At 43.6% G+C, this 288,358-nt stretch overlaps 1 protein-coding gene and 3 long non-coding RNA genes across 10 annotated transcripts; 3 read left to right on the forward strand and 1 right to left on the reverse strand.

Annotated features, from left to right (window-relative positions):
• Positions 1-6,880: 6,880 nt before the first annotated feature.
• On the forward strand, positions 6,881-30,389 carry LOC123587882. 2 transcript variants are annotated; one of them, XR_006707581.1, is made up of 3 exons: positions 6,881-7,055; positions 7,213-7,347; positions 13,106-16,631. It is a non-coding gene; the product is annotated as an uncharacterized LOC123587882 (long non-coding RNA). The 2 variants fall into 2 exon arrangements; XR_006707580.1 differs by lacking the exon at positions 6,881-7,055 and adding an exon at positions 29,510-30,389 and having other exon boundaries at positions 7,066-7,347; positions 13,106-13,332.
• A 5,399-nt stretch (positions 30,390-35,788) lies between these two features.
• Positions 35,789-226,063, reverse strand: KCTD1 (potassium channel tetramerization domain containing 1). Of its 6 annotated transcripts, XM_045459283.1 has the most exons (6): positions 100,439-100,443; positions 90,210-90,213; positions 81,417-81,595; positions 58,182-58,326; positions 41,620-41,925; positions 35,789-36,762 (listed from the first exon to the last, which is right to left on the reverse strand). In XM_045459283.1, the coding sequence occupies exons 3-6, from the start codon at positions 81,578-81,580 to the stop codon at positions 36,604-36,606; spliced, it is 774 nt and encodes a 257-aa protein (XP_045315239.1). In that variant the 5' UTR covers positions 81,581-81,595; positions 90,210-90,213; positions 100,439-100,443; the 3' UTR covers positions 35,789-36,603. The 6 variants fall into 6 exon arrangements, with proteins under 6 accessions (XP_045315239.1, XP_045315236.1, XP_045315233.1 ...); XM_045459280.1 differs by lacking the exons at positions 90,210-90,213; positions 100,439-100,443 and adding an exon at positions 225,950-226,063; XM_045459277.1 differs by lacking the exons at positions 90,210-90,213; positions 100,439-100,443 and adding an exon at positions 126,329-129,464.
• On the forward strand, positions 188,217-210,069 carry LOC123588400. The gene is made up of 5 exons (XR_006707829.1): positions 188,217-190,676; positions 193,647-193,703; positions 195,362-195,540; positions 196,319-196,424; positions 209,518-210,069. It is a non-coding gene; the product is annotated as an uncharacterized LOC123588400 (long non-coding RNA).
• Positions 226,064-248,236: 22,173 nt separating the features above from the next.
• Positions 248,237-250,640, forward strand: LOC123587865. Its single transcript, XR_006707570.1, has 2 exons — positions 248,237-248,824; positions 249,915-250,640. It is a non-coding gene; the product is annotated as an uncharacterized LOC123587865 (long non-coding RNA).
• Positions 250,641-288,358: the final 37,718 nt, after the last annotated feature.

Genomic DNA, 288,358 nt, shown 5'->3' on the forward strand with positions numbered 1-288,358 from the left:
GCCTGACACGGGGCTCGAACTCACGGACCGCGAGATCGTGACCTGGCTGAAGTCGGACGCTTAACCGACTGCGCCACCCAGGCGCCCCAGGACTTTATTGTCAACATGAACACAGGGCTTACACTGCCATGCAATATTACAATTTGCATAACTAATTTCTCCTACTAAGTTGTGAGCTACTTAGAGAAGACACTGGTTTTTGTTTTATCCTTCTATTTCTTACTGTGCTGAGCACAATATTTTGCATATAGTGGCTCACTGCAAATACTGTTGGATTAACAATTGAATCCCTTCTTGCCTTCCCTAGAAATCAGCTTTTTCGGTGATCCCTTTCCCATACTCAATGTCTATCTTCATCTTTCCCTTCTATGGTCAGACACACTCGAGTATTTGACAGTGAAGGGAAAGGAAAATATCTTTACTTGGTCCTGCTGTTCCCTTTTTTATCTTTTCCCTTCTAAATATCTTAAACATATGGTCTATGACTTCTGTCTTCTCTCTTTGCCCTGAGTCTTTCTCTAGCCATCTGTAGTCTGACCTCCACCCTCACCACTCTATTGAGATTACACTCTTAAAAATGAAAGCTTCCCTTCTATTGCCACGACCTCTCCTCTGCTTTTTGTACATGCATCTGAGCACTCCTGCTGGGAAAGCTCTCTCTGCCCCAGGTTACCCAGCAGTACCTTTTCCTTCTGCCCCCTGACTGCTCTTCTTTCCTGCCCACCCCTTCATCCAGACCTGTTCTCAGCTCACAGCATTTCCTCTCTGTTCGGGGGAATCCCACTGCCTTTATGACTAGCTTTTGTTAATGTGGCTGCTTTTCACGTCTTGATTCTCTGTCCTTAATATCTTTAAAATCTAAAATCTCACATCCCTGAATTCCTCCCAGACGTTTTCATTTAGCATCCTTATGCTCCAAATGGCTGTCTTTCCTAATTTTTTTTTTTTTCTTGCATTCACCTCTTCCATCACTTTTTGGGTCATTTAGGCTCAAAAATCTTTTTAGTTTTGTCCCTTCCACTTTCTTATTCCTCTTTCCCTCCCCTCCCATCAACTTGGTTCAACCTTCCCAATACCTTTTTCCTTTCCAATTGCCTCTCCTCTGGTTTAGGACCTCATCCTCTGGACTGGTATGTCAGGCTCCCTGCTGATGCCTCTGCTGTCGGTCTCTTTCCTTTCTCAGCCATCGTGTACATCATCACCTAGTATTCCAAAAATTCCCCCAGGTTACGATGGAGGTCTATAGAAAAAGAGTACTATGAGTTTGTTTGTGTTTTTTTTTTTTTTTTAAGATTTTATTTTTAAGTAATCTCTACACTCAGTGTGCGGCTTGAATTCACAAACCCAAGATCAAGAGTCTCATGCTCCACCCACTGGGCCAGCCAGGTGCCCCCAAAAGAGTAATATGGGTTTGGGGCACCTGGGTGGCTCAGTTGGTTAAGTGCCCCACTCTTGATTTTGGCTCAAGTCATGATCTCATGGTTCCTGAAATTAAGCTCCACGCCAGGCTCTGCTCTAACAGTGCAGAGCCTGCTTGGGATTCCCTCTCCCCTCTCCGGCCCTTCCTCCTTCTCTCTCTCTCTCTCTCTCTCTCCCCCCCCCCACCCCCCAAATAAATAAATAAAATTAAAAAAAAAAAAAAGTCCCAGCACTGAGAGGGCGTTTTCCTTAAAGAAAAAGAAAAAAGTACTATGGGTTTTAGAATCAGACAAACCCAGGATTAGAATCCTGAGTCCACTATTTACTGGCTGGAATGTCAGTTCCTCAATTTCTGTGAGAGTAATATCACTCATCACTTTGGGTTTTAGTGATTATTGAGTGAGATGATATAATAAAGTTACATTTCCATATTTAAAAAATTCAACAGAGAAATAAGCAGTTTCAGAACAGTTAAGTACTTTTCCCAAGATCGTGGTCTATAAAGCAGAGCACAGTCTATAAAGAGATTTTTCACACATCTCAAGGTCAAGGTGAATATAAGCCATTGATTGGTCTATATTAATTAATGAGTCCACATCTGTAGTAACTGGAAACAAATTCTAGATTAACCTGGTTCTTCAGGATCCAAGAGAAGACATTGGCTTTGACAGGGCTGGAGCAAGTCCAGGTTGATATCAGAGTTGAGACCAGAAATGGAAGACAAGGCTGAGTGGGATTAGTGTGGAGGCCGATGCATGTGGATGCTGGGATGGAGACACGGTGAGGTGAGAGAAGGTCATGTCCGAAGAACCCCCTGCCCAGCATGACCTTTGCTGGAAAATGAGAAAGGTCATTGTGTATTTTTATGGTGTTGAGTAAATTTAATCCTTTTCTGCCAAGGGCAAGTCACTCTTCATAGGGGTCTTGGGGATTTGGCCAATTGTGAGAATGTCTGTGGTAATATTAAAGCTTATTTTATGAGGCCTGTGGCCATTTTATGAGGTTGGTGGCCATTCCTTTCAAACCATAAATTTTATCCTTTAAAACAATGAGAATGACTGCTTTGAAAATGCCATTTGATGATGGAAAGTGCAGTCCTAGAAAACACCAAAACAAAACGCAGATCCTCACTTCTGCCTCAGTCCTGGTTGTGGGCTGGGGTCAGGCATCTCGCACCATGTGAGGGCCTGGAGCCTCCCATGTGGGCGCTTCTCTGGGAAGTAGTGCTGTGGTGGAGGAACAGAAGGAGGGAGAGGAAGAGGAAGGGGACCGCACCTCCGCCCACAAACGCACCCTTCGCCTGGCTGCTCTGGGTGATGCATCTTGCTCCCTCCGCACAGGAAGAGGGCGGCCTTGACTTGCTTGCCCTCTCCCTGAGCCAAGGAGCTGTGACTTCCCCCTCTGCCTCATGCCCCTAGATCCATGGCTTGAAGGAACTATTCCTTTAGAACTCCCAAAATTAAAGCATTTTGCGGTGAATTCTGTTTGGGAAGTGCTGTATGTTATTTTCCCCTTCTGGAGATTCACAGTGAACCTCGACAGTAGTAATTAAGACAATTTTTTTAGCTAATGACCCTCAGAGCCAGGTTTATGGGGCTTGAGTTGTTCCCAGGGCCTAAGTCATGCCCTGCAACAGTGGGGCTTAGGATGTTACAGAAACTCTCACACCTCCAGAGACTTCCACCGTTTCCATTATTTTTTTGGCAGCAGCTTGCTAGCCACTGGTCAGAGCACACGGTGAAGGGGGAACGGAGTCTCACCTTTCAGCCTGCGCAGGACCAATAGGTCCTTACATAACAATTTAAATAATTTCTTCTCCGTTCGTTCTTCTCTCCAGGAGAAGGGGGGGGAAATGCGCTTGTATGTGCTAATAGATATTCCGTTGCTAGTTTAAACATGTAAAGTATGGATTAGGGATGTGAAAACTTGAAGCGGTGTTTTTGAGAGCAGCTTGTATCGTTATGGCAACTAAAGACATTTGCCGGTTTACAGCAGGCATGGAGTAGTGGGGGGAGGGGGGTGTAGATAAACTCAGAAGAATTTCTGTCCATGACTAGAGGCCAAAGCGCACGGATAAAATCTAGGGCAGTGGGTTCACAAGGAAAATGGGCTACTGGGCAGGCATTCCATAGCAGTTATAGGGGGCACAGGTGAAGACAGTAATTTTATGAAAAATCAGCCTACCGCCCAGACCGCTTCTAACCATTTGACTGCTATGAACCCTCTAGGTTGAGGATGTTTGCTTTAGGGAACCGGCAGAAATCATGACACTTAGACCACATTTATGAGACTCTCACTCTGTGCTTCATGTCCATCTTCCCATTTCATACTTACAGCCCTGCTGTGACTCCTGGCAACGGACTACTCTTCTACCCACTTTATAGATGAGAGAAGTCAGGTGTCGTGGGGCTAAGTTACACCCTCCGTGAGGCTAAGGAGGAAGCACAAGGCTCCCACTCTCTGCGTGCCTTTGCTTCCGGATACAGTGTGGAGTCTGCAGGGGACACTTCCTCACATTCCAGGAAGGAATTGAAACACTAGAGAAATAAGAGCTTCAGAAATCACCTCAATGCAAGGCTGCCGCCTTCTGCGCTGCCTACCTGGAGGGGGCCTGGCTCGCTTATCAGTGGGGCTGCAACACACAGAGCTGCTCCCTGCAGGGCTCCCAGGGGGAGAAGGGGACTCCATCAAGGTCTTGGCCCTCCTGTGGCTGTGGAGTCTGACCCTGAATCCTGATGGAATGCTGCAGACCCCCTGGGGCCACATGGAGCTGGACAAGCCCAGAGCAAAGAGCAAAGGGGAGGTGGGAGTGCTCCCAAAAGGAGGGTCCTCACCTACTCTTTTAAGATGCGCTTTCTTTCTTGGCAACCCTGCCTTCTCCTAGAGATGTAGCGAGAGAAATTCTTAGAGAGTTTCAGAATTTGCCTGGCTTATCTGTAAACTATGTGGAGGGAGAGTTTCAAAATCCCGCTGTTTTCACAACTTAAACCTCTGTTGTCACTGTGGTTATCAAGGCAGTGCTGGCTCCTGACCCTAGTAGGGACTTAGCTGCATGCCAGCCATAGTGGGGAATGCTCAGTAATTTCCTCAGGCCTCCACAGTAGGCCTTACTGTTGGAGAAGAGAAGTTCTGGAAAAGTTGTCTCTGAAGTAAGTTTCTATTAATAGAATAATTTGCATATTTAATAGTATATAGCATTTAAAAAAACCACTGTCAATATCCCATGAAAGATTAAAACATACATTTTTATTTTATTTATTTATTTTTTAATGTTTATTTTTGAGAAAGACAGAGGGAGAGAGGGACAGAGTGCAAGCAGGGGAGGGGCAGATAGAGAGGGAGACAGAATCTGAAGCAGGCTCCAGGCTCCAAGCTGTCCGCACAGAGCCCAATATGGGGCTTGAACTTGTGAACTGTGAGATCATGACCTGAGCTGAAGTCAGATGCTTAAATGACTGAGCCACCCAGGCGCCCCTAAAATATACATTTTTAAATCCTGTATTTGAAGAAAAAGGAATATAGCAATAATACAAAGACAATACAAATATAAAGACTTTCCTGGCCAAGACTAGAAATCTCTTGGGGTTGGATTCCTCCCCCCAAACCACACCCAGGGCCTAATTCCCAGGTATGTGGCCCATCTGGGTTGCACAGGACCCCTGCTCAAGACCTGCACTTGGCTTAATGCTGTGTTCCTACAGTCTTCAAATTCTGAATCCTCTCTCAACAGGGTCCCCGTGTTTCCATTTCACACTGGGCACCGTGAACTATGTGGCCAGTCCTGCCTCACTGGTTCCCCATCCCTGCAGAATGAAGGTTGGGCTTGGTAAAGCTCTCGGGCCAAGCCCCAGCACCCCTTCCCACCTCTCCTCACTGGTCTCCGAGGCCTCTCAGGGTGCCTCCTACCCTGCACAAATCCTCAGCACTCCCCAGGCAGGTTCTGGCCTCTGGCTTTGCTCCTGCAGTCCCTACCTTGGCCAGGGAGCCCCTCCTCTACCTGCACCCTCCTGGAGCCTCCCCTCCCTACCTCTGGCCTGGCTTCAGCGCTCGTCTAGGTGCAACCTCACAGCACATGCGCCATGCTGCACCAACATTCTACATACGTGTCTGTCCCCCAGCACTCAGGAAACCCTTCCAGGCAAGCACTAGGGCTGGCAGGCCATCCCCACCGCAGTGTCAGGCAGCAGGAGTCAGCTGGCATTGAAATGACTAAGGAAGCTCCGGCCTGTGGGGAGCAGTCTTAGGAGACGCCACAGAGGACTTGTTCACCAGATAAGATGGAAGCTCTTTCTGTCCTCCCCAAATATCCCTTTTTCAAACCAAACTCATTTCCTATCTGGAAACAAATGTCAAACACTGGGGGCTCACCAATTAGTTCTGTGTGTGTTGTGCGTGTGCGTGTGTGTGTGTGTGTGTGTGTATACGAGTGTGCATAACGAGGCTACCAATAGACTTAAAACACTTTGTTTAATGTTTATTTATTTATTTTTGAGACAGAGAGAGATAGAGAGCGAACAGGGGGAGGGCAGAGAGAGAGGGAGAAAGAATCCCAAGCAAGTTCCATGCTGTCAGCACAGAGCCTGATGTAGGGCTTGAACCCATAAACCCTGAGATCATTACCTGAGCAGAAACCGAGCTGGACATTTAAATGACTGAGCCACCCAGGTGCCCCTATAACACTTTGTTTAAACCTGCTTTCTTCTTTCATTTCTTCTGGCATTATTCATGTAGTGTGGTTTCTGTTTCTGTTAAAAGAAGCTGGTCTCTAGTTTCTTAGTTTAGCACATGCAGACTTTTACATGGAAGGTTCTTTCATTCAACTAACTTAACAGCTGGGTGGCAAGGGGTGGTTGGCTCAGTGTAAGGAGAATGGGCACTGGGCCATGGGCATTACCAGGCTCTTCAGTTGTCCTGGTTTCAGGGTCAACTTCTCCACTAGGTAACGCACAGACAGGACCTGGGGCCCACAAAAATGTCTTAATTTCTTTTAAAATCTGAAGAAATAATAATAATATATATGTAACATGTAACCTATAAATCCAGTGTGGATTATATTTGTCTTCAATGCAGTCATAAAATTTAATTTTTTAAACTTTATGGGGTGCCTGGGTGGCTCAGTCGGTTAAGCGTCCAACTTTGGCTCAGGTCATGATCTCACGGTTCGTGGGTTTGAGCCCCACGTCGGGCTCCATGCTAGCCGCTCAGAGCCTGGAGCCTGCTTCCGATTCTGTGTCTCCCTCTCACTCTTTGCCCCTCTGCCACTCACACTCTGTCTCTGTGTCTCTGTCTCTTTGTCTCTCTCTCTCTCAAAAATAAACATTAAAAATATTTTTTTTATGAGGAAGGGGCCCCCAGAAGGCACGGTACAGCCCTGCATGTTTGGCATTACCTGTGTCATTGGACACCTCACAACTTCTACCCTCGCCCTCTGGTTCTATCAGCAGCAAGAAGGTAAGCCAGGCCATTTTGAAGGTTTGGTAAGAGTAGGCGGGACAAGCACTCCGCGGTGCTTGTTTCCCAGGGCGGTCAGCCCTAAGAGAACACAGCCCGTGATCATGGGCCGCTGTGACTCTCTTTCCTGTCAAGGGCACCGAGCCGACTCGTCGCCGAGGCCATGACTGGGCACCACTTCTCTGGTAAACACCCTCCTGGTGAGGTGTGGAGCACACACTGCCAGCTCTCTTCCCATGGATGAATGCCCTCTGGTATCCTGGGGTCCGAGGCAGCACCCGGGAATCTTTACTGGAGTAGATGCCTATCAGGAAAGCCTAATTTGTACATTTATCTTTTAAGGAAAATTTCTTTGAACTCCTGGATCTGGGGAGGAGCGAGAAACGTGTGAGGAAACAGTAAAGGTTCTCCACGCCTCTCTGATAAATTCATTGCCCCCACTGTCCTAGGGCAGCAGGAGCCTTGGGATACACACAGGTAAGTCACAGAGCTCCCATGCGGTCAGCTTCATGGAGCTGACAGTGCAGTGGGCTTAGGGGGGCGGCCTTGTGTGACTTCAGGGGGTCTGAATGAGCATGTAGTCAACCTAGACCAAGGTGCCAGCTTCAGTGCTCCTAGCTGACGGTATGCCAGATTCTGGGCAAAAGAATACAGCACTTCCCATTTTAACCTCACAACAGTCCTCTCAGGGAGATGCTGTTGCACCCATTTTACAGATGAGGAAACTGAAGGGTAGAGAGGATACCGAGAGACAAGATGAACTGTTCAATGGATAACCCTCAAGTGGCCTGGCAACAGGGTCTCTGGGACTGAGGTGGGAGGGGCTGTGCATGGTCTTTTCTCACTCGCTGTCTCCAGATCCCGGGCACTGGCATTCCCAGCACCTCCTTGAATAGCCTGTGTTTACGCTAAGACTTCCTAGTACCCCAGCATGATTTGTCCCTCACCCTCCAAAACTCCTTTCATGCCCAGTAGAAAGAGAGAGCTTTCCTCCACGGGAGCACAAGCATGACCCACTGTGCTGAGAGGACGCAGCCAGCTCTGCAGGCACCAGCTGACCCTTCTCCCTGTGAGATTCATCCTGGCCCAGCAACACCCTGCAGTTGCCTATGTTCATGAGCATAACCAAGGTCAAGCAGTGTTCCCAAGGTCACATAGCTAGCAAGGCAAGGGGCAGAGCCAGGACTAAACCCAGGCTGAATAATTGTAGAGCCTGTGTTCTAAACCACTGCTCCTTTTTCATCAAAAACAGCTTTAAAAACAAAAACAAAAACAAACAAAAAAGCCTAAATAGTTCCTGCCCTGGCTTTCTCACAGGGTTCCTGGGAAGGCCAAATGAGACAATGTATACAAAAGTTCTGTGCTTCCTAGTTTAATACTCACCCCTCTTCATCTTCAAATTGCTTACTCTTCAGTTGGTTTTGTTCTTGATTTGGGGCTCTGATGATTCTGAAAAGCAAAATTATTGATATGCACAAGGTCAAAGCCCTTTAGGTGACTACATTTCAGTAGGGTGTAGTGATAGGAAGATAGCAGGCTGATATCAGGATATCTGACTTCTAGTCTTGATAATGTCATTGTCCTTATTTTGCACCTGAACACGTGGGCACCATCCTTTCATTATTGAGTACTCTACTGTAACCAGATTCTGTGCTGGGCAATGCGGGTGCAGGAAAAAAAGTCTCAATTTTTGCCTTCAAGAAGCACAGCCTAGTCTTTCTGGCAATGGTTGGAAAAGTGTGGTAGACCACACTTTGTCATTATTTGCTGCTTTTTCTGTGAGGGGATTGTTTTTCTCTGCCTTATTGACATTGGCTTTGGCATATGACTTACACTGGCCAATGAATGCAAGTCAAAGTGGCATACACCACATCTGAGCCAATGCATGTCTCCACCAGTTCTCTTACCTTTTCTTCTCTGCTACAAGACCAGTGTGGCCCAGAGATGGGCTACACTTTGTCCTTGGTTCTGGAATAAAAGAAAAGCTATACTTAACCCACAGAAGATGTGAATCATGAGCAAGAAATAAACCTTTTACTGTTGTGGTTGTAAGACTGAGATTTGGGGGATATTTGTTATGCAGCTTAACTTAGCAAAAGCTGAGTGATACAAAAGGAAAGAAGTAGGCTCTATGTTTCTGTCCCCTTGTTTGCATCAGTTTGGGGATAAGAATGGTAATCCTTGTGTCTAAATTAATAGATTTTATGTGGCTCAAAAACCTATTTTATTCATTTCTTGTCTTCAGAGCCATTGAGTCTAGGCAGCCAGGGGTCTGGGCAACCGGGACAGGCCAAATCCACAGAACAACTTTGCTGCCCCTTTGCCTCTGGCCTTGGTGTTGGGTCCTATGCTTGAATATTTCTTTATCACTGTTTCTGGCAAGTGGTTGGTTCTTTGTGTTGAAATAGCCCCAAGCTGCTTTTCTGCCCACATTTGTAGGGTAGGATCCGGGGGATATTTGTCACTCATGTTGGGTGAGGACTTTATATTGGAAATAAATTATTCCTATTATACAATCCTGAATTGGGTTCAGAAGATGCTTCTGCTTGTCTACCTTTCCCCCAAGTCACCCATCAGAGTCCTTCTCTGTGGGACACCCCTGACTCCCTCTGTCTCATCTTCCTATTTCTTTTCTTTACCCGTGATTACTTTTTCTTTCTTTCCTATTTGATGAAACTGAAAGGACAGAGTCAGTTCCTTCATAGTGTTAAATCTGGAAGACAAACCAACCTTTCTAACACTAACAGTGAGAGCTTCTTACAGCCTAACCTCCACGTGTGAGGTTGTACTAAACAAGGCCCACCGTGCCTCTCTCCTTGCTTTCCTCCCTCCCGCCTCCTTTCTTTCTTCTCTCCTCCCATCCCTTCTCTTCTTCTTTCATCCTTTCTTTCATTTCTTTCTTCCAGCAAATATTTATTGAGCCCCTATGATATTCCCTGTTGCTTGCACTAGGCACTGAAGAGGGTTCAGTGAATAAAACAGATCAAGATGCTTCTCCCCAAAGCTATGGGAATGATAGAAGTGGGTAGGGTGGACATCCCAACCTATTATTCTTCTATATGGAAAGCTGAAATATTGGTGTCATCTTATTATTTTTTCAGTTGTTCTGAATGTAAACCTATGGTAGAGATGAAGGAGAAAAATGATAACAGAAGGTCACTTACAGTTTCTCCTGGAAAAGCCATCTCTCTGTAGGTTTATCACAGTGAGGCTTGGCATCTTCAAAGGTTGGAGCTGCCACAGGGATAAGAGATCATTCAGCACAGTGCTCCCCCGAATTTTCACAAAGTGGCCCTGGGGCAGAGCAACATGAATCACTGTCCCTGAAAGATGCCTGGACTCTTTAGCATGAAGCCGCCAGACACATGGGAAATTTCTTTGAAATATCTTTTGTGATTTAAAAATTAATGTATTTTTTGCATGCTTTTCATAACATAGCTGTTTGTTTTAATATAAAAATTATCCTCTCAAGATCACATATTGGATGATTCCATTTATATGAAATGCCCAGAATCGGCAAATCCAGAGGCAGACAGTAGATTAGCTGTTGCCCAGGGCTGTGAGGGTTGGGGGCTGTGAGAGTGATGGCTAAGGCATACAGAGTTGGTTTTGGGGGTGATGGAAAGATCTCAAATTAATTGTGTGATTGTTGTACAATCTGTGAATATATTAAAAGCCATTGAATTGTATGCTTTAAATGGGTGGATTGTATGGGATGTGAATTTTATCTCATGAATCTGTTAAAAAAAAAAAAAAAAAAAGCTGTCCCTCCCAATCTTCAAGGAAAACTGGCATTCTGGGAAGATGCAGTTGTAGCTTTTCCCCACTGCATGAGCAGTAGCTAAATGCACCCATTTGAGAATGGCGACTCTAGTCCAACCTCATTAATATACAGACTTATAGAAACCTGAGCTGTGAGGTGACTTGTCCAAGGCCACCCAGAGCAAACAGCAGAGCCAGATTTCCTGTGTCCCAGTTCAGGACGACAGGATTAGCCTCCAAACGTACTTTGCATTGAGCTTGAATTTACCTTGTTTCACTTCCTAAATCATTTACTTACCAAGTTGTTTTAGCCACACATGTTCCCTGGTCCTTGGCTTTCTTTGGCTTTCCACGTCCTAGATGTTTCCAAAACAAGAGGCTGAGTCTCTGGATACCTCATCCCGTTTTCTGCAGGGGCTGAGTGGGAGTGGCAGGAGGAGGAGGAGGGGCTCCACCCGTTCTTGCCTTGAGCCCCACTGAGCCAAAGGCCAGATCTGACTTCAAGAGGCTGTGGGAGTAAGATCCACTATCTGTTTAATCACCAGTGGTATCTGGATGGAAGCTCAGCCAGGACACTCTCATCCTAACCTGTGCAGCATTGGGCAAACTGTGAAAGTGAAATGCTGAGGTCAGATATGAGGACAGATCATGTAGTAACCTGCAGCCCTGTGACCTTGCTTTCTCCAGATGACCTCATGCCGAGAAATGCACACAAGTGCATCAAACGTGGCCTCTCCCGGCCAGGCTGGACCATTTCAGCGAGGGGTAGGCTCAGATGATCTCTGGTACCTTGGAGCCTCCCTTTTGTCTGGTTCTTTTTTTTCCCTTTTTTAAAATGTTTGTTTAGAGAGCATGTGTGCAAGTAGGGAAGGGACAGAGAGAGAGAGAAGGAGAGAGAGAATCCCTGGTGGGCTCTGTGGTGTCAGTGCAGAGCCTGACATGGGGCTTGACCTCACAAACCATGAGATCATGACCTGAGCTGATATCAAAAGGCAGATGCTTAAACCAGTTCAGCCAAACATGTGCCCCATATCTGTCTGGTTCTACATAGTTCTTGCCTCCATTCTTTAATTTTTTTTTTTAACATTTATTTATTTTTTAGGGGGTGAGGGGCAGAGAGAGAGAGGAGATTCAGAATCTGAAGCAGGCTCCGGGCTCTGAGCTGTCAGCACAGAGCTGGAAGTGGGGCTCGAACTCATGAACCATGAGATCATGACCTGAGCCAAAATCAGACACTCAATCGACTGAGCCACCCAGGCACCCCTTCTTGCCTCCATTCTCTCATGAGATCTTTACAAAGGTCCTGTGAGGTGGTCGAGGAGAGCATTAGTTACCTTTATTTTTCAGATGTAGAAACCAAGGCTTAAGAATCCAAGTTACCCAAGGTTTTTAAGCCAACAAATGGAGAGCTAGACCAGGCTGTTTCCACTAGGTTCTGAGCTGAGATTAGCAGACTGCTCATGGAGGACAGTGCAAAGTTCACCCATGGCCTTAAAGAACAGTATGAGCATTAATCATCATCTGTTGCTTTTGAATATCACCTCCAACATAGCTTTGTTTTAAATCTATGCCCAAGGCCGAAATGGAATTAAAAAGATGTGAGAGACAGCAGTCCTAAGTGTACTCAGAAGTATTTCTTAATAAGTAGCTCTGTCTCCCCTCCTCCCTTCCTTGAATGTGAGAAGTTAGGAAATGAGCAGTCATAAGCAGAGATGGCAGTGTGAGATATTCCACAGAGGGGGTGTTTAACCACCTGTCTAGGAGATGAGCAACTCATCCTCGAGGTGGCTTTAACAGAGAACCAGTCCTTCCACAGCTGAGTGAAGGAAATTTGGGAAGTTTGGGGTCTGGAATTCTGGGCCAAGCCATCTCACCATCTCTGTCAGGAGAGATCCCGGCCCCTTTGATTAGGGTTCAGTTGTCTTACTATAATTCAGTTAGAGTCAAAAGATTAAAAATTATCTGCTGTTCTAGCTGCAGTATTTAAAAAAATATATATTTATTTATTTTTGAGAGAAAGAGCATGAGCGGGGGAGGGACAATGAGAGAGGGAGACAGAAGATCTAAAGCGGCTCTGCACTGACAGTGGCGAGCCCAACGCGGGGCTCAAATTCACGAATCATGAGATCGTGGCCTGTGCCGAAGTCGGACACTCAACCAACTGAGCCACCCAGGTGCCCCTCTAGTGCCAGTATTTTTAAAGCACTTTTTAAAATCTGCAAGATCCTTTCTTCAAATGAAATAAAATATGTTAATCTGAGAAAAACAGAGTTAGGAAAAAGAGGCATGTTGGAGGATGAGCTACCTGGAGCTCCTTGCCTTGCCCGCAGTTCTGGCAGCTGGCTGTTACAAAATCTGGAATTCTGACGTAATCTCTTACTTCATCTATGGGGAAACGGGACATAATAGCAGTGATCATGGTTATATTTCATTGTGCTCTCACTTTACACTCATCTTTTTATTCTCCCAACAGCCCCACAAGATACGTGTGTTATTTTCTCGGATCATCAGAACAGGAACTTGAGACTCAGGATGATTAAGCAACTTGCCTGAAGTCACTTAAAGAAATGCATGGAGGGACAAGGGACTAATGTCCAGGACTGCCTGGCTGCAAAGCCAGCTCTGGGCTAAGTCTTCAAAAACACACATTTCCCACTAGACCCATACTCTGTAGGGACAAGACCTTGATGGAAACTTGAGGTAGATTTGTTTTTCTGTCCCTCAAAGGGCACCTTTCATAATGCCTGCTTTGAACAGTGGAAGGGCCCTGACTGGTCTGTGGCTCTTGGTGTCCTAAAGGAGGGGTTGGCAGTTTGTCTGTGACTGAGAAGTAAGTCAGGCCACATCCCCAAAGTCCCTGAAGCTGGAGCAACAGGGATGCCAGGCCTCGGTCCCTGACACATAAACTGCATCGTCGCTTAGAGTGACTTCCGCCTGGAAGCTGGCACTTGGGGGGGACTTGGCAGTAGAGCAGGCTAAGCCCTTTGGGAGCATCTGATCCAAAGTCCTTACTGTACTTACTTGGAGTGACAACAGAGGAAGAGGAGAAAGTCACGTGCCAGTGCTGACCATGCGACCTGGGAGTACAAAGTTTTCAATAATGTTCCTTGAGTATAAGTCTGTTCATTTATAAGTTACATACCTGGCTGTCAGTACTGTTCTATATTATGCATATTTAAATCTATCCCCAAATTTAAAAAATTAAAGAATGAAATAAAATATACACCTAGAAATTCTACTATTTTTCTCCTCTCCCCAGTTGGGTTGTGTTAAGGATAAATTTGGAGCACTCACTTTGGAGAACTCTGGACCAGCCTCCCTATGAGCTGGGTAATTTAGGAACCTGAGGTCGGATGTTCAGTTTTAGGTGGTTTTTTATTCTAAGCACCACCCCCCCACCCCACTGCCATAATATCATTACTTCATTCAGTTTTTTTATTGTGGTAAAATATACATCACATAAAATTTACCATCTTAGCCATCTTTAATTGTACAGGTCAGTGGTATTAAGAACATTCACCTTGTTATACAGTCATCACTAGTCATCTAGAAATGGAGGCATTTCTAGAACTTTTTCATCTCCCCAAAGTGAAACTCTCCCCCCCTTAAACAATAACTCCCCATTCTCCAGGCCCTGATAATCACCATTCTATGTTTTGCTTTTATGAATTTGACTACTCAAGTCAATAATTATTTTTGAGCTCCTATGATGACTCAGGTGGTGGTTTGGCACATGAGATTCAGAGGTGAGCAAAGCAAATGAAACTCCCACCCTCCGACCTCCAATAAAGTCTGCTTTAATGAACTAAACTTACCTAACCTAGCTCTGCTTTAGGTTAGCATCTTTGGAGAGCCCAGGAGATGGGCTGTATCCAAGCTGGTGGCCAAGTGCGGAATACAGGGCAGGTGAGATGAGAAGGGTTGGGGGAGGTGAGGCTGGAATTGAGAGAGGTGTGACAGGTGACTACTGGATAAAAGGGAAATACCTTCCCACAGAATTCCTAAAGAATTGGAGGAGAGATGGGACTTCCTGCATCACATAGGTTGAAGCCATATTTGTTTTAATTGAATGCTATAAGAGTCATCCCAAAAGGCTAGCGGGCATGCGAACATTGGGGTGTCCTCATTATCAGTAACCCGCGCGTGACTCAGGCTTCGGAGCTTGGGAGGAACAGGTGTCAGGTGTGGAGAGAAGAGAGTGGGTAGGGGCTACACCCCCCGGGGTGCAGCTTGGCTGTGTGGCTAGAAGCCTGCCCACATCTGACTGGATCCCACGCTCTGCCCCTCCGCCTGCCTTTGCCTCAGGATAAAATTATACATTTCCAATTACAGGGCTGGTCAAAAATCAATACAAAGGTGGGAGAGAACAGATCATTTTTCTTACGGAAGTAACCATTTTCATTAATTTTTCATTAGTGCTGCCTTTGTTTTGCTATCCATCACCCGCAGAGCTGCAGCCTGCGTCAGTGAGTGTGCGTGCCTCTTGGCTTCAGGAGTTACTGCTTGATAAAGCCAGCAGGTCACTGCCCAGGACTACTGCCTGCGCAGCTGGTGTAGGTGACTGTTTTGTGACCATCCTGTTGGTTGGAATGTGCTTAAAAACACCAAAACTCAACCCTAACTCTATTATGGAAATTCTCTTTGTAGCACATGTTGGGGTTCGTTGCATTTCTTTTCAGGGGTGTACATAAGTCAAGCCCTTCGTGGACTCTTGGTGCTGATTGACATGAGGGGTCTGTTTGGCTGGTGTACTTGGCTGAGGGCCAGCTGTATGCCTTTGGGACCTTGGGCCTCTGCCTGAGTGAGGGCGGTTTCTTGTGTCTTGACATGTGCTTCTCTGTGCTTTTAATGCAATTATTTTATCCTTAAACTCAGTTCCCTAAGTTCAGCCTGCCCCATCTCTCTATGAAGCCTTCTCCACTCCCCATTATGGCAGAATTGCTTGGCCAGTAAACCTTATCCCCCGCCCCTCCCCTCCCATTATGCTCTTCATACAAGTGTGTTGACTACTCACGTGGGTCTCCCCCTAACAAACCTTTAGTTATCTGAGAACAGGGGCAGTGGCTTTTTAGTTTTCAATTGTCAACACCTAACAGCACCTGGCCAATGGTAGGTGATTAATGAATGTCATTAAAAAACATAAAAACAAAAGACAAAGGCAACTGGAAGTCATTCCTCACTTTGTGTAAGCAAGGGTAAGACCCCTCATTAGCAGTGGGAGGTGAAGCAGGCCTGACATTACCCCCAAATGACTTATCCTATTGTAAAAGAACTAGGTGCTAATCCCAGCTCTGTGGCTAATTAGCTGTGTAACCGTGAATAAGTCATTAACACTGAGTACTTATCAATAAAGGGGGGATTCTCTTCCAGCCCTAATGTCCTTAACCCCAAGAACCTCTGCCCTTGGAAAAGAATCCTCCCTCCCATACGCTCACTCGCTCACTCGTCAAGCTGAATGACACATGAGCTTTCTGGTGCTAATTCCCTCGGCTGGCCCCTACCGCTAGGCCGCTAGGCTGCTTCTCCCTCCTTCTCACACGGAGGCTTGTCCGGAGCTCTGCTTGCCACACTGGTTGTTACCAGCCTCCTCCTCAGCTTTGTGCCATCAATTCTCTCTGGACCTTTTACTGTTTTCTACAATGTATTTATATATGACTACATTTGGGACAATCACCCTCATAGAAAACATTTTCACACCCCCGCCAAAATTCCCTCAAGTCCCTTTCTAGCCACTGGCCCCCACTCCCCCACCTCTACCCTAGAGGTAACCACTGCTTTAGTCTTGCCTGTTCTGGAACATCATATAAATGGAACTGCGTAGCAAGTATTCCTGTGGTTGCTTGACACTTGATTCCACATAACTTTCTTGAGATCCGTTCATGTTGTTGCATATGTCAGTAGTTCATTCTTTTAAATCACTGAGTAGTATTCTGTTGGTTGAATAAACCACAATTTGTTTACCGATTCTCTATTGTTGGAGGACATTTGGATCGTTTCTGGCTTTGGTCTTTTTTGTGTTTTTTGTTTGTTTCGTTTTAGTTTAGTTTTTTTTTTTTTTTTTTGGTCTTTTTGTGTTTTTAACTCCTTTTATATTTGCTTCACTTTAATTTCTAAATGTAATAAAATCATTTAAAAAATGTCACCTCTCACTTACTAGCTACGTGACCATGAGTGGGTTAGACGCTCTGAGTTAATTTCCTTATTTGCAAAATGGGATAATGATAGTAGTTTTGCCATAAGATTGTTTTGGTTATTTTTTTCCCTTTCTAAGGTAAAATTTTTATATTTGAAGAACATCATAGTGCACATTTTCTATTTTTTTTTTTCAACTTTTATTTATTTTTGGGACAGAGAGAGACAGAGCATGAACGGGGGAGGGGCAGAGAGAGAGGGAGACACAGAATCGGAAACAGGCTCCAGGCTCTGAGCCATCAGCCCAGAGCCTGACGCGGGGCTCGAACTCACGGACTGCGAGATCGTGACCTGGCTGAAGTTGGACGCTTAACCAACTGCGCCACCCAGGCGTCCCATATTTTTTTTTAATGTTTATTTGAGAGAGAGAGCATAAGCAGGGGAGGGGCAGAGAGAGAGGAGGACAGAAAATTCAAAACAGGCTCTGCACTGACAGCAGTGAGCCCAATGCAGGACTTGAACTCATGAACCACAAGGTCATGACCTGAGTAATGCCCAACCGACTGAGCCACCCAGGCGCCCCATATTGCACATTTCACACAGTCATGTAAGAAAGCAAAAATGTATCCTTCCCTCATCCTAGAAATAAAGAAGGGCGTAAAAAATTTTTTTAAAAAATCATGAAACTTGGAAGTTTAGCACCAGCATCCAAAATAAATTTTTAAAAAAGGGAAAAAAAGCATTTACTACATATTTTAGATTTCTTTGGTTGGGGTTCTCCATATGTGGTATTAATAATTCTTCTTTCAATTCTATTACCAAAACAGTAAAAACCAGGAAAAAAATATTTTACATATTCATATAAATATGTAGCCACATTATAATGATTAGGTTCATATATTCAATCACTTAGGATATTGCCTAGAATGTAGTAAGCACTGTATAAATATTTGCTGTTATTTGTGTTATTATTGAGCTGTCTTGAGAATACGGGTGACATTCTATTCTTGGAAACACATCTGTGGTTCAGGCATTATATGAGGAGTGTAGATTTTGAACCTCATTCTCGTCACTCACATCCCTTCTTATAAACGTCATGTAAGCTCACTTGTAACCCTGGTGTTAATTTTATTTTTACTGAAAGAATATTAGATGATATGAAATAGATATGGTTCTCAAATATTCAAACTGAAAAAGTATTATCAACCTAACTTGCTGAGCCTCTACCCTTGGCAAATACACTATTAGGAATTTTTGAAGTAGAAAATATTCTGAATAATTCTTGGTTTATAGAGTGTAGAAAATAATAGCTATATCCCATCATTCATGTTAAGATGTGCCATTTTAATAAAGTAAAAAGTTTTTTGGGGGGGAGGGAATTGTGTATTTTCCTCTGCCATTTCCTTCTAGCTACTGGCCTGCCTCTCTTTTCCTCTGGAAGATCTTAAAGGAATCATGTGCAATCACTGTCTTTACCTCCTCGCCTCTGATTCCCTTCTGAGCTTGCTGTGGTCTGCCTCTGAATCCGAGCTCATCACAATCGCTTCCTCTCGGGGCAGCAATGGCCTTGTTATTGCTACACCTGATAAACGAGTTTCAGTCCTGTCCCTGTTTAACCTCTTTCGGGCACTGGACACTTTCATACTCCCTTTGAAACATCCCCTCCACCCCAATTTCCCGCCCCACTTGATTCCTACCCCCTGGGCCACTCATTCTGGGTCTGTATCCACATCTGAGCTGGTGGGTCTCCAGGTGCATGCCCCCCCCCCCAACCCGCCCACCCCTATACACTCCCTGGGCTTCAGGCAATTTCTTGTCAGTCATCACTCCAAAACCACATGTGTAAGCTCAGCTCCTCCCCTGGTGTCCACTCTAACTGTCCCCATCTCTGCTCACCTAGTTGCCCACAGCCACCTCCCTGCCATGTGCTCAACACCAAACTGTTGAGAGTCCTCTTTACATGCCCTACAAATGCAAGCTCCTTCCTGCCTCCCTTCCCTCTTTCTCTCAAGGGCTCCCTAACCATCTGGGGCAGACACTTTGGAATCATTCTTGATTCTTTTCTCTCCTTCACCACCCACATCCAACAGCTCATCAAGTTCTGCTGTTCCTACCTTGGAGATGTCTCATGAGTTCACCCCTCTTCTACCTCCCAGTTGCTTTTATTTATCATAATAGCTCTGTAAGACAGCTGGAATAATCTCCCAATTTATCTCTTCAGTCTCTGTCTGCTCTGCTTCCTACTCCATTCTGCCACAAAAATTCGTAAAAGCAAATCTAATCACATCACTCTTCTGCTTAGAAATATAATGATTCCTTGTTGGCCATGGCTGGCTACCCCACTGGGCCTGCCTGGCCTCAGGGTTGCTGGAGGTAGGGCTCCCACCTCAGGGATGCTGAGTTAGTTTTGGGGCCTAGATTTCTGCAAAGAGTTCCCTTCCCTGCCCCTGTTCCGCTCTACAGGGACCTTGCTATTCTCAGCATCCTGGCATCGTGCTTCTTCAAGCCTCAGTGCTCTGGCTCAGCCCAGGCTATTGTCTCTATGTGAAACCCTCTCGGCTCCACATTTCCTTCTTTGTGTTCCTGGTGGGGTCATCCTGCAAGATTCTCCTCCTCCCCCAGCTGTGTCAGGGCTTCTCTGGCTTCCCTAGGATGGGTTCCCTAGAAGTGTTTGTTCCTTCGCCTGTGTTCCCTGGCTCATCTGCACATACCTGTCAGGGCATCCATTGACTCTGCTGATCTATTACAAGGCTACCTGCCTGCATTTGCTGGGATCTCCCTCAGCAATCTCCCGCCTGCATCCTTGGTGGCTAGCACAGCGCCTGGCACGCTGGCCCCACTTAGCGCTTGGCCCATGAGTGAATGGATGAACCTCCCTTCTTCCTTCCTTATTTCCAGCACTGCTTGTCAGATGGTTCCATTGGCAGTATAAATAGCTGACAAGAATTGAGTGTGGTTTTGTAAATGCTGCCTTAGTTAGGACCTCCAGTTTCTCTGAGTCAGTTTTGGAACGTTTTATTTCACTGATGCCTTTTATTTCAAAAGAAGAAAATTATAGAGGGATGGAGGAGGGGACGACAGGAAAGAGCCTTCTCAACTCTGAAACCTGTTTGATTTGAGTGTAATCAGAGACTCGCTTATTTCATTGTAAAGAACTTCCAGGCTGTAGAGCCCCGCTGAGGTGGGTTTCCTGGTTCCTGGGGAGTAACGTGCATTTCTTCAAGCAGCAGGGCACTGCCTTCTTGCCCAGCTTTTGCAGCGTGGAGAAGCCTCACAGCACAGGGCAGGGGTAGCGGGGGGTGGGGGGGATCTGAGGCCTGGCGAGGGTGACATCTGGGAAACAGAGCTGCCTACAGAGACAAATGTAGGACAAAGCACTCATCTGGAGGGTGCTCTGGGACATTCCAGGAGTGAATTTTTCCTATTGGTGGGCTAGACTCGTTGAGTTAGCAGTCAGCCTTGGTTTTATTTTCTCATTCACAAGAAAACCCTAAGGAAAGATAAGATACATGAAACATGGCAAGACTAAAAGTGAAGCTTATAGGGACTTTGTACACCCAAAAGGAGGCTCTTTGCTTTAGTCAGAATAAGAAGAGAAAAAAATAATGGTGAACATGCACTGAGCCCTGTCCTCTGTATGTGTTAATGCGTTTATTCAAAGTCTCACAAAACTCCTATGCATTAGACACTGCCATCACCCCTAGGTTTTAGATGAGGACTCTGAGACACAGAGAGGTTGCCTAATTTTTCCCAAGGTCACACAGCCAGTGAGCAGGATCTGTACCTACACCGGTATCCATCATGCCACAGAGCTTCTCAAGGCAAGAAGGAGGGAGAGGCTGGTGCCGACTGGGGCCAAGAGAAAACAGAGCTGCTTCACTGCTGTTTTATTTCTGCCTTCCTGATCTGAGAGAATGGACTTTGAATTGGAAGGAGTAAATCAAACACAACAAGGAAGGGACTAGACTTTAAGACTGAGGCAGACTGAGCTGGCATGAATTTAAGTCTCCTGGTCTAGATGAAACACAATCCTGGATAAGGAAAGGACTTGTAGATTTCCTAGAGGAAGCGGCATGGGGGTAAAAACTGAAAGTCAGTAAGTGTTCCCGTTATCAAAAAGGATCTAAAAATGGGCTATGTTAATGGCATCTTTTCCACATTATGTATTAGGATTTTAAAATTGCAAGTAACAGGGCGCCTGGCTGGCTCTATCAGTAGAGCATGTGACTGTTGATCTCAGGGTTGTGAATTTGAGCTCCACATTGGGTGTAGAGATGACTTAAAAATAAAATCTTAAAAAAATTTTTTTTCAATAAAATGTTGAATAGCATAAGCCAATTTAAACAGCTTAAATAAAGTAGAGCTTTTTGTAAGAACACAGAGCTGTGTTACAGAAGCAAGGGTAGGGATGGATTAGGCCTCAGGACTGAACCAGAACCAGAGAATCACTGTTGCTTCTGCTGTACATTTGCCTCTGAATTTTCCTGTGGCTGTGAACTTGGGGGCCCACAGAGTCCAGGTTGATGGTTCCTCTTTTGAAGAGCTAGTCAGCCTGAGACCAGAGTCTCTAGGACCCAGTGATGTATTCCTGGGTAAAGGACTCTGGGCTGATCAGTGGTGGGGGAGAGTCCTGGGTAAACAGAGCTGCTCTATGTACAATGGCTAATGGAGGTGGACAGGGGGAGGTGCGGGTGTCAGTTCACAGGGAATTGTGCAGAGGGGCAGGGAACTGTACTTAGGTGGGAGGAGGGTGTCTACACTGATACCCAAATTTCTCACCAAATTCTGGAATATGTCATAAATAGTTTTCCAAGAAAGCAGACTCCTCTGAACCCCTCAGAAGATCTAATTCTACCTTCCCCCCGACTTCTTTTTGAGAGAAAGAGAGCACAAGTCGGGGAGGGGCAGAGAGAAGGAGAGACAAAAACCCCAAGCAGGCTCCATGCCATCAGCACAGAGCCTGACGCAGGGCTCGAACTCACGAACTGTGAGATCATGACCTGAGCCGAGATCAAGAGTCAGACGCTTAACCAACTGAGCCATCCAGGTGCCCTGTCATTTCCCTTTTGATAGACTTACTGAAAGGGTCAGTAAGAATGGCATAGGCAAAATAATCAGGATAATCTTATGAAAAGCTGTAAGGGCATCACCTTTGTCTTCTTCATCTTTGAGTGGCTGGTGCATAGAGCAGGGCTGGTACACAGCAAGTGCTCAATAACTGAAGAATGAATGAATGAATGAATGAATGAATGAATGAATGAATGAACTATGCTGAATGACAGCATAGTCCTGTGAGGTCTTGGCTGTTGAGGGCACCTGTACCCACAGAATACTGATCAATGGACTGGGGTCATCCTAGAGAGAAAACTTTGACAGTGAGCTTTGGTAGGACAATTACGTCAGTGATTTGGGGGCAGACAGGCCATGCTTACAGAACTTTCACATGACTGGAAGCTAGAAAGAGGGTGAGATAGCCTCCTGGGGACAGATGGAGGTTCCCAAAGCACCCAAGAGGCCGGAATGAAGGAAAAACACCCAATTCTCTGGAATTTCACCAGGACTAACAGCAAGTTCTTCATGTGGCTAAAAGGGACCAATTATATAAGGAGTATGGGATACCTGCCTTGATCGAAGTCAAGCTCAGAGTGGTGTCTGCTTCTTAGGCTGTACTAAATTGGGTATAATGCCAAGATTAGGGGCATTTTAGTTGAAGAAATGGGGGCTGCTTAATCTGGTGAAGGAAGTTTTAAGGGCCGATGCAATGTCTTTCTTCAAACAGTGGGGGCCAGTGGCCCATGGGAGGTCAAAGGGTAACCAAGGCCTGTTGCATCTGATGGCAGTGAGCTCCCCATAATGGTAGTAAAAGCCTACATTTGTGCAGGGATTTGCCATTCTCCATTCTCTCTTACTTGCTCCCCACACAGCCTTTAGGCAGAGTTGAGGCAGACGATGTGCCCTCATTATAGCTAGAGAAACTGTACGTCTAAAGACAGAACGTTTAAGTGACCTGTTCAAGGTCATACATTCACAAGTGGCAAGGCCAAGGCAGGAATCCAGATGTTCTGGTTCCCAGTGTGAAGGACATTTCAAGCTTCCCATGATCAAGGTGTTGAAAGAGAAGCCAGAAGACCATGGCAGGGATGTCGTGGAGGTGAGTCCTTCCATGGGAGAGAGAAGGGCTGCCTTGAAGACCCCCAGCTCTTGGGGTACCTGGGTAGCTCTGTCAGTTAAACTCAGCTCTTAATCTCAGGATAGTGAGTTCGAGCCCCCCACTGGGCTTCACGCTAGGTGTGCAAACTATTTAAAAAATAATTAAAAGAAAGAAAAGCCCCCCAGATCTGTGTGTCTGTGATGGTGAGGATGCCCTATGAAGGATGTTAGGCTTTGCTGCAAATTGCCTATGTTTGTCACTGTGCAGATGTCCCCCACCAGCCACCTGGTGAACACCAGGCTTGTGAGGGGAATGAATGTTCAACATGAAAGCTGAGATGGTGCTTTCCCTGACTTTGTGCCCTCTACCATTTAAAAATGAGTTACATCATTTATTCTAAAGGATGATTTAAGGAAATTGCTGCTTCTGCCTTTTGGAACCATGTGTCTAATACTTGGGGCTTTACTTCAAGGTTTATGGGTTCTGAATTTTTTTTTTAATATTTATTTTTGATGGGGGGGTGGGGATAGAAAACGAGCTAGCTCATGCAAGTGGGGTAGGGGTAGAGAGAGAGGAGACAGGATCCAAAGTGGGCTCTGTGCTGAGTGGAGAGCCCCACGCAGAGCTCCAAGTCACGAACCATGAGACCATGACCTGAGCCAAAGTCAGACGCTTAACCGATTGAGCCACCCAGGTGCCCCAAATTCTGAATTAATTGCAGAATCAAGCTTTCATTTGTCTGAGACTTCCTAATTGGTGGGAGTGGCAATCAGACACATTTAGTGTGGGTTAAAAAGCACTGGGCAATATGACAACTAAATGCAACGTGTGATTCTTGACTCATTCCAGGATGAGCAAACAAAACAAAACAGTTCTAAAAAAAATTCTTGGGAGTGGTGTGTGTGTGTGTGTGTGTGTGTGTGTGTGTATAAGAGAGAGACAGAGAGACAGAGAGACAGAGAGAAAGGGGTGAGGGAGGGAGAGTATCAAATCAGTGTTAAATTTCCTGAGAGTTACGTAGGATTATGTTCTTTCTCTCAGGAGATTTCATGCGGAAGTACTTAGGGGTGAACTGTCAGGATAGGTGCAGTTTATTTTCACATGGTTCAGCCAGAACAACACAGAGAGAAGTGGGAGAGCAAATATGGCAAAATGTTAACAACCGATGAATCTAAATAAAGGGTATGTGGTGGTATTTGTACTTGTGTTTCTGCTTTTCTGAAGGTTTGAATGTTTTCAAATGAAATATAGGGCAAAAGTAGTTAACACTGAAATAAAGGCAGATTTCAAGAAACGTTTCTACTGTATTGTGAGCCTAAAAATGAAAAGCTCCAGTGAGTGGTAAGTAGGCAAGTTGAGGCAAACCATGTTACCTTTTGTCTTTTCTTAGCAGTGGAAAGCCAGGAAGCCACAGAATAAAACAAAGACTGTTTTGTGTGGGAGATGAACTCATTTATCAGCCGCATTCAGACTGGAGAGGCAGAGGGAAAGATCAGACTGTTTAAGTTTCTTTTCTCCACCCCTATTCTATCGCTCTGATTAACCCTATAGTTACCTCCTGATGCTTATAAGAAGAGAAGGCAGCCCCACCTAAAATGCTAATATAGCCAGGATTCCAGTATGTTGCCACGCATACAGCATCTTTGAACTAGAAGCCATTGTTACTTTTGCTTTTCTGGCAAATACTCTTAGTTTAAATAAGTACAGAATTTAAGAACCTATCTTTAAAATTAATGTTGAAAGTCAGATAATTTGCCAAGTAAAAGAAGTGACGTTTAAAAAAATTCCTTACAAATTCATCTAGAGAGTAACAAAATACATCTTTTACATAAAAGCGTTGCTGGGAAGTGTTTGGGTTGCGAATGTGTAATTTGGAAAGTTATTACACTTGTTACAGACACTTTTATGGACCCAGGAAAATTTTACACAAGGCAGGTTCAACCTGTTTGTCAATCTGCTGTTCCTCCCGGAACCCAAAGGAGTCCATAGGGCCTGGGTGCAATAGTTGGCCAGAGCTGACTGAGAATCTGGGCTCCTTCATTGATTTACTCTTTGGCTCATCCCTAATATTAACTATTTGTGTCTTCTTGCTTTATTTCCCTGATGAGTCTTGGCTAGTTATCAATGTTGTTGATTTTCTCAAAGAACCAATGCTGATTTCATTGCTTTCCTCTATTGTATCTTCTGTTTCTGTTTTATTGATTTCCATCCTGATCTTTATCATTTTTGTTCTACTGCTTCCTTTGGATTTCATTTGCTCTTCAATTTCTAGTTTCTTAAGGTGGGGGTGAGGGGTCATTGACTGGAAGACTTCCTTCTTTTCTCATATAGATATTTAGTGCTATAATTACCTTCTGAGTACTGCTTTAGCAAAATCCCACACATTTTGATATGTTATATTTTCATTTTAATTACGTTCAAAATACTTTCTTTTTTTTTTTAATTTTTTTTTCAACGTTTATTTATTTTTGGGACAGAGAGAGACAGAGCATGAACGGGGGAGGGGCAGAGAGAGAGGGAGACACAGAATCAGAAACAGGCTCCAGGCTCTGAGCCATCAGCCCAGAGCCCGACGTGGGGCTCGAACTCACGGACCGCGAGATCATGACCTGGCTGAAGTCGGACGCTTAACCGACTGCGCCACCCACGCGCCCCATACGTTCAAAGTACTTTCTAAATGCTCTTTTGATTTCTTCTTTGATTCATGTGTTATTTAGAAATGTGTGTTTAGTTTTCAAATATTTGGGGATTTTTCTAGGGATCCTTCGGTTGTTGATTTCTTTTTTTTTATGCCTATTTATTTTGAGAGAGAGAGAGAGAGAGAGAGCTCACAGCGGGCAGGGGCAGAGAGAGAGAGAGAGAGAGAATCCTAGGCAGGCTCTGTGCTGTCAGTGTGGAGTCTGACACGGGACTCAAACCCATGAACCATGAGATTATGGCCTGAGCCAAAATCAAGAGTCAGATGCTTACCTGACTGAGGCATCCAGGTGCCCCCAACAGTTAATTATCCTTTAAATATATTTAAGTTATAAGAAATAAAGCCTTTTGTGCTTACCTGTGTAGTTATCGTTTCCAGTGCTCTTAATTCTTTGTATAGATGCAGGTTTCCATCTGGTATCATTTTCCTTCTGTCTGAAGGACTTCCTTCAACATTTTGTAGAGAGATCTACTGGTGATGAAATCTTTTAGCTTTTATATGTCGGGAAAAGTCTTTGTTTTTTGAAAGATATTTTTACTGGGTATAGAAATGTAAGCTGACAATTTTTGTCTGTCGGTACTTTAAAGTTGTTGCTCCATGGGTGCCTGGGTGGCTCAATCATTTAAGCCTCCAACTCTTGATTTTGGCTCAGGTCATGATCTCGCAGTTTGTGAGTTTGAGCCCCACATTGGGCTCCACACTGACAGTACGAAGCCTGCTTGGGATTCTCTTTCTGTCCCTCCCCTGCTTACACACATGCTCTGTCTCCTTCCCTCTCTCTCTTGAAATAAATAAACTTAAAAAAATTAAAAATAAACAATAAAAAATAAAGTTGCTCCAATGTCCTCTGGCTTGTATTTTTTCTGACAAGAAATTTTCTATCATTTTTATCTTTTCTATCATTTTTATCTTTTTTTCTGTTTAAAACTTTTCCCTCCCCCCATGGCTGCTTTTAAGATTTTTTTTCTTTATCACTGTTTTTAAGCAATTTGATTATGATGTGCATTGGTATGTTTTTCTTCAAGTCTCTTTTGCTCAGAGTTCATTGAGCCCCTAGGATCTGTGGGTTGATCATCATCTTCAAGTTTGGAAAATATTCAAGCATTATTTATTCAAATATTTTTCTGTCCCCCACCTTCTACACACATTGCTTGAGAGAAACTTCAATTATGTGAAGTTGTCCCACAGCTCAGTGATACTCTGTTCATTTTGTTTCAGCCTTTTAAAAAAATCTGTGTTTAATTTTAGTTTCTATTACTATATCTTCAAATTCACTAATTTTTTCTTCTCTAATATGTAATTTGCTGTCAATCATGTCAGGAATATTTTTCAGACATTGTAATTTTCATTTCTAGAAATTTTATTTTGTTCTTTTTCATATTTTCCATGGTGCAACAAATGTGTTCAGTCTTTAGCTCCTTGGACATAGGAATATAGATTAATAACTTTTTTAGGGACTCCTGGGGGGCTCTTTTGGTTAAGCATCTGACTCTTGGTCTTGGCTCAGGTCATGATCCCAGGGACATGGGATCGAGCCCCTGCTTAGGGCTCTGTTCTGATAGTAAGGATCCTGCTTGGGATTCTCTCTTCCTCTCTCTCAAAATAAGTAAACATTTTTTTTTAAATAACTTTTTTAAAAAAAGATTAGTAACTGTTTTAATGTTTTTGTCAACAAATTCTGCAATCTCTGTAATTACTAGGTTGGTTTAGATTGATTTGTTTTTCTTCTTACTAGAGGTTGTATTTTCCTGCTTCTTTGCATGCCTGGTAATTTTTTATTAGATGCCACATATGGTGGATTTTACCTTGTTGGGTGCTGGATATATTTGTATTTCTATAAATATTCTTGAACTTTGTTTTAGCATGAGGTTGAGTTACTTGGAAATAGTTTGATCCCTTTGGGATTTGCTTTTAAGCTTTGCTAGGTGAGCTCAGAGCTATGTTTAGTCTAGGGCTAATATTTCCCTACCACCGAGGCATTCTCAGTATTCTAGCCAATGCTCCCTTAATTATAAAGTTTTCCACTCTGGCTGGTGGGAATTGGAACTATTACTGGCTCTGTCTGAGCAATAGTTTTTATATCTTTCTACATAGTTCTTTGCCTAGCCTTGGGTAGTTTCTTCAGACACATGCACTGATCAGCACTCAGCAGAAGACTCTAGGAAGACCCTCCTCAGTTCATTGCTCTTCTTCCTGTGTGTGTAGCTCTCTCCTCTCCATTGCCCTACCCTAGTTGCCTTGGCTTCTGTAGATTGCCAGCTCTGTCTCTCCAACTAAGGGAAACCACTGGCTTCTGCCTGGGTTACCCTTCCTGCACCATGTCTGGAAATTTCCTCAAGGTAGTTACCCAGGGCAACCTTAGGGTTCACTGTTCTCTGTTGCCTAGTATCCAATCTCTTGAAAGCCATTGTTTCATATATTTTGTCTAGTTTTTTTAGTTGTTTCAGGTGGGAAAGTACATCTATTATTCCATATTGGTCAAATTTGGAAGTCCACCATGACTTTTTAAAAAATGTTTATTTATTTATTTTTGAGACAGGGAGAGCAAGCAGGGGAGGGACAGAGAGACAGAAGGAAAAAGAGAATCCCAAGCAGGCTCTGCAATATCAGTGCAGAGCCAAATGCGGGGCTCAATCTCACAAACTGTGAGATCATGACCTGAGCCCAAATCAAGAGTCAGATGCTCAACTGACTGAGCCACATAGGTGCCCCGGTCCAACACAACTTTTAATTGGGCAAAATCCAAAGTAAACATTTAATAACCCATAGTGCTTAAGGGCTTTAATATTATTAATAATTAATTCCCTAATGTATACCAGTTGCTTTACACATATTTTCATTTAATCTAGTGTTTATGAGTATTAACAAGCTCTCCAACTGGTGGAGTTGGTAACATGAAACCCATACTCTGCATGTTTTAGGAATAGTAGACTTCATTTGTTTATTTTATCTGTCACCAATAGGCATTTCTTTAGCACCTACCAGGTGTGACATAAATGTAAATAAGTCAGATCTTAAGTTTGGCCCTTAGATGGAGACATGTAAATATATTTTTCAATATCATATGGTAAGTGCAATAATAAAATAGGGTGCTTTAGAACCATAGAGAGGGGTCACCCAGCTGAGGGGCATATGGGAAGGTGGTGATAGGTAAAGGGTGTCTTAACAGATGAGTGGCAGGTCATTAAGGAAGTAAGAGGATAAATATATTCCAAAGCAGGGAGTCTTAAAACAATATGACACATCGGAGCTGAAAACAGTATGCGGGAGGCCGAGGATAGCCACAAATGAGGTTGAGAGGTAGGCAGAGTTAGAGCAAGGAGGGCCTTGGATGCCACCCTAAGGATCTGAGATGATTCTGAAAGCAATGAGGAGCCACGTGGGGCTTTTAACAGCTGAGTCAGCAGGCTACTGGGGCGGGGGGTGTAAATTTCGGATGCCCCTTCCAATTCTCAGCAGAAAAACGAATTAAGATCTCATGGAAAGAGTCCACAGAGGAAGAGTTGATAATATGACATTGAGAAGGGGTAGTAGGGATGAAGAGGAAGAGACTGGGTTGAGAAATGCTTAGGAGATACTTTATGTCAAATTTGGTGACCCGCCAAAGTGGGGAGGGTGGGAAACGGATTCCTGGTTTGGGTGGGAGATGTTGTCTTGAACGGAGATAGGATATTTAGAAAGAGAAGGGATAGAGCTAGGGGTCAAAGTAAGTTCAGTTCTGGATTGTCCAATGGAAATATTTTGCAGACTCTGCATCTGTCATTGCTGATGACAGAATATATTGAAATAAATCATTTTGATAAGTAAGATTATTTTAAATAAGATTGCATCTTACCCACTTGAATAACTCAAAGTCAAATGGCAGAACTATGTCTTATTTGTTACTGTATTCTCAGAGCTGGCTACCCTGCCTGGGGATCTGGGAGAGATTGGCCCTGAAGCACAGGTGATTGGGAAGCCATCGATGGATGAGATCGCACAGGGAGACTGAGAAGAGCAATGACACACAAGAAAGAGATGTTCACGCCTTGGGGTGAGAATTTGAGAAATGTGAGATCTGGTGGCCTTGGGTCATCGATGGGCCGTGTAAAATACCATCCAGATACAGCTGAGCTGCTTTGTCAGTGGTTTTGGTTTTTGGTTTTGCCCTCATGTATTTTTCAGATTAACACAAAGGCTTTTACTGATTATGCAGAAATCCTTTTGATCCATCGCTTGACTAGCTTTGCTTGGAAGAAAAGTTGTAAGAAATAATGGGTGGGTGTGAGGGTAGGAGTTGGAGGGTGGTTAACACAGAGGCAGAAAGCTATTGGAAGGATTTGGGGGTGTGGCTGTAGTTGCACCCTCTGGGGCTATGGGAAGTCACATTTTGAAATTACAATGGCAGTAGGGAAACGATTACATAGGTCAGTGTTCTATTGTACAAATATCTCTACTCTGCTTAAATTAAGAGCTATAACTGAATTATTTTTAGAAATATGCAGTCTACTTAACAGAATTCCAAATTTTCTGGTATTCATATGTGTTAAGAGACCACATATTTGATAATATGACTCAGAACAACAATATTTTAAAGAATACAGTATCATTTCAAATAAAGAGCAATAATGGATGATATATTTCAGTTTTAGGGCCACAAGCAATCCACCTGCCACCACTTTCTCTTGCCAATCCTGTTGCCCATTACCACCAACACACAAACCAGTTGCATCAAATAGGTCACTCAAGTTGCAGACCTTTAAGTGATCCTTTAAAGCCTCCTCAAGCTGGATTTAATCAACTGTCCCTACTGGTCTTTCTTCTTCTCCAACTAAGGTGATGCATCCTTGACTAGGATTTGCTCTTAACCTTCCAGAACAGGCTTTCTGAGTCAAGTTCTAGAGTTTGAATGGAATGCACAGCAAGTGTTTCTCTGTTTTTTCCCAGTCCTGTTAGTCAAGAGGATAATTTAATACCTGTACTATCTGTTCCTTATTCTGCAAGCACAATCTGATAGATGGATTGGGAGGAGTGATGAAATACTGGGTTTCACATTGAGTGAAGGAGAAAGAGAAACTGGGGGCCGGGAAGGGGAAGGAGAGAGAGGGTGAACTTGGAGTCATGTGAAATACAGTGGGATTGAGCTCTCTGAATCTAACATAGATCAAAGCACGCACAAAGGAGTTTCAAGGTAAATGGTTAGGAGTATAGATTTACATACCTTTTCAAATTAAGGTCTAAGTTCAGTATTTAAGTTTTGAAGAAACCCACACACATTAAAGCATATGGGAAAAAGCAGATTCCCGCACACCTGGAGTCAGCTATTGTTACAAGTGGTAGGTGCTACTGTAATTATTTCCTGTGTTGTAACTTCTGTTCATTCAAGCCTCCGATAGCTTTTTAAGATGAGGTGGGAGAATTCTGTAGCTGGTGGACTATTTCCACGGACCGGGCAATTCTCTAATTAAGAAAGGATGAGGGCCCTTGGGTTAAATTTCAGTTAAGAATTTCCCCGCCCCACTAACTCCATTTGAAGTATCCATTCTGTCTTTCAAAAGAATAGAAGGCAACTATTGTTTAATAAACATCAGTGAAGCAATAAAAAAGGCACATAACAAAAGCATCCCAGGGAGAGGGGGGTTATCACCCTCTATTCCTACCTAGATCGAGGGAGCACAGTGATATCACCAAGTATTTTCCAAACTTGCCTGATCAAAGCATCACAAATGGTGGACATTGATTCACAAACTCTTTACTTAGAGATTGAGATTCAGGACATCTGTGGGGACATGGGATGAAGGGGATGGTAGAAGACTGCTGAAACCTATAACTTTACCAAGTGCTTTTTGTGTGTCTTAAGAATGGGCAAGTTTGCAGAACGCTGATATGATCAATGAAGAACTCATTGGTGGCTCTTCTCAGAGACACCACGCCTTATCAGGGTTTAGTAATTCCTAATCTAACCAGTTAATCACTGCAGTGACATTTTTGTCTAGTGGCTTTCTAATGAAGCATACTGAACTTGCCAAGGACAGAGTAAAATATTTTTTCGCATGAGTTAGAAAACCAGAAAGAGTTGAGTACAAGATATTAATCAAACATGTGGTGTGTGTGTGTGTGTGTGTGTGTGTGTGTGTGTGTGTGGTTCCAAGTTTCTAGTGGACTTTGGTAAACATTTTTTGACATACCAATGTCCTCATCTGCAAAATTGGGCTAATAATGCCAACTTCAAAGGGTTTCCATGAGGACTGAAGGGAAGAGCATCTGTAAACCACTTAGCACGGTGCTTGGCACGTAGTAAGCATTTCATGAAAACTTATTATCGCTATTGTCAGTTATACACTAGGATTTAAATCTTTATGATCAAATGATATTACGTCTAAAAGTTTGCCTTAAATTTTCATACTTTTTATAAGCTATATCTTCAGACAACTTAGTTCTGTGCCATCACATGCGATTTTACCCAAATGGAATTTTTCTAGAATGCCTAAAACTGCTTTATTATTTCATAATTCTCAGAGCTACAAATCCTGCAGATGTCTTGTTTGATCTGTACATTTGAAAAAAATGAATCAGTTCTAACATTCACGCATCTAGAGATTACACAAAAATCTAGATTTCCAGGTTTTCTGAGGAAAACGAGGCATTTAAGCACGTGGGCCCTTTGTTCTCCTGTTGGAGAACCTGCTGGCGTGGAGTAGGGCTGCCCCTTTGAATGGGGCACACATGCTGTTGCCTGTCCCCTAATTTATACGACTCACCTGGCCCTTGTAGGCATCTGAGTTTGTCATCTCTGCACCCAGGATGGTGTCTTATTTTCTCATACATCTGCGGATCGTCAGCTCTCAGACTGGTTAGTAGGTCATGAATGGACAAATGGGAAAAACAGCAACTTAACTGTCCCTCACACCAACAGACTGTTTCAACCTGTCAAGCCTGCACACTCCCAGCTGAATATGCATGGTTCCCGGTTTCCATGATGCCCCCAAAGCTCCTGAACACAGTCTGCCCCCAGCCGGGCACCCAAGGTCAACTTCCACTCCTGTCCAGTTCCACCTTCCTTTGCCAGCCCTGTTTCACTCTTCTCCAGCTGACCCAGCTGCATCCCACACCACTCTGCAAACCTGCCTTATGTTGCCCCACTCGGGGCCTCTGCCCTCCTGCGCCCCTTCCGCAAAAGGGTACCTGTCTTTCAAATCCACCTTGATAGTCCTTGCTTTGTAAGTAAGAATGACAGTATCCTGTAAGGCCTAAGCACATGCCCTAATTCTGCCCCTGGGCGTACAGGTCTCTGCCCCCTCCCCCCCTCCCCAGCACTCCCCAGCAGAAACCATGTCACCGTCATCATAGTATCACCGAGATGGAGTTCCTGACGTATTGCAAGGTATGCTCTCAATATTAAGGAGAAAATGCTTCTAATTCATAGTCTGCTTCCTCATCCTACTACAACATGAAACCTTATTTTTCATCAAATAGTGTGTTTCAGCCCTCCTGATAAAGCTCAACCGACATTAGCCTTTATCGTATCATTTACCTAGTGTCTGAGAGTATTAATTCTTTAACTGAGAAATGGGGATAATACAACCTCTAGTGTGGTCAGAAGGATTCAGTGAGTTAGCTGCAGAGAAAGTGCTTAGCGCAGCAAACATGAAGGGCGTGGCTATTATCATTACTATGTAGAAACCCACCTAGTATTTAGAAGCCAGTTTAGAAGTGTCTTCCTTCATTCTATTTTTCTAAAATACTTCTTAGGAGAAAGCAGGTGGAAGATTATAGTTTGTGTGCCTGGCTAAAGAAATGCATTTTGCTCAATAAAATAAAGCAAAGTAAAAGGTTATTTAAAATATCAGTGGTTCAGGCAATAGTAGCTTTCTTAAAAGTATGCTTCTATAGCCACCACGGTGATGCTTGATTCAGGAAAAAGATCACCAATCAGTGTGCAAACTGGTGGGCAAAAGTGTGTTGAACAGGATATTGATAGTCTCACAATTTCAACCCAGAGAGTATTTATTAATCCCAAAGAGAGAAAGCTCCTTTTCCATTGGAGAAATTTGGTGGATGTCACTTAAACTAAGTGGTCAAAATTACCATCACAAAAGCAAAACCATAACTCACATGCAATATGATTTATAAAAGCCAAAAATAAAAACAAAAACAAAAAAATAGAAATAAAAAAATTACCATCACCATTATGGGTCAGATAGACCCTTCTGAAGTGATGTAATAAGGAGATAACATCACCTACATAATATACTTGCAAAAAAAAAAAAAAAAAAAAAAATTAACCTGACTCTACCAATGAGAGACCAACCAGAGAAATCCTGAGACATTAATAAATATAGCACATAGGCCTTGATCAGATCCTCTTTAGGAAAAATGAGCACAGCCACAAAGATCCTTATCGGGATGACCAGTGACATTTGGATACACACTGCAGATTAGATAATAAAAACAGGGCAAAAGGCAACTGTGACTCAATTATATTTTCAATGACCAGCTCTTTCCTGAAGATTCCGGGAATCTGTTATAAAGCCTTGCAGTGTGAAAATTACATGTGATATAGGTTTGCTGCATTGGATTGGATTAGAGGATTAGAGTTTTTGTAGAAAGAATGTGCTTCTGGGTTGCAGTTGTATAAATGGGTATAAGAACTCAGCGAAGAAGAATGTAGATGCTAATCACGCCCACCATGCAGTGCAGTGTTTGTGGGTTGTCTACGAACTGCACAGAGAGTGCTGGGGAAAAGTTCCCGGATGACAACCAGCGGGACAAAGTCCTAAAGCAGGGCGCTTGCTTTATTTCGAGCTTGCAGGAAATGTTGCCTAATGAGAATGGATTGCTGGGAAAATCAGAGTGCGATTTCATTGTCCTTTTGGTACGGCAGCGGGGATGAGCAGGCAGCTGGCAGGAGCGTCCCTGGCTGTCTGGCGTGAGCCAGTGCCGTATTAGCCTCAAATACGGGGAAATCAACCAACCATGTGCAAGACTGGCTGGCAGTCATTAGAGACATCCAGTGTTTGGGCCTGTGTGTTTCAGGGGGGATAGGAGCATTAACAGCTTACTTTTAGTTTCAGAAGCCAGAGATGTTTTCATTACTGGTATCCTCAGGCATAGACTTTTTAATTTAAAAAAAGAAAGTTCAGGATGGAAATCGCCTATCACTACAGGAATGTCTTTGCAGCAGAAACACATGATGGTTTACCTGTCAATCTCACCATCGTGCCGGCTTTATTGTGTCTGGAATGAGGAAGCAGCAGCAGGGAAGACAGGTGAGGTGGGGTACACAGAAGGGCCTCTGGAATCGCTAATACCTTAGAAAAGCTGAAGGCTTAATTCCAAAGTGGTTTTGAGACTTCAGGTTTCTTACCTCTTGGGGCTAATAAGAAAGCGACCATTCTGGCTTAGAACTTCCCTACTTCCTCCAAAGCCATAATGTCCCACTTTTTGGATTTTTTTGGACAGGTGTTATGGTAGATTCAAGTTGGCTACAAATTCTTTTGTCACTCTCCCCAGCAGGGGGTAGATTTTATCTCCCCCCCCCCCCCCCCCGAATCTGGGGTCTCTGTTGAGCCAAGAGACTGTGCAGAGGTGCACTGAGCAATTCCAGGCCTGGCCTTTCAGAGCACCGAGGCTTCCGCTTCCTCCCTCTTAGAACACTTTTGCCAGCAGCAGGGGACCCTCCCTCTTAGACCCCAGCTCCCATGCTGGGATGGGGTCAAGCACATGGCACGGAGGTCCTGAGCCAGTATGGACTGGCAACTCATGGGAAAGCCACGTAGGACAGACATTTCAGCCCAATCTTGCCCCGTGACACCCTCGTCACCCCCTGCCGCAGAAGCGGGCCAGCAAAGGGTAGGCTGCTCAAGAGAACCGCAGAATCGTGACAGAGAATAAGATGTTGCCTTAAGCTGTAAACTTTCAGCGTGGTTTGCCCTGCAGCAACAGATACCTCAAATTTATAAACGAAAAGTTTCACGAGAAGGAAGATCATCTTGCTAACAAAGCACAGGTCAGAACACTTGCCGGGTGGGAACAGAACTGTTTTGAACACACGATAACATCCTTTATCTTTTAGTGGCTTTGACCTCAAAACCAGCCTCAGCTGATGTCTTCTGGTGTCCAACACAGAAAATTCAGAAAAAGAAAAATCTCATTCAAATACAGCTTCATCCTGACATGCGCGTTTCACACAGACCTTATTTTTTAAACAGAGTTTATTGTATTTAATACATTATAAAATTTGAAAAATTGTAGGAAAGCAGCAGACTCAAACTGGAGCAAGTCTAACAAGTAATAATTCTGGCCCCTTTGCAAAACTGATCAGTTTAAAAACAAAGTCATGTTCACATCTGTGAGGCGGGCAAAGAAGTGTGACTTCTGTACAAACTACATTTAAAATTTCATGTCTAATGTCTTTCGAATGCAGTGTGCTCATGAAGAGTTTTTCTGAAGTCCTGCCCGTCCCACCTAAACAGAGGACAGGAAACCTCCATCCTGCAAATAAACTCTATTCAAGGTGTTTTTTTTGTTTTGTTTTTTTTTTAAAAAAAAAAAAAAAAAAGGAAAAAGAAAGACAAAGGAAAAGGAAACAATGGATGGCTGTTGGCAATGAAAACCGTAAGGAGATGCGTCCTCACTGCTCATGGCTTGTTTATCGGTCAGAGGCCTTGGGAGGCCCAGGACACTTCACGGCCATCACAGCACCAACTGTAGCTACCACCTTTTTGAAACTTTTTTTTTTCCTTTTTTTTTGCATTTCCTACCTTTTGACATATATATATATATATTTATATATTTTTTTACACCTTGAGGATATCACTATTCCAATTGTTCCCATATGAATACAGGTGTGGTCTCTATTGGATATCAATGTGTCTGTTTATTCAATTTTAGGTCCAGGACTTGGTTTTGTTGTCCCAGCTGCACATAAATGTCCCTTTTTTGTTTGCGTTATTTGTTGTGTACATTTTTTGTTTTTGTTTTTTCCTTTTTGCATAAGAAATCTGTCCATTTAGTCCAGAGGCTCTTGCTTTATCCGGATGACAGAGGGCCCGCGGGGCGTCCGCCTCAGTTCCCGCCGCAGGACGTACTCGCTGAACTGGGACGAGTCCACTCCTCCTCCACAGGAGGCCACGATTTCAAATCCTCTCTGCTGCAACCTCTCGAGGACCTGCACAAGGCCAAGACAAGCATCTGGTTAGGGGGACACAGGTCCTCTGGCCACACGAACAGCCCAAAGAGGTGTCCTGAAGTTTGAGATCTTGTGCCCACCCCCCGAGTCTCTCTGAGTTTCTGCTTTCAGAGGAAGGCCCTGCACTAAAGGGCAGGAGGGATGGAACGGTTGTGTCCAACACCCAAAATACGCCTTCAAATGCTTGCCGCTCACGTGCCAGTTCATTGGATAGTTACAACCACCTTGCTTATTAATGGGTGGTCAGCCCATTTCATACCCGGGAAAACTGAGGCTCACAGCCTATAAGTGATGGAAGTGGGTTTCCAGCTCAGCTCCATTTGGCCTCAGATGCCACGTTTCTTGTAACATGCAACACTCCCTTCTCTGCAAAAAGAGACGGTTTACCTTTCAAATCTCATCACTAAAATATCTTCTATGAGATGATAAATGATATGGCCAGACAATGATCTGATCTGAATCTACTCAGCCAGTGAGTCATTCTCAACCCATTCACTCTCAGCACCACCACTGCTGAAGTCTGCCTGTACTAACTTCATATATTTCAGTTTGGAAGACGGATGTAATTTCAATGGCAGAACCAATGGACTGCTGAAGACAGTTGAGGTTTATCTACAAGTTTTTGAGTTTGTGGCATTTGAAATAGATTTATTGCCTTGGGTGCATTCAGGGAGGCAAGAGTAATTGCAATGGTTAGATGTTAGAAAACATATCCAAAATAAAGATATTCTAAACTTCTCATATAATAGTAACTTCTCATAAGCTCTTCAGTTTTGAAATCAAATACCTAGTGCCAGAAAGATCCCTGGGTTGGTCACCGACATGTCCGATGGTCTTAAATGTAGGAGACAATTCCTATGCTCTTAGGCAAAAATACAGAAAGTTGATCTACAGCATTGTTTCCTTAGGAATCCAACAAACACTGGACTTGCAAATGTTCCCTGGGATTCTGGCTATAATTAAATTATTTCTACACCACTCTTTTTTTTTTTAATTTTTTTTTTTTCAACGTTTATTTATTTTTGGGACAGAGAGAGACAGAGCATGAATGGGGGAGGGGCAGAGAGAGAGGGAGACACAGAACCGGAAACAGGCTCCAGGCTCTGAGCCATCAGCCCAGAGCCCGACGCAGGGCTCGAACTCACGGACCACGAGATCATGACCTGGCTGAAGTCGGACGCTTAACCGACTGCGCCACCCAGGTGCCCCTCTACACCACTCTAAAGGCAAGATGACTCAATCATAACTTTAAAAAAATTCTGGTTTAAAATTTTGGGGGGAAATGAAGTGGGATGTTATTAACTTTTAAAATGTACTCAACATAAAGCAAACCCTTACTGTTTCCTCTTAAATTACTATTATTTTTTGGTTGCCTACTTTTATGTGGAATATAATTTGCTATTTTGCAAAAAAGCTAACTAGAGATTAGAAAACAATAGAGTAAACTTTCAGAAAACTACAACTTCTAATGCTGGCCAATTAAAAAAAAAAAAAACAAGGGGCGCCTGGTTGGCTCAGTTGGTTGAACATCTGACTTCAGCTCAGGTCATGATCTCACAGTTCGTGAGTTCAAGCCCCATGTCAGGCTCTGTGCTGACAGGGCAGAGCCTGGAGCCTGCTTTGAGTTCTGTGTCTCCCTTTCTCTCTACCCCTGCCCTGCTCACACACACACACACACTCTCTCTCTCTCTCTGTCTCAAAAACAAATAAACATTAAAAAAATTTTTTTTAATAAAAAAAAACCCAAGTCTTTATGAGAACAAAATGAACATTCTAACCCACAGTGCTCTTATTTCTGTAGATATATCCACAATGCATATGCACACCAGTCAGCAAGGGACAGAACGAAGAAAACAATCCCTATGTTCAAAGTCAAGATGTGCTTTGGTGGTAGTTAAATAAAAAGGTGAGGACCCAAGAGCTAAGACTTCTCCAGCAGAGGCAGGAATGTAGCCATTCAGCAAGAAAAACCCCAGTCTGCGTGGCCAAACCACTGCACCGGAAAGGATTCTTTGCCTTCACTGGGAGAGGAATTGAAAAGGTAGAAGCTGTGAGCAATAAAGAACCTAACTCTGATATTGTTTGTCTTGCAGTGATGGAAGGTTGCTAAACTGTTAAATGTGGAAATCCCCAAGCTTCCTCCCTAGGGGGATATCATATATCTAATATGATAATTATTCCATATGACCCAGCAGTACCTTGAATGTGCTCAAAGCTTATTTCTTTTTTTTTTTTTTTTAATTTTTTTTTCAATGTTTATTTATTTTTGGGACAGAGAGAGACAGAGCATGAACGGGGGAGGGGCAGAGAGAGAGGGAGACACAGAATCAGAAACAGGCTCCAGGCTCTGAGCCATCAGCCCAGAGCCTGACGCGGGGCTCGAACTCACGGACCGCAAGATCGTGACCTGGCTGAAGTCGGACGCTTAACCGACTGCGCCACCCAGGCGCCCCTAAAGCTTATTTCAAAGTAATGCAAACAGCTATGCTCCTTGGCCATTTCTTTTTAAACATCAATTTGTTAATAACAAAATTCCTTAAAGTTAGTGATCACTTGGGAATATTAAATCACTCCAGGGCTGGGCTGGAGGTATCAGGTCTTGTGTGTCTTATCCCAAAACCTGTGAATGCCTAGAGGACGGTGCCTATTTCTTGGTCGGTGGAGCAGGAAGCTGGAGTCATCGATTATGTCGTGGTCGTGTCATGGCTGTGTCACCGATGATGTTAATCCAGATGAAAATGTCCACACCTGATCAGACTTGAATGACTGGGAAACTTGTCAGGCATATGAATTTGTCCCACAGCCTGAGTGGTGGGGCTGGGGTTTTGTGTGAGAGATGGGGCCCTAGAGAAGCAATGCTGTCCCGGCTCTGATGGGCACTGCCTCCTCCCTCCATCTGGAGGGGGGCTGGGGCAGGGAGCGCGTGTAGGAGGCAAACGGCTTTCAGAGCTTCAATTAACACCGGGCCTTGCAGGTGCACCTCTGGCCCCATCCAACCCAGCGGCCACCACACTGGCTGCCAGCGTGTGCCTTTCTCCAGCCCTCCCAAGACACAGCTCCTGCCAGCATCTCCTGTTGTTTTGTTCTCGGACGCCTGTTTGTAAATTTTAAAAATTGTAAGTAGTGGGGTGCCTGAGTGGCTCGGTCAGTTGAGCGTCTGACTTTGGTCATCATCTCATGGTTCATGAGTTCTAACGCAGAGCCTGCTTCGGATCCTCTGTCTCCCCCGCTCTCTCTCTGCCCCTCCCTCACTTGCTCTCTCTCAAAAATAAAATAAACATTTACAAAAATTATAAATAGTTGTGGAACAATCTTCAAGAGGCAGAATAGTAGAGTGGGTGCTTCTAGTCTTTGAGCTGTGGGAGGGGTTTTATTGGGTCAATAAAGGCATAGGCCCACTCCAATTAAAAAGAGGTCGGGAGGGGGTGCCTGGGTGGCTCAGATGGTTGGGCGTCCAACTTCGGCTCAGGTCATGATCTCGCTGGTTTGTGAGTTCGAGCTCCGCGTCGGGCTCTGTGCTGACAGCTCAGAGCCTGGAGCCTGCTTCAGATTCTGTGTCTCCCTTTCTCTCTACCCCTCCCCTGCTCACACTCTGTCTCTCTCTCACAAATAAATGAATTTTAAAAAAGGGGGTGGGTGGGAGAAACCCCAAGCCCTTACTCCATTGACTTCAAATCATTTTGAGTGACCTAGACCTGGAGTTAAGACCCAGATGTGCCTCTGCTTTCTCATCAGCAAGACAGGGGGGCTAACAGCGCTGACCCATGAAGACGGTTACAAGTAGACAAGGCACATACAACCCTTGGCGCGGGGCTGCCACACGTTCGTTACGATGATGAGCAGACCGACCTGCGTCTAAGGGACTCAGCACCTCACGTGTAAACCCACCTTCTGAATTCCACCCGTCTCCTCCCATAGACTTCTCTATCTCAGAAAACAGGAATCCCATTCATCCAGTTCCTGGGTCAAAAATCGTAGTCATCCTTGGCTTCTGTCTTAGAACCCACAGCCACTGTCAGAAACCTTGTTAGCTCTACTACATTCCTGACATTCAGAATCGGACGCTTCTCAACTGTTGCTAACTGGTCCCTTTGCTTCCGCTGTTCTCCCTTTGCTTCCCTCTGCTGCCGGAGGATTCATGTTCGGAGCTGAGTTACATCATGCCACGCTTTTGCTCAAAATCCTCAAATGGCTTTTACTCACACAAGCAAATGAATGAAAACCAAAAGAAACAAAACAAACAAACAAAAAATCTCAGGGTGCTTCCCGCCGCCCAGGAGGCAATCCGTGATCTGTTCCCAGCCACCTGCTGGCCTCGGGTCTCAGGACTCCCTGTCTCTCACTTTCTTCAAGCTGCGCGGGCTCTCCTTGATACCCCTCCTCACACCATGCCGACTCCTACCTCGGGATCTTCACAGGTAGGCCCTCTACCTGTGGGCCCTCTACCTGGGATGCCCATCTTCACAGGTAGGCCCTCTACCTGGGACGCCCCATCCCAGCTACTCTCTCTTCTCACTACCTGGCCACCATTTCTGTTGGTTACTGTTTGGCTCCCTCGTCTTTCCCAGAATGGAAGTTCCCTGAAAATACAGCTATTGTCTATTTCTTCGTCTCCTAGCGTTCCAGTGCTCACACGGGCACCGGCTTGTAGTGTGTGTTCAACAAATACCTGTGCAATGATTGAGTGCCCAGAGAGTGAACGGGCCTACCTACCCAGAAGTGATGCCACATGAGAGTTTCCCAGCTCTCTGGACGGAAGGCACTGTGTGAAGGCAAGGTTAAGTAACAGCATTAAGAGCGACATTCGATTCCACACGGTATACGACAAGGCTGTACCTGGACCGAGTTGAGGTGACAGTAGCCATTCAGTGGAAACCTAATGACGTGTGTCGAGTCATGATTCCAGCCTGCGTTGACAGAGTTACACATCACATCGCCGATCTCTGGAAACACTTCTTCTATCAAGGATTTGTCACCGCTGAGCGTGATCCTTTCTCCCAGGTCTGGGGCGACACGCACCACTAGGCACTCGCAGGGCCTTGAAAAGCGACCAGTTTCTCTGTCCTGCTTCCATCTTTCCATCTCCAACAACATGGGCTGAAGCTGAAAATATTTTGCCTCTTCATATAACAAAGTGTAGTCCTGGCAAAACAAACAAAAAAGGCGTTTCATAGCGCAAAATACAAACACAATGCGCTGAAGATGTCCACAGGTAAGAGGTGATTTTTTTCCACCTCTGTTACTTTGATAATCAAATCTACGTGTGAATTTTTCACTCACAACACAACTCCACGTGCATTCATTCATTCCTTCATTAATGCATTCAGCGATGATAAAAAGAGATAAGAGTATTAAGGGCCAGGCAGGCCCTCTTCTAAATGCTCCCCATAAATTAAACCCTGTAGCCGCCCCCCCCCCCCCCCACAACAGCCCTGTGGATTTGGAACCATTATTATTCCCACTGTGCAGATGAGAAAACGGATGTGAGAAAGGCTGAAGCCACGACTTTTCTCTTTCAGTAAGGAGTGCCTCTGGGCATTTAAAATTCGTGTGGTGAGAATCCACTTTACGTCCTCCAGAAGGAGCCACATGTAGGTCGCAGTGAGGGAGGCGCAGGTGCACTATTCACGGGAAGCCCATGCTCCCCGTCACCTTCGCTGGCAGCTCAGAATTCGTGGGAGGCAGGGGGCAGCATGAGGCGGGAGGGCGGCCGGAGACGGTGGCAGTGGGCGCCTGCAGGGCACACGCCGGGCGCGGCTTTGACCTAAGCGTGGGTGCTGACCTGGGATGGTCTGGGGGAGGCGGAGGCACCGCCCTCGACGCTGCCATGCTCAAAGGACGGAGGCAGACCTCAGTCCACGATCCCTGCCGGACAGGTGTGCACGAAAGGAAACCCGTCCCTTTCTGAAACCACAGCCACCCACTCTTTGACTCTTGCCTTAAAACAAAATCTACTGAATTAGAACAGAAATCTGGCAAGCAGGTATTAACACACACACGTGTCACTGAATGGGAGGCCTTGGGAGGCAGTGACGCAGGAAAAGGGAGGGAAAGGAGGAAAAGGGAGGCAACAACGCAGGAATGATGTTATCAAGCAGGTCAGTACGGTCTACGCGTAGCTACGACCACAATTGTCTCCGGGTGTGAGGCAAGTGGGACACTTGTCCGGACACGTTGACTGAGAACGTTTTAATGAGCTGACACAGGCGTGTCTGCCGTCCCTCCTCGGGCTGGAGCTGGCAGGCGGTGCCTGGTGCCCGCAGCAGAGCCGCCCTGAGAGCCCGGGGCCCGAGTGCGGCCCGAGGCCTCGGCCACCTGGATGGGATGGCGCACGGAGAGGATGACCACAGGAAAACGGGTTCTATTTGGCACTCTGCTCTTTTTCTTGCAAATCAAGCGGCAAAGGCAGCAGCGGCAGTAGCATCATGCAGGGCCTCCAGAGAAAAAAGCATGGACAGGTGAGAAAGTCCCAGCGGGCCTCCAGCCGGGTCTTCCGCTTTCTGTGGCGGGACACCTGGGCCAGGTGAAGACGCTGCCCCAGATGCCCCTCAGCAGAACGGACCGCTTCGGTGCTCTGTCTTCTCCCGGCAATGCCATTATTGCAGGAGTCCCGGTTCCCTGCTGGAGAGGAGCCCACTGCCCTCATCATCTTCCTTGCACATCCTGGCACCTGACCCATAGGAGGTTCTGTTTGGTTTGAGGAGAGGAGAATAAAGCTGAGGTGTGGCCACGCTTAGGAAAGGACAGAAGTGAGGCCCCCTCAGCCTGAGGGTGGGAGTGGGAAGATGGCCGGTTCCTCCTGGATACCTGGGACCCCCACTGAAGTACATCAACCATGAGATGCTGACCTCAATCTTTTACTTACTTATCCAGATGACAGCTCTCAAGGAGATTTAAAAACAGCATTGACAGTTGACAAGCAGTAGAAATGAGAACTTCTGCTACTAACTTTTTATTATCCTATGAGAATTAAAAATTTTAGCACAAGGCGTGCCTGGGTGGCTCAGTTGGTTAAGTGTCTGACTTCGGCTCAGGTCATGATCTCGCGGTTTGTGAGTTTGAGCTCCGCATCGGGCTCTGTGCTGACGGCTCAGAGCCTGGATCCTGCTTCGGATTCTGTGTCTCCGTCTCTCTCTGCCCCTCCCCTGCTCACGCTCTGTCTCTCTCTCTCTCTCAAAAATAAATAAACATTAAAAAAATGATAACACAAGAAAGAATCTGGACTCCAGTGAAAATGTCATCAAGTCTTCAAATCTGAGACTGCTTAAAGCAGTTTTAATGACCAACTTTGACCCTCTGGAGGAATCCTTTCAAACACTGCTGAATAGTGACCATTAGCCTTTGATTAAATGCTTCCAGTGATGGGAAGCTTACTATCTAACAAGGCACAGCACTGACTTTGTTGGCCGCTCTGATGGTTGTAAGTTTTTCAGTTAGAAGGACCTTAATTTCCCTGTAGTTCCAACTTACTTGTTCAGACTCTGCCATCTGGGGTTATATGATCCTAAACTTTCTTTGACCTGTTAAACCTTCAAACATCTGAACACAACTGTTACGTCTTAGTATTATTCAGGCTGAAAACACCCCATCTTTTCAGCTCTTTTTCATTCGTTATGACCTAGAGGTCCTTCAATATCTGATGTGTGCTTGACTTTGTCAACATACTTCTGAAAACCCAAACCCAAACTGGACCTAACATTTCAGATGTGATCTGATGAGCACGCTGTGAAACCTTCACTTGTCCGGACATTCTAACCACTATTAAAGCAGCCTGCATTCATTTCCTATGGCTGCTGTAACAATCACCACACACTTAGTGGCTTAAAACCACAGAAATTTATTCTCTTACAGTTCTGGAAGTCAGAGGTCTAAAATGGGTCATTAAGGTAAGAGGTCTAAAGGGGTCTGGACATTCTAGAGGAGAATTCATATCCTTGCCTTTTTCAGCTTGCAGAGGCAGCCCACATTCCTTGGCCTGTGGTCTCACATCACTCTGACCTCTGCTATTGTCACATCTTCTCTGACTGTGACCCTCTTGCCTCCTTCTTTCACTTGGACCCTTGTGAGTGCACTGGGCCCACCTGGATTATCCACAATAATCTCCCAATCTCAAGACCCTTAACTTAATTAATCACATCTGCAAAGTCCCTTCTGCCATGTTAAGTGATATATTCCTCCTGCCATGTTAAGTGATATATATTCCATCATTCTGCCTACCACACGGCATCAGCCTGTATTAACTTTCTTGGCTGTCCTGTTACCCTATTAGTTTATAGTTTGCTTACTGTGGCGTTCCCATACCTTTTCCTTAGAGCTGCTACTGAGCTAGGCCCTTCTCTTTCAGCATTTGTGAAAAATTTTAAACCCTCCATTATGTATCCCTCTTCAAATTGTTGGAATTTGTCCTAACATACTGAGAAAATGTGGATTCTTTCATCCAATGTTCTGCTTTCTCTCTCTCTCTCTCTCTCTCTCTCTCTCTTATCATTTTGAGCCAGGTGTTGTGTTTCTAGATGTGTAGACGGCTACATGCAGACCTTGGTTCAGGTTGATGCTCAGGTAGTAAACGAAGACTCTGGATTCTGGCTGTTCAAATAGTTATAAAACCTAGAATTCGGAGATCAGTCAGCCCATAACTGTGGCATTTGCTGGGTGTCTTGTTGAAATGCCATGTGTTTGGGTGGGACTCCAAGGGGAAGGCTGGACACGTGGGAGGGCCCAAGTCTCTGTACTGCCCAGAGACTCTCCTTAACTATTTTGGGCTCCAGTCTCCTTATCTATAAAATGAGAGGAATCAATTCCTTCGAAGTTGCTTCCAGCCCTGATATCCGAGTCTATATCCATGACAATGTCCTGACCCACCAGTTTGTCTACCATAACCTGAAGGTAATGGGGCTAACAGGACTTGGGGTTACAGATCCTCCAATGCTGACTCTGAATCTTCACCCTCTTTCCCCCCTGAGTTCACGAGCCACATGGGTAATCCACTCTGAGGTCTGGCCATGGCCTGACAGAGTGCCTCCCTATACGATGCTGCTCGTGTTCCTTGTTCTCTGCTCCTGAACAATGAGGGAAACACTGGCCGTTATTAGACTTTTGGCCCTGCTCAGTGATTTCTCAAGGATTCTGCCAGTGGTTACTGAAGCGAAGTTTAAAGGGGTCCCCTGAAGACCATCTTGTACCCTGGGATGTATCTCACGGGGCCCGGTCTTGAACTCCTTCAGGCCACCAGGTGTTCTTTTACTCTCTCTTGACCATCTGGCTTCATCTCTTCCTTTACTGTGCTGTTCCTTCCGGTCTCTGGGGTGGAGCACCGTCTGCACCGGGGCAGCGGACGCTGGAGAACAGCCGAGCGCCGGGCTCCCCTTGGCCATCGGCCCCCCACGCTGACTTGCCTCCAAGCGTCTGCCAGCTCAAGAACTAAAAAGGCCCTTCTTGTTTTTGTTATCATTTTCTGCACGGTTAAGCTCACACTGGCCATTCGCTTTCTTGGCGGGCTCCTTTATAGTCGTCTTTCTCTACTTCTAACACACGTTTCCAGTCTCAGCTCGTCGGAGATCGCCCCGTGGAGCCGACTCATACCCACAGCTGCTTTTCTTAGGAACCTCATCCTCCTTTCCTTCCTCAATTGGGATCATTTAATTCTACTGTCTAAATCCCGTATTTTTTAGAGTTTACCAAGTTTCTCTTTAGACCCCCTGACCTTGTGTTCATTTCCTTCTGCTCTCTGAATCTTTTGAAATCTTCTTTCCTTATACCTTGGTTCCTATCTGGCAACACCCACTGTTCCTTTCTTTGGTTGTTCTTCTAGACAACGCTGTCTCTTATCCCTAAGGTATGAGGTGGAAATGGGCAGGAGTTTATGGGGCAGCAGCAGGTGTGGCCCCAGATTTCCTTTTGAAGAAAATGAAACCCAAAACTACATTTGCTTTTCAGCAAAGCAACTGCAGAATGTACTAGATGCTGTCACTCGTCTGCCCTGCTTCTATGCCAATTTTACCTTCCCTAATTAGGAAAGTATCATCCATATTTCTTGTGTAGCCTCACATTCAGGTAGAGGGAAACAGATTATTCACAGACCTATTATCACATTTAACGAATTTTAAAATCCTAGAATACATATTTTTAAAATCAGAAATTTTTTGAGATTTACGATAGTTTTTCGAGGCAGAGAAAGATCAAGATCCCATTTTACAACGAATAAATTGAGCTTTTCTAGGACCTTGGAGATAGGTACACGGTACCTAAGTATGGGTGGACTTCAAAATGCAAATGGACCCACGTCTCCAAAGCTTATTTCTTGATTAAATATTTGGAATTCAGAAAACATTCTCCCCAGGGGGAGGAAAGTCATTTACACCGTGTATTAGTTCCCAATTGCTGCTGTAAGAACTTACCACAGATTTGGTGGTTGAAAACAATACAGATTCACTCTCATACAGTTGTGGAGGTCAGAAGTCTGGAATGGGTCTTAGGCAGGGCTAGCTAGCCGGTGGGGCTGCCTTCCTTCAAAAGGCTCCAGGGGACAATGCGTTCCCTTGCCCTTTCCAGCTCCTAGGGCTGCCTGCATTCCTTGGCTCCCGGCCAACAACCACATTCCTTCCTTCATCACATCTTCTCTGACTTTGACCCTCCCCACTCCCTCTTTCAGTTATAAGGACCTTTGTGATTCCACTCTGCCCACCTGGATTATCCAAGATATTCTCCCCATTTCAAGACCCTTAACTTAATCACAGCTGCAAAGTCTCTTTTGCTGTGTAAGGTAATATATTCTGGGGATTAGGATGTGGACCCCCTTGGGGACCATTATTCAGCTTGCCACACACACTTACTGATTCCACCAAACAGTTCAGAAATTCACTTAACTCCTAATGGCCTTGAAATTTTACACAGCAGTTGGCACATCCTTAAACTCCAAAGGCAAATCAGTCACTTATTCATTTTAAAATCTGTTAAACGTGCCGGATGCCATGCTAGGCACTGTGGGTTCTGGGGAATGCGTCCAGTTCGTCCCGGGAGCTCCTCTTCACTGCCCTGGGGCCTCCCAGGACGCACTTGGCTCCCTAGAAGGCAGGGCATGTAAATATCAGGGGACCCACAAAGGAGGGACACCAAGAAGATGAGAGGAAATGAAGGATTTTATAGTTTACATTTCAAAAATAGCATCCAGGTAGTAGTCATAAGGAAAATAAAAAAAATCTTTGCGGGACTTAATTTCCTTTAGTTTCAAAGATTTTTTTCTTTCCTTCCTTTCTTTCTCTTCTCTCTCTCACTCTCTTCCTCCCTCCCTCCCTTCATTCCTTCCCTCCCTCCTCTTTCTTTCTCTCTCTCCCTCCCTTTTCTTTCTCTTTCTTTCTTTCTTTCTTTCTTTCTTTCTTTCTTTCTCTTCTCTCTCCCTCCTTCCCTCCTCTTTCTTTCTCTCTCCCTCCCTCCCCTCCTTTTCTTTCTTTCTTTCTTTCTTTCTTTCTTTCTTTCTTTCTTTTTCTTTCCTTCCTTCCTTCCTTCCTTCCTTTCTCCTTCCTTCCTTCCTTCTCTTCTTTTTAGGTGAGAGGTGGGCCACCATAATTTTTTCAGTATTTTTTCAGGTGTCTAAAACTCTTTATTCCCCTAGTTCTGCAATACTTTTTTCCTTTTTTTTTTCCTTTGAAAGGACTTACTATTTTTACAGCAGTTTTAGGTTCACAAAGTACAGAGGTTTCCCCTATACCCCTGTCCCCACACATGCACAGCCTCCGCCATTTTCAACATCTCCCACCTGAGTGGTGCATCTGTTACAACTGATGGACCTACATCACCCAAAGTCCACAGTTTATACTAGGGTTCACGTTTGCCCTTGTACATTCCATGGGTTTGGACAATGTGACATGCAATGACATGTGTCCACCCGTTCACTCCTCCCACCCCTCAATCCCCTTTCTTTTCTTCAAAACCTAGAAAGACTGGCTCCCTTGCTCCTTTCCCCCTGCTACCAACTGATACTTCTGGCCAGCAGCACCAGCTTCCAGTTTCTTCTGACTACTCTCGTGTTTCTCGCAAGCCAGGTGGGGGGAAGGTGGTGGAGGACACCCAGGCTGAGATTTATCCTGATGGCCATTAAAGGACACAGAAGTGGCGGCAAGAGTCCCTTCTGTACCCAGCCACTGTCTCATCCCCCACCACCTCCGGGTCTCCCGGAGAAAGGCCACGTATACACAGCTGATCAAGACGGGGTGCTTGAGGCAGAGCAGAGGCAGACCCATCTGCATTCTGCAGCCACACCCTGGCTTGGCGAGTCAGCTGCATACTAACTGCAGGAGTTAGGGCTCATGTGTAGGGCGGGGTGAGGGCAGGGGCTAGAGATGCGATCCGAGATGGTGCCAGGGCTGCGGGCTGGCGGTTCTGCCTGCCTCCCACTCCTCCTCCTCCTCGGTCGCTGCAGCTGGCCCTGCTTCTGAGGGAGTGTCCTCGGGAGAGGGACAGAAGTGGCCCTGGGCAGGGGTGCCAGGAGTAACAGTTTCTGCACCAGGGACATAAATACTGGGAGGCAACAGCTGAGACTAGGGGCTGGGGCAGCCATCCTAAGTGGGCACCCTCTTAAGTACTGAAGAAGAGACTTCTTGGGGGTCTACCCAGCTCACCACTCTTTCAGAGTGCCTTCTTCGAGAATGTCCGACTCTCAGGAGTGGGTGACTAGAACGCGTGTCTGGGTTACCACAGCTGATTGGCTAAAGTGTAAGCATCGGAGCCACCTGAGCCAGTCAGATGGTCTCTGTAGAACCAAGGAAGGGGAAAGAAACCCCGGGCAGTATTGCAGCAGAGCCATGGGCATCACTCTAGAAGCCCACAAACTCTCATGACTGAGGTCCTCAGAGCTGCCCTGCAAGTTCCAGCCCTGAGAGAATGCTCCTGCTAATTCTATGAGGTAAGCCAGTATCCTTCCCATAAAAACTTCCTTCCTCTCATTCTTTCTGGTTCTCACCTGGGGCTGATTTTGACCCTAGAGGACATTTGCCAATGTCTGGAGACATTCTGGGTTGTCATAACTGGGAAGGAGGTGGGTACTACTGGCATATAGTGGGTGGAAGCCAGGGATACTGCTCAAAAGACAGCCCTACGATACAGGTGTGCTGTTTCGAAGGGACATATGCACCCCAATGTTTATAGCACCACTATCCACAATAGCCAAAGTATGGAAAGAGCCCAAATGTCCATCAACAGATGAATGGATAAAGAAGACATGGTGTAAAGACACACACACACACACACACACACACACACACACACACACACACTGGAGTATTACTCGGCAATCAAAAAGATGAAATCTTGCCATTTCCAACTACGTGGATGGAACTAGAGGGTATTATGCTAAGCAAAATTAGTCAGAGAAAGACAAATATCATATGACTTCACTCATATGAGGACTTTAAGACACAGAACAGATGAACACAAGGGAAGGGAGGCAAAAATAATATAAAAACAGGGAGGGGGACAAAACAGAACAGACTCTTAAATATGGAGAACAAACAGAGGGTTACTGGAGGGGTTGTGGGAGGGAGGATGGGCTAAGTGGGTAAGGGGCATTAAGGAATCTACTCTTGAAATCATTGTTGCACTATATGCTAATTCGGATGTATATTAAAGAAATAAAATAAAATAAAAAAAAGACAGCCCTACCACAGAAAATTAGGTGGCTCAAAATGCTAATAGTTCAAGGTGAGAAACTCAGCTTGACCGAGATCATTTTTGTTGCATCCTAAGGAAGACATAACTCACTCTGATCAATGGTCAGTCCTGGCATCATTAACGAGTGGGCCAGCATTCAGACACCTACGTTTGCTAACATAATGTAATGTGAAGTGCACAGCATCACCAGAGATGTATTCTCACTGAAATGTTTAGCTTAGACTATCAGGCCTTCAGATGAAACTTGCAGTTTACAGGAAATTAGAGGCTAGAGTAAAGAACTAAAGTACGCATGACGAGGCAGCCAGACAAATCCAGACGGCGGGGCATTCTGTGGGGCACCTGGCCCTGTTTCTTCAGTGAGTTAGCATCATATAAAGAGCGATGGACTAGGCTAGGTAATAAATGGAAGGGACACAGTGGATCCAACATGTGCTCTTAGATCAGATACCGTCTGGGAAAAACACTTGTAAAGGACATTTTGGGGTCAACCTGGGAAATCTGAATATGGTTCCAGCATTAGAGGAAATGAGATTTTATTGAAATAGGAAGGTAGAGATTGTTGTCTGAAATAAGGATAGAAAAAGATCCAGAAGGCCATGCACTAAGGTTTTGACGCTGGTAGTCTCCGAGAGTTGGGAATACGGGGTTTAAAGTTTTTTGGCCTGTCTACCATTTCAAATCTTCTACAATGTACATATACTTTTTCTATAATCTTAGAAGGTTATCACAAGTAACTAATACATTTTTAAACTTAAGCCAGGGATAGGTAAGTTGTGGGCTGTCTGATAGCAAGTTTTTCTTTACCTAGGAAGGGTGGGCATTCATCAGCGACCACAAAAGATGTCAGCAACATGAGGGACCCTTACCAAAGATGTTCAGAATAAAAGGCTAGAGAGAGGCAATTTTGTGGTTCCCAATCAAAAAGGGAACCAAAGATCTGGACTCATGGTGTTCCAGGAAATACAACTGTGTGTGCGCACCCTGTACAACACATGTACATAAGCAGAAGATAAAGCAACGATGAACCAGTCAGTATGATGGGGGGGGGGGGTAGTGAAGGGAAGAAGGACAGTCATCTCTGTAATAAAACAGGGCAGAGAAGCTCTATAGTCACTTATTTAAGAGAACAGATTCCAGTGGCTTTCAGTGGAAACAGGGCACAAGCAGCTGCCACTTAAGTGATGTTCTGAAATATGAAATTATCTAAATTGTTAAGCGGGTATCTAGCTCATACAGTGTATTTGCAGAATGGGGTCTTAAGGGGTGCAGGATGCTGTGATGTCAACGTTTCATGCATTCACTCAACCCAGCATCAAACAGCTGGAGAGGGAAGCAGGAAGTCAAGGAACACTTCTCCCGGCAAACCCAGTGCGGACCGTCTCTCCTCACGCTGTGCTCCTTCTCCAAGATCAGGAAATAGACTCCGATGAGGAGGAAAGCACCTACTGTGTGATTCAGGGACGGACAGACTGAGAGCTCATCTGCGTGCGCGTCTGTGTTTGTGACTCCCGTGAACTGCTGCGGTTTTTTCGTCCGCCACAGGAGCAAATGGCCACCTCAGCTTCCCCTCTCCTCCTGCTGTTCCTCCAGGTTCCAGAACACCCTGGAATTTACAGCCTGTCGCCCAGAGGCTCTGTGGAAAACATTTCAGGGCCCTGCGAGACGTGTGCTTCATCTGCCAAACTTTTTGTCTTTTCCCCCAAGTGTGGGCCACAGCTAAAGCCTTAGCCAATTAAAGGGCGTGTTTTGCACTTAGAATTGATGAACAGCGCGCCTTTCAGGGCCCCGGAATCCTGAGGGAGCTTGCAAGGTGCGGAGAAGCAGCCGTCCCAACCTAGCCCCCCTCAGGACTGACCTCAGGGACCGGCCACAGCTTAACTCCCATGAGGAAGTCTGTCTCTCAGCGTCTAACTTGATGCTCTTGAAAAGGAAAATAACACCTGCCACGTTTAAATGTGTTCAATACCGAGCTCCATTTCTGGAACATCGTCCAACTAAAAACAAGTGGCTGTTATCATGTTCTAAACGTAATTCCCCATCAGTTGTTTTGTACTCCTGGAGTCTGCATCTCTTTTCAACATGGGATTACAAATTAATATTTTACCCTCATAAGTTGCTCAGGATGATGACATTATACACGTTTTATACCTCCCATTTAGTCCCATAAATTAAATAGTATATTGCCTACTTACACTTAGCTTCTGGTCTCCTGTGACTGTTTAGACCCTTTTCTGTTGTATTTAAGTTAACTAATACTGAGTAATTCTATGCGCCCAGCACACAATGTCCTTTAGAAAAACATAAAAATGTCCCTGCCTGTGAGAGTCTTTTACAAAGTAGAGAGTCCTGATACATACATAAAACATCCAGAGTTCGAATATAATAAAAGTATATGATGAGGTATGAACCAGAATCTGGTTTGAACGTGGGACTCACTTCATTCATTTATTGATCCATCCACGCACTCACTCACTCACGCTACAAATATTTACATGCTTAGTATGTGCCAAAGCTGCACCAGAGCGACAGCCACTGCTGGCCAGCTTCGCCAACAACTATTCCCGGCCCCTATCCCTTGCTCATTTCTCTCTCACTGTAGAGGCTAGAAGAGAAAAAAATTACTTTCTTAGCCTCCTTTACATCTCGGGGAGGGAAAGTCTACTGAGGAATCTTCTGACAAGGAAACAATCTTTTGAGGTAAAGAGTCTCTTGCCCCATTTTCCTGCTGTGAATGAGGAGGTGATGCCTGGAGCTGGGGCAGGCAACTTACGACCTTGAGGTGACAAGCGTGAGGCCGAAACATCAACACTGAGGACGGCAAAACAAAAAGACAGTTCTGGTCCTCGATGACACCACAGAGCAGATACCACCGTCCATAACCATGGACCTCTGACTTCTTATGTGAGAACAAAACTAATCTCCATGAGTTTTTAAGGCACTGCTGATTGGGTATTCCCACATCTGCAGCCAAAAGCATGTGTGACTTACAGTTGGGTACACAGCGCTCAACAATGGAGATGAATGATTGCAAATGTACTGTGTGTGACCACAGAGAATCACAGGGCGTAGGCGAACCTAGGCTGGATTAGGCACGGATGGCTCAGTGATGAAAACAATGAGCCCTAAGTGACAAAGGCCAGGAGAAGAGCATTAGGCAGGCAGAACGGTCTCTTTGAAGGGAACAAGAAGATGGTACGTTTGCAGAACTAAGAGAAGTCCTGTAGGGCATATGTGTAGGGTAAGAGTCGAGGGGAGCAGGGGCCAGAGCCTTCTGGGCCTCGTGGCTCTGACAAGGATATGCTGTTTTGCTGCGTGAACAATGAACGGGAAACCTCTGCACAGCTGTAAGCGGGAGCTTATATGATACACCATTTTCCCCCAAAAGTATCCCTCGGTGAGGGATGGGGAGAGGGAGAGGGTATGGCTATAAAAGGGCAACAAGAGGGATGGTTGCCATGATGTAAATATCACGTGCCTTGACTGTATCAAGGTCAACATCCCAGTTGTGCTGCTATGCTACCATTTTCCAAGATGTCACTGTCGGGGGGACCTGGGTAACCAAGGACCTCTCTATTATTTCTTATAACTGCATGAGAGTCTACAGTGATCTCAAAATAAAAGCTCCTGACACTGCATAGGATTTTCCCTCTCCCTCTCTCTCTGCCCCTTCCCAGCTTGCATGCATGCACACTCTCTCTTTCAAAAATAAATAAACATAAAAAAAAAGTCTAATGAGAAAAAGCGTCTCTGGGTTTCAACATGGAGAGTGGACAAGAGGGGGAAATGGTGGGAGAGGGAAACCAATTATGAAGGCACTCCCAGTCATCCAGAAAGCTGAGCCTTGGATAGGGAGGTGGGATGAGAGAGGTGAACTGATTGGAGAACTATCTGGAAGGTACTACGGACCGGCTCACTGATGGATCGTGTGTGGGCAGTGAAGAAGAGGAAACAGTGCAGAATGACTCCCAGGTTCCTGCCTAGAGCAGGCAGATAGATTCTGACATGCTTTTTTAGTGGTTTTTTTTTTTTTTTTGAGAGAGAGACACACAGAGTGTGAGTGGGGAAGGGGCAGAAAGTGAGGGGAACACAGAAACTGAAGCAGGCTCCAGGCTGTCAGCACAGAGCCCAATGTTGGGCTCAAACTCACGAGCTGTGAGATCATGATCCGAGCCAAAGTCAGATGCTTAACCAACATGGTGCTAAGCCATCAGGTGCCCCGGATTCTGATTTTTTTTTTTTTTTTTTATGGAGATGGGACACAAAACAAGGGAGCAGGTTCCACGGTGGGGGGAGGGGAACGGGGGGGAGGTGGAGGCGGGGATGGCCACCTTGTGACTGGGCAGTGTAAGGACCCAAAGAACTATCCAGGTAGAGATTTCTGAGGGGGCATCTGGAAACGCAATCCTCTGAAAACAGAACTAAAGGGGGTATTTCCCTTCCCCGAGTCCACCGCATTCCTTCTAGGAAAACATGAGTAAGAAACCGCTGCCCACTGCTGACGTATCACACTTTCAGTCCTTCTCCCTCTACTCACTTACTTGCTCTCCAAGATGCTTGTTGGTGAACACCTGACGTCCGAGGTGCCATGTCTGGTTACCAGCTGTGGCCACTGCTGAAGTCTGTGCCCATGTTCAGCGGGGCCCCCTCCTTCTCCTGACTCCCCTCACTTCTTGCGTCTGGCACAGACCTCAACTCTACCTCCTGTCTCTGCACGGGGCCAGTGCCTGCTTTCTAGAAGCAGACCTGACACTCGTCCTAGCTCTCTGTTCCGCCTGCAGCTGGTGTGGGGCCGGCTGCCTAAAGCCGGCCAGCTCTCTCTGCTCTCCGAGCAGAGGCGTCCCTGGGTTTACACTGAGGGCTGCAGGCAGGAGACTTCACTTTGGCCTCCGTGTAAGATGCTTGCCAGCGAATGAGGTGGTGTGCGGGGAAGACAGGAAAGAGGTTCGAAAGCTGGCACAGGAAGAAAAACTGACACATTGAAAATTACCCTTGAAAACCCTCTAGGAAGGTGCCATATGAGAAACAGACTCTCAATATGTTTTCCTTCCTGAGTTGGAAGAGATCATCACTGACAAAGTAGCTTACTTTCATAAGCAGCCATGTTGCAGAAACCAACTTCCTATGTCTTTAAATCCTGAATCACGTTCAGTGTGGTCAGAGGCACAGTCTATCGGAGGCCCCTGGACACTGCTGTTGCCACAGGGACATGCTCGTCCTCGGCTTATTCCAGGGCTGCTGGGAACTGCACACGCTGATTGCCATTCTTACTCTTTCTCTCTCATTTTCTCACTCAATGTATACTTGGCAGGTGTCCCACCGTTCAAAACCCTGAAGGAGAGGATGGGCGAAAGGCCCCCTGAACCCCTCTCAATTTAGGATCTAATCTTCTAAATCTTTTTTCTGTGTATTTATACACATATACACATAATGTTTTGCATAAATAACGAGTAAGGCTATTCATATTATGCAACTTAGTATTTTCACTGAATGATAAAATCCTGGTGATTTTCTCCCCCCCACATCAGATAATAGAGCTATTTGTGTAAGCATCTGCCATTGCCGAACATTTTTTTAGCTGTGTTGAGTTTCTGCTATTACAAACATGACTACAAATAAACATTCTATGTACATGTAATTTTGCATATTTATGTGACTATTTCTAGAAAATAAACAAATAGATTTGGAATTGCTAGATCAAGAGTATGTATGATTGAAAATTTAAAAACTGCTGAATTGCCCTCCAAAAGTGTTTATTCCCAACCACAGTGTATATTACCATTTTGCCATTCTGACGGATAAAAAGGGGTATCTGAATTTTTGTTCCTTTGATACGACAGAGATTAAATACCTTTTCTTTGCAACTGTTTATTGGCAATTTCTATTTTTTTTCCCCCTTTGGGATATTTTGTTTATATGTAAAAATGTTTTTCCATTGGGTTGTTTGTATGTTTCTTACAGGTTTTAGGAACTCTTATTAATGATATTAATCTTTTATGGCAAATATTTCCTGTAGTCTTACGCTTGTCTTTTATTTGTATATGGTGTTTTTAATTCAAAACAAAAAATTTTTAAGGCTACATTGTGGGTACTCAGTCTTCTTAGGTAGGCCCTCTCTGCCTCAAAAGTATATTTTCAGAAATTCTTTTATGTTTTTTTTCCGATATTATAATTTTTATTTCTGGAACTTTTGTGAACTTATGAGATAGGGCTTTGACTTTACCTTTTTATCAAATGTCTCTGTGGCAACTACCTCAGGGCCAGTTACTGATTATTCCTTTGTTTTTCCACTGATCGAAATACCAACTTTGGAATACATCAAACTCCTTTATACACACATCTGTTTCCAGACCTGTTCTTCTCCATTGATCTTTTTGTCAATTTCAGCCCACTTTTTAATTACTTTTTAATTTCAGGATCACACTTTGTAATTACTCTAGTAGGTTCTGATGTCTGGAAGGACCCACCCACCACACCCCACCATTACTACCATTATTATCACCTGCAATAATTTACTTGGCTATTCTTTTTTTTCAAACACTTATTTATTTTTGAGAGAGACAGAGACAGATATATAGAGAGAGGTAGGGTGGACGCTCGCGTGAGCTAAGGAGGGGCAGAGAGAAAGGGAGAGACAGAATCCCAAGCTGTCAGCACAGAGTCAAATTGGGAACTCGAACTCATGAACTGTGAGACCTGAGCTGAAATCAAGAGTCTGATGCTTAACGGACTGAACCACCCAGGTGCCCCTATTTAGCTATTCTTAAGCTTTGTTTCTTCTACATAAACTTTATATAAATGGATCAAATCTCATTGAAAAAAAAAATCTGTGACTTAAGTTGGTTTGTGTTGAATTTATAATTTGGGGACAGGTGACATCTTAACAGTATCGAGGCTTCCCATCCAGGAACACAGAATTTCCCTTCATTTACTCAACTCTTCTTTGATAATTGTATGTAGAGATTTACAGTTTTCTTAATTAGACTTTGCCCATTTCTTGTTAGGTTTATTTCTAGGTATTATAAATTTTGTTGCTTTGTGAGTGGTACATTTGTCTATTATATCTTATGATCGGCTCCTGCTCTTCTGTAGGAAAGCTATTGGTTTTGATTAGGAAATACTGACCCTGAGTGTAGATGCCTTAATGAGTTCTTCATTAATTCCAACAGTATTTAGTTGAGATATTTTTAGAGATATATTCAGAGAATATTAATGGCTGTAAAGATTACATTTTTGTATATTTCCTTTTAATATTAATACTTTCTATTTGTTCTTCTTGTCTGATTCCATTGTCTACAGTTGCCAGCACTATGTGAGACTAACAATAACACTTGTTACTAACTTCAGAGAGAACAGTTCGAAAATTTTACTGTTAAGTATGACGCTCGCTTTAAACATCTGAGACAAAAAGTCTATTAAGATAAGGAGGTTTCCTTTTATTTTCTACCTCACTAAGTCTTATCAGAAGTAAGCTTGGAATTTAATCAACTTATTTTCAATGTGTTAAAATAAATTATAATTCAATCTTTAAATAAAATCAGTCCTCCTTTGGTCACAGAAAACTTTAATGACCATATACTCTATTTCACGAAGACAGTATAACCATGTCAGAGACCTGTGATGCCATTAGAGTTGGTATATGTTTAAGATGTAAAAGCTGAAATATTTTTTGGGGAGCGCATCAAAACAAATCACATATTTATGCTATTGGTAATTTAATGTGAATCCCTCACCTTGAAATCATCAGGAATGAGGAGTTTTGATGTTCGTAGAAAATTCAAGATATATCTGAACATCTGTCCATCTCTGTCAATGAAATAATGCTGTTTGAGACTGTCCAAAACAATGGGCTCTGTGCCATCAAAAAGTCTTCCGATTCTGTGGTAGAAAAGAGGGAACAGTGAAAACAATTAGAATCAATTGTTTGGCCACTAAAACTAAGAGCTCCCGTTTTGTGTCACTGTCAAAGGTAGCAGTTTCAAAGATGGCAGTCAGGAAAAATCACCCGTTATGTAGTTATGGTTCTCTGAGAGGTGCTGGTCCTTGCTTGATAAATATTTCAGGACCAGACAATTCAAAATAGTTTCAGGCTTTCTCAAGTAAATCCTTTTATTCACTGTCTGTTACCTGTAAAGAAAATGTCCCTGACATGGTGATTATGGCTAAGCGCTGTCACTGTGATGGAACAGCATGTCTTTCCCCTAGGTTACTTAAAACCACCTTCTCGGCTACTTTTAAAAAATGTCATTGCTCCAAAGTGTCTTTTAAACAGATTCTACGAGGAAAGCAATTTTGTTTTTAAGAGACCTGTTTTCTGAGCTTTCCCCACCCACAAATCACAAACTCTCCAAAAAGAAAGCAATGCCTATATGTGAACACCTACATTATAGAAAGGAATCATAGAAAATATCACTCATCCAGGAGACTATGTCTTCCATTAACAATATACAGTCTAGTTTCTTAAGTCTCAGCAAAAATCATTTGTAACAGCCAGGCATCCTTATAAAAAATAAATAGTTGACCATCCCCCAAATATGACCTAGTTCTGGAACATGAGTGGCTATGGGTAATTTTTAAACACAGGAATCCACGATATATTTCCCCCATTTACAGAGTTAACATATGAACAGTGTGCTACAGTTAAAACAGTCTGCATCCATTCATTATCATTTATCCCTTTAAGGATGGCTGAATCTACATACTTTGGTATCTATTCAGTTAGTAGGAAGTGGCCACATCTGGACCATGAACAAGTAGATAGCTGGCTAATGATAAACAAAGATCCTGTATCAGAAAATAGAACTTACACACTAGAAATCACTTCCTTGACCAATAGGTGCATTGTACTTTTCATTAACAGTGTAGGCAGGCAAATGGCTCCAGTTTTTAATGAAAAGCTTTTTTGGAACTCATAAACTCTACCTCTGATTTGGAATATCATCTTACTGCTTTGAAGACAATTTTGAAATCATAAATTTTCTAATCTTACGCTGAAATGTGACAGAGGTAAGGGTGAATCAATAATTTCACCCCTCCTACAGTACAACAAACCAATCAACAAATGGAAAAGCTGTTCCCCCTCCCTCCCAAAAAAGAAAGCTCGAGAATTCGTTTCAATACAAATCTTTTAAAGATAATTAGAAAACTCATGTCCTACCTGGCGGTAGTAAGTGCAAAGAAGAAAGCAACTAATCACACTCAGGTCGTATTTCTAAAACTCACTATATTTTTCTCAGCTAATGTTTTTGTCCAACTTTCCATGAATAGAGGGTGATTCACAATTTCTTCCTTCCACAATTTTATCCAGGGCGTGGATCGCAAGCATCCCAGGGCTCTGACTGCATGCAACCTTGTCATTCATTTCCCATTAACACATCAATCAAACAGGCTACATAAAGAGGCACTGAAACTCAAATATACTTAGTCGATTTTTTTATAGTGTTTCTGGGACAGTTTGGTGTAGGATGGGAATGAACGAAACTTGTTTGCTTATTATCAGAAGATTTAGTCTTTATTGTTAACGTGATAAATTTACAGTTGACAAGGGGAAGAAAAGGGAGTTATATTTATTAACTGCTGTCCAGGTAGCTTGCACTATCCTTAGCACTTTATGTAATGAATCCATTATCCTCCTTTTACAGATGAAGAAATAGACTCAAAATGATGAGTAACTGGCCCAACTAGTTAAGTAGCATTGGGGGATTTGTACACTGTCTGTTTGATCTTAAAGGGGCCTCCCTACAATGACTGGAATGAAAAGAATTACCACTATCGAAGGAAAGCTTTTAGTCTAGAGTTTTTATTTTCTATCTTGTTTGTTCAGCAAGAGCTTTGCAATGAAATCTAAGTGTGTATATTATTTTTGTGGCCTGAAATATATTAGTATCAATGGCTGCAAGCCACTTTAGTAAGAAATGAAAAGTTAATATTTTATTCTTAAGTAAATCCTATGCTTTTTTTTTTCTTAAGTGTTCATTTTCAAAATCTAGTCCTGGATGTACCCTGGCACAGAATGTGTAATCTGTAAGTCTCCACCAAGTGAATGAGTAAAACGAAGAACAGAGTGGTGAGGGGAATTTGGCTCGGTCCTTTAATAACTGTAATCTGCCTGTATCGACTTCTCTGTGTCTCCATTTCTCTTATAAAATGTCTGTTTCTTTTATAAAATTGCCCCTTTTCTCGGGGTTGATGAGAAAATCAAGTGGAGTTATGGCCCACTCAAAAAGAACTCACCAAGAGAAGGTATCCTAAACTAGCAAACAAAAATTTCTACGAAGGAAGATCGCGGAAGACAGCAGGTGCTACAAGGCACAGGATTGCGGAGCCAAAGAACCAATCTGGGCTGAAAGGTCTCGTTATAGACCTTAGCCAGGTGGGAGAGACGCGCCATCCAAAAAAAAGGCTTTTAGGTTGTAAAAACCCACCACCTCTGGCAGATACAGAAAACTGGACACAGGTGCGATCAGAAGCACCTTCGCATTGGACGTGGCCAAAACAGGAGACGCAAAGGAAAAGAGCTGGAGGGAAATCGGAACAGTGGCCCAGTGTAGTCTAGGGAGGTGGCCGCGGCCCCTGGGCGACGCAGTGGGAAAAGCAGGGTCTCCAGGCCTAATTACTCAAGACGGAAAAAGGGTGAAAGCGGAGGAGGGAGGGCTGGCCTCCACCAGGCGGGTGAGAGCGCCCCCAGCAGGCCGGTGGAACCTATGGCGGCCCAGTGGCCCAGAAACTTGGCCGCCAGCTGGCGCTGGACCCGGGAGGGTACGCATGGCAGACCCGGAAGAGGGAAGGGAGAGGCCCGAAGACGGTAGTAAAGCCCGCCCGGCCCCGCTTATGGCACAAGCCGTGTGGTCTGGGAGCGAGCTGAGAGGGAAGGGGCTGTGGAGAGCAGGGGCAGGTTTGTGGCCTGGAAGAGGCCCTGAGCCGCACCAAGGCACATCCTGTCTGAGGAGCAAGGCCTCTCCGATAAGAGAGTCCCGTAGGTGATGCACCAAATGTTAGGAGTAGTAAAGGGCAACGTTATACTGTTGACTTTTGCTAACTTTGAAAGGAAGCACGTTCTGAGTTGTGAAAACAATGTGGAAGGGCAGGGAGGTGCCAGGGATCATAAATTGGCGTCCCAGGGTCGGGTTTGAATGTGCTGTGGAAAAGCATTGTTTGGCTAAGCAAATGAGAGGGAAATCGGCACAGGCTGTATTTCTTGTGGACGTATGAATGGAGTTACAAATCAAACTGCAGTGATTTGTAAACTCTGGTGCCTGAAAACTATATGGAACTGATTACAGTTTACTAACCTTAGAGAACATTCCTGTTTTCCAACTGACCAAGACCAAGTTGGCTCCAGGTGATGTATGGCCGCCGTGTGTGTGTGTGTGTGTGTGTGTGTGTGTGTGTGTTTAAAACACCCATTGAACCAAATAGCAATGCAGAGAAAAACTTCCTTCCACAATTGTATTTTTTTACATTTCTGTTTTAACATTTTGTTTTGGACAATTTCAAATGTAGGGCAAAGCAGAGAAAATTATATAATGAACCCCCATATATCCATCCAGCTTCAAAAAGCTATCAATTCTTGATCAAGTTTGTTTCACCTATACTTCTATTGCTCCCTCTCCCCCACCAGAAATTTTATAGTAAATTTCAAACATCCCATCAATTTATCTGTAAATATTTCATTAACTAGTAAGATGATAAAGTTTCACTAAAAATATGCATTAAAATGAAATCTATTTCTCTTGCTTTTTAATATTAACATTTTGTTGATTATTATTTATGGAACCAATAATGTAGGATCCAATCTCCAAGGAAATTAAGCTCCTTTTGGTATAAAGTCAGTCTGGTTCCCCCGTATGGCTCCCCCTCTCTCCGGAATTAACGAATGGTCGAGCGTATAGGTATAGAGATAAGGCCTAATATACCTGACTTAGTGTGAATCAGTCACTAAGAATTTATTTTTTGTGCATTCATTCATAGGACCTGGTTTCTTTAATTTACTGTGACTTGGCTCCTTAAGAATTTCCTTTTATTGTTCAGTCATTCAGTTACTCATTTATTCTACCCGTGTTCACTGAGCTTGACCATGTGAAATATAGGGAAAGCAGTGGTAAATAAACCACACATTCTTTCCTCTTGTGGAATGTTAACAGTCTGTGGGGCTGGGAATGCAGATCAAGTGCAGTGTGTCACTGGGGGTGCAGAGTGGGCTATGGGGAGGACACAGGAGGTGCACCCGACTCAAACTTGGGGGAGGCATGGAGGAGAAAGAAAGTTTACTGGAGACCTGAAGGACAAGCAGAAGTGGGCCAAGTACGGGGGTGGCAGGTAAGGTCAGATAAGAAAGGAGAGAGGGTCAGGGAAGATACAAAGGCTTGAAAGTAGAAGAAACCCGGCATGTGATTGCTTTCCACTGGGGCAGAGTCCGACCGCCTGAAAAATGAGGCTGGAATGGCAGAGTTAGATCGTGAAAAGCTATATAAGCCAGGTCAAGGAGCTTCAATTCGGTTCTGAGGTTGATGGGGACGGATGTCAAGCTATGCTTAAGGAAAAGAGCAAATTTATAAGTAAGACTGAATGAAAGAAACACTGTACCTGAAGTCACATCTCCTCAAAGATGCAGCTTGGGGCTTATCCAAATCCTTTCTCCTCTGCCTTGCTTTTGACTCTGTTATTTGCATATAGCAGTGGTTCTTAACCCTGGCTGCACACTGAGATCACCCAAGGAGCTTTTAAAAAATATTGCCAGCTATTCTGATGTAATTTCTGCTTAGAGTTGGGGCCCAGGCATCTCCCCAAGTCGGTCCAATGAACAGCAAAGTTGAGAACCAGTACGAAGGAGGATGAGCAGAGGCTAAAGAGCAACAAGTCAATGTTGTCAACTCAAGAGGCTTCCAGTGAGTCATTCTGTCAATTTGAACTGTCACAGCACCTCTTCTTAAACAGCCAACCACCCTTTTAGAAGGGAAAGATCTCTTGGGGCGCCTGGGTGGCTCAGTCGGTTAAGTGTCCGACTTCAGCTCAGGTCATGATCTCGGAGTTTGTGAGTCTGAGCCCCAGGTCGGGCTCTATACTGACAGCTCAGAGCCTGGAGCCTGCTTCGGATTCTGTGTCTCCTTCTCTCTCTGCCCCTCCCCCACTTATGCTCTGTCTCTATCAAAAATAAATAAATGTAAAAAAAAAAAAAAAGTGAAAGATCTTCAGGGTGACCTAGATCAACATCCCATTTTATAAATGGAGAAACAGAGTCTCAAATACATTAATGCTCAAGGATGCACAGCTGGCTAGACACAGAGCCGAGCCCACCATACTGTCCCTGGGGTAATAGGCAGAGGTCACATTCAAGCCTGTGGAGGACAGCTGCTCTAGTGGTAGTTACTATTTATTGAATTGTACTGTGTGCCAAAGAGTGAGCTTGCTGTTTTACGGGCTTTATCTCATTTGATTTTACAATGATCCTATGAGATAGCCATATTATTCTCATTTCACAGATGAGGAATCTGAAGCTCAGAATGGTTGTCACTTGGCTTAAGTTACAACCTAGGTCTGATTCTAAAGTCTGTGTTCTCGACCACTAAATTATAATGCCTTTCCATGTGTAATTTCAAATAAACAAACAAAATGACAATAACTCAACCACTTTCCTTGAGAAATGCATAATTTTTTATAGTTCAATGGTTTGCTCATGTTGCATGTTATTCCAAGAAAATTTGGTGATTGTCAACTTTGCAGAGACGCTAATTTATTTAGTAGCCATGCTGCAAAAAGTTGAGGCTCAGGGACTTGGTGTAGACCTACGGAGTGGGTACCTTAAACTCAATCGAACCAAATCACAACACTGCAAGGCTTCAGAGATGACGTCCAAACTCGTGTACGACACGAGGGGGCATTCAAAGGGATGGGAAAGTGAGGATTCTTAGGACAACGGAAACTTGTAGGAAGAAGAATTACGCCTGAGGTTCCAACTCCATTCAGCTTGCAACTCTTGTGTTCCCTTATGTGCTGTGTCCCTGCATCTAATTCCGACACACCCCTGCGGGATTTGTCACTTCACAGCTAAGGAGGGGGTTCTAGCCCTTCCAAGGCTCCACACAGCCAATCCTCCTCGTGCCGCCTGGTGAACATCATGTCACATCAAGCACCAGGGCGTGTAATGCGACACCGGGCCCTGCTTTAACAGAGGCGAGCGAACTAATCCCTTCTACTCTCTGGACTCAGAACACACATGGTAATTACACAGACAGGGAGGCGGTAAAAGCATTCCTCTGCAGTGGCGGTGGGTCAGCTTGCCCAGGGAGGTGGAGGAGACCCCACCCAGGGCTGAGAACAAAGCGCCGAAGACAGACCAAGGGGTAAAGCTGGTGCAAAAAGGGCAGGACAGAGGTTGTTGGGCGATTTCACCCACTAAGCTCCCCCCTCCGCCAAGAAATGCCTTTTTTCCCTCCACTCCTGGGCTTCCAAGCCATGGAAAATAGGGTTAGGGCTTGAGGAAAAGATTTCATTTGGTTTCTGGTCCAGATTTATTTTGCTGGGTAAGAGATTCAGAGGCAACTTGCAAATTACCCCTTTTAGCATCGGGTGGGTGGGGTGGGGGGGGTGGGGGGGGTATTTTTAAATGATAACAGCGATGCCTACTCATTGTTGAAAACCAGAAAAGAGTAGAGGACGAAGAAGCAGCAAAACAGAAAAACAATCTGCCACTAGTCTACCAATTCGTAGGCCGTTACTTTTTAAAAACTTGATTTAAAGAGTATTTTTCTTTGAGTGATTTTGTTTCCAGAAGCACTTGTACCTGCATACTTTTTTATGTCTACTATTCCAAGTTAGTCTGTTATGTTAGTAGGTAGTGTCTAACTACTCCAAGTTACATTCCCAACCAAGTTTCTGTCCCAATACTTGAAAACAAAGGAAGACGGCAAATGTGGTGGAGGGCTGGGTGAGGGTGTGTGTGTTTGTGCTCACGCGATCCTGAGTGTATGGGTGCGTCACTGCAGGTGAAACCGAGACTCAGGACAGCAGAGGGGGAAGGGCACATGGAGAGAGGGGCCGGCACTGCAACCAGTGAGGCCTCTTCCTCTCTTTTGCTGAGATGGGAAAGCCGGGAAACAATGGTGCAAGGGAAGAGACATGCTAGGTTGATATCTGACATCTGGACTCTTGGGAGTTCAATACTGTATTCTCTATATAGGTAGATATAGATATAGATATAGATATAGATATAGATATAGATATAGATAGATATAGATAATTATATAGATACTTAAATTTTTTTTTTTAAGTTTATTTATTTTAGAGACAGAGAAAGAGAGAGAGATAGGGGAAGGGGCAGAGACAGAGGGACAGAGAAAATCCCAAGCAGGCTCCCCACTGTCAGCACATAGCCTGATGTGGGGCTCGATCTCACAAAGGGTAGAGATCGTGGCCTGACTCAAAGCCTGACGCTTAACTGACTGAGCCACCCAGGTGCTCTTTTTTGTATACATTTTTAAATGTCCATTAAAAAAAAAAAAGTTTCTTTTTAAGAAAAAGGCATGGGGGTGGGGGACGATGCTGGGTATTATTACGTTTAAAAAGAAGGAAAAGAAACACCAGTCCACTTACTGTTTTAGAAGCCTGAATTATCATAAACAGTGTTTAATTTGCTTAAAGTATTATAACTGTTAAAAAAAAATTCTAGGAAGAGTTGTTTATAGTTCCCACACGTGGGAAATTTCGTCTATATTTCATGAACACAGATACAAATTAATTCAGAGCTTGTTATAGAAATGGACAGAAGTAATTTAAGAGAAGGGAGAAAATACCTTCTTGGTAAGAACAAACAAAACAAATTGTATCTACTTATGGGGAAGTAATGTTTCCAGTACGGTTCCCTGAGGCAGCATCATTTTCTTAAATGATACACAGAACTGAAGAAAGCAGAAGAGAAAGGAAAGGCCAGTTTAAAATATAAGAAAAAGCTTAAGAGCAAAACAACTGACAAGCCGGCATTTTGGAGAACTGATCATTGATGGTAATGCTGAGGGTCGAGGGGGAGCTCGGGGCCACTCAAGGGGCTGCTAATCCTATAAAACTCTCATGAGTGCCCTCCAGGACTCTAACTAGAGATTTCTTTAAATTCTGAGTTACACTGACTGCTAATCATGAAAAATGTATTATTACAATTTTAAAACCCAATTTAAAAACCCACCAGAATTTACATAAGTAGGCTTTTTATTTCTGCATTTATTGACTGCCTACCATATTCCTGGTGCTCTGCCAGTCCTCTTAAAATGAGCAGGCTACAGTCCCACTGGGAGTCAAGGAAGGGCAGAGAGGGATCTAGCCAACCTGGGGCAAGCAGGGAAGGCTTCCTGTAGGAGGCAATGGTGGTGTAGAGTTCTAGGGGTTACTAGGTATGAGGAGAAGGGCACGAGTGCTTAGAAAAGGGATTTCAGGCAAGAAGGAACAAGAGGGGTGAGGTGGGAACCCAGCAAATGAGGAGCACCTCTCTCCAAGTGTGGAGCTGAGTACAGCACGTAAGGGCGCCGTTCTTCACAAGTTTCAGCATGGGTGCTTTCAGTAATGTTTCAGGAGTCCCCGGCACGTTCAGCTTTAAACTCACAGACCTGGGTTTGAATCATGACTTTGCCCTCTTTCAGACTAAATCAATGAGGTTTTGATTTCTTCATCTGAGAAATGGGATAGCACCTAGCCCAAAGAACTCTCATGAGCCTAAGAACTCTGGTGTCTGATAAGAACTACACTTCCTGAGGGCTCACGAGGTGCAGGACGCAGTATTGAGGGCTCACGGCAAGCCCTCAAGCAAGCAAGCAAGGTGGATATTATCATCGGCCTTACTGGACAAGGACACTGCAGCCGGCTTCTCGGCGCTGAGGCTAGAATTCACACTCAGGCAGCCGGACTGCAGACCCCAGCTCAGAGCTGCTCCGACCGCCTGGTGTTTGCTCCACTCCTTGGCAGAGCGCTGGGCCCACCTGGCATGTGCTCAGGAGACGCGGACAGATTTTTGTCCTTCGGCGGTAGTGTGCTACGTGGGCCAAGGCAGGATTCTGACTGTACGTGAAATCCTGTTGTGCATCTGGAACTGGAAGAAAACCTTTGCGGTCACCTGGTCCCGTTCGCTGGTTTGAGCAAATGCCTGCTTACAAATGATTTCTAGACCAATCTGCTATTTTTCTAAGATCGGCTCAGGATCAGATCATCATAGCCTCCCCTCCCTCGGGAGCCCGCTTGGGTATTTTCGGCTCACACGGTTTCTGTTTAGGTTTCCTCCTGCTTGTTATTTGGGCAGGCAAGCATGCACATGTGCACACGAGCCTGCCCCCACAGCCCACCCCGCCCTCCTGCCAACAGTCTGTTCTATATTGGGAGGTATTTTTGACACTCCTTTTTTCTAGAATATGTTTTCCATTTTATAATAACAATTACGATCCAGAGAAAAGAATGTCATAATAGCTGATGTTCTTTGAGTTTGTTAGACACGCTGCTAAAAACTTTATGCATTATCTGATTTAAACCTCACGACAACTCCATAAAGTACTCACAAGTAGTATTTTTATTTTACTGATGGAGAAATGGGAGGCCAGAGCCATCAGATAACTCGCTGAGGGTCGCTGCGCTCTGCAGGCTCTTTTCCCTGCGGCCCGAGGGCCAGCCCACGCTAGGTGCTGTCCCTGACCCTCAGGGGCTGTCTGTCCCAGAAAATTCATCCCCCTGCCTGCTCTGGCACCTCCTGCCAGCCTTCGTTCACCTTGTAGTTCCATTCTGATTTTGTTTCTGGTTTCTTGTTATACAAGCAAACTCTCCTGCATGTGTTCCCACTGACTTTAATGTTTTTGAATGACTATTCTTTTTCCCGGGCTTCCAGATATTAGCACACCTAACGACTGAACTAGTGCTTTCCTGTATGACGACACATTCCAGATTCGTCCCTCTGTGCATCGATCTCCTAATAAACAGACCGGACTTGGCCCCTCCCACGTGACTGTAGCCCCACTCTCTCTGCCACACTTTGAGATTATCAGTGACAACAGAATACGGAGGGGAACCTGTCCCACACTATTGGAGCTGGCTTACAATACGTCATAGTGGTCACTTCAAATAAAAGCATCGTATTAATTATATGCCACTATCAGAGCACTATGACAAAGCCAGCTGTTTCCATTTTCAATTTAACAATTTTTTCCTACTTGTAATGGGGCCAGCAAAACAGCAGTTTACAATGAAGTAGTACAATATTCTGTTTAGTACCCGTAAGTGAAAAGCCAGAGGCTTAACACAGTGCTTAATAAAAAGAGCAAGGGGTGTCTGGGTGGTTCAGTCGGTGAAGCATCTGACTCTTGATTTTGGCTCAGGTCACGATCTCATGGTTCATGAGTTTGAGCCCCATGTTGGGCTCTGTGCGGACAGCACAGAGCCTACTTGGGATTCCTTCCCTCCCTCCCTCTCTGCCCCTACCCCATTTTCTCTCTGTCTCTCAAAACTAAATAAACAAAAAAAGAGTATGGTGAGGTGGGTAGATGAATGAAAATGACCAAATTACTCCATCCCTGCATGACTTCAGAGTGACGAGGAAGCTTGAAACCCCTGTCAGAAACTAGGCTTTAAGATGACAAGGCCAAAGGGAGGAGATTTAGCCACAGGACTGTGAGTTACACCTCTACAGAAGGAAAGAAAGCTGCAAATTGGACAAGAGTACTATTTACACAGCTTCAAAAGTACACAAACATTGTAAAGAAAATATAAAATGTCCACACTACCTTTTGTTAAAAAAAAAAAAAAAAAAAGTCCAATGCCTTCTTTACATCACAGTGGCCAACGTGCCCAGTGGGGTTTTTACCCCGAGAAGGCCAAGATGTTGAATTTATGTCGCAAGATTATTGAAATGGTCACCAAGTTGGAATGACATATGAAAAATACTAAGTTTCTATCAGCCCCTGATTCAAAGACAACACTCTGGGGTGTGCGTAGTTGGGAAACAAGGAACACGCGCTGACAGCATCCTGCCTTCGGCTACACCACGGTCAACAAAGCGCTGTTGTGGGTGTGCGTGCGTCTTGTGTAATCATCTCCACCCTTCTGGGGCTCAGGTCTGGTTGATCACAGTTCAAGAATTTACCCAGAGGCACCAAGCCGGTCCATACGCACCTGAGCTGGGGGTGTTTTCTCCGTAGTTCTCCCTTTCCCTTCCGACAAAACAGAACCAAGCCCTCACCTGCAAAACACTCAAAGAAATGGAAGTTCCCGGCTACGAATCTCTCCATTTTTCTCTTCCTTTCCAGATGCTCATCAAACAGAAGCTGACACGTGTTTCGCAGTCATTTGACACCTCTGCTTCTCATCCTCGCTGTTCCATTTGGAAGTCCTGAGTGAGGAGGGCACTGAAGCCAGGGCTTATGTTTCAAATAAATACTCTGGCTCAGTTTTACAATCTGCATAAAGGGTTACAAATGGGCTCTTGAGGAGCCCGGCAGAACGGGCACTTGGAAACACAAACCGTACTGTCACTGCTCGGTGTTTCTGTCACGGAAATCTAGCCAAGGTGGAGAACAGCGCTTTATCCGTATTTCACGCGGTTCCCTAGGTTTGCTTGGTTGTTACAGTCTTTATTCCAGTCCACATTCGCGTGTGCCACAATTTTCTCTGAAGTCCACCCTTCGTGCTGTCTTGTTCCTTCTGCAATGTATCATCGAGATGGTGATGTACTGATGAAGTGCCTTCCTCAGGGCCCCTAAGATTATGGATTGGTGGGACACACTTAAAAGATCCTTCTTTTCTGCTTTGATATTGACTGTTTGCACTGCTTTGAGACTAGGAGAGTTTTCATTTTTTAGGTAAGCTCTCAAGCCCCGAGGGCCTTCTAAACGGTTTCTTAAAAAAATCAATTTTTGGAGGGATGGCAGGGGCTTTGACAAGCTGGGCAGGAGCTCTGGAACACGGTCAGCTCAGCTCGCGGAAGCAAGTTTGGGCGTGCTCAAATCCACCTTCCAGGGACGAAGCCCTTGGCCTGGCAAGGTCCGCCGCTGTTCGAAAGTGGCGGTTAGCTGTTAACGCACAGCTGTGATTTATCGTCTGAATATGGGGCCACAATAAGAAAAACTGCACAGAAGTAAAAATAATCATTACCACCAAAAAAGATAAGCAGCAATGTCATTACTAAGCAAACTGACACATGGCATTTATGTAGCAGCAGGAAGCCATTATCCAGTGACAGTGTCATTTCTACTGACACTGTATCTTGATTAGATTCAGATGGTCCAGCAAATAGCTGATATAATTGAGGGACTGAGACACGGATTTTTTTTTTTTTAACAGGTTCTTTTGCAAATGGGATTGCCACCAGATTGGAGCTTCTGGGTGTCTGCCTTTGGAATATGAATACACGACATGCATACAGTTGTAAGAGTACAACTGATTTCTCGACCCCCTGCCTCTCACATTCCCCTCCTTCTTGCACTGGGCCACCCTGGGCACACACAGAGGCCTGCCATGCAAGGCATTATGCACCCACTTCAGCTTGCTCCTTTAGGGACCAATTATTGCAAACAATTATTCAAACAAGTACATAGAACACAGAGTTTATTATTATAAAGGTACTTTCTACCTCCAAGCATCCTGAGAGTAATCTTTCAGGGGCAGAATATTGATAATCCATCTAGCTGAAGCTATAAATCCTGCATTTTTTACTGAAAAGAAATGACATTTTAATGGGTTATTTATATAATGATAATAGAACAAACTGACAGATACAGTGGAGCAGACTTTTCTATTAACATACCTCAGGTTTCAGTAGAGAGCATTTGTGTACTCAGTGGACCCATAAAGGAGCCTTCAGCGAGGCTTACTATTATTATTATTTTTTTAATGTTTATTTATTTTTGAGAGAGAGACAGAGTAGGAGCCAGGGAGGGGCAGAGAGACAGAAAGAGACACAGAATCCGAAGCAGGCTCCAGGCTCTGAGCTGTCACCACAGAGCCCGACGTGGGGCTCGAACTCACAAGTTGTGAAATCATGACCTGAGCTGAAGTCGGATGCTTAACCGATTGAGCCACACGGGTGCCCCTTCTATTATTTTAAAGTTCTCAAAGTTCAAATGCGAATTACAACATCAAGTACTTTGGTTTTGAATCACAGATGCTTCTGCTTGGAAGTTATGCGGGGGGGGGGGGGGGGGGGGGGGGGGGGTGGTTTATTTTCTGCACTGGCTTAAGAAAGAAGACTCCCCCCAACTTGAGAATAACTTTCATTGTTTTATTTCAGTCATGAATACACACAGCATAGACACCTTACTGTGTGAGGTGTTCTGACACAAGGGTGTTTCCTTTCTGATACAAAGAGATTCCACATCTCTGTGAAGGTCAAGGGCTATAGGGTGGACACACAAATAATGCTACGGGGGTGTAATTCTCCTGCCCACAGAGCTCTCTATGGGACCAAAATGCAGTTTGTCTTTTGGAAATTAACCTAAAATGTTTCAATGCTGGTCCTCATTTGCCATAAAGAAGGTCTCAAAGGAAGCACTCCATCATGCATTTTTATATAACTGACAGAAACCACATATTTTTTTTGTTTGTTTAGAAAGTACATCGTTTGAGGAGTCAAAGTCATAGGAGATTCACAAGATGGGTTGTGTGACCTAACAGTGTTAATTCTAAGCCCTTTAATGGAATTGCTCTCAAGACACAGTAGAGTGGAGTGTAACCTTGTGAAAGATTACCAGAATCTTCTATGAGTTATCTACTAATGAACTTTTCAAACAAGGACATAGAACACAGAGTTTATTATCATAAAGTACTTTCTTGTATGATGAGGGGAGAAGGAAAATACAATAAAAAACACAGAGCAAAAATGACCTTGGCATTTCTCAATGACATTATTCATGACGATGTACCAAAAGGAGTAGTCAGTATTATTGTCCCAAGAATCAAGCCAGAATCAATAAACAAAGTCTCTCTTTAACGACCCCGTCTCCTGCCATATCACCACCAGCCCCACGCTGCTTCACTGTAGACCTGGTACCTGAACTCTGAGCTGTGGGTGGACTGCCTGAGGTTGACAAAAACTGCAGATTCCCCTCACACCCTGACATACGGGTCGCTTGAGTGGTGACCAGGGCCCAGATATCTGCATGTTTGACTCTGGCATGGGGGTTATCAGGGAGGAGGTATCAGCTGGAGGAACACATTCGGAAGGCAGGTGTCCCCCTTCTGCTCCTCTGGTTCACTGGCATCTGGGTTGTTGACTGGTTGATTTATTCCCCTCTCTTTACTCTTTCCCTTCAGGTAACTAGACTAGAAAATCCCTTTCTAGGGTCTGCCTTGAAGAAAAAGACATGTACGTTTTTGCTGCTCCGACTGGACTAGACCTACCATTAAGTCCTAACGTTACCCTAGTGAAGGCCACCTTAAGAATAAGTGGCTTGAGGTTACTCCAGAATGACCTGCCCTCTTGGCTCACGACCACCTTTATAACATAGTTCTGGCAGGTGGTGAGAAGGATTACATATCTGGCCGTGGGAAACATCAGGATGTCCCCTGCCCTGCTCCAGACCAATGAAACCAGAATCGCTGTGGGCAGGGCCAGGTTTGTTTGTTCAAGCTCCTGCTGATTCTAACATGCCCCTGGGGTTGAAAGCAAGGCTATAAAAGAGGAAGCCACAAAGGGCCTGGAGTCAGAGTGGGAGCGAGAATCTTGGTCAGTCACTTGACCTCTCAGACTTGCAGCGTTTTTATCTATAAACTGGAGTAAATAACAGTCTCAACTCTGAGATTACTGCGGCGCGTTAGATGAGAAATAGAGATAATGAACCCTTTACACTTGACTGTTTCGAACAGCCTTACTCAGTTATGTGCCCTTCATTGTTTTGAGGGCCTGGCTTCCGTACACAGCATTTCACCCAAAAATTCGTGCATCAGGCAAACTTCTGAATGCCCACTCTGTGGCAGGTGCCGTAAAGCACAAGAATACGAGGATGGAGACTAAGTGAGAGACAGCTTTCCACGGACAGCGTTTCTCTCCAATAGGGTTGAGTTCCTGGCAAGTAGAAGTTCAGAAGAAATCAAGAACGTGACCCACAGTCTGGCCCTGAGATGCTTCAAGCTAGACACCCAGCGCGCGTCCCCACCTCACTGCTCTGCTATCTGACGCACGGCGGCCGCGACAGGTCTGAGGCGGGAGGGCGGCCCTCGCCTTCTCCACGGTCCACACCAGGAGCAGGCTAATTATTTGCCACCAAGGGGCTTCTGCCCACATTTTTTTTTTTTTTATTCTATTTTGGTCAAAATCAAGTATAACTTCAGTGTCCAACAAATGGAAAATGAAATAGAATGTATCAGGAACGGTGCCAGGCTCAGTCCACCCGCGCGGCAATCGGAACATGACCTGGCCTGGAGCTGTGCCACGGCCACGGCCCAGAGAGTAGACTTCACTCTGCATCTCCCTCCCCCGGAGATGAGGGGTGAACACACATATTCACCGCACACCACGTAGCAGGAGACGCATCACAGAACTCAGAATAGGCAAACCGAGCCTCCATCAGGGTGACCCGGAACACCGAAGTGACAAAAATCTACTTCTAAATCTACACTCACACGTAAGCCAGATTTTGTCTTGAAAATTTAGATGAGCAAATAGGTAGGAATAAAGTTATCTTTCGGCTCAACACAGGGGGCAAACTATATCCCAAAGTGGGCGTATTTGTCCCGGGTGGTGTTCTTACTTACGACGTCACTTGGTACCAACCCAAATACCATTTAGTGACTGTTCACTTATTATCTGTCCTCCCAGCTCCCTTACGTAAACCTCAAGAGAGCAAGGACTTCTGTTGGCCAGTACATGCCCCGCACACTGGGGAGCAAAGAAGAAATCTTCTAGTGGACACAAGGACAGGGAAAAATACAGGTACTATAGCATGGCTACATTTGTCTGTGAGTTATCTTCTAAGACTAGACTTTATGAGTTAGGATACTAGGAAAGCCAGGTCGGTTCTGTTCCCAAGCGGCGAAGGAAGTTTGCTGAATTCGCCAGTAGTAGAAGTTACTGGCTTTTCGGCACTAAAGAGAAAATCCAGTTTCATTGTTTAAAAAAAAAAAAAATGTCTTTTGGGGCACCTGAGTGGCTCGGACGCTTAAGTGTCCGACCTCAGCTCAGGTCATGATCTTGCAGTTCGTGAGTTTGAGCCCCAAGTCAGGCTCTGTGCTGACAGCTCAGAGCCTGGAACCTGCTTCGGATTCTGGGTCTCCCTCTCTCTCTGCCTTCCCTGCTCACACTCTGTCTCTCTCTGTCTCTCTCTCTCTCAAAAATAAATAAACATTAAAAGTCTTTTGAAGCTGATTTCATTTAGTCTTTGCCTATATAACTGAAGAGCAATTCTGAAAAAGCAATATTATAACATGGCAAGAGACAGAGAAAAGGAAAACTGCCCCTATCACCCTGGAGAAACTTTACATTTTCCCTTTGTGAGATGCTTTCCCTCCTTTTCAATCACCCCCCTCCCCATAAACTAACTTCCTTTTTTAAAAGATCATCCAATCTTAACACTGAACACTGTTCACCACTGGTTAGAGACACTCCTCATTCCGTGCATTTCCATAGGGGTTTTCAAGGCAGGGATGTGCCCCCTCTTTCCACCTGTGCTGGGGCTACATTATCTCAGGATGACTTCCACTCCCTCCAAAAAAACTTGTTCTGTGAGTTAAAAAAAATTTTTTTTTAATTTTTATTTTTGAGAGAGAGAGAGAGAGAGAGAGAGAGAGAGAGAGGGAGGGAGGGAGAGACAGAGAGAAACAGAATACGAGCAGGGGAGGGGCAGAGAGAGGGAGACACAGAATCCAAAGCAGGCTCCAGGCTCTGAGCTGTCAGCACAGAGCCCGACGTGGGGCTCGAACTTGGGAACTGTGAGCTCATGACCTGAGCCAAAGCCCGATGCTTAACTGAGTCACCCAAGTGCCCCACTGTGAGTTTTTTTAAATTTGAGATAGACATTGCATTATAAATCATGCTGATCTGTGGTGCCTGGGTATATCAGTGGGTTAAGTGTCTGACTCTTGGTTTCAGCTCAGGTCATGATCTCCTGGCTTTGTGGGTTCGAGCTCCAATTCGGGCTCTGCACTAATGGTGTGGATTCTCTCTTTCCCTCTCTCTGCCCCTCCCCACTCGTGCTGTCTGTCAAAATAAATTAACCTAAAAAATATTTAAATCACTCTGGTCTAAAGGGTAGGTTATAATAAAAAGCCTTCTACTCAGTGCCCTGCAAGAATTCTGAAAGAAAGCTCAGTGAACTGTGTGGCAAGGAAGATGCATTGATTTCTTGGCATTTCTGCTGGAATCCTGAATCGTGGGCCTGCATGATAACAGGACTGGACTCGTGTCTAGGGCCTGTCATGTGAAATTGGAATCGTGAAGTCACAGACTCACGGCACAGAATGCCCAGCCCTAATGCAGGATTGCAGAAAACTCCCTAGGTTGGCATACAGCAATGACACGGAAATCCAAACATTAGAATTCAGCCGTCCTGAGAGTGGATGCACCAATCCCTTAATGTTGAGCTCATCTGACGTTGCTTTCAGGGCAGCTCCACATGAACCATGCCTTAATGGCTAACACGTCGAGAGTGAAGCATGCCAGAAGCTAGAGCAGTACTGGCAAGGCACACGTGTTTGGCATCTCCATTCTAAAGCTCCAAATACACACACCCCTTGGGTGGCCATGGGTGTTGACTGTGAGGCTGAAAGCCCGGTCTCTTGAGTTTTGCAATTACCTACATATGCCAGTGCGCTTAGTAACTCTGCTGCTATTTAGGAGAGACCAATTTAGCATAATCTACTTATGTGGGAGTCAACTCATGTACTGGGTTTAAAATACACAAAAGCTCCGTCAAGCGGTCAGATCGGATGGCTCAGGACTGTAACATGAGATCTTGTCTTACACCTCTGGGTCAGTGGCTGAAGGGCTCTCTTTAGTCAAGACCCCTCCCTGCCTTATTACCACCCGGTAGGTTTCACTCATTGGCAATAACAGCCCACTTCCCAGTTTTAAAAAGTCCACATGTGAACAACCATCAATATAGCTGCTATTAATAGTGAGTTTCCATTTTGTGCAAGGTGATAATAAAGGATGAAATGGACCTAACTTTGAACTCAGACTTGAGTCTTCTTTTTTTTGAAAAAAAACCTTTCAATGTTTTATTTATTTTTGAGAGAAACAGAGTGCGAGTAGGGGAGGGGCAGAAAGAGAGGGAGACACAGAATCCGAAGCAGGCTCCAGGCTCTAAACTGTCAGCACAGAGCCTGATGCGGGGCTCGAACCCACAAACTGTGAGATCATGACCTGAGCCGAAGTCGGATGCCCAACCAAGCCACCCAGACTGTCTTCTAAAGCAAAGAAAGTTTATTTAATATCACACACACACACACACACACACACACACACACACAGCCATGAAGATATTTCAATGGCAATACAGGAGATTTTAAAGATGTCATGTAATTTGGTACCAATCTTAATTATTTATAACAAATTATTTAGATACCTAGACTTTGTTGTTATCAATGATGTTGATAATGGGTGCCTTAGATTTTTAAATCAGACATTATCAGGTCTGTCCTTAAAATCTGCAGGGCCCAGGGCAAGAGGACAGGTGAGGCCCACCTCCCATGTCTAGATGCTTATAATTTATCAATCGAGCTAGCAAACTGTCAGGTAAGATATGTTCTATCTTCTTTATAAAATCCATTAAAAATCTTTTCATGACAGTGATATATTTTTTGACTTTTTTTGTTGTTTTACTTATTTGATGTACTGTTCTTGCAGATCTGAACGAGGTGTTTTTCTCGGTGATTACAATTCAGAACAGCAACTGGAACTGGAGACTTGTCAGCAACTCTGCAAGGGATCTATCTCCTTGATCCCTGAGGGGGTGTGGATTAGCCTCGGTCTCATAAACCCCTCCAAAGAGCTGTTCTGCATCTTACACAAAACATCGGTAAAACACAGCACATCACTGATGAATGCACCTGCTCCAGTTAACTTGAAACCTTCAGTCCCTTTAGCTAGAAACCACCTGACAATGAATGTGAATAATGATGTGTGTGAGGAGCTCTGTTGTAAAATGTAAAAAGTCAACTTGCTTATTGAATCCCAACTCAGGGCTTAGAAGCCTCCCCCCACCCAAAACACCAAAGCATAGGGGTACCCACACACAGTGGAACAGGTAACCTCGGTAATTAAAGAAATAAAGATCAAAACGTATTTTATTTTAATAGCCATTATGATATAGCATGAAATATTCATTGAGGAAGAAGCCTATGTTCACTTGGAGGGACCATCCACATTGGTGTTGTTCAAAGCCAGATGGTGAAAGTCAGAATCTCTTAGGAAACTCGTGGAGATTCTGATTTTATTGGTCTGGGGCAGGACCATGTATGGCTTTTTAATGCTTCCCAGGTGCTTCTAATGCTTGGCTGTGCGGTCCATTGTACCACTTTCTGGGGACGATGTTCTAAGGGTGGTCTTTAGCCAAGAAGGCGATAAATAGAGACAGGATGAAAAGTCATACAAAACATTTCAAAATGGAATAAAGGCTCTGTGTAGAACCTTTGAAATTGTAGAAAGACATTACATTTTTTATGATCACTTGTTAAAAACAAATTAAGGCTTTTATACTACAAGTCTCTTCTTGAAATCCTAGAAAATAAAACCAAGGAAAAAGTCGTCCACTCCTCTGGGCTACACCAAGGAAAAGGCAAGTGAGAGAGGAACCAGGGTGTGCTGATGGGCGAGGGGGCAGGGAATGGTTCCACAGTGGGGAAGGGCTCGGACTACCCTAGAATCTAGAGAACTCGAGTTGGAGCTATTTGTAACTCTATGGTCATAGGCAACCTAATCTCCTAGGATTTATCCCCAAAGGGGTGAAGATATGCAAGAGATTTTCCCAGAAGGTGGGAGGAGTAGCTGACATGTATAAGAAAAGCATGAAACCCTTCCTTCCCTGTATCTTTGACTACAAAAATTTATGTATGGGTCCCCTTAGACTGACTGCTGCCTTGAAATGAACACTGGATTATTTGCCAAACGTGCGCGTGCACACACACACACACACACACACACACACACACACACACTACAAGAGGGAGCAGAATGGTCAGTTGAACATCTAAACCAGCATCATCTGCTTTAGGTATAAGCAACAGAGAAGTCACTTTATAAGGCTTGTTTCCGAGTCTTAACATATGCTTAAGAATATCTCCTAACGATCAAGATGATGTTAGAACAGCTCAGCAGTTCTGGGACAGGTAGGCGCGTCAAGATAAAGGACCAGAAGGTGCAGGCGAGGGCTCCCCTGAGCCTGCAGTCATTCAGGCAAGAACCCAAAAGTGAGCCTGCTTCCATGGTCTAGGAAATGAAGGAAGGGGATATATTTGGAATTTGGAAGGCAGTTTGAAAAGAAACAATTGCTGGGTTTGGCAGAAGATTAAGCATAAAGGCAATACTATGTGTTGGGCACAGGGCCATGGCGTGCTTTTAGTAATCACATTTAATCCTCTCAATAACCTTGCAAGAAGACATATCCGTGTCTATTTTACAAGTGAGAAGACAGACGCTTAGAAATTGGACCTATCCATGGCCAAACAAGTACTAAATGGCAGCATCAGCATTTAAATGTGGGGACTAATGAACCATGAAGTATTTCTGATGTTTCTCCCATAACACTGTGGCCCAGTGGTGGCGAGGATGTGTGGGGAAAGATCGGGAAAGGAAGACGAACAATTTCACCTTTTCTAATGAAGTTGGTGAAAGAGAAATTCAAGTTATCATGTATGTACGTATCAGGTTGGGGAAGAAGTGGGTTTACTTAGATTTTTAAAAAATCTGTGTATAGGTCAGCACTGTCCAACAGACATAAAACACAAGACATGTATGTAACTTTGGGTTTGTTAGTAGCCACATTGAAAGAGTAAAAGGAAACGGGTGAAATTAATTTTAATGACATATTTAATTCAGTATATTCTCATTCCAACATGAAATCAATAATAAAAAACTACTGAGTTGCTTTTTTTTTTTTTTAAAGAGACAGAAGTTTGTTGAATACACAGCAAGGGAACAGTGGGCAGGACAGCAGAGGAGAGACTGCCTGCCTGCGATATTTTACTTTTTTTGGTAGGCACTAATTCTTTACAGTCCAGTGCAATTTTACACTTAGAGGACATTCTGATTTGGACCAGCCACATTTCAAGTGCTCAAAGGCTGCATGTGGCTAGTTGCTGCCATATGAGACGGTGTATCCGGAGTACTGAGATCGTGGAATGCGATGCCTGTCTCAGGGTGTGGACAACGAGGGACTGAAAGTAGACTGTTAGAAATGCCCATGCAGAGGGGCCAGAGGAAGACTCTCCAAGTAAGACACCTATTCGAGGTCTCTAAAGTGGCAAATCACTGGAGAGAGGAACTGAATAAACAGCACCTCCAACACCCTTGCAACAGGCTAAGTGATACGGGGGAGCTTTATGGATACCAAACCCCCGTGCGGCTTTAGTCAGTAGGAAGAGACCCCCCCAGCTGCAATGAGCCTTCGAAGAAAACCTACTACTTATGTCGTGTGCACATGGGTCATTATTAACTTCCCTCCTGGATCAGAGTTTAAAAATTGGACTGAATGAAACAAAAGGCCACCAGATCAGATTAGTGAATTTTGCTACAGCTAAGGATTTGCTTTTTGGCTCGTGTACGTTTTGTGGCTTGCCCCCTAGAATTAAGTGTTCATCTGAAGAGGTGTGGTGATTTTCTTTCTTTGATGTAGGTATTAGATTAGAAGGAATGGAAATAAGTATTTTTTTAAAAAAGAAACCTTACTTCCTTATATGATATTCTTTAAAAATATAGCCATCATGTAGTATGATCTTGTAGCTCCTGTCACAATGAACTTAGGGAAAGTGGGGACTCAATAATACTAATAACTGAATGATATAATCATTTCATTTAAAAATATAAAGCTTTTTGGTCATTGAATTAATGGTCATCTGTTTAAAAAAAAATTTTTTTTTAATGTTTTTTATTTATTTTTGAGACAGAGAGAGACAGAGCATGAGCAGAGGAGGGGCAGAGAGAGAGGGAGACACAGAATCCGAAGCAGGCTCCAGGCTCTGAGCTGTCAACAGAGCCCGACTCAGGGCTCGAACTCACAGACTGAGAGACTGAGCTGAAGTTGGATGCTTAACCGACTGAGCCACCCAGGTGCCCCTATGGTCATCTGTTTTTTAAAAAAATCATTTCACTTTGGCTGCAGAAATTCAATCTGGAAACTGAGAGAGAAAATTTTATCTTTCTTCTCAACCTTTCATAAAATATCAGGTAACAGAGAAAGACTAAAAAAAGCAGAACTGTATAGTGCCTGTTTGTAAACCATGCTCCCTCTTCAGACACTTTCTATATTTATTTATCTGCCTTGATCCCTCAGAAGTCCCACTGGCCTTTTTTTTTTTTTTTTTTTTAAACAAGACTATCTTGGCTTCCTGGACTTTTGCATTGTGTTGTAAATATACTGCCCCATTGATAAGAGCCTCTCATTTTTTTTCTCTAGCTCACAAGTTGGCGCACCAAATGACCTCCTAGAAAATTCTTAAGAACTGATCAGAAAGTGTTTTAGAAAAGGACAGAAGAAAAGCCAGTAGCAATAGAAATCATCCTTCCTTTTGTACTACATTGAGAAACCTGAAGATCTCTGCAGGGCAAAATATCCTAGAACTCCATTCCTATGTGACATGTCTACGTGGACCTGATTAAGCTGTGGGTCGAGCCCTGACTCGGACAAGACTGACAGCCACGTCCCAGAGCAGCGTGGGTAGCCGGGGGGCCCACACGGCACCCTTGTGCTCTAGCCCCGGCCCCAGTAAGTCCACGCTGCTGTGCTGGTCAAAGGAAAAACAGTTAGATCATCAAATACATGCACTTCCGAGTGTGACTTTTCCATTTTTCGGATTACCTTGATTCGGGGTATTTGGTGAGGGTGGCCAGGCTGCTGGTGTACATGTGGCCGCCCACATCAATGTGGACGGGCGCATTGGATTTTGTGAGCTGTGCTGGAGTAGGAATGCCTTGGTTGTTCAGTGGAGATGCAGGAGATCTAGTGATCAGAGGTCTTGACATATTGGGCCGACTGTCCTACAGAGAGATAAGCAAGTTTAGACACGTTTTCGGTAGAGAGAAAGGGAACACACGCATCACAAAGAATAAGCCAGAGACTAGTGTTGATATTCTTTCGGTAATAAAATCTTGAAAAATCAGCAGGCTCTCACTCTTGTTGTAATGAATATTAGAAACACAAAATCTGTAACAAAGGAAAGGAAAACTTCCCAAGCTCCGAATCAAGGAGCCGAACTAATGTTCACTTCCAATCATCCTGAGCTCAATGACGGCCTATTTTACTAATGAATTCTCACATTTAACAACTGCTAAATGGCACATGGAGAGTTACCTTCATTCCAAATGAAAAGACAATCCACACTTAAAACAACCCATATCTAAATAAAATACATAGGCTTTATCCTTCTCTTTGGAAACTTCCCTATTGCTATGCAGTTGGGATAAATACAGATCTTTCAGCACTTGTGTTCTGCAACTATGCTCGATTTCTATTTTTTTAAATCAGGAAAATGAGGGTATGACGAACCTGGCCTTCAGCACACATTCTCCAAGCAACTTTGTAAACAGGCACCCCAAGTTCATCAGTCAAGAGATTAAAAAAAAAATCAACACACACGCTACCCATTTGTTCCCTGCTTCACTCTCTACAAGACTAAAGGTCTGGGGACACTTGGAAAAGACTGTACCCTTCAGTGGTAAGTATGTGCTTGCGAGCATGAACGAGTTGCTCTTCTCTAAGCCAGACTTCTTGAAGTGATCAAGCTCCCAAGGTAGAAATGGGGCAGCTGTCAATGGAGAAGCCCCACAGGCAAAGGTACAATGTGAGCAGGGGCGCCCGGGTGGCTCGGTCGGTTAAGCCTCTGACTTCGGCTCAGGTCATGATCTTGCAGTTCACGAGTTCCAGCTCCGCCATCGGGCTCTGTGCTGGCAGCTCAGAGCCTGGAGCCTCTTGGGATTCTGTGTCTCCCTCTCTCTCTGCCCCTCCCCCACTCAACTCTGTCTCTCCCTTTCTCTCAAAAATAAATAAACATTAAAAAAAACTTTTTTTTAAAGGTACAATGTGAGCAAACAGAGCAGATGGAAGACATCACACGGGGGCAGCGAGAACATGTTGAAGGAACTGTACTCTTGAGGAAATAAAATATTACATCCTTTCCATTGATACAATATAAATATTTCAAACACTATCCAAACATGGTCTATCACTCTCTTAGTAATAGGGCCCAAACCACAGACAAGTCAAGTCAGGTCTCTGGCACTCAATGAAGGGGTCAAATATTCAGAGTCTACCATTGAGGAATAAGTTAAAATAGCATTTATCCCTCAGTTCTGCAAGGCTAACGCCACAACAATACGCTCAGATTTATAATTTAGCCAGAGATTGTTTTCAAACATGCAAACAATGCGTGGCAAAGCCAGTGACAAGGCATAATAAAGGGATTTTGAAAAATGCCTTTGATGGAGATTATAAAGGGGAAGTCATCTAGTTTTTGTGCATAAAACCCAGCATGATAAAATATAAATTTGCAAAACATCATAGATTTTATGATCTGAAACAGCTTTAGGAGCTACCTGGGGCACAACTGTTAGACTACTTAGCATTAACCACATGTCTAGGCAAGACAGCGAATGCACATACTTTCTGAAACTCTGCAGCTACCATGAATGCGGTGGCGATTGAGCCTTTACACAAAACGCTGACCATCTGTGTTGTGCTTTTCTCCATGCTGAATTAAACAGGGCCCAGAAACAGTCCTAGGAAAAGAGCTAGTGTTTTATTTCTCAAATGGGGTGGTCGGTTCACGGGTGTTCACTCTATTATTCTTTAGATGTTCCTCTGTATTTTTAATAATGCAAAAGGTATTAAAAAAACACAAAAGGATGTTTATAGCACACAGAGAAGAGAAATTGAAGAGGTATCGGATGGGGGGAAATACAAAGACAGACACGGTTGGTAGAAAATACAAAACAGTTAAGATCTGAGAATATTAAAAGTTGCGTTTTAAAATTTGAGTGAGAGAGAACAAGATTTTTCCTTTCAAAATGCAATCACATAACCTCTGCTTTTGAGAGATACTTCCTACCTGGCTAAAGACACCCCCTCCCCCCCCCCCCCAGTACCTTCCACCCTGTTACAATTCATCCCATCATGGACTGCAGCGCCTGTAATAGTCTTTCAATTGGACACATTCTGTATCCTGCCTGAGGGTGCTCAGGCGAAAATGAACAGATTTGCAGGGTTAATACTGTAGTTAGACTGTGACCTCATTCAGCACAGCTCCAACACTGCGAGGTCTATAGAAGAAGGAGAAAAAAAATTAAAGCATAACCGATCGGTTGAAGGATTCCAGATTTCCCAGAATATATACCATTTACATTGTAAATCATAAATGTATGGATATTGCTGAATTTAAAATTAAGCCCGTGTTTCTTCAAGCGGCGGGTGGGCGGGGGATTAACCCTTAAGGGCCAGGAGGGGGTTTCTGACTGCCACGCTCAGGCTCACTCTGGCAGGGCTCCCAAGTTTCAGAACTGGCCTTCCCTGAGCCCCCTGACTTACCTCCTCTGCTCTCTTTCTCCATTCTGGGAATCTTCCCTGGTCTGGGTGTGTCCCCATTAGATGACTTCTAAGGCATTAAGTGGTATTTGCTAACAGAGTAAAGGGTTTTCATTCACTACTTTCTGTACTGGTGCAGACTGAAAGAACTTCTAAAATGCATAGGCTGGGATGGGGGAAGAGGATGTTTGCGGCTGGAAGGTCTTGGCGTTTCCAGTGGATACTCTGTAGCTACTGCAGTTACTCCAGATGCTTCCTCTGACACATTCTGGCAACCCCTTCCCTTGCCAATGGCTTTCTCTTCTTTCTCTAGTCTCTGAGGCCCAGATGGGAGGCCTGTACCCACAGCCCCCATTTCCCTTCCAGCCTCAGGACGAAGCCCATGCCCAGGGTGGCCACGCCGAGCTGGAAAGAACTGGGTTCTCACGGATATTGCTGGCACACCGAAACGACCAACTCTGAGCCCATCTCAAGACTTCCTGCTACTTGGAGAAATAAATCTCTTTCTTTTTAAAGCAAGTTTGAGTTGGGGTTTCTGATACCTATCCTGACAGAATACCCTTCCTTGACGCGGCTCCCTGTGAGGTCATCTGGCTTGGTGAGACGTCGCCTGTGATGCCGTGAACAGCTGCCTGCTGACAGATGCAGAATTTTCTACCGTATTATGACCACTTTTCAACTCCACTTCCCCATCTGCCTTTCCCTTTGATTGTTCACCCATCATCATCTCAGTTTGGATATCTCTTAGAATTATTTCCGATGAAAGGCAAACCAAAAACTTTAACCAGAAAGGGCGCAAATGCCTTGGCTGTGCCATCATCACTCCTGACGAAACAGCCCAGCGTTCTGTAAGGTGCCCAGACAGAAAGCTGTCTTTGATAAACTCCCACCTGGAACTGACTCTACCTAGGAGAGAAGAACCCTAACATTAAGCTATTTGGTTATTGGCCCTTTCTTGTGCAGCCCATTGTTCCCTCCTTCCACGATATTTACTAACCTCTCCTGAGTGCCAGGCACTCGACCAAGAAATGGATATACAACAGGGAACGTGACACACTGGTCCCTGACCTTACCGGGCTCGCTGTTTGGTGGGAGACAGAAGTCAGGAAACAAGCAACTGCTACCAGGCAGGGAAAGGCCATGTTACTGTGGCAGCTGAATCAAGGGGGCCGGTAACCTAGGCTTGGGGGCTGGGAGGAGGGATGGGGAAGGTCCCCTGGAGACAGTCTAAGCTGAAATCTGATAGATGAGAAATCAACACACAGCGAGCGGGTTGCTGGGAAGGGTTCCAAGCAGTATCGCCAAGGCCCTGAAGTAGGAGAACACACGGTAGTTTGTAGAAATTAAAAGTATGGCATGTTGTGAGAATTCTCCCACTTACCTTTTCCCCAAGGTCTAGAGGGACAATGTAGGAAACAGAAGCTTGTAAGATGATGGCCTGAGAACCACAGAAGTAAATGACAACTTACAACGAAAAAAATAAATAAAAGCCACTACAACATCCTATGTCTGGAAAAGAGGAAAGGAAAGAGGAAGTCAGCCAACAGCCAGCTTTCTAAACAGCACTGCCCAACAGAACTTTCTACAAGAATGGAAATGTTCTAGATCTGCTCCATTTGGTAGGGTGGCCACCAGCTACATGTGGCTATTTGAGCATTTGAAGTGTGGCTAGTGGAACTAAAAAACAAAATTTTAAATGTTACTGTAATTAATTTAAACTGTAATGTACATAGCCACACATTGGTAGCGGCTGTACCACTGGACAGCACAGTAAAGGCTCACCTTGAATTTTTCTTAATATATGGAAGCCCAAATCATGACAGACCTGAACCTATCAGCCACGTTTATTTATTTTTTACAAGGTTTTTTTTTTTTTTTTTTTTTTTAAGATTTTACTTTTAAGTAATCTCGACACCCAACACGGGACTTGAACTTACAAACCCCGAGATCAAGAGTTGCACGCCCTACCAACTGAGCCAGCCAGGCGCCCCACAGCCATGTTTAAATGGAGAAGCTGAGTTACTTCAGAAGTGAATACAGACAGTTCATGACTTCACAGCACTATTTCTCCCTATTTACTGATTTTATGAAAATAAATTAATAGCCACGCAGTGAGGAAAACACATCTATGGCTCTCACAGAGCACTGAGAAAAGGCACCAGACACAAGGGCATGTCCTGTATGCCCACTCACATGAAGTTATGAACCATAAAATGAATGCATGAAGACAGAGCTCAGAACACTGGCCACCTGTGGGGGTTACTGACTGGGAGGGGTAAAGAACGAGCCTTCTGGACAGTTAGACAAGTTCTAAATCTTGATCTGGGTGGTTTCACAGTTGTATGCACGTGGACACTTAAGATTTATTCATTCACTTTACTCTAAGTTCTACTTAAAAAGAAAATAAACCGAAAATAATCTTGGGAAAAACTCCAATCAAAACACCATGCTGTTCAAATACTCATCTAAATTTCTGTGAAATATTACCTTTTTTAAAAACTAAAAAGATGTTTATTATTTCCTCTCCTAGGATAAACCAAATCTGACTATGGTACTTTGACATAAAACAGCCATCTGAAATTGTATTTCAAATTCCTCTTTCCCCCATTTCTATCCCATATGCCTGGATTTTCCAGGCATGTTGATCAGCTTACCTTTAAAGTTTCCATTTCTTGGCTGCTTTCAGTCTGAGGCTTCCCTAGCTTAATCATCCACCTCACCTACCCAACAAAGCAGCAATAATTTTTTTGGTAGGAGACTCCTTCAAGGGATTTGACTTCAGGCATCTTTCAAAAGAAGCTAATGAAAAATTTGCCTTCTAAATCTAACCTAGTTGTGTGCTGTTCAAACAGGAGCCCCAGGAGCACTGCCTGGAACAAATGAGCTGAAGTTTAAACTGAAAGTTTGAATGACTGACTTTGTTAAAAATGTATGCCCCTGTCTTATGTCACGTTTCACTATCAAGTTGGACTACACTACCTCTTTCACTGGGAAAAGAAACAGGTGTCTTAGGGCTATTTCCAGAAAAGCATGTCAATAGTAAAATACTTATCTATATTATTTGATATTGTAATTCATAACATTCTATAGAGGAGGGAAGGAATTTAACACAAATCATAACTTTTCCACAAATTTCAACCTTAGTATCTCTCTCTCTCTCTCTCACACACACACACACACAGAGAGAGAGAGAGAGAGAGAGACTCAAGTAGCATCTATATTACATGAAATGGAATGCCTGGAGACTGGAGTGTTCTCATGAATTCTATTTTTTGATAGCTGGCCAACCATTTAGGGTACCCAAACTGTACTCAACGTATCTTAAGCATGGATGTTGCCAGTTCCTGGGATGGAAATCTATGGTTGCCTTCAGAGTGTTATTTTAGAACTGACACAATCCTATTGGACTCATAATGATGGTTCTTGTAGAAAAACATCAGTTTACTGATCATAGTTACTTAATGGTATAACAAGATTCTCAACCATAATGTCAACGTATTTTGTCAGAGATCTCATTTGTTTCTTCATTTATTCAAGAAATATTTATTGGGTTCCTACCACGTTCAATCTCTATGGCCTCTATTGACTTTAACTAAGTAAGAGAATGACCTGAGAAAAGAGAGAAAAAACTCCTATAATTTCACATGAGTTAAAAAACAGAAAAACAAAAATAAAAACAAAAACCCACCAGCACTTTAAAGTCTGTGAGTATTGTATATGTAACTTATTTAGAGGACAATTTCTGTCAATCTCTGAACACCTGAGAATTAGGCCCCAAAGCCTTCTAAGCCTCCAAATCTGACATCAAATCTTCCGTTCACGTTATCATAGGAGCCCCCTTCAACTTCACAGAACCTATTTACTCTTAATTCATGCATTTATAACAGATGTAGTCATTGGTTGTCTAGCCCATAGGACAATATAGCTACTTACAAAAATCATTCAAGATGACATCATCCTCCCAAAACCCCCCTAGCTTAGACTGGAAAGTACACAATATACTGAAGAAAGATTCCTGCCCAAAAATAGTAAAGAAAAACATGTTTTTAAGGTAAGACAACTTTCAAAGCTTTATACAGCTGGAAAAGTAACCTATACAGAACACCCTACAGGCACAGGAGAAAGAGCCTTGGTGTTGGAAACTGGAGACCTGCTTTCAGCTGGCCTTACCCTTTGTGTGATCTTGGAGAAGTTTCCAAACCTATCAGACTCATTTCCTCATCTCTAAGACAGGGCTAAATCTTCCCACCCTACAGAGAGATAAAGCCAGCAGCGGGTGAGACATGTTTGTGAGGGCGTATAGTACAGGGCTTGGTATAGAGAAGGACAAAGGAAGTTTCTTTCCTTCTGCACATGAAAAATGAAATCTCACAGAGCAGTAAACCAGATGTACAGAGAAGACTTCTATGGAGCAATGGAGAAATACAGAGAACTTTAGAGATAGTTGAGGAGGGAAGATCCACAGGTGAAAAAAACAGCATTTTACAGTGATGAAAGGATTATATTGTGGGGTACAGATAAGTGAAAAGAAAACAGGACAGAGCATAACAAGATGCTAGTTATGTGCCGTGGACAAGTGTACGAAAGGAAGTGGAGAATGAAATCAGCACAGTTATGTTCATAAAATGAAATGGCAATTGAATTGTACCGATTTTCCTTTTCGGACCAAAAATCTTAATTTCACAGATTTAAAAAAATCCCAGAAATCAAAAATAGGAGGCTTCAAAGTTGTTTCAAAATGACTAGCAACTGTGTTAAATTAATCTGCAATTGCTTCCTAATCTGAAACAGCAAAATGTTACTCTTCTTGCTGCTGGCCAAGAGGAGGGGCTCCTAATGTTTATCTATTTCAATGCACGATCTCTGCCAGATACGCGGTGTGTGCCCTCAACATGCCTTTTTGTTTTTTTCTTTTTCAAATGAAACATGTATCTGAGAAGCTCCCTTATTAGATTACTGAGCTGGGACCATGAAAAGAACAACTATTTGCCAAAATTTCTCTGCTTTTTGTTCCCCCCAGAAGGAAAGTGAACTTGAAAAAACAGAATATTTTGATAGAACTTTGCTGTGCTTATTATAGCTGGATTATTTTTTAAATTAGATTTCTTAGATATTTTTAAATGCATGTAAAACATCAGAGTATTTTAAAATACACATTACAGCTCAACTATGGATGTCACTAATTATTTTATTTTTTTTAATATTTATGTATTTTGAGAGAGAGACAGAGAGAGAGAGAGAGTGTGCACGTGGGCAGAGAGAAGGAGAGAGAGAATCCCAAGCAGGCTCCGTGCTGTCAGCACAGAGCCCAACATGGGGCTCAATCCCAGGAACCATGAGATCATGACCTGAGCCGAAATCAAAAGTCAAGCTCTCAACTGAGCCACCAAGCACCCATGAATGTTACTAATTAAAAAAATAAATAAGTAAATAAAATAAAAACATAGCATTCAAGTGGAAAAGTAGGTTCTGTAACAAAACCTAGTGTCCCTTTTTCATAGGGAAAGACTTTTCCATAGGGAAAAGTAGGTTCTGTAACAGAACCTACTGTCCCTTTTCCATAGGGAAAGACTATTTTTCAAAGATATGTGTATGTGCAATAAAAAAATTCTGGAATTAACATCAAAATATTAGTAGGGGTTAGGACTACGTAATGATGTTCCAGACAAATTTTATTTTTGTTTTTATTCTCTTGTGCTTTATGACACAGAGCATTTATTACTCTTGAAATTTTAAAAAACAATTTTTAAGAAGAAAAAAATGTACAATTAAATCAATTAGTACATACTCTTGGCATGCTGCTATATTTTACTTTCATAATCAGGATTTTTTCTTTTTTTTTTGACATTTTAAAACAAAGGACTGAATGAAGAAATACAGAAATTTTCGGATAATGCTTCCTTTCCCTTTATTTTCTTGCCAGGGAGGAAATGTGTGGAACCAAAAATTAAATGGGCCTCAGGTCATGGTAAGCTCGTATTTAGCTGACACAGAAGTCTATTTAGTTTGATCCTGAAAGAATGGTGCAGGAATATATGGTTTCCACACTCCTGGGAACTATCTGGTCATCTGCGCCCTCCTCAAGTTCGTCCATTCCCAGATCCAAAAGACAGCAAAAGCAAGACAAGGAAAGATGTACCTGCATGCCTCCCACGTTTCCAGAAGTTGGTGCTCTGCATGCGTTCTCTTGGAAGGAGAATGCATAATGGCAGCAGAAGCTGGCAATGAAACAGTATCTAACGCTCATAGAGGGCCTCCTAGTCTGAAATCAGAAACCCCTGCACAATGTTAAGTATTATCACCATTTCACGAAGAAGGAAGTTGACTGTGGGGTCAAGCAGCTTAGCCTATAATTATCTAGTAATGAATTTACAGTGATATTTGACACACTAGTCACTGTGTACCAGGATAAGGTTACTGCGCTCCATTACTAGGCTATCCATGCTCCGGCTTTCACAAGAGAAGGGACAGATTTACCTTGCTCCATCCATGGTCTTCCACGCAGTCTGTTTTGAAAATGAACACAACTGGCTGGAGGGTTAGGAGGATGGTCAGTGGTCATGCAGAAGGCAGGAGCCAGCTGGCCCAGCACTGGACTCCTCCTCCCCCACCACACACTGTGTATTTCCCCCACCACAGAGAACTGGCATTTTATTTACTCCTCTAACTGCTAGTCCTAGATCTTAACTACAGGACACATCTGCCTCGAAATAGACAATAAACTTGACGTATTGACTTCTTGGATGTGGTCATAAAAATTCCTTGTCTAGCAGTGTCAAAAGCTAAATGTGTTCCTTCTAACCTTAATTGCATCCCTGGGAACCTCCTCTTAAAATTCTTAGATGGTTATTTGCTTGACCTTTGTGCATTAAAAAATAAAAAATTAGAACACACAGCGTTCAAAATATACTAGCTTACTCTAACTTATACAACAGATGTTTCAAAAAGTTCATTTGCTCACTTGTTCATTCATTTAGAAAATGTTGGCTGGCTCTTCTATTTGGAGCTAGGCTAGGGCAATGTGGAATTGAATTTTTCAGGGAGTTGACAGTCTTCTCTGGGAATTAGCCATATGCACAGGCAGTTCCTGAAGAGAAGAGATCCCCATGTAAATAAAAAAAAATTTAAATCAAATCATCCTTTAAATGCTCTGAAAACGAGTTATTGACCCTCTTCAACAAATCCTTTTGAGGGCAAGCAATACTTTGGTACAGCAAGGCATGCACTTGGCTTTATGAATCCAGAGTATATTACTGCTAAATAACACTTATACTTAGTAATTCATGTTACGAGGATCATACTAAGTTCTGGCACAATTATTTTTAATTTTTATTTAATTTTTTTTTTTTTTAAATTTTAGACACAGAGCACAAGCAGGAGGGAGGGGCAGGGGGAGAGAGAATCTTAAGCAGGCTCCACACCCAGCATGGATCATGACCTGAGCTGAAATCAAGAGCCAGATACTCAACTGACTGAGCCACCCGGGGGCCCCAACCCAATCAGTTTTTAAAAGAGGGAACCATTGCAGTACTTCTACTGACGCTGACAAACGTTTCTTAACTCAGCATATTTCAGAGGATGGGACAAAGGAGAGCCCAAGCCACATCACTGGAGAGGGACAGGGACCGTGGCAAGCCACCTACCTGGCTTCAGTTTTCCCACTGATAATATACACTGTTGGACCAGACGGCCTAGAATGCTTTTTTAACTCCTGATTTCTTACTACGCTGTAATTTTAAAAACTATCCGCCATAGAGATTCAAGTATCTTAAGGAGGCTAGCATTTTAGGAGGTCAGAATTGGAATTCAAATCTTCTTTGAAATCAAGGAGAACCGGTCATGAAATGAAAGGCATTCCTAAAGCATGAATGCAAAAGAAAAAAGAAAAAAGAAAAAAAAAAAAAAAAAAAAGAAGCTAACACAGAGAGATTCCTTAACAGTCACAGCATTTGCTCTGGCTGATTAGGAAGATTAAATTTTAATCACTACAGCTTTTTATTTGCCTCCACCAACAGGAGGAAATAGCCAATAAAATATGGTGCTTAATGAACAGAATGCCTACTTCAGAGATTCTTTACTTGGTGCCATCTAATGGGGCTATTGTTTATTTATTTACATCTCGTGTTGTTCTAAAATACCACAGCTGTCTGAAAGCAGCTTGAGATCCCCTTCCGGAAGAGAAAAAAACTGTATTAGTGATAGAAAATGGATGTTTTTTAATAAAGTAACACTCTCTTATAGGCAGAATCAGCGTCAACTTTTCAAAAAGATGTACTGGGTGATAAACAAAAAAATGGGGGGCGATGGAAGGAAGCAGTCCCGTTGTGTGCACACCAAGACTAAAGGGTGGTGCGTCACGTGGATAGGCACTCCAGAGGTCTAGTGGTTTGCCAGAAACGCTTCTCCTGGTTGAAATCTGCAGGTGGGATCTTTACCATGAGAGGACGTAGACTGACCCCCTTCCAGATGTTTGAGTCACCCTGGTTGTTAGTCATGTCATTCTGTTCGAGTTGCTAGTGGGAACTGGTATTGAATACAAGTAGGGATGACTCAATGGGCTACCTCGGTTGGCTCTGCTCCTTGCGAGGTGGCCAACGATGGGTCGGCCAGCAGCCAACTAAGGGGCCAAGAGGCCCAACCGTGCCCACAGCTGAGCCACTAAGCCTGGTATGAGCCCAGCACCCTCGTGTCTCAGGATATTTTTGAGGGGACATCAGCTGATGAAACTTCCTGCTTAGCAGCAGATGGGAGAGAAGATAGCATTGAAAACACAGATTAGGAAGAAGGCGAATGAGCAGTAAAGACAGCAGCCAAACAGTCATCCTCCTCGCTACTTTACTGCGATGAGCTATTCTTTACAATTTTCACACTGTAAAAGGAGACATCTGTGTTCTTGGAGAAGTATCTTAAAATAAACACCAACAAGAGTAAAAAAAAAAAAAAAAAAAAAAAAAAAAAACAAGAAACCAACTTTTTTAAAGATCAACCTGACTGGCAAGAAAAGTTTGGTACAAAAATGGAAATGTGTTAGGAAAAAACAAAAATCATACCTGGAATTTACATTAGTGCCCCATGCATACGAAGCAGTTATCTGTGAGATCCTAGAACTCCAAAGGCCTTATGAACAATCATAACCCACAGCCTTCCAAAAGGTCCAGAGGGGGAGGAGAGTAAGGGCCATACTGTTTTCTGTAAAGGAAGCTGAGGTAGGAATATTTACATTAACTGCCCAAGGTAAAAAAAAAAAAAAAAAAGAAAGAAAGAAAGAAAGAAAGAAAAAAGAAAAGTAGTTGATTCAAAGTCAGAAGCAAAATATTCGGGGCTCTAAGCCTGCATTCTCCTGTCTCAAATGTGCTGTCTCCTTCTGGGGCAATCTGGGAGTGTCTGACCCACTAGGACCTGGATCCAACTTTGAAAATAGGCCTTTCATTTGCCTGTGGCAGCAGACGCACTGGAGCATTTCCGCTAGAGGGAAGAGAAACGGGCAGCAGAATGCCTTTGGTATTCTTAAAAGCCCCAGCTTGATTTTATTAGATGGTTCTTTAACCACAAGACACAGCCTGCAATGCTATGACAACCACAGAGGTGGCAGAGCAAGATGGGTAAATGCAGTTTTGTGCATAAAGAAAAGCGGTCCATATTAGGGAAGCAGGACAGGGACAGAGGTCAGGCCGAGAAGAAATGAGAAGATTCGAACGAACAGAAAGGGGCAGGCGGTGAGAAAGGGACAGTGATGCAGCAGGCAGATGGAAAGAGAAATTGATGGAAAGGAAAATACAGGAGATACAAGAAAAGCGAGGAGAAAGAAAAGCCTGCCTGTTGTGGGGAGCGGAGTGGACCAGACTGGTTTTATCTCATTTCCCAACCAGGAATCTACTTATCTATAGACAGAAGGTCAGTTTCTAACACCTGCCCATCTTGTTTATCCTCTTATTGATTCCATATTAGGACCTTACTTGGTCCCTCTAAGTGGGTAGCTGTGCAGGAAATTTGGGGAGGGTTTAAAGGCTTTTCTCCAGGTCTCGCAATTTGCTGCGGTCCTCTCTACAACAAACTGGAAGGATCCCTCTATGTGTTGTTTCCTTCTGAAGACTGTGGGGCTGAAGCCTAATTTTTAGAGAACCACGTAGATCCTTCACCCACGTGGAAAGTTCACTGATACACATGCCCATGGATAAATGGGTTAGCCCATGGAATGGAAGATCCCAGGCACCAATTAAAGCCCTGCAAACACCATCAGACTGAAATTGGGGGTGAATGCTACCCAGTTATTTTTCCTATCAACTCCCCCACGGTACTTAATGAAATGCTTTTTTTTTTTTTAATTTTTGCACACAGTAGAAAATGAATTAACAGTACTGACGATGATAAAGCAAGTCTATAAGGTGCTACAACTGAGCGCTGAGCTTCCAGTAAATGACCTCACTGATTTTTTTTTCCTTTGGGGCCGGTGGCCCTCAAACGCTTTTCTGATTTGTTACCTACTCATCCCATCCATCAAATAAAAAATAAACCAAACCCACAATCTCATGGCATTAATAGGCACAAATTTTAATAAAGGAAACATTAAACGCTGATGAGGTGACAGGGATTTTGTGGAAATAAACGCATAATTCTTCCCAATACAGAAGCCTGATGCGGTCATACTGCACAGTAAAAATACCTGCGCCACGAGGAACTGAGCAGCTCAAGGCTTGCCAAGGAACTGCCAGGGCTGGCGGTGTTGGTGTTGCCGAGGTTTAAAAAAAAATGATGAAAAGGCGGCCGACCGGGACAAGAGCGTCAAACCGCAGCAAACCGGGTGAAGTGCTTTTCACAAATGAAATGTGTTCAGAACTACCCCTGGAAATCAACCAGACTGCAGGCTGGTGAGGACCAGAACGGTGTTCTGTTCACTGCATCCTAGTCTCCAGCAGCTAGAGCGTGGCATTCAGTAGGCACTCAATAAACATTTGCTGAAGAACGGGACAGTGAACTCCAGAAGAGAATGCAAAAGGTGGGTATACGAAAGCCCCCTCCATCCTCCACCTTCCTCCACACGATTTCTCTCTCTTCTCTCCAATAACCATCTAAAGTGTTAGAAACCACCTTCTTAGAGAGAATAGGGAGCAGAAGGGAAGACAACAGAAAGCTAACCCGGGGCTGGAACAGGCAGAACCCTTCAAGTAACACAATGCACCAATACAGCCACATGTCACTTCAGCACAGAGACCAGGAGAGACGTTAAGAATAACTTGAGTGGACATTTATTCTGTAATACAAGTAATACTGTTTTTAAGTGAAGTAAAATATTTTATGGTATAATCTTAACAATTTGACAGCCGCTCTTTATAAATTCTATTTGGAAGAATATTACTAGCACTTTAGCAATGGTATACGGAGGCAGAATGGAATCGTGAGCTCCAGGGCCAGCATGCTGGGTTTCAGTCCACCACATGCCTGCTGTGTGATTTAACCCTCCATGCCTCAGTCCCTCCATTTTTAAAATATTTATTTATTTTGAGAGAGAGAGAGAGAGAGAGAGAGAGAGAGAGAGAGAGAGAGTACACATGGGTGAACGCAAGCAAGAGACGGGCAGAGAAAGGGGGAGAGAGAATCCCAAGCCGGCTCCACACTGTCGGCACAGAGCCCGACACAAGACTCAAACTCACGAACAGTGAGATCATGACCTGGGCTGAAATGACGAGTCAGATGCTTGAGCCACCGAGGGACCCCTTGGTTTCTCCGTCTTTAAGATAGTATTAACAACACCTTTCGTGATTACTGTGAAAAAATCCGTAATTCACATAAAGAGTAGAAAGTTATAAAAAGCATTTACCTTGTTCCTGGAATGAATGAATGAATGAATGAATGAATCAATGAATAAATAAATAAATAAATAGAAGCTACTATTCCTAATAATGGTTTTAAAGATTTTATAAAAGCCGATTGTTAGTTTCAAAGGATTTCATGAATGGGGCGCCTGGGTGGCTCAGTCGGTTGAGCATCCGACTTCGGCTCAGGTCATGATCTCGCAGTCCATGAGTTCGGGCCCCGCGTCGGGCTCTGTGCTGACAGCTCGGAGCCTGGAGCCTGCTTCGAATTCTGGGTCTCCCTCTCTCTCTGCCCCTCCCCCACTCCTGCTCTATCTCTCTCTGTCAAAAATGAATACACATTAAAAACAGCCTTTAGGGGCGCCTGGGTGGCGCAGTCGGTTAAGCGTCCGACTTCAGCCAGGTCATGATCTCACGGTCCGTGAGTTCGAGCCCCGCGTCGGGCTCTGGGCTGATGGCTCAGAGCCTGGGGCTCTGGGCTGATGGCTCAGAGCCTGGAGCCCGTTTCCGATTCTGTGTCTCCCTCTCTCTCTGCCCCTCCCCCGTTCATGCTCTGTCTCTCTCTGTCCCAAAAATAAATAAACGTTGAAAAAAAAAAAAAATTAAAAAAAAAAAAAAACAGCCTTTAAAGGATTTCATGATTATTTCTAAGGTATACTTACAAAATACAGGTCTACACATAAGTTGCTTATATAACCATTCTTATTTGTTCTCTATTGTCCACTGGTTGTCAACTTGCTGTGAAATCCCAGCTTACTTTATACTATGTGTTATGCAGGGCTGCACATACATCCGGAAACTGGAACTTAGCAAAGATAATACACATTATCTGAAACGCATAATGTGTATCAAAGAACTTTTGGTATTGCTGACCACCAAGAATAAATAAGTAGTAATTTATTACTTCTGTAATTTATTACAGAATTTATAATTCTGTAATATATTCTTCTGTAAATAAATATACTTCTGTAATTTATTACTGTAATTTATTACTTCTGTCCTGCTTTTACGTTCTTCTCAAATTTCTTGAAGTACAACATCTATCTTGATGAAGACACTGGGTGAACGAAAATGTGCCTGGCCATTACATTAAATCTCGCGGTCACTGCTTTTCACACATCTTCAGAAGGTCCTGAGCCTGATGATGGCCTTGGGGGGCCACTGCTTAAAGAATCCCCACGTGAGCGGAAGTGCCCTCGAGATCCAAAACATGCCTCCTTTCTGTAGTTCTGAAATATGACAAATAAGCCAGAAAAGACTCTGGTGTGTGACTGACACAAAAATGTTAGCTCCCTGTTTCTAGGTCAGTCTAGCATTCCTTGGAAAAGTGTTTGTTATTGAAACAAACTAAATGAGTTCTAAATCTTTACATTTGAAAACGCACTGGTAGGGGCGCCTGGGTGGCGCAGTCAGTTAAACGTCCGACTTCAGCCAGGTCATGATCTCGCGGTCCGTGAGTTCGAGCCCCGCGTCAGGCTCTGGGCTGATGGCTCAGAGCCTGGAGCCTGTTTCCGATTCTGTGTCTCCCTCTCTCTCTGCCCCTCCCCCGTTCGTGCTCTGTCTCTCTCTGTCCCAAAAATAAATAAACGTTGAAAAAAAAAAAAATTAAAAAAAAAAAAAAAAGAAAACGCACTGGCCTTCTAAGGGAAATACTAAACTAAACGGTAATCAACTGAAATCAAGAATAAAGGCACTTACCTTCCTGGCCTATTATCACTTGGAGATGACTTGAGTATTAATAATATTCACTCAACCATTTATACAAACTAAGACTCAAAATAAATCCCATCCCTGGAATTATTTTATCTACTAATAATGTACTTGATATCCTGTTTCATATAGTTGGTATATGGAAATTAAAATGTTAAAGAAATTAAGCAGTGATTACCACTTCTCTAAATCTATATTAAGCAATATTCAGCTGCACTAATGTAATTTAGTTGGATGATAATAAAGACAAAGATAGGAGGTGGCAAGGAATTAGCATATTTGAAATGTAAAAAATAATTGCGGAAAGGGACTATAGCAATTCTAGGTAAAAAGCCTATACTTTCGGCACCAATTGTGGTCGTTTGTTACTCTTAATTTAAAAATCTGTAAGAAAGCATCAAAATCAATTCAATTCAGTCTTAATGAGACAGCTCTAACAGGAGCTTATTCACTGTACCTGTCCTAATTAGCATGAATATGTCCTCCGTGTCAAATCTGACAATACACTTAACTAAATTAATGTTAATCCCACAACACAGGATCGTATTTGAGTTAGCAGCTCTAAAACAGAATTTGCACATTAATATTTTGATAATGAATAACAGATGAACTCAGGGCTGGAAAAGAACTGGTTTGTGATTATTTCCCCAAAAAGGGAAACTGAGGCTCAAGGGAGACTCAGAGGCTTGCTCAGGGCCCCGCTGAGGAGTAGCTGGAAAGCACGGGTTCAATGCATGTATGTGCCCAGCTATTTTCTTTTTGTCACCTCCCCAGAGAGACCTGGAGTCCTGTGTCACCTTGTAAAACTAAATGGAAGTCAGATGATACCCCACCTCAATTACTGATGATGAATAGCATTTGTTAAGATTCCCAAACAGAAGACCTCACGTACCCCCCCCCATGAGGTTATTAACTATAATTCTTGCTTTTTAATTGCCACTTAGGCTAAAATGACTACCTCTTCAAGATCTATATGAAGATAATTTGGAGATTTAGTTTGGGGTGGATGTCAACACAGACACTAACTGACCTTAACTCAACACGTATTTCAAAAGTGTTATGAAGGATACGGGATGAGAAAAATAATGACAAATTAGAACGAAAACAAGAGAAAACTAAAGTAATGACTGGAAAGATGGTGCCTGCCCATTCCGTATTTTAGCTCTAAAATGTTTTTTAGTGTGTCCCAAACACGAAACTGCAAGGTGGTTACCTTTCAATTTATGCCTGTAAACCTTTAGTCCTTCCTGGCTGCCACTGGAAATATTGAGATGGTGAAAACAGTTCCCACTTCGAACTGGCACGACATGAAAACATCTCAGCGTCGGGCTGGCATCTCCCTTGTTTTAATTTCCCAAAGGCTGGGAGTTTGGAAAGCTGGGTTTGAGTGTTCCCGCATACGCCTGCTGCCCCAGGTTGTCAAACCTTCTCCCGCCATAAGGTGAGGAGGCTGAACTCCTTCAGAAGAGTGCCCACATTAGTTCCTGTGGGACCTTCTTTTCAGAGGAGAGCTTATACGTTAGTGGCAGTGTGCTGGGGAGGCGGTGGAGGAAGGGGCCGGGGCCACTCTCCCTAGAGGAGGCTGGGCCACCCAGGACCTGGAAGGGGGATGAGCTTGGGCCTGGGTTATCACCCAGGGGCTCCAGCTGCGACAGTCTCTGAGTCTGCTAATGATAGCAATGACAGGTAACGTCTTGGGGGCCCTTCTGTTGTGCCGGGCCCCAGTCACATTCAACTCTTGAAACGCACTATCTCATCTAATCTTTATAATGACCTTGCAACACTTCACCAAAAATGCCATTTTTATAGGCATACTCCAGTCTTCTAAACCTCTCATCTTGGCAAAAGTTCACCTTCTCTCAGCGAAACCCATTTTCCAGGTAGCAGTAATCAACGACTTAAATACCCAAAGAAACTTGCCTCTTTTATTAAGTGGTGAAAAGAATACTTACCTCACAAACCTGATCTCAGGATTTCATGAGGATATGAGGTATCTAATATAGGGGCTATAGGCATAGTAAGGAAATAACTGTTTTTTTAAAAAAGATCTATCGGGGCACCTGGGTGGCATAGTCGGTTGAGCATCTGACTTCAGCACAGGTTATAGAATCTCACAGTTTGTGAATCTGAGCTCCACGTGGGGCTCTCTGCTGTCAGCACAGAGCCTGTTCTGTCCCCCTCACTCCTCCCTCTCTCTCTTGCTCTCTTTCTCTCACAATAAATAAATAAACTTTAAAAAATAGTATAAAAAGATGTATCAAAATTGTACTCCATCTAGCTATAGGATTTTAAGAGCTGGATTTATAATACTAAAAACTTCTATACTAGATTCCTGTGAATTAACGTTTCACTTTAAAAGCAGTCACACACATGGGCTCCTGGATGGCTCAGTCGGTTAGGCGTCCGACTCTTGGTTTCAGCTCAGGTCATGATCTCACAGCTTTGTGAGTTCCAGCCCCGCTCTAGGCTCTGTGCTGGCAGTGCGGAGCCTGCTTGGGATTCTCTCTCTCTCCCTCTCTCTGCCCCTCCCTCACTTGTGCCATCTCTGTCTCTCTCAAATATGTCTCAAAACAAATAAACTTTTTAAAAAAGTGAAATAAATTTAAAAAAATAATAAAAGCAGACAGAAGAATACATATGCTATATAATTAGTATATGTATTCACTTGTTTGAAACGCTAGCGAAGATACATTACAACTCATCTATAGTGGGAGGGTGCAGACCAGTACCTGCCTATGGGCTGAAGCTGGGGGTGAAGGTGGTGACGGGGAAGGGGGTGACTGGGGAGTGGCAGGAGGAAACTTTTTAAGATGATGGAAATTATCTATATCTTGATTGGGGTGGTGGATACATAGGTATACACGCTTGTTAAAACTCACTGTACTCTACACCTAAAATTGATTCATTTTGTTGTATGTAAATTATCTCCATAAAAGTGATTGGGAGAAAAAAAAGTAGTTTCAAGAAAAAAAAAAACAAGCACAAAATTTTACAACTGGATGTTTAACCAAGTCTCTTTTCTCTTGCATGTTTTCATTTGGATTGATTTACTTTATCACTATTGTGGGTTGAGTTGTGTCCCCCAAATACTCATTGGTTGAAGCCCTAACCTCCAGTACCCCAGAACATGACCTTATTTGGAGACAATCGTTGGCTGCATGTATAACTGGTTAAGATGAGGTTGGAAGGGAGTAGAGAGGACCTTAACCCAATACAAACGGCGTCCTTATCAACAGGAGAGACTTGCACACAGGGAGGATGCTACGTGGGCATGGTGGCAGAGATCAGGGTGATGGATCTACAAGCCAAGGAATGCCAAAGATGGCCGAAGAGCATTCAGGAGCAAGGACAGGCACGGAACAGATACTCCCTCACAGCCCAGAACGAACCGAACCGCGGACACCTTGATCTTGGGCTTCTGGCGTCTGGGGCTGTGAGACAATACATTTCCATTGCTTAAACCACTTGGTTTTCGGTACTTTGCTATTGGCCGCCCCAGGAAACTAATACAATAGGGCCCATCTTTTTTTCTCCAGTTACATTAGGATTGGACACTTCAGCTAAGTTTCAAGTTTCTCATTAATCAAATCTCGAGGACGTCTATCCCCAAGACAGAGTCCACCAAAGTCTGCTGAAAAGCAAATCTGCGTGGCGTTCGTGAACTAATAATAAACTTATTTTCTGAGCGCTTACTGTGTGCCAGACTCTGTGCCAAGTGCTTGACGTGAGTCATCTCATTTAATCTCTGCCATGACCACAAAGAATTAATATAACCTCGTTTTCAGAGAGAGAAACGGGTTCATAGAGGTTAACTAATTTGGCCAAGTCACAATGCCAGTGAACGGCCAAGACCTAAAGCAGATTTTAAGCATCTCCCGCAGGGCCATGTATACGGCTCCATGAATCTGCAAATAGCATTAGTGGCTGACAGCCATGTCGGTAACTTTTGCAGTTTCTGTATTAGAGCGAAAATTCTTTTCAAGAGTACAAGTAACCTTACAGAGGTGTATCTTTTTTTAAAGCCCCTCAAAAATCACATTTCTTCCTGACACTGCCGTAGACTTGTGTTCCTAAAATATTGTGAGAAATATCACCGAGTGGGGGAAGGTGGCAAGCTAATGATCAAATAAAATTCAAGAAACACCAAGTTAAGCAGGTTTCTTCATCTGGGCTTCCAACCGATGGCACTGAGCCCTAAACTTACTTGAGTGGGAACTCAAGTTTTTGGACACCTATTACTGCAGAACTGCTGCTTCCTTCCCCTCACTTACTTTGGGGAAAGTCAGCTGTGCACAATGTTTATTTTTATTTTTGAGAGAGGGAGCGAGAGAGCATGAGCGGGTGGAGGGAGGGGGGGAGGTGGGAGGGGCAGAGAGACAGGGAGACACAGAACCCGAAGCAGGCTCCAGGCTCTGAGCTGTCAGCACAGAGCCCGACACGGGGCTCGAACCCACGAACTGTGAGATCATGCCCTGAGCCAAAGTCAAGCGCTTACCTGACTGAGCCACCCAGGTGCCCCTTGACAATGACTGACTTTCTGCTTGAACTTGCCATGGATCTGCGTATTACAAGACTCAACTGCTTCATCCATAAAATATGGATAATAATCAAAGTTACTATCTCAACGGTTGTTGCAAGGGTTAAATATCTGAAAGGACGTTGAAATCAGAAAAATCATAACCTTAAGGCAAGCTTTGCATGGTTTTGTGAAAAATCTTATTGTTTAACACAGTTTTTGAGTTTAGAAAAATAGTGGTGGAGAGCCTCCTTTAATCTACTGTGAATTCTTCTCTGCTCGCTTAATGAAAGCTTCTAGCAGCTTCTTGCAAATTGGAAAATGCAATTTGTGTTGCAAGGATTAAGGTTTAGGTGGTCGAATGCTGGCTGGCGCCATTCGGAACCACTCCTGGGTCCCACGGTCTGGACACACTCACCAGAAAACCCAGCCAGTACCAGTGGCTCCAAGAAGAGAACAGACTGCAGTCTGCAGTCCAGGAACACTGAACCAATGGGATTTGGGGGCTGCAGCAGTGGCTCAGGGGTGGGGTAGGGAGGTGCTAACTCAGGGGCTCCTCGGCTGTGACCTAGGGCTTCTAAGGCAAATGTCCCGAGACCACCTTGTTGGGTACCCTGCCCCTGCCCCTCCAGGAGGTGCACTCAGGAACCTACCTGGAGGTGAGGAGCCCACTCTAACAACTCGAGCAGGATGCTGGACCTCGCTGGCAGCAACTGCCAGCTTTCCATCAGGGGGCCCTGCTTGCTGATGGGGGACAGCTCCCAGGACCGCGAGTGCCCACTCTCACTCGTGGCCACAGCTGCCTACCAGGCACGCCAAGAAGAAGGTGCCCACAAACAACCCAATCGCTTTCAGGCTTCATAGAGAGAAGAAAAGACTTCAAAAGAATCCCCTCAAGTACACAAAACGAGAATATTCAAGGTCCCGTTTTATTTCCAAAACATTCTGTCCCTACAGACAGGATTAGCCACGCTTAATAGAATATATGATTTTTATTTTTTTCCCTTAGCAGTGATTTGTGCTGTGAGCCCCCAAATTCACTCACATCCAGGGATCAATATCCCCATGATATCCCACCTTATCTCTATATACTCTTCTAGTCTTACCAAACCTTGGAGCACATACCATATACCCAAACATTCAAGACAACTCTGCCTTCCAAAAATCATACGGGATGCATGAAATTCATTTGAATATGCATATTAAATGTCTGAATCCAAAAGAATTCATCAGAAACTGTAATAGTGGTTGTCTCTAGGGAGGAAAATGGAACTGGGAGTCAGAAATAGGAGGGAAAGTCCCTTTTAATGGTCTATTTAAAAATTTTAACATGCATATGTGTTAATCATAAAACATTTTTAAATTAGAAAAGAATCTAGGGGTGTCTGGGTGGCTCAGTCAGCTGAGCATCCAACTTCAGCTCAGGTCATGATCCAACAGTTCGTGATTTTGAGCCCTGCATCAGGCTCACTGCTGTCAGCCCAGAGCCTGCTTCCGATCCGCTGCGCCCGCCCCCTCTCTGCCCCTCCCCTGCTTGTGCACTCTCTCTCTCTCTCTCTCTCTCTCTCTCTGTCTCCAAAAATAAGTATTTTAAAAAAAGAAAAAGAAAAAATCTGAAGGCACAAAACCACAAATGCCCTTCCAGGGGTATTTGTTCGAGCTGCAACTTTTACTTCTCTTGTGACACGATGCCTTGATCTCACTACCTGGATAAACTGCACCCAAAAAGGTCCTCTGGAAAGAATGCTAAATATCAAGGGTTCGTTTCCCTAAAATCTTTCTCCTAGAAAACCCAGCCAATACCAGTAACCAGTCTCCAGCACCTTCCTTTGATGAGTTCAGCAAAGGGCAGAATTATCCAAACACCAACTTAAAAAATTTTGGCTCACTGGGGCGCCAGGGTGGCTCAGTGGGTTGAGTGTCCGACTTTGGCTCAGGTCATGATCTCGCTGCTTGTGGGTTTGAGCCCCACATCGGGCTCTGTGCTGACAGCTCAGAGCCTGGAGCCTGCCTCAGATTCTGTTTGTCTGTCTCTCTCTCTGCCCCTCCTCTGCTCATGCTCTGTCTCTCTCTCAAAAATAAACATTAAAAAAATTTTTTTTTTTTTTAAATTTGGCTTATTCCTGATAATGGAACTCTCTTTACTGATAAGACCTTCTAGGAAGGCCTTAGGGGTTAGGAGGAAGATACCTGCGGATGCTTCAGCACCCCAGGACTGTGCTAGGTGTGGTACACATTCCCCTTGCTAGTATTATCGCTGCCTCACAGGTGAAATGTAGTTAAGAGATTAAAAGTAACCTGTTTCAGGCCTCAGACAAACTGTAACGATGCACTGGGTCCGGTATGCCGGGGCTAAATTCTGGGATAGGATTGCCAAGTGTGATGTGTCCTAACTCCCCATCGCCCTCGGTGTGGTCCAACCAACCACCTCATTCCTTTCTTTGCACCCCAGGGTTAAACCGAACTGACTTGGGATTTCCAAAGATTTTCTAAAACTTTTGTATGAGCTGCTCCCTCTGCCTGGACTGTTCTTCCCAGGCTGGGCCCCTTCATGCCCTAAGGTTTCTTTTCCTAAAGGCCACACCTAAGCAGCCCCACTCTCCCAAAATCACCTGTCAGGTCCCTGTGTTTCCATTTTCTGCAGAATACTTACTACTATATGACATTTCCTCGTTGTTACCTATTTCCCTGTTTTGTTCCTCTCATTCATTCCCCCCCTCCTGCCCCCCAGTGTAAACTCCAGAAGGGCCTGGACCTTGCCAGGCTGGGGGACAGCACACTTGCAGGGCATACGCAGGACCTGCTGTGAGAGTTTAAAGAAGAGTGATGGAGAGATATGCAAATTATTTAGATCTCTCTAAGCCCCTATCCCCAGGGTGCAGCCCTCAGGTTACACAATCCTGCAGGCAGGGGACCCATCTTTACCAGCATTTACCTCTGGGTGGAGAAAAAGAAAATACAAAAATGCATAAAACACTTGTAAGAGACCAGCAAGGGAGCAATCCTGCCTTGACATTTCTGGGTACCCAGGAAGGAAGGAAATGGGGTCTCGAACGTACAACAAACCTCCCTGGGCCTCAATTCACGAGCTTCAGGAAATTTAGGGGCTTCCTTCCAGCTCTGTGAGGCTGTGGTCTACACTGGTGTTCCACACAGCAAACAGCAGGACACGCATCACAATGGAGATGCAGGATTATTTCAGGTGGTACCGGGATGACTATTTTGTTTCTAAATACTTACAAGTGTGTTTTCGTAAGTACAGTATTAGAAAATATAGATAGCACATCAAACCTGTGATTTCCTGGCGACTATCACTTGGGATGAGTGTAAAATAGTCAACAGAAAAATACTAGGTAATATGAGTACTGGCGAAATGAGAAAAAGGTCAGGACCAATGGTGCAGAGTAAAGTCTGAAAAGGGATGCCTGCTTTCCTACTGTCTCCCTCAAGACATCCAGAAACATGTTGGAAAGGAGACGCGGGATAAAGGCTTGGTAAATGGGGAAGAGTATGCGTGAGGAAAGCTGACGGGCAGGGGGCTGAAGAATTGGTATATTCAATCCAAACCACCATGCACGCATGGGGATCTTTCCCAACAACTTTCAAACAGCAGAATTTACAACTGCCAGTTTTCCTAGGCTTTAAAGCAACGTATTTTCTGTACAAAGCAGCAATGAGTAAACAGCAGAGCCCAGAATGCTAATGTTTTAACCCCTTAATCTCCAAAGTACCTTTCTCCCTCTTTCTTTTAAAGTCCCTGCTGAGAACACTGTTGTCAGCACCTCTAAGAGCCACAGTTTCTCCTTCTAGGCTCTTTAGGTACTCTGCAATGCCCAGGAGGGGCCAAATAGGAATACAAAGAACACGTGCTCAGCTGACTGCCCTGCAGAGTGAGCTGGGAGGCGAGGGTCAAGGGCAGGTCTGCCCTCTCCTCCATCCCTCCCTCAAAGTAGAAAAGAAAAAGAACAGCTTCTGTTGAAATGTTAACTACAGAAGTGTTGGGGGGGGGGGGGCGGTGCGGAGGAGGGAATACTTACAGAGAGAAGAAAAAAGCTGCAATTAGATGCCTTATTGCTTTAAAGTTCAAATTCCAGGTCAGTGGTTGAATTTTTCTGTTGTGTACAAAAGTATTCAAACCAAAACAAAGCTATTATTAGGGTTCTATCAAGATCTTCAGAAAGGAGAGACTGAAAAACAAATTTTTTTCATGTACGTGGAAGAGGATTACTGCAAGCCAACAAATAAATACATAAATGGAGGGGAGGGAGAGATGAACAGGTGCAGCACAGGATTTTTAGGGCCGTGAGGCTACTCTGTGTGATACCACAAGAGTGGATACATGTCCTTGGACATTTGCCAAAACCCATATAATGTGCACAAGTGTAAACCGTGGGGTTTGGGTGCTAAGAAGGCACCGCTGCAGGGTCATCAATTATAACAATGCATCACTGTGATACAGGAGGCTGACAGTCGGGGAGGCTACGCTTCTTGGGAACAGGGTGTATCTATGGGCACTTTCTGGATTTTCTGCTTAATTGTGCTGGGAACCTAAAACGGCTCTAGTAAATAAAGCTCAATAATTAAGAAAAATAAGTTTAAAAATTACACTGCTGGCAAATAATAGTAATTCTCCCCCCGCCCCTCAGAAAAAGCCAGCAAATAAAGTCTTTTCCTTTGGGCACCTACTTTATTCAGGCCCAACTCAGACCGGAGTCTAAAACTTGTCTGTCTCTGCATACGAGCACAGTACTTAAAATCAGTTAATGTGATGCTAAGGAGAGCCTATCTGAATTCCAAGAAACTCGAGACCCAGCACACTGGCCGTACAGAATGCAACTCTGACAGTGCCTCCCTGGTCTGAGAAACATTTTCATACAGTGTTCCTATTTTGTGAAGCTTTCCTTTCAATAAAATGGGGCTCTATCTTGAACTTGATCCTCCGCTTTATCAATTACTCCATTCAAATACAAAGGATAAAGGATGTCCACGTTCTCCTCCTAAAGGGGAAGTGAGTGAGGACTGCCCTTTAGGTGGAAAGCTGGAACCCTTAACTCACCAGGAATCCACACCCCCCAGGGAGCACACTGCAGGAGGAGGGGGCTCTAAGGGCTGGGGGCTGGGGAGCGGAAGGGAGGCTACAGTTCCCCAGCAGTCTTCCCTAGGTCAGTCACTTCTGTCAGGGATTTTAGAAAAGCACATGGAAGTATTAACAAAACAACTGAAAGGCAGCCAGCCCCTCCACCCATCCTGCGGATCCTGGATCCTGCCACCCCGTCATTCGTCTTGCTCTCTGTGGACTCCTTCCCATCAGCATGTAAACATGTTTGGGTCTCTCCCATCTTAAAAACATGCAAAATCTGAAGTCCACCAGCAGATCTCCAGCCCTGACTCTCCGGCTCCCTCCCTCTCCTGGACAGTCAGACCTGAAAGCAGGGGCTGTTTCCCTCCCCTGGCCTCTCACCCGCCCTCCCATCACTCCAGCAGGGCTTCTGCTCACCACCCATAAAACTGCTCTGCAGAGACAGCCTCCCTGTAGAGAAGCCAGAGCCCCATCGTACTTGAAATCACAGCTACACTAACAAAGTCACCGGGTCCCTTGGCTCCTGATACAGCCTTGTGGCTCTATGCCAGCAACCCATTCCTTCTCTGCTCTGCCGGTGAATATTTGACTGTCTTGAGGCTCTTGTCTCTTGTCCCACTAGATTTCTTTTTAAGCAAAACAACCCACCCCAATGGCTTCAATTATCATCTATAAACTGACGAACTTCGAAGTTTTGCCCCCCGGCCTAGACTTTTGCCAGATCTGGTACCTACCCACTTATCCAACATTTCCATGAGCCTCTCAAACTCAACATCTCCAAGGCAGAACTCACCCTATTCCCCAGGGCTCCTCCTGCTGTGGGCCCTCTTCCGATATAGCACCACTGGTAGCCTGGTCCATTACCGGAACTCCTTCTGTCCCCCGGCCCTCCATCAGTCTCCATGCCCTGTGGATTCTACCTCTCAAATATCATCTACTGCTTCTCTCCACCCCCCACTACTACTATTTTAGCTCTTAGGCACCATCTCCTCTGTCCACCCTTGTTCTATTTCCTCTGCAATCCATGGTCCACATCTCGATTGAAGAGAACTTGCTAAAAAAAAAAAAAAAAAAAAAAAGTTGGACCCTGCCCTCCTTTGCGTAAAACCCTTCCATAATCGCCCAGGCCATAAGATGAGGTCTGAAACCTTTTAACACGGCCCAGACACATAAGGTCCTTGCCAAGAACACTTCAGCTTTCTCTCTCATGCCTCCCCATCTCAAAGCCCTCTATGGTCAAAGCCCATAGATTTCCTTTCAGTCCTAGAATATTCTGGAATGTTCCATGCTTTTTCCTGCCTCAAGGCCTTTGCGAAGCACTTCCCTCTCTACCATGTCTCTCCTTCCCTTCTCTGTTCTCTCTGCGCCCCCTTGAAGTGAAAACAAAGAGTAAAGCCCAAAGAAGAACCAAAAGTAACAGACCAGTGGAAAAACAGTACTAAGAAAAAGTTAAAACAGACAGGTAGGTTTGTATCTTTCTATTAACTGTACTTGATCCTCTAAGATCATTCTTTAAATTTGAAAGAAAATAAAACCCAAGGAGGTTGTACCTAAAACCGGAACAGATAAAAATTCCCAAATGATATTAAATAACCTTGAGAGGGCTGGTTTTATATTCTGTAGCTGAGAACACTCAAAAAAGGCATCTGGGGCCCATGAGCAAATCTTATAAAAGTAAAATCGGGCTAACGACAATGATCGTTGGTATTTCCTAATACAGTATATGACACATTCTAATATTAATAGAATTAACACTAGGAAAGCAAAAAGAGAGTAAATAACCAAAAAACCCAAGGTAGCTGGCCAGACAGACATAGAAGCAAGTGAATGCAACTCTTCTCCCTAAACCCGAACCGTAACACTGACTCCCTGAAGTTGGAGTTCCATTAAGAAATTCTCAGTTTGCTACTGTCATCTTTATAATGTGAGCAAATCCCACAGTAGATGACATGATTCTGTGAAATCAACTATGTGCCTTCATAAAAGAGTTTCTCTTATCTGTTATGGGGTTGGAGGTTGAGCCAGGGAGAGGCAGAGGGGACAAGAGGGAGATGGGGAAAGGAAAAAAGGAATGAAAAGACAACCTGAGTAGGCCAGAAGTGCAGAGGTGAAAGACGCTGGTCCAGACCGGAAGCACGGAAGAAGAGGCCAACGTCCAGGTTTGGTGACCTTGGCAAAGTCCATCTTAAAGCTGTCCCTCCCTCGTCCCCACAGAGCACAACGGTGCCAGCTAGACCCACACATCGGTGAGGCCAGCACTGTCGGGCTCATGATTCATTTGGGTCTATGTGATTCCCGTAATGTGCTAAGAAGTCAATACAAGAGGGCAAGTTAAATTTGGAACATAGCAAAAGAACGTGACTTAACCTTCAGGGGCACTGTCTTAGCTATCTGATCCCCAGAGCACAGTGGGAGGCACACAGTAGGTATGCAACAAATGTGTAAGGAAAAGTGGTGTTTTAATGTGCTATTGGAGGAACTTTCTGTTTCTAACCTTCACAGCTAAAGAATTTGTCTTCATTTTTTCAAATGAAGGTGAAACATTTAAATCCTTTCTGCTCAAAGCTAAGAGGGCAAAGATTATCAATTAACCTTAAAATGTTAGCATAAAATATTTTTATTCATTTCTATGAGTATTTTTGAGTACATAGAACTTGCCAACCACTGTACCAGGCATTGGGAATAAAGCAGGGAGCAAATGAGACAATGTTCCAGGAAAGGACCTTATTTAAAGAGTACAACAAACAAAAAAATCATGAAAATATTAACTCTCACTCTTAAAAATATTCAGCCATTATTTTTTGAAGGGCTACTCTGCATACGGCAAATAAAAGATAAAATAACCCAAAACTAATTAGAAAATTTCAAACGCAGGTTGAAATACATTAAGTCAGATATAGGACTTTATACATCACATTAGGTTGGATACTGTAAAAAAGATATATCCACACATCCTTAAAATATAAATCCCCAAAGCAGAAATGGCAACAGGCACTATCCCTACACCAAGGTATGTCTAAACAGCCCGACCCGATGTTGGAATTCACATCAAGGAGAAATGAAGGCTCTAAAACAAAATTTCCCTCGATGCGTTTAAACTGCAATCTAATTTGCAAACATCCGATTTGTAAAAATTTGATTTGCAGGTATTTTTGCAAGGGTGCAATCACAGGAAGGAGAGAGAAGGGATTCCAAGGGTCATCTGACCAGGGGTTCCTGCAATAGCTGTCTTATTAGGAAGGGCTTCTCGTAAATTGGTTTAGGTGAGTTAGCTGATTAACGGCCAGTGAGGTTAGGATACGGTTTAGTTTAACCAGCAGCTGGGCCAGCTCATCTCTCGTTCTCAGGTGCTAATCCCAGGATTCTTCAGCACCACAAGTATGGACTAAGGGTTTCACAGGCAAGTGCCCACTTGTGTTAATATTTTCTTTTGAAATATTAGTGATACCTTAGGTGCTTTCTTTTGCAGGATGGGGAGAAAAGCAGATTTTCCGACAGACCTATTCTGAGAGGCAGTCTGGGGGAGCGTGTAGCCCGGGGAAGGGAGACCTCAGTCCCTCAGCAGCTGATACCGCACTGGGTGACATGGGAGAGCCATGTCCATCATCAGTATGAACCGAGTAAAGTCTGAAGCAATCATGTCATAAAGGTTACAGCAAGTGAGGAGAAGGGGCTTTGTCCACCAGGAGATTCTGAGCCTATAAATCAGGACTGGGGCACCTGGGTAGCTAGGTCAGTTGAACGTCTGACTTCAGCTCAGGTCATGATCTCGCGGTTTGTGGGTTTGAGCCCGCGTTCAGCTCTGCGCTGACAGCTCAGAGCCTGGACCCTGCTTTGGATTCTGTATTTCCTTCTCTATCTGCCTCCCATGCTCACGCACTCTCTCTCTCTCTGTCTCTCTGTCTCAAAATAAATAAAAAACATTTTTAAAAATAAATAAATCAGGACTGATGCCTGACTCGAGACCAGAGTCTGCCGTTCAATCTCCCTGGGCCTCCATTTCCTCATTCTACCTAATAGGCTGAGGTGGTCAGAGGTGTTATCCACTCTGAGTTCTTAGGAAATGGACCATGCTAACACCTGTGCTATATAGTTCATTGTCCTTCCCCTGACAGTTCACTAGGGAAACTTGAAGTCTGATGTGGCTCATCCAACAGTGAGCATCTTTTTTTTTTTTTTAATTTTAACGTTTATTTATTTTCGAGACAGAGAGCGACAGAGCATGAACAGGGGAGGCGCAGAGAGAGAGGGAGACACAGAATCCGAAACAGGCTCCAGGCTCTGAGCGGTCAGCACAGAGCCCGACGCGGGGCTCGAACTCATGGACCGTGAGGTCATGACCTGAGCCGAAGTCGGATGCTCAACCGACCGAGCCACCCAGGCGCCCCAACAGTGAGCATCTTTATCTGGAAGTGTGGGCGTGGCCAGTCACAGCTCCATCTGCCCTGGGTTCACGCAGAGCCGCACCTGCAATTAGGTTCGCACAAGTGCCCAGCATGTGTGGCCTGCTTCTGTATGGAAGCAACCCAGCTGATGGGGGGCAGGGGACCCATCAGAGGGAGACAGTAGCTGCCCAGTCACTTCAGTTTATATTCATGATAGTTTCATTAGTTTTGATGTCACTCCCACTTGAAGGTCAAGTCCATGAAAAATGAGACCAACCTTCTGTCTTGCTCTTTACTGGGTTGTCCGTGATCAGCACATACTAGGTGCTCTGTAAATACGTGCTGAATAAATGGACGAGTGAGACGCTTGGAATACAGTCCTGGGTTTGCCATTTACTGCCTGTCCCTCCTGGGGCAGGCCATGAATCTCTCTAGCTATACCACCGCCATGAGGATTAGATGGGATAATGTGCACTGAGTAACTGTGTATTTACAGTAACATGCTATTCATATACATTAGCTGTTCAAACATGGCGACAAATTCTTCAGGAATGAGAGGTCTGGCCTGATAGTAAGCAATGCTCTGAAGGCTAATTATCTAACACATACTTCATGATGTGGACAGTATTTACTGACTTCATTCCTAAACTAAATTCAGAGTAAAATGTGAATTTTTTCATGATTTATGTCAGTTGAGCAAGGATTTTATTTGTCAAGCAGGAAAAGAGAGTTAAGAGAATGACATAATCTCTCTCAAATTAGCACTTTAACACAAAGAGTGCCACTGTTCTATGTAATACATTGCCAGAAAGTTTCATATTCTTTATTGCATCTGGAGGAGATATTTTCTGGTTGTCAAGCGGCCATGAGAACGTTTTTTAAGCTATTAAAAAAAAAAACAACGCTGCAATTTATCATCTGGTCGTATGTATTATTTTCAACGATAAAAGTTTAAAAGATCCTAGTTATATACTCTTTTTTAAAAAAACATTTAATGCAGCATTTAAAAACTTTATTTATTTACTTATTTTGAAAGAGAGAGAGAGCAGGAGCAGGGGAGGCAGAGAGTGGGAGAGAGTCCCAAGCAGGTTCCCTATGGTCAGCTCACAGTCCCACGTGGGTCTCGAACTCACATACTGTGGAGATCATGACCTGAGCCGAAATCAAGAGTCAGATGCTCAACTGAATGAGCCACTCAGGCGCTGCCTAGTTACATATTCTAGAGAATTACGATACTCGTTTATCCAAACAAACTTAAAATATGCTTTACTGGTGTGAAAATTATAAATAAAAAGAGATCAGTTTCAGGGCATCTGGGTGGCTCAGTCAGTTGAGCGTCGGACCCTTGATTTCAGTTCAGGTTATGATCTCATTCATAGTCGCAGGATTGAGCCCCAAGTCAGATTCCATGCTGGGCACGGAGCCTACTTAAGATTCTCTCTGTCTCTCCCTGTCTTTCTCTCTTTCTGTGCCCCTCTGCCCTGCTCATGCACGCTATCTCTCTAAAAATAAAATAAACCTCTCAAAGAGATCAGTTTCTGGGACTCCTGGGTGGCTCAGTTGGTTAAGCATCCAACTTCGGTTCAGGTCATGATCACAGAGTTTGTGGGCTCGAGCCCCACGTCAGGCTCTGTGCTGATAGCCCAGAGCCTGGAGCCTGCTTCAGATTCTGTGTCTCCCTCTCTCTCTGCACCTCCCCCACTGCTGTTGTCTTTCTCTCTCTCTCTCTCTCTCTCTTTCAAAAATAAACATTTAAAAAAACTTAAAAAAAAAAAGATCAGTTTCTATAAATTCAATGCTTATAATTAGGAAAAATCAAATGGTGCAAATGGTGTATTTTTTAATGAGATGGATAACTGTATTCAATACAGAAGACATATTGCCAATACTTACAACTCATTTCAACTTTTCTGTCTAAAACCTACTTAAAACTTAGTCCAAAATTAATCCTTTAAACATATTATACAAAGTATATTTAAATTATCTTCTTCATGATATAAATGAAGAGAGAATAAAAGCTTGAAAGTTTAATTTTATGTTTACATTTTAGTGAGTTACACACTGGCTCAAACAGGGATATCTAGAATTTAGTATCTATCTCTCCCTGAACTTTATAGTTTTTAGGATTCATTTTTATGATTTTGATGATCATTGTTTTATTCCTAGCACAGATGTGCGTTCTCCAACTGGGTTTTTTGCGTGTTTGCATCCTTTCACCTGTGTTTATAAATACTTTGTGATTTTTTTTGGATCCTCTGTCTTAGGTTTAAAAGAGAATATTGAGGGGGCACCTAGCAGACTCAGTTGGTAGAGCATGTGACTCTTGACCCTCAGGTTGTAAGTTCAAGCCCCACAATGGGCATAGAGATTACTTAAAAAATGAAATCTTCAAAAAATTAAAAATTAAGAGAATAGCGAGGATCAGCTGTAAATGATTGCCATCCTTCTACTTTTCCAATAATCTCTAACCAACAGAATTTTTTTAAACAAAGTTATCAGTTATTGAGCACATACCCTGGGCTTTTACTACTCACAACAGTATTACCCCTCTAACAGTTGAGAAACTAAGTAACTTTCCCAAGGCCATTCAGGATAGTTATTCTCCTAACTCTAACTTGGTCTATTCTTTGGTAAGTCTAATTGGAACTGATAGAGAATGTTAGTTCTGCCCCAAACTTCCTGTAAGACTGCAGGTTCCTTAGCCCTTCCCTTCCCCTTTTTTTTTTCTTTTTCTGTGTCCCTTTCTTGTTTTCCTTTTTGCTCCTGGGTCACCTACGTGTCCTTTATCCCTCATGTTATCTGTTGTCACCAACAAAAGGGCCACATGTCAGCGGGCTGTCACTTCCCTGCGATTTTCTTGCAGTAAGAAGTCAGGTGACCCCAGGCTGACAGAACCCGTCTCCCTCGCCTGTTCCAGCCAGGCAAGAACTGCCTGCCAAGTGCAGCAGCGAGGGAAAAGCCTCTGCAGGAACGCCTGTCATCCTGTGCCAAGAGGTAAACCCTTGCTCCATAAAGCGCCTTAGTATTATTAAACATTTTCTATTTGTCAGGCCCTTTATAGTCATTTTTATTGGTTCTTTTTACTAGTCATAACTCTGCATCAGAACTGGGCTCACTTTTTCTTTTAATTAAGTGCTCTGAGTGAAGTGGGAAAGACTGAAGGCCTTGGGGGGCAAGTCAACCTCCACAGAGAACAGTGAAGGAGGTCACAGAGCCCGCGCCCTGCCCCCAGTGAGCGTCAGACCTGATGAGCAGCCGCCGGCCCTCCACCGCTGCACAAAGGGCTCCTCGGAAGACCCCCAAGTCAATCATCCAACTACAGCTTTCGGCCACTGTCATCTAGAGAGTGTGCTGACATTTGGAAGACGGAGCCATTCTATTTCACCCTAATCCAGAATGTTCCCTTTTATTTTCCTGCAACTCCAAAAGCACAGAATCACATTAAGCTTCTTTTAGTTTTCAGGGGCGCCCGGGTGGCTCAGTCAGTTAAGCGTCCGACTTCGGCTCAGGTCACGATCTCACTGCTGGTGAGTTCGAGCCCTGCGTTGGTCTCTTTGCTGACAGCTCAGAGCCTGGAGCCTACTGGGGATTCTCTGTGTCACTCTCTCTCTGCCCTTCCCCTGCTCATACTCTCTCTCTGTCTCTCAAAAATAAATAAACATTAAAAAAATTAAGGCTAAAAAAGTACCATTGTAGAAGAGGCCTATACCTAGAGTTGGAAACAGAACTTTAACTTTGCTCCTCTGTTGGGAGGTGAACTTGAGAAACTGCCTAAGTTCTCTGAGGGTTTCTCTCATTTCCAGAATGGGCACAATGACCACTCCTATCCTCTCCTGTCAGCTTGCATGTGTACACAGAGAATCACAGGACATAACCCACAACTGGGGTTTATTCTTCATGTTCCTTGTCTACCTCCTCCACAAGACTATGAGTGAGTCCTCCAAATACAAGGACTTTATCTGTGTCCCCACCATCTATCTAACCCTGTACCCACTCGACACTGTACCCACTCGAAGCCGTATACAGCTTCCTTAGAACTAAGTGCCCTTCGCAAACAGTAAAGCACAATTCACGTGCACCTTAGTATAACGCTATTCACAGTGTGGTCCCACAGTCCCCGAGATGTGAAAGAAAGAATGCCGGGCACCAAAGGAGCCAGGCTTCTAGTGACAGCAAAAGTTGTCATTAAAAGCAAACTGTGGCAAAGTATCAGTTCTGAATTTCTTTGGGTTACTGCTGGAATACTCAACCTTAAAATACATGCTTGAACAACTGGGTGAACATTTGGAGGGGCTGATGCGTGGCAAAACGTGGCACCTTTCCTTCGTGCTGGGACATCTAAAATTTAGCCATGTACGAAGGCTTTCACAAGAGGTCTCAATGTGATTGCAAAGAAAAGGCTTACATTTTGACAAGATTTTATTTTCTCCAAGTTTTCATATTCTCCTTATACATTTTTAAGATTTAAATGTTCACGCTTTCAGTTTGGTTAGGCCACCTTCAGTCCCACTTCTTAAGACAGTAAGACACACGATTTACTCTCCAGGGTTTACTTGTGAATAGTCATTAAGGCAAGACCCTCTTCCTCATCAACTAGTCCTCCTTTTGACTTTACCTAGGGATTGCCTTTCTAGTTCTCCAGTATCTTCTCTTAACTATTTCTAAGTTATTCCTTACCTCCAAATTCCCACCTTGCAAACAATAAGTGCTCAATAAATGCTTTTATAAATAAATTTGATTTTGAGAGTTTTTCTGTATAGCATGCTCCCTCACCTTGACTTTTCTCTTCTTAGATCATTCATATCCCCACAGGTGGTTCCAAACTTTATCACTTGAGATGACAGTTAAACAGAGGGAAAGGATCTATGATCTCATGATCCTCTTTGTAAGTGTAAAAAAGCAAAAAGAAAAAAAGGAAAAAAAGCAAGTGGAAAAAGCCTTGAACAGTTGGTAAGAATTTTGGAATCAGCAGACTATGAATTTAAAGCAGAGATTCTGGGGGCGCCTGGGTGGCTCAGTTGGTTAAAGCTTAAAGAAAAGCAGAGGAGAGATCATTTGATCATTTCTCCTTCCCCTTATAAAATGATCCAGAAAACAGTGAAATCACCAGTTTTATGAAGATCCTACCACTAATTATAAACAACTAACACGTGAATGAACACTGAGTAAGGAAAGGAAAATGAAGCTACCTTAGTTCTGTCATAGTCTTATTATATTTTTATTTGGTTCTGTGTGTTTCTACAGCAATAGGATTTTAAACTGCTACCTCAATCCACTGAAAAATAAACACCCTACAAGTCTTTTTTTTTTTTTTCTGGAGTAAAAAACAATGAGATGTTTGTTCACAATAGAAGAAACTATCTAAAATCTATTTAGTTTTGTCAGAGAGAATGTCATAAAACAGAAGCCAACATTTCATACGAGCTGGCTTAATAAAATTAATAGGTTAATTGTATGTATTAATTAACAGAATTAATATAATTCTAAAAGCCCACAAACTTATCCCTGTAAGGACTATGGTGGCTGAATACTGTGAGTAATTGAAGGGCAAACTAAATTAGGGGTAATGAATCCCTGCATCATCATATCAATCATTTCTATTTTATAAGAGCACTTTGTCAAACTTAAAACAAATCACAAGAGGTCATTAATTGGTCAGCAACACTGCATCAAACCACCAATTACTCTGATTTTGCAGTCTGGTCAAAACATGTATTTGTACACCTCAACTTTAAGTGGAATGTCTATTGATTTACAGAATCTCCAAGACCGAAGTCAAGTTTTAGAAAATTATAGTCCAATTATGCATTAAGGAAATGCAAATGCCATAACATGGGAACTAGCCAAATTATAGGCCCTGTTTCTGGAACGCTGAAAGTCATTGCTATAATGACCCTCCTAACACCGTTAAGAACTCCAGTATGATGACCACTCCCAGAATCCCAAACCGTTTTGATAAAATTTAATCTCTTGTAAAAAAGCCCCAGTGAGCACCCCTAGGCCAACTTTTGCAAATCTGATGGAGTCTGGGCATCAATTATGCCCCGCAGAGTGCTCTCTGCTACCCTCTTTAGCGCTTGAAAATTTCCAAGTCTTTTGTAAAGAGAAATGGGAGCAGCCTGAGGAATATACCGACAAGGTGTACAGATCAATCCCGCCTGGAGCCAGAGCAAATGCAAATCTTAAAGAAAAGCAGAGGAGAGAAAAACAGGCTTCAGGGGTAAAGCATCCACATGGATGTGATGGGTTTTTTGTTTTTAAGTTTTATTTATTTAAGTAATCTCTACACTCCATGTGGGGCTTGAACTCACAACCTCAAGTTCAAGAGTCGCACAGGCTCCTCTGACTGAGCCAGTCAGGCATGCAAGAGGCCACCTGGAGACTTCCTATCTACTAGGAGACCAGAGGAACTGCTACTGGCCGGAGTCCAGGCACGCCCCTGAAGAAGAAACAGCAGAGACCCCACACACAGCACCCCGACAAGCTATTTACGAGAGAAAACTGAAGCCTGAGACTTTAACATCCAGATCAGCAGTTCTTCAAATGTAAGAGATTCTGTGCTAAGGTAATAAAACGATAGTAAATGTTCCTTGAGTGCTCCGGCTTTAGGCACTTTTCGTACAGTAATTCACCTAATACTGGTGACCCTGCAAGGTAGGTGTGACCACCATCCCCACTGACCCAGGAGGAAACTGGAACATAGGGAGACTGGGAGCGGAGTGGACATCTGGTCCGGGGGATCTGGCACTGGCATCTGTTCTTACCTGCTAAGTGACAGGGCTTCTCAAAAGAGGCTGTTACAGTCCCAGAATCTACCCATGGTCGTGGGACCCCATACAGCAAAGCAGAAGCATGAACTCACTGGAAATAGTATTTCGTGCTCTCTGCCTTTTATTTATTTCTGCTTGACTGTAACAAGTTCTCTCTTCGTAAATTGGCCTGGGAAAGCACCTAAGGTAGTGATAAGAATCCAATGTTACATCACCTTCCCTTCATTGGCTGGATTTTTCTATTTGAACAGTTGGTAAGAATTTTGGAAATCAATAGACTGGATGTAAACAGAGACTCTGGGGATGCTTGGGTGGCTCAGTTGGGAAAGAGCCCAACTTTTGGTTTTGGCTCAGGTCATGATCTCATGGCTTGTGAGTTCAAGCCCCGCATCAGGCTCTGCGCTGACAACTCGGAGCCTGCTTGGGATTCTCTCTCTCTCTCTCTCTCTCTCTCTCTCTCTCTCTGCCCCTCCCCTGCTCACACACTCTCTCTCAAAATAAATAAACTTAAAAAAAAAAGTTTTAAAAGCAGAGACTCTTGAATCAAACAGGCCTGGATCCAAATCCAGGCATATTACCTATCAGTTGTTAAACCTTAACCAAGTTAGCCAACTAAGGTTAGTTAGACCTTAGTCTCCTCCTTCATAAAATGGAAAGAACTCCCTGGGTTGGTCTACTGCCAGTCGGAAGAGCACTGTAAAGCCCTTGGTGCATGTTAGTCATTATTAATTACACTCCACTTCATAACTACAAAATCAGTCAGAGGATGTGGCCGCCTTGGTCTCCGCAGACTGCAGCCCAACAGAATGAGACCTCCATGGCCAGAGCCCACCCCTCATTCACTCCTGCCTGGATCAGATCCAATCACTGACCTAGAACATCTAGGAGGCTGGGAACAGCTAGAAGGCTGGGAACACTTCTCACTTCTAAGTTATAGTCCTTCAAACTACATGGGAAAAAACATAGCAAGTTCAAGTATCATAACTAATCCACAAGCTCAAGAAACGTGCCTTAAACACTTTTTTCTTTGACTACAATAGCAAAATGGACAATTTTCTCATGGATCAAGTTTATATACAGATTATGTGTATATTTATATCTGTATAAATGTATTTATCCATGACCATGCTGTCTATATGGGGGGATGTATTACAAATACCAAATGAATATACATATATATCTATAGTATATCTACTAGCTTGGTCCCTGACACGTGGTGGAAAGCACCCAAAAGAGATGGGTGCTATAAATAATAGTTCCCTTTTCCTTGGATTGAGAGGAAAGATTGGTGCCGAATGGTGAGGCAACTGACTGAGCTGGAGACACAGAGTAAAACTAGAAAATAATGATTAAAAGCTTCCAAACTAATCCTGACATTCCAAATTGTGACATTACTCACAAAGGAAGCGCCATTTATCTCTGCCATCCTTGAGCATTCCTTTCTGAATTCCTCTCCTCTTTTCCTAGAAGCCTACAACCTAACGCTCTCTTAAATCTGTCAGCCCTTTCAGGTAGCAGGTACCTCCTTCCTCCCAGACGGGATCAAAACGCCCATCTTCCAGGGTTCACTGCCAGGAGATCAGGGGAAAGCAGTAATTCAAGGTGTGAATGAGGCTGGATCCTCCCAGGAAAGGTTTGCAAGATAAAGGGGATTTTCAAATGTCTACCTTGGGACAGGCCGGGCAGAAGGGTGGGAGGCACAGAACCCAGCTGGTGATGTGGGAATCCTCTCCTTCAAGGTCTCCCCAAGTCCCTCAGCTTTCCAGGGTTATACACATGGACTCAAACAACTTGGAAGCCCTCTGCCATCGTCACACCACTCCCCCCGTATGAGGAGTATGCTTTAGGACTTCCCTGCCACCCCCGCCCCATATGAAACACAACCAAACTCACTGCCTGGACAGCCAGTAGGAGCCCAATTGTTTGTAGTCACTAAACACGAATCACAGATCTCAGAATACAGTGGGTTTCCAGAAGAAGGAAGTTCCCACTGGGGTTCCCAAAGCAGAGCAAACTGCTGTGACAAAAACTCCCCATAAAAGTTCAGGTGCTCTGGACTGTTTACAGTCCTGTGAGAGATCTCCCACTTTGTTGTTCTTGAAAATTCGGTTATCCCAGGCTTGGACTGAGTTTAGGATAGGATATAAGTAAAAAACAAATAAATTAAATTAAATTAAACTAAATTAAATTAAATTAAAAAAATGGCTCCGTCAGGTTGTTAAACTCTAAGCTGAAAGGAAGTCTGACTGTAAAGGAAGTTGACCAGAAGGACGGGAGAATTGCTGAAAACCTAAAACATGTCTAATTAGGTTTGGTCTTCTGTAGTATAGTGGATACACTGTGGTCTGCTGTCTAGTTTAAAGCCATGGGTGTTAGGAAATACAGCCCTTGCTGTGATGAGGGATCTCAACTGGCTTAAACACTCTGTTTCTAGATTATGCTCATTCCCTGTTCTAAAAACTCAACACCATTCACAGCCCATCCTCTCTTGAGGAATAGCAGGCAAAGAGAAAATTTTACAAATCTGAAAACCTAAAGTTTAGAGTCTAAAATTTTACGGAACCTAAAATTTAAAAGTTCATCTGCTCCCACTGTGGTGTCCGTGTATCAAGCAGACAATCACTCCAGTTTGAAGCCCACTGGCTTGCCCACCCGCCACGGAGGACTGAGGGCAAAGGCCAAATCCTGCTCCTGGAGGTAGCACTTAGCAGGTAAAAGGAGGTTCTTGAACTGAATTCAGGGTCTTTGGAACACCACTAGTGGTGACTAAAAAAGTTTGCGCATGCAATGTTTCAAATCTGAAAGCTACGTTTTCTCTCAGTTTAGTTTATCAAGGTCAGTTGATACGCCCTTCTGGACCAACGAATTTCCTCCACCTTCACCCTATCTAAATTCTCCAGAGAAGTCTTTAGAAAGGCATCCTGATTAACTAGTATAATACAGTGAAGGATCAATCAAGAGAGGTAAAAATAGGCTCAACAAATAAAGTTCTAGCATGTGACAGACCCACAGATTGCCAGCCTATAGGTTTGTTCCCAAGATTTGCAACACAGGGAACCATGTCTCAATTCCTGCATCAATTCTGCTTTTGAAATGGCAGCTAAGACGCCACAAGGTAACCTGAAACTTAACTTTCTATTAAATAATTGGGAGTTTTGACTGGCCTGGGCCAAGGCAGAGCCAGCTTTAAACAGTCTCACATACAACAAGCAGTCCTTTTAGAAAAAGGGACTCTTACCTGCAGTGACAAGAGGGTGGCCTGTTAGGTAACATTTGTTTGGGGAGCCAGATTCTAAAATCAAGATGATTCAAGGATTTAAATTTTTTTTGTTGTTTTTTTTTTTAATTTTTTTTTTAATGTTTATTTTTGACAGAGACAGAGACAGAATGCGAGGGGGTTAGGGGCAGAGAGAGAGGGAGACACAGAAGCAGAAGCAGGCTCCAGGCTCTGAGCTGTCAGCACAGAGCCCGACGCGGGGCTCGAACTCACGAGCTGTGAGATCATGACCTGAGCCAAAGTCGGACGCTCAACCGACTGAGCCACCCAGGCGCCCCAAAGGATTTAAGTTTTAAATGAATGGGAACCACTTTCTTATTTGGCAGCAAATACTTCTCTTCCTGTTTCCTGGGTCAGATTTAATAGATAGTGAGCTGACATACATGTGGGTTTACAGCAATTTAGAACACTTCATTTGCATAATGATTGCAATAATAACACGCAAGAGTTAAGAATACAGATTTCTTTCCCAAAATGACTGCTGCAAACCATTAAGTGTATCACCTTTTAACTTTCCTTATTTTGATCTGGTTTTAATACTTCAATGAGGCCAAAATCTTGCCAATGCAACTACTTGCCAAGCGGAAAATGGATTAATTTATAAAGATTCCTGGTACCAAAGCCAAAATAGTAGGTGCTCAATAACTGCTTCCTGAATGAATGAAAAAAGTTACACACTTAATGTTACTGACATTTACTTTTTCCACCAATCTGAACGGGAGAGCAACTACTCCTACAGTAGAAAAAAGGAAGGCAGCCACAGCTAACATTAAAAATCAGGGAAATATCCTGATTTAAACAAGGCAGTTAATCCTAATAGCTCCAGATAACCATTACAAAAAAGACTTGTTACAGTTGCTCTGGCTGTTAAACCCAGGACTCCCTTCACGTTTATTGAAGTTTGATGGATTCTCTCTTTAAGAGAGTAGCCCTCCTAAATTAAAAATAAGACTGGCGATTTTTTCAATAATGCATAAAATGCTTGTGTTTGTTTTTTCTATTAAGCAGACAGATTGAATATCCCTTCTCCCTTCCCACACTAAGCACCTGAACGAAAGCTGGTTTCCCAGTGCTAACAACATCTGACTTCTCAAAGGCAAGGTCAGGAACAACTGCATGTGCCCCACAGACAGGCTGCTCTCCTTTTCAGCTGGGACGCTATAAGGGATGACTGGCTCCTAGTGAAGTCAATGAAACAGACACGGGGGATGTACACCACCAGCTCCAGACTCTTTCCACTACTCGATTTCCTACTTGCAGAATTCCTGAAAAGTATTTCTAGAAGTAATATGGGTTAAAGTCAAACACGTGCAACTGAAGACACCTCTGTCACAAGCTCCCAAAGGTGCCTGAGTATGTATTTTAGGGAGCTAATGCTCACATCTTTGGTACTGGAGAGAGGCACAGTCTATAAAAGCTTTAGCAACAAAACTATGACATTTAGAATCTAAACCTTACTATGTTGTGTGCAAATAAAAAAGACTAAAGTTACAAATCTCTATCATCCATCTAAGCAGAAGAACTGTTCTCTGAGGCAGGAAGAATGCTGTATTTTCATGTAAAGAGAACAGCTACGAAAATGTAGGAGGGGCTGTGCTAAACTAAGCCTTTTAAAATGTACCATGTGATCTCCATGAGCGCTAAGAAGCCACACCAGTAAGTGGATCATCTTAGATCACAACAGCTATGCAGGAGGAGGGGAGATGGAAACTACCCTTTGCTTTTACCACAGCCATTCCAGGGAATTAGAGTGAACTTCTTTTTTTTTTTTTTTTTTTTTTTTTCAACGTTTATTTATTTTTTTGGGACAGAGAGAGACAGAGCATGAACGGGGGAGGGGCAGAGAGAGAGAGGGAGACACAGAATCGGAAACAGGCTCCAGGCTCTGAGCCATCAGCCCAGAGCCTGACGCGGGTCTCGAACTCACGGACCGCGAGATCGTGACCTGGCTGAAGTCGGACGCTTAACCGACTGCGCCACCCAGGCGCCCCTAGAGTGAACTTCTTAAAGCAACCATCACAACCGCTACCATAACCCCTCCCCACCCCACAAAACCAACAAAAATCAGGAACTTCACGTGAGAAAAAATCACAAATTCCATGATTGCTAATCCTTGGATGCATTCATTTTTCAATGACCCACTTATGAACACTCTCAAGAAGTAAAAAGAGTAAATGCATTTAAAGTTCTAGGCTCTTCGTTTGTTGAGAAACTTGCAACGTTAGAAGAGAATCAAAGCATCGGGGTGTATTATCAAGAAGTCTAGAATAAGATGGTCAACGGTGGAGTTCTGTGCAATACCACTTGAGGAGTCTGGCCAATATTAAGGTTAGATAGCCTGTGTTCATAATTAAGTAATAGTGACTGAAGCTGAAGGCATACATTTCCTGAAGATTAATGACCTAACAGCATTTCCTGAAGATTAATGACCAGCCAAGAGGAGGTGACTGCCTAAAGCAGTGCCTTGGGCCACTAACCCCAGCCGGTCATTAATCCCCAGGAAATGCCCTGGACCTCAAGGTTACAGTGATTTTAATAAATACAAGAGGAAAAAGTTTAATATCAGCTTTCTACAGAAACTCAACATTTGTATCATTCTTAGAATGCTCAGACCGCATAAGGTGACTTCTATAGGAATCACTAGAGTTCCCTTAAACTTCTTAATCCTGGTTAAAAACTTACTTTAACATAAGTGAAAAGCAGGCATGTTAATACGTGAACAGCTTTTTGTAGTGTTTTAACTACAAGGAACTCAGCTATAATAATGTTTTGCATAATAACAATCAGCCAACATATGGACACTCAAATCTATTTTTAATTGTAATCTCTATTTACGTGACAGTAACTCAAGAAAAATAAATGAATCCGTATTCAGGTTTATAGAACTGATTTATCTCACTCAGTTAAAACAAGACTGTGACAGAGCAACTGCATTCCTTAGACCAAAACAAAACCGACCGGAACAACTCCCTCCTCCCATCTTTTGAATCTTAACTCGATTCTATAGGACACTGATGTCAAGAAACCAGCAGACTGACGCCAGGAGGCAAACTGTTTCATTATTATTCCAAGCAGATATATACTTTAATATTAAACTTTCTCAGGCTTTTCACTCCTCAATTAATCAGGTGCCACTCTAAACCAGGACATTATAAGGGTCTTACTTTATCAGAAGAATGTGAACATTTATTTTTGATCTCAAAGAAAAAGCAAACCCAAATTCTCCAAAGAAGAATTCTCCTCTCCGCCCTTACAACTCCATAAAACCACCTCCTGGTCTGTCGGAAATGTACCACGCACACAGAAGTACAGGACTTGTGTATTTTAGAGAACTTTGCTGTTTATATTATCATTCGCAGCCCCTTTCTCTGTTGGCCTTGATGATTAGTTGGTAAACCTCTGAAAGGGTCAGATTGTCCAGAACTGGAATTTCCACTTTGGAAAAAGCACAGAGGTACCTGACATCTGTTTCTTGAAGGGCCTACACTACACCTCCAGACTTACAGTCGAAATTCCTACTTCTGCATGATGGCAGGGAGGTCAGAGTTGTAAAACCTCCAGTGGCTACTCCTGCCTGCAGAATAGAGCACAGTCCCCAAAGACCTCTCGTTTCTGGCTCCCAGAGAAGAGTATTCCAAAGATGAGTACAATTTTAGTAATATGAATATATTCCTCTAGGAAAAATAATAATAAGCATCCGTTCAAGTCCTCAATCTCAACCTAGAATTTGGTACTGCTGAGAATTAACTAATATTAATATTGAAACAGTTCCCTAATCCTTGATGAGGACTCTGAAGTCCAGAGAGGTAAACTGATTTGCCCAAAGGGCTCAGCTTCTGGGCTACAACTTCTTAACTTTGGATGTCCTTGCCACACTACTGCGCAGTTTGTCTTAATTAAATATCTATATTCTTAAGTGTTACCTGCCCCCTAGATAGTGAGCCCCATGGGGCTAGGGAGAGGCAGTGAAGTTTGTTGCCTAGGTGCTACCCACTACCGGGCAGGGAGCCTGACTGGTAGTGCTTATCTCCCTTCCTTCTATTAACAAGTGACTTTATTTTATGGAAAGCGCACCCCAAACATCACTTTACATTCAGCTACCTATTACAGTATAAACTGGCACTGGATTACCAATCTCTCCACTCCCCGCCCACTTACAGGAAGTGGGCTTGGCACGTTTTCTTTTTTCTTTTTTATAACCGTTTTTGTTTTAATCTTTGTAAGCTATGGCGAATATGCAAGAGTATTTTAATGGTTACTTTACTCAAATATATTTTAAGTAGTTGCTTCCTTTATATGCGCGGTATTCCTGCACCGAGCCTTATTAAACTCATGCATTCAATGGAGAGTCAGGCTGCCTCCAACCCTTTTGTTCTGAGAACTTTGAAGTTTTAGCCTTACAGCTCAGCACTGAATGTTAGGGACCTTGGCTTCTCAACATCTTTTAAGGTTAGGCATAAACTTTCCTGAAAAGCACAAGAGTTAAGCTCCTAAGGGTGAAATCAAACCACATCAAATCTGATTCAGTATATTTAGTACTTTTTAAAACTCCTCCCCGCCCCGGACCCAGACCTGCGTTAGCAGGAGTTAGTCTAGAAATGGTACCAAAGAAACATTTCATGCATAGAGTTTGGTTTGGTTACCTGGGTGGGGGAAACAATAGCAGGTGAAACTACTGTGGGAGAATTGGTGCTTCTGTGCCCATTGGCTTCTGGAAGAAGAGGCAGGGGGTCGTGTTTCACGGAAACCACCACCACCGCATCCACAGGCTCCGAGGGGCGGATACAAAGTCTTTTGGGGGAAGAGGGGCCGCAGATATCCCCAGACCCGAACACCGACTCGTACAGAGCGCGCTTGGGCGCAGCCTCAGATTTCACGTCGGGCCCGACCTGGCTGTCTTTGGGGAGGATATAGGTGTTCCCCAGCGAGGGCGGCTGGGGGCGGTGGTGGTGGGAGGGATGGGTGGGGGGGTGGTGGGAGTGGTGGCGAGCCGCCCCGTTTAGAGCCTCCGCGTAGCAGCCCTGCGGGGCGGGCGAGCCCAGTTTGGTGCCGATGCCCGCGATGCTGTTGAGCGTGGCGATGGAGACGGCGCCGATGCAGTGGTTGGTGTAGGTCTTGGAGAGCTTGGCCGCCTTCGAGAGCATCTGCATCCTGGTGCCCAGCAAGTTCTTGCCGATGGCTTTGTTCTCGTACCAGGTCACATCGCCCTCGCTGCAGTGGTCCCGGGGCCGCTGGAAGAACGCCTTGCAGAGGGGGTTGCGCTTCGACAGGTACTTGACGAAGCTGGCGTAGGGGCAGAACTCGGTGCCCGTCTCGTACATGCGGGGCAAGTTCTCCTCGTCGCTGCTCTCGGCACGCTTCTTGCTCCACGACGACGAGCGCGACTTATGGTAAGGCCCGAGGGACTTAAAGTAGACGAACTTGCGGCCGTCCTCATCCATAGCCAGCCCAAAGGAGTCCTCCTCCAGCTCGCGCTGGTTCTCGCGGCCGCGCGTGCAGAAGTACATGCAAGTCTCGAACCAGACCTTGTTGAGCAGCCCGAAGGGCGTGTTGGTGCTGAAGACGCTGGAGGTGTAGAGCTTGCGCAGGTCGGCACGCGTGATGGCTTGCTTCTGCACCACGGGCCCGGCGCCCTGCTCCTCGAGCTTGCGGATGACCGCGGCCAGCGTCAGGTTGGCGCTGCGCAGCTCGGGGTCCTTGGTGAGGTCGAGCGTGCGGCAGTACGGGGGCTCGTTGAGGTAGCGGTTGAGGGAGCTGCGGATGCTGATGAGCGACGACTTGCTGTAGAGCTGGCCGCTCTTGGAGCGGGCCTCGGCGTAGAAGGAGCGCAGCACGCGGCACAGCGCCCCCTTGTCCATGGTCTCGAAGTCCGGGCTCTGCGCCTTCTCGCTCAGGTACTCCCGGAAGATGCGCACGGCGTAGCGGGTGGCCAGCCGGGTGTTCTCGCTCAGCCGGGCCCGCTCGGGGCGCTGCAGCACGTCGGGGTCCAGCTCGGCGCTGTCCCCGGGCGGCCCGCCGCGGGCCCGGGGCGCCAGCAGTCGCGGCGGCGCCTCGGGCTCCAGCGCGGCGCTCTGGTCCATATTGATCATATGGACCGGCTCGGGCTCTAACTCCTCCCCGGCCGAGTCCTCGGGCTCCAGGGGCTCGTCCCAGTCCAGCCCCATCTCTTCCTCCTCCTCTTCCTCCTCCTCGTCCTCCTCCAGCCCCCCACCTCCGTCCTCCTCCTCCTCGTCCCCCGTTATCTGCACCTCTTGGATCTCGTCGTCCTCCTCCTCTTCCTCCTCCTCCTCGCCCGCGCTGCAGTAGTGCGGGCGGCCGTGGCGGCGGCCGCGGCCCCCAGCACCGCGCTCGCCCTCGCCCCGCTCCCCATTGTTCTCGGCGGCGGCGGCGGCGGCGCTGGCGCTGCCGCCCGCGCTGGTGTTACAGTCCCCGCTGCCAGGCATTCTCGCCATATTGCCGTCTCTCTGCCAGTCCTCGGGCAGGGCGCATGCGCTATATTGGACCGCAGCGCTGAGAGCTTTTGTGTTTAATGACCTTCAGCTACCGGGAGGCAAAGCCGGGCTCTTAAAGGAGCCGCGCTCCAATTGTCAGTTCGGAGCGCTACTCCGGAGGGGCAGCGGCGCGCAGGGGATGGAGGGGAGGGGAGGCGGGGGTAAGTTAGGCAGGGAGAGGGTAAGGACGGAGGCTGGCTGGACCCTCTTCCTCCCCCACCCCTCTCCCCACTCCTAAGAAAACTTTAACGGGGGGGGGGGTGAAGAAAGGGGAGGGAGAGCTGTCGGTGGGGGTGAAACACTCCCAACTTACCCTCTGGCGGAGTGGCGCGCGGGCCCGGGCGGGAGAGAGGGAGGGCCGGCGGGAGGGCGGGGCGGTCTCGCTTCTCTAAGTAATGCCCGAGGAGCAGTGCCCCTTCCACTGCCCCCTCATTGCCCCCCGGAGCCGGGGGTTCGGGGAGGCGGCAGAGCCGGGCTGGCCGCGGGTGCTGCTCGGAGAAGCCGGGTCTGGGGCCGCCCGGAGCGGAGCAGGCAGGTTAATGAGCAGGGTGGAGGAGGCACGGCGAGGCCCCGCACCCTCTCTGCGCCCGCGGCCAGGGCGCAGCGGGCGAGGCTTGGGAGCGGGATGGGGCTGGCGGCGGCGGCTCCCCCACCTACTTGCTGGCGGCGAGGCGCGGGGGCCTGGGGCCAGCCGCACGGCTCCCAGCTCCCTTTCCGACTCTTGCAAAGGAGCGAAACACGCCCCACGTCAGCCTCATCCCTTTCGACTTTTCCAACAGCCTCTTTTAAGCTGTCATTAAAGACCCGGGGCGCTCCCCGTAGGTCTAGGGCAAGTCTGCGCCGGTCCCGCCAGCCTGGGGAAGGAGCAAGAAAGAAAGACTGGGAGGGGCGGGTGGGAGGGGAGACTCGGGGAGAGGCGCTCCGGACCCCAGGGACCCCTCCCCGCACGCTTAGGCCGCCGCCCTCCGGGCCTCGGAGCACACTGACACAACTCCCTCTGGCGAGGCGCTCCACCTGGTTGGAGCTAGAGCAATGCCGATCCCTAAGACCCGTCGGCGGGCGGGCGGGCGGAAAAAGTGAACTTGGGTCTCGGCCGCCCCCGCCGCCGCCACAATTCCGGCAATTTGGATCCCGAGCGCGCTCTTGTTCCAAGTTTGCCAACCGCCATTCTTTCGCCCTCGGGGCTGCGCTGCCTCCGGCGCACGGGGGCGGATACCTCCGAAACTGGAAAGGCGGCCAAAGAGCTCGCCGGGTCCCGCTTTCCCATAGGAGACACTGTCCCACTTCCAGCCGAACGCCCGCCCCCGGCGCGCCCAGACACCGGGCGCGTCCTCGCGTCCCCGCCTCCCTCTCTCCCGGCCCAGGGGCAGCGCCCCCAGAGCTGCGGGAGACCTCGGTTGTTTTCCTTGGCGGCACAACCCCTTCCATGTCGAGCTCGCACGGCATCCTAATTTTCTCCTCCTCGGGCAGCCCAAGTGTCCCCTGGCGCTCCGCCAGCTCCAAGTCCCGGGGGCTAAGGGGAACCAACGGAGACGAGTCCCAGCAGCGCGACCCCAGGGCGCGCAGACCCTGCTGTGAGGCAGCCTCCCTGTCCCCTCCAGGGCGTCCTCGAATTTGCCCTCGAGACCGAATTCTAGGCACTAGGGCTGTAGACTTGTCAATTGCCGGTTCCCCCCTCCCGGACTCCCCCGTCTTGCTTTCTGGGCAGCTTATAACTTTACGCATCAACAGAAACCCATCCGTCAACTTGTAATTTAAAAAAAAAGAAGGGAGGGGCACTAGGTCTCTGGGCCGCGTGGGCGTCTAAGTGGGAATTGACTCTCTTCTCCAGCAATCTGTGTTCGCCCTCCGCGTGTTTCCTCGACCCTGTACGCGGCAGAGCTTTGGGGAAATTGCGCCAGGTGTGAACAAGCTGGGGCAAGTCCGTGCCTCCCGGGCCCCCTCCCGTTCCTCGGGCAAACAGACACACGACACACGCTCTCATGCGTCCTGTTGTCCGCAGAGAACCGTCCGGGGAGGTGAGGAGTTCGGTGGTTGCACTCTTCGGGAATCATCCCCGAGGTGCTGCCGGCTTTGTCAAAAATGCTCAACGTCCCCGGAAATGTGTAGGAAGGCGTTTGTTTGTTTCCCGGAGCTCAGGGCACTAGGCAGCTAAGTTAGTTGCACGCGCGACCCGCGCACACACCATTCGCACTGCGCTACTTCCGGACGGCTGGCCCTTTGTCCCGGGATGCTCCCAGTTTTCCGGCCGCCCGAACAATCGGTTAGGGAATTTCAGCAGTGTTGAAACCTCAGGTGGGCGCCCAGCAAGTTACCTACCAGGGGATGCTCTCCCGTGGCCCTCACGGCGAGCGCAGTGCGCCGAGGGGCTGAGCTGGGGACACTGGCCCACGTTCCAGCCCCGGTGCCGAGCACTTTTGCAGTCGAGCCCCCCTTCACCCCCCCACCCCCCACCTCCGCCAGCTCCCCTCCCTGTTGGGCGAGCTGCTTTGAATTGCTCGCAGTTTGCCGGAGGCGGTGTGCTGGGTTGGACGCTCCGGGAAACAAAGCAACCAAAAACAGCTCCCAGTTGACGTCAACTTATTTCCAGAAAAGAAAATAGTTTTGTGCTCCCAGGACAAAATACCCCCCAGGGCAGGTCTCTACCGGCAAAAGCCAGAGGGGAGAGGGCGATGGTGGGCAGTAGTAGAACCAAAATACCCCAAGTGCAAATAAATTTTTAACGGACTTAGCAAAGCAACAGTTTCAGATGCTGCTTGAAGGGTTTGCAAACAACGGGCAGGACCCTCGCAGACCTTAGGTGTGAAAAACACACCTTGGAAAGTATGCCTTGGCCTGATTTTCTGGCAACTGTGAATCTGCTTCGTGGCACCAGCTCCTGAAAACCTACCAAAAATTCTTTGCCCATTAATGATTCTTCATCAAATATTGGGAAAGACCTCTTCAGGTTAGAATCTACAGTATTTTTTAGGAAGAACATCCAGAAAAACGCTTCTCAACCGCCACCAAAAACAAACAAACAAACAAGTTGCTTAATTTTTAAAACCCAGTAACACAAAACTACAGTTGAGTTTATAAAGGAGTTCAACTCCAGGTTTAGTAAATGATTCCTTAAAAACATCCTGCGGCACCATCCATTCATTCAGTACCAAACTGAGAGAATCAAAAAGGCTTTGTTATTATTCTGGTAAAGAGGCAACAGGGTCTGTCTTCTGCCTATCAGCCCAGTTGGGATTCCTCTACTTAGATTCTGCCTTATCATAAAATCCATTGAAGTCACCCACCAGCTGTAACTGGATAGCTCCTTTATAAGGATGATTTCTTTATTTCTTGTGCAGAATGCATAGCTTCTTTATATCAAATTATCCCAGTATTGTATGAAACATTTATTGCAATTATTTCACTGTCAGAATTCATTACTCTAAAAGCTATGGTAAGATGTTTCTATCTTCGCCAAGATACTCCACACTTTCTATCTCTTTCATAATCATTAAAAAGTACCATCTATGTATTTGTGCTGCTCCATTTCTTAGATTACTTGCAAGTGGTGACATTATTTTGGAAGGAAAAACTCCAAATGTCTCCCCCTCATTTCACAAGCCACTACTCCCATTTCATGGTCACACTTGATGAAAGGTTATATACCATATAGACACACATTCTGCTCTTCCTCCTTTTTGCTTCCGACCTACTGAGCTGCATCTATTATATCACTGGTGTAGTTGCTTTTTATCTGCCTGTTTCCTCTGCTACACTGATATACCTTTGTAGTTTAGGCTGGAGCCTGGGCCATGGTGAGCACCCCAGTCAATGAATGAAGGTCTCCATTTAGTTAAGTCTATATTTATTTATTTTTATTTAGTTCTTAAAATATTTCTCTTTTTAAAAAAATGTTTATTTATTTCTGAGAGAGAGAGAGAGAACAAGGCAGACAGAGGATCCAAAGCAGGCTCCACATTGACAGCAGAGAGCCTGACGCGGGACTTGAACCCACAAGCCATGAAGATCACAACCTGAGCTGAAACCAAGAGTGTGATGCTTAAATGACTGAGCCACCCAGAAGCCCCTAGTTAAATCCATACTTAGCAAGAAACTTCTTGGTAAAAAATCTTAAAATATCATGGATCTGAATTTCTACATTAAAAATCAGGACGAGGGGCACCTGGGTGGCTCAGTCGGTTGAGTGTCTGAACGGCTCAGGTCATAGTCTCACGGTTCGTGGCTTCAAGCCCCGTGTCGGACTCTGTGCTGACAGCTCAGAGCCTGGAGCCTGCTTCCGATTCTGTGTCTCCCTCTCTCTCTGCCCCTCCCTCGCTCATGCTCTGTCTCTGTCTGCCTCTCAAAAATAAAGAAACGTAATAAAATTTTTTTTTTTTTCAAAAAAATCAGGACGAAACAGCAACTGCAAGGAAACATTATTATTTGCAACTTAAAATATATGTGAAGACTGCTCCGGTTTAATGTTTTCCTGCCATAATTTACCCTCTGGTACAAACATACTGTAGGAAGTTATTGCAGAAGTAGAGTGAGGAATGGAGGTATCCATGTATTAAAAGAGGTGGATTGGGAGGATTTAAATTGATAAATTCAAGAAGTTTTGTGGGCTCTTGGGGGCAGAGACCAGAAAAAGCATTTAGTTCATTACTCTCAAGCCATGCTTTCTTGATTTGATTACTTAACAATTCATAAAATACTATGGCGTTTAAATAGTAATTCAAATTGAAGCCATTCTGATATATCCTTGTTTCAAAATTTCGCCGTTAATTTCTGTTGAATTCACTTGAAAATCATCTTGAGCAATATGTTTTGAACTCAAATGAAACAAGAACCCGTGTACTCTAACTCTGCAAAGTGGAAGAAAAGAAAAATAACTCCACAAGAGCACAGAAACTCTGTCTTATTTCTTCCTGCCTCTCTGGTTCATTTTCAATACAGTTCCTTAGCATATTTTAGCAGAGTGGTTGGCGCATAGTAGACATTCAGTAAACACACAAATATTTATACACGGGGAGAAAGCTAACCTCAACAAAAGGTTGTGGTGCGGAGTGGTTAAAACTTCATCTTTGAAACAGGACTGCATGGGTTTGAATCCTAGTTTGGCCTTCCCAGTTGCCTTTACATTTTTTTTTTTTACTATTTTTGAAGATTCTACTTCTTTTACATAATCTCTACACCCAACGTGGAGCTCGGACCTACGACCCTGAGATCAGGAGTCGCATGTTCTACCCACTGAGCCAGCCAGGTGCCCCATCTAGTTGCCTTTTTAAAAAGTATGTTGGTTCTTTCATTATTTTATGATCTGGATTGTAGTTAATAGCCCCTACTGCATAGGATTATTGCCAAGAATTAAATGAGTTAAAATGACTGAAGTACATAATACAGTGTGTGGAACACTAGTAAGTGTTCAACTGTTAGCTCATATTTGTTAAGGCTGTATTTTCCAGGTTTGAGTGTAAAAAGGAAAGCAAGGCCAGAAGGGCTCTCAAAGGTTAAGCCACTTGCCCAATGTCTCCCAGACCTCTATAGGGCACGAAAGCTTGGCTTTGTAGCTCACACCTTAGTCACTTGACCACATACAGCCTCTAGGAACCAAAGAATGAAAGAAAAAAAAAGTCTTCAGAGGAACAATTTCGTACCATTAAAATACTCCTGTGTGTCATTTGATTTGGGTATCAAATTTTGCAAAGCCAGAAGAGTACTGAAGCAGAGTCCTAAGCTTGGATTGTGAGCAGAGCAGACATGCCCTAGGAAACATCTTTGTCACTTGGTACCTAAAACACCAGCACTATTTTCCTGGGCTTTTAGAAGTAGCAACCCATCTGGGTCTTAGAAGAAATGACAGTAAGGAATTTTAGAGGCAGAAGGAATGCCCACAAACCCAACCAGACTAGAATGAGGTGTTTTCTCTTGAAACCCTGGGCTGTTCTGCATAAATCTCCTGGGGACAAGGAGGGTACTACCTATTTTTATCTTTGATGCTTTGTCAAAAAACAGGTCAGAGTGAACTTAACACAGTGATTGACAGGAGTAGAATTTTTAGTTTCTAAGTGCTGCCTGGTAACTGTAATTCTTGATCTTTCTACCTAATAATCACCTCCAGTCCCTAGGCTGTTTTTAAAACAAGTAATGCATGCGGAGAATGTAGTTTTCCATAAGTAAATTGTGGTTTTTGTGGAGCTTAAAAGTTTGCTCTTTGTTATAACAATGTGATGATGAAACTTCACCTGATTAATAGAGAAATCAAATGTAAAGCCTGTCAAAGTTAAACATAAAATTAATGATAGTTGTTTTTTGTCTTCTAGTCATATCTCCTTAAAGGATATGTGGGAGGGGCGCCTGGGAGGCTCAGTCAGTTGACTTCGAATCAGGTCATGATCTCATGGTCCGTGAGTTCAAGCCCCACGTCGGGCTCTGTGCTGACAGCTCAGAGCCTAGAGCCTGCTTCAGACTCTGTGTCTCCCTCTCTCTCTCCCCCTCCCCTGCTCATGCTCTGTCTCTGTCTCTGAAAAATAAATAAACATTAAAAACAATTTTTTAAAGAAAAAATAAAGGATATTTGTGATTAAAGTGGAAGTTAAAGTCCTCTTATTAATAAAATATATTTCTGTGCCATTGCAATACTAATTAAGGTGGAAAGGGAGATAAAGATGCATGTTATTATCATGTCACAAATACATATATTTTAAATAATGGAGGAGCTATTTAAAGTTGTCTTAGAACATAAAATTTTCCTAAAACTACTTGCTACATTTCAAAAAAGTAGCCTATTCACTAAACCCAAAGCAAAACAAACAACAAAAATGTAAAATACCACTTTATGCCCAAATGTTGGTATGAAAATGTTATTCTCATATTTTTTAATTGTCAACCTCACTTAAGATAGCCTTTTAAGAAAGCAGGTAGGCAGTTTCTCGAAAGCCATGGAAATATTCATGTCCTATGACCCAGAAATGGCTTCTGAAGAAGATGAATTTTCTTCGGAAATATATAATTTTACTTATATTTTGGTAAGGTTTGGTTTGCAGCATCCGGACCACTTGGATAAATGAATTTTTCAGTACCTGTCGCAAAGTTTGCTCTAGAACAACATTGCATAATGTCTTGGAGACTACTTTTGTTTATAAACTTTAGACAGTAATTATTTGTTGAAGGAAGGAAGAAGTCCAGTTAGGGTAAAATTGTGTCGTCTCAATATTCTATGGTGATGTCAAGCACCCTTGGATGAATATGGGTAATGACAGTGAAGATAAAGCTTATAAAATAAAAGAGAAAAGCAAAATAAAATTTAAAGCTTATATTTTAATATCTTCACAACTTTGAGGGGCGCCTGGGTGGCGCAGTCAGTTGAGTGTCCAACTTCAGCCAGGTCACGATCTCGCGGTCCGTGAGTTCGAGCCCCGCGTCAGGCTCTGGGCTGATGGCTCAGAGCCTGGAGCCTGTTTCCGATTCTGTGTCTCCCTCTCTCTCTGCCCCTCCCCCGTTCATGCTCTGTCTCTCTCTGTCCCAAAAATAAATAAACGTTGAAAAAAAAAAATTAAAAAAAAAAAAATCTTCACAACTTTGAGGAAGTTTAAGAACTGGATTTTAAAGCTCTAGATATCAGAAATTCGTATCTAGATATATCATGGCAATTCACAGGATGTGCTGAGGAGTGGGTATATACCTGCCCTGTGGCTATGTTTCCAAATGAACTAAAAAAGAAAAAAAAAATCCCCTTTTAAATACCCAGAAGCACTAACCCACATTTTGAACTAATTGACTTACTTTTTCTTAGGAAAGCTTAATTTAAGTCATAGGGGCACATGGGTTTATCTGAATATTTAAAGAAGCCCTGGGATGGGTTTGTTCTATTTCTTTAATTTGATGCTGGAGATCCAGGCTTTGCACCTGATGGAAGAGAACAGCCTCGGAGAGGGGCGGGAAAGCAGGAAACCTTGTGACCTAACAGCTCTATTTTGGGATCTAAGTTTGCCAAGCCAGGGCATGGTAGATACCAGTATAGAACTCATAATTCTTCAAATTTACTCTTCCTGCAGTCTGTACTCTGATTAGGATACCCCCAGGGTCATATATTGTCATTACTCCAAATAAAAGCAGACTCCTCTGACCATGATTGCATCTGTTTTACTGTTTTTTTCTCTCTTTATGGCTCATTCCCTTAAAAAAAAAAAAAAAAAAAAAAAAAAAAAAAAAAGCTGTGGTTTATCATACTTTTTAGATTATAAAGGCAGTAGGTCTTCATTGGAGAAGATCCAGAAAGTACAGAACTCTGGAAAAATACATACGCACCCTATTTCTTTCTTAACATTTGGTGAATCCTGGCTGCAGGTCTGGTCTTTTGTGTTAACACTCTCAAGTTGTTCTCATGAATACATGTGAAGACTGTTCTTATTTTCCAGATGAGTAGAAACCCGGAGGGCTTAAATAACTTGCCCAACATCACATAGCTAATGACGGTCAGGCTCTGGAGCACCTACACTTTCTTAACAATCCACCAGGCCCTTCAGTTCTATTTCCAGGGCCCAGGAAAACAAACATTCTTTCCATTAGAGGGTATTTCCGTGAAGTCAATCTCATTGGTTTACTGTTACAGTACTACATATTTCAAAATCTGTAATTCAAAATATGTAACCAGTAGATTTTTGCAAACTCTGCCAAGCACATGCTAAGGGGCAGGAAGGGCAGAAGATTCTAGAACCACACCTGGTCTGACTCCAGGGAGGAGTGAACCTTCAGTAGGTCCATGAGGTCAATAGTTTTCCTTCTGCCTTTCTTGTAGTTATCTTGTTTCTATCGGCCATAAAAAAGGACATTAATTCAGTCTTCATTCAACTCTGGGAAGTTGAGTTGAACTGTCAAGAGTTTGAGGAGGAAACTCACTTCAGGTCTTCTGTCCCCTCCATATGGTAACATAACAGTACAACTTTAAATGAACAATCACTGAAATGCCCAGGAAAATCTTTGCTCTGGCTACTATTCCCAATTCTGTGGCCTTTGGGGTATTGTAAGTTTTTGTGTGTGTGTGCCTTAGTACCATGCTTTAGGGGCTTTGGTACTTTCTAAATTCACTGTTAACTTTGTTTTCCTAAAATTATTGGCTTTTAGATTTAAAGCCTGGGGCAGTGCGTGTACCTCTGAGAGTGCATCAGAATCAACCAGCATCACCTATGGAGCTTCTTTTAAAATGCAGATTCTTGGGTGCCAACTCCAGAGATTCTGATTTAGTAGGCCTAGCTAGGGTACAGCTCAAGAGTACATTTCTAGGGGCGCCTGGGTGACTCAGTTGGTTAAGCGTCTGACTCTTGATTTCGGCTCAGGTCATGATCGCATAATCATGAGATCAAGACCCAGTTGGGGCTCCACACTGGGTGTGGAGCTTGCTTAAGATTTTCTCTCTCTCTCTCTCTCTCTCTCTCTCTTTCCCCCTCCCCTGAGTACACACTCTCTCTTTAAAAAAAAAAAAGTACATTTTTTAACATACAGTTCAGACAATTCTAATATGAATCTGACCACATTTTGAGAAATGCTACCTCAAAAGGTAATATAACTGAGCAATCAAAAAATAATTTTCTCTCTAGCAATGGCTACTAAATCATTTTGGGGCTACTAAATTCATTTGAAACTTGCATGAAAGTTATGAAACCTCTTCCTCAGAAGATGACCCTCACAACCAATTTTTGCCTACCATTTCCGGGGGTATTGGGGTCCACTGGCATTCTTAAAATACTATTATGTGGTCCCCTACTTCATGTTATACTTTTTCTTCCCTGATCTAAAAGTTATCATGGCTTGGGGCACCTGAGTGGCTCAGTTGGTTGAGCGTCCGACTTCAGCTCAGGTTATGATCTCGCCGTCTGTGAGTCTGAACCCCACGTCGGGCTCTGTGCTGACAGTTCAGAGCCTGGAGCCTGCTTCAGATTCTGTGTCTCCCTCTCTCTCTGCCCCTCCCCTGCTTGCGCTCTTTCTCTCTCTCAAAAATAAATAAACATTGAAAAAAAATTAAAAGTTATCATGGCTCCTTTCTTACTTTAGCTGCGAGTCCCAAACTCCCCAAACCTTAATCCAGTCTGATTTCCCAGCGTTCTCCCTTATGTGTCCCTGAGGTGAGTCCAGCCCTCTGTGGGAAAGACTCAGAGAGAACAGTGATGGAGAAGGAGATACGGCTGTCAGTCCTCAAGACCTGGATCCTTGAACCTGAGTGTGCACCTGAATCCCCCGGAGGGCCTGTCTAAAACAGAGTGCGAAGCCTACCCATGTGTCTGATGCAGCACGTCCTGGGTGAGGCCTGAAAATGAGCAGCCTCCCAAGGGATGTTGCTGCTGCTGATTCCTGGAGCCTGCTTTGTGAACCACTGGCATGGGACGAGGTAGATAGATATGCCCTATGGTTGACAGTGTGGAGCCTGGTAAGCCTTCCTGAGCCAATTCAGCAGGATGAGAAGAGGAATCTTTAATGTGACTTCCATGGCTGAGCCTATCATGGGAGTGCTGTTAGGAGCATTGAACAGCCCTAACTACCAGCCTCCTTTCCAACTGGGAAATTCCTCCTTTTCCGCCCTCTGCTGATCTCAATTGTCTCAATCCTTTAAGACCCAGCTTCCAATGCTACTTCTCCAGAAGCTTCCCACTGGCTTGAAGCACACGGTCACTGCTTTCAACCCTTGCAGCCAGGCCCTTTGGTCAGAGCCATCCCCCAGGGAGAATGAACTGCCCTTTGGTTGAGCTGCAAGTTCTTGGAGTTGCATTTGGTTTTCTTCCTTCCACTTTCACTCCTTGGGGCTTCCTCTCATTGGGAGGCTCCCCATTGCAAGTGACTTGCAACATTGGCTACATCTTAGAATTATGTGGGGGGGCGGGGGGGGTAGAGAGCTGGAGGGCTTTTAAGAAATATGAACATTGCTGCATAACTTAAGACACCCCTTACCCCCTCTGGAGAAACAGATACAGCAAAAATTGCAATGTCTAAAAAGTGTTTAACTTAGGTCCCATGGATGTTCATTTTCTCTCCTTGAGAGTATGCTGAGCATTTTCCCAAAGAAACGCGTGTATCAATCGCACACCCCCACCTGCATCAAAAACAAAAGCTCCTGTATCTAGGTCTGAGGCTCCTAAGAGCCCCTGTAACACTCCCTGATTTTGTCTTCAAATTACTTCTTTCTATCCTTGGATAGCTTTCTCCTAGACTGCAGTGGTTCTTGCCACAGAGTGCATGTTAGAATTACCTGGAAAACTTGAAGAAAAAAAAAAAAGTAGTGATGCCTAGAGAATCTGATTGGCTTGGTTTGGGAAGTGGCCCAGGCATGAAGATTTTTCAAAGTGCTCCAGGAGATTTGAATGTGCAGCTAAGATTGAGACTGACTGTTCTAGACTGGGAGACCTCTTCACAAATGTCTATTCAGGGCTCCTGAGTATAAAGTCTTGGAGTTCGCGGGCGGTCTTCAGATGGTCTGTAAACCCACAGAAATTGTATGTAAAATGTTCTGCATATGTTCATGCATCCAAATATGTATATATGCATGCACTCGTATACATATGTGTACATGTGCCTACTGTCCTCATAATTCCTAGGGAGAGAGACTGTTTGGCTGAGGGATTTATATACACATACATATATGTTCTGTACACACATTTGTATATTTCTCTAGCACAAGGATTCACAGCTTTCAGTAGGATCTAAAGGGGTCTATGACTCAAAATAGTTTAAGAAACATTTGTATAAATCAGCACATACATCTTCTGCTAGAGGCACAAATTGGTACAATGTTTTTAGAGGACAGTTTAGCAGTACCCTTCAGCCTGCAAAATGCACATCCCTTTCAAATCGGCAATTCATTTCTAGGGGTCTAGGCTGGACACAAAGGAAAATGGACAAGACTGTTCTGGAAGGGTTGTTTGTAATAAAGCATCATGGGATACAACCTAACTCTAGAGGCCGATGGTGAAGAAATCAACTATGTCTCATCTATTCAACAGAATACTAGCTGTAGATAGAAAGAATAATGGAATGGAATGGAATGGAATGATGTCCAAGGTATTTTATTAAACAAGTAAAGAATCTCAATGTCAAGTATGAGTTCGTTTGTTGAAAAAACGGAACTAAAATGATATGTGCCTATTTTCCAAATATGCCCAGCCAGCCTAAAACCACAATAATGATCTTCCTACCACCCCGACCCTAGATGTTTCCATTACCCTGTCTGGCACATCTCAGACCCTTCTATGGGATGCTGTTTTGCTCACAGACACTGATGAAGGGACAGATTTGTTGGGCCAAGTATTCATTCCATCATATGACCACTAGCCCTGACTGATCAAGGATAGGTCCTTGGACAACCAATCCCTAGGCTAACTAGAAGCCTGGATTGAAACTCTTAAGCCCAACAGTATCTCTTTCTAGGAACTACGACAAGAGTAAGTCAACCAACAATGAGAGGAAACGGCAGCAGAATCATTGAATCAGCCCAGTCCTGCTCCTGGGTCTTGTTCCTTCTGAGTGGCCTGGGGGTGGGGACCAGGGCACTGCTCTGTATCCAGATTCACCTTTCCCCAGTGGGCCCAATCCTGCTAGAATCCTGACCTTGATTTTCAAGGAGGTTCCACTTTCATTATAGTCCCCCTCCATCCCTACCCTTGCTTCTAACCAGGAAATCCTAAATACGCCTTCCCTCCCAGCCCCGGGGCAACTCCCAAATCTCAGACTCAGTGAAAGTCACCACAGTTCACCCTCTATCCATGACTCAAACCTGGACAACATCCCTTCCTCCTCAGTCATGCTCTCCCTCACCCTGCACTTACACTGAAGCACCAAGCCCTGTGGACTCCAACTCATGACTTGCTTTAAATCCACCTGTCTTCATCCAAGTGTGGATTAATTATCTTTCCCTCAGTAGGAGTCACCCTGGGCTGCCATAACCAAATACCACAAACTGGGTGGGTTGAACAACAGAAATTTGATTTCTCACAGTTCTGGAAGCTGGAAGTCCAAGATCAAGGTGCTCTCAGGGTCCTGGTGAGACCTCTCTTCCTGGCTTGTGGATAGCTGCCTTTTCTCTGTGTCGTCACATGGTTTCTTCTCTGTGCTTGTGTGTAGAGAGAAAGAGAGAGAGAGAGAGAGAAAGAGAAAGAAAGAGATATCTCTGGTGTCTCTCTCTCTTCTCATAAGGACACCAGCCCTAATGGATTAGGGCTCTACCCTTATGAGCTCATTTAATGGAATTACCTCCTTAAAAACCCCATCTCCAGGGGCGCCTGGGTGGCGCAGTCGGTTAGGCGTCCGACTTCAACCAGGTCACGATCTCGCGGTCCATGAGTTCGAGCCCCGCGTCGGGCTCTGGGCTGATGGCTCAGAGCCTGGAGCCTGTTTCCGATTCTGTGTCTCCCTCTCTCTCTGCCCCTCCCCCGTTCATACTCTGTCTCTCTCTGTCCCAAAAATAAATAAACGTTGAAAAAAAAAAATTTAAAAAACCCCATCTCCAAATACGGCTACACTGGGAGTTAGGGCTTCAACATATGCATTTGGGGCTCACAGTTCAGTCCATAACATCCTCCAGACCTGCTCCTCCTTCCTTGGTTCCTGTCTCTGCAGTGCATGCAAGCTAAGAACCTAGTAGTCACCTTCACTGCTCCCTCATGTTCATGTCACAGCTGTCCCTTTTGGCTCATGCTCTCCACTCCCAATGCCATTATCCTAATCCAGGCCACCTCCGCTGTTGTGTGACTCAGGGAACAGAGTTGAAGCTGAGACTGAAGCAGTGCCACCCACGGAAGAGGGAACAACCTCCACATGTGTCCCGGCTGTGATTAGTTTCTTGTCCTTGGCTGTCCATGGGATGCCTTCATATCCTTGAACTTGACCTATTTGTATAAGCTCCTCTTTCTTGGAAACCAACAAATGCAGACCAAAGTATACTCTCTGCCAACCCCTTTATTGGCTCCCACCAATCCTCAACCCCCGCCTCACCATCTAGCTAACAAAAGTAAATGCTTTTCCTCAAAAACGCTTGTCTCTCATCCTGCATACCTTGGCTCATACACCCTCGGCCTGACCCTGTCATCACCTCCTTGCTCAATGAACTCTCAGAGAACTTTTTGGAATGACTCCACATGTTACCTCTTCTTGGAAGCCTTCCCTGACTTCAGCAGACTCCTGGGCCCCTGTCTGTATAGTAAGAATATATTGCAGTCATGACGTGCTTAGGCTCTGGTGCCCAGAAACTTGGATTCAAATTGTGGTTCTGCCACTTACATGTTGTGTAATTTGGGGCAACATCCTTCACCTCTTTATGTTTGTGTCTTTGTTTATAGCATGGGGGGGACTGTTGTGAGGATTAAATGAGTTAATATAGGAAAAAAGTTTAGAATAGCGCCTGGCATACTGTAAATGCTTAATAAATTCTAGCACTTAATGAATTCTAAATGACCATGATCCTGTGCAATGCCAATGGCACCCACCAATGGAATGTGAGCCCTTTGGTCTCCACTCAAGTCCTCCGAGGTGCCCACTCTGACTGTCTACGGCCAGTCTTCCCTATGCTTCCTGCCATTCTGGAAAGACCTGTGTTTTAGCAGTTGGATGTATTATAATTGCTGTTCTCTCCTTAAGCAGACTCCTTGGGCTTCATTAAAAGACAGGAGCTTAATTTTTTTTTATTTGCTTTGCCCAGTATAGTTACTGGCACATAGAAGGTACTCAGTAGAAGATATCTGTTGCATGTGTTATAATTGCAAATTTACTTGTCTGTATCATCCATTAGTCAGCAAGGTCCTTGATCAATCTTATTCTTTGCATAAGGAGGAGCCGTGGTGGTAAGTTAGACAGTATGGGCTCAGAGCCAGACAGCCTACTATGCCACTTCCTAGCTGTGCAACCTTTAGCCAGCCACTTTTCCAGTCTCATTCCGATTAACTTGACCTGAACCCCGAGTCTGGGCTCTAGCTCACTGCATTATGCCTTACGTCTTGACCATCGATGACCATTCATGTCCTGGGCCTTTGTCCATGCAGCTCCCTTCTGCATCAGATGCCTCTCCCTCTTCTGTGTGTGACACATTCGTGTATATCTGTTAGGACCCAGCTCACGTGTCTTAGAGGCTTTCATGAAGCCATCTCGTACTCTTCGTCCAATGCTAATCCTTCTATATTCTGTTATTATAATAATATCTCCACAGAGATGCTCTGATGTACCTGTATGTGTGTATATGTTCCTAAAGAACAGTTTTCTAGGGTTACAGAATATACAGTATCTATTTAAAACCAGCCAAAGGAAACATCACAAAACATTAAAAGGAAAGAGATACTGATCGCTATATCCTAGAATGATATGATAATGGGAATAAAGTCTTCAGAAAAGTCAGACCAACTTTTCTTTAAAGAGTCGCTATTTTGGGAGTTGATGAGAGGAAAAGAGGCGAAGAGCTCATCAATGTCGGTAAGGTCCTTTGAAGATGAAGACTGCCAGGCAAGAGTGCGAAGTATCAGATTTCTGTATAATTAGGCATCGGGTCTGCTCCAGATCATCTCCATCTCTGGCAGAGCCTCGCTTTATTTTTGCAAACAATTGAATGCTTTCATTCATAACCTTTCCTTTCATTTGAATATGGCTCTTCAGGGCGCATCGAAGGGCTTGGAAATCATCATTTGAATCAGGTTGTTGTCTTTATATATTATGTGGTGGATATGAAGTCTTTATCTTCCTTTCTGTTTTTCAAACAGGAGGAAGCCAGCCTCTCTTTGAAAATAAAGCAAGCCTTCCCAGAATGTACTCTGCACCTTAGGTCTCTGAGACATAAAGAAAACCCAGAAAGAATACTCCAAGGTGCATTAAAGAGTTTTTCACGCCCACCTGCAAGAAACAAACTTGCATTTCTTTATTTAGGGACTTTCATTTTGTGGGCATTGGTTTGATTCTGGTGAGTCCCAACTTACTTTTTTGAATAAATTAAACTGCCTTTAATTTGCTGCTTGATGCTTATGTGGGGGTGAGCATACTTTGTTTCCAGAACTTCTTCCCCGTGGGATGTGGAAGTGTTAGTGCCAATTTTTTTTGTTTTGTTTTGTTTTTTTCCAAAAGGAGATCGAAGAGTTGGGCTTAAACGACGAACTCAGCAGTGGTTGCAAATCTCTTTGAAATCAATAGATGAAAGGCAAAAATAAATCTGCACTAAGCGTGTATCTCATCACTGCTTTTGTTATTATTGTGGGAATTGGCCATTCAAAGAGCATTTCATTACTGAATAATTTTCTCTCTGAATTTATGACACCTTCAGTTTTACTCAGGAAAAGTATGTTTCTTTCATCGGTGTCCCTTAGGTTTTTTACTGAAGGTAGCTTATTATCTCAGTGGAGTTCGAGCCCGGTGGGATACGGGCTGTTTCTTCCTCATACACCCCACGCCTAACACAAACCCAAGCATATGGTAGGGACCAACAACCCCTGGTTGCACTATATTGAATCCAGTGGCTCGCCATTTTGAAATGGGATCAAATAGCTGTAATTAAAAACAGTTTCTTCTCCAATAAAGTCAATGCAGCTTTTGGCAGTTTTAACCGTTTTTCTTCCTGGATATCCAGTTTTCAAGGTTTCGTGGTCTGTCCGGGGATCCTAGGACGGGATCTGTGGCCTGAGTAGGGAAGCAGGAAGCCAGATTCCATAAGGACAGCTGAGTCTGCCCAGGCTCCTGCCCTGTGTTTTCCCTGGCTGCACTTCCTACCACACCAGCTCCACACCTGCACTGCAGAGGCATCAGACCTGTTCCACCGAGCTCCTTCTGGCTGTCCTAAAACAAACCAACAAAAGCTTGCTGCGCCCGGTGCACTGTGGGGCTCTGAGCTGGTTAACGACTCACTGAGAAGACAGCTCTGAAATTGCTCCTGCCTACAGAGGGTGAGGGTGGGTATATATGGAGATTTCCAACTTGACGAATCTGTTTGGGAAGTCTGAATTTGCAGTTTGGGGAGAGAGCTTGTTCGAGGAGCGTCTGCGTGAACCTTCTGCTGGAGCAGCCTGTGTGCTGAAATTCACGAGGCTGGCACTTGACGGTTCAGCTTGACTCTGCAGGCTCTGTGGTCTCATCCCAAAGTCACAGCCCACACAACTGGCATTTATTTCCCCTGGTGGCTTGGAGAACTTAGACAATAATTCCCAAGCTCTGTTTGGGAGGCCAGATCGAGAAGGGGAGAGAAAGAGGGGTTGTGACGAAGCCATCTGTTTCTTTCCACCCAGGAATCTATGCCCCTATGTCCTCTGGCTGAATAGGGCCCCGGTGTTGAGGCTGGTGCCACAAAAGGAAGCTTCCTGAGACAAGAGAGCAAGGGAAAGATTTCCTTCCCTGTTGCAGGAAGCTCTCTGGGAGCTAAGGAAGAAGGGAAATGACTCTGAGGGTCCCCTGCATCCTCTCTCTCCCAGTGGGGTTCAAATAACTCATCTGGCTTCCTGTGACACTAGTTGCCTGTTATTCCACAAATTATTTTTTAAGAAGATATATCCACACCACATCAAAGTCTCTATCTTTTAGGACATCCCCCAGGACAGGGCATTGGATGGCTTCTGCAAATCTCTATGTGAGGAAAAGAAATCCCCAGGCATTTGTCAGTGTTTCAAGAAACATGTTACTAATTCTAAACTGTTGATATTGGAAAGTTATTTACATAAAAATTATGTGAAAACCATCCTGGAATCTCTTTGCAACCCCGACGTGCTTTCTCGAGAGAGGGTAGAGTAATTGTTACAGCTCCAAAGGAAGACCCATCTTAGGGCTGATACGGGAATGAGAAGGAGCTGCTTTTGTTCTAGAAACACAGGCCTAGTACTCCTTTTGAAACACCCACCCTAGCAAATTGGAAGTGAATACACACTTTGAAGATTGTGACTGTGATTCCTCTTATCCATGTTAAAAAAAGCAGTTATTGGGGCGCCTGGGTGGCGCAGTCGGTTAAGTGTCCGACTTCAGCCAGGTCACGATCTCGCGGTCCATGAGTTCGAGCCCCGCGTCGGGCTCTGGGCTGATGGCTCAGAGCCTGGAGCCTGTTTCCGATTCTGTGTCTCCCTCTCTCTCTGCCCCTCCCCCGTTCATGCTCTGTCTCTCTCTGTCCCAAAAATAAATAAACGTTGAAAAAAAAAATTTAAAAAAAAAAAGCAGTTATCTCTGTATATGATCCCATCAGAAGAAAACCAACAACGAAATGATATATTTTCAGAAAAATATCATTTATGAAATCAAAGTCAAGATAATCAAAGCCTTCCTTGCTTAAACATTTGTAGGATTTTAAGTTAGGACTTTGTAGATCACGTTCTTCCTTGGCCGCTTGAAAATTCATTCTGTTTCCTCTCTATTTAGTAAGACATGATTAACAGATTCCATAAGGTGATGGCAAATGAAACCCCAAATACAGCAAAAGTAATGTGAGCGAAATTATCAAGGGGGAATGAGCGAGTTAAATATAAACGGACCGGCTCATGCATTTTTAATGATTTTTTTTTTCTTCAACACAAAACAAAAACAAGGAGGTAGGTAAGGTATAAAGGCAGTCATTTATGTAATCATTGCATCTAAAACCGTTACACCATAGAATAATAGAAGTAAAAAATAGAGTAATTAGCATGATCCATTGAGAGCTTAATCAAGGACAACACTGTTTGCTGCCTGTTAATTTGTAACTCATTTGCCTCCACTGATAACACTTTGCCACTGAACTCTGTAGAATGGAAGTAGAACCCCCGGAAACTCAGCACACAGCTGGTACCTGCTTGCGCTAAACTGACCTTCAGGGCGGTGCTGCTGAAAAACCTAAAACTGCATTCCAAATGTATCTTCTTTGTGAAAATAAAGTCTATGTTCTTCTCCCTCTCCCCTTCCTCTTCCCTCCCCCCTTCTCCTCCTCCTCCTTTCTCTTTTGACATAACAATTTGGTTTGGGCTGAGGGAAACGGTTTAAAAAAGCAGTGAGCGCGTTACAGAAATGGCATTTTAGCAAAGACGTAGCTGAGGCACCTTTAATAGTATGTGCTTGACCTTTGGATGGTGAGTTCAAGTTTACAAAGCAGGTTGGTCTGTATCCGCTCATCTAAGCTTCATAACAAAGAAGTGCTATTATTATTCCCCACTTCACAGATAGGAAAATTGAGACAGAAAGCATTTAAACAATTTGCCCCCAAATTATTTCACCCAGCTATTCAGACGCAGGGTCAGGAACTGAACCCAGCACGGAAACCCCCAAATCCTGTATTCCTTCACTACACTTAGCTACCACCTAAAAGCTGTACAACCCCAAAGGGGCTCTGAGAAATAAGCTTAGCACTTTGAGCAGAACTTCACTCTGTAACTGATAAAAACCCACTCAGATCTCTCCTTTCCTGACAACTCACAGCTCAAATGTCATGGAAAAGAAACACTTCCTACCTCTCTCGCCTTGCTCCCACCCCCGACTACACTCTTCTCTTCTATTCGGGCTGTCAGATTTTTCTTGCAAGGCATTTGGGACTCCAGTCAGGCAGGGGTGGGGGGGGGCACCTTGCCCTGATTCTCATGGCAATGACAACCAAACTGTTACATTAATTGTTGAGGGGGAAGTAGGGGTGCAGATTATTCACAAAGAACATATAATTCCCAACTCACCTCCAGTTACGAAATACCTCTCCTAACTTGATCTTAACCCTCTCCTGGCTCACACTTCAAATCGCCGATTGGAACTTAGATTTAGGCAGAGAGACACATAGCTCATAAAATTATTCACTCCCAGATAATTAAGAGTAATACATTGTCTGAGAAACGGAATTAATTAGATATCAGCAGTGAATTAACTAAAAGATCAGGGCCAACCAAAGTCACGTGCAAGCCAAAGTCATGGGGTAGCCACGGGCCCATGAGTAAGAACAGGCAATCCGTGGAGAGCAAGAGCTTAACTTCTCTGAAACCAAAGAACCTTGACTAGAATATTGAGAAAAGAGTTATATTGGTAAAACCATTGTCCAACAATACCAACCAGGCTGTACTCACATGCTAGGTAGTAAAGCAACCAAGTTCCAAGTGTAGCAAGCTAAATATACCTCGGTACAACACCAGAGGGCTTCACGGAGGAGGGGGCCTTTGAGTTACCCTTTGAGAAATGTTTGTTTAGAGCGTGATAGATCTCACACTGGAGAGTGGTGTTGAAAAAGCTGTGTTCACAGAATATTAGTTTTGCAAAAATGTGTAGAGAACTTTGGAGGAAAAAGATTGCTTAGAAGAACCAGAGGCGAGGAAGGGTAAAATCTGAGAAACATTGCAAGGAATGGTTTCTAGAACAGACAATTAATTAGAAGGAATCCAATAAGGACATCCTCATCAGGGAACCAGACTCTAGCTTGAGTGCTTCTCCTCATTTATTATGAGACCTCAGGACTTAGGCAAATCATCAAGCCTTTCTGGACTCTCGTTCCTTCTTCTGAAAATGACAGAGTCGCCTTCTTTCTCTAACATGAAAGAATTCTATGATTCCAGCGATTCCTATCTCAGACACAGGGGGAAATACTGCCTCAGTTGACTGAAATGAGGAAAGGCTTCTGGGGGACTATATGACTCAGTTCTGTCTGAGGACGCCCCAGTGTAGTCTGAGTACAGCTCTATGACCCTGAGAGAATATGTCAAGCACGTGGTGACTAGAACCCCATCACTCTGTGAAAGTGGCCGGTCACCCTCTGGGTGTTACTCCATGACTCTCTGACTGTGTTCCAGGCACTTCCGTGGCTCTAAGGATGTTTTTGCCAGATGAAATCTCTATATCCTTTACTCCCATTGCTACTAATGATAAAATGTTTTTACTGGTAAATATCCATTGCATCTAAAATTCCTCAGGTTTCTTTTACAGAATGTAGGGGCTCAACAGTAAGTTTCTAGGTAATCACTGAATATGGAAAAAAAAAATCACAACTCTTTCACTAGTTGGATCACAAGGACCAAGTCTCATCCCCTTCTGTGTTAAGAGGAACCAATGCTTTCCCTTGTGCATATTAGACCAGTGAATATAATACAGGTTGAATGAATGAATGAATGAATGAATTAGAAAGTACATGAATGACAGAGTTCTAATTCTTCAAATTTTGGGAAAACCACCATGGCCTTAGTGATAAGGAGAGAAATAATCAAGAATATTCTGTATTGCAGTTTTTAAAAGCACCCACATCTGTACGATTACTTTAAGGATGAACATTTAGTGTTATACATAGGTATTCTGGAATCATGTGTGGTGACTGTGCACATTAGCTGGCAGTAGTGGTATGACCCATTTCAAGTGTAATTCCTTAAAAATAATCACAGGGTGGCAAATGTGAACTCTGCTAAAATGTACCTACATGCGTAATGTTCCCCAATGCCTCTTTAAATAAGGGCACGGACAAATGAACTCGCTGAGCGAGTTTCCTCTGAATGTGAGATAGGAGATGGTACTTAATTCTGTATCCATTTAAAAATACTGGAACCTCATGCCAGTGGTAGGGGCTTTGTTCTTAGATGGCACCATTAGAGAATGACAAATGAGATTTCTCTTGGTGTGATAAAATTTCCTCAGGTGGTTCAAGGAAAGTGAAGTCACCGGCATGGGACAAACCAGTACATGAGTCAGATTATGGCAAGTTCTTTTTATTGGTTTGGGGTGGTATTTGATTAGGGTCAGAGTTATGAGAAGGGCTAGTAGATGTCAACTCGGGATAATTGTGACAGTACAGCGCTATTAACACCGATCAGTGTGTGCGGTCATGATACACCCCCCCCTTCCCTCTCAAAACAAATAAGTAAACTTAAAAAGTAAATAAATAAAATGTCTTCCAATCAACCAGCCAGCAATTATTCAGGAATTGTCGAGCACGGTGGAGAACCCTGAGATCATAAATAGGGTATACCCAGGTCTAGGCGAGGAGCTCCCATTTTTGTTGACTAGAGCAAATTCAACTTGAAGATGGTTGTCATGTTTCTCAGATCAGGTCAACCTTGGGTGGGAATCAAAATAATACTGGAGAATTTCAAGTCAACAAAGGCTTTCCTCAAATCAGCTTAGGTTTGGAGGAAATGAGTTTATTTTATCTTAAATAGGTTACTAAATTAAAGGCTGATTTTCTCAGATACAGACCATGCAAATGTACTGTTAGCTGATTCACAGATACTGGTAATTCTAACCCTGTTAGATCCAATCCTCCTTTTCATAACCAAGACGAACTTCCTCCTTGCTGTCCGGCAATACAATTTATAGATAATATAGCCTATCTGCACATAGACTCTCAAGACATCATTATATTATGAGTACTAAAATAGTTTAATTCAGAGAGACAGAAAGGAGAATGATGGTTGCCACGGGCTGGGGGAATGGGGACTTACTGTTTAATGAGTATAGAGTTTCAGTTGTGCAAGATGAAAAGATTTCTGCGGATGGATGGTGGGTGACTGCACAACAACGTAAGCATACTTAATGCTGAACTGTATACTTAAAAAATGGTTAAGTTGGTAAATATTATGTGTTTTTTTACCACAATTTAAAAAAATCGTTATATTGGCTTACTTGTAATGAGAAAATACAGGGAAAGTCATGTATTTTCGAATAATATGAATGACAAATTGTTCATGCCTAGGTTCAGCTACACTAGAAGACATAAAGAATTGGTGAAAAGCTGGCTGTTTATGGAATCACCATGAATGTGAGGGATACATATGTGGTCTGACATGTGTGTTTCCAGAGCAGTGCTGCTGAAGAGGACGTTTACCAAATGGTGAATGACTCTTGGAAAGTTCTGCACAAAACAAGGCACAGCGTTCTCTCAATGTATATGGTAGTTGCATTTTGGGAAAATTCGGTGTATCTAAAATCGTGAAAAAGATACATTGTGTTTATATGTAAAGCAAGTTGGATTCTTAGATAAACATAAGGAAAATTCCCACCTACATATTGGGTTTGCATTTGAACTTCGCAAAGAACACAAGACCTGTCTTTGCTGTTCGAAACTGTTTCTAGCACTGCAGGGCACCCTTCATCCCTGACCCCTGCCCACCAAATACCCGTAGTACCCCCTATAGTCACTGTGTCACCCGAAAGTCCCCTTCTTGAGATCCAGTGACGAATACTGCCCACACTTGTTGCACCAGACCCGACCCCTCTCTCAGTGATGCTGTGGCTTCTCACTTCACGATGATTTCCTTCTTTTCGGAGCTCACAGCTTGATGGCCTTTTATTGATCCTAATTACTAAATAATAAAATGGCTCTTAACCTGTGTTGCCCAATTAGCTGAAAACCAAATACCAGAGACTGAAAGAAACATACTTTTCCTCTCTACTTTTAGAAAAGCTGACAAATAAATTAGTTGATATCAGATACTGGTTCTAAAAATTAATGCTTGGGGGGCACCTGGGTGGCGCAGTCAGTTAAGCATCCGACTCTTGAGTTTGAGCCCCACGTGGGGATCCGTGCTGATGGTGTGGAACCTGCTTGGGATTCTGTCTTTCCTTCTCTGTCTTCTCCTTTTGTCTTTCCCTCGCCGGCTTGTACTCTCTCTCAAAATAAATAAACTCAAGAAAATGAAAAATAAATAAAAATTAATGCTTGGTCAGTATTGCCATGGGACTCCTCACCACTGCCCTTTGGGCAAGTACAATGTCCTGAAATGCTCCCAGTCATTTAAGGAAGATCAACCCCCATTCAAAATGGGTCCAAGTTAACATGTGCTTTTACTGTGGTCTTTTTTTTTTTTTTTTTAAGTTTATTCATTTATTTTGAGAGAGAAAAAACAGAGCGTGTGAGTGAGGGAGGGGCACAGAGAGAGGAAGACAGAGAATCTCAAGCAGGCTCTACACTGTCAGCCCAGGGCCCCGATGTGGGGCTCGATCTCACTAACCATGAGATCGTGACCTGAGCCAAAACCAAGAGTCTGATGCTTAACCAACTGAGCCACCCAGGCGCCCCTACTGTGGTCTTTTCACTGAAAAATTCATACTTCTACAGAAAGCAAGTGCTCTGAGAGCAGGCCTTCCTCATTCACATTTCCCACGGCACCTCTCATGTGGTCTCGAGCACGGAACGCACTCAAATATCTGTTGAGATGAACTGAATTTGTCCGCGTCAGATATTTATAGTAACTACCAATATCAAATTAATCAGAACACCCTAGCTTTCATCCCTCCAGATAGATGAATTTTAATGTACTGTATTTCACCTTTTCCTATGTCGTCAGCTCACAATTCATGGAGACAGCTCACAACTCATGTGAGTCGGTCATAGTGAAGAGCGAAACTCTTCACGCAGGTTATTCTTCCAGTGATTTCATTGTAGATAAAATGAAGTAACCTGAAATCTGCAGAGTAATTATGTCAGATAGCCTCACGTCATCATTTATTCATTCCCAGGATAAAACTGTTTCTCCTGGGCCCTGCAAGAAACAAGTTTGGCTAAGGCAAGCAACCCCCAATTATAATGATATCTTTGCTGTGGAAAAAAAAAAAAAAAAATAAACGTGTAATTAAATTTTGCAGGTGCAACAATCCTGCCACCGTGAACCAGGGAGGAAATCTGTGAAATTATCCTAAGCAATTTTCTCTAGTGTAATTTGGAAATTAGCCCACCTGGAGACACAAACCCACAATTTCCTCTGCCATTGTCTTATCACCTTGATCTTGTCTTCAATGCCGGGCCTCCTGCTGCAAAAAAGAAGCAGGACTGAACATCGCGATCTCAGCAACAGGGTTGAATTATTTCTGAAATTTGAATGCCGGGCCCATTGACTTTCACGGTGACTTTAAACACCATAAAAACCAACCGAAAGTACCGCAGGGCACGACTAACCTGCCAGCGAAGCATTGCCGAGTCTCGGCAACTTGGGGACACGTGCAGACTTGAAATGCCGAGCCCGGTGCCAAAGCCTGCCTTCCTCGGAAACCACATGCAGCGTCTCCTGAAGCAGCACACAGCGTGCGAGCACCAGCCCGGAAACAACGCATGTGAACACCAAATCCCAGGACCCCCTGAACAGAACCATTTTTAACTTTCCTCTCCGCGTCCTCGGCGGTGGAGGGAGGGCCCTGAGCCCATCAGCACAAAGGGGCAAGGCCAGAAATGGTGTGTCTGCTTTGTTTCTGCAAGTCCCTGTCTGTGTGACTTGGGGAAATGGCTTTCTTAGCCTCAGGCTCACCATCTGCAAAAGGAGAGTCTTTATTTGCAGAAGGGCTTTAGGATCTTCAAAGGGAAGACGCTCAACCATTATTTACATATTTGGACATCTTTTAGGCTGTGCCGGTCACACCTCGTTGTGCTTCCCAGATTTCTCAGGGAGTCTGAGAATGTTGTCTTCCTTTACTCTCCATACCCTCCCCAAAGCCTCACTGAGCACACCTATCTTTCGATTACTGGAGCTCCTGAAACAGAGTCAAGGATTGAGGTTCTAGGGTCCGCTATGGCAATATTTGGTGTCGCTTTTAGTGTGGCTTGCTTGCTTTTACTTCCTACAAATACTTAGACGTACAAATACATGCAGAAGCATACACTCCAGGGCGCCCGGGTGGCTCAGTCAGGTAAGTGTCAGATTCAGCTCAGGTCATGATCTCGTGGCTCGCAGGTTCGAGCCCCACATCAGGCTCTCTGCTGTTGGTGCAGAGCCCATTTTGGATCCTCTGTCCTCCTCTGTCTCTGCCCCTCCCCTGCTTGCATCTCTGTCTCTCTCTCTCTCTCAAAAATAAATATTTTTTTGTTAAAAAAAGAATCACACTCCATTTGTGCCTTGATAACTCACATAGCCGTTCTTCACTTGGACATGATTGCTTCCTGTAAGCCTTACCAACACTGCCCCCACAAGCCTCATTAGGGGTAGTTGTCTCTTATACCGTTCTCCAGCATTCTGCGCCTATATCCATCAGAGCACTTATCACCATGTATTATAATTGTGTGTTTGTTGACCCCCGAACCATTTGTCTATGAATTCCTTGAAGGCAGAGATTATTGTTTATTGCCCTTTCACTTATGATTCATATAATGCATAGCCCACAGTAGGAATTCAGTAGATGTGTGTTAAAGCGATGAATGGATACATATGTGTGCAGAACTGCATCAGGATTTTAATGTATTTTTCCCATTCTTCTGATTTTTTTAAGCTTATTTATTTATTTTGAGAGAGAGAGAAAGAGAGCACGCAAATATGAGCGGGCGAGGGGCAGAGAGAGAGAATCCCAAGGAGGCTCAGCACTGTCAGTGCAGAGCCTGATACGGGGCTCGAACCCACGAACCATAAGATCATGATCTGAGCTGAAACCAAGAGTCAGATACTTAACTGACTGAGCCACCCAGGTATCCCTTGATTTCTTTATCGGTTTTCATAAATTGTTTCTAAGTTTGCAAGAATTAGAGAAGCTGCTGGTGACCATTTCAAATAATTTAGAGTACAGAAAGAGGAAAAAATGCGTCTTCTTTTATTCTTCCTCTTTAGTCCCACTCTACTCCTCCAGAGGGAACCACTGTGAAAGCCTTTTCTTTGCGTTTATAAACATATACTTAATACATCAACAAAAATATTTTGAAAAACACGACAGGGTTATATTTTAGGTATTGTTCTGCTCTTGCTTATTTTTTTTCCTACCTAAAGCATAAAGTATCTCATTCTTGTTTATAAGTCCATAATGTTTATTTGTTCCGGCATTCACTTTCCTATTAATTAATTATGAAAATGTTCCACACACTTGTTTAAAAAAATCAAACAGTGCAGAAGGTATAGGGTGAAAAGTAAAATCGTCTTTTTTCATTGCTCCTCTTGGGCATTCCGTATCTCAGCGGTGAACAGTTGTAATCACACCTCGTTTTATTGCTTTGGGTCGTTATCCCAACAGTTCCAAATTACTTCTTAATTTCCTAACATTAGATAGTATCTATCAACTTGATACGAAAGGTGAAGAATTTAGTGCCTTTTTAAAAAGTTTATTTATTTATTTTGAGAAAGAGAGAGCATGTGCATGCATGGGGGTGGGGTGCAGAGAGAGAAAGGGACAGAGAATCCCAAGCAGGTTTCAGGCTGTTAGTGAAGAGCTCCACGCGGGGCTCGAACTCATGAACTCATGAGATCATGACTTGAGCTGAAGTTGGACACTTAACCTACTAAGCCACTCAAGGTCCCCAAGAATTTAGTGCTTTTATTCTACTTGCACTTCAGCTCTTGACTTTCTTTCTATGTTTAGTTGCTTCAGGGGTTACACCGATAACCTTATATAAAGCCCTTACAATTCTATCTTGCCCCCAGCACCTCGGCCGGCTGTGTACTTGGCAGATGTTAAAGCATCTGCACTTCCCTCTCCCTGCCCTGTCTCAGCTATGACATCACTGTCCGGGTTTATGGTATTTACCTCTAGAACTTAGCAGTTTCCCCGCTTCTCCGGTGCCATGCTTCTGCTTTTGGTATCCAGACATTAGATAAGATTTCTTGTTTGTTAATAACACCTATCTTGTTATCACAGTTGTTATAAACCGATTCTTTTGAGGCTATCTTTTTTGTTATCTCAGTGGGGCTTGGGGGGGTGGGTAGAGATACACACTTAGCCTGCCATCTTGAACTGGGATCTCCTCTGCTTCTTTTGAAGGTGATTATTTCTTTCGGACGAATGTGTTAGCATTTCTTAATTCTGAAAGCCCATAAGTATAATTGTGATGGTGATCTGAATTGTGTTAGAAAGAATTTAAGGATTTGGGACCGTGTCAGTCCAGACTGCTATTTCCTTGCCTTCGCTGTAACTCACTACGGTTTTTCTTATCCACCACCTCTACTTTGCTTCCTAATAAGCAATAATAGCAAAGTTCTTCTACAGATAATGATCTATTTTTTCTGTACCGTAAGTGTCACGGAATTCAAATTACTTGTATCATAAACTATTGCCTCCATTTTTTCTTGTGTCCTATCTTCCCAAGTAAACAGTAAACTCAAGAATCACAAGGAGCTTCTGAGGCTGCATTTTGTCTTCTTTTAAAAATTCCTTCCTAGCGAAGTGCGTGGCAGGTAGCGGGCATATGACTTGCTGAATTTAAGTGAACTGACCTCGGCAGTTGATTCTTCATTGCAGACTTCTAGGCTCCACACCATGGGAATAGCATGACTTTACCCAGTTTGTCCCTAGGTCATTGTATGAAGGAGCCCTTGAAATGCTGAGAAACTCCCTTTTAATGCTAATTATACATGACTTCTCTTCCCCGTCTTTGGATGCCGATATTAAATGCAACAGGGAAACTGATTTCAATTACAGTGGATGCCTTAGCTTTCTAGTTCATCAAATTACACACACACACACACACACACACACACACACACACAACTTCCGTGCAGGTTATCCAGTGTAATTCTTAGTACTGGGGAGCACGAACAGGGTGCCAATTACTTAAGAAGTGCTCATTAGGAATTAGAAAGCAAATATAATTACCACATGCCAATTGCATAGGAAATAAGAATGCTTTTCAACAAAGCCGGGCTTATTTTATATGTCCCATATAGCTCCCACAGGATCTGTTCTTACATGTTTTGCTTTCTTTCTTTTTTTTTTTTAACTCCACCAGAGACTGAATACATATGGAAGACAAAGACATAAGAAGTGATAAACATACTAGACTACAAATTCCTTATTTGTCTTACTCCATTGTATCTCAGCACCTTGCTGTGTGCACTGTAGGCACACTACACACATTTAATGGATCTTTTTAATACCTATGGTAGAAAGGAAGTTCCTTTTTTGCAACGCGGGGCTTTTTTTTTTTTCCTGCCATCACAAAACAGGCATCAAAAGGCCTGCATGTGCTAGGGTGATATTTAAATTTAGAAAAAGTTTGAGAGCTAGAAATTACTTGAGTGATTAATAATCCACCCCACCCCCCACCAACTTCACAATGGGTATAAATGACGCTCAGTGTGACAATGTGACAACAAGACCAAAAAGCCCCTTGTCTTAGATTCCTACAATCTCCACTTCGTTGGAATCACTGTTAGGCAAGGTCTTTTTCAAACATTCCTCTTGTATCTGCCCTGAACTTCACCCATATTTACTCCCCAGCTAGTGTCCAAAAATGCTGTCTTACACACTTGGCATAAGTGATTGGTATTTTTTTGTTTTGTTTTGTGCCTGGCCTTAGGTACTAATTAAATTAGACAACTATTTTGCAGATACCTATGGAGAAAACAAAACTGTAACAGTTTTCAATAACCACCATCGGGAGTGTTCAACCTGATAAGAAGTTTACTTAGGGGTTTCTAAGTAAACTAGGAGGCTTAATTTTCTTTGTAAAAATTAGTTGTGCTCTATTTAAAATATAAATATTATGTACAGGTGCCTGAGTGGCTCAGGTGGTTCAACATCTGACTTTTGGTTGATTGACTCTTGATTTTGCCTCAGGTCGTGATCTAGGGTCATGGGACTGAGCCCCGCATCAGGTTCCACACTGAGCATGAGCCTGCTTAAGATTCTCTCTCTCCTTCTTACCCCACGCTCTCTCTTTCTAAAATAAAATAAAATAATAAAATAAAATAAAAATTATAAACATTATATAGAAATAGTTTTGGAAAAAAGTCAGTTTTCCATAAATTACATACAAAAATCAGAAGTTATTTCACACCATGAAAATTTCATGTTCTCATTCCTCATTAGCATGCAGAAACATTCAGTAATGATGAAGTAGTCCATAAATGCCCAAACTAGAGCTTGAGCACAACACCTAAGTAGGCACCTAAGTGCTTTATTTTTGACTTTGGGTCAAAGTAAAAACTTTTGCTTTGGGCACCCAAGCAGAGAAACTGCTTCATCCAGCTTAAGAGTCAAAAGCGAAGCACTTAGGTGCCTACCTTTGTTCTCATGCTCTGGTTTGGCCATTTCTGGACCAGTTCATCATTGGTGGTTACGTGTTTGGTCATCGAAAGGGCCTTATTTATCCTTTGAGTCATGGAAGAAGTGTAAGACAATGAAGAAAATGTGGCTGCTCCCAACTCCCACCCCCTTTTGCCTTTTCTCCTCCATCTATCCAGCTGCACGGAGACATTAGCCAACAGTAACCTGGTCCTCACTGATGCTCTCTGAAGCAGTAAGTTCCATTTGCAGTAAGACTTTCCATATTTATGAGGCTTCACCTGCCCAATGCCTTGTGGGGGATTTATGAAGACAGGTGACTCATCCAGTCGGCAGCTGTGTATTGAACACTCACCATATGCCAAGCCCGGTTCTAGGCTCTGGGAATAAACAATGAGTAGGACAGACAAAGTTCCTGCCCTCGCGCTGATGGGGAGATAGACAAGAAACACGTGAATATATAACGCAATGGCGGGTGTCCTGAGTGCAATGAAAGAAAACAAAACAGGATTAGCAGAGACATTGATGACTGAAAGGCACTCAGGATATGCCCAGTGACTCTAGGGCTCAGTGAATGTGTTGTGTGATTCTGGCGTGAACTTGGCACCTTAATCATTCAACTAGAGCTATATTGTGGTAAGGACAGGACACACTGTAGTGACCAATGCTTCAGGACAAGCAGAGACTGGGGCCAGGCCTTTCTTTACTGCAATGGAGGATGTGATTTATTATTATTGTTATTACTGTAACTATTGGTATTACCACTGTTGGCCTTGGCAATGAAGTTCTCCCTTGTTTCATAATCTGATTTTAAAAGAGGCCATTGAAATTCATAGCTCAGAGGACATTTGGGAGGCCATGAAACAGAATGGTTTAGAGCAGAGGTCAGTGAACTATGGCCCACATGCCAAATCTAGCCCACTTTTATGCTTTTATGTCTGTCTTGTAAGGTCGAGGCTTTGTTTTGCTTTGGTATTTTTTTTTTAATATTTTTAAGTGGCTGGGAAAAAAATAAAAATAAATACAGTTTTTGTGTGACATGTGCAGATTATGTGAAATTCACATTCTGGATGTCCGTAAATAAAGTTTTGCTGGAACACAGGCGCGCTCATTTTTTAAGGTATCGTTGGTGGCTGCTTTTGTGTCACAACAGAAGAGTAGAACAGCCGTGATGAAACGTAGTTCATGACGCCTTAAATACTTATGATTTGGCCCTAAAGACTTGGCTGACCCTTGATTATGAGGATGGGTTCAGCAAGGAACTGGCTACAGCATTTATGATGTGTGCTGAAAATAGAATACTATAGCCACAAAAAAGAATTAGATAAATCTCTATAATTGCTACAGGAAGATGTTTATGATATGTTAAGTAAAACAAACAAAAGCAATTTAAGTGCAGTAGATTTGGCTTCTCCAAATATTCCACAATGATATAAGCTTCATTAGGGCAGCCCTTGGTCTGTGTCATTCACTGTTATACCTAGAACTTCATGACCCATAGAACACTCAATAAATATTGGTTGAGTAAATAAATGAATGACTATCACAAACATCTAGGGAGTTAAAGAAAAAGAAAAGATTTATAATTTTGGCTACATGAGAACTTAAAAAATTAAAAAATATATATTTCTTTTGCATGATAAAAACCATCATGATCGGGGCGCCTGGGTGGCCCAGTCGGTGGTCCATCTTCGGCTCAGGTCATGATCTTGCAGTTTGTGGGTTCGAGCCCTGCGATGGGCTCTGTGCTGACAGCCAGAGCCTGGAGCCTGCTTTGGTTTCTGTGTCTCTCTCTCCCTCTGCCCCTCCCCTACTCACACTCTGCCTCTCTCTCTCTCTCTCTCTCTCTCTCTCAAAAATAAACATTAAAAAAATTTTTTTTTAAAAACATCATAAGCCAAATCAACAGACTAATGATGAACCTCAAAACAAACAAACAAACCCAAAAACAAAAAAAACAACGCACCAAGGACCTATTCCTTAATGAGCTTCTAGAACTCAAGAACAACAACAGCAATGGAATGGAAAAGTGCGCAAAGGATATCAACAGTCAATTCCCAGAAAAGGAACCGCAAATGGCTCTTCCCTCTGGTTACTTATAAGAGAAAAGAAAATTAAACTAAATTTAAAGGAGATTCTCTTTTTTCAATTCCCAGCTGATGAAAACATACTGTGCTAGTGGAATTGCAAATTGGCAAGTTTCTAGGGAGTACTACTTGGCAACATCTAACCAGAATTTATTTATATTTTTTCTTTTTCTTTTTTTTTAATGTTTATTTATTTATTTGTTGAGAGAGAGAGAGAGCGAGCAAGCAACCGGGGAGGGGCAGAGAGAAAGGGAGGAAGAGAATCCCAAGCATGCCCAGGCGCTGTCAGCTCAGAGCCCAACATGGGGCTCGAACTCACGAACTATGAGATCATGACCTGAACCAAAACCAAGAGTTGGACACTTAACTGACTGAGCCACTCAGGCTCCCCTAACCAGAATTTTGACCTAGTTACTTTAATTCTAAAAAGTCATCCTGTAGAAATATTCACATTTGAAATGATACAAGTGCACAGCTATTTATTACATCATTGTTTACAGTCTCCAAATATTGAAAATAACCTAAATGTCCATCAGTAGGAGAAATGCATTAATGGGCAATCTAAAAAATACCATGCAGACCTAGAAAAGAATGAAGCAGCTTTTCATGTACAGATATGGAAGGATCTCCAAATTACAGTAAGTGAAAAAGGGATAAACATTGTGTATAGAATAACATAATTTCTTGCAAAAAGAAGAAAAAAGTATTCATATGGAGTCCTTTGCACAGAACACCTTTAGAAAAATACAGAAGAGATTGCTAACAGTGGTTGCCTTTGGAAAGGGGACCTATTTGGCTAGGGAACAGGGAGGAAGGGAGTCTCACTTTACTTCCTATCTTTGAATCCTTTTGATATCATTTTTTTTTCATTTTACTTTTTTTAGTAATCTCTATACCCAATGTGGGCCTCAAACTCACGCCTCTGAGATCAAGAGTTGTATGCTCTTCCAACAGAGCCAGCCAGGTCCCCTGGTATCATATTTAATAAAGTATAATTAATGCTGAAATACGAATTGTATGAGCATCATTTTTTTTTTTTTTTCATTTTAGAGAGAGAGAGCGAGCTGGGGAGAGGGGCACAAGGAGAGAGAAAGAATCAGAGAGATTCTCCAGTGGCTCCAGTGGAGCCCCACGCAGTGTTGGATCCCATGACCCTGGGATCGTGACCTGAGCGGAAATCAAGAGTCGGATGCTCAACCAACTGAGCCACTCAGGTGTCCTGAGTATGAGCTTCATTTTGAAAAAATAAAAAATAAAAAACCAAATATGTATACATAGGAAAATATGAAAGAATATATACAATTACCATTAAGGAAACTTTCGCCTTTAAAATATGTATTTCTATAATGTTTAATAGTGGATAGGTAGTAATTTTTAAAAAGTTATAATAAAGATACAAGAGAGCAAAAAGGAGCATGGACTTCCGTATATTTATTCAGAGCACAGTAATTACCACAATAGACACTACAACCACCAAATCATCTAAAATATGCAATTTGGCTCCATGACTTTGTTCTATACAAATAGATACTATCTGATGTACTCTGCTTTATAGGAATTCAAAAGCACTTGGCCATTGATAAGTTGAATTAAGTTGGATAAAAGGTTCTTTCATCTGATCCTGTTATTGGCTAAGTCTTTTGCACCAAAGATACAGCGAGGTCACTATCATTTTGATCACATGACATTTTCTTAACAGTCATTTTAGGAAATTAAAAAATATCCTTTCTGGTTAAGCCAGCTGTTTCGACAAGAAATAAATATTGGTGAGGATGTGGAGAAAAAGGAAACTTTGTGCACTGTTGGCAGGAATGTAAACTGTTGCAGTTGCTGTGGAAAACAGTATGGAGGTTCCTCAAAAAGTTAAAAATAGAAATACCATATCATCCAGTACTGGGTATTTACCCAACCAAAACCCAAAATACATATACATGCTATATTCATTATAGCATTATTTACAAAAGCCAAGTTATGGAAACAACCTTAGTTGTTAGATAAATGAATAGAGAAGATGTCACACACACACACACACACACACACACACACACACACACAGAGGAATATTACTCAGCTGTAAAAAAAGAATGAGCTTTTGCCATTTATGACAACAAGATGGACCCAGGGGGTATTATGCTAAGTGAAATAAGTCAGAAAAAGACAAATACTATATGATTTCACTTACGTGTAGAATCTAAAAAACAAACTACAAAACCAAAACAAACTCATAAATATAGAGAACTAACCAGTGATTGCCAGAAAGGGGGGGGGGCGGTGAAATAGGTGAAGGGGATTAAGAGGTACAAACATGCTCTTTATTTATAAAAGAAGTAAGTCATGGGAATGAAAAGTGCAGCATCAGGAATAAAGTCAATAATATTGTAATAGTTTTGTATGGGACAGATGACCCTTATTATGGTGAGCATAGCATAATCTATAAAATTGTTGAATCACTGTTATACACCTGAAACTAATACAGCATTGTATGTCACCTATACTTCAATTTTTTTAAAACAGGTTATTTAAGAAAAGACTTCTCAGTCTATCAGAATGCATGATCAACTCCTCAGGACTCTGGGGGAGAAGAGTAGGATAGCCTTAGTAATGGAACTACTTTTGCTGCATAGGGACAGTGCCCAGTCTGTCTTTTAAATGAATGCTGGGCTTACCTCAATTTTGAGTTTGGCTTGTTGTTTTAATTTTTTTTTTCAACGTTTATTTATTTTTGGGACAGGCAGAGACAGAGCATGAACGGGGGAGGCGCAGAGAGAGAGGGAGACACAGAATCGGAAACAGGCTCCAGGCTCTGAGCCATCAGCCCAGAGCCTGACGCGGGGCTCGAACTCACGGACCGCGAGATCGTGACCTGGCTGAAGTCGGACGCTTAACCGACTGCGCCACCCAGGCGCCCCTGGCTTGTTGTTTTAAATCCTCAAGTTAACATCAGTCCAAAGGTCAAGGGACAAGTCCTGCACAGGGACCTCTCTGTATTTGCCGATGGCATTTGGGTTTGGTGCCGACCCAGAATATTTCATCTAACTTGGGTCGTTCCTGGCCTGGACAACTAGGATCCCAGGGCAATAGTGGTTTGGTGTGAGAGTCTGAAGGTGCACCATGAGTGTCTTGGCAATATCCCGGACAGAGATTTATTAGAGTGGATCTATGCGCATTGTCCAGTATAATAGCATTAGCTATGAAATGCAGCTAGCACAGATTGAAATGTGCTCTGTGTGAAAAACACATACTGAATTTTGAGGACTTGACACACACACACACACACACACACACGCACACCCCGAAACATCTCATTAATAATGTTTTATATTGGGGGCACCTGGGTGGCTTAGTCGGTTGCACGTCAGACTCTTGATTTCGGCTCAGGTCATGATCTCACAGTTCGTGAGTTCCAGCCCTGTGTCAGGCTTTATGCTGACAGCGTGGGTACTGCTTGGGAATCTCTCTCTCTCCCTCTCTCTCTCTGCCCCTCCTGCACTTACTCTCTCTCTCTCTCAAAATAAATAAACATTACAAAAAAGTTTTTAAAAAGCCATTAAAAAGTAATGTTTTGGGTACATATTGAAAAATAATATTTTGGATATATTGAGTTAAATAAAATGTATTAATAACATTCATTTCATTTCTTTAAAAAAATTTTTTTTCATGTGTCCACTAGAAAATAAACAATTGCATACGTGGCTTAGTTTCTATTTCTATTGCATAGCACTGTGTTGGAGGGGTAGGACTTGCTGACTCACTCATTTGGCCACTCATTCAACAATTATTCATAAGGAGATGACCGTGTGTTGGGTGTGGTGCTGGGCCCAGTACAGCCTCTGCCTTCAAGGAGTTTTTGTGTTAAGAACAGAGAAGATAAGAAGGCAGTTGAGAAGAGCATGGCCATTATGCACAGAGTGTTTGGCCGTGCCATGGGTGGGGCATGCTGGGGACGGCTGGGGGAGGGGAGGTTCCACGGTAGACGAAATATGAATCGAATGCTGAAGACCTGGCAGGAATTAACCAGACTGGGCAAAGGAGGAATATGGGTGAAGGTGTTGCGGGCATGGGCGGCTTCAGGTCCAAGCGTGGAGGCAGAGAGGAGAGAGCTTCCTTCAAGGCACAGCAGTGGTCCCACCCGCTGGGGTTTGGGGATGGACAAAGTGGCTGTGGAAGGGACAGGCAGGCTCAGATGACCAGATGACCAGGAGGAACTCTGCCTTCGGCTGTTTCCTGCTTTTCTGAGTTTTGGGTGACCGTTCCTTACCCTGGTCTGATTTTCCATACCAGCCTGGAGGATTGCGTTGGGGAACCAGGTAGCAGGGCAAACGTAGCAAGAGCTCTGTGTAGCTGGGATTTACCATCGGCTGGAAGATTCATTCCGTGTTCATCTTGGTTACTGGCATGCTTGTGGTAACCAGTACTTTTTAGGAAATGCATTTTCATTTAGGGTAAGACCACTATTCATACTGACAACTTTTCAAAGGTCAAGTGTACTGTCCAAATGGTATTGGGTTTTTTTTAACATCATATATATATATATATATATATATATATATATATAGTTAATATAATTTATTGTCAAATTGGTTTCCATACAACACCGGATGCTCATGCCAACAAGTGCCCTCCTCAATGCCCATTACCCACTTTCCCTTCTCCCCACCTCCCATCAACCCTCAGTTTGTTCTCAGTATCCAAGAGTCTCTTATGGTTTGCCTCCCTCCCTCTCTGTAACTTTTTCTTTTTCCCTCCCCCTCCCCCATAGTCTTCTGTTAAGTTTCTCAGGATCCACATATGAGTGAAAACATATGGTATCTGTCTTTCTCTGCCTGACTTATTTCACTTAGCATAATACCCTCTCTGGAGGTTCCTCAAAAAATTAAAAATAGAAATACCCTATGACCCAGCAATAGCATTACTAGGAATTTACCCATGGGATACAGGAGTACTGATGCATAGGGGCACTTGTACCCCAATGTTTATAGCAGCACTTTCAACAATAGCTATGGAAATTATGGAAAGAGCCTAAATGTCCATCAACTGATGAATGGATAAAGAAGAGGTGGTTTATATATACAATGGAATACTACTTGGCAATGAGAAAGAATGAAATCTGGCCATTTGTAGCAATGTGGATGGAACTGGAGAGTGTTATGCTAAGTGAAATGGTATTCTTTTTTTTTAAATTTTTTTTACATTGATTATTTTTGAGAAACAGAGTGAGACAAAGCGTGAGCAGGGGAGGGGCACAGAGAGAAGGAGCCACAGAATCTGAAGCAGGCTCCAGGCTCTGAGCAAGAGGTCAGGACAGAGCCTGATGCAGGGCTCGAACCCACGAACTGTGAGATCATGACCTGGGCTGAAGTTGGATGCTCAACCGACTGAGCCACCCAGGCGCCCCTAGTGAAATGGTATTCTTTACCTGTACAAAGAATGAAATGTTTGACCAGGGCGCTGCAATGCACACTGGGGCCAGAAGTTGTGGTCTGCTATTTGAGTGACCGTCAGCAAGTTAGTCAGCGAGTGAGGGCCACTGCTCATTGCCCAATGAGGGGTTTCAACTTGATAATCTCTATTTTCTTTTCAGTTTTAACTTTCACGGAGCCTGGTAAATGGTGTGCACGCTAATAAAGAATCATCTAACTAGGAAAACTCCAGGTACAACGGCAAGAAGACAAAAATGGGATTTCATTCAGTTTAATGATCCAAGTTGGAGAACTAATTACATATTTTACAACTATTATTCAAAATGTCACATTTTATTGAATTATGCTGTGTGATGCGTCTGATTATTGTGGGTTTTTTGTAGCAAAATGTCAAAATGAGAGCAATAAGAATCTGTTGGACAGATGATTCCTGATAATTTTTAAATCTACCACATTTGTTTAAATGTGGCTATAACTTAAAAAAAAGTTTTATTTCATTAAATATGCTATAAAATATTAAATAAACTAAGAAAATTAGCACAGTGTTGACCCAAAAGATTTTACAATAGGGGCGCCTGGGTGGCTCTGTCGGTTAAGCGGCCAACTTTGGCTCAGGTCATGATCTCCTGGTTCGTGGGTTCGAGCCCCACAACCGGCTCGGTGCTGACAGCTCAGAGCCTGGAGCCTGCTTTGGATTCTGTGTCTGCCTCTTTCTCTGCCCCTCCCCTGCTCATGCTCTGTCTCTCAAAAACAAATAAATATTAAAAAAAAAAAAAAAGATTTTACAGTAACTGTGGAAGCTCGTGCAGCCTAACTCAATGGTCAGATGCCATCATGGAGCTCCTTTTGTGTGGAACATTCTAGAGTCCACTGTGGAATATAGTGCACGGCACTGGGAAATACTAAAACAATATAGTGTAGAATAGTAGTATCAGGATGCCTTTATATTCCCAAAACTTATCAAAGACCCTCAAAAAAACTTTTCTCTACATGGGTTATATCTTCAATATTTATCATCTAAGAAATTTAAATGGAGGGGCGCCTGGGTGGCGCAGTTGGTTAAGCGTCCGACTTCGGCCAGGTCACGATCCCTCGGTCCATGAGTTCGAGCTCCGCCTCGGGCTCTGTGCTGATGGCTCAGAGCCCGGAGCCTGCTTCCGGTTCTGTGTCTCCCTCTCTCTCTGCCCCTCCCCCGTTCATGCTCTGTCTCTCTCTGTCCCAAAAATAAATAAACGTTGAAAAAAAAAATTTAAATGGAGAGAACACAATATATTTTTATGGGTAATAAAGCTATATTTTTCAAAACAAAAATTGAGTGAGAAATGTGGTATTATTTTACATTTTTGCAAGTCTCTTTAATGTCTGCCTTCATAGAATACAGCTAGATTCTCACCTCTAGTTCTGCATTCAGTCTGTTGCTATGTCCCATGTCTTGTGGCCCCTGGAAAACCCTGCTCTCACAAGTGTGAGATTAAGAGACAAATGATGCCTAGTATTAGTGTGAACATAGTTTGACTCACAGGCCCCCTGGATGTTTTCTTTGAGGAACCCCAGGGGTCCCTGGACCACACTTTGAGAATTTCTGGCATAAAGAGAAGCTCAAAAGAATTTGCATTCTGTGGAAAACAGTTTGAACATAGATGAAGTTTACCAATAAGTACGGGATTAATAATAAAGAGTGGCTGAGATGCTGGTCCTGGGGGACAACTGCACATAAGCCAGGTACAGCACTGAGAAATGAAATGGCCCGGGCGGCAGCTGATATTAGAAACAAGGTAGTAGATATCTACAAAACCCATCATCATCGAAGAGCTGAAAACAGGAGTCTGGGGTTCATTCCATTTTCTTTTCTCTCTCTTCTTTTAGGTTTATTTATTTATTTTGAGACAGAAGGGTGGTGGGGGGAGATGGGCAGAGAGAGAGAGAGAGAGAGAGAGAATCCCAAGCAGGCTCCAATGCTGTCAGCACAGAGCCTGACATGGGGCTCAATCTCAGGAACTGTGAGATCCTGACCTGAGCTGAAATCAAGAATTGGATGCTTAACTGAAGGAACCACCCAGGTGCCCCAAATGTCAATCTCGACTGGTTTAAGCTCAACAGAAATTATTCCATCCCCTAGCTAGGTCAGAAATGGGCACACAAGGCACTTCTGTCCAGTGAGAGATGAGTTTACTGGAGAATTGTTATGTGCTCCTGCTGATAAAGATTGGTACGGGAAAAAAATAGCCCCTTTTCCTACTCCATGCAGTCATATTACAAGCGATACCTGGATCTGTGGCAGCCATCTTGTGAGCATGAGGGAAACCAAAATGAGAAGGCAGAACTGAAAGGAACCAAAGCTTCTGTTGTTGAGCCACTGAATCAGCAAGCCCTGGAACAACCCAACCTCAGGACTTCTTAAGTGACAGTATATTTTTCTTATTTATTGTAAATATATTAGACTATTTTTCAGTCTTATTATTTCAGCCCAAAGCATCCTAAATGACATTGTTACTTATATTGCTCTATTTAGAAATGTAGCTGATCAAGCAATACCTTAAAATGTACTAGTTGTTTTGTTTTGGCAAGGCTTCTCTTACAAACAATAAACTCAATCAGTCCTTCTTTTCTGCTTGTCTGGCATCATCGTACCTGCTGAAGAATGAATAGCTATTTGCAGAGCAATGTTAAAAGTTTACATGATGGGGGCGCCTGGGTGGCGCAGTCGGTTAAGCGTCCGACTTCAGCCAGGTCACGATCTCGCGGTCGGTGAGTTCGAGCCCGCATCGGGCTCTGGGCTGATGGCTCAGAGCCTGGAGCCTGTTTCTGATTCTGTGTCTCCCTCTCTCTCTGCCCCTCCCCCGTTCATGCTCTGTCTCTCTCTGTCCCAAAAATAAATAAACGTTGAAAAAAAATTAAAAAAAAAAAAAGTTTACATGATGTAACTGGAGATATTCACTTACTTAGGTTAGAGTTTATAGTCCCTAGTGGGTAGCAATTGCCTATATGCATTTTTGGTCTTTCTAATTCCAGAAATCTAGATCTGTAATATACAAGTATAGCATTTTATCATGTGTTCAGTAGATTTGGGCTAGGTACCATATTGTCCCTCTTACAGGGACTAATTTTAAAAGAAAACTGTGTAAATAATGATTTCAAAAAATTTCCATGCCCAACAGTCCTGATGGCAAACTCCAACTCAGGGCTGCTTCTTTGACAGACCAAGAGAACTAATTATGGATTATCCACACTGAAGGTAGGTTAACGCTTTAGATTAGATGATGTATATGCAAATACTTGGAAAAACTAAATGATTTTCAACTTCCTTTACCCATCTTTTAAGGATTATTTTATCCTTCTTCAGAAAAGGTAACCAAAGATGAAGTCTCCCAGCTGATAAAAAGAGGCCCTGAACTGAGATTGAACCCCAGATCCACCTGACTGCAGAACCCAAAAGCACCCCAAACTCTATCCAAGATACTGGAATTACCCCTTTGCTTTATACCATGGCCACCTGCCTGCAAAAACTGTAATATACAGCAAACTGACCAACAGGTGCACAGAAGGAGAGAAGCAAAAGACCTCCATAATCTCCATACCTAGGAATCAGGTGTGCAAATTCTCTAGTAACTCTTAAATCCTATCAAATCCTGGGATAATGAATTATTTTAACATTACAGCCTAAAATTATACACTTACAAAGGAACCGTAACTATTTGTTACTCTAGTAACAAAGGATTAAACTTTCAGTTTCCATCTATTAGGAGTAGAATTGTCTCCATTCTTAAAACCCATATTTTAAAAAATTCCTTGTATTATGAAAACTTAGAAACAGGTGTTGTGTTTTTTCCTCCCTCTGTTGGAAAAATAGTTTAAATAATCCTTAGAAACTGTGTAGTTCTTCTGCAGTGAAGTATGTGAAGATGCCTGTGGTCCTGAGAAAAGGCAACATATCCTTTGCAGAGAAAAACACAGTAACACGTTTTCAGTAACCTGAGCAAATCCGCCCAGCCAGCAAGCTGGAGTCCGGATGCTTCCCTAGGTTCTCCAAATCTGGCCCCCACAGGGCCAAGATTGATGGGTGGCTGCCCCCACACCACCATGAGCTCTTAAAGAACAGCAATTTTGGGGGTGCCTGGGTGGCTCCATCAGTTGAGCATGTGACTCTTGATTTCAGCTCAGGTCACCATCTCACGGTTTGTGGGTTTGAGCCCTGCGTCAGGCTCTGCACTGACAGTGCTGAGCCTACTTGGGATCCTCTCTCTGCCCCTTCCCTGCATATGCTCTCTCTCTCAAAATAAATACATAAACTTAAAAAAAATATAAACAATTACTCTCCCTCTTTGATTATTACTCTCCCTCTTTTTTTGCCTTCTCAGGAGCTTTTCGAAGAACCACTTCTTCACACATTGCCTGTCTACAGTTGCCTCAGACACTGCTCAGTGCATGGTGGCAGTTCAGATAGGTTCCTCTCTTTAGACACTGAAGCAAGAACTTTACCCCTGTGGGAAGCCCACCCCCTGCCACACACCAGAAAAGAAAAGAAAAGAAAAGAAAAGAAAAGAAAAGAAAACCATGAAAAGGATAAAAACTCGGAATTCTGCAGTTACCTTAGGATTGTGCATTTGCAATATTTCCATGGCCAGCATGTCACTGAGCTATAAAGGTTTTGTCCCCAACATGTGCTCAGCGGTTCTACCTACCATGCTTCCTCTGCCTCCATCCAGACAAGCCTCCTGGATGAACTCACCGTCTATGCCTATGGACCATTCAACGTGAGACCATAGTCTACCTTCTCTCCTCCAAAGATCTTGACCTCTACACCATTTCGGCACCCACCCCCATGGCCACACCCTTGAAACTCTTCCAGCTTTGTATGCTCAACCATTACAATCCCCTTTGCTCTGCAAATCCCCATTTTCTAGTTTTCTCCTCTCCTTGGTGGTAGCTGATGGAATATGGGCAAATAAAACACAGGTTTGGGAACCTGAGAGATCTGGGTTTACAGTGGCTTTGCCACTTGCTAGTTGAATGATCTCAGGCAAATGACCATATTTCGGAGCCTCATATTCCTTACCTGTGAAAGAGGGATAATACCATCTATGTTTGGGATTGTAACGTGGGTTACGCTCCCGGGACTGAGGGCACCAAACACCCCACTTAGCTGATACTCAGTAAAGCTAGTTTTTCCCCTTCCATTCCCTCTTCCTGGTTCTCCCACTAACTTCATGCTTAGGTCACAAAGCAAATTCTGCTCTTGGGACTCTCCTGGTGTCTCATCTCTTCTGGGCTTCAAGGTCATTTATTCACCCTCTACAGTGGTCCTCTGATGTCCCACCCCAGTTCTGGTTAATACTCAACACTGGACCAACACGACACTTCCGTGGTCACTCTTGCTGCCAGGCTGCTGAGGGCATTTCTTCTTGGCCAGGAGGTTCTGGGCATTTTTGTTTTTGAAGCTTCTCACATATTTATTAAAGGCAAGGGAGGGAGGGGGGGAAAGAGGTGGGGGGAGAAGATGGGGAAGAAGAGGAACAGGAGACAAAATGTCAAAAAACTGTGGACTATTTAAATAGTTATGTTTGGGGGAAATCCACTCCATCTCTGGCCCTGAAAACCCATTAGCATAACAAGTGGCCATTTATCAGCTTGGTGCTTTGGGAGCAGAAACTGGGTACTGCTTCTGTGCTTTGGGCATTACCGCCCTGTGCCACACCAGTTTCAAAGGGGTAACTTCCTCCCGCTCCAGGTGGGAAGGCCTAGGTCAAAGTGCTGCCAGTGATAGGGTGGTTAAGTTTGCCTAAATCAACACAGGAAACTCACTTATCTGCTGTTGTATGTTGGATTTTCCAACATTTACTAGTAACGGGAAGAATAAAATAGTAGCTTATTTACTAGTAAAGGGAAAATATTAGCATCCATACACTGACTCCTCTTTCTTTTGTTTTTTTAAAGTTTATTTATTTTTGAGAGAGAGAGAGCTTGTGCGCACTTGTGAGTGAGCGGGGGGGGGGGGGGGGGGAGGGAGGGGCAGAGAGAGAAGGAAAGAGAAACCCAAGCAGGCTCTGAGCTGTCAGCATAGCCCCCCATGCAGGGCTCGATCTCACTAACCATAAAGATCATGACTTGAGCCGAAATCAAGAGTTGGGTGCTCAATCAAATGAGCCACCCCCCAGGCGCCCCCTGACTCTTATTTCTTAATCAATGTTTAAACGTTAGGAGAAGAGAAGTGATTTTTATTAAGTTCCCTTAAAAATCCTGAAGTTTATATTTAACAAACTTAGCTTCTAATGTTAAAAACACAGTGCTATTTGTATGATAGAGAAATTGAAACAAAAAGCCCAGTGCCCTGTGGATGGACAATGGCACAGGAACTGTGGGCAGAGTATCTCAATGTCCTCCCGTTCCTGGGATGGTTCATTGTGCCAATTAAACACCTCATGCTTTGAATTCAGACCTAAATTTGGATTCCACCTTGCCCATAAGAGTTGAATGACCTTGACAAGAGTTGTTTTATCGGCTTAAACATCAGGGGCTTCTTCTGCAAAAGGGAGATAATAATTAATATCTAACTCATTGGGGCGCCTGGGTGGCGCAGTCGGTTAAGCGTCCGACTTCAGCCAGGTCACGATCTCGCGGTCCGTGAGTTCGAGCCCCGCGTCAGGCTCTGGGCTGATGGCTCAGAGCCTGGAGCCTGTTTCTGATTCTGTGTCTCCCTCTCTCTTTGCCCCTCCCCCGTTCATGCTCTGTCTCTCTCTGTCCCAAAAATAAATAAACGTTGAAAAAAAAAAATTAAAAAAAAAAATCTAACTCACAAGGTTGTCATAAGGATTAAATTGAATCAAAGTGCCTGATACATAGTAATGGCTTAATGAGTGACAGGTGGCCATTGCTAATATTTTTACCATTCTCATCCCCCCCCCCCCCCATAGTGATTATTTTAAACATTCTTCTTGCTTCCAGCCTTAAGCCCCATCCTTGTCATCCTCACTCCTGGGAGCCAGCTCACAACCTAGTTCATGGACAACAGAGATGTTTGGTGGGATTGCTGGTGAAACACCATCTGAAATCACAAATGGCTCTTTGTTTTCTTTTTTTTTTCATCTACTTCCCTTCTTGAAAAAAACTAGGGCAGAACACAGTAGGCATGGGGGCCTACCTGGGGACAGCTATGGCAGCCCGGAGCACGGCAGTGGAGTCCCAGGGGGAAGGGGAAAGGCAGCCTGGGAGGGCTGCCTGTTGAGGAAACAGAGCGCTCGCTGGCTGGGTGAGGTGGGCAGACTGATGCAGGCTGTTGGAGCCAAAGCAAGGTTGAGGGCACTCCCGGAGAGGGGAAGCCTGAGGTGGAAGTCAGAGCCTGGGGTGAGGGCAGGAGAGCAGCCCTGCAAAGCAGTGACCAGCTTAGTTGTCAGAGCCCAAGCAAGGTGAAAAAAATGTCCATGTGGGAAGGGTGGCCTTCCTTGAGGTGCTAGAAACTGAGAGGAGGGCATCCACGCAGGCATGGACAGTAGTGGCCATAGGATATTGATTACATACAGGGGATTGATCACATAAGTAAATATATTAAGGACAATGGGAACCGATTCTCAACTGTCAGAAAAGGGAGTTAACTGGGGCAGGTGGGTGGCTGAGTCAGTTAAGAGTCTGACTCTTGACCTCAGCTCAGGTCATGATCTCATGGTTTGTGGGTTCAAGCCCCGCATGGGGCTCTGCACTGACAGCACGGAGCCTGCTTGGGATTCTGTCTCTCCCTCTGTTTCTGCCCCTCCCCCACTCACGCTGTCTCTCTCAAAATAAATGAACTTTAAAAATTAAGAAAAAAAAAGAGAGAGGGGTGCCTGGGTGGCGCAGTCGGTTGAGCGTCCGACTTCAGCCAGGTCACGATCTCGCGGTCCGTGAGTTTGAGCCCCGCGTCGGGCTCTGGGCTGATGGCTCAGAGCCTGGAGCCTGTTTCCGATTCTGTGTCTCCCTCTCTCTCTGCCCCTCCCCCGTTCATGCTCTGTCTCTCTCTGTCCCAAAAATAAATAAACGTTGAAAAAAAAAATTAAAAAAAAAAAAAAAAAAGAGAGAGAGAAGAGACTTAACAAATGTGGGAGGGGAAAAAACTACCCTCTAATGAGGGATTGGAATTGGAGGTATTGGTATGACCTCAAATTTTTCAATATAGGTAGATACTGAAAAAAATATAGGTGCAAACGTATGTATATAATGTATAAGTTCCCTATCTCTTTCTACTGAGACGGTCTGGGAGCAATACCATCCCAGTTAGCAACGAGCACACCTAGCACTGAAATCTCCACTTCTAAACACTCCTCAAGTGCAAGAAACCAGGAGTCACTGGAGAAATGGCTGATTCCAAGACATCAAACCCATTAGCAGTCACTCCCCATTCTCTGCTCCCCCTAGCTCCCGGATCCCAAGAATCTGCTTTCTGTCTCAGGGGATGTGCCTATTCTGAACATTCATATAAATGAAATCACACAATATATGACCTTTGTCTCTGGCTTCTTTCATGTCACATAATGTTTACAAGGTTCATCCATATTATACATGTATCAGAATTTCATGTGTTTTCATGGTGGAATATTCCGTTGTATGGCTATATTACATTTTGTTTATCCGTTCATTAGCTGATGGACATTTGCATTGTTTAGCTATTATAAATAATGTTGGTATGAACATTTGTGTACAAGTTTTTGTGCGAATATTTGTTTTTAGTTTTTTGGGGTATAAACCTAGGAGTGGAATTGCAAGGTCATAGGTTAATGCTATGTTTAACTTTTTGAGGAACTGACACACTGCTTCTAAAGCAGCTGGATTATTTAACATTCTCACCAGCAGTGTCTGAGGCTTCCAATTTCTGCACATCTTCCTCAACACTTGCTATTGTCCGTGTTTTTTATTCAAGCCATTTTATTAGGTATGAAGTGGTATCTCGTATTTTTCATTTGCATTTCCCTAATGACTAATGGTGTTGAATATCTTTCCATATGCTTATTGGCCATTTTTATATCTTCTTTGAAGAAATGTCTATTAAGATTCTTTGCCCATTTTCTGGATCAGTTTGTCTTTTTAAAAAAATTTCTAATGTTTATTTATTGATTTTGAGAGAAAGAGAGAGAGAGAGAGAGAGAGAGTCGGGGAGGGGCAGAGAGAAAGGGAGAGAGAAAAGCCCAAGCAGGCTCTGCACGGGGTTTGATCCCATAAACCATGAGATCATGACCTGAGTTGAAGTCCAGAGTCAGACATTTAACCCACTGAGCCACCCAGGAGCCTCTCGATTGGTTAGTCTTTTTATTGTTGAGTTGCAAGAGTTCTTTATATATTTTAAATACAAGTGTCTTATCGGCTTATTGTTTATAAATATGTTTTCTTATTTTGTGTTGTCTTTTTCCTTCTCGATGATGTCTTTTGAAGCAAAAAACTTTTTCATTTTGATCAAGCCCAACTTATCTATCTTTTCTTTTGTTCCTTGAGCTTTCGGTGTCATATCAAGAAACCATTGCCAAATTTAAGAACACAAAGACTTACTTTTATGTTTTCTTCTAAGAGTTGAACTGTTTGTTTTTCACATTTTGGGGTCGGAGTTAACTTGTATACATGGTAATTTTGTATATGGTATGTATATAATTTTATAGATGGTATGAAGTAGGATACCTTTTGTTTAATTTTCTTGTCACATTCTTTTGCATGTGGATATCCAGTTGTCCCAGCATCATTTGTGGAAAAGACTGCTCCTTCCCTGTTGTAATGTCTTGACAAACTTATGAAATTCAGTTGACCATAAATATAAATACTTATTTATGAACTCTCAGTTCTCTTCCATTGATCTTTATCTTATCCTTATGCCAGTAACATACTGTCTTGATTACTGGAGCCTTGTATTAAGTTTTGAAATAGAGAAGCATGTCTTCCAACTTTCTTCTTCTTCTTTCTTCCCCCTCAAGATTGTTTTGGCTATTCTGGGTTCTTTGCAGTTTCACATGAGTTTCAGGATGCACTTGTCAATTTCTGCAACTCCCGCAGCTGTGATTTTGATAAAGAATGCATTGAATCTGCAGATCAACTAGGGTAAAATCTCAATCTTAACAAAGTTAAGTTTTCTAATATATAAGCATGGGGTGTTTTTCCATTGGGAAAAAAATTTCCAATTTTCTTGTGCAGAATTGTTTCAGTGTAAGTCTTACATTTCCTTTGTTAAATTTATTCCTAAGTACTTTATTCTTTATTTATAAGTAAATTCTACCCCCAGTGTGGGGCTGAAACTCACAACCCCAAGATCAAGAGTTGCATGCTCTATTGACTGAGTCAGTATGAGCCCTCCAAATATTTTATTCTTGGGGCGCCTGGGTGGCTCAGTCGGTTAAGCGTCCGACTTCAGCTCAGGTCACAATCTCACTGTTCATGGGTTCAAGCCCTGCATTGGGCTCTGTGCTGACAGCTCAGAGCCTGGAGCCTGCTTGGGATTCTGTGTCTCTGGCTCTGTCTGCCCTTGCCCAATTCGTGCTCTGTCTCTCTCTCCCTCTCTCTCTCAGAAATAAACATTAAAAAAAAATTACTTTATTCTTTTTGAGGCTACTATAAATGGAATTTTTTCTTAATTTCATTTTCAGATCATTCATTGTTAGTGCATACAATTGATTTTTGTAATTGATTTTGTGTCTTACAACCTTGCAGAACTTATTTATTTTTATAGTTTTTGGTGGGTCCCTTAGTATTTCCTATATATAAAAAAAATCATGTCCTCTGAGAATAGAGATTTCCTTCTTCATTTTCAGTTTGGATGCTTTTATTAAATTTTCTTATCTAATTACCCTTGCTAGAAACTCCTGCGTAATATTAAATCAAAGTAGTATGGACACACATTCGTGTTTTGTTAGTGATTTTCATGAGAAAGCATCCAGTGTTTTACCCTAAAATATGATGTTAACTGTGGGTATTTTGTGGATGCCTTTTATCAGATTGGAGGGGTTTTTTAGTGTTTTCATCATGGAATGGTGTCAAATGATTTTCTGTGTTGACTGAAGTGATCATGTAAATTTTGTCTTTTATTCTATTGATAGGATGTATCACACAATTGATTTTCTTATGTTAAACCAAGCTTATTTCATGGGAATAAATCCCACTTAATCATAGTTTTATACGTTGCTGAATTTGGTTTGCTAACGTTTTGTTGAGGGTTTTTTTTGCATTTACAGTTACTAGAAATATTCCTGTGGGGGACCTGGGTGGCTCAGTCGGTTAAACATCTGGCTCTTGATTTAGGCTCAGGTCATGATCCCAGGGTCATGGGATTGAACCCCGAATTGGCCTCCTTGCAGGGCATGGAGCCTGCTTGGGATTCTCTCTCTCCTTCTCCCTCACCCTCTGCCTGTCTTCCACTCATACTTGCTATCTCTCAAGAGAGAAAGAAAGAAAGAAAGAAAGAAAGAAAGAAAGAAAGAAAGAAAGAAAGAGAAAGGTTGGTGTATTTTTGGTATCAGTTTTGTCTTGCTTTGGTATCAGAGTAATACTGGCCTTATAGAATGAGAGTATTCTCTTTCATTTTTTGGAAGTGTTTGTGAAGTATTGGGATCTATTTATGCTTAGGTAAAACAAGCAAATGGTACAAAATACATATCAAAGACCAAAAAAATGTTCTAGTAGAAGTCTTTTAGTATTTCCCCCTAGGCTCTCTTCACACAATTCCTCCCCTGGAGGTAAAAATCTTCATCTGTTTTTTCCTCCAGGCGTTAAAAATGTATCAGCTCTTGAACTTCCCTTGGAGACTTGCTCTTCCTCCTGGCCTAATAACATCACCATCCAGACAAACCTTCAATTCTCCTTTCCACGTTTGTATCAGTTCAGATTAGGTTCAGCCGTGAATAACAGAGACCCTAAATAACAGAGACCTAAACATGATAGTGGCCTATTTCTGGTTCATTAAAAAAAAATCAAGAAGTTGGCAGGCTGCCTGGGCTGCTGTGGTAGCTTCATTCTATTAATTCTTTAGTGACCCAAGTTCCTTTCGGCTCACCACTCTGCCATCCCCAGGATATAGTCCTTGTCCTCTTGCCCCAGAATGGATGTTTGCATCCCAGGCAATAGGACAGAGGGAGGAAAAAGAGGTGGGCAAAGGCATGCCTCAACTGTCTTTTAGTGAAGGTTCGAGGAGACTGCTTTAGGATGCACCTGTTTACAATTTATGACCAGAAAGTACTCACACGGTCTCCTTTAGCTGCAAGGGAAGCTGGGTAGTGGTCTTTCTTCTTCTTCCTCTTTTTAATGTTTATTTATTTATTTGTGTGTGTGTGTGTGTGAGAGAGAGAGAGAGAGAGAGAGAGTATCCACCCGAGCACAGGCAGAGAAGGGGCAGAGAGAGGGAGACAGGGAACCAAAGCAGCATCCCTGCTGTCAGTGTGGAGCCTGACACAGGGTTGAACTCATGAACTGTGAGATCATGAGCCAAGCTAAAATGGGACACCTAACTGACCTAGCCAGCAAGGCACCCTGTGAATAGACATATGTTTACAAAAATTAGGGAGTTTATTATCATAGGAAAAGAGGAGAGATAAAAAGTAGTTGCTTCCACACGTTCAATCTGTCAATTCTGTTCCAATATTTTTCCAAATGTCACACCCCTTTTTCTTCTCCGTTCTTCCTTCCCTTGTATGAACTCTAATCAGTTTTCAAATAAATTACCATAGTAGCTTCTTAATTGTTTTTTTCTAATTCCTTTCTTTCCTCCAGGATATTGTGCATTATATATGTTTTTCTAAAATACAGATGTGATCACATCGATAGCATAAAAACTTTCCAATTGACTTGAAAAAATTCCGAACTTCTAAATGTTGGTTAGTTCTAAATGAAGTCCCTTCGTGATCCACTTCCAGTTTCCAGCTGTAACTTGTGTTCATCTCATGCTCTATTTGAACTTTATTCTCAAACCATACCCATACCTAAATTCTGGCTTTTTCCTGAATATATCACATTCTTTTATATCTTAGTGTAATGATTATTACAATTTTTTACCCCTCGGTAAAAGTTTACGATGTGTAAACTTTGAAGTTCTTCTCATCAAGAGATGGAGTCTATTTCTCCACTCCTTGAATGTGGGATGGCCTTGTGACTTGTGTCAGTCAGTGGGATACATCTGAAATGGCTGTGTGCCAGTGCTGGGCGTAGGCCTACAGAGCTACCTTGTGTATTTCTGCTGCCTTGTGGATCTCTGTCTCTGCCATTAGAACAAGTCTGGGCTAGCTCGATGTATAATGAGAAACCAACTGGAGTGGTGCTGAGTCACCCTGGCCAAGGCCAACTCTGCCATCCAGCCCTCAGCTGACCTTAGAACTATGAGCCAGCCCAGCCAAGATCACCAAGCCACACTCAGATCAGCAGAATGGCTTCACTGATTTGTAGACTCATGGAAACATAATAAATGGTTCTGTTGTTAATCACTATGTTTGACGGAGGCTTGTTTGCAGTCTTCATTGTGGCAACAGCTCAAAGATACAGTGCGTTTACGTGTGCTATTCCTTTGCCTGTTGTTTTTGTCAGTCTCATAACTTTCTAAATTTATCTATCGAGACCCAGATCAAATGTAATATTAACTGGGAAAGCTTCTTGTCCCTATCTGGGCAGACGTAGCCACTTTCTTTAATGAGCTTCACACCTCTATTATAGCATGCAACGTAGAGTTATTTTTTTTTCCCACATCCATTTCTCCCTTGGGCTAAGCTAGTTGAAGGCCGGGATGACTTATTATAGGAAGTACGCCAAAAATATTCATTGCAGGAATAAATAAAGGCTAGCATATTAAAATACATAATCCTTCCTCTTTCCTATTTCTTCCAAACTGTAAATACACTTTCTCTTATGCCTAGGTCCTTCCTTCTGCAATGCTCCCCCCAAATTTCAATCATTTATCACATATTGGCTGATGTGTTTATGCCTCTTTTAAGTCAGGAAGTGCCATATTTTCCCTGAATGGTAATTTCCAACATTGGTCAGTCATGTTACTTGCAAATACTCTTTGAAATTTCTTAAAGTTTCTTAATTGTTCAATTTAATTTTCAATCCTATTCATCACCACCCTTGTAAGTAGACTAAAACTTTACCCATTTGTTTTTAATGTCTTACCATCAGCTTCCTTAAAAGTGATTAAAAGTCACCCTGTCTATTTGATTTCTCCTCTTATTCACCTCACTGATTTTCTATTTCTAAGTGACAATAGAGAGTGCTGAGTAAACTGTTCTAGCCACAGGTTTACTGGTAGGATTTTGTACCTGTGGTTTTTAGTTCTTTGGATTATTGCCCCATTCACTCAGAGCTGCATTTGTTATAAGCCAGTTGGACATGATAAAGTTGTGACAGAATGGACCTGAAGAGAGGCACGAAAATGACCCTTCTGATCATTGTAGCATTCCTGTAAAGAGCCTGGGAGATGACACCAGTCTACACGCAGGAAAAGCTTTTGTGAGCTGTCCCCAATCTAATGTGCTGCCCCCCAGCTCCCCTGCCCCTTCGTTACCCTTTATTGTATTTTAGGTGTCAGTCCCCAAGCATGGGAATGTATAAGTAATCATGTCCTATGTCTTATTGTGCACGGTAATGCCTCACTGACTTTATATTGAACACAGTATATTTAATTATTTTGGAGAAGGAAATCTACTGGCAAGAAGTGTGTTGTGTGCCTCTTGCAAGATCAGATTTCATCAGAAAGCTTTGCTGTCACAAACCAATTGCTTCTGATGTCAAAGTGAACAATCATTTACATAGTAATACAACAACAATAACATTGAATGCCTTTCATCAAACCAGACTGTAAATACTAATTAGTTATACTTCATTGTATTCTGTATTCTGGGGCTCAGTAAATTATGATGCTTGTTTTATAGATATTGAAGCACAGACGAGAGATCAGTGACTTGCCCAAGGCTGTAGAGGATGATGTCAAAATTGGGGTTATAACTCTTGTGCCCTGTCTACGAGACCTCCCCGGACTCACAGGATAAAATTTTAAAGTAGTACCAAGACCTCGTATAATGCAATGAAGAAGTCCTCCTGCAACAGCCGCTGCATTTTTGTATGATACATTTAAATAAAAATCCCTAAGCATTAAATATTTAAGAAGAAAAAATTTAATGAAAAGAGTAAACATCTCAAGTGCCTCTCACTAGCGCATCATGGCCTAATTCTCTCTAATGGGCTGAGATTTTAAAATGAATTCAGTTCCTGCCTCTACGGCACAGTACACTGCCCTGCTGGGAAAATTCAACCAGCTGCGTCGAGGCAAAAGGCTTCTGGCTTAAGTTCAGCTGTCAGGAGGTTAATGGAGCCATATTATGAGGTGAGGAACCATCATCCCTAAAAGTGGTGTCTTACTAACATTTGAAGGAACAGGGATGCCTTGCTGTAAAGTACTTTGCTCTTTAAAATTCTGGGTACTGGGGTGCCTGGGTGGCTCCATCAGTTAAGTGGCTGACTCTTGATTTCAGCGCAGGTCATGAACTCACAGTCCATGAGTTCAAGCCCCGCATTAGGCTCTGTGCTGACAGCACTTGTGTGCTCTCTCTCTCTCTCTCTCTCAAAAATAAGTAAACGCTAAAAAAATTTTTTTAAAAGCATAAAATAAAATTCGGGTACAATTGACTTTTAAAACTATTAATTGACTTTCCCCCATTAAGACTGTGTCTCAGGTATGGAAGCCTTGCCTTTGGGCTCTAAATGGGGTTCTTTGGATCAATTCCAATGCTCGGCGTTAACATGCTTGCCAATCTAACCGCCAATGGGATCTTTCTTGTTCTCTAAGTGGCTGAAACTACAGCCTTCAGATTCTAGAAAGAGCCTTCCAAATGTGCCTTCTGTAAGCATGAAACCAACTGTATTTCATTAGGGATAGTTCTTTTGATTCCAAAGGCTCCAATGATAAACTTCTAAAATGGAATTGCCAAAAGTGAGCCAAATTTCCTCCCTAAAATACCTAAAGTGTGTCAACTTACTGAGTTTGGTCAGTGATCTGCAAAATGGGGATATTTCTTTTCTTTTTTTAAGTTTACTTATTTATTTTGAGAGAGAGACAGAGAGAGAGAGCGAGCAGGGGAGGAGCAGAGGGAGAGGGAGAGAGGGAATCCCAAGCAGGCTCCATACTGTCAGGACATAGCCTGACACAGAGCTCAAATGCAAGAACCGTGAGACCGTGACCTGAGCCAAAGTCAAGAGTCTGACAGTGAACTGAGTCACCTTGGCACCCCAAAATGGGGATATTTCTACCTGGCTTTCTTGTCTCTCTTGTTCTTGAGCTACTCCCTCTCAGAAGTCAGCTGCCATGCTGTGGGAAGCTTAAGTCACGTGAAGGTTCGGCAGTAGCCAGCCCTCGTTGAACTCCCTGCCATCTTGGATGTTCCAGCCCAAAGGACACCCCAGCCTTCCCAACACCCCGGCCCACACCACACAGGGCAGAAGAATCACCCACTCAACCCACAGAGTCACGAGCAATAACAAAAGGATGTTTTAAGGCATTAAGTTTTGGGGTGGTTTGTCACACAGCAATCGATAACCAAAAACAGAAGAAAGAACAATCATATTTAGATTGGGTATAAATCACCACGAAATGGAGATTCAGACTTCATCTTCTATGTGGGCACATATGTTATATCCTCACTGGGGTCGCTTAAAGAGACAATAAAATATATTCATTGATTTCTTCCCCTAGGTTTGCTTGTGCTGTGCTCCCTGTCTGGAGCTCCTTCACTCCTTCAGCCCACACAAATCTCACCTATGCTTTCAGCTTCCCTCTCCAAGGAAGACCTTCCCATTCACTCTGGTCCTCAGCATTTTCTCCCTTTGTGACCCCTTCTAAAGTTCATCGTCTGGATCGTTCACTTGAGTTTTTCTCCAAAACATCTTTATTAAGGCATGATTGTACATATTTACAGCATACAATTTGTAAGTTTTTCCACATGTATATGCCACCACCATTAAGATGATGAACATTTATCCATCACCTCAGAGGGTTTCTTCCTGTCCTGTGTAATCTCATCTCCCAACCCCCAGATCTGTTTTCTGTCACTGTAAGTTGATTTGCATTTTCTAGAAATTTGTATAAATGGAATCATACTGTGTACTCTTTTTGGGTCTGGATTCTTTCAGTCAGCTTAATTATTGTGAAATTCATCTTTTCGTTGTATCATTTGTTCTTTTTTTTTCTGAGTAGCATTCCATTGTATAGAAATACCAAAATCTGCTCATCTATTCACCTATTGATGGCCATTTGGGTTATTTTCAGTTGGAGAATTTTTTTTTAAGTTTATTTATTTATTTTGAAAGAGGGTGGGGGAGGGGCAGAGAAAGAGAAAGCAAGAGAGAATCTCAAGTGGGCTCCGTGCTGTCAGTGCAGAGCCTGATGTGGGGCTCAAACTCACGAACCATGAGATCATGACCTGAGCCAAAACCAAGAGTCAGGTGTTTCACCAGCTGAGCCACCCAGGCATCCCACAGTTTGAGGTTTTAGTCAATAAAGCTGCTATGAACATTCATGTGCAAGTCTTTGTATGGATGCATGCCTTGCTTTCTCTTTGGTGGTTACCTAGGGATGAGATGGCTGGATCATACAGTAGGCGTATGCTTAACTTTTTAAGAAATTGCCAAACCATTTTCCAAAGTGGCTGCACCACCAGCATTGTATGAGTACCGGTTCCTCCACCCGCCTCCCAATACTCAGTGTGGTCAATCTTTTTTATTTTCATCAATCATTATAATAGGTATATGGTGGTATCTGATTGTGGTTGTAATTTGCATTTTCCCTAATGATGCATGACATGGAGTATCTTTTCCTGTGCTTATTTGTCATGTGACTATCTTGTTTGGTGAAGTATTTGTTGAGCTCTTTCACCCACTTGAGGGGGTGTGTTTGGGTCCCTAATATTGAGCTTTGAGAGCTCTATATACATTGTGAATACCAGTCCTTTATCAGACATAGGCTTCACAAATATGATCTTACAGTCTATGGGTAGTTTTAAAAATCTCAACTATTATTTTGAAGACTGGAATTAAAAATTTTTTTCAAGTTCAATTTATCAATTTGTTCTTTTATGGATTGTAGTTTTGGTGTTGTGTCGAAGAAATCTTTGTCTGCTCCAAGGTCACAATGATTTTCTCCTGTTGTTTTCGAGCCGTTTTACAATTTTGGGTTTCCAGTTTAGGTGGACAGTCCATTTTCAGTAATTTTTTGTATACAGTGTGAGGTATGGCTCAAAGTTCATTTTTTGCAGATGAATGTAGAGTTTTGTAGCCCCAATGTTGAGAAGACTTTTTTTTTTTTTTAATTTTTTTTTTCAACGTTTATTTATTTTTGGGACAGAGAGAGACAGAGCATGAACTGGGGAGGGGCAGAGAGAGAGGGAGACACAGACTCGGAAACAGGCTTCAGGCTCTGAGCCATCAGCTCAGAGCCCGACGCGGGGCTCGAACTCATGGACCGCGAGATTGTGACCTGGCTGAAGTCGGACGCCCAACCGACTGCGCCACCCAGGCGCCCCGAGAAGACTTTTTTCCACTGAATTACCTTTGTATTTTTGTCAACTATTAGTTATACATACATATTTGGGTTGACCTCTGGACCCTCTGACAAGAAATCTATGTCATCTTTCTGTCTGTTTTTCTGTAATTTACATTCTTTTTCTCTGCTTTTTAGATTTTAGAACTGATTTTGAGCAGTTTGATTGGGACGTGTTTTGATGTAGTTTTGTTCATGTTTCTTGTGTTTGGGGTTCATTGATCTAGTTGGATCTGTAGGTTCTTGGCGTTCATTGGGTTTGGAAAGTTTTGGGCCATTATTTCTCCAAATATTTTTTAATCCTCTGGCTCTCTCTCTTCTTTGGGTACCTTCATTACAGGTAGGCTAGGCTGCTGGAAGTTGCCGCGCATCTTACCGAAGCCCTTGGCATATTTTTTTAAAAGTTTATTTATTTATTTTGAGAGAGAATGTGGGCACATGAGCAGGGGAGGAAGACAGAGAATCCTAAGTAGGCTCCAGGCTGTCAGTGCAGAGCTCAACGCGGGGTTCTGTCCCAGGAACCCTGAGATCATGACCTGAGCTGAAATCGAGTCAGATGCTTAACGAACTGAGCTACCCAGGTGGCCCTGATCTTTGTATTTTAAAGTCAATTTTCCTGTGTGTTTCATTTAGGGTAGGTTCTGTTGCTGTCTTCAAAGTCACTCTAAGGGTGCTATCGTCTAGAAATTCTCTCACGGCAGTAGGCTGGAACAATCCTAGGGCTCACCGAGTCAGTTTCTCATCCTTTAGGGATCATAGTCTTTTGCTGTCTGAGAGCCAGTGTCTTAAAAACCAGTGTCTTTGATTTCTGCTGTTGTTTCAGGTGTAAGGGGAAATCTGGTCCCTGTTACTCCTTCTTGGCTGGAAGCAGAAGTCCTCATTCATTTGATTCTTAATTGCGTGGGGTCCACTATCACTGTTCAATATTCTTGCAGTCAGTCATGTGTTGGCCCGCCAATGGGATTGTCAACCTTGAGATCAGAGGCCATGTCTAATACCCCTTTGTACTAAACCACAAGGCCCGGGCTAGTGACCTGCACGCAGTCGGAGTGCAATGCATATCTGAGCTAACCAGCATATTTTTGGTTCCTCGGACTCAGCATACTGAGGCTTGACTCATGATGAAAAATCAATGGATGTGAAATTTCTTATCCAACTTGATATTTTTAGTGTGTGAAAAATAGCCTGAAACTAAACTATTTTCGTTCCTATCTTGTTTTCAAAGAAGTGCCATTCTACTACTTCCTTTTAAAATTCACAACCACAGACATTACGGCACAGAGCTGTGGAAGAAACTCTGGGGCCCAAAACCACCCAGACTGCGAAGTAAAATGAACAGCCTGTCACTGCTCATCTGGATTTCCTCCCTGTCATTTGTGTTGGTCTCTTAGCTTTCCTCAGAGAGAGATTTAACGCTACTTGGTACCCGGGCTTCTCCCCCTGAGAGGGGCATGAAAGGAATAACAGAGAATCACAAGTTTTGGTTTCATTCTGGAGATGGAAATTGACTCAGTTTTTTATTGTACTCCTAAAGCGAGGTGCCCACTGAGCCCTAAGGGATATACAAGAAGCCCTGGTCTAAGATTTTCCGAGTACAAGCTGTCTGAGTTGTATAACCATAGATTCATGGCTTTAATATATCATTTACAAGGCAAGCAGGAATTTTCATCCTGCTTTGAACAAAGAGAGAAAAAGCACTTTCATAGGACCAAACTGCTGGCAGAATGTACCAACAGCATAATTTAATACTTTTATTCAACAATGACTTAGTATGTCCCCTACCTCAGGGCCTTTGCACACATGGTTCCTTCTGGTGTGTTATTCTCTCAGATGCCTACAAGTCTCACTCTCTCACTTCATTCAAGCCATGCTTAAAGGTCACCTTCTGAGAGAGGCTTCCCTTGATACCCTATCTAAAAGAGCACTGCGGCCGCTCCTCCCACTTCATGTGACATTCTTTTTACTCCCCCCTGCTTTAGTTTCTTCATGTCATTTATTACTCACCAGCTGACAGTCAAAAAATATCTACATATACATCCACAGATAGAGGTTTATTTAACACATATGCATTTATTTACTGAATATCCCTGGAGTAGAATATATATGTCAAGAGAATAGAAACCCTTTCGGCTGTATTCTCAGCATCTCGAATGGTGCCCGGCACATAGTGTGTTCATTGTTGGATGACTGAACAAGTATTTGCTGATTTCCTACTCTGTGCAAAGGGCCTGGAGGGACTGTGAGGTAAATCACCCTAATCCCTCCTTGTTCAAGGACTTCATCTTTCTTCCTTCATACAGGAAGACATGTACAAGAATCCAGGGCTGTACTACAAAGCAGAAGAATGGATTAAATCATGTCTTAAACAATTTTTTTTTTTACTGTTTATTTATTTTTGAGAGACAGAGCGCAAATGGGGGAGGGACAGAGAGGGAGACGCAGAACCCGAAGCAGGCTCCAGGCTCTGAGCTGTCAGCACAGAGCCCAACGTGGGGCTCGAACTCACAGACCTCGAGAACATGACCTGAGCCGAAATCGGATGCTTAACTGACTGAGCCACCCAGGCACCCCTAAATCATGTATTTTGAGTGCACGGAAGAAGGAGGGGTGCAGAGAGGCAGCATGAATTTTGAGATGACCCTTACCCCAGAAGTTTGATGGGCACAGAGGGGAGGGCTGGGGAGCCCATCCTGAAGGCTCAGAGCCCGTTTTGGACCTGAGAGGAAACCTGTGTGGCTGGGTTTGTAAAGAGGTAGCAGGAGACGAGGGGAGAATGGCGGTTTTTGGGTCTGATCCTGGAAAGCCAGCAAGTTTTAAGAATTTATTTTAGGGGCGCCTGGGTGGCGCAGTCGGTTAAGCGTCCGACTTCAGCCAGGTCACGATCTCGCGGTCCGTGAGTTCGAGCCCCGCGTCAGGCTCTGGGCTGATGGCTCAGAGCCTGGAGCCTGTTTCCGATTCTGTGTCTCCCTCTCTCTGTGCCCCTCCCCTGTTCATGCTCTCTCTCTGTCCCAAAAATAAATAAACGTTGAAAAAAAAAATTAAAGATACTTTAAAAAAAAAAAAAAGAATTTATTTTAAAGGAGTTATGTAAGATAGTATTTCACAACCTAGTCCAGCTCCTACCCAGAGAAACCGGGATGTCTATTAGCATACCACTGAATTCATTAATGTGGTGACTACACTTATTCTATTGCCCTAAATATAGGTACTTTCACCTTTTCTCTTAGCAGTTATACACCATTAAAGTATGGCACCACTGTAACGTAATTTAGAGCTTTCACTGACAATTTGCTCGCTGATTCATTTACTTTACTTATTTATTTGTTTTTAAAGATTTGTTTATTTAGGGGCGCCTGGGTAGCTCAGTCAGTTAAGCTTCCGACTTCGGCTCAGGTCACGATCTCGAGGTCCGCGAGTTCGAGCCCCGCGTCGGGCTCTGGGCTGATGGCTCAGAGCCTGGAGCCTGCTTCCGATTCTGTGTCTCCCTCTCTCTGTGCCCCTCCCCTGTTCATGCTCTCTCTCTGTCCCAAAAATAAATAAACGTTGAAAAAAAAAATTAAAGATACTTTAAAAAAAAAAAAAAGAATTTATTTTAAAGGAGTTATGTAAGATAGTATTTCACAACCTAGTCCAGCTCCTACCCAGAGAAACCGGGTGTCTATTAGCATACCACTGAATTCATTAATGTGGTGACTACACTTATTCTATTGCCCTAAATATAGGTACTTTCACCTTTTCTCTTAGCAGTTATACACCATTAAAGTATGGCACCACTGTAACGTAATTTAGAGCTTTCACTGACAATTTGCTCGCTGATTCATTTACTTTACTTATTTATTTGTTTTTAAAGATTTGTTTATTTAGGGGCGCCTGGGTAGCTCAGTCGGTTAAGCTTCCGACTTCGGCTCAGGTCACGATCTCAAGGTCCGCGAGTTCGAGCCCCGCGTCGGGCTCTGGGCTGATGGCTCAGAGCCTGGAGCCTGCTTCCGATTCTGTGTCTCCCTCTCTCTCTGCCCCTCCCCCGTTCATGCTGTGTCTCTCTCTGTCTCAAAAATAAATAAACGTTAAAAAAAAATTAAAAAAAAAAAAAGATTTGTTTATTTATTTAAGTAATCTCAACACCCAACGCGGGGCTCCAACTCATGACCCCAAGATCAAGAGTCGTCCGCTCCTCCAAGTAAGCCAGCCAGGCTCCCCTACTTTTTTTTTTTTTTTTTTTTTTTAATAATAAACTTACCTTACATGGGATCATGGGATCTTCATTTATAGTCCTGTATAAAAATGAACCCAGCATTTTCTCAAGGAAGCCTCTGGATGTGATCACACGTGCCAAGTGAATTCCACGTGACCAATACAAGAAGGATAGAACAGTAAAGTGGGACATAAATCGTTAGATTCTCCCCACCTGAGCAGGAAATCTTACGGACTGCTGGAAATCTTACAGACTATTGAAGTTTTGTCAACAACTTCCTAACCCAGCCCCGTCCAGCTCAAACCAATCCCGCCACTTTATAGGTGGGAAACTGAGCCTCCGTCAGAAGGAAGCGCTGTGTCAGTGGCTCAAACCTGGTTTGCTCAGATCTCTTCCTCCCCCTCTCACCTCTGTGGCAAAAGTGGGTAATGTCAGGGCTACTAGGAACCATGCCATCGATGTGGACACTCTGCCGGTTGACTCGGGAGTTTGGGGGAGGGGTCTCTTGGTGGAAGAGGAGAGAGAAGAGTAAAAGAATGTAAGAAATAAGTCTTGGGCATTTTACTGTTTGAATGAGGATCTACTGTAAGTAGAATGGAAGGTCACCTCGGCCTTTAAAGCTGGAACAGGAGCTGTCCAGGGATGATCTGCTTTGGGTGGCCTCTTCCGGTTGCAGGACCCTGTCCCCACCAACGCTGAAAAAGTGCGATCCAGTCTCCCATCCCGCTGTGATTGGATCATGGACACTTATTTACTTATTTCAGAATGGAAGTGTTTTTGTTGGATGGAAACAAAAGGAAATTCCAAGGATACCACCTGGACGCTAAGGAAAACATTGCAGCACTTGCCTGTTGAAGGAGGAATTGAGATCATTACTGCTTTTAATTGTCTTGGGAGCCAGTATTTTCTTAAAAGCTTTTTTTTTTTTTTCCTTCCCCCTCTTTTCCTAGCTGGACCTCTGGTGCTATGGTCCTCAGTTCATGGCTCATCATCCTGGGTCTGTGCCTGGTTCTCCCTCTCGATGGAGTGATTAATAAATTGATTGAGTGCCTTTTACCCCCTTGTCACCCCTCATGCCCCATCACTCACAGGCCCCTTTCTTGTTTGTTGTACATGTTCTTGTCACATGTGGACTGTTGTTTCATATGTCTATTATTTACTTTTATTTTTTACTTTGTACTATTTCTTCAATTGCATCCGTTATATTATGTTGCATGGAATCTATTACTTCTAGTGCAACCTAGAACTCCACACGTTCTGTTATCCATTCTCCCGATGATGGCACAGAGATTGCCTGGTCGGAAGGCTGTTTCACAGGGAATAGGGTCCTCAATCCAGTCTAGTCGAGTTTACATATAAATTCAATTCTTTGTGTTCCACCAAAGTGGGGAACAAGGAAAATTTGTCCCTGTCATTATTAGACAGCTAAGCGGCCTCTGCCTGCCCTTGATTTGGTGGAGTAAAGGAAGGGGAAGAGAATAGGAACTGCTGAATTCATCTTTCTCTGCTCACTTAACACCTTCGAGAGGGGGGCCATGCGTTTTAAACAACTGGGCCATTCCAAGAGAATCTTTCAAGGTCATTTCTCCAGGCTGAGCCCATTCGAAAACACAGCTGGAAATATAGGTTATGTCTTGAGTACTGTGATATTCAGGGTCAAGGACCAGGCATTGCAATAATCCACAGAGCTGATGATGTCAACCAAGAGGAATTTATGCTGTCAACTGCCCAGAAAAGATGCATATCATCGCTGAAGCTTCTCAACACACTTCTCTCTCTTGCTTTGTTTGGGGAGGAAGGTCTCTCAATGAGCAGGGACACTGACAATTTCGCTTTTCAAATTGGATATGGGAAAATCAGGATAAGCAAGTAAGTCTTCTCTTCCATTGGATACTTACTGAGCTAAAACTATGAGAGACCAAAGGGGATAATGTTTTATAAATGATGAGAGGTATTTTAAGTGGCCAACAATATAATTTTAATGCATTTAATTTTTCAAACTATGCCACAGTCTCCTATGTGGTAGAAAGTGGTTTTGGCATTTTGAATGTGGTGTCCATGTCTCCCATATGTTGGTTATAATTGAACCAAAAATGGATAAGGCAATAGAGGGTGTGGGTGGAAGACAGAACTTAGTTTAATGTATTTGTTTTTATTCCAAACACTGCAGCTGTGCACTTTTTAAGCAATGAGAGACAGATAGATAAGGAAGGAGGGAGAAAGGGGAAAAGAGAAAGAAAGAAAGAAAGAAAGAAAGAAAGAAAGAAAGAAAGAAAAAAAAAAAAGACCGAAAGTCCATGAGAACTTCTGAAATCTAACCCTTCTCAACACAGTATAAATACCTAGTGCTTCTTTGTTGACTGGTACTTCCTATGCCTGAGTATCAAGACTGTGTTGATGAGTAACTTGCATGAATAAGAAGACTGAGGTTAAGAAAAATGGACTCTGCCACTCAAAGCCATGTGACCTTCAACAGGTAGTTTCATCTTTCTAAATCTTATTTTTTTCTCATTTGTACAAAAAGTGGGACAGCTGCCTTACAAGTGGTTGTGCAGAGTAGGTGGGAATGCCCTTGGAAATTACCAGGTGTTACACAAGCGTAAAAGATTTTCATGGGGTTCGAAGAAGGTATACAGGTTCCCCCACTATCTGAAAGCACTGGCAAGCCGAAATGATCTAAAGCAGATGTGTTTACCATTTCACAAAAGCAAAAATCCTGTTCGTATTTCTTTCTGGTGGCAAACTCAGGTACTAGTGTGGGTCTTTCTACAGTAGTGAGAGTGAAATGGCTTAAAGCAAACGTCCAGATACCGTGGGAAATCTGTTCCTCCAAAGAGGCCAAATGAATGGATCGGGGAGATGAAACAACTCACCTTGGCAGTGTTTTCCTAGGATAGAATCTGGTGCCCGTATGCTTTCAAGGAAGCATGCCAAGTGGACTGGAGCTCACGTTCCAGAGACTGGGTGCACTCCACCTACCACCTCTAACTCCAGCTTTAGAGAACCATAGGTCAAGAGCTCAAGGAGACAGGTTATCGGACTAAACAATGCGTTGGTCTTCCTCTTTCTCAGACACTCAGATTCTCTGATGAAGATAAATGTGAATGCGGAAGGACCTTAAGGCAAGAAAGCGTTCCAAGCCCGACCTGTTGGCCCGTTTTATTTCCAGTCCTATACAGGACTTGATGTGGGGCAAATCCAGTCGGTGCTCCCTTTCAGCTGTTTTCCAAGTCAGGGTTGTTATGATTTAGAACCAAAGGAGCTGCATTCTATTGACATTTGGAAAGTTACACATAGAAGAACCGCATTTTTGTTCGGATGCTGCCCTTTTCAGTGTTTCTTTAAGCATAGGAAGACTAGCATTTGACAGTGTTTGAAAAGTCAGTGTCTATTTCTTCTTGGCTATAGATGGGAGCTCTAGTCATCCTTTGCTCTCCTTGAATTCTCACAAAATTACTGTCTATTTGGCAGACTCAGCATAATTGACACTGTTCTGGTATCTAATTTGCAGTACCAGGAAAAAAAAATGTAGTCCAGATACGTTGTGAATATATGGTTTCTTTGTTGTGTTGGCGTGACTTATAATATACATTTGGTCTTTGTCCCCATTTCTGGCATAGAGCTCCTAAAAGTCTTGGAGTTTCATATGAGCCCAATAAAGGTGTGTTTTGTTATGTTGACGAGATGACTTTGGGACCTCACCTAAGGATGACCAACCACGCCATGTGATTAGAGGGTTGGAACTTTCAGTCTTCACCCCCCCCCCCACCTTCTAAGAGAGGGAAAAGAGGCTGGATGCTTAATCTATTGCCAGCGGTCAATGATTTAGTCATTTAGGCCCACATAATGAAGCCTTCATAAAAATCAAAAAGCACACGACATGGTTTGGAAAGCTTCCAAGTTGGTGAAGGTGTAGAGGTGCTGAGACAGTGGTGCACCCCAAGGGTGTAGGAGCTCTGCACTCCTTTCCACATACCTTGCCCTCTGCACCTTCCATCTGGCGGTTCCTGGGTTATCCCCTTTTATAATACATCAGTGATCTAGTAAGTAAAATGTCCTTCTGAGTTCTGTGAGATGCTCTAGCAAATTGATTGAACCTGAAGAGGAGGTCATGGGAACCTGCAACCTATAGTCAATAGGCCACCTAGGCTTGCGACCGGTATCTGAAGGAAGGGGCACCCTTGTAGGACCGATCCCTTAACCTGTGGGATCTGACACCATCTCCAGGGAGACAGTGTGAGAAGTAGGTTGAATTGTTGGACGTCCAGCTGGTGTCTTAGAGCTGCTTGTTGGTGTGAGAAACTCTTCTAAACCCACACATTGGAACTGGATGCGGAACCTGATACTTGCTTACAAATGGCTTAGTGTGTCCTGAGGAGATGCTAAGCTCATTTTGGGCAGGAACTACATCAGCTGCTACTTGTGTTCCTACTCCATTCTTCCCAGTAGGGTGTTTCCCTAACAAATGTCCCAAAGTACTGCTCGTTTCTTTACTTCTGATTATAAAAAGACTACATACTCACTTTTGGGAATTTGGAAAAACAAAAACAAAAAGAAGAAAGTGACCAATTTCCATAATATTCCTTCCTGCTGCTAACATTTTGGTGGGGGTGACACAGATATTCTGTGGTTGAGCCTACAGGTTGTCTAAGAACAGCCATACCTCTCAATTTCCACTGCTCTTAGAACCTGGTTGTGTTCACGCCTCTCAAACCCATGTATGTACTTGAGGGAGTCTGGCTGGAACCAACTGTCTAGGTCTTGTGTTGCTGGGCAGTAATTGCCCTAGGGCCTGGGCATGGGACCCAGTCCTGGTCAATGGAACCAAAGAAGATGTCTGAGGGTGGGTGGGGATTCGTAAAATAGAAGCTTGAGAGGAAATGCCCCTTCCTCACCGGCCATGGCACTCTCTATCATAAGGGAAGACACTGCCAGGCTGCAAAGGTAGCACGGAGCACAGAAACACGCATCCATCTGGATGAGCCGCCAAATCCACTGGCCCCAGAGTGCACCTCTGGACTTCCTGTTCTGTGAGGTAACAGTGGCCTTTGCATTTAAGTCATTTTTAGCTGCATTTCTGTTATCTGAAGCCAAAATCGTCTTACGTATCATGCCTCCTTCTCTCAGTGGTATATTGTATATGCTGCCGTTGTCATAAAGTGGTCCTCAAAAGCAAACCCCACAAGATCGTGATTATCTGTTTGTTTCTGTCCCTTTCTCACAGAGCTCTGAGCTCTCTGAGGGGAGACTGGGTTTTTTGTTGGTTCTTATTTGGTTTTTCGTTCTGTTTTCCCCTCATGCTCAGACCCTAGCACAATGTCTGGCACGGTGTAGGCACTAAGATTTTGTGCAATGACGAAGCTGATGGCTGAATTAATTATTGTGGCTAAAAGCCACCCAATGGCAGGTGGCAAGTATTTATTGAGCATGCTCTTTTCATCCTCAGCTGTTCTCCAGTGAGCTGGGCTCACCAAAGTCACCCTGGAGCCTGCATTTGCTGAAGGTAAGTTTCAGGGGAAAAACTATAACATGTTAATCTGACACGACAGATACTAAAACTAAACATTTGATAGCGCTATTAAGAGATGAAGGTAGGGATGCCTGGGTGGCTCAGTTGGCTGAGTGTCTGACTTTGGCTCAGGTCATGATCTCGTGGTTTGAGGGTTCAAGCCCCACGTCGGGCTCTGTGCTGACAGTTCAGAGCCTGGAGCCTGCTTTGGTTTCTGTGTCTCCCTCTGTCTTTGCCCTTCCCCCACTCACGCTCTGTCTCTGTCTCTCTCTCTCCAAAGTAAAATAAACATTAAAAAATTTTAAAAAGTGATGTTTAAAAAAAGAGAGAGACTTCATTTACTGGATAGCACTAATCCTCAAACACCTGAAATGATGCCCATCACCTAACTGAAAAGAGAATTCTTCACAAAGCGGTGTTTATGAACTCATTCCTTTTTTTCCCTTTAATATGGGGGTGCTATTGACTAGTTTGGTAATTGCTGATAATTGCTCTTTCAGGCCAGTGATTACTCATCACTGTGTGCTTTCCCTGTTAGATTGGAAGCTCTGTGAAGTCAGGGGCTACCTATGCCCTTAACCCTGGATTCAGTGCTTTCTACTTGCTCCGCAAACCACTTGTTGACTGAATGGCTCAACACTGGGGGGAGGGGAGGGGAGGTGGATTTCACCGTCACACAAAAGTCCAAGCTCGCCCTGAGCTGATTCTGTCATTTGGGCTGTGAGTGGAGGAAGGGGAGAAGGAGGAATGATGTGGGGCGAGAGGAAGGAAGGTGAAAGTGAAGAAGAGTCTGACCTTCACCCCTGCCCGGAGTTGCCCTGAAAAAAATGCACTAATATGAATTGTGCACAAGGGGGCAGGCCAGAGCTGCTGTGAACGCCAACCTGCTGGCTATTTTGATCTTTGGTAATGTTTTTTAAAAAAATAATAACTGTTAATGCAGAGTAGGTTTGTGAGCACACTTTCTCTTATTAAAAGGCACTGAAAAAGCCAAATCTTTCTGTAATGGTGCCGTCATGTATTCCCCACAGCACATTTTAGTCCCTGTTAAAAAGGAACAAAATATGCATTTGAGGGTCCTTGTGTACTTTCTGTGGCCTCTTTGTAGAATTGGTTCCAGAAAGGAATTCAGAAATTCAGGATTTCAGGCAACCCATTCCCAGAGCTTGACCTACACTTCTGTACTGAATATGAGCTAAGGAACAGCAGTTTTTTTCAAAAAAAGCATGGATTCTAGTTCAGGTTTTCTCTCTTCCTAGATGTGTGACTTTGAGTAAGTCACTTAGATCTCTGGAATATACTATATATACATATATATAGAATATATAGAATATATAGTCATATATATTATATTATATTATATTACATTATATTATATATATTTAATTTGTAAAATAAAGGGACTTATTAGGGCCAACATTTCTCAATCTAATAAAACTATGGATTGCAAGCTATTTAAAATCCCTATTGAGATTTCTAAGAAGAAAAAGGGTGAGGCAGGCAGAGGAACCAAGTCTTGACAAGTGAAAGGAGGAGAAGAGGCAGAGGTAAGAGGTTCCAGGCCAGGGAAAATGGGCTTCACTTTGGGAAAACACTGGACTGAGATCTCTAAAGCTCTAAATTCTTTATATTTTCACTTGGATGTCTTCCAGAGACCCAACTTGCCCCACATCAAAGGCGCTATCTTCCCCCCATAAACCATCTCTCTTTCCCAGCATCTTTGCCTACTATTGGCTCACTCACTACATTTCCTTTGAATCCAGACCTGGACCCAGACCCTTGCCGGCCATTGATCTCAGAGCCAAGTTCTGGTGGGGAAGGCAATGAGGAGGTAACAAATGCATAGGCCATTATAATTGGTGGTGAGTTCTGCAGTGAAAGAGAGGGTGAGAGGTGCAGAGAGGGGCGGGGGTGGGGGGGAAGATGCCGGGATAGGTGGGGCCCCTGGGCGTGCCTGAGGAGCATAGGGAGTTGAAAGAAGGGACATGGCAGACCATCTTTCATTCATTCCTTTTTCATCATCTATATCCAATCAGCCACTACCTCTGGCTCATCTTTGCTTTGCCCACCTTTTCTATCTCTGACATTCTTTCATATCTAATGTCTGACCTGGGCCTTTCCCCAGTGCCTAGACAAACTCTTCATTGGCCTCCCCGCTCCCCACATTTTTCTCACTACGTCTGCAAACTGCAGCCGACCTATCTTCCTCAACACTACTTCATGCTGTTATGCCACTACTCAAAATCTTCAGTGGCTTCTTGCTGCCTATCGAATGATGATTGCCCTCCTCTTCCTTTAAGATCTCCAACATCAGCCCCATTTTAGCCACTCTGCCTACTGCCCAATGACACTGCTCCTCCACCCTATGAGAAGCCCCCTCTCGGTTCCAGGCGTCTTCATGCCTGCACATTTCGGTGGTGAAGTATGGGTGCTTTCGTCTCCCCATTTCCCCTTCCTGACGGGATCCGGCATCTCCTGATGGTCTCCACTTCTTCACATAGTCCCTCTGGCCTAGCACACCCCCATTCCTGCTACCATCGTTGTTTTGGGGAGAGCATGCAGAGTGACCCAAACCAGGCCAATCAGACTTTTGGCTTCTTGAATCCTAGGAGAGAAATGTTGCCTCTCCTGGATGATGTATGCATGCATGTGCAGCCTGGAACTAAAGAAGACACTAGATCTTTCCTTGATGACATGGGACACTGGACTTTACAGGTACGTGAGCCAGTAAAACCCCTTTATTGCTTAAGCTAGTTGAATTAGGGCTTTCTGTTGCTTGCAGTCAAGAGCATCCTAACAGCCTAAGCCTATTATATACCAGGCACTGTTCCAGTAAAGCCTTGCTCTCAAGAGGTTAACCTAGGATGGGGCTTGGAGGGCCCCCCCCCCAAAATACCAAACCCCCCCCCAAAATACCAAAAAAGATCACAAGAAATAAAAAAATAATTTTACATATTGGCAAGTTCTACGAAGAAAAGAAAATGATAGAGAAAGGTTAACCAGAGGGAAGGCTGTTTTAGATTGAGCAGTCAGGAAAGGCTTCTCTGAAGAAATGACATTTAATATTTACTGAGAAACAGGAACTAGCCCTGGGTAGATGAGGGGGAAGAACTGTTCCAAAGGGAACAGCCAGTGGGAAAGCCCTGTAGCAGGGAAAAAAAAAAGTTGCAGGGTTCCAGAAACGGTCAGGAAGCCCTGTGGCCAAGCAAAGGTACAGAGTGGGACATAGTGATGCTTCTCCCTCTTTCCTTAATCACCTCTCCTTCTTTCTATAAGTCTTTTGAAGATTTCAAGGCCTGTTTTGTGCTCCACTCGCTTCTAGAACTTTCCTTGATTGAGCTAAGGATCCCTTCTCCTTTGGGATACAGTGCTCTGTCATCCTTTGCGCTTGGAAACCGGAACTTGGAAAGTAGCTGCAGTGTACTGTGTTTTATGGCTCTCTGAGTTTTTCTAGGATTTTCCTGACTTTCCTTAATTTGATTCTAATCTTTGATTCTACCGTCGTAGGTTTTGAGGTGTCTGTCACAAAAACTTAATGCTAGTCAGGTTAATCATTGTGAAAATACACACCTTGCTTCTAGATTCACCACCTCCCTACCAAGGTGCATTTGAAATATGAGATGGAACTACATGGAGCTGTAATTTTGGGGGTGGGGGGGTCAGGAATGTCAAACTTCGGCAATTTTGTGTGGTGTGACTCATATTATAATATCCTCTTTAATTGCACTACAGGCCAACCCTACCACTAACTATCCAAATGCATTGGTCATGGTTCCAAACTGTTCCCTTTGTGGAACCTGGGCCTTCCAAGGAAATGCTCCTTTGCGGTGAAATGTACCTTTGCCACCTGACCATCCCTTACGTTAGTTGAGTGCAGTAAATTATTTTTAAAAAACCACTATGCAGTTTGACATTTATTTGAATTCAGGCTGGAATGCCGTGTTTGAATTTTATGCAAACTGCTTTTTTAGTGATGTGATTTGAAAAGAATGATGGATTGTTAGTACATATGTGATTTAGGCCCCCAAATTCTTGGCTGTTTTTGATGAAGCCACGACTGTACCCAGGTACCCATAAAAGAGACAGCCCCTCGGTCCTCCCTCTGGGCCCGGGAACTTGTTGGCAGAACTCTTTTGCTGTACTGGATTGAAAGAAGACAGAGAAGCGCTCCCCATGGATCAACTTGCTGCCACGATGATGCTCTTGGCCCCCACCCCCACCCTTAGCATGTGATCTGCCAAGATGGTGGGAATTAACCCTCCCAGGCTGGGGGCCCTCCTTTTCCTCTAGAATGGTCCAGTGGCTGTCGATTTTACTTTTGCTAATTATTGGTGTGAAACATGTTTTAACTAAACATGTTTAATTAAACATGTGCAAAAGGGCACGTGTTTCAGGATTATTCATTTGTCTTTCATCGCGACTACAACATTATTGTACCTCCTTGGGCCCCAGTTTTCTCCCCTGTAAAACAAGACTCAGGCCAAATGATTTCTAAGGTCATTTTTAGCAAATACCATGTGATTAACCAATGACTTTTCATTGGTAAGATGTTATGCGCCTATTATAGGTACAACCCCCCCCCCCCACACACACACTTTTATTCATAGATTTGATTTTGATCAGAATTCCACAGGTAGCATTTCCATGCAAGTTTCTTTTAAAGAGAGGGAAAAAAAATCTTCATCTGAGCAATACACACTTTGTCAACGACTTCATTACAGCTCTACCAAATTTCTTCAAACATGTCAAAGGCATTAAAAAGGACAACTTGAAAGTTCTAAAGGAAGCAGTTTGCATTTGGGGAAAAAAATAGTAAAAAAGTATCTGAATGATTTCTGAAGTGGTGAAATCCCCCCTTTTGCCCTTTCCCTTGAGTTTTAAAAATAGCCTAAATGGAATCTTACTCAACTTTCTACAAGAAAACATACCTTCAGGCTGAGAGACAGCATTAGAAATTTCATCCTAAAGAATTATTTTTGGGGGGAGGGGGTATGGGGTGGAGTTAGCCTCAAGATAGAGGCTTCTAATTAAATTGCCCTCTCAACCAGAACTGCAGAGTATACGCTATAATCACCACAATTCAGTTTAAATCTGGGACGGAATGATAATTTTGTTAGTTCAGAGGTTTTTAAACTATGGCTCATAACTGCTGGATAGTTTCCGATGACTTTTCAAGGTTCTGCAAGGCGTGTGTATTTGCTGGGGGACCAGGGGATTTTCAGTAAATGAACAAATAAGAAAGATTTCACAGTCTCAGGAAGTTTAAGTAGGTCTCCGATGACGGGGAAGTGCTGTAGTTGTCTTTCTGGCTTTGCAGAGGACAACAAATCCGCAAGAAATTATTCGGGGGGAAGCTCTGAATGCCTTTCCTATGAACAGGATTGGATTTGCCTTTATTCATCCACGCCCTTCATCCCAGTTCACCTGCAGTACTGCTTTGGGAAGGAAAATCTGATGGTTGGAGTAGACAACAGGCAAGGAGTGCGGTAGGTCCAACCCACGACCTTGGCTTCAGCCCTTCGAGCTTACCACGTGAGCCAACCAGTCATAGGCAAACCAGATCATTCCCCCATGCATTTATTCAATAATAGTGATTGAGTGCACTGCGCTGGGTGAGAGGGACACTGAAACAGAAAAGGTGCGCAGGACCAAGAAGCTTACACTCCTGGGAGAGCAGACCTTGATGGATAAACACCTGAGTAACACGTAAATTAAAATTGTAATAAGAGCTATGCTCGAAATACCAAGGTTTGCTGAAAGCACCGCACCTGGGGACTGAGCTTAACTGAGCAGTAGGCCAAGATTAGCTTCCTTGTGAAAGAGTCATTTGAACTGGAAACTGAGGGTTGACGAAGAAAGTTGACCAGGTCAAGTGTGGGATCAGCATTCCAGTCAGAGGGACCAGTATGTGCAAAGTCCCTGAGGTGGGAAAGAGTTTGGCTCTCTCAAAAAACAGAAATGAAGGGATGCCTGGGTGGCTCAGTCGGTTAAGCGTCCGACTTCGGCTCAGGTCATGGTCTCACGGTCCGTGAGTTCGAGCCCCGCGTTGGGCTCTGGGCTGACGGCTCAGAGCCTGGAGCCTGTTTCGGATTCTGTGTCTCCCTCTTTCTCTGACCCTCCCCTGTTCATGCTCTCTCTCTGTCTCAAAAATAAATAAATGTTAAAAAAATTAAAAACAAAAACAGAAATGGAGCTCAATCTGGCCAGAGCAGTGGTTTCTAAAGCATGTTCCACAGGACCCTGAGGGTCTCTGAGACCCTTTCAGGAGTTCTGTGAGGCCAAACCTGTATTCAAAATGATACTGAGCTGTTACCTGCTTTTTTCACTGTGTTGACATTTGCATGAATCGTGTAAACGCAATGGTGGGTAAAACTGTTGGTCCCTTACTGATAATAAAGGCACTGACACCAAGGGGTACCAGCCGTCACAGTTTTTCAGTGCCATACACTCAGTTTTAAAAAGTGTCTGTTCACTTAAGACTGCCCTTCGTGAAGCAGGAAAAATCATTAGTTTTATGAAACCTCGGCCCTTGAGTGCATGTCTCTTTAGTATTCTGCGGGGCTAGCTGCAAAGTGTGCAGAAAGCACTTCGGCTGCATACTGAAGTATGAAGGTTGTCTCAAGGAAAAGCGTCTGTGTGACTGAGTTTCCGAGATGCACTTCTCCCGTTTTCGTGGAACGCTATTTTTACTTGAAAGAACAATCGACAGACAAATTCTGGTTCTTGATACTTAGGTAACTAGCCTATACCTTCCAGGCAAGCAACTGGCAGTATTTGTTGCCAATGATACAGTTAAAGCTTTCACAGGAAAATGTTAGAATTTTGGAAAACTTGTATCTGCTACTTTGATCTTGATATCATCCCAATACGTATAAATACTTTCTAATAAGATTGACTGTCGGGGGCTCCTGGGTGGCTCAGTCACTTAAGCGTCCGACTTCCACGGAGGGCATGATCTCACGGTTCATGAGTTCGAGCCCGGGTTGGGCTCTGTGCTCAGAGCCCGGAGCCTGCTTTGAATTCCATGTCTCTGTCTCTCTCTGCCGCTCCCCTGCTCATGCTCTTTTTTTTTTTTTTTTTTCTCCCTCTCTCAAAAACAAATAAACATTAAAAAAAAAAAAGATTGATTGTGGTAATATTCCAGGTAGGTGTCAGACGATATAATTCTTCTGCAGAAATTTATGAAAATCTCCTTTGTGAAAAGCTGCATTTTATTTATAAATATAGATACAAAAATTCTAATTAGAATTCAGTCAAACACCATATCAATAAACCAATTAGAGTTTATTCAGGAATGTAAAAGTATTTTTATTTAAAAAAAAATTTTTTTTTAACGTTTATTTATTTATTTTTGAGACAGAGAGAGACAGAGCATGAACGCGGGAGGGGCAGAGAGAGAGGGAGACACAGAATCGGAAACAGGCTCCAGGCTCTGAGCCATCAGCCCAGAGCCCGACGCGGGGCTCGAACTCACGGACCGCGAGATCGTGACCTGGCTGAAGTCGGACGCTTAACCGACTGCGCCCCAGGAATGTAAAAGTATTTTTATATCAGGAAATTGTTTAACATATCAGGACTTAAGCAAATTAAGGGGTGAAAATTGATAGGATTTTATCAATAGATGCTTAAAAGACATGCAATACAGTAGACATTCCTAAGTAAACTCTAACTAAAAGATGACTATAAGGAAAGCACTTAAATATAATAAAAATATTTCCCCAAACCCTCCACTAATTGTCCTCATAACAACAATTAAACCATTCAATTTAGGGGCACCTGGCTCCAGGGCTGATCCAGCTTTGCCCTCAGTGTGGAACCAGCTTGGGAGTCTCTCCCTCTCCCTCTGCCCCTCTCCCCCACTTGCTCTCTCTCTCTCAAATTAAAAAAATAAAATAAAATAAATACAACCATTTCATTAAAAATCAAGATCTAGACGGAAAAGCCTATTATGACCAATACAGTTTGACTTTGTCTTGGGAGATCTAGTAAATGTAATAAAAAAAGAAAATGAGTAACTAAAATAAACACTTGAAAAGAGAAATAAATACTGTGCATTTTTGCCCATGATATAAAATTCAAGAGATCCTAGTGGTTTTTTTAAGCATTATAATTAATAAGAAAATTTAAGAATCAGGATATAATACATAAATTGTTAGCTTTTATTTACTCTAAAAATAATCATATAGGGGCGCCTGGGTGGCGCAGTCGGTTAAGCGTCCGACTTCAGCCAGGTCACGATCTCGCCGTCTGTGAGTTCGAGCCCCGCGTTGGGCTCTGGGCTGATGGCTCAGAGCCTGGAGCCTGTTTCCGATTCTGTGTCTCCCTCTCTCTCTGCCCCTCCCCTGTTCATGCTCTGTCTCTCTCTGTTCCAAAAATAAATAAACGTTGAAAAAAAAATTAAAAAAAAAATCATATAGAAATGGAAAAGAAAAATATTCTATGTATAAAATAGTGAGCAAAAAATCAGAGAAGACAGCTAATAATAAAAATGCATCTCTATGAATAAAACTGATCTTACTAAGGGCCACAAAACAAAGTCAAACCAACGGAAAGACATGTCGCATCCTTGGGGAGAAAGCGGAATATCACGACACTATTAATTCTCCCCCTAAATATATAAGGATAATGTTTTTGCAGTTACAATTGCAGGCTTTTTTTGTTGGGGGATATGGAGGCTAGATAAAATTATCTTAAAGTTCACAAGGAAAAATAAATACTCAAGCATAACCAAGAAAAGCATAAAAAAAGAACAGGAACAGGTTGTCTTACCATTGCATCAGAATATACTATAAGACCATTATGAAATAAATATCTTACTAGTGTGAGAATGAGAAATGGATCAGTGGAAAAGAAAAGAGAATCCAGAAGTAGTCTTATATATGATCATTTAATATACATTATATATCAAATGTGGTAGTGCAATTTAGTGGGGAAATAATAAATTGTTTTAAAAATGAGACCAGTATAGCAGGGTATCCATCTGAAATAAAATAACACAAAACTCCTCTTTTACACCATGTACAAAAATACATTCCCCCAGAGAGTACACTTGTAATGGTAAACAATAAAACAGGACAAAATATTGCAGCAATATCTAGGAGACTTTGCGTACAAGCTATGGACGAGGAGATCTTAAGAAGATTGGAAAACACAAAGATTCTAAAAGAAAAGATATATCTGACCACATTAAAAATGTATATGGCAAAAGATATATAAACACAATCAAAATACAAATGACAGATTTGGGACAAAATACTTGGAGTGGCAAGTATTTAAGTATTTATACAATATGGGAATTAATTATATAAGAATAAAGGAACTTATATAAACAGAAAGAAATTTTATAAATTGGCAGCTCAACAGAAATGATCAAAGAATATGAAAAGGCAATTTATAGAAACACAAATCCAGGGAGCCAACAAGTGTAAAAAAAGATGCTTGAATTTACCATAGGTGGGGAAATGCAAATTAAGTAATAACGAGATGTCGTGTCACGATCAGCAGGTCAGTCAAAATTAAAAACAACTACAACATATGCCATTGGTGGATATGTGAATTTTATAGCATTTGAAGAAAGAAATCTAGCATTATCCATTAAAATTTAAAATATACATACTCAGAAGAATAGATAGGCAAACTGTGGTATGTGCAGACAATGGAATACTACTCAGATGTAAAAAGGAACATATTTCACATGCAACAACATGGTTTAACTTCAAAAACATTGTGCTGACAGAATCATCCAGACACAAAAGAGTCCAAACTGGATGTTTCCATTTATGCCAACTTTAGCAGAGGGAAAACTAAGCTCCCGTATTAGAATGTATGCCTCAGGATGCCTACTTATAGCAATATCCAGAAAGGCAAAGATTAGAAAATAAATGAATCCTCATTAATACAGGATGGGTGATTGTAGGCCACATCAAGGACTAGGGTACTGTCAGTGAAGAAAGAAAAAAAGAGAGGTACACCAAGTGGCTTGGAGGGATTTCTTCAAGACACTGTTTATACATGAGTGCAGAAAAGCATTAATATAATCCTGTGTTTGTGAAGCAATGTCCCCAGCCCCAAACCCAAATGTGCGTAAATGCATACGCGTGTGTATGTTGTGTCTGCAACTCATTATAAGGACATGGAGGAAAATTTGGAAACATAATATTAGGTATGTTAATACGGATCACAAGGGCAGGGAATGGAAGGAAAGAAAAGAGTGACCTAAAACAACAGTGTATACGATATGATTACATGTGTGCACTTAAAACTTCTATTAGGGGCTCCCGGGTGGCTCAGTCAGTTAAGTGTCCGACTGTTGATTTTGGCTTAGGTCATGATCTCCCGGTTTGTGAGTTTGAGCCCCCAGTTGGGCTCTGTGCTGACATCACGGAACCTGTTTGGGATTCTCTTTCTCCCTCTCTCTCTGCCCCTCCCCTGCTCATGCTGTCTCTCTCTCTCTCTCTCTGTCTCTCTCTCTCTCTCTCTCTCAAAATAAACAATTTTAAAAATTTAATAAAAACATTTATATTTATAGGGGCGCCTGGGTGGCTCAGTTGGTTGAGCGTCCAACTCTTGTTTTTGGCTCAGGTCATGATCCCAGGGTCATGGGATTGAGCTCCAGTTGGCTCCGCACGGAGAGTGCAGGCTGCTCAAGATTCTCTCTCTCCCCCTCTCTGTCCCTCTCCTACTTGCACGTGTGCACTCTCTCGTGCGCTAAAACATAAACATAAAAATAAATAAATAAATAAATAAATAAATAAATAAATAAATAAATTTACATTTATAGAGGATTACTCCAGGAAAACGCTGCCCATCTTGTTGATAATTTGAATTTGATCCTTGGGTTAAACCAGACCTCCTAGCTATGCATTTGGACTGCATATCGGTCTTTCTTTACTTGCACAGAATGGAACTTTAAAAGCCACCTCTATCGTACAAAGAAGAAACTAAAGCTGGAAAGCTTAACCAACTTGCCCCAACGAACACGGCGAGGAAGTGGCAAACCACGGATCTGAACCAGGCAATCTAACTCCACAAGCCACACCCACATGTTTGCTAAAGGCCTTCTGAGAGTTTAGCAGCCTGATGAGTGAGAAACTTGCCCTGGGTCAAAAATTTAAGGAAGTGCTGAAAAACTCAGAGAGCAGATAAATAATATTTGGAAACAAAAACGATACGAATGCAAACCCCCACCCCCTGACATTTGAACAAAAATATCAAAAAAAAATTTTTTTTTTTAGATTTTTTAAATGTTTATTTATTTTGAGAAAGAGAGAGAGACAGAGCGTGAGCAGGGGAGGGATAGAGAGAGAGGGAGACACAGAATCTGAAACAGGCTCCAGGCTCTGAGCTGTCAGCACAGACCCCAACGCGGGACTTGAACTCATGAACTGTGAGATCATGACCTGAGCTGAAGTCAGACGCTTAACCGACCGAGCCACCCAGGAGTCTCCTCTCTTTTTTATGTTTATTTATTTTGAGAAAGAGAGAGAGTGTGTGTGAGCAGGGGAGTCACAGAGAGAGAGAGGGAGAGAGAGAATCCCAAGCATGCTCCATGCTCAGCATGGACCCCTATGTGGGCTCGATCTCACAACCGTGAGATCATGACCTAAGAGGAAATGCAGAGTATGTCACTTAACCAACTGAGCCACCTAGGCGCCCCAAGAGTCTGCATTTCAAACAAGCCCATGGTCGTGCCCATGTTACTGGTCCATAGACCTCACTTGCTTTAGAGTAGTAGGGAGCAGGACAGAAAGACTGAGAAGCACCAAAATAATGATAGGGCTCTGGACTCCAGCGTCTGTGTAAGCTTCTACAATAGCCCTGTCAGATGGGTTGCTGCCCATCAAAGACCACCAGGAACACCCTCTAGTCACACAGAGTTAGATTTATTTACCTTGCTGCAAGAGAACACATAGCAAGGGACCACATGAGGGAGTTGGAAGAGTTTATTATAGGATTTGGGCTTGTGCTGGGGGAAACTCAGGAGGGGTAGGGGCTGGGAGCCGTCTAGGCACAAGGGCAATGTGATAACTGGACATCTTGATAGTTTTTTTCTTTCCTCTCCTCTCCTCTCCTCTCCTCTCCTTTTCTTTCTTTCTTTCTTTCTTTCTTTCTTTCTTTCTTTCTTTCTTTCTTTCTTTCTTTCTTCTTTCATTTTTCGGTCCAGGAGGATGACGGGTTAAAGTAGATAAAGCTCCATCATAGAGAAGCAGTGGTCACACAAATTAGCCAGAAGAGGGGCACGTTAATTATGTCTGTGGTTGCTGAGTGTCTTTCTGTGTGTCTTGGGTCATCCCTAGTCACAAGTGCCTTGTGGCTGGTTTGTTCCAACACAAGTACGGAGTGACCTTTTCTGATTATTGTTTTAATCCTGTGAGTGATGTTTATGTTCCCTTAGGAGCACTGCAGCCAGTGCTGTCTAGACCTGGGCGACCCGGGCCCCAGATCTAGGCTCTGTGCCTCTGAGGGCCTCTCACATTGGAGCAGCACGACTGGAATTTTCTAAGCGCTTCCCCAGTGTCCGAGACTGTCCAGGGCTGTCTGTGCCACCGTGCAGGGGCACCCTGAGCCTGGGCTGGAACTCATGTGGGCTCCAGGTCCTGTTTCCCCCACCTCAGAGCACTCTGAATCTCTACCCTGACCGCGGGGTTGCTCTGATGCCCTGAGGAGCTCGAGATAACTCTGCCGGCCTGTGTCCGGGCACCTGTTCCCGGAGGGCCGCCTGGCAAGCAGCTTGTTCCCACCAGCCAATACAGGGTTTCTTTTGTACAATTGTGTGGGACCAAGCTTCCAGAAGGGTGCTGGCACGCCGATCTAGAGCGACTGAAACTGATTTTTGCTTTTGTTTTTTTACATTTAGTGTTTTATTATTTTCTAATGCACATTTTTATTTAAAAGTTCTTTTTAGCTCCATTGAGGTATAACTGACACAACTGCGAAACATTTAAAGTGTACGTTGTAATGCTTTGAGATACGTCTACATTGTAAAAGGATCTCCGCCTCCCCCCACCCCCACCTAGCTAGTTAACACATCCATCACCTGACATATGCACCTTTTTTTTTATTTAGTGAGAACATTTAAATTCTACTGTCTTAGCAAATGTCAGTTACACACTGTATTGTATCGACTATAGTCACCATATTATACCTTATATCTTCAGACCCTATTCATCTTAGAGCTAAAAGTTTTCCCCTTTTGCCAACCTCCCTATTTCCCCCACCCCCCAGCCCCCTTCAACCCTTTGTTTCTGAGGCTGTTTTTTAGATTCCACTCAAATTGTTCATATAGGGGGGCCCCCATGAAAAATATTTGCCGGGGGCCCCTCACATCCAAGGATTGGACCCATCACAGCCTAGCGGGCAGCTGCTGGGGCCATTATTGACTTTTTTCAAAGATTATCACCCTCTTTAGAAAGAGGAGGAAACAGAGGCTCACGGAGGTTAAGCAAGTCGCCCGTGACTCTGCAGCAGGTGAATGGGGACGCAGAGCCCCAGACTCCCATGAACACGCTCTAACCCATGCACTCCCTTGGCCACTCTGCCAACCCCAAGGGCACCTTGGATGACTCCAGCCCCGTCATCCGTGCTCCATGCACTGCTGACATTTTGAACACCGCTCCTGCTTTTCAAATTGCTTAAATGGTCTTTTAATTTTTTTTTTTTTTTCTGCATGGTACTTGTAAATCTCACGCATCTTCCATATTTTGCTCTTTCCCTGCTGCCTCCTCCTGACGCTATGTCCTTTGGACCGATACTGATACCCAGTCCAGATTTGTCACAGGATGATGGAAACACTCCAGAGCATTAACTTTGGCTTTATGTGAACACCAGAGGCTGCGAACAACTAAGAATGTTCTCTCAAATGGCACGGGGACTATCCAGATTGCTGGGGGTGGTGCTGAGGTTAGCTGTGAGGAGGAGGCGGCATGTGGGCAGGGAAGCAAAATGTGTTAAGTCTTCTATTATGGGGTCAGCCCACCCAGTGTGGCCACCCTCCCCACTGCGGATTTCAAGAACTAGAACCAGAGGGAAGTTGGGCCGTGACTAAGAGGCTCCGTGCCCTCTCAGCAGAGAGAGGGGGTCTTGCGGCTTCCATGACATGAGGCCTCTTTTATGCCTTTGGAGAAGATTCCAGAGCACAAAAGTATTAGGAAGTCTCCTTTGTGTGAGTTCAGTGGTCTTTGGAAGCACTTGGGAAGCAGTGTCTATCATGGAAAGCGTGTTGACTTCGGAGTCTACTGATGTGGGCTGGAATCCCAGCATTGCTAGTATAGTAGCTGTGACCCTGTGGAAGGCACCTCAGCCCTCTGTGCCTCAGTTTCCTCCTCTGAAGGGTGGAGGTAATAATTCCTTCCTCAAATGACTGCCGTGAGAACTGACCGAGATGATGCTAGGACAGTGCCTGGTACCGGGTACACTGTGGTCATTGGCATCTTTTTTATCTTAAACTGTCTTATTGACGACAGCTTCAGATCGTGGGCCTGCGCTCCCTGGTGTCACTTCAAAAAGCTGGGGGAGGGGCACCTGGTTAAGTGTCCAACTCTTGATTTCAGCTCAGGTCATGATCTCTTGGTTTGTGGGTCAAGCCCCACGTCGGGCTCAGCACTGATGATGCAGAGCCTGCTTGGGTTCTCTCTCCCTCTCTGTCCTTCCCCTGCTTGTGCACTCTCTCTCTCTTTAAAAAAATTTTTTTTTTCAACGTTTATTTATTTTTGGGACAGAGAGAGACAAAGCATGAACGGGGGAGGGGCAGAGAGAGAGGGAGACACAGAATCGGAAACAGGCTCCAGGCTCTGAGCCATCAGCCCAGAGCCTGACGCGGGGCTCGAACTCCCGGACCGCGAGATCGTGACCTGGCTGAAGTCGGACGCTTAACCGACTGCGCCACCCAGGCGCCCCTCTCTCTCTCTTTTAAAATAAGTAAATAAAAATATTTTTTTTAAAGTTAGGGAACCTCTCCCACTTATATGTAGTTTGTTTTGAAAAATCGGTTACAAGTGAGCCATCCAGGAATATGTCCAAACCCTTTCCACCCATTTTCCATGTTCAGCCTATATCACCCCTGCAAGTCGTGAAGTCCCAAAACTCTGCCGCCTGCTGTGTAAAATAGAAGCTCCTCTCACTCATCCGGAAGCTTCCCTTTCGGAGCTCACTCTATTCCTCACCTTCATAATTTCCTCGACACTTGAACACCTTCTTTTTCCTCTTTATCCATTTTGTTTCTCGCTCACCACAGTGTTTCTGGTAACTTGAAGACTTTCAAGAATATTCCAGGGCTGACCACACCCTCCTGTTTTCTTCCTCCTGCTCAGTGTTTCTATGCTGAAGGCCCGGTGTTTTGTGAGCTGCTTAGGGAAGGTCAGTTAGTGGCCTCTGCTTTGGGGTGAGATGTATCTAGGCTTGACCCCTGTCTCTACTACTCAGCAGTCAGCCATGTGACTCAGTCCCATGCGTAAAGGTAACGGCCATAAGTCTGGAGGGGGTCAGTGGGACCACACAGGGAAATGCTTGGCAGGGCGGGAGACCAAGCCCAAGAGCTGTGACAGCCCTGGTGGCCAGTCCACCTTGGAGCAAACCTCATCTTTTCTTGCCTAACTCCTGCCAACCTCCTCTTGACCAACTTTCTGGCCTCCCACACTATCCATTTTGCGTACTGTTGCCAACTTCTATTCCTAAAATGTGACTTTTATCATGCTGTCCTTCTACTCAAAAAAAAAAAAAAACAAAATCTTCAAAAATTCCCCCTTGATGAGTCTTGCGTTTAGAGCCCTGCACAGAATAGCCTCACAATTTCCTCCCTCTCTTTTCTCAGCCTCCTCTGCCTCCACATCCCTGCACCTGTCTTCCAACATCTGAGGATTCTACAAATATCTGGAGACGCCAACAGGCCTGCCACCCGGCCCACAGACTCTGGAGCAATGAACACCCCCGGGGAAGTGGAGATCTGAACTCTGCCTCCAACTGTGAACGGGGGTTTAGTTGAGGGTAGTTCAAGTCAGAGGAGACGAGAGTGCCTGGCAAGAAAGGACACAATGAAAAGAGAAGATGATGGCAGGGACACAGGGTATGGGGGCAAAGAAGTCTGGAGAGGTGGCAGTCTGGGGCCTAAGTGGGGCAGTGGGAGGTGAGGGTGGGGGGTGCATGGCCCCCTAGGCCAGCACAGGCGTTTGGGTTGTGGCCTGTGCCCGGTGGAGGCTCCTGACCATTCTTAAGCAAGGATGTAGCATTCTGTAATTTCCAAAGAAAAGGGCAGTTTTAATGGTCATAGAAGGATGTTATGGTTATTATAGAGAATTAGAAAGGTACAGAAAATATCGAAAAAACATAAAGAAGCAAAAATGAGAAAACCCAAATCTTGTGGCCTAGAGGTAAACATTGATAATGTTATTGCATTCCCTTCTTATTCTTTCCCTCCCTCTCGCACCCTGCCTCCCTGTAACGAGTGCTCACTATGTACAAGGCATTGTTGTAAGACCTCTGCTCAGTTGATCCTCACGACAGCCCTGTGTCGTAGACAAAGTAATTTTCTGCACTTACAGATGGGGGAGCGTTAAGAAGCTTCTCTGGGCTTCGGACCAGAGGGCAGGCTCTGAACCCTCGGGGCCACATTGCTGCTTGACGGTCACGCGGTCAACACAAACACACGTGTATGTAGAGAAAGGTAAAATTTTTGTTTAAAATGGAGTCTGGTGTTCTAATCTTCTGAATTGGGGTTTTAAAAAGAATTTTGATGGGCGCATGAAGGGGCTGTGTAGGTGGGGAGTCATTCAGAAAGTGTGTTGGGAAAGACAAGCCCACAGGAAAGAGAAGGACGAGGTGAGCCTGGGGGGTGGGGAGGAGGTGATGAGTACAGAGACCTTTAGGAGGTGGAAATAACAGATGACTCAGTGTGTGTGCACCTGAGTGCATGTGTGTGCATGTGTCCATGTGTGTGCATGTGTGTGTGTGTGTCAAGGAGGTAGTTGAGGGAAAGGACATGATGAGGGAAATCCCAAGTATTTTTTTATTGAGCACCTAGGTGGGTGGGAAAGCCCTCACAGGAGGGAGGAAAGTGAGGGGGACCAGGAGGGAAGAGTTCCTCTGGGGCCTCATGAGAGGGTATTTTCTGCCACCTGGACCTGTTCACTAGGCAGTTAGACACACACAGGTGGAAAAGAGTGGAATCAGCTGCATCATTCATACTCAAGTCTTAGGACGTGAGGTTCCCTGGAGAGGATATTTAAAAGAGGAAACAGCAGGGAAAGCTTAGGGACAGGACGTCAGACAGGATGGCAGAGTCTGACGGTTGGATTCAAGAGTGGCCAACACACAGAGATCACAGACCAAGTGGGATGGGGTCAGGAGGAGGAGGCCACTGGACTCAATGCTCCCCTCCCCCAAACCCCGCTTCTGTGGGTTAATCTCTCGGCCACCTTTCACATTCATTTTTGCATGTTCACCCCTGCTTTATCGGTCCCCTTCATTGTCCCAGCCTGCTGTGCCTCTAAACCCGATTTATACCCTCACCTCCTCCAGCAAACCTTCCCAACTGCTCACCACTGGGCTTCCAGCCCCCTGTTTCCTGCCCCCCCCAACCCTGTCATTTATCTTGTTTCCTCCCAAGATTCCAAGCATCTAGGGCAGAGGCTCTGCCTTCCTTGGAACCCCACAGTGCCTGATCACACGGTCCTGATTAGTTGGTTGTTTATAACCCATAGCATAGAGTCTATTATTCTACTTGTATAGTTTGGATTTTTTTTAATCTTTATTTTTGAGAGAGAGAGAGACAGAGAGACAGAGACAGAGTGCGAGTGGGGGAGGGGAAGAGACAGACACAGAATCCGAAACAGGCTTCAGGCTCTGAGCTGTTAGCACAAAGCCGGACGCGGGGGTGGAACTCACGAACCGCAAGATCATGACCTGAGCCGAAGTTGGACACTTAACCGCCTGAGCCACCCAGGTGCCCCTGTATAGTTTGGATTTTTAAAAATACACTTTCTTTACACCAGGAGCTCCTCTACCGTTTTTCGCTTACTCTCGGCTTTGTGAGTTCTTCCCAGGGCATGTTCTTCCCTGTTGGCTTGGCCTTTTGCTCCTCAAATGCTCCACAGGCAGCCTGGGAGCTGAGACGCATCTTCTGTTCCCTTGCATTTTCTCACTTCCCCATTGGTCTCTGTCGCCAACGTCCCTCACTCCCAACTTATGACAACCCCTTATCCTAGAACCCCTGGTACATTCCTTCTGGCAGGCCATGCTTGCCTAAACACTTAGCTGTTTGTAAGTACCTACTCACTTAATCTCATGGGATTAAGACACGCAGCGTCAGCTCCATGCCTTCTTACAGCATCAGCTCAGTGACTCCCTACCAGCCCTCCAGGCAACTACAATGGCAGGTGTCAGATCTCCACCGAGAGCTGCACAACTTCATCTTGAGTTCCTCCAATCCTCGTAGGTTCCACGTAGAGCCGGAAAGAATCCTCACCCATATACAACTGTGTTTGCTTGTGTGTGCGCGTGCGCGCACAATGAGCAACAGCAATGATTATGATGATGATGGCGTCGATAAAAATCACTATCATTTTCTGAGCACTTATGCACGGCAGGCCCTATGCAAAGTGCTTTATCGACATCCTTCAGTCAGTCCTCCCTTCTCTGCCTGCCACTCTTCCGTGCCCTGTGGAATCTTGGGGTTGCTCTGAAATCACTGCAATGCTGGATAGGAAGCTTTGGTTTCCTTTGTGGAGGTGAGATGGGGGTAGACCCAGGAACTCCATGATCAGCACAGAGGCTTTGGAGGACACCCATGGCGGCAGTGAAGTGAACTGACCTGATTCTACTTCATCTCTAGCTCTTATCGCCCCTCCCTCACAGAGAGGAACTGGGGTCCTGATGCTACAGTCTATCCGGGGGAACAATGACCTTCCCCTGGAGATCCAGCGCCTATGGAGCATGTGTCTGTGACAATATGCCACCAAATAAGCAATGCTTGATGGGATTCTAATTAAATTAAACAGAGAAGATAGAATCTAGGAGGGTAAGTTTCCTTAAAAAGAATCAACCGTCTTCCCAGTCTTGCTTGTTACACTTCCACGCCTGCTTAGGGCTATTACCTTTCTAATTGGAAAGAGGTAACAAACCAATGGTGTGGAGGTAGAGAAATACAAAATAGAACATTTCTCTATTTCTCTAAATTGTTTCAAAAAAACATCCGGTTGAGGAACTGACCAAAAAGAAGGGTGGGGGGAACTTCGCTGAGCTACAGGATTGGATGTAAGGGACAAGCAGAGATCGAATGTGGTGTTTAAGGTCAGTCAAGTGCCGTGAAACTATGGAAGACTGCAGAGGTTCTGATCCCAAGAAAAGTTAAAAATAAAGACTTTTAGAACATCCTAGGTCTGGAAGTGCTGTTCCATTTTGAAAAGGCACAAGAACACACTCTAAAATAAAAGGTGATTTGAGAAGGATGACCTACGAGGGAGGGAAGGGGGAGGAAGGTGTGAGGCACCAGACTGCCGTGGGCAGGGCACTGGCGTGAGGGGAGGAAGGCCCGTGCAGGAGGCAGAGGGGTATTCTGGTTCGTGTCTTAGTCAGCTTGGGCTGCTATAACAAAATACCATAGAATGGGGTGCTTAAAAAAAAAAAACATCTAAACTTATTTCTTAAAGTTCCGGAGGCTGACGGATTTGGCTTCTGGGGAGAGCTCTCTTCCTGGCATGTGGATGGCTGTGAGACAGCAAGCTCTCCGGTGTCTCTTCTTCTGAGGAAACTAATCTTGCGGAATCTACTGGATCAGGGCCTCATCCTTATAACCTCATTTACCCTTCGTTACCTCCATAAAGGCCCTACTCCAAATTCGGTCACACTGGGGGCTAGTTAGGACTTAAACACATGAATTGGGGGGGGGGCACAAATAGATGGATTGTTCGGCAAATGGCTGTTGGTTAAAGGGAAGGGGCCAGTGACAGGAGAAAGACAAGGCACAGCAGGAAAGGCAGAGAGGACTAGTGGAGCCACGGATGGGATTTCTGGCGTCAGGGAGTGGTGAGAGGAGACAGCTTCTCAATAATCATGAGGCCAGCTTTTCTGATAAGTGGGAATGGGTTTGGAATTTGAGAGGAGTAAAAAGATCCAGAAAAGCCTCCATGGGGAATGGGGTAAGAATAAAGTGGGGGCTGCCATGCAATACCAAGGGGCCAGGCAAGGTGAGCTACCATGATGGCCATCCAGACATCAGCGTCAATGTCATCTCCTTGTGGACGTCTCGCCTAACCACACTGTTTTCATTTTCTGCATAGTACTTAGTGGTATCTGATGAAGTTATCATTCCCCCCTGTGCGATGTAAGCTCCATGGGACTCTGGATTCTTTTTTTTTTTGGCTGGCTTGTTGCTATTTCTAAGGCTGAGGGTAGTGCCTGACACAGTAAAAACCAAGGAAGTCTCTGCGAGCTGAACGGACGAAACGACTTTGCAATGGCGCCAATGAAAGAATTAGGTGACCTTCCACCCGTTGTCACTCAGGCTCCCAGGATCAAAAATGTGGAAAGAGAAAGGTTATCCAGGACTTGCACTGGCAAGGTAGGAATGACAGAGGGGGCCACGTGAGGAAGGAGTTGAGGGTGCTAGTGAGTCTGCTGTGGAAATGGCTGAAAAGGAGAGAGATGACAAGGAAGAAAGGCAGACAGGCAGAAGGAGGGAGGGAGGATCGCAGACGTAAGAAGAGAGGAAGCAGGGAAGGCTGGAAAAGCGGGTTTAGTAGGAACGAGTCAGAGAATGAGATACTCTGGTCAACAAGAGGAGGCTGGAGCCACAGTTTGCTGGACACCAGCGTGTGTCCACAGGTGGCTGCCAGTGTGACAAGAAATGGAGGGAGGGGGACTGAAGTTTAGCCCCCCAATGCACCGTGAAGTGGGGCAGCCGTTCCTAAGGTGTTCCATAAGCGGTAATTCTGACAGTTGACGCTACTATCACAATCAAGGGCTCCGTGGTCAACTAAGTTTAGAAAGCATGAGTTAGAAAACTGATTCACATATTGCAGGATTTCTACAAATTTTTGAAATACTTAACAAGGCTTCAAAGAAAGGTACAGTGTGCTCCAAATCTACTTGACTGATGAATCCTTTTTATTTCTCTCTAGGAATATCCCTAAGGGCCTTCTGTTCCCGGAGAAGAGAGGTCCTCAAAGTATGGTCCCTGGGACAGCACTATCAGCATCCCCTGGGGACCTGTTAGAAATGCAAATTCTCAGCTCCCATCCCAGACCTCTCTGATCAGAAAGTCAGGGTGGAGGCAGGATTCTGAACAAGCTCTCCAGGCAATTCTGATGCATACTAAAAGTCCAGAACCATTGAGCTAGAAAACACCTTTGAGAAGTCTGATTCGTGTTCAAATCTGGGAAAGACTATTCCTTAAGGGGTGAGATGAGTCATTCGTGTTAATGCTAAGGTCATGTAATATGACTGCAGAAGTTGAAATGGAGAAGAAAAATGTGTGTCCAATTGTAATGTGCAAATTAAGATTGCAAAATTTAATATTAGCCTAATTCATAAATCACATCAAGATTTGAATACGAATGACTTTGGATTGCCTATTCCTTTGGATTATTCATCTTGTTATGTCCCTCTGTTAGCACGATTCAAGAGCTGACTTTTTTCCAACGTACTTTATCAAGTTGTGGAGAGGGGGGGTGAGGGAAAGGAAGAGAAATGGATTTGAAAACTATTTCCTTTCTTTCCCCTTGTCCATGCTTTGACAGAGTTACCGAAAAGTAATTATGAGGCCAAAAGCTAGACAGCAATGGAAAGGAGAAGATAGATCACATGGAAGCTGTATCGTCACCTCTTAAGTAAAAAAAAAACTAACCCTAAGTTTCTGTATTATATGTCTGGCTATCTAAACTCATATTTAAAACCTGATTTTAAAAGCAATTATTGGGGGGCGCCTGGGTGGCTCAGTTGGTTAAGCATCCGACTTCAGCTCAGGTCATGATCTCACAGTTCGTGAGTTCGAGCCCCGCATCTGGCTCTGTGCTGACAGCCCAGAGCCTGGAGCGTGCTTCAGATTCTGTGTCTCCCTCTCTCTCTGCTCCTACCCCACTCAATGTCTGTCTCTCTCTCCTTCAAAAATAAATAAAAGCATTAAAAATTTTTTTAAAGAAATTATTTGCAAAGAGCTTTATAAATCAATCAACTCAGGAGCACTTTATCTAGTTTTGTAATAAATGGTTGTTGGGTCAGCACAGATTTATCAGAAGGTATAATTTTCAAGTGTTAAAAAGCGTATCTGTCCCATTCCCTAGCAGAATAATGGTGTTTACCACGCATTTGTAGTTTGCAAAAAAGTTGTCAGAAATAATTCGGGATATATGAATGCTTCAATGGTACAATGAAAACAAAAATGTGACTCAAAGGAATCTGGGTGCATGTTTCCAAAGTAAAATTAGAATCTAGGCCTACATCTTAAAACGCATTTCGACTCGGAATTTTCCTAAAAAGGGGAAAAAAAAAGAAACAAAGAAGACCCCTTAAACAATTATACAGAGCTAAATGATTAAGCTTTTTAAAGTGCTTTAGCCAGAAATAGTCTTAAGTTTCTAATGCATTTAGACATAAAGGCATATCAGAAATGAAAGAATAACATTGTTCAAAGATTTGCATGAGCACAAAGGCTTAATTGGAAGAAAAAAAATGATAAGAAATGTCTCTGATTTCTTAAGGTAGAAGTTTACAGAACTTCCATTCTTTGACTTGGTTAGCTCTGGTTCATTGCCCAGCAATATACATGACTGGCGGGGTCCCCGTGAATCCACTGGTCATGAATTCCCATGGGTCCTTCTACTAAGTGGGGATGAGCTACACTAGAGGTAGGTCTAAATTAAGATCTGTGTTTCCTATAGAAAACCACCTGCAGCTCTTAGCTAGTTTAATTTGTGCAACCTTAGAGTGATCCATTTCTCAATACTATGGACCACTGAACTATAGTATTGCCAGCATGAAGGAAGGCTTCATTCTGAAATTGTGGCCCTCATTTAGAGAGTTGTCTGTTCTCCCCAACTTCATTCAAGCATACTGAAGAAAGGTCAGGTCCAAAGTCATTAGACTGCAGATTCTAAAACCTGCTTCCTGCTCCCAGAGTTGGAACGGCATTTCTGATCAGAGAGGGGTTGAGTTAGTTCATATAGCAGGTGAATTTCCTTCCCCATGTGAATTCCTGGAACTCATATGCAATAGCGCTGTGCTAAGAGTTGGCCCTCATGTATACAGGAAGGTGATGGCCATCTGGCAAAGCACCTGGACCTTCTTACCTCCTCAAAAAATGATGAGCAGTGATTCTGGAGAGGAAACCAGTGCTAAACAGAAATAAGACCAACCGCCATCTTTGCGGGCCACTCACAATTTCTGAAAATGGTTCTGAGGTTATAAATACCTAAAGGCCCTGATAGAAATTTTAAAGGGTAAGACATTTAACATTTTTTTCATGTGCCTTATCTTATACAATTGAACAGAACCCCCGTATACTCACACTGTTGATTTCTCTTATCCCTAAATCACTCTAGTAGTTACAGAGGGACCCACCATTTAGCACTGTAATATAGTACAATCTCCCCCATTAAATTGTTTTCCTGGGGGGCACAGAGTATTAAATATTTTTTTCTTCACTTGCTAAGATGGGGAGATTAATGACACCCACCTTCTATTTTTTTAACTTTTTTTTTTCAACGTTTATTTATTTTTGGGACAGAGAGAGACAGAGCATGAACGGGGGAGGGGCAGAGAGAGAGGGAGACACAGAATCGGAAACAGGCTCCAGGCTCTGAGCCATCAGCCCAGAGCCTGACGCGGGGCTCGAACTCACGGACCGCGAGATCGTGACCTGGCTGAAGTCGGACGCTTAACCGACTGCGCCACCCAGGCGCCCCGACACCCACCTTCTAGATGGCTGAGAGGAATAGGGGAGCTAACATACGTGAAATTCCTAGCACAAGAAAAGTGCTTAATACTTATTAACTACTGGTAGCAACCATTATTAAGAAGAGGCAGTAGTACCTGGGAGTTAAGAGCACAAACATGGAAGCCTGAGTGCAGCATCCAAATCCTGGCTCTGTCACTCACCAGGATGCGGCCCTGGACAAGTTACTTAATCTCTCTGGGCCCCGATTTCCTCATCTCAAAGATACTAACAGTACCATCCTCTTGGGTGACAAATGGAAATTGGATTAGATACTATATTACAAAGTCTTTGGGAAACATCCTGGCACATAGGAGGTGCTATACTGGTGTTACTATTTAATTCTTACCACAACCCTCAGGGGTGGGTGAAGCCAAGGTTTCGGGTCATACAGCTAATGGTGGGTCCACGGTTCTAAGCAAGTAGAAGACGCAGCTGATGTCAGTACGCCTCATCAGAGGGTTACATGAGAGTCTCTAGTTGCACATGACTGTTCCATTCCCTGGTGGCACATGCCTGCCTCAGATGGCTTATCACCTTCACTAGTATTCCTGATTACTAACTGGCAACGCAGATGCTCTTAACGCACAGCATGTGCCAGCATCCTGCATGCCAGAGGTTGACAGCACTTCCTTGTATTGATTTGCTTAAATGCATAGGAAAACAGATCTCTTAACTTGCCTCTGGGAAACTGACAGCGAGTGGATCTGAATAGACCACCGTGCCTGTTTTCTCTCCCCTCCCTGGTCCACAGCACAGGGGAAAATGGGTAACTCCGAGGGGTGGATTCTTCCAGCCACCCCTGTTGAGCCTCAGTTGTTTCTGTGAAGGAGCCAAAGGAGGTTTTTAAAGTTGGCTCAGGCTTCCCTTTCCACTGAGGGTGGGGCAATGGTGAGAAAGTAAGAGAAAGACCAGAGACTAGGCCAAGACTTTTGCTTGTGAATGTATACCACTGCCATCTGCTGGATGGAATGGGTATCAGATCTGTTCCGATGTTTCTTTGCTGTATAATAAGCAAATTCACTGATTTCCCAATATGGGTTCAGAACCTAGTGGTTTCATCATTTCACAAATCAATTCTAAATGTCTGCAGATCTTGGAAATCTCATGACAACCGTGCACAGAAGGACTATCATGTGAGTAACTGAAAGGTAAGCTGATGATGTCTTTGAAGCAATGCCCTATTTGGCATTACTAGTTCCCCAGATCAGAGTTAGTCTGTTCCCAAATGGTTGATCGATTGGTTAGAATAAGCCCATAACTATCCAGCAAGGGCATCTGGCAGAACTTGGACCCTCCTGTCAATGGCAAAAAGTACTTACAGGGAAGTGAAATCACCATCTGGCCTTATTCTTGTGTTCTCTGAAATTCTGTGTTCATGTATCCAGTAATTATTTATTGGGCACTTATCCTGTGTGCCAGGCACATATCAGGAACTAAGGAAGCCAAGAGGAATAAACATAGTCCCATTTAATGATATTAAATGGATATTTTCTGAGTGCTTACTACATGCCAGGCACATGCATCCAGTCCTCAGAACGACCCTAGGATTTATTATTATCTCATTGTCAATGATCTTATATTATTTCATTTACAAAGACCTTATACTATTATCTCATTTAGAGTGACTCTTCCTGTCTCATTTACAGTTCAGAAAACTGAAGCTTAGGGAGATTAAGTAACTTACACTAGATAATACAGTTAGAGCTGGAGTGAGATTTGAATGTGGGTAGTGGGAGTGGACGGGTGGAGGAGAGAAGGGTTGGCAACATGGGGTTATGTTATGTAGATGTTTTTTCTCATGTAGAGAGTCTGGGTCGTTCATTTTACACACATTTTCTGTCCCATTAGCACAGAATCCCGGCAAAGTAAAAGTGCCACACAACACTACGTAATGTAGCAGCAGATGCTTTGGAAAGATTGATCAGGAAGAATATCCCTTCCTCTAGCAAGCATCTGAAATCTATCTAGTTAACATTCTCTTCAGTTCTTAACTCTTCCTAACAGCAGCCTCAGTGTCGACAGCAAGACCTGAATTATCGTCGGTTCTCATTGAATGGAAAACAAATCCGCATTTTGGCCTGCATGACAGATATGGGAGAGTGAATGATTTGCTCAGCAGCAGCTAGGGAGCGATTCAGATGTATGATCACAACAACCGCAAATCGCTTTTCATTTGTTCTCTCTCTGCTCTTGTGTACGAGTAGGGAAGGTGCAGGTGCTAGTGAGGGGATGCCAGGGTGGATGGGAGCAGGAAGAAGAGAAGAGACGACGAATGGTAGCTGGAGGCAGAGAAGAAAAACACTCTGTGCCAAGTGCCTCTGAAAAGTGTTCAAATAGTTTCTACTGGACAGAAAGTAGAAGTGTAGGCGGGACAGGAGAGTGGCTAACGGTGGGTAGGGGTTTGTAGTCAGCTGGCTGGGCTAGAATCTCTGCTATGCCAGTAGCCTAGTCTTTGACCTCAGACAAGTCACAGAATCTTTTCATTCCTTACTTCATACACCTGTAAGATGGGGGCTGGCTTACAGTGCTGTTTTGGGGGTTTACTGAAGTAGTCTAGACTGCCCTCCATTATTTGCAGCAAGGGGCCAGAATTTGGATGGATCCTTTAGAAAAACTGCCCTTAGGCTGGCTCGATGCTATTTATTTACACATCAGTTTGCTATACATACTCATATTTTGCCTCTCCACATCCTATAAGGCAGGTTGGAGAGTTATTATCATTCCCATATTTATAGAAGAAACGGATCTCCATGTGTTTGGTTGAAATGAAGATGTTTGTCCAAGCACAGCCTGCCCTCAGGGCCACCCACATGAGAACAACAACAACAACAAAAAAAAAAAAAAAAAAAAAAGCATCCTATGGAATCACATTTGTGTATCAAACTCCTACGCAGAGAGTGGTTTTCAAATTGTTTCCTGGAAATAACTGAAACCCGAATTTCTTGGAAGGAGCTCCAACCTGGAATTTCCTAGAAGTACAAACAGAAAGGGGAAAGGCTATTATAAGCATTCATGGCAGATTTCTTTCACTGAAATTCTCTTTCAAATCAGTTTTGAAGTTGAAAGAAAAACTGAATACTTAATTTTAAGATTATTTTTAAAATTAGTCTACTGTTCATCAGCCAATGTTACTTTGGTGGTGAATAACATATTGGGCAAAACACTACTTCCTGATTGTTGCACGTGCTTGTGAGGCGCAATGTGAGGGAAAGCGTTTTAGAGAAATAAGAATGAATGGAAAGAATGGACAAAATATTAGAAATACCGAAAACAGTTCCACATAAGTATTAAAGTGTAGTACTGAGACACACACTAGCCTAGGATCAGTACAAAAAGTGAGGGGACACAGGCACTAAAATCTAACTAAGGGGGAGAAAGCAGAGCTAACTCAAATCAGACCAAACAAATGCTACTGGGCTGAGGTTCTGAAAAGTTCTGTTACTGATCTCTAAGAATTGTGCCAGTTATTTGTATGTCGGTGGGCTTTTAAAAAGCATGGTTGAAGAAGTTTTCTAATAATTTAATATATGTTCATGAAACTTTTAACACAATTACCTGCACTGTAAGGCACAGACTTGACTGTCTTTCAGAAGGTTAAACACGGGCCTATTCAAATGAGGGGGTGCCTGGTGGCCCCGTCGGTTAAGCGTCCAACTTCAGCTCAGGTCATGATCTCGCAGTTCGTGAGATCGAGCCCTGCGTCGGGCTCTGTGCTGACAGCTCAGAGCCTGGGGCCTGCTTCGGATTCTGTGTCTCCCCCCTCTCTGCTCCTCCCCCACTCACACTCTGTCTCTCTCAAAAAATGAATGAACATTAAGAAACTTTTTAAAAAAATGATGAATTCCAACTTAGCTGGAATTGGATACACAGACCATCGCAGTTTAGTTCATAAATGAAAAGGCACCCTGGATAACAGGGTGAGAGCAGGGAGATCAGCGCCTGACACGGTACATGCTCCATACACAATTGTCAAGCAAGTGGAGAGATTGGAGGAACTCCGGTTTCCCTTGTGAGCTCAGTTACACAGGATGTAAATGAGACTCCTCAGTGCTCCTCATTCTGGCTACTAGAAATGAAGCGAAAGCTACAAAATCTGCCCCGTCTTCAGAATCCCAATGTCTGTTCAGTTAACACATCAGAAACCTAGGCATCGACATCTCTCTTCTTGTTCACTGATAAACCAATCCTTTTACTACATTCTGTCAATTTCACCCTCTAAATACAGCCTACAATTTTACCTTCCATCCCTCTGTTTCCCCTGCTGCTACCTGAACCTCAGCTATATCTTCTCTTGCCTGAATGATTGTTATAGTCTTCCAAGGGCTATGCCTCATCCATTCTTGGTGCCACTATTCATCGCCCACAGTAACCCTGGAATTATCCTTTCAAAACACAAATCTGATTAAGTCCCTTATACTTCAAAGCTCTAATCGTTGTTCAACTGTTTGATTAACGTCTGTCTCTCTCCATGTGAATCTTAAGCTCCAGGAGACTGGGGACTCTGAATGCTTTTTCTCACCATTGGGTCTCTGGCATCTAACACAGTGTTTTGTATACAGCAGGCACAAATAAATATTTGTTGAACCAATAAATGAACCGAATGAATACTGGCTTGTTATTCTTAAAGGATAATCTCTCTGTTTTGCCTTCCACACTGTTATCTCAAATCAAACTCATCAACACGCTTAACGTGATTTACATCTAGTACATTTTTATGAATGAAAAGCCAGAGTGCCTAAGAAAATTGAATTGTTTCTCGCTTCTGCATGAGTAAGCTATTAAAATACGCAAACGTGCTTGCATCCGAAATTTTCATTTTTATTCCCAAGATGGTTCATCCTAAAGATGGAGAAAATAAGAGCTCCCCTTGCTTGGGAAACTGTAAATTGCAGTCCCAAAGAAGGTCCGGAAATACAGTTTAAGATCCAACTAAATATAAGCCTTAATGAACTGATGGCTCACAAACAAATATCCTTTGAATGATTCAAAATGGAAAAGATCTTAGCAGAAAACACCACATTTCAGAATTAGGGAACAATCATTCTGATTTTAAGATGTTGAGAAAAGAAAGCATTTGTGCAAACAACTTATTGCTAAACCTAGAACTACGTGGAAGTTTAATTTTCAGAAAGTTCTTGGATACAATACATCTTTTGCTAATTACTTTTACATTTAACAACAAACTGCTTTGGATAAATAATCGTATGCCAAAAGGTCCATAATGCTACTTAACAAATGGGATAATACATTTTCATCATCATCTAGTAGAAGTCTTAATACATTTACTTTCCCAGTACTTAGGTAGTATAATTTGTACCATAATTACTGAATATTCTCCGAAATAAATACCTCACATCAGAATAATGTGGATGGTCAGTAAATCACTATTACTTAAATAAGGATGAACCAAGCTATCATTGCGCACCCCTACTATGCAAGCCCTGGCAAAGAATTACAAATATGAAAATCTTACAGCTAGAAGAGAGACCTCTAGTGTGTGTTAGAGAACTTTATATTGTGCTTCGGGCATAATTAATACAGCAAAATCACTGCAGTCATTTTGAATACTGTGGTGGGAGATTTTTTGCCAACTATCATTCACGCTCGATCCACTTCAAAATTTCTTCCCAGCAAATGTATGATATTTTTGCCTACTTTCTTTTTTGTAATCATATTGCCTAAAACCAATGAAGTTTTCTCCGTGATGCAAAGTTTTAAAATTCAACGGTCACCTTTGCAACCTAATTAGTAAACATTAAACCTACTGTCATCATAACAATCGCTAACAATTCTTTGCATCCAAGCAGCAGCAGGACTCCTGAGCCAAATTGTTGCAGCCAGTGTGCGGTCTCCTGAACACCAGCCCCTCACCGTAAGCCAAATGCCACACAAATATAAACACGAGGAATAGATCGGCACATCGCCCATTATCCAGGAGACAAATGGACCCACTACTATTTCAAATTCACCAAGTAGGTTAGCTATTAGATTCCACGGTTTCCTACATATGCAGGTAAATTCCTTGATGTAAAATCAGATTTAATGAATCATGCAAGGCATCAGCCTCAGCCTTTAAAAATCCTTTATTTTCTCCTTTTCCACATTAAAAACACATTTGAGATAAACAGAAGATGTTTCTCCAAAGAACACACATACACACAAAACAGGAGGTCTCTTAAGGAGTCTACTGCTGAGAAGGTAAAAGCATTTTGCTCATTTTTAATTTGCTAAAACAATCCAAGCATGCTTGGTACCCAGAGGGTATTCTCAAATAAACTTGTATCTCTAGCTGCCAGCTTAGTTGATTGAAAACAGAAGGCAAACGTTTCTTAAAGAATGAGTATGTTAAACTGTTATGTCTCTCCCAGTTCCACCAAGGACACACACACACACACACACACACACACGTCAAAGATTTGCTTGAAAGCAGCCGCCAGTTCTCTATGATCTAAAAGGTAATGCAGCATTTGTACCAAATTACTGCTGCCTACTGCGGTGCACCTCTTAGCGAGGAAGCCGGTGCCACGGGGACACTGGGCAGTTCCTGCGTGCTGTTCTCCACGCACAAAGCCGACAGCCCCATTTCCAACTTTGCTAACTTAGTTGGTTTCCGCCCAGCCGGCCCCCGAAGCACAGTCACGGTGAAAACGTTTTGATACCAGAAAATCATTTCCACGACAGTTGCAAGTGTTCGAAAGCACAAAGGCAGACACTGCCGACCCGATCTAGCCAGGAAGTTTCGGTACTGGGGCGGCCGTGCGGAGCACGCGTCCAGGTAAGGGATTTCTGCACCTCAAGTCTGGTGCTCTCTCCCTGGATGTTTTGGGGGTCGACCTCACTTTTAACGCGAACTCGCCAGAACGCGCCCCCCACCCCACCCCGTTCTTTTTTGAGGAGGCTCGGACTCTATTTTCCAGCCGGGTCCCTCTGGGGGGCGGGAGAGGAAGCACACTTCACATTTCAATAAAGAGGGGCGGCGGGGTGGGGGGGTGGAGGGGAGGAAAGAGGTCAGAAAGGAGCCAAACTGCATCCCTCCCGCCCACCTCCGTGCCCCAAGCGCTGGTTCAGGCGCGGAGACGGGAGGCGGCCGGGACACTCTGTCCCTTTAAGGGAACCTTGGCCGCCAGAAGGGGAGGGAAGGATGCGGGCTCCGGACTCGGACTCGGCGCTGCAGGCATCGCGGAGTAGAGGCGAGCGCAGCAAAGCCACAGCCATTACCTGCAGCGCTCACATCCTTCCCCCACCCCGGCACCCCCTCCCCCGTCCCCGCCTCCCAAGGAGACTTCTAATCCGGAGCATGTGCCGTGCCCTTTATCCGGGGAGGAGGTGGGGAGGAAGAGGAATGAGAGCTTTTTAAAAATAAATGAAACGTTTGCACCCAGGGAGGGGGGGGGGGGGCTGGAAAAGGGAGGGAGTGGTGGGAGGGGGCTTTAAAGGCGCCCGGGTGGGCGGAGGCGGCGAATCCGGATCAGCCCGGCCGGAGACGGACGGCGGACAGCGCTGGGCACCGGCCGCGGCTCACAAAGAGGGAGCGGCGCGGTCCGGCCCGGGCAAAAGGGGAAGGAAAAACCGCCTCGGGGCCTGATCCGCTTGGCAGCCACAATGGCGTCTTTCACTGGGCGTCCGGGGGCGCCACCGAGGCTGCGGGCGAGGAGGGGGCGGCGGGCCCCCCCCCCCCCCGGCAGGCGGCAGGAGCGGAGCCCGGGGCGCCGCCGCCCCCGCGCGCCCCGCTGGGCGCTGCGCTCGGCTGGGGGCGCTCGGGCCGGCGGCGGCGGGCCGGGCCCGCGGCGCCGGGAGGGTCTCGGCGGGGCTGCTGTGCGGGCGCGGAGCTCTGCGCCGGGAAGAAAGGGACGCGCGCGGCTCGGCGAGGAGGGAGGGGTGAGGGGAGGGCGGGGGAGAGCCGCGGCGAAGCGGCCGCCGGGGAGGCTGGCGCGCGAGCGGCGGGCGGGCGGGCGGCGCTGGCACAGGCTCCGAGAGCCGCGGCTGCTCAGCTTCCAGATCCGGAACCGGGCCCCGGCGCGCGGGCTCCGGCCGCCCCGGCCCCGGCCCCGCCGGCCGCGCCCGCTCCGCCCCGCTCGCGCCCGCTCCCGCTCGAGGAAGAAAGCCGAGAACCCGCAGAAGCAGCCCCGGAGCAGGCGACGGCCGCTGCCCCGCCGCCGGCCCGAGCGGATCCCGAGCCGCCGCGGCGGGCTGTGTGTGTGCGAGTGTGCCGCGCTCTCGCCCCATGCCTGGCACATGCGTAAAAGCGAGTTGCGCCCAAAGTCCCAGCCATACCCTCCTTAGCAAATAATAACAAACCCAAACCGTCAGATCTTACCTGAAACATTGAAGCACAAAGTCTCTCTCCAAGTCCCCTTTTCCTTTTCCTCTCCCCCCTTTTCCGATTTCTCTCCCAGCGATCTGCTCGGCTCGCCACACCAGAGAGAAATGCAATAGCTTGGCTAAGGTAGACAGAACAAAATACAGAGAAGAGTTGCTCCAGGGCTTTGAAACCCCTCAAGGCAAGGATCAGGATACAATTAGCTCATGCCTCTACCTCCAGTCTAAATCAATCTCCAAAATAAAACTTAAATCAAATTAACTGATCACTGGGCAGACAATTGATCTCCTTCAAAAATAAAGCTCTACGTATACGTATAGATAAATACACATATAGGAATTTTTTTCCAGTTTTTTTTTTTTTTTTTTTTTTTGGTGGAAAAACAGTCTTATTCCAGCCTCCAACTTGCTTTTTACCCTCCTCTTGCACAGAAAAGCTGATTTTAATCGTTGTGATTAGTTTTGATGTAACGTTTCCGCGGGCGATTTCTGCAAATGGATGGAGTGTTTCTTTGCCAAAAGAGGGAAAAGCAGCAGATGATGATAATTATAAGGATTGTTGGTTGTTTCTTTTTATTTGTGTTTAGGGCTCTCTCTTCACTTTCTCAAGTTGACCTGACATTGCTGTTACACTAAGGTCGCACAACTTGTTGATGAGGATCACCGCCCTGTCTGATCAAAGGATAGGTGATAATTTGGCAACAGAGCAGCACATTTTTGGTTCCTTTGGCGACATAACGTCCCAAATGACGTGGATAAAAATAAGCACATGCAGTCTGCTTTGCCCCAATCAAGTCTGAATCAGCGCCTGGGGGTGATACACAAACTCATTTCAAATGTTCAACCATGCAGAATTGCAAAAAGATTGAAGGAGTTACACCACATTTAAAAAAAAAATAGCAAAATTAAAACAAAACCTACATTAGGTGTAGCCAAAGACCTGCCATTTAGGTTTTATTTGATCAACCTTCTGAACATATCTCGCCAGCTCCCTTCTGTTTGCTTCTCTCCACCTGGTACCTTTTATGGGGGGGGGGGTTGAATAATTCCATTATTTGAGGAAGTGCTCAACAGAGCTAAAGAGAGTCTAACATAAACACATTTCTCCAGATTGCAACTCTAGTTCTGATCTCCCCCGCTCCTCATCACTACTCCTTCTTTTCTAGGTCTTTGTTCAAAGAGATTGTGCCTGAGCCAGTCGTTATCTTAATTCTTTCTAGTTACAGTGGGATATTTGGTTGTAACTCTGAGGTCACCTTTCATTAGTGTTATATCCTTGCAGGATACTTTTTGAAATGGTATATTTTTTTGAGCACTTCACAGTTCATTAATTCAAAGACTTTGCTGACATTTCTTATGAAAAAGACCAGGCTGTAAGGCCAAGGAAACTAAAAAAAAAAAAAAGAAAAAAAGAAAAAGAACGAAAGAAAGAGAAAACCCTAAATAGAACCAGACATGTCCTGTGAATACCTGCAATTGGCAGCCTTGCACAGGAAGTCTTTTTTAAACTATCATCTTTCTTTTAAGGTAAGAAACTCCTGCAATCCCAGCAGCAAAGGGAAGGCTCAGGCTTCTAAAAAAGATCGCCAATCACATCAGTGTAATAGCAACATGAGTGATTAATGTCATTATGAGAATCAGGGGCGTTGGTAGATTTTTTTTTTTTTTTAACACAAGTTCACATGACACGGGTATCTGCTTTGAGGAAATCAGTGACCTGTAGGAAGAAAAAAACGAATGGCCCCCAAAACAACATGAAACAAAGTCACATTTTTCTTTGCTCATTATCTTTCTCTTCCCCCGCCCCCAATCAACACAAGGTAGATACATCCTCTAATCTGCAATGAAAATTTTTAAATGGTCACGAAACCCCAAATTCAGTTGAATAAGAACTTTGTTCTTGCCCCCCAAATGGCACTAAATGTTAATATAGGAGGATGTGAGAAGACAAGAGACTGATATGACTTAATACATAGAAGGTGTGGCTCAAAACCACTTTTATTAAAGTCTGGAGGGCCTTGTGTCACTATCCTGGAATGTTAGAGCTGGGCAGATCATTTGTGGACTTCTAGTTCTTTACATCATTTTACAGATGAGGAAGCGGAAGCAGCTTGCCCAAGGTCACATGCCAGTCAGTGACAAGACCAAGATCAGGCCAGGAGGGGTAGGGGTAGGACAAAGGTGAGTGGTACCCCCCTGAAGGCACTCAGCTTGAGAAACTGCACAGCATTCTAAATTATACTGACATGGCCTAAAAACCATACTTCCAGAATTCCCGTTCTGGAGTTGTCCTAACAACCTGTTAGCACAATCTTTTAAATATCTCTGATGGCAGCAAATCCCTGTCCTTTGAGGTTTAACTTTTGGAAACAAGCACTCTCCCCCCACCCCTCCCAAAAAAATGAGTATCAGGTCTGGGAATAAGTGAATAATGAAGATGCTTACACTATTTAGAGTCAAAAAAGAAAATATGACTAAAAACAATGAGGCCAATTTTCTTATTAATTCCTAAATGAACCGAAAACTACTGGCAAAATATTTTAAGCAATGGAATTACTGGGATTTTGGTTTCCTAGATAACTGCTTTGAAGAGAATAATATTCACTCGAACAAATTAAGTTTTGAGATATTCGCTTTAAAAGTTTTTAAATACTTCAGAATGATATCACTTACAAAAAGACACTCTTTTTAAGCTTAAGGTAATTGACGTTTTAAAGTGATGCACCTTTCAGTTGATTGCTGACTTTGTGGTAATCCCAATGGCAAATGGGATTTTATCATGGTGAGGATCCTAATTTTCTTGTAGTTTGAAGGAGACTCAAAGTTGAGACTATGAGGATTCAGAAGGAAAACTCATTTTGTACTAGGCAATACAAAGAGAAGAATAAACTTCACAACCTTCAAATCAAGGATGACAACAACTTATTTTACATTTTAAGAAGGAGTTTTAATGAAATGGCATGTGAAAAGCAAGGTCCGTGTCTTGCCAAGTATAAGATATGAATTTACCAACTTCGCCTCCATCAGCCTGTGCAATTGTGAAATTACCCCAAAGTATTTTTTATCTGACTAATATCTGTGCAAGTGAATACATGCAGTTTGTGATCTCTGCAGTGCTTTTTTTTTTTTCACCAATCATGAAGAAGTTGGGGGAGGGGGAAGTATATTAAAAATCCTTCTAAGCTCCTTTTTCAATAAATAGTTGAAGTGAGAGCAGCAGCCTAAAAACCGTTAGCAACACGGAAGACAATAGCAATAAAATTGCCAGCAAGAAAACAATCAGAAGGAAAACACAGACCTTTGTTTCCATCTCCCAGGGTCTCACTATCAAAATGAGTTCCACCAGTTTTTAAGGCATAAAAGCTATGATAGAATATTTTGAATTGGAACCAGGAGCTTGGCGGAAAAAAGTTTAGCGCCATGACCGTTGAGGAAGAGAAAATGGGATGTCCTTTAAAGAGAGAGGCAGTCCCTTTTACTGTTAACATGGGGACAGCTCATTGGGTAGCATTGTGGTCGCTGAACCCTCAAATCACAAGTTTGCACGGAACATCACGGCTTGATCCAGGGGTAGCCCTGCAGTACATTCTTGGTGGCGATTTGACAAGATGTGGACGTTACTTGCTGAGATGAAATGTGAAATTGCAGAACCCTTAACTGAAGCAGCCAGACACCCCAATCAAAGTTAAAAATCCCACTGTACTTTCCGTTCGGAAGAAGAGAGAAGCCTTAGTGCCTGGGTTCAACCTGCACATGCATAGACATCACTGGGCACAGCAAAGCTGCCACATTTTCTCCCTATATGTCACTAAATAAGATGATTTCCATCATTGCTTCAGCAGGATTCACCTATAACTACCAGGAAAGGCCCTGCCACACAGGAAGGCAAATTATGTTATTTTATCTTTGAGTCCGTGTTTTGGAGGAAATCACCTGTTTTTTATCAGTCAACCTGAAACTCCCTGTAATACTGTGGAATGTGCACGTTTTCCTGGAGTTGAATAGAGGCATTAACAAGCTCAAACAGAATGGGTTTGTGATTCCTGGAGATTTGGCCCCAACTGCCACCTGTTTATAATTAGCCTCTGGAAAACGTAACAGTTTTCTAAGTCGCCATCAATATTAAGAGTCTGTGATATCTCATGTTCCGAAGAGGTAGGTCTTCTGATGGTGGCAGATCGGCTGATGGGCATCAGTTTCTGCTCACCCATAATTCTGAATAGAAACAGATACCAAGTCCTTGTACCGAGGCCATCCAATCACTTCGGTCTTTCATCAAAGCTTCTTCTGTAGCTATGCAATGTGAATCCTGCTCATAACCTCACATTATGAAGTGACACAGGCGAATTGGGAAATGAAAACGTAATCGTGGTCAGATACCCTGACTACTGTTTTAAACAGAGAAAAATAGAAGAAACACTTATGCAATGGGAGATACTGAATTAATTGATGTTTCCCATGGATGACCTTTTCAAAAGATAATAGTTCCATCTCCTTTTGTTATTTTGTCTAGAAATCACATGGACCCCTCACCTTTTCATGTAAACTAATGAGGGAAATGAGATTTTCTCCAAGGTAAATGCTAGCCATGAACAATCCTAGATCTATGATGCTGTTTACTAGGGAAAACTCAGTTCCTTTAAGATCCTTGATTTTGACAAGACTGCGTCACACATGTAAGACAATGAATTAAGCATTTTGTACAATTGCTTGTATAAAATGCAATCTTATATGCATTTTATAGCTTATATGAAGTTATTTATATTTTATCGTTCAGGAATTGTAGAAGCAGTACAAGCAAGTATTTTAAGAGCAAAGTTATGGGGGCGTGTAGGTGGCTTAGTCAGTTAAGCGACCGACTTTGGCTCAGGTCATGATCTCACGGCTCGTGAGTTCAAGCCCCTGTCGGGCTCTGTGCTGACAGCTCAAAGCCTGGAGCCTGCTTCGGATTCTGTGTCTCCCTCTCTCTCTCTGCCCCTTCCCCACTTGTGCGCACTCTCTCTCTCTCTCTCTCTCTCTCTCTCAAAAATAAATAAACCTCAAAAAAATACATAAAAGCAAAATAAAAAAAAGAAAATACAGTTTTGAGTATTAGAGGAAATGAATTTCAGGGCAGATTCAAAGCTCTAAGAAGTAGTCTAATCAATCAATCAACCATATATTGTATTACCCAGTTTCTACATTCTCCAACTTATGTGTATTCTTCTTTCCCAAATGTTAGACCTTATCACTTTCAGACTGTTCCGTGTCATCTGTTAGGCTCTCCGTTTTAAAGCAATGCAGTGGTTATTTTAAGGAAACATTTTTAATAAGGCAAACGTTTCATTAGCTATTTTGTTCTGTTTCTTATTTCAGCACCTCATAGTAAACCAGCTGGCATTGAAAGGTACTTCTATTTTCAGGGTAACGCGTCTCATGCACAGCCCATTCGGTAGAGAACCACTTAGCTTTGCTTCACTGTTCCGTCTGAACCAAAGCCGTTCATGAGAAACCCCATAATACAATCAAGGCCCCTCCAGGGCACCATATACATTTATGTAAGTTATCTCTTCGTACATCCTTTGGGTGTCAGAACCTCTCAGCTTTGCTAACCATAAAAAGTCTGCCTTAAGCATATTACCAACTTTAAAACTCTAATGATATGGATGTCATATTTCAATTTTTAAAAAACCTTTTCCTGCTCCACCCTGAAAAAAACCTATAAAACTTATTCAATGGGATCATCCTATGGTTAAAAACATAAAGTTTATTTAATAGAAAAAGAATCATGAATATGTTCTAGTTAAAAACAAACTTAGTAATAAAAATAATCTGGTCAAAAATATAATTGAACACAAAACAAACATATTAGTCTTCAAGTTTTAGTAAGAGCCACTATAAACAAATTGCTATGGGAAGCAAGAATCTGTATACTTTCTTTAAAGTTATCAAGAGAGAAAGCAGTTTCTAGAGTCTTAATGAGTACCAGCCCGATCGGTTAAAATGGGCACTGGGAGGTGGGGAGCAAGACTATTCCACATGGGCGTTTAAATGATTTCAACATTATTCTTAATAATAACATTAATGATAGTAGTGATAAGAAACAATTATGAATGATGGTAGGGAACTTCCACTGTGTAAAGACCATCTGGCTATGAGAGTCAGACATGAAATTCTAAAATTAAATCCTCAATCTGTCCCTTTAAGGTTGCTTTGTAGATAATGGATATCTTAATTTTTTAAAAAGAAAAAAGAAAAACCATATCCATTGTACCAAACATAGAGCAGCTCCTGCTGAGAAAACAAAGCCTGTGTGTCTATTTCTTTTCTAAATTGTTCACATCCCTAAACAAAACAAAGGCTCTGTGAAAGAGCTTATAAGATGATGATAGTAACTCATCAGTCTTTTTTTTTTTCCTCTGAAATATTTTGATAGGTAAAGCACTATTATGGTTCTGTTACTCCTCATTTCCCCAAAGTGGTGGACAAAAATTTCCCTAAATTCCCTAAACAAGAATTGCTTGTTTTCTTGCTATGGTAAGCCCTAGTGAAAGAAATATTTTTGGGTGGAAGGGGGTAAATCCTTGGTCTGCAACAAATGTATCATTTAAAAACACATCTTTATGTAGTAATGTAAAATATAAAAGAGAAATCATCTAACTCAGAATGATCAGTATTACTAGATATGTTGTTTTTGTTTTGTTCATTACACCTTGGGTTTAGTTGTTGCTAAGTTTTAGATTCTTTGGCCATGTCAACATGTAGTGGGGACAAAAGGACAAACATCTGATTCTACTTGCATGGGGGACCCTGAGTAGTTGAAGTCATAGAGACAGGTAGCGGATCAGTAGTTAGTGGGGCTGGAGGAGAGGAGGGAATGGGGCGTTATCATTTAATGGGTACAGCGTTTTGATTTGGGAGGATGGGAAGATCTGGAGATGGATGGTGGTGATAATTACAGAACATGAATATACTTTATGCCACTGAACTGTACATTTCAAAAGGATTAAAATAGTAAATTTTACCTTACCTACGTTTTACCACCACCACACCACAGAACAGAAAAAATGATGCAAATATTATAACTAGTCATTTTGTTCTGAATTTTGTCTATTCTGTACTCATCTTTGGCTTCTTCGATCAAAAACAGGCTCTTGTAGGAAGCAAATATAAACTGAAATAGTGAATGAGCTTTCCAAACAATTCATTCTGTGCCACAAATTCAGTAAGTAAAGCAACAGAAGTCAAGTCAACCAATTTTCTTATTCGTAGGATATCAAGCTCCCAGTGGGAATGATAAACTCCCCCAGGAAAGTGTCTTCTTCCTCCTCTCTCACCTCTTTCTGCTTCTCTTTCCTTTTTCTAGGAAGACTTTGACTCTTGGAGTTGCTCTGATATCATCTCCTTCATAAGGTCTCCTGAGATTCTATGCTGGTGTCTCTGTAGACAGAGTCTGGTTCCTGGGAGCTGTTGACATACTCTGATGTGTTGGTCCATTAGTCAAACCCATAACCCAGCTACATCAAATAAGGTCCAGTGGTCTTTGGAAACCTGAGTAAGACTTTTCTGTCCTACAAGTGAACGGGAAAGGGGGGACTTTGCCCTGAAGGAAGAGGAACCATTAGTGGTGTGGTCGAACCTTTGTATTGTCCTTGTCCACCCTCATTTTTTGAAACAAGAAAGGAGGCAGGTAGGCAGGCAAGTAGAAGAAAATATCTTCCCCATGTTCCTGTGCTGGTGAATATCGCTGCAACACTGTGGTCGGTCATAATCCCTGTACCTTGGCTCAACTCACAGGGTCCAACGCAGGAGTGCCTGGAGGCTGAATGGACATAATAGCCCTTGATAAGGTCTCCGTTCTTTGGTTACCATATTGATGTTCTATGCCCATTTGTTTTTACCTTGCATCACATCTTTCTTTTCTTTCTCAGGGCCTCCCTCATCCTCTGTTGGTGACAAATAAAGGGAAAGGTGTTTCCCAAGCAATGCAAGTTCTAGGGGAACATCTTCACGGCCTAATTAGCTGGCTCTTAATTCCAGAGAAACTTGACTGTGTATGTTTCCTAATTAGACCAGGAAAACCTAATGGGGGTGCTGGCACTGCCTCCCCCAGGCAAGCTGTGTACACAAAACAGCTATCATCCAAAGGAAACCATGGCCCTTTCTCTTTGTAATTACTTTACCCAACTTAAGCTTCAGTGAAACTTGAACCTTTCACAAGATGAAAGCCTTGCAGTCCCTGCCCAGTTATACATCATGTGTCACATCACAGAAAATTCTCGCAGAGGGTCTGTGTTTAATACTTTAAAGTTGTTAAGATGCTTCCAGTTTTCTTTTCTCTGCCTGTGTGTGTTTCTATATGCAGTATCCAATGAATTATAGGTACAGATACACACATTTCCTTTCGAAGGAAGAAAAGGAAATTGTTCCTGCAAATGCAAACAAATTCCATTCTTTTTAATGACTATGATTTCCCAAACCGAATTGGACCCTGATCCGGGTAGTCAGGTACTTCGCCTCTGGCAGAGGCTACTGTGTGATACATTAGGGCAAGGGAGACGACAGCATCCCCACCCAAAGACAATGGTACCATTTTATATAAAGAGGAAATATCTCTCCCAAGCCCCATGGGTGTTCTAATAGCCTAAAGCATCAGAACTGATTACACTTGGCTTGCTTAATTCCAAATGTCCTTGGTGGTCAACAACAGTCCTGGCTGGTTTGGAATTCTAAACTCCACATCCATAGCTATAGTAGTCGTCGTCTGGATGATAGCAGGAGAAGTTCCAAAAGAGTATGACTCCTAATATTGAATACAAGCCAGTTCGCCACTATCCCCGCAGTCTTCGTGTTATGCGGGGGGTTGTCTCACCCCTTCACACTCAGGAAAGATGCATGCTGCAGTGTAGAGACAGAGACCTCCTCCTGTGCTTTCTGAGGAATAGACTTCTCTTGTTGATGGAAGGGCTCTGACCCTAGGAGACTCTCAAAGTAAACAAATCTCTTCGGTGGTTTCTCCCGCTCTTGGAATAAAGACCAGAATTTCTTGAGGCCCTCCTTGATCTGGCCCATCACGCCCTGCACCCACAACAAGTGTCTCTCTTTCTAGTCTGGGTTGCCCTGATACTCTGAGTCTCCACTCTTACCTCTCAGCTCACTGCCTCAGGGTCTTTGCATGGGAGCCGCCTCCTCTAGCCTAGTAACTCCTGCTCATCCTTCAGCTCAAATATTACTTCCTCAGGGAAGCCTCCCTTCCCAGCTCAGTGGAACCAGCTCAGTGCTCTTTGTTATAAGCACTCATAGTTTACTGGACTTTTCCTTTAGACTACCAATTGATTCACAGTTATGCTTTCGTTTATTATTTGATTACCATCTGCTTCCACAAGGTAGGAACACTATCTGTCTTTTCCGTGTCTCCGGGGCCTAACATAATGCTTGGTACACAGCTGGTGCCCAATAAATACTTGTTAATGAATGAATAAATGAAAGAGTGAATGAATATAAAGAAAGGACACTGTAGAAAATAACCAAAAGGGAAAAGAAAAGACTGAGATTGTTAATAGGTAGGTAAGGGGAGGAATAAGTGCCCTTGGGATCTGGTGATTTTGTAAGTTTGGCATTAGTGTTTTTTGTCACAGGTTTTCAAGGGCCTGCAGAACTTATCCTAAATGCAATGATCCTACCCAGAAGAATTGAGAGTAGGGGCTCCATTAGGTATTTGTGCACCGAGGCTCATGGCAGCATTCTTCACAAGAGCCAAAAGGTGGAAACACCCAAATGTCCACTGCTGGACAAACAGATACACAAAATGTGGCATATGCATAAAATGGAATATTATTCAGCCTTAAAAAGGAATGGCTTCCTGACACAAGCTACACCATGGGTGAGTCTTGAAGATGTGCTAAGTGAGATAAGCCAGAAACAAAAGGACAACTATTGGATGATTCCACTTACATGAAATTCATAGTAACAGAAAATTAAATGGTGGCTGCCAGGGGCAGAGGGGAGGAATAAATGGGAGTTGTAGTGTTTAATAGATACAGAGTTGCAGTTTGGGAAGATGAAAAAGTTCTGGAGATGGATGGCGGTGATGGTTGCATAAGGGTTTGAATATATTTAATGCCACTGAATGCTTAGAAATGGCTAAAATGGTAAGTTTTGTGTATATTTTACCACAGTTAAGACAAAAGCAAGAAAATGCTAAACACACACACACACACACCCCTAAGATTCCTTCAAGTTCAGAGTTCGTTTGCTTATAATGAAGGCCCATTGTATCTATATGATTCTGTTTAATCTCACCTGTTTGTTACCTTTCATTTTATTGTTTCCATTTTTCAGATATCCAGCTCTTCCTCTTTGCCCTAATGTTGAGAGGTGGCATGAAGGCAAGTGAACATGAAGTGTGTGTGTCTGTGCCTTTTTCTGCAGAGGTAGCTTCTCCTCCGACACCAAAGTGACGTGGAATATTGGTCTTCACAACAAAATCTCAGCACTCAAGTTGGATCCCCTTTAAACTTCGTGTTTAGGCTGTTTTCAGTTTAGAAACATCCTCTAGGAAAAACCAATACAGCCTTTATTGTTATACTTCTAAAATTTTAAGTTGAACTGGCTCTCTGATCCAATCTATCATTTATCTGTAGACATAAATTATAGTACATGACCCGATTATCGTGTTTAAAGCCAAATCTAGACTTTCCTTAGGGTTATGCACAAAGGAGTATGGCTAGTATTTGAATCTCTAACATTGGTCCTCAAATGCCGAATGATCATCTTGAATGTGGGTAAAAATCCCCTGTGGGCTTCTAGGACCTCAGCCCTGGAAAGGCTCACCTGGCAAGTTTGGTATGGGATGGTGAAAATCTGGGTCCGAAATGGTCATCTCAGGGCATTTTAATGCAGGTGAACCTCATCACACACTGGAAAAAAAAGAAAACTGGAGTGCCTCGCTCGCTACCTTACAGGACAAACCTTTAGAAGCTTTAGAGAGCTTTTTAAACAGTCTATCCTTTTGTCTCAGTATTTTGTACTGTACTATGTGTAAGAGGCAAAGGGAGGACCTTGAGATTGCCCTCAATGTGAACACAGTCCTCTGTGGGGAGCGACTCCTCACAACTGCTTTTCAGATCTGTAGTCAGCAGTTGGCAATTTGGGGAGGTTGCCGATTCTATTGAGAATCCAAGGAAACCATGGATCTTCTCCCTTCCAATATGAACTCACAAAATTATCTGCATTCGCTTCAGAGGGTTCTCGTCCTCTTGAAGCACATCCGTAGACTCCAGGTAAATTATCCTGTTCTTGATCCTCTTTCTCCCAGAGAGGCCCCTTCCTCATTATTAAAGAATCATATAATTTTGTATTAAAGGGGTCTTTAGGGATCATGTAATTCAATCAAATAGTTTTTTTTTTTTTCAATAGTAGAAGAAACAGAGGTCCAGGGAGATTAAGTGACTAATGTCACACTGGATTAAAACTAAGATACCTAGATGTAGCTGAAGGTTCTTCCAACAATGCTCATTCACATTTATTTAGTAGATGTAACTGATGAGAATGTGGTCAAACTGGCCCCATTTAAATTTGTAGAATTTATTATTCCCGCCCCCCCCCCCCCCACCACCACAGGGTTTATGGAGTAACACTTTGGAATCCATTGAGGCTGAGCGTGTTTTTAAGAGTTTCTCTGAATACAATCCAGTCCTAGAGCATCATTTCAGAACCTGAAGCCCCAGGCCCACAAATCCAAAATGTACCTGCTTTTTATTCCATAATGCTTTCATGTAACTCTCCAGGGTTTGATCAGGATGTTTGGGCATAGAGGGTGCACAGTTAGAAATTGAGGACTAGATTACCCCAAGCCATATGATGTGGGCAGGTTGAGGTGGCCATGGGTTAGGAACTGAAAGAAGGTAAGAGGACAAACTAATGGACCCCACAGCCAAGCCACCTGGCTCCTTCTTAGACACCTGAGAAAAGTAGTTCAGTATAGAGAACAGAATATCAGCTTAAAGGCCCGAATTGGTTCTGTCACTTCCTAGGTCATTTTGGTAATTTTGGTCAAATAAACTTGTGAGCCTCAGTTTGCTAATGTATGAGATGATAGTACTTAATAACTACTGTGAGTGGCGTTAGGTAAGAGATGATATATATAAGGCCCCTGATATATAACACACAAGTAAAATGCTCATGTGTATGTATGTATGTATGTGTATGTATGTATGGTGTGTGTGTGTGTGTGTGTGTGTGTGTGTGTGTGTTGGGTTCCAAAAGAAAAAGCCAAGACTTTGTTTTACAAATTCTTACAAAAAAAAAAAAATAAAACACTAACAACTCTTGGAAACACAAATTTCTACAGTTTTTAAGGGTTATGTGAGTTTGAGTATAAGCATTGCTGCAGTCTTTCCTTCTTGCTTTACTCAAACATCTTGGAAACAACATGAGAGGGAAATCATGTATCTTCAGCTCATCCCCCACCTCTCAGAAAAAGAAAATCAGAATAGTCAAACTAAAAAAAATGTTTTTTGTCAAGTCATTCAACATTCATTAAATGTTTGATTTCTCCAGTACAAAATGGAGAAAGAATAGTTCCAGCCAACCAAGTGTCTGGTTGGGAAAATAATGTTTTATATAGGAGACAACCAAAGAACAGTACTCAGTGGTATGCAAATCGTCACTAGCTCTCATTTCAGAAGAAATGATCTGAGGGTCTGGGGTTGGCTTAGAAAGGCACGTTGGGAGGCTACCTACGGTTGTGTTTGAAGGTGGGCTTTGGAGGCAGGCAGATGGGGATGTGTCTCTGCTTTCCTGCCTGTATTTTTGTCTAATCACTATATTTTAATCCTTAATTGTCTCATTTTGAAAAGGGGAAAACAACATTTGCTTCTTAGGATGTTGTAAAGATTAAACAAGATAATAGCTACAGAGCACTAAGGATAGGTGCTGGCACATAGTAAAAAATCACTAAACTGGCTGTATGTGTATGTTTCTCATTTAAAGTGAATCCTCAGTAAGTGTTGTGGATGCAGAGAAATGGCTTGCGGAAATGTAAACTGGTACAGCCACTTTGGAAAACAGTGTGGCGGTTCTTCAAAATATGAAAGTTACCATATGACCCAGCTATTCCACTTCAAGAGAAATGAAAACATACAGACACACAAAAACTTGTCCACAAATATTCAGAACAACATTATTCATAATAGCCAAAAAGTGGACACAACCCCCATGTCCATCAACTGATGAGTGGATAAACACAATGTGGTGTATCTACACAGTGGAGTATTATTCAGCAACACAAAAGAATGAAGTACGGGGGCGCTTGGGTGGCTCAGTCAGTCAAGCCTCTGACTTCGGCTCAGGTCATGATCTTGCAGTTCGTGAGTTCAAGTCTGCATTGGTCTTGTTGCTGTCAGCACAGAGCCCATTTCGGACCCTCTGTCCCCGCCTCTCTCTCTGGCCCTCCCCTATTTGCACTCTCTTTGTCAAAAATAAATAAAATATTTCAAAAAAAAGGATGAAGTACTGATTCATGCTAAAACATACGTGAATTCTGAAAGCTTAGTAAAAGAAGCCAGTCACAAAAGACCATACTTTATAGGATTCCATTATTGTGAAATGTCCAGAATAGGCAAATCATCCACAGAGACCAAAAGTGGACTCGTGGCTGCCAGGGGATGAGGTGGGTGGTTGGGGAGAAGGGAGCAGGGGAAAGAGAGCAACTGCTGATAGATTTGAGGTTTCTTTTTGGGGTGATGAAATGTTCTGACATTAGTGATGGTGGCACAACATTGCAAATGTACGAAATGCCACTTTAAATGAATTGTACACTTTATATGAGTGAACTATACAGTATGCGAAATATATCTCAATAAACCTGCAAAAAAAAAAAAAGAGGTGAAGCTTAAAAGAATGCGGCACTTGAACAGGTAGAAGGAGCAAGAGGGCAAAGCAGACAAGAAGTGGGCAGTGTCATCTAAGCATGTGAGCCTTGGTTTGAGAGAATATTTTCAACTGAAGGATTGTGGGAGGGGGTGTGCCAAGGTGGGCCATTTAAGACCAGGTTGAAAGTTAACTTTAGAGGCAGTCCGAGGGCCCTTGGGGTGGTAGGAAGGTCAGTGAAGATAGCATTTTTCAGATTTATCAGAATGTAGTATGGATTGGATGGAGCGGGGAAGAAAAATCAGAGGCAGGGGAGCTCTGGAAGCTTCTGACAGAAAAGGAGACACTTTTGTGGGTGTTTGTGTTTGGGCTTAGGTTGGGTCTGCAGTGAATGGTCTTGTCGAGAGCAACGGGACCATGAGGATCACGACTGCAGTGTGGGGGGCTGGCATCTGATCAGCTGTCAACGCTGGGCGATGGGCGGGACAGCCCCATTTGGGCTGCTTGGTGAACGTGAGCCCCCCCCCCCCCACACACACACACATCCTCCCTCACAGAGCATTCTGCTTTCTGTGAAAATTGTCCTAGGGGTAGGAAGATCCTCATTCTCGGTACAGAACAAACACAAATATGATATTTCATATCTTCTCTGCCATTTTCACCCTTCCCTGTAATTGGAAACTCTTGCCCCCAGTCTCACCTGTAGGAGTCTGTCTTCAAATGCAGAATTCTCTTCCCCTCCTCACCAAACCCTCCCTGTCTGTCTTCGTTTCCCCCCTTCAAATTTTCGCAATGTTTTATTTTATGTGTCAGTTCTTTTGATTAACGATGGTAAAAAAAAAAAAAAAAAAAAAGTAGGGGAGAAGAGGGAGAGGATTCTTCTGTTTCATTAGTTTCTGATAAAATGTGCAGTTTTTAAAGGCTTCTTTCATAAATCTACACACTTTTCTGTTTAACAGCCTGCAATTTACCTCCCTCTTCCAGGCTTTGGTTTTGTGCTCAGAGGCACGGAGACCTTGAGCACCTCTACATGGTGTCTTAACTAGCCTCCAGCGGATTCCGAGGGTTGAGCCTCTCTTTGCCCTTCAGCTCACTATTAACCATTCTCTCCTTATTCCTGGATTTTGCCCTTTTCCCTCAAGTTCACGGTTGCAGATTTTCTCTCGGGAGTCACCCTCAATTATAATATCAAACCTGATTCTTGTGGTGATCTAGCTGCCCACCACCGCGGCTCCCACGCCCAGACTGTCACCTGGTATATGAGACTGGATGAACTCTCTCCTCCTCCCTGGTAGACACCCACACAAGTTGTACCGAGGAGGAGTCATTTGTAAAGCATCGCTTTATATCACCTCCCCTGTGGCACCGCAGTGTTTCCTAGGAAGAACCCCAGAGAGTCTTTGTTGTTCTAATTACTATTGTTGTCTTAACAACTTACGTTATTGCTCAGTGACTAGGTGTAAGCATATTTCTTTAAGATTTAAACTAAAGGTGTTTAGATGACTGGGCTTTGAAACCTGAAGGCTTTTTTATTTTTGTAAGTTATTTCCCCCTAAGAAACATACAACATGGGCTGTTGAGATTTGAGGAAGAGGTAAAGGGGCTTTCAGCTGCTAGCTCTTGGGCAGGGAAGTCGTAATAGAGGCTACCTTGGGCTTCTTGGATAGTTCTCTTTATTCTATGGGGGGACTTTTCCACTCTTTTTCCTTCCTTCCTTCCTTCCTTCCTTCCTTCCTTCCTTCCTTCTTTCCCTTTCATCCTCTTCTTAGTAGTGTGACAGTTGCTTCTAATTTCCTTTCAACTTGGGAGGAAAAGTGTCGTTATCATCCTTAGGCTTTCGTTCTTATCTTCCTAACTGCCCATCCCCAGTCCCCATCCGCTGTGTCCAGACTTTACTCACTCTTTAAGTCCTTAAAGTGAGTTGAAAAACCAGCCTCTGCATTTGACTGTGAGCCTTTACAAATACCATACTTCTTTCCAGAAATATCCATTACTACTTCATAGCCCAGCAGAGCAGCTCAGCCCTAAACCACCCTGAAGGTTTCTTTCCATCCGTCTGTTATTCCAGATATATACAAAATATTCAGGACTTCCCTGGAGTTCTTTAGGGCCTGAGAACATTCTGGAGATCTTGAACTTGCCAGTTGGGGCCAGTACATCATCTATCGCAGTCATGAGCATGACGTGGCTCCTATAGTCAATTAGATGTCTGGGCTCCTGGGACTGACAGTGTTCTCAGAGCCCCTGACCCAGGACAGCTTCCTCCAAACCAGCTCACCCTGGCCCCTGGGCTCTGAGGGTATTGCTGGCCCCTCATCTCTCATTCATCCATCATTTAGTCTTCTATTGATTCATTCCTCTAGCAGGTCCACGATTAGCTGGAGGCCCCCGAGAAGCTGTGAGGTGTATAAACATAAAACCTGAGTTGCAGTCTTAGGATGTTGCCTATTCCAAGCATGTCTCTCAGGATCCCCGGAAAAGAAAAGATCATGGATTTAGGCTGAATATCATTTCCCTATCATACATTAACAATGGTTCTGTTCATCTGTCTCTTGTTAAGCCTAATCCTGTGCCAGTTGGTTAGAGACCTTAGTAGAAGGAAGCCTGCATACAACCTGGTCTTTTTGTGGGAAATGGTCTCTAATTGAGGAGAGTTTTCCCTGCGGGGATATACATGGACTCTGACTCTTAATTTACTTCGGGGGCCTTTGTTGCTGTCAACTTTGACCAGTCTTTCAACGTCATCTGTGAGAACGCACTGCAGGAATCCTGAATACCTACACTTTCTGGGTGACAAGGGAGATAGCTGCCTGGGGGCCGCCTTGCTCTGGCCCTGCCTTTCCAGGCTCTCGCTCCGCTACTCAGCCATGAAGGGGGATGTCCCCATCCCCTGGCCTCTTCCTGACAACAGAAGAGTTTCAGATCCTTGCAAAGCCTTGTACTCTGGTCACTGTCGTTGGCATTGCTCTTCTGGATTGTGAAAGGGCCTCTTGTTTGATAACTTCAGGGGGAACCTGGGCTTCTTCACACTGACTCTGTAAGGAAACAATACAGAGATCCAAGATGCCATCAACTATAAAACATACCATTATTTTATGTCTCACAAGAAAAAAGAAGACAGCCAAACTATGACTGTTGTTGATGTTAAGACCATCCTTAAAATTTTTTTTTTCAAATGTTTATTTATTTTTGAGAGAGAAAGAAACAGAGCAGGAGCGGGGGAGGGGCAGAGAGAGAAGGAGACACAGAATCTGAAGCAGGCTCCAGGCCCTGAGCTGTCAACACAGAGCCTGATGCGGGGCTCAAACCCATGAACTGTGAGATCATGACCTAAGCTGAAGTCGGACACTTAATTGACTGAGCCACCCAGGTGCCTCAGAACCATCCTATTTAAAAATGCATATTTTAAGAATCAACAAAATAGGCAGCACAGTGGTTACATGTACATTCCTTGGAGTCAGGCAGCTTGGATTTGAATCTCTACTCTGTTATTTAATGTTTGACCTTGGGCAAACTGTTTAACTTCTCCGTGCCTCAGTTTCCTCATCTGTTGGGATGAAAATAATAGCATATACTTGGCAAACATCGAGGATTAAATAAGTGACTGCATGTAAAACACTTAACATGATAGCTAGAGTATAATAAAGGCTCAATAAATGTCAACAACTTTTAGTTGAATGCTAATAGAGTAGTGAATAGCTACCATTACTGAGCAATTATTATGCACCAGGTGTGGTGCCAACTACTTTATATGGATTATCTTGATTTGTGATCACCACAGTAACCCGAGAAGGAAGATGCTGTGTTTACGCCTACTTGCCAGAGGAAAAGCAGAGGCAAAAGGAGGTTATAGGGTACCTGTATCTTTTTTTTTTTTTTTCAACGTTTATTTATTTTTGGGACAGAGAGAGACAGAGCATGAATGGGGGAGGGGCAGAGAGAGAGGGAGACACAGAATCGGAAACAGGCTCCAGGCTCTGAGCCATCAGCCCAGAGCCCGACGCGGGGCTCGAACTCACGGACCGCGAGATCGTGACCTGGCTGAAGTCGGACGCTTAACCGACTGTGCCACCCAGGCGCCCCAAGGGTACCTGTATCTTAAATAAACTCTGGGAACTCCCCTCCCCCGCCTTCTTTGTTTAACATTTTACTTTTAACATACAATTTTGTTTCTCATTTCCTTTTAATCCAAAACAAATTTACCATAAAGGTAATGATGCTTGGGCATCAAGATCCCTCATTTATATAGGCTCTTCCTCAAGACCTATGAGCCCTAGCAGAGTATTTGCAGAGCACTCCGAGGGGCAGACAGGAGGCAGAGATAGTCGGCCAGGGCCCACAGAGAGATGGGAGTCCCGCAGAATGGAAAGGGTGGCAAAATGCCAGGTATCTAGAATGCAACTATTGCTGACTTGTCCCAATATTCTCTATGTGAATGTCCCTCTCTCTCTGCATGGCCGGCCAGCCTTCTAAAAGAGCAGAGCTGCTCATTGGGTATCTTGTTCTCTTCTGTATTGTGACTCCTCCAATGGTGACTCCACCAAACAGAAGAAAATATCCACAGTATCGTGGCGAGGATGTATGCAGGAAAATACTAACAAGAAAAGAAATAAAACAGCATGGGAAGCCAATAAATTTTATGCTTATCCACTGACAAAGAAACAGCCATTTGCAAATGGATTTTCTAAAAGTAAATAAAAGCTGGTTTTAGAAATTTTAGGTTGAAGATTGCTCATTCTTTTTATTAAGAGAGACTTAGAATTTTAAGAGAGACTTTTAGAATAACTGTTGCTTAGACTTTTAATTTAAAAACATTTTAGCATGAGGCACCTGGGTGGCTCAGTCAGTTGAACATCCGACTCTTGATTTTGGCTTAGGTCAGGATCCCAGAGTCATGGGATTGAGCCCCATGTTGGGCTCTTGGAGCCTGCTTGGGATTCTCTGTCTCTCTTTTCCCCCTGCTTGCAATCTCTCCTTCTAAAAAAAAAAAAAAAAAAAAAAAAAAAAGAAAGAAAGAAAAAAGAAAAAAGAAAAAAGAAAAAAAATTAGCGTTTTTAGTTGACTGATTCTGATTGTCAATTTTTTTAGGTAAAAAAAATTTTTTTTAAATAATTCCCTCTACTGACTTTGAGATGGATGTATTCTTTTCCATTCTCCTGGAGTGGCACTGAAAAAAAAAAAGATTTGATCTCGCTATCATTTTATCATTAGACCATTGGATCCAAATAACCATTTCATCTGTTTCACAAATAATCACCAAAAACTACACAGTCACTAAGACCTTATCAGTGTTTGGGTGTTTTTGTCCACCTGGTGCAGAGTTGGCAAGTTCAACGAACAAAGAAAAGCACCTTGGGAGAAGTAAACAGGGCTATTTACTTTGTACTGTGGCCCGGTTAAAGTAGCCAAGTGAGTAGAGACGGATATTTACTGCCATTGACTTGGAACAGACGATGTGCCACATTGATCTCTGTGGACTCTACTGGGGCTAGCTTGGCCACCCCATCTCCCTAGAAGGTGAGGGTTATTATTCTCCTTTTTCAGAAGAAAAATCTGAAGCTCAGAGCTGTTAAGTAAACTCTTTGGTATTTCATTGTGTTTCAGGCATCATCCGTGCTAAGGTCCACAGTGATTTTATGTCCCACTAAGAAAGCAAGAAATATTCTCACAACTGTAGCACAGTGGCTTTTTATGTCTTGGTGCCTTTACTGTATTCTTTAAAAAATTTTTTTTTTCAATGTTTATTTATTTTTGGGACAGAGAGAGACAGAGCATGAACGGGGGAGGGGCAGAGAGAGAGAGAGACACAGAATCGGAAACAGGCTCCAGGCTCTGAGCCATCAGCCCAGAGCCTGACGCGGGGCTCGAACTCACGGACCGTGAGATCGTGACCTGGCTGAAGTCAGATGCTTAACCGACTGCGCCACCCAGGCGCCCCAACCTTTACTGTATTCTTATTGGTAAGGCTCTCGAACTTATTTTGGCGTTGATTTCTCTCCTATGTGTCTCTTGTGCATGTGTGAAATGAAATAAACTGGTGAAGGTATTTATAAGACTTCACATTCAAAATGTGGCTCTTATGAATGACTTTCCAACTTGGAGTCAGGGATGTTCACATTTTGCTGCATAGGCTCATCTTCTTTCTATGCCATCAGAAATGTTGGTGACATAGCATTTCCTGAAATGCTCACTATTGTCTCTGGGGTCCTCTTCTGAGCCATCCCATAAGTTCTGAGCCATCCCATAAGCAGTGACAACTAGGGGCAACCACTGCTGGCCGACAGTGATTGTGAGATGTGTTCTGATTTCAGAAATATTAAAATGTGAGTAAATGTATGCCTTCAGGTTCCAACTGAGGTCTGTGTCTCTTTGAGGCCAGACACAAAAGAGGCTTTTGTCCTCTGGTTCCAGAAGTCGAAGATTCACAGCAAAAGACAGGAGCAGGTGTTGGATTTGAGTTGTACTCCAACTTCTTCGGCTCTGTGCCTCTCATCCACTGCTAATGTCTCTTGCGTGTCTTCCAAACCTCTAATGAAGGCAGGTTGGTGGACCTTTGGGGCAAAGGGAAAATTCAAACCACCTCGTAAAGGCCTTGTTCTGGTCTAGTTCTGGTGACACAATGCCTGATGATATCTGCAGAAGTTCCCTGGAAGTGTACAATTCCGTAAACGTTGGAATTGCCAGAGTCTGAAGGTACTGCTGTTTGATTCTGTGCAGGGAGGTTGGTTAAGGACATCGTGAAGCATTCCAGGTGAGGATGACAGACGTGCAGAGGAGCTAACCGCACCGAACCTCCCCGGGATGTTTTCATTGTTGTATCCGTAGCACCACCTGTAGAGAGGTGGGGCTGAAAACTACCACAGTCTGCTGTGGATAAAAAGCCTCATGTCTACAGGTTTTAGGGGGAGAATCTGCATCATCACAACTCAATCTTAACACAGAATTCAGTCGGCCTGTAGAGATGACCCCTTTGTCTAAACCTGGAAAGACAAATCACGCCAAGGAAGGTCACCCAAGACGCTTGTGTTTTGTGCATGAAAGTACATCAGTACATAGTTTCCACGTTGCCCCTTTCCATTTTCTTTGAGCACTGGAGTTTGTTTACTTGATTGTTTCGTATTTTGGCAGCTAGGGACCACGCTATTTCTTTTCTGTTTGTTTCTCCAACTCTTCTTACAGTTTAACAAGTCAAATACAAAACTCGGGGGAGTTAATAAGGCTCGTGATGGTGCTGTGCATAGCATCACGTTATTGATTGGAAATACTGCATTGGAATGCCATAGAAGAGCCCCAAACCAAAAATTTCAGATGCCTGAAGCTTCGAGCTTTCCAATTAGGCTGAAAGTTTCCCTTGATAACCAGTAGTGCTGAAGCTTTTAATATTGTTTAGCTGTATCGGTTACCGGCAACATTTGCTGGCTGTGAAGACCAGCAGATCGCTTGGTGTTAGCGAGGTAGCTCATCTGACTCCATTGCACACTTTCTGATCAAATATTCTATCTGGAAAAAAAAAACATCTTCGGTTTAACGTAAACTGATCATAATTGGGAGCAAATGCTTCTTTTCCTTCTTCAATGCTATCTGCTGCGGTGCAGTCTATTTTGCATCCAAAGATACATTTGAAAGTCGAAATCCCTTAGAGCTAAATATTCTAAACTGACAGAAGAATTTCTAGTGGCACACCAGCCCAGAGCCATGTTTTTATGAGGACATCACTTTCTATTTCCAAGCTTCAGCATGCACTCTTGCTTCCTTATAGCTGGGAGCAATGCCACATCAACTTGCCTCCCTCTCAGCCTTTAATGTTTTTTTAATGGAGTCCAGTTTTCCACCTAAGTTATGGTTAGCTTTCTGACAAACCATCAGACGCCTAAGTAACCATAATGGAGGTGGCCAGCTGTGACATGGGGAAAAGGCAATGGTAAACTTTTATGCCTTTAAACAAAACCATATTACAATCATTCATTTTTACCTGGCCTCCGGGTTTGCCATAAAGGCTAAAAGGGGCTTAAGAAAACATTTTAAAAATTAATATGTGATATGAAGTCTTTTCTTGTAAGCCACGAGCTAAAGCAATCATTTCTAAATGTGGCTGGCGTGGTGAGGGTGCCGCCTGAACAGAAGAGCAGCATTGCTGTGGTTTTTTTTCTCAAGCATAAAATTGCTCGGGTGGCAATAAAGTTAGTTATCTAATGAAAGAAAGCAAGTGTGTTTTGTAGGCACCCGGTCATCCAGAAGGACTGAAGAAAAGAATTGTAAACTTAAATGAATGATGGATCCTTGGAGATACACATTTATCAGGGAATCTGGGCACTTCTCTGTTAAAGGAAGAGTATGTGGTCTTGAAAGTCGGCACTGTCAATGGTTTTAACTATATAATTCGGAAAACATTTGCAGAATGCTTGATGATTAAATATGCCCTCAGCTGAGAAATAATGCCCCAGGTTGTCCTGCTGGTAAGTAAAAGGTAAGTGTTCTCACTCTACCTGGGTTTTAAGATCTCTGCTTGGAAGCGTGTGAGTGTTCTGAGACACTAGCTGTGAGGGTGTGCAGTCTATGCAATTATATGAGTAAGCGCCTTGGCTACGAAACAGGCAGAATCCATTCAGGTTGTTGGCGCTCAGTGTCTTTACCTCCCCTTCGAGTCCTTCCCTTCCACATTAGCTTGCTCTCAATCATCACATTCCTTTACTTTTATTTCACTAATCATTGTCTGAAAGGATTCCCTTCACTGGTTTGCTGCCTGTGCCTGGCGGAAAATAAACTCCTCGAGAGCAGGAAGTTATCCGTCCCCTTCACCATTGATTCCCCAGCTCCTAGGAGCAGTGTCTGGCACATCCTAAGTCTTCAAAAAGTAGTGGCCGAACGCACGAATCTGCCAACAAACGGACGTACCAATGAACGGATGAATGAATGCAGGATGTGCACTACAATCTAGCTGCAAAGAGACGTATGGAACACTGGATCCCTCAGATGCTTGGTATAAGACACGGACATATGTAGAGTCGAAAATGTAGCCCAGGTAGGTCAGGAGTCATCTTTATACTTGAAACAATATCGCCTCCACTTCTGGCACAGCATCTGACATCTTATAATACTGTTGAAGGTTTCTTAATGGGGAGATCTGGGGGAGATGGCTGGGTGTTTCAATTCATCCCAGTAGAAGATGGGGGATATGCTAGCAGGGTGGTCCTCTCGAAACGTCCAGCCATGGACGTCCCGGGGATAGAGCCATAATCACACGCTACCTGGACTGACAGGGACTCTCCTGGGTGTTCTATTAGCTTGAAATTCCTCAACAAAGACTGCTTCCTTGCACAAAGAAAAGTATTTTACCGCCTTGTTGATATTTTGGGTGCTCTCGGTTAAACACAACGTCTTTCACATAAGTTAATACTCTCCTTGCTGAAAGAGCCAGTTTAGTTTGGCTGACGGAGCTTGAGTTTCATTAGAAAGATTAGTGACTTAAAAAAAATTCTTCTTTGAATTTGATGCATTTTACAGGAAGGGGCCTAGTTTGATGTTGCCCACCTTAACTTGTCATCCAAATTGCCCTGGAGGAGCAGTTTTTAATCAGATACATTTTTATCCATGCCTTCTGAAGTGGCTTTTTATTTTATTTTATTTTTTCCAGGAGGGTAGAGTAACATGGAAAGCAGCTTTTATTCACTCCAAGGACAACTAACTCACATACAACCAAGGGCAGAATTAGTCTCTGGGTGTGTTTATTAGCCTAAGGGTGTCCTGGGTGCACGCGTGTGTCTCATTCAGGAACCTCTTTAAAAATAATTACCTTGTGATTAGTATCTGATGCCAATGGTATATTTTCATGTTAAAAGTCTGAGGTCTTTATTTCCTTGAGACAGACAATGAACTTCTTTCCACCTTGTTCCTGGCTGCTTTAATATAGGCACGTGCACCCGGGCACACATGCCTGTGGACGGGCCCCTGCAAATGGTAGCTGTTCCATTAAAACAGTTTCTCTTCATATTATAATTCCAGTCCAGTCAAATTAGAAATATTTACTCAACCTTCTTTGTTTATATTTACGATATATGTTCTATACCAGCTGGTGTATAAATGGAAAAAGGGCATTAATGTTTTTCTTACAGATTCTGTCTAATGCTCCTGTTGACTGTGTCCTACCAAAGGAAAGCATCTGGAAGATGAGGTTACAAGTTTCACCAAATGTGGGGAGCCCAGATAGAGACACAAGAGTGTGCTTCTCAGCCCAAGCTCATTATTAAAATTTTGGTCGTGTTCGAAGACTTTTCAGAAATGGCTTTTGGGAAAATTTTGTGTCCAGTCCTTAATCACTAACCATGGCATCTCTCTGTCATCGCTTCAAGAGGCTGGTGCGTAATGTATGGATAATGGCAATGACGGCATTGTCATCCACATATGAAAAAGCCATAATCAATGGCTTTGATGTCATAAAGCCACAGCCCACCAATTTGATGTCAGCGTGATGGATTAGGAATTGTCAGGCTACAGTTATTGGCTTTTAAAAAATAAGGAGTGAATGAAATCTACTTCTAGGGTGGGACATATATGTTAATAGACTTTTTTTTTTTTTTTTTTTTTTTTTTTAGAAAAAAGTTAATGTAAATCCCCACTGTTGGAGTTATTTTAAGTAATTTATACATGTTTTCCAAAATAAAAGTGTGTGGAAAAGAAAGGCATGCTGTGTAAGCTGGTAGGGTCAATATCTAGAGTTCTCATAGGTATGGCTTTCTTGAATTTGTCACTAAAGCTTTGCATTATGTTTGCACCCCAGGAAAGGGTGGGGTGAGAGAAGGGAGAACCTGGGAGGTTGAAGGGTGGAAACAGGAATATGGCCAAACGGGAGTCTCATCTGTAAACTGGGGAAGAAAGGGTTCCCTTAAGAGTTTGCGCGTAGCATTTAACTGGTGCGTTTGTATAACATCTTGACTTAATAGAGACTAGCAAAAGGAAAAGAAAAGAAAACCGAAGGAAGAAATCCGCAGCAGGACAATAAAAAGTATCCTCCTCACATCCACCGCCCTAGGGGTTTTTCCTTTGCGCCTCAGAGCTTATCCCACTGAAACTCATCAATTTTTGCTTTTATGCTGGAAATGCCCGAACACTTTTAAGGCTTCACAGCCACCCCTTGGGGTGAGAAGGTTTCACAATGCTCGCTGAGCCTCGTGGTGTGTCCCCAGGGAAGGCCAAGGGGCCACAGGGTAGGGGAGAGAGGCCTTCTTTCTCTTCCTAGTGTCCTCCTCCCCGCCAGCCTGCGAACAAAGGACAGAACCTCAAAGCTCCAGCCCCAACGCGTGACCTCGGGGCCCAAGGCAAAACATTTTATCTCTGGGTCCTAGTGACATAAGGTCCTCAGGCTCTGCAATTGTGGTTTATGATGTGACTAGAAACCTTTGATGGAATTACTATTGCCTTCTATTTCTCTGCCCGGCCATTTATTATTCTGTATATTTTCGAGAGCTGTGGGAAACTTTCATAACCAAGCCTAAGCCAGGCGAAAACTTGTTCCATTTGGAATTTGTAATGAAGTCAAAACATGGCCTGGATTTTCTGAAAGGCTTCTTTGGCTGCCTGCAACAGCCCCAGGGCACAATCAGACAGGGATGGAGAAGGCCTGGGAGCAGATTTTGTTACCAAGAATAGGACAGAACAATATTTGCCTGCGAAACGCTAGGCCTCCTATTTACCTTCTCAGCTGGAAGAAGTGAGAGATAAATGCATATTTCACATGAAGTGCAAATACCAATTCTTTCATTTCTAATTTTCAGGATTCTTTTTTTCTTAACTCCCTCTAAACAAAAGGCTAGGGAGATTTTTTTTTTTTTTTTTTTTTTTTTTTTTAGCATAGTTGATTTCCTGACCTAAGGGAAGAAATTCTTTGTTTGGGAACTTTTGACCCCCCCCCCACCCCCCACCCAAGAGCTGTTACTTTGCCTGAAATGCAAGTGTGAATTAAAATTGTGAGACATTTAAAGTGGTGGGTTTTGAGAACGCTTTCTTTTGTGGACTGTGCCATGCTGGTGAGTGTGGGGTCACAGAGAATGACGGAAAAACCAAGTTTTGCTCTGTTGGGAGGGAAAACTTCTAATTTTTGGAAGCTCTCAAAAATTACTTCCCGCCTTAAACCCGTTCCCACTACAGGAGCTTCAGTCCCTAACACAAGGGGTAAGTTGGAAGATGGTTAGTCCCTAATTTTTATTTAAGTCAAAGGTTAATAGTAAAGGGGGGTTGGGTACCACACTGTTTCAAGTTAATGATTATTTTCCGCCATCAGGTAAAGAATTTCCTAAGGCCCTTATTTCACTGCTGAAAGCAGAGTAAGAGAACTCAGATTCGCGCCCCGGGGCCTGAATAAAGGAATAAAAACAGCACAACATTTGCATCTACTTAACAGTCTCAGTTTTAAGAGCCCCTCACAGTAAGAGGGGAAAACCGTATCTGGAGGTTAAATGAAGCTCTTCTGAGATATTTGCCAAAACACAATTCAGAGAAAGATAATCATTGTCAGAAATGACCTAGGAATTTGAGGCCTTCTAATCGAAAGCACAAAGCTCAGAAAGGTGCATTCTCTTGCTTCTCTGCCTGCCTGGATATCAATGAACATCAGCTAAAGGTGGCTGAAGAACCAATTTCATGCATCTACTGTACGAGGAAATGAACTGAGCCAAGGGCAAAAATAAAATTATACAAATGTTATTATAGACTAGCCTGCTTCTGTCCTAGTTTAATTCAAATTTTAGTGCTGCAGGCTTTGCTTCCGGCAGTAGCCTTCCTGAATAAATCAACATTTGCTTACATCTAAATTATTAGGGGGAGCATGTGACTTTGTTTATTGTATAAATTATACGCAAGGTTAAAGCATTAACTGTTCAACTGGTTTTGTTCAGTCACCCCATCAACTCTCCCCCAAATCATCTCTCCCTCCAGTAGCAAATAAAAATCTGACGTTACTAATTTTTTTTTTTTTTTTTAATAGACAAACCAAATAACAAAAGCCACAAAGCACTGTGAACCTGAGGTCTTGGGCAGGAGCACTGCTAGAGGTAAGGTGGAAGGGAGTCTTAGTGTTTAGGAAAAAGAAAGAAGGAGCCCAGGTCTAAGAAATTGTTCGTGTGAGCTCTCATCTGGTGTCTGTGCAAAATGAAATAGTGACTTGGTAAATAATCAGGTAAGTTGATTAAGACGGTCAACCAAATGGGGCCATTTAATACAAACCTAAAGAAAGCCTTTTGGCCAGGATTTCAGTGGGCAAGGAATTTCAAACTATACGGCAACGTTGGCCCCAAACACTTTTATTGCTTTTATCTGTTACAAAAGAAAGCTAAACATAGACCCTCTGGAAAACGCACTTACTAACAATTTTTTTGTTTGTTTGGTCTTTACACACCACTGTGAGTGACTTCCCAAAAGCCTACCTGCACGTGTCTGGCAAATAAGGATAGGGTTTTGATAACTAGACAACTGGCCTTTCCAAGTATTTAGACAAATCAGATATCAGATGTGTCCTACTTTGAGACCATCCAATTAACATAAATATCAAGGGCTCAAAGTAGACCAATCAGCTATTTGCTTTATCAAAAGTTGTTATTTTATCATCCACAGTAGGCTTCTTTTAGTCTTTGACCTTTTCCATAGTGACAACTCAATTTACAAGATTGTAAGTTGAATTCAGTTGAAAATATTGAATTCAGTCTTTTCCAAGAATATAGTTACGTGTATACCTATGTATGTATTTCTTTCTCAAAACTCTTCCGATAAACACTGTAGGTCAGATTTTTGTACAGAATCTTCCTCTCCAACAAATGATTCCAATCTAAGATGTGCCCAAGAGGAGAATCAATTTCCCTTTCAACCTCTTCTGATTCTTTCTGCGGCCTAGATTGGGTTTTAAGATCTTGCACGGTGATTCTCCAAACGTTATTAATGTGCCACCTGCAACAGAATCACCCAAGAGCGGAGCCCAGGACTCTGCACTGTAACCAGCTTCCATGTGATTGTGTTGTCAAGGAGCTAACACGTGAGAACTACTTTTGCAGACTCTGATATGGAAGTGAACTATATACTAGCTACTCTTTACCTCATGTGCTTGTCTTCTATTCATGGTGTCCTGGAGCCTAGCCCAAACTAAAACAGGCTCCGAACCAAAAAGGTCTTCCAATCCCTGCCTTGTACTTTTTGGCCAATGGAGGGTTTCTTTGGAACATACTCACTTGAGTCCATGGTAAATCCTGATTTGTATGAGATGGTGCACTGGGGAAAAATCATCACATGTGACGACAATTCTATTGAAAATAATTTATCAAACGTAGAAGTAAATTGCCGGCCACCCAATTGGTATTAAGACATAGCTTTTTGATAGCAGCCTATCAGTGTGGAAAAAACAGACTTTGGAATCAGAGAACTCTGGTTTCAAATCAGTTTCATTGTTCGTTCTCATGGGGTATTGGGTAAAAGCTTGAATGTTTCTGAGCTCAGTTTCCCTGTCTGCGATACGGGAATGATGAGTGGAAACATGGTGGGTTTGAAAGAAAAATAACTAATGTGTAAGGAATGTTTGGGATTTGGTAGGTGCTGAATTGATCATAATCATTTACCATTTACAAATAGCTATTGAATCCACAAATTGTATGTAGAAGGTTAAACCTTAAAGTGCAAAGAGGTTGCTGCTGAGGAAAATTGGGGAGTGACTGGTGTGCACAGTCAGGTTGGCCTGAATCTGAAAACTGCTCACTTCTTGCCCAAGCCTAGAGCCTGCAAACCTCTCCCAAAGTTCCCTGGGTGAGAAGACAGAGAGAAAGTATGCATAGGGATTATAGAAGGAAGCCATCCAGGTAACCATTACAGCTGGTAATTTTCACGGAGACTCTGTGTTGGAAGATGGCAGATTCACCTGGAAAATCATGTGTCGAAGTCTTCGAACATGAAGTGAGAACTTTGGGCCACTGGAGACAGAGGAACTAATAATTATCTAGAATTGGTGTCACAGTTTCCATAAAGCAGATATAACAGATTAGCATACAGAAAAGCCTCTGCAGGTGAAACAGACTTCATTTGATGAAATGAGAATAGAACGCAGGGAAAAACATAAAAGACCTCGCTTAGGGTCACACTAGTTCCCTAACTGAGCTCTACCAAATGACAGGAACAATAATGGTGATAAAGACAACAATTTTCTAGTGGCCTAATCTGGCAGAGCAGGTAATGGTAGTCCTCATAGAATGATATCATACGTTTCATTCCTGCTTGGAGATGTTGTACTTTAAGTTTTCAAGTGTGTTATATCATTTAATTATCATCTCAGGCCTGTGTAGTTGGTTTTATTCTGAGCCTCGTGGTCCTTCAAATATCTTGGGAAATGATTATATCTTGAGTCATGGAAAATACCAACGGAATCTTATATTGTGTGTGAAATATGCCTCTCTAGCAGAGATTTGTTGTTTATCCACTACCCATTTACTATTTTTAAGGTAAAATGATATCCCAAATCCCCTTTGGGAAACCACCCACTCTCAGGCCACGAGATTTAAAAGGCATCAAGTCCAACCATCACATGGGAGGTGGGTGCTGATTGGTGTAAGCAAATCGGCATTCTATGTTCTTACAGCAGTGGGTTCACTAAATGTCTTTGTGACCCAATCAGAGCCATGCACAATGAGACTCTTATTCTTTCCCAAGGGTCTTGAACCTGGCAGCATGTAGGCCGGTGCTGCTCTTACCATCTTGCCACCACATGTAGACCAAGAATAAAGCCAGTGAATGGAGGAATGCAAAGCTCAGCTGAGAGATGGACAGAAAATGGGTCTTGGGGACATCAGTAGAGCCCAAAGCAAACCATTCCTGAAGAGAGTCCCATACTGGACTTTTTACTTAAGTGAGCCCATAAACTCCGCGATGAGTTAAACCAATTTTGGTAAAGTGTGTTTTCATTTTCTTAAAAAAAATTTTTTTTATTACGTTTCTTTATTTTTGAGAGGCAGAGAGAGACAGAGCATGAGTGGGGGAGGGGCAGAGAGAGAGGGAGACATAGAGTCCGAAGCAGGGTCAAGGCTCTGAGCTGTCAGCCCAGAGCCCGACACGGGGCTCAAGCCCACGAACCAAGAGATCACGACCTGAGCCAAAGTCGGACACTCAAACGACTGAGCCACCCAAGCGCCCAAAGTGTGTTTTCATTTTCAACAGAGGAGAGTCCTAATTGAGGAAGGATTTCTTGCTACCACACTAGGACATGGGGTGTTGTAGATGGAGCTTGTCTATTAGGTGGCTATTATGCAAAAAGAGGACAGAGAAGAAAACTGACAAACTATGGGCAGTTTTATACTTTGAGAAAATATAAAGACAATCCCCCCAACATAGGGTGGAGTCTGCAGGGTTGCCAGTTACCTACTCTGATATTTGTTCTTTCTTCTTAAACTTTTGATTGTAGCTAGACACAAGACCATTTTTTTAAACTGACGTGTAGCTGACGTACAATATTGTATTAGTTTTAGGTATACAACATAGTGCCTCAACGTTTATTTTACATTACCAAGTGATCACCATGATAAATCTAGCTACAATCTGTCACCATACAAAATTGTTACTTTATTATTAACGATACAGTTTTAGGCTGTCCATTATATCCCCAGGACTTACTTATTTTATAACTGGAAGTTTGTACTTATCATCCCCATCTGCTGTTTTGCACAGCTCCCCATATTCCCCTCTGGCAATTGCCAGGTTGTTCTCTGTATCTATGGGTCTATTTCTCTTCTGTTTTGTCCTGTAGACTTCACACAGAAGTGAAATCATGTAGTATTTGTCTTTCTCTGTCTGACTTATTTCACTTCATACGATACCTTCTAGGTCCACCAATGTTATTATTTTTTATGGCTGTGTAATATTCCATCGTATGTATATACCACATCTTCTTTATCCATTCATCTGTTGATGGACACTAAGGTGCGTTCCATATCTTGGCTATCGTAAATAGTACTGCAATGAACACGGGGGCACGTATGTCTTTCCAAATTAGTGTTTTTGTTTTGTTTGGGTAAATATACAGAAGTGGAATTACTGGATTGTATGGTGGTTCCATTTTTAATTTTTTGAAGAACCTCCATACTGTTTTCCATAGTGGCCGCACCCTTTTACATTCCTGCCGACCATATGCAAGGGTTCCTTTTTCTCCACATCCCCACTAACATCTTGCCTTTTTGACACTAGCCATTCAGGGTGGTGTGAAGTGATAGTTCACTGTGATTTTGATTTGCATTTCCTTGATGATGAGTGATGTTGAGCATCTTTTCATGTGTCTGTTGGCCATCTGGATGTCTTCTTTGGAGAAATGTCTATTCAGGTCCTCTGCCCATTTTTAAATTGGACTGTGTGTGTGTGTGTGTGTTTTATTGAATTGGGTGGGTTCTTTATATATTTTGCAAATTAACCCCTTGTCATTTATATCATTTGCAAATAACTTCACCCAGTTAGTAGGTTGCCTTTTGTTTTGTTAATGGGTTCCTTTACTGTGCAAAATATTTTTAACTTGATGTAGTCCTATTTACTTATTTTTTTCTTTTGTTGCCCTTGCCTAAGGAGACAGCTCCAAAACATATATTGGTAAGACCCTGTCAAAGAGCTTATTGCTAATGTTTTCTTCTAGGAGTTTTACGGTTTGCAGGCATGGCTAATTAAAAAATACATTATCAGGTACCTTTGTGATTAGTGTGGACATATAGCTAAACTCTGACTTAGGGGTTTAAGCACTCCTCCAGGTGATTTTCTTTAAAAAGGTAACTGGCATGTGTTCTTTGCCTTTGTTAATTTGTCCTTTCCTTCATTCTGCTGCCTAAAGTCTGGTTGTGATAGTTGGACCTCTAACTAACTTTCTTATACCCTGAGGCCAGGGCTCTATCTTGGGAATGGAAGATCTAGGAGCTGGAAGGAGCTTGGGTCCCTAAGGACTTCACAAAGCAAGCCATTTTATAGCCCTGGCTTGCCTACACCTGAATTTTCCTTGAGAAAGTAATAAACCTCTTGTTTACATTATTGTTATTTTGAGTTTTTATTAGTGCCAAGCCTAATCCTAACTATTACTTCCTGATGGCAGTTTTAAAAATATGTTGTACAAGAAATTAAACTCTTTTTAATCTCTCTTTGACTATATGAAAACTGAAAATGGATACAGTTAATGTATGTAAAGTCCCTAAGACGTGGCTATAGTTATAAATAATTACATAAGTGTTAAAGTTAAATTCAATGTAAGCCAAAACGATTCAGTCCTTTCTCTATTCCCAGTGCTATGCTAGGCCAATGGGATTTGTCAATGATAAAGGTGTGAATGTGATACACAAATTTCATTTAGAGTCACAAAACCAATTAAATTGCCATGTGTGAAGATGAAATTCTGGGGTATTTTAGTGGAGGAATGAAAAGCAAGGTGTTATGCATATTATCGTTTGGATAAATGCTGTTTATAATGGTAGAAACACCGCCTGAAAGCCCCTGTCTCACAATAGCTATGATTCAGATTCTGCAAGTATTTGTCAGGGCTGAAATTAATAAATTACATGGGAATCAATGGATTCGATTCTATTTGCCTCACAGAGGTACTTTACATTACTGGGTGAATTTGAAAGAGAGCAAGTATTTTTTCAGTTTTAAAATCCGGAAGCTTAATGAATGTCATGTGATCTATGCAGAACTTTGAAACAGTTATTTTATTTTATTTTATTTATTTATTTTATTTTATTTATTTTATTTTATTTTATTTTATTTTATTTTATTTTAGCAATTTCTACACAGTGGGTAAATGGGATGTTCATTCCCTTGTGAAAGGAGACTGAGGCAGAGAAGGAAGATGAAAAAAGACCATGGGGGGTTGGTGGTGGCAGCAATAGGAAACAGCATCCATGTCCCCTGAGCCTGGTGATTACCCATCTACTCACACGTTCATACATGGGAGTCGGTGGTGGACATGATTTGTCTGGTTGGTGCAAATCATCTTCCGAGGTTTGCTAGAATTCCTCGAAGACATGAGTGTTCAGTTCAGGAGTGAAGAATGCAGAAACCCAAGAGGGAAACAACGCAATATAGACATACCAGCTTGCCGTTGCTGTGTAAAGCATCCTACCCAACACTTGGTGGCTTAAAGCAATGACCATCTATTTAGCATCTGATTCTGCAAGGTGGAAATTCAGGGCAGGCTCCGTTTCGGTCTGGTCTTCCTCATGGGTCTGTTGCAACACCTCAGTTGACTATGTGGATCTTCCGGGGGTTGGCAGCTATTGGTTGCAGCACCTTGAAGCTCGTCCACATGGTGTCTTATCCTCTGAGAGGCTAGCATCGCTTAATTCCCACAGCACTGGGGCAGAGTTTCAAGAGAAAGTGGAAACACATGAGGCCTCCTGAGGGTTAGTGTTGGTCTAGACTTCTGTAACGTCCACAGTAGGCCAATGGGCCAGGCAGACGACCAGGTTTGGTGAGAGGGGTGCAAAGTCCCATGTCAAAGGACATGGAGACAGGGAAGGGGGAAGTGTAGACATTTTTCAGTTGGTTTATGAAATGGACAGTGTTGAGAAACTGACGGGCTTGATCTGTTTTTGGACAAGTGAGCAGAAGAATAGGAAGAGATAAAAGAGGATATGGGAAGAGAGGAAGAAGTGCATCAAAGAGCAACGAGAGGTTAAAATGTGATACGAATAGCAATGGGGAACCCTGGAAGGCCCTTAAGCAAGACAGAAATGTAGATGAAGCAGAGGGCACGTATTAGCATCCACAGAGTTCTAGGGGCCTTCTGGCTGAGGGCCTCGCCAAGATAAGTAGAGCGTTTGTATCTCTGGGTTTCCGAGTTGATGATCCCAGCCGTCTCTGGACCAGCCAAATTGTAGTGGATTTATTATTTACATTACAACTGCATTTAAAAATGAAAACATATGTCTACATTTTCAATGCTTTGAAAATACCATTGAACATGCTGTAGAATTTTATAGCCAGTAACAGGATGCAATTTCCCTATCAAATAAAATTGCTGTTTGTTTTGTATACTGTATATCATTATGGAAATTTCACAGTTTATCAGCTACAGTGAAGTCAACTGCAGTGAGCAGGCCACTTATGCGAGCAAGTTTCTCTCACGCCTCCCAAATCCTGATTCCCTTTCTATTTATGCAGATATTGTTTTATGCTAATAATGTACTTTGCTGCTGTTGTTGTTGTTTTGTTTTGACGCAGTATAACCCGATTCATAGAAGAAAGGCAGATAACTCTAGCAAGGGAACGTCCTGGTGGTATCCTATGGTCTCACCTACCCCCCGCCCCCCACCTCTGCTGATAAATGCATCATTGCTGAAACCAACAAATAAGAAGTTGCTTAAGGCCCAGTTAAGTTTGCTGACTTCTGCAAAGTATGCCTGATTTTGTTCCTAGTGACCGCGAGAGTAATGATAACTTATAGCGCAGCTGGGCAATTTTGTAAGAAACCCCCTCTTCCAGCAGCAATTTAGAGGTGCTTCGTCTTTCTTCTTCTTCTTCTTTTTTCTTGTTGCAGTGTGACAACAGCAAGTACCCAAATCCTGTTAGCAAATAATGTGATTTCTGAGCTTGGGTTCCGGACTAACAATGTTACGGGGTGTGCGTCACAAGCTATGAGATGAATAGCCGCATGTTTTGAAAAATATACCGTGTTTGAGTCTAGTAGTTCCTATTTTCTCTATAAGTGGTCTTCAAGTCCTGTCCCCGTTGTCTTGTTTTAACTTGTTGTCTCGGGCTTAGTTGATTGTGGACGTTGAGCAGGAGGGTCAGATGGGCTGACAAAGCAAGGAGAAATGTGGTGTTAGGGTCCTTGCCTGCTTAGAGGCCCAGAGGATGGTAATTTAACCCGGATAGTCTGAGAGAGTTTGTAGGGAAATATCCACACGGGTAAAATAAGAATTAAAAAAACAAATGAATGTTTCTGGTCGCGTGTCTTTGTTATAAAACCACGTCAATGAATCCCTGTGACTAAGAGCGTGACCTTTGAGGTTAGCATCCACTGCTTTTCGCTGCATGACTACGGGCAAATATCTTCAGCCTTAGCCTTAGTTTAATAATATCTCATAAGATTGTGGCAAACATTAAATTACATAATGTACGTGGTGCACCGTGCTTGGCACACAGTAAGTGCTCAGCGATGGCGTCATTGTCATTAATCGGCCTCCTCACATCCATTTCCTTATCCTGCCCTTCAAGGCCAAAGTCCACCAGTCTGCCCCGCCCCCCACCCCCACCCTGTTCCTTGTGTGATGTTAACTACTAGTAGAATAGTAGGTTCTAGGTACAAGGCAGGCCCTCAACAAGTTCTTAAAAAACAAGAGAATAAATCCATCAATAATATTATAATTATAGTGATGTGTGTGTGTCCTTACCCTTTAAAAGGGACCTTCAACCCCAATATGTTAAGTGCTTTTGATGACACACAAATGATGGCCACCAGATTTCTCTGCATCAGGAATTTATGTGTCTGTTTTAAAATCCTAAATGAAACCCAGTAACAAGTGGATAAAAGCCTAGTCGCTCTCAGAAGCACCCAGGCCCTCATTGACTTATTTCTGTCTCATCTCCAAGGCCTCCCTGTGGAATCCCAGGGCTCAGGGATGTCATGGTGAAAACTGTTGTCCCAAAGAATCACTGAAACGAATGTCTCAATTTACTGTATGCTATTTGACTGCTTTAATAATGCTTGATTTTGTTTTAAAGAGGCAAAGTTCAAACTATAAACTGAATTTCAGGTAACGTATACATCACATAATCCCAGACATCTCAGCCACCATTACCTGGTGATAACACGCCCTGTTTTTCAGGGAAAGAATCTAAGGGGAAATCTAAAATTATGAAGTATGAAAACATCAAGATTATGTTCAAATGTACCGAAGTCTCTGACTTTCCATGCTCTGGTCTCTAATCCCTCTGTTCCCCCAGACTTCCAAGGAGGTTGTCTTCTTTCTAATTGGTGCCAGCCCCTCAGTGCCCCTAATTATACAATCTTCCTCTCGCTTTTAGTGACCTCCCTCATCTCATTGTTTAAATCCTGTCCATCTTCCAAGTCCTAAGACAAATTCTATCTCTTCTAGGGTATAGTTTCCTACTACTATCGCCATTATTTAGATCCACACTGTGTAGCATTTAATTGTTTTGTGTTAGCTTTTTCTTCCTAAATAGGTCACATTCTCCTTGAGGGCAAAGCTTATGCTTTAGTTTCCCTTGCTTCTCACTCGGAGCCTCTCCAAGTGATAGATACATAGTAGGTGCTGATTAAATATTTGTTGATTGATCTCCTGCGAAGGGGTTGCTGTGAACCACTGTGAAAGTGCTAGACAGATCAAGGCAGGGTTCTCAATCTCCCTCTGGGGGGACACTTTTAGGGGAATGGGAAAAATCCTTCAGAGAGCCCTGTCAGCTAATGTGCTTTTTTGAATGCGCTTCTAATGAGGTACATGTGGCTGTGGTGTGGGGCTATGGGGTGGGGGGAAGAGACTGTTCTCCTTTCCTGGGGGCAAGGGGTGGAGTGCTCCCCAGTGGCACAGGGAGGGCATCTGAGTAGGATGTACGTAGAAAAAGGAACTGGAATGCTTGTACATTTATGCCTGCATCCAAGTACGAGTAAGGTATGACTCTCACCCACAAGCCAGGATGAAGAGGGTGTTAATTCTGAGGACTTCTAGCTAGAGACAGCGAGAGAAAGACATAGAGTCCCTTTTGGGGTTGATAATGTTCTCTTAAGCTGGAGTGGGGAGAGCTGATGAAAAGAGCTTGCCTGTGGGATGCCTGGATGGTTCAGTCAGTTAAGCGTCCCACTCTTGATCTCTCGGCTCAGATCATGATCTCACGGTTTGTGGGTTTGAGCCCAGCATCCGGCTCTGCACTGACAGCACGGAGCCTGCTTGGGATTCTCTCTCTCCCTCTCTCTCTGCCCCTTTCCTCCCCTCTCAAAATAAATAAATAAACATTTTTAAAAAAAGAGCTTGCTTGAACAGCGGCAAAAGGTGAAAGGTGACTGAGAATTAGCGTCGCCTCCCCTCTCCCCCATATGTCTAGCCTCATCACAATTCACTCCGAGTTTAAAAGCTCCTTTCCAGGGCAGAGACTGGGCAGGGTGTCCCTAAGCCCTTTTTTATGAGTAAAGCAGGGCCCTAAAGCAAGAGACACAAAGGAGGGGCACGCTAGCCGGACCGGGATAAATGGGTGCGGGAGGAGGAAGGCTACTTCCTTTTCTCTGGGAAGAGAAGGGGTGTGAGGAAGCGGGCCTCTGTGAGTACACACACTTTAAAGTGTGGTGATGGTGAGTAGCTGAGGCGCATGGACACATCAAAACCACTGCTGTGGGTGATGCCTTTGCACTTGTGATAGCTCGGCCATCAGACTATACAGAGAATTTGAGGCAGGGGCTACTTGTCCTATTTGAGACATTTGAACAAGTATCGCTCACTTGTTTAGCTAAATTTTCAGTAAGAAGGGGAAGCCAAGGATTGTTAGGTCTACAGAAATCGGTAACAACCTCTAACAGAAGTGGACTCCAATCCTAGTGTGAGAAGATGCTGGGGAAAGCCTCACGTGACTAGGTGGTCCATTGGCCAACTTTTGGCCAGGGTTACCTGGAAAGTAAGTACAGATTGCTTATTTACTACGTGGAATGGTCCTTGATGGGGGTATTATAATTCTTTTTTTTTTTTTTTAATTTTTTTTTCAACGTTTATTTATTTTTGGGACAGAGAGAGACAGAGCATGAATGGGGGAGGGGCAGAGAGAGAGGGAGACACAGAATCAGAAACAGGCTCCAGGCTCTGAGCCATCAGCCCAGAGCCCGACGCGGGGCTCGAACTCACGGACCGCGAGATCGTGACCTGGCTGAAGTCGGACGCTTAACCGACTGCGCCACCCAGGCACCCCGTGTAATTCTTAATTGGAACTTTTGTTCCTGCTCAGGGACCTAAATATTTACTTTCATGAAATTATTATTTTCAAAATAATATGTTTGAAATGGTCACGGAACACTTGGAAGATTCATACTACACAGGCCCTCTTTCCTTTACCTCTCTCCTCTTGGATCCTCTTGACTTCTGCCTCTGCTTAACGTCTCTCAGGATTGTTTCTGTATCTCTTTCTGGGGGAACTTTCTTTGTGTTTAGATGAGTCTCACCCAGGTGTTCTTTTGTGTGTGTGTGTGTGTGTGTGTGTGTGTGTGTGTGTGTTTAATTAAGTAAACTCTATACCCAACGTGGGGCTCAAACTCATGACCTCTGGGTCAAGAGTTGCATGCTCCACTGACTGAACCAACCAGATGCCCCCCGGGATTCTGAAATGTTGTAAAGCCACCAGTGTCTCACAGGTGTACCCGAGAGACTATTGGATGATACTAAGAATGGAAGAGTAGATAAAGAGAAGAAATGCCTTTATTTACTTACTTACTTTAAAATTTTTTTGAAATGACTTTTTTTTTTAAGTTTATTATTTTTATTATTTTTATTTTCGTTTTAGAAAGAGAGTGAGGGGCTCCTGGGTGGCTCAGTCAGTTAAGCATCCAGATTCGGCTCAGGTCATGATCTTTCAGTTCGTGAGTTCGAGCCCTGGGTCAGGCTCTGTGCTGACCGCTCGGAGCCTGGAGCCTGCTTCGGGTTCTGTGTCTCCCTCTCTTTCTACCCCTTGCCCACTCACACTCTGTCTCTCACTCTCAAAAATAAACATTAAATTTTTTTTTTAAAACAAAGAAAGAGAATGAGAGTAAGAGCCAAGGAAAGGGGCGCGCGAGAGAATCTTAAGCAGGTTCCACACTCAGTGCTCAGTGTGGAGCCCAGAAGTCCCCCAACCTGGGATCATGACCAGAGCTGAAACCAAGGGTTGGATGCTCAGCTAACTGAGCCACCCAGGTGCCCCCCTTTTACAGTTTATTTATTTACTTAAGTAATCTCTACATGGGGCTCAAATCCAGGACCAAACTGCACCCTCCTCTGACTAAGCCAGACAGGCACCGCAAGAAATGATGTTTTCGATGAGAAAAGACATAACCAGTGTTTGAATAGTTCAATATGCAGTAAGCCTGTCTGCTAATGCCCTGGGTTCCCAGGGGTTGTTCACAGCAGAGAACATTCCAGGCCAGTTGCTAGTTTGGTTTTGCCCACACTCTGCTTGGCAGTCTGGCAGTGGGTGGGTGGGGGAGGTTCTCAGTGGAAGACAGTCTCAGATGTGACTTTGCTTTAATTTTCTTTCTTTTTTTTTAAGTTTTATTATTTATTTTGAGAGAGAGAGAGAGATCACAGGAGGAGAAGGGCAGAGAAAGAGGGAGAGAGAATCCCAAGCAGGCTCTGCGCCATTGGTGAACTGTGAGATCATGACCTAAGCCGATACCGAGAGTTGGACGCTTAACGGACTGAGCCACCCAGGCACCCCTCAGATGTGACTTCCCTTCATGACCTACACTGAGAAGGAAGAGGGGAAAGCAGAAGGGGATGGAGGTCATGGTGCGGCAAAGAGGAGATGGTGGGAGAGAAAACCCCTCCTCAGTCACTCTCCCTCATGACTGCAAGGGTCTGCCGGTGTGCTGATTCTCAAGTGTGGTCTGGGGACCTCTGGACTTCCTCAAGACCCTGTTGGGGGTCTATGAGGCCCTCCTTTCCTAACTGTCTTTCTGTATGAGCCTGGATTTTCTTCAAATACATCAATTAAAACAACATACTGCAACAAATTGAATGCAGAGGCGGAGAATAGAGTTCTCTTTTATTAAGACAGACGTTAAAGAGATTTACTGGGGTGCCTGGGTGGCTCAGCCAGTTAAGCGTCTGACTTTGGCTCAGGTCATGATCTCACAGCTTGTGACTTCAAGCCCCGCGTCAGGCTCTGGGCTGACAGCTCGGAGCCTGGAGCCTGGTTCGGATTCTGTGTCTCCCTCTCTCTCTGCCCCTCCCCCGCTCACAATCTGTGTCTCTCTCTCTCTCCTTCAAAAATAAAAAAATATTAAAAAAAGGAGAGATTTACAAAAACATCAAACAGCATTACTTTTCTCACTAATTTTGTTTTGGAAATACAGGTTATTTTATAAAATAAAAAATGCTATTTATGTTACCTAAGTCTTATTTATATTAACATGTAATGGGTTTATTATTCTTTTAAAATAAAGTACTACAGGGGCACCTAGGTGGCTCAGTCAGTTAAGTGTCCAACTTCAGCTCAGGTCATGATCTCGTGGTTCATGAGTTTGAGCCCCACATCGGGCTTTCTGCTGTCAGTGCGAAACCCGCTTTTGATCCTCTGTCGCCCTCTCTCTGCCCCTTTCCCCCATCTCAAAAATAAATAAACATTAAAAACCAACATTAAATTAAAAAAAATGTAAAAAAGCTTTATATGAATATTTAACAATTTTCTGTTTTAATTTCTCCTGTGGTCAATACAGATAGGTATAACTCGCGTAAACAGAAGATTTTGGGGTTCTCTGATTGTTGAGAATGGAAGGAGGTCCCAAGCCCAAAGAGTTGGAGAAGGGTTTCTCCAGGGAATGGCTTCTGTGTTCCAGAATCATTGCAGGAGCAGTGATTCATAGAGAAGGCAAAAACATTTCAGGGACATGCTGACCCTCGAAAGATCAGCCCTTCCTCTCTAAACCGACAGCTTGGCTTTACTCTGAAGCACAAGTGTCTTGGGTGAGACATAGCTGTGTGTGTTCCAGGTGGTTTACTTTCCGTATTTTGCAGCACTGTTTGATCACCCACATTCTTCCTTGTTGACTCAAACATAATGGCACCACCTACCTCATGTCTTCCTTCTTCCCATGGGTGTCTACTCGAACTCCAGATTCCCTTGTGCAGTATAAACAGGAGGACGTGTGCTTAGTCCAGAGGTTTCATCAAGGAATGAAAGTGGAGGAACTCCAGTTCTGGTTTTGGTCCTTCTCCTGGCTTCAAAATGAGCATAATTTTGGATGGATGAACTCATGCCTTGCAAGTGAATAATTGTGGCTCATTTTGCCATTAAGTTATGAAGAAAAAGAACTCTCTCTATATGCCTATACAGTCCTGGCCCCTCTACTCAGGAGCTGGAGAATTCCTCTCCATAGTTGGCTGCCGAGGAAGAGGTGTTGTGAGGCAAGCGTAGCTGATGTTGGAGAACACGGCTGTCTTCTGCAGGTGAGTGGCTGGAAGTTCCATGACCTGGGATTTGGCAGACTTGTCCCCTTAGTGCAGACATCTCTGGAAAAAAGCAGACCTCTCCTGTCAGGTAGATCCTTTCACCAGAGGGCAGAGAGCGAGGGGCTGTGTCAACACCACCAGATGATTTGCCCTGAATTCCCCGAGTAGAGGCTTTAGCCTTTCTTTCCTGGCAAGGAATGAGAGAGAATGTGCAGAGAAGCGAGGTACGTTCATGCTGCTGCTGTTCCCTCTGCCTGGGAACAGGTATGCGTGTTATCCCCAAACCCATTCTTTCATTTGTTCAGGGGTTACTGGGTTCCTGCTCTGTGGCTGTCTCTTCTGCTGCTCCTGAGAGAACTAGCCTTGAATAGGGAGTTCTACCGGGCAGGGGAGAAGCTGGGAGGCACAGGGTCAGCTTGTGTGCCGTCTAGATCAACCCAAGTTTGCTATCCAAGAATTGCACAAGAATCCTTGTGGGAGGGTTAGAGGTTGCCATCAAGATCCAGAGCAGATCTTAAGAAAAAGAAGAGAAAAGAAATTGTGATTGTGGATGGTGACAGATGCCAACTAGACTTATTATGGTGATTCATTTTGCATTGTGTACAAATATTGGATCATTATGTTGTATACCTGAAACTGATATAATGCCATATGCCAATTATACCTGGATGGCGATGATGATGATGATGATGATGATGATGATACAGACTATATACAGATTCATGAGCTCAAAGCGGTGGCAATAGGTCAGCACCACAGATTGGCAAGTAACAAGTAAGGAGGCGTGTTCTAGACAGGCGTCTTGCTCCCTGGCTTACATATTTGCAGCTTACCTCTAGGAGCCAGCAGGTGTTTTGTGAACAGATGACGAAGGTTTGCTTAAGGGCCAAGGGTAGAGTGATCAGAGTTGGGTTTCAGAAAGAGAATTTGTCACGTACCTACTATGTGCTAGATGCAGGCACTAGTCCCAGTACGGTTCCTGGACCTCCCAGTCTAAGTTATCAAGGCCTCCCCGTTTCCGGAGGATAGGATTGAGGATGCTTAGTAACCTACCCCAGCATCCACGGGAGCTTGGCTACCACGGATGTCCACCATCACAGCTATGGCGGACCTCACGCTTTCTCTGACACTGTGCGGGTGTTTTGCTCAGCTCTCCCTACACGTGCATCTCTCCTGAGGCTGCCCCTCTGTTGGCTTCTCCTCTGCTAAAGCAGCACTATCCTCACTCCAGTGTTGTTGAAGTTGGAGGGTATCCCTTCGCCCCCCACCGAATTACAACTCTGTTGATCAATGGGTCTTTCTTTTTGCATTTTATGGTGGCCCCACCGAAACACTTAGAATAGGTCCTTCTGAAGCAGAGTGGGCAAGTCCTCAAAGGTGACCTTTCAGTGATAAATCAGCTATGTTCTTCACTCACCCTGAACCAGGGTCTGAAGGTAGATCGTGTGTTGGGTGGTCAAACAATCTGTGGTCCAAACTGTGGCAAGTGGCACATTGGGCAACAAGGCAACAAGGGCACATTGGGATTGTCTTTCTGGTCGTTCCTCCAACATCTCTCATTTTTTTTAGGGTTAATCGTCAGATGCCCTATCATTGGTCTGACAGTTTCCTTCTTATTTACTCCCACGCAGGCCTTGGGAGTTCTCATGCAAACTGTACTCCTGTTGACCTGTTCTGATAAAATAAAAACAGTAGCTAACATCTAGGCAGTACTTACCATCAGTTGTGCTTCTACGTGTGTTAACCTTTCCAATCCTCACCATCCCCCAAGACTGGCAGTCGTTTTATTTCCAACTGACAGATGAGAAAAGAACCCAGAGGTTAAATAGCTTGTCCACGTTTGCATAACTGGTAAGTAGCAGAGCCAAGATTTGAACCTAGGAGGCTCCAGATCCTGCGCATATAGACACCACACCATCCTGCCTCCATGCTGCAGCTTTATCATTTAGTCCAACCCACATTTATTAAGGACCTTCTATGTTCCTGGAAGGGCTCTGGGTGTGATGCCTGCTTGTGGTTCAGTTCCCAGGCAGAGAAGCTCAGTCAAGCCCACTCTTGGATGGGGAAAATAATATCTAGGGTCTCCTCTAGGGCGGGCCAGCCATACCCTCACATAACGTGTGCTTTTGTATTCAGCTCACAAGTTACCCTATTTGGATGGCTATTGCCAAGTTATCTTGGCTCCCACTTCTCAGACTTCCGTATTATGGGCTGTCCTTTGAACCCATAATCAAAATCTTTCAATCCGAAGCAGTGGTCCCAAAGCAATGTGTACTATTTATGACACTGCCAAGGGAATGTTCTCAGCCGGCAAGGAGGGTTAATCAGAGCATTGTGTTGGCTTTCTCTACGATTGCCAATATCCCATGCGTTCCTGTTTGGGGGTGCTCTGGCTTTCCAGCAAGGAGGATGGGAGCAGAGTCTCAGGGGACATTTTCAAAAATATAGTCCTCAAAAATTCTGATGTGTATGGCAACTATATACAATTCGGGGCTACGTTGGTCCAGTTTTTTTTCCCTAAGAATTCATAACATCTAAATACAGGCGTTCACATAAAATGAGGGGAAGGTTTTAATCTTGGAGTGGTACAAAGAACTTTTTTTTTGGCAGCAGCACAACTGTGAGAAACAGAGTGCTTATTGTTTAGCATGTCAGGGCCCTGTGCAGGCCAAGGAAATGCTGATGAAGTAGTTACAGTCTGCAGAGGGGGTGAGGGGTGGGAGGTCCTCATGAGAAAATAAGAAAGCAAATGGATAAGGGTGTTTAATTTAGCCTTCCCTTCAAGCCATCCTTCCAATAGTGTAGAGGCAATGATGCGCCCATGCCGTGCGTGTGTTTAAAATTAGAAAAATTACAAAAATGAACAAAGAACACGAGTGCCCTGACTGCCCCCAGTTCGGTGATATTGTTTTCATTTATACAGTGCTGTGCTATGTACAAAGGACATGGACATTCCTTCTCATTTGAGTCCCACACCACCTCCAGATGATTGTATTTGGTACACTCGGGAGGAAGTTAGGATGTTAATGCAGTGTGTTTCTAGATAGGGCATTTCTCAAGCATAGTTTTCCCTAAATGAAGAACTACCTAGTACGTTGAAGTTATCTGTTCTCCAACAAAACTGAGCACGGCTTGTCGAGTGCCCCACCTGATGGGAGGTCTGTATGTTGACACTTTGTAGGGGGTAAGGATTAGCTGGGACCAAGGTCATCCTAATCCTCCTACTGGCAGAGGTAGGTGATGATGAGCTATTTTACACATCGGAAGAATAAGGCTCAGCGATCGTAGAAGAGTTCTTCTAAGTATTAGATCCAAAATCGAGCCAAAGCTGTTCAGAGAGCATCAACTTGCCATGGGCCCACCCCATTTCTTCCTGGGAATGCTTAATGGACCCTTAGGGAAAGTTCTTCCTGATGTGTTCACATCCAAATTAATAAACTTTACATTTGGGAATGGAAACTCCTAGAGAACAGGATAGTGTGTGTGTGTGTGTGTGTGTGTGTGTGTGTGTGTGTGTGAGACAGAGAGAGAAAAGAGAGAGAGGGAAAGAGAGACAGAGACATTTGCTAATATAGATTGATCATAATCCTAAATTGCAAAGGAGTCATCCCCACATTTTATTGTAAAACTTTTCATACATACAGCAAAGATGAAAGAATTTTATGGTGAACATATGTATACTTACTACCGGGATTCTGCCATTAATATTTTATGGTACTTATTTTATCATGCATCTACCTATATCTATCCATCCATCCATCTAATCTTCTATCTAGCCACACCTCTATCATTAGGACTCTATCTTTTTTTTTTTTAATTTTTTTTTTCAACGTCTATCCACCTTGGGGACAGAGAGAGACAGAGCATGAACGGGGGAGGGGCAGAGAGAGAGGGAGACACAGAATCTGAAACAGGCTCCAGGCTCTGAGCCATCAGCCCAGAGCCCGACGCGGGGCTCGAACTCCCGGACCGCGAGATCGTGACCTGGCTGAAGTCGGACGCCCAACCGACTGCGCCACCCAGGCGCCCCAGGACTCTATCTTTTTTTGACTCATTTCAAAATAAGTTGCAGACATCAGTGCACTTCCTCATAAATAATTCACGAAGCACATGTTGAACTTTTAGTTCGATATTTGTTTATCGTTTTCTTTCGATGTAAGATTTATGTGCATCTTTACTGAGTTTTGATAAATACCCCCAGTCCTCCTCAAGTCAAGAATTCTACCATCTCCTCGGAGTGTGCCCTCACATCTCTTCCAGTCTGTTCCTGCCTCCCCTCCCTCACTGACAGAGACAACCACTGCTCCGAGTTTTCTACCACAGTACTCTTGTGCGAGGCTTCATCCACTCAGCATAATGTTTTTGACACTCATCCAGTTGGTTTCTTTTTATTGCCAGGTTGTATTTCATTGTATGAACCTGCTATACATTGTTTATCCATTTTCCCACTGACGGGCTTTTCTCAGTTTTAGGATACCATGAATAAAGCTGTTACGGGAGCACCAGGGTGGCTCAAGTTGGTTAAGCATCTGACTCTTGATTTTGACTCAGGTCATAATCTCATGGTTTGTGAGATTGGGGCTCTGCACTGACAGCACAGAACCTGTTTGGGATGCTCTCTCTCTCTCTCTCCCTCTCTCTGCTCCTTCCCGCTTTGTGCTCTCTCTCGAAATAAACTTAAAAAAAAAAAAAAAGCTGTTATGAATATTCTTACACAAGTCTTTTTGTGAATATATGTTTTATTGCTCTTGGGTTAATGCCTGGGAGAAGCTTGCTGAGTCATAAGGTAGATGTATAGTTTTATAAGAAACTGTTGGACCCTTTCAAAGCTGTCAGCCCATTTTATAGTACCACCCGTAATGCACAGTAGTTCTGGGTGCTCCATATCCTTGCTGGTGTTTGGTGTTGTCTGTCATTTAAAATGTAGCCATTCCAGTGGGTGTCTAGGTGGACAATTGGTGTTGACAGCAGTGATGATCACCACGATGGAGTGATAGATGGCCCTCTAGCACAAATTACAGTTGATGCTCCTAAGATTTCACTGGGAAACTCGTTGCTTTTGGTCTCTAAGTACCCGCCCTAATGTTTTCTGATTGACAGATGGAAGTGCTCGGGGCAGTACTGATTTTCAGGCTAATGCTCCTCGTACAATGAGCTCACTTAGGGCTTCTTTGTGTGGCCTGGATGCTTAGCGTTAACCCTAGTGACATTTCTTAACTCGACTTCTTTGTCAGACGAACTTCTTAGGTCAGATTGCAATTTCTCTTCCTTTTCAGAGTTTGCATCCAGCAAAAGGTTGATGATTTCAATGTCAAGAGAGGCAGACTCCAAATAAAATGCAGAATAAACAGTTTTGAAGACTTAGACCTCTCTTTTCTGTCATCATTACTTCTCAAGCCTCTTCTCGTTCCCAGAGAACAGTATGAAAAAACGAGTTTGGAGTTAGGAGAGCTGGGCTTTGAATTTAGCTGTGTGGCTATGCTGCGGAAAATTCATCTGGATCGCGGGGTGGGGAGGGGTCTTGACTTTTTTTGGGCCACGGTTGCCTCGCTGGCAGAACAAGGCTGAAACAAATTGTATTTAAGACTTTAGGCCTTTTTGAAATTTCAGAATAACTTTTTATTTTGTTTAGAAGAAACTTTGTAGCCCTTTAAAGGTTCTGCTTAAAAAAATGTAAGTGATCTTAGGATATTTCCTTCATCCCCTCTAGAACTTTAATGACGCCCTGCTGTATTCATGGAAACAGGTACCTCTTTTATATTTTGACTGAAAGCTTTCCTTAATTATGCCTCTGACTGTTATCAGATGTTGTAGTTCACTCTGGGGGAAGGGTTTTGTCTCAGACGATGTGAGTGCTGGGTGAGCTGGTATTTATTTTACATATGCTCTGGGATCTTTTTGGACAATCTAGGCATTTGCCCTCGATTCATTAAGTTTTTCCTACTTACTTTGTTATTCTTTGCTGTCCAGTTCTATTTTATAATTGGGTGGTGCGGCAGGGAGAGAGAGGAGTGTAAGAAAGAATGTTTCAGTCATTGCCTTCTGTCTGCAGGCAATCATTTTGGAGCAGGAAGGAAGGGAGATGGGACTAGCTAGAGAGAATTGGCTTCAGGGGAAATGGCCAGCCCAAATCTCAGTTAAAACAAGATAAGGGTTGAAAAGGTAGAATCTGCCCAGAAAGGTGTTTTCCCTTGCACTGCTGCTAATGCCTTGAATGCACGGGAGATCGTCCTGGGTTTTTATTCCCTGCAGTCCCAGGAAAGAGAAAGTCTCCAGGTCACAGAGGAAACCTTCAACTACAGATAAAACACGGTCCCCAAATCCTCTCGAGCTATAAGGTTTCAAGCACGAAATTCTTGAGCAAACACACCAGGTGCCTCTCTGCATCGATTGTGATTTTTGGTGCTAAACAGAGAGCTCTGCAGATGATGCTGAAGGTCAGATGAAGGTAGAGAAACCGCAAAACAGCACGAAGCACCACCCAACTGCAAGCTAATTGGGAAGGAAATGGTTTCAAACTGACAGACTGTGGCCTGATAACCGAAATCTCATAGGGACAAAAGGTTCATGTCATTTAAAGGGGTAGCTTTGCCTATTTAAATTGCGCAAACAAAAGAGATGAAAACCCCCTCGTGGGATGGGAAGTTCTATTAGCAGATATTACCATCCTTGCTTTTATGCCCTCCTGTGTCACAAACCCTGAACATGTGCTGCGTGTCCTCAGGCATTCATTGGTTAATTTACTTATTCAAAGTAAGGCAACAACAACAACAAAAGCAACAGAAAAACCCCAAACAAATTACATACTGGGGCACAGACGGCATTAAGATGCAGTGCACAATTTTGATATGTGGGTTTTTAAAAGAAATGTGTTTGGTCTGAAATTGTACATATGTTAAACTCCAGAGAAAGTACGAAGCCTAGAACAGCTCATCTGGGGATTGAAAAAAAAAAAAAAAAAAAGTCTTTAAAGGTATCATTATTCTGAGAACCAGAAACACTTGATATAATATTAGGTACTACTCTGTAGCCAACAATAGCCATTTTGACTATAATAGCTTGACTTTAATCAATGTTCCAATAAAGTCCACTGGAAGAGGCCAATTTTTCTATCATATGGATGTGGTAAAAGTTAATTATGTACTTAATTATAGACTTCGGTTTTGAAGTCTTTATAGAATGCCTACAAAAGTAACCTCGTATACGTTCCCTTATATTTGAAAGCCGAATTGTAATGAGTGAAATAATACAAACTAATTAATACTTTAGATTTTGTATTTACTTGGGTCTTCAAAAAAGACCTTTTGGCAAACTATTATGACACCGCTTTGTGGTCAGCCAGGCATTGCCAACATTTTGCTAAAGGGGATCATAAAGTCCAAAAAGGTTACGAACTTACTCGTGCCCCAGAGGAAGCGCAAGCACAGGGCCCAAACCAACCTTTTTCCACTTCTCTCAAAACTTAATTCATGGGTTACCCATCATAGACCCATAGTCCTGTGTATTTTGTGGATCATTAACATATTTAGTTCAGTATCAGTGATACTATAAAATTTAACTTTGGTTTGATGGCGAGTACTACCTGAGTTTAAAAGAAACGGGTAGGAGCCAGAGTAAGAAAAATGTTAACACGCTCATAGTGCCCTCGTATTTTATGTTCTTATAGAACGTCTTTTCCGGAGCAAAGCTACTACCACTACTGAAAGAAAAATAAAACCTTCATGTGAAAAGACTTGTTGCTGTTTGTAATCTTTTTTTTTTAACAATTGAGATTTCCTTTGTGTTTATGTTTATTATTTAATCACTGGTCCATAAGATTTCCCAAACTCGAGAGCATTTAGAAAAAAAAAAATCCCAGAGCAACATGTTACATTTACAGTGCTTTAAAGGTAGTTCAGGGACTTTCCCATCCTGTCCAGCAAAGATGACCAGGTCATAGCATAAAAGACAGCTCTGGCCTGTATAAAGTCATCATTTAGACTATGAAGCATTTAGAAAAATACCAGGGGTGTGTGAGCGAACTTTACTTACATGGCAACGCTTTGGGTGCCTGGGACATGAACACTAGCATTTCCGTGAGAGATGTGACCTATCAGACAAAGTGAGTTTTATTTAAACTCTTAATTTTGAGATGAACACCAGCTCCCCATGCAAAAAAAGGGATTTGAGGGGAAAATGAAAACTTACTTGCCCTATAATTTCTCCCCTACCAATTTATCATAGCACCAGGGATGACCAATATTTGTAGCCTTTACTTTGGTTTAAGGCTCTATGTCTAGAAGGTCCCTATTAAAATGCAAATATGCTGCTCATCAATCCATTTACACCTTAGCCTGGATTAGTTTATCAGATCAGAGGAAAGAGATTAGGGCCCCAAGGAATGGGCGATAGGAGGTCTGGCTTGATTGGAAAGGAGCTGGGAAAAGTATTTTCAATAGGCCCTCTGCTGTCTTGACTGAGTGCCTTTGTAAATGTATATTCTATTGCTTTAAATACACCCTCGCTGACATTGAAATTCAACTCTTCCTCAACCGTCCACTTCGATTCTTCTCTCCTTCCTGCATTTTCTAAGTTATCTGAGAAGACTTGAACTCTCCTCCATCTGAATTCCTAATATTCATTACCTGTACCATCCATCCATCAAATCTTGTCTCTGTTGTTATTTTTTCAGCTGTACATGTCCTATTTGGTGGCGTCTGCTCCTGGAGTGCTCAGGAACCAGGTTAGTGGCATAGAGGAAGAGAAGGAATAACTTAGTGATTGTTGCCCGTCCATGCAGCACCGTGGGTTCTCTCAGGACACTTTTTACCTGGATTGCACCTTGTGCCTCTTCCCTTTGGATTGATGACTTTCTGGGTTTGGTTCAGGCTTTATTGTCCAGATAGTCATCAGTCTTTTGATGCCGAGGCCACACTGCAAGCATGGAATCATTGCAGGGCTGTCCTGCCAGGTAGGGTAGCCGTGACTCTGTTCTGGTAGGCAGGTCCATGCGATGGATAGAGGTAACCAGTACCACCCTGGAAATCACTATGGCTCTGGCTCCTTAGTCATGAAAAGACATGTTCTAGTTCTGGCCGAGCACCAGGTGTCAGGTTCTGGCCTCCAGATCAAGACCCTGATAGAACCATTGGAGAATGGTCCAATTTATGGCTAGCAAATCTAGTTACTCAACCAATTCAAGACCTGGTATAGATAGTATGGTAAGCAAAATTGTAGAGTGATTTTTATGACGCATGCCTTTATACAATTTCTTCCCTTTGGGTGGGAATAGGATCTATGCTGTGTTTCTGGACAATAGAGTATGGCAAAAGCGACTGTGTCTCACTCCAGTGATTATGCTACATTGTAGGGCAAAGGTGAAAAAATCTTGCAGATGTACTTAAGATCCCTACTTAGTTGACTTTGAGTTCATCAGAAAGGAGATTATCTTGGGTGGACCTGACCTAATCAGATGTAAGACCTAATCTTACAAGAGAGACTGGGGCTCCCTGAGGTAAGAAAGATTCTCTTGCTGGTCTTGAAAACGAAGCAAGTCCTAATGAATTTTACAGCTGCAAGGATATGAATACTTTCAACATTTACAGGGGCTTAGAAGAGGACCCTGAGACCCATGTCCTGGCCAGCACCTTGACTGGGCAGGGGATCCAGCTAAAGCCCAAACTCCTGACTTGCAGAATGGTGAGATAAGAATTGTATGTTGTTTTAATCTCTGAATTTTGTGGTAATTTGTTACCTAGCGATCGGAAAACAATACACCACTGACCATTGTTCTGCCTTTAGGCCAGCCTCCACTGATATTTATGTTGATGAAGATGTCAAGAGAATGATGCTCTGATTTATGACACCGTTGAGTGGCACCACATTGTTGTTAATAGCTAGCACTCTGAAGCCAGACTAGCCATGTGACGTCAGGCAGGTTACTTAACATCTCTATGCCTCAGGCTCCTCAGTAGAAAGAGGGAAGGATAATAGCGCTCAACTCATTGGAAGTGTGGAGATTAAATGAGATGGTATGCATGCAAAATATAGAAGAGTGGGTGTCTAGTACATTGTAAGAATTCAGTGAATGTTACTTATTATTGTTTCTGAGAGAGTTGTCAGAAATTCCTGCCTGCCTTTACACTAGCAGGTGGAAGTCTGGTAGTTTCTTCCCTTTGTTTGCCCTTTATCACTCGTTTATGCTTGAGGTCTTTATACTGGCCCAATGTGCTACTAACCCTATTCTCATTAACAATGAGATATGTAGGGAAATCAGTAGCTGAAAGCCCATAAAATGGATTCAGACCAAAAGTCTGGGTCACAGCTCCTTGGTCTCTGGAAACTTAGCCTGGAGTACCAATGACAAACACAACAGAGGACATAGAAGTGGGCCAGACAGGGGTTGGAGAGTGAGGAATACACCTGGGTTATGGGTTCGGGAATTAGTTCTGTTTCAGGAGTTGTGGCCATTCGGCCCGGCATTCTTTCTGGTGAGCTGGAAAGATTGTAGCTACGTTGTGTGGAGCAAACTTGGGATGATGGATATATATTGTTTAGCACAGTGGTACATAAGTGCTTGACAACTAAATGGTAGCTGTGATGATGGTGATGGTAGTTTTGATGAAGATATTGGATAGAGAAGTCCTATACATGAGTTCCTTCATGTGTCAGGAAGTTGTGCTGCAAGGGCTGGGACCAGGGACCCTGGGAGATAAACAAGATGGGGTGAAATTGGTGGCGATCCAGGGAGGGTGCTGACTGTGCAGTGATTGAGGTTGGAGTGCATCAGAGAGCTGTTTGGAGGAAGCTTGTGTTAACCTCAGAGGGAAAGAAGGAAATCTGAAAATCTGCTGTCCATTAGGGAAAGCCAGGAGCCCTTCAAAATTACATAGGATAAAGTTTTCAGAGGAGGCTGATGAATGAAGGTAAGGGACGAGCAGGCAAGAGGGTGCCTGTAATCAATGTGGAGATCTAAGAGCCAAGAAAGAGAGTGAAGAGTAGGGATCCTGTGACAACAGGATTGGCCGGCTGGTTACAGATTTCCCGGAAGCAATGAGCTCTGCTACGAAGCCTGTGTTGTTGGTGGCTCCTTCTAAAATTGCTTACCTGGGTCATATGGCCATGGCCCTCCTTGGCTGGTTATGTCCCAGTGTGCTGATACTTTACACTTCTTCATATCTTGTTACATCAGTTAGGACTCTTGATTGAAAACAAGAGAAATGGCATGGGAAAATCTAACTAAAGAGATCCTTTCATGGCTTAGGTAAATGGAAAGTCTAGGGACGAAAGTTTAGGTGCAGCTCAATCCGGTACTCACACAATGCTCTCAGGGCCATATCTTCCCCCATTTTCAATTCTGCTCTCTTCTGGCTTGGTTTCACTCTCAGGCCCAGGGATGGACTCGGTCAGTGTCAGGCTTCTATGGTTCCAAGGCACATGGTCACGTAGCAGAAGAAAAATACTCTGTCTGTCTCAGCCTTAATAGCCATCCCTAAGAAGGACTCTGATTGGTTTCATTTGGGTCACATAGTCGTCTTTCCTGACCAGCTCAAGTGACAAATTCACCCATTTGCTAAGGGAAGTATTTCCCCTTGATTGATAGCCCCACAAAAATTGCATTGAGTAAGAAAGATGCAGGTCTCGAAGGAAAGTGATACAGGGCAGCTGAAAAAGCAGCAGATGTCCAACTCCTCCCATAAATGCTTTCACATAATAGGTGTTCTACTCTTTGTTGGTAATGATCATGGAGTGTTTCCGGGAGAGGGGAGACCTGGGCTCCAAAGAGAGGGATTCTGGGAATCTTGACTGAAAGATGAGGGCACTAGTAGGGGTGTGAGAATGGTCAAGGCTACTGAAAGGTGAGAAAAGCATTGCCCTAAAGGGAGCTTGGTGTGACGGGTGTTGCTAATAGTGAAGATCCAACTTTTCCTACTTCACATTTTGCCTGGGGCTGACCCTGACTAACACGAATGTATTTGACAAACCAAATGACAATAAAAATAATGTGATTTCCAGAAGTTTCCTCTTCGTTGGGGGAGAGCTGTGATACAGCACACTCTGGCTTTGATGAATCATCCCAGATAGCAGGAGGCTTTAGTCTGTTTTCATAGTAGATCAATTCCAAGGTCTCAAACTGTGTATTATAATTAGCAATGCAAACCTCCAGAGAATAATCTCTTAGTCTAAAGAAAATATTGAGTGGACCTTGCAGAAGAGTCTTGTAAGCCTTTTTCCCCCGTTAAGGTTTTTGGTGTCCAAGCTGAGTGAGGAAGCCAATTTCCAAAAGGCAGGGTTTGATGTTGAGATGATCTTTATTAATAAATAAAGGTTAAATGGCAGGAAAATTCTCTTTGGTGTTTAATGACCCTTTATTAATTAGCGTGTGATATCACAGAGAGAAGGAAAATAGAGCGATATTTCTAAAGAAGAAGAGAAAAATCTCTGTTGAGCTAATCTGAGGTGTTGAGACGTAATTCTCAGATTTTTGTTGGGGCTCTCAGGGAAGTGGGTGCTTACTCTTCTCCGCTGGTCTTGAACGTAAGAGTGTGTAAATTCCGGAATGAGATGAGTCTCCATGAACGTGGAGCCAATTTGGAGGAGAGCAGAGTCAAAAGATAAAGAAGGGGACACCGAATCTTCAGTGACATTTTAGAAACCTAGATCAAGCCTTGCCTAAAGTCTACCTGTGTGTGCTAACAAATTTCCTTTCTTCGTAAGCTAGTTTGAGTTTTTTCTCAGTTTCGGTCAAGAGCTTTAAGACACACACACACACACACACACACACACACACTCACCTTGATCCATGAAACAGATGCTTGATGATGAGGAATAGTTTCCTGAGTTAAGACTCTCACAGTTAAGATAAGGATTTTAGGGGCAAAATTTACTTCCCCCTAAATGATACTCATCACTTTTCCTTGATTTTCATACAATTAGGGTCCTGCTCTGCTTGGACCTGCAAACAAGCCCTAAATGAGTAAAACTGAATGTCTGGGCTCCAGTGCGTTCACAGAGCGCCGAGCTTGACGCAGGTGTTAGGACAAATGTATTTTGGCCATCTTGGGTGCGGGATTTCAACAGATAAGATATGACTCTACAGACGTAGTGTGCTGGGTTAAAAAGAGCCCAGGGCAGGAGGCAGGAGAGAATGGGGTTGTGCCTCTATTAGCTTGTGACTTGGGGATAAGGAATGTAAGTGCCCAGGGCTCAGCTTTCTCATTTATGAAACGAGGAACCTAAACTAAATGAGCTGAAAGACCCTTCCAGCTCCGAAGATCTATGACTTAATGAATTGAAGCACCCAGCCAGCCCTTCCGGGACAGTGTGAGCATCTCAGCTTCCCCTGGTACTCTTGATGGAGGTGCGTTTCCTTGGAAGGAGATTTCCAGATCTGTAGCTGTCCACCTCAGAACGGGCAAGCTGAGTGCTAATTGGCTTTGCATTTACATCTAGCGGCTGTTTGCTTGATTTTTAGCATTACCCAAGGTTAGGTGGCAGCTGCCATGCTACGAGAAGAGAAAAAAATGAATAAGGACAAGCCCTCTCCTCTCCATTCATTTAAGGCAAAAAAAAAAAAAAAAAAAAAAAAAATCTGATGAATTAGCCAATTTGAAAGGGCGCTAAGACTTATCTGAAGTCAAAAAGCAAGTAAGTTACTGGCAGGGCTGAGACTAGGGCAGGGTCTCCTGACACTAAGCCCAGGGCCAGCTCAGGGAAAGGACAGCCAGGGAGGTACACATCATCTGCTTTCCAACTCTGCCGAGGGCGGCCCTCCCAGCTTCTCTGCATTGGGGATGGGGAGTCCGGCAGACTGACTCCTGCCCCTGGCTGTGAGCAGCTGAAGCAGCAGGAGCTGGAAAGTGTCCTTTGGTGAAACTGGGGAGCAGGACTCAGAATCCTCACTGACATCTTCACTCGTGGCAGCCCGTTCAACCCTCTCTTTTAAAACTGAGATATCCTTTGCATCTCGCAGAAGTCACCATTTAAAGGGTACGGTTCAGTGGTTTTGAGTATCTTCATGAGGTTGTGCCATCATCACCACTGATTCTAGAACATCGTCACCACCTCCGAGGGAAACCACGTACCTGTCGGCAGTCACTCTCCCTTACCCCCTCTTAACTACCCCCGCAGTCACCCTTCAAGTTTCTGTGGATGATTGGTCTATTCTGGACATTTCATAGAAATGGAATCACACAACATGTGGCCTTTTGTGTCTGGCTTTCTTCACTTAGCATGGTGCTTTCAAGGTTCATCCACATTGTGGGATCTTTCATTACTTCATTCCTTTCTGTGATTGAATAGTCTTCCATTGTGTGGCTATACCCCTTTTTGTTTATCCATTCGTCATTTGACGAAGATTTGGGTTGTTTTCCCTTTGGGGCTGTTATGAGTAATTCTGCTATGGACATTCATGTCCATATTTTTGTATAAAGAAATGTTTTCGTTTCTCTGGGTTTATTCCTAGGAGTGGGGCTGCTGAGTCATATAGCCATTCTGTTTAACTTTTTGAGCAACTGCCAAACCCTTTTTCACATTGCTCAGCTCTTTAAATACAGGTACACAAAGAAAAATAGAAATTGCTGTCATCTTTGGATGGAAATGTTACTATAATGTTATTCTCTATGTGTCTTTCTTTATAGCACATCCCTTTCCTCTTACGCTCTAGTCATTAGTGAGCTAGAAGGAATTTCATCTTTGGCATTTGAAGGGCCTGAAATGGTGCCTTCAGTTTTCTGGGTCCTCGGTGCCCTCATCTGTACACTGGGGCCGGCATTGCTGTGAGTCTTGAATGAGACAGTGGCCATAGAGCTCTCTGCAAGGGCCTCATACTAAACAGCCGCTGACGCAGCACCAATGCCTCTTGACCTTCTCCTAGAGAGGGATGGTGTCTTTGTTCTCTGTTCGCCCAACACCTGGCAAAGCTCCTGACCCTAAACGGTTGTTGGGGACCTGGTTGTTACATGAACCGGTACATGAGGAGGGAATGAGCGAATGCCTCTGCGCGCAGGGTAATGCCTGCCTGTAGTAGTTGTTCAGTAAATGTCAGGTGATGGAACGAATGAATAAAAAAGGAAAGAAAAGAGCATTAAAACTTCAGGAGAAATGCTGTTCTTAAAAAAAGTTTCGTACAGATACATTTTTCCTGGCATTCGGGAGACTGCCTGAGATCACTCATAGGCAACATATGTGCACCTGTCTCTTCCCCTTTGACATTAACAGGTCTGTGTTCAGGCCACTGTCTCTGTATGGGAAGAGCAGCCTTATTATTTTCAGTCATGGTCACGTGACACTGCCCTGTCCATCATCACTGGGATCCCAGTGGTGGGAGAGCCAGAGGAGGGCTGTCTGTCCTGCTCCAATGCTCCCGTTAGTTGCTTATATGCGCTGGCATCCCAGGCCATGCTGAGACACAGTGCTGGACATGCCAGGGACAGCCTGGCACACCAGGAGATAAGACAGTTGAGTTGAACACAAATTGAATGATTCCAGCCTCAAGTCCCAATCAAAGAGATTTACTATGTTTTTAAAAAGGCGCTGATGTTGACTTGACTAGTGAGAAGATGCATGGAGACTGCACTGAGCAAGAAGCCTTATGTGAACCATTAAATAAATGTGGCTACAGCATCGTAGTCATGACCGCCTCGGCATATAAATCAGCCTTGTACTCGGAGATTAAGATATGCTTCCCAGAGAGCTGGCGTTTTTTAAGAATGGCGCAAGTTTTTGTTAAAAGGCTTTAAAATGCACAGAAGATATATGGATAGGAATCTGAGGAAATTTCTGTTCATGAGCAGGAATGATTTTTTCCTGCCGTGTCTACAGAAAGCCAGGCAAAGTGCGATTATTTAGATAACTCACCCAGCAAAATCCTGTTGAGGGGAGGGTGGGCAAGAGTAGAGGGTCATATATTCTCACAGATGGTCTGTCCTTATTGATCAGATTCAGATGCCTGCCTGCCTTCCCATTTCTTTTTCCCTTGGCTGGTGGGAACTTTTTATAAATTTACGGCAAAATACATGGCATGGGCTAGTGTGTGTGGGCTCCTGGTGGCACGGAGCTGGAAGCAGGGTACACAGCGAGATTAAGGTGTCTTTTGAGGGACTTTGCAGGCTATACTAGATGGTCTGTATGTTGTAACCCCTCCGGGATCCCATTGTATGTGTGAGTGAACTCAGGGCTGACGAAGAACTGAACTTCCCTTTGTCCAAGTAGGTCATTGCACTTTTGCTAGAAATGCTTCAGAATCCATGGGGTCTGTGTGGAATGCCTGCCTGGTAGCAGAAGAGGGAGATGAGAGTTTTTCCCCTGGGGCTCTGTTCCTTCTACACAATGAGAGCATTGCTAACAGGTGTTTTCCAAACTGCTCTGAGGAGAGCCACGTTTCCTCTGAGAGCTCTCCTGGGGTGCCCTGGAGCAAGGGTGGGGAGACAGGTGCACCAGGCTCTGGGCCCCAAAACTCTCCTTCACAACCATTTTGCTTTTCCTATTCTAAACATAGGCACTCACTCAGAGATGTTACTTGCAAATGAGGTGCACTACTCAAACAATGCTTGAGAAACCGCCCGGCTTGTGTGTGTGTGTGTGTGTGTGTGTGTGTGTGTGTGTGGCTTAAGTTCCCTTCCCACTTTAAAATTTGGAGATCTACGTTGCCAGCCATTCCCTGCTACTGGGTTCCTTTCTTTGTTCTGGGACCAGTGAATAGTCACAGTGAGTCTTAGCTCAGCGTTATTGTGAGGGCCCATTTCTTTTCCTTTTTTAAAAAATGTTTTCAAAATTTGATTATTTTTAAGAGGGAGAGAGAGAGAGAGTGACAGAGCATGCATAAGCGGGAGAGAGGCAGAGAGGGAGGGAGAGAGAGCATCCCAAGCAGGCTCTGTGCTATTAGCATGGACCTTGATGCAGGGCTTGAACTCATAAACTGTGAGATCATGAGCTGAGCCAAAATCAAAAGTTGGAGGCTTAACTGACTGAGACCTCCAGGCGCCCCTGTGAAGGTCCATTTCTATGATTTACAACCTGCTATGGATTCACATGTCCTAAAACCACGGAATGAGGGCTGAGAAACCTACCAGCGCTAACAATAAATTCCGCACACACTGATGACCTCATTTAGCAACAGGCGAGCTTCTGTGTCCGCGTCTGGCTCTTAAGTTGCACAAACCCAGGAACCTGTCATTCTTTTAGGGTTTCCTAAAACACTTCCGCCTGTCTCACAAAATGAGTATCCAGAGTGGTCTGAGAAGGTTCTTCCTTGCTTAAAATATACTGCCTGGTAGCCCGAAGGCTTGTACAGGAGGAGGGATTGATAGGCAGTTCAACGCCCTGTAACAGGCTGCTTGGTGTATATGCTAATGAAATGACCATCTGTGTCAAATAATTATAAGTGGTCTCCCCTGACTGCTCTCCATGTGCTGGGACAGACCGAGGGGAGGCACCCCCTTTACAGCCACCGCAGCCCAGGGAGAAGAGGCTGGGGAGGGATCATGTGTATGTCTCCACTTGAAGGCACACAACCTGCTGAGCGGACAGGTGCTGGCAGTGTGATGTCCACGGGCAGTGAAGCCAGCCTGTCCTAGGAGCTGACATCTATATCTCCATCTCACTGGATTTTAAAACTGACACAACATAAGGAATGTCACTCTCTATTACTCGATATTCACATGCGTCTCTATTGCATTGGAAGTCCCGTGAGCAAATGTCCTGGTCACAACTGCCCTCTCATTTCAGCCTGACGTGCTGAACCTCGGCAGTGAGGCACCCGTGTGAGTTCCTAACCTTGTTTGGTCTCTGGTTGTGGGCTCTGTCCAGCCTCCTCCATTGGCCAGTGGAAATGATTGCAAATAGGCTTTTGTGTTTGATAATTCTGGCCAAGTTCAATCTTCCCTTTGTTAGCTAAATAGAGTTGGCATTTAGACCTGATATTTGCATGCTTTGGTGCAGGACACGGTTTACTTGTTAAGGTTTCAAATGGTTAGTGTCGTTTGGAACCCATACTTGAGCGCGGAGCAAGTGTAACTTGGGTCTGGTCACGCAACCTATTCTCGTCTCGGGTGGCCACCAGCTCTGACGTTGGCTTTTTGCCCATTCTTTCCCCTCTGGCACTTCCTGTTGTCCCGAGAAAACCTCTGGCAGGGCAGCTACGGGCCCCACTGAGCAGGTGAGTGTTTGTGCTGCAGTTTTGTATAATTAGGAGCACAGAACCTACTTCTGTTTGTTGAGAGAAGCTAAAATGTCTTCTGAGAAGTTCGAATTTGTGTTGTATGATGGAGAAAAGAGGACAGATGTATTTTCATTATGTTTGAAGGCAGAATTTTAGAAGACCACTCCAGGGGAAGGTTTTCTTATATACTTGACTTCAGTTTCATTACTTTTTAAAATGTTTTATGTTTATTTATTTTTGAAAGAGACAGAGACAGAGCACGAGCGGGCGAGGGGCAGAGAGAGATGTCAACACAGAGCCAGATTTGGGGCTCGAACTGAGGAGTTGTGAGATCATGACCTGAGCTGAAGTCAGACGCTTCACCAACTGAGCCACCCCGGTGCCCCAGTTTCATGACTGTTAAATAAAGATACCTATAAGTATATTGAATATTCCTTTAAAAATATTAGAAAACAAGAAACAACTTTTTCCTTTATCTATCTATCTATCTATCTATCTATCTATATATCTATCCATCCATCCATCCATCCACCTATCATCTCTCTATTTCTCATTCTAAAAATTCAGCACTAATTTAATTTATCTTTGTGGATAAATGAGCTTTAGGATTTTCCTGGGAAGAGTGGGAGGCCTCAAGTAGGACATATGGAGAGGAGAAAAATTTATTAGTGAAAGAGTTAGGTTCTTAATGAGAAATCTCATGTTTGGCTTTTAACTCACTCTGAGAACATGTTGGCTTTAATTATAAGCCTTTTATTCAGTTTCTCTTTTATATGGTTCTTTTGCATTCATTATGCTACTTGGTTCTTCTAACAACACTGAGCGTGGAAGACTATAATATTTAGATCAGGAAACTGAGCTCTGAGAGATACAAGAAGGTGGACCGAGTACACAGTGTTCTGTTCCAGGACCTTAAAAATGAGAGAATACACACACACACACACACACACACACACACACACACACATACACACACAAGTGTAGGAATCTTCCCAGTGAAAAGATGTTCCCAGAAACTATGAAGAACTGGGGAAAGATGTAAAGCAGACAGAGTCAGATTGAAGAAAGAAGCCCCAGTCAGAAATGCTTGCAGAGAATGCTTTTTGCAAAGGGTGAGAGAGGTGCCAAGGGGGCGTGGCAGATCCTTGGACACAGGAGGGATTTGGAGGCGAGCGAACTAGCATCCCACCTACCCACCTGCTGGTAGGCGATGGCTCCAGGAGTGAAACCCAGGCCTTTTCTCTCCAGTGCCTGTGTTCCCATCACAACTTCTTGAGTAGGCCCAGGAGATTTTGCACTTGGCCAGGGCTACCCAGCATAGAGTGAATCGAGATTTGGCAGCATCTTGTTAATTTGAGCACTGTGCATCAGTAAAGCGTATAATTCAGGGTTATTCATGATTTTTTTCCCTGTTTGATCTCAACTTTTTTGCTTTCTTTGTTTTTTTTTTTTTTTGCTTTAAAAATTAACTTTATTGCAGTAGAACTTACATGCAACAAAATTGGCCAATTTTAAGCGTACGATTTTGTAAGTTCTGACAAATGCATACAGTGTGTAACCATCACTGAAATCATGTTATAAAATCTAGTTCCTTGAAAAGGTAAACATAGGGGTTATCAGACAACCCAGCAATTCTTCTAGGGATATACCCGAGAGAAATGAAAATGTGTGTTCATGCAAACATTTCAAATTACAGATGTCTATAGAAGTATATTTAACCACCTAAAAAGTTCTATTGTATGTCTTATACATGACAATCACTGATTTGCTTTGTGCTTTTTCTAATTTGGTCTTTTCTAGAGTTTCCTATAAACCACATAGTATGCAGTCTTTTGTGATTGGTTTCTCTTGTTTGTTATAAATTGTTGAGATTCATCCCTATTATTTCACGTATCATTAGTTTGTTCCTTTTTATTCCTGAATAGTGTTCCATTGAATGAATATAGTGCCATGTGCTTATCCATTAAACAATTGATGGACACTTGTATGTTTCTATGAATAAAACTGCTATGAACATTTGAGTGTAAGACTTTGTGTAAATGTATATTTTTCAATTTCTTTTGAATAAATACCTTAAAGGGATTGAAAGTCATATGGTATGCATATTTTTAACTTTATAAAAAACAGTTTTCCAATGGGGCTCTACCATTTTGCATTCCCACCAGCAGTGAAAAGAGTTCTAGTTCTTTACATCCTTGTCACCATCTTAGCATAGTTTTTATTTTATTTTATTTTATTTTATTTTATTTTATTTTATTATTATTTTTTAAATAAAAATATTTTTTCAGGAACGGAATTTAGTGATTCATCCCAACAAGTGTCCTCTGTAATGCTCTTTACCCCTTTAGCCCTTCTCCCCACCCAACACCTTGCCAGAGACCCTCAGTTTGTTCTCTGTATTTAGGAGTCTCTTATGGTTTGTTTCCCTCTCTGTTTTTATTTTATTTTTGCTTCCCTTCCCTTATTCATCTGTTTTGTATCTTAAATTCCACTTATGAGTGAAATCAGATATTTGTCTTTCTCTGACTTATTTCACTTAGCATAATATACTATAGTTCCATCCATGTTGTTGCAAATGGCAAGATTTCATTCTTTTTCATCGTCGAGTAATAGTCCATTGAATATATATGCCATATCTTCTTTATCCATTCATCAGTTGATGGACATTTGGGCTCTTTCCATACTTTGGCTATTGTTGATAGTGCTGTGATAAATGTTTGGGTGCATGTGCCCCTTCGAATCAGCATTTTTGTATCCTTTTGGATAAATACCTAGTAGTGAAATTGCTGGGTTGTTGGGTAGTTCTATTTTCAGTTTTTTGAGGAAACTCCATGCTGTTTTCCAGAGTAGCTGCACCAGTTAGTTAGCATAGTTTTTAAAATTAAAAAAATTTTTTTTTTTCTTCAACGTTTTTATTTATTTTTGGGACAGAGAGAGACAGAGCATGAACGGGGGAGGGGCAGAGAGAGAGGGAGACACAGAATCGGAAACAGGCTCCAGGCTCTGAGCCATCAGCCCAGAGCCTGACGCTGGGCTTGAACTCACGGACCGCGAGATCGTGGCCTGGCTGAAGTCGGACGCTTAACCGACTGCGCCACCCAGGCGCCCCTGAAATTTTTAGCCATTGCATGGGTGTCCAATGGTACCTCAGGGTGGTTTTTATTTTTATTTTTTATTATTTTTATTTTTAATTTTTTAGAGAGAGAGAGAGAGAGAGAGCATGAGCTACAGAGGGGCAGAAGGAGAGGGAGAGACAATCTCAATCAGGCTCTACACTCAGTGT

This window comes from Leopardus geoffroyi, chromosome D3 (genome assembly GCF_018350155.1).
Source record: "Leopardus geoffroyi isolate Oge1 chromosome D3, O.geoffroyi_Oge1_pat1.0, whole genome shotgun sequence".
NCBI lineage: Eukaryota > Metazoa > Chordata > Mammalia > Carnivora > Felidae > Leopardus > Leopardus geoffroyi.

Coding starts and splice junctions, on each gene's coding strand:
- KCTD1 (XM_045459277.1), bottom strand. CDS start 128,137: ATGGCGAGAATGCCTGGCAGCGGGGACTGTAACACCAGCGCGGGCGGC. Junction 81,596..126,328: donor CTATTGTTTCCCCCACCCAG/GTAACCAAACCA, acceptor ATCTCTCTGTAG/GACAGTCGGCCCAATATGTC. Junction 41,926..58,181: donor TCATTCCTGATGATTTCAAG/GTGAGGGATTCA, acceptor TTGTTTTGCCAG/GACTACACTTTGTTATATGA.